We start from the raw sequence: 288,358 nt of genomic DNA on the forward strand, positions 1-288,358 counted from the left end.
TGCACTCTTAACCACTACACCAAACTGGCTCTCTTGTATATCACTTCTATACCTAAGGTAACTGTATATCGAAATTCTTGCTCCATGTTTTCAAATTGACCTATATAAATTGGACTGAGTCTTAGCTGGAGATGGAGTCACCTGGCACCAGGCCATAAATCTCAAAGCAAATCAGAGGTCCCAGGAAGCTGGATCCAGAGAAGAGTAAAAAGTGAAACTGGAAAAGTGGGATAGTCAGGGCTCATTTCAAGGGGGAACACACAGGAACGCAGTTCCAGCAGTTCCCCAAAGGTCACGTCAGGTGGCCCCACCCACCTGACTCTCGGCCATTTGGGCCCATTTCACCGTGGATTGGGGTCAAAACGGCCCAGATCGGGCCTCTGACGAGTGGTAAATCACTCTCCCACTCAGCAGCGGCCCAATCTTGACCATTTTGGGGCCCTTTTCAGCCATTTTCAGCTCCCTTTTGCCATTTTGGGCCCAATTTTGGCCCTGAATGGCCAGGATTGGGTCCAAAACAGCCAGGATAGGTGATGTCAGGGGTGATTTCATAGGTGATTTGCATATGCAAATCAATTATGCTAATGACACACTTCTGGTGATGTCAAGGGGCATGGCATATACTGAGGTATGCTAATGAGGTATGCTAATGAGTTCCTCCAGCTCTTTTTCTACAAAATGACCCCAGGGGATAGTTATGGGGTTTTAATCATGTCTCAATGACCCTAATGATTATCTTTATTCTACTGCCAGTTTGCAACTGATCTAAGCCCTTGTGGTTCAGCAAAATCTTTGAACAGTATGCTACAATGTTTATGAGCATTCCAGAACTTTGTATTTGAGGAACTAGTTCCTTCTCCAAAAATACTAAAGTGAAAGAGTGTGTTAGAATAGGACTAGTGGGGAACCTGCAAAGACTTGCAGGGGGCATCTCATTTCCCCGCTATTTCCTTTATCCCTTGCCTCAAAATCCCCATAGCTTCTCCCTTTTTTCTCGTTTGTTCTCTCCTTCCCACCCACCAGCCAACATTCCTTGATTTGCCCTCTGTCTTCAGCTTTCCCTCCTATCCTCCCCTGGCAGCCTCTACTTGAGAAAACAAATGATTGAGGTGTGTAGTGGCAGCCACCAGGCAGGACCCAGTTGCACAGTGGGAAACCCACAAGGGCTTGCAATTTCCCCTTGTATGACCTCCTCAACACTGTTTCTTTTCTTCCAGCAACACTCACACCTTCACCTTTCTCTCCTTCTCTTCTTCCCATCCACTATCCAACCTACCTTCTATCTACCCTCCATCTTTGGCTATATTTATTAATTACTTCATTTAAGCCCCACCTTTCTCCCAAGCAGGGACCCAGATCAGCTTACATCACTCTCCTCTCCTCCTTTTTATCCTCAGAACAACCCTGTCAGGTAGGTTAGGCTGAAAATGTTTGACTGGCCCAAGGTCACCCACTGAGCCTCCACAGAGTGTGGTTTTGAACCTGGATCTCTGAGATCCTAGTATGAAACTCTAACCATTACACCACACTGTCTTTTGTGTGATGGCTGCTGTTAAACAGCAGCAAGCAGCCAGACCTTGGAGAGTCATGCAGGTCAGGTAGTAGCAACTTTCCCATTGGTTGCCGGAAGTAGGGTTGCCAGGTCCCTACACCCTCCCAGTGTGGCGGGGGGGGGGACCTGGCACTTACCTCATGCCAGCAGCGAGGTCTTCTTCGTGCTTGCATGTGTGTGCACTCTGGTGCCTGCGTGATGACATCACTTCCAGAAGTGACATCACTGCGCCTGTTGGGAGCAAAGACGTGGCGTGCATGCCTGAGGTGCCTGCCAGTGGTGGGCAACCCCTGGGAGCTTTCCACCTCCCGCCGACCTCTGATGGGTCGACAGGCAAGGGGGCAAATCCCCAGGAGTTTGTCTGCCACTGGTGGGCACCTGGGAACCCTAGCTGGAAGTGAGTTCTCTCTCCAAGGCAAAACAGGTCTAGAAAGGGCCCTGTCCACTTCTCCTGCCTTTTACTGGCAGAAATCAAGACTTGAAGGCTAGTAATACTGTTACAAATGCCTAGCAATCACTACAATGTCCAGAGAGTTTCTTAAAGCTAGAGATGCTGCTTCTGTGATTTTGGGGAGTTGAATCCCCAAATGTAGCTATAAAAAGAGGGAAGAGAAACCACTCTGAGCCCCCTGGAGGAAAGAGATGATAAAACCATCTTAGTTTCTTAAAAGGGCAAGTGATAATCTTAGGCAAGATGGTCTCAAGCCAGAGAGGGCTTGTGATGCTGGATGCAACATTAGGCAATTGCAGTGAAAGGTTCGCTTGGACTAGCTCTTGATTGAGGCTTATTTTTATATGGGTATTTTTTTTAAAGTTATGTTCTATTATTTAAGTGTTATAATGTATAATGCTAGAGCGTGATAGTTTATAAGTAATAGTGTTGTTAGAGACACCTGGAATTCAGCTGTTAAATTGGTTTTATATTTTTATGACGTTATATTTGTAAGCTGCCCTGAGCCCATTCACAGGGAGGGCGGGGTATAAGTCTAAATAAATAAATAAATAAATAAATAGATTTTAAAAAGTGACACTGATGCATATGGCACGTTCCCTGTTTGTGAACACTTTTGGAAAGATGCTCTTGAGAGAACTGATTTACTGTTGGTTAGAGCTAGAACTCTTATTTAATAACTTTATTCTGGGAAAATGCCTCCAACATCGCCCCCGCCCCCCAACCCACTGTTCTTTGGATTGCCAGAACAGACATATAATTTTGCAATTTAGGAATCATGGAATTGGAGTCTTTTTAAAAAAATATGACTGGAATGAATATGTGGAAGGGATTTTTGCTGTCCCTTTTTTTCTGTTCAAAGAAAATCAGGGGACTCTCAGAACTGGGACATGATACCATGGGGGGGGGGTGTTGCAGCGAGAAGTGTGAATTGACCAAAATTGACCTCTGCCTCTTGCATGAGGCTGTGCGAGAAGGGTGTGTGTGTCCTAACATATGTCATACCCCCCCCTGCCATATCCCTGGCAATTCTAAAGTGCACCCCAGTCTCAGTGAGCAGCTTTTTGGGAGGCACAGCCAGTTGCGCTGGGAAGGGTGATGCTATAAACTTACTCCATTCATGGTCTTTTAAGATTCACTCCACATTCAGCATCTATAATTAAACATCAGATTGAAAACCTTTAAGTCTTCCATTTAAGAGAAAAGCATTACAGAAGGAATACATTGGAGAAATGCATTGTTGTTTCACAACCTCTTCCAGTTTTGTCCTCCAGTTGAGTATTAATCTTTAGTGGGACTTCACCCATGTGCAAAAAGCTCTTATCCCTTCTACCTCTTTGCAAAATTTAATATTTTCTCATGGTGTATATTTTGAACTCTTTGTCCTTTTTAGAACTGATTGTATTTCATGATTGGATATGGGAATCAAGGAGGAGGGATGCAGAAATCAGCAAATCTGCCTCTTGTTTGTTTTGTCATATTGAAATCTTTGTTAATCTATTACATTTCAGTAAAATGTCCAAAACATTTCTTTTTTTTAAAAAAGCAGCTCTTCAAAAATCCAGTGAGTTCCCAGTTCATGAACCCAACCAAGATGAATGTTGCTTGGTCCCAGTAACCAAGTGCCTAAATCATAAGATATATTAATAATAAATAATAAGACAAGCGCACTCAACAAATAGCACAGGAAGCCTGCTGAGTATCCATCTCACCACTGCCAGTTTGCACTTAAAAGGACAGAGCCCTAGCTTGGGTTCTTGCAGCCTTGCTTTGCTGGGTGGCCAGCCAACGAATTCTTTGTCTTCTCAGCTGGAACCTTATAGGAGAGTGAGGGGCATTGAACTGTTGGTGGAATGACAGAGCTTGATGTAAGTCTTTGGTGGTAGAAAGTTCTGCCAAGTCATCGCTGACTTATAGTGACCCCAGCTGGGATTTTCAAGGCTTGAGACCAACAGAGCTGATTTGCCATTGCCTGCCTCTGTAACCCTGGTCTTCATTGGAGGTCTTCCATCCGATTACCAACGAAAGTTGACTCTGCTTAGCTTCTGAGATCTGATATGATCGAACTGACCTAGGCTATCCATGTCAGGGCAGAAAAATAATACTAGCTTTAGTGTGCATGAAATTACATGGACTTGGATCCTGTCCAGACTAGACAGTCAATGTGGAATTGCCATAATTTCTTCACCCAGGTTAATGCACAACCCAGACAATATCACTGAGAAAGTACTGCAGTCCAGGTGTTTTCTGTGTTGACCTTCCATCAATACTAGCGTATCCTTTGTGGAATAGCAAAACAATATTAATGTGCCTGGCAGGAGGAATGGCTGGGTTCCAGTGTCTCCAATGTTTCCTGATTTTACTACCATTTTACAAATGTTCTGCAATGGTTCAATTGTTACCCAAAGGGGAGTTCTCCTTGCAAGTTGGAGGGAATTAGCAGCAAGGAGAAGTCTGCGAGAGGGGGTAACAGGGATATCCCTCAGGGATCCACCAATGTATACGAGGTTGTCCCCACTAGAGAACACCGTCTAATAACCAGTCAGATGTTTCAAGAAAAAAGCGGATATTTACTAAAAATAACAAAGATCAACAGCACACAAAACACATACAACACACATTCAGACCTAACTAGAAAGCAGTGGTGAAAGTTGGATAGTTTGGGGGATTGGGTTATATTTACCATCCAGACGTCCGGGGAGAGGATGAGTGAGTGGCCTGCGCTTCAAGGTGGAAGGACTTGAACAGAGGTTTGAGGATGGATGCTGGATCCAAAGCATGCACACAGCTTATGACAGAGGGGCAGTCTATTTTATACCATGGATCCTACCCAGGGGCAAGATTGCATCTTCTACTCCAAAAATGAAGGCTTGAGTGGTTATGGGACAAAGGATTGAGAAGTTGTCTTTGGGGTGAGACTAAGAGCTGGTGAATTGCCTCCGAAGTAGGGCAATAAGTCAGCAAACCATCTCAGGGGTGTGACAGTGAACTAGGAAAGTTTGATTAGGTCCTCTTGGGTGGAACTAAAATTATCAGTTATGACTGATGACCTGCAAAGTGGAAGGGTGAGGCTATCAGTTCCCTGAATAGCCTCAGAATAAGAAAATGGTTAAGGGGAGATCGATAGAGTGTGTTGCATTGATTAGTTCAGGAACTATGGGAAGGTCCTATTGTATCAGGATCCTTAGTGTGCCTCTGGGGCATAGGAGGGGGTGAGCTGGCCTCGCTTATCATTCCCCATGTTTGTACATTCCATCTCCAAGCTCGGATCTGGCTTCCATGTTCCTGCCTGCTTGGGCAGTCATTTTAATGCTTGAAGCACATTCAGAGAAGGGGCATATGGCATAATCATTCTAATATTATATGGGCAAGACTGACCGCTAACAATTTTTTAAAAAAAATCTGTCATAGTGTGTTTTCAGAACTGAAAAGCAGGTAGAAATTACTCTTGAGCACTTAGGAAAATAATTATTGTGTGAAACATTGCTGGTGGGCTGGAAAATAAAGAAAACCATCCTGAATCTGTTGAACTGGAAAATAAAGAAAACTATCCTGAATCTGTTGAACTCAAAAGCAGAGAAATAAATTATCTGGGGTTTCTTATTTTCTCTCTCTATGGGAAAGAAACGGGAGAGTGTATTTATGTGTAGGAGTTACAAACTTGCCCATTTTTCTCTAGCATTTAAAACCCCGATAGAGAAAAGCTGCTTACATTGTTCTTCTTGCCTCCATTTTATCCTAACAACAACCTTATGAGGTAAATGAAGCTGAAAGTGTGTGACTGGTCCAAGGTCACTCGGTGAGCTTCCATAACAGAGTGGGGATTTGAACCCGGGTCTCCCAGATTGTAGGCTGACATTCTAACCACTGTTGCAGTCGAATCCTACTAACTTTTCTGCTGGTGAAAGAGGGACAGGTATTTATATACAATTAATGCCCACTCAGAGCAATTTACAAAGTATGTCATTATTATCCCCACAACAAAACACACTGTGAGGTGGGTGGGACTGAGAGAGCTCCAGAGAGCCGTGACTAGCCCATGGTCACCCAGCTAGCTTCAAGCGGAGTGGGGAATCAAACCTGGCTTTCCAGATTAGAGTCCTGCGCTGTTAACCACTACACAAACTGGCTCTCCAGATTCCAAAAGAAATCTGCAAGGGATTGTGGGAGCTGCATGAACAAAAGCCAGGAGGAATGGGAGGTTGAACTGAGGGATTTGGACAAGATCAAATGAAAATACAAGTAGGATCTAACCCTAGGACTGCAGCCATGGTACTCCATGAAGATTTACACACACACACCCTCCCATTTTTCAAAATAGTAAAAAGCCATGGGAAAATGAGTTTTATTAGGGAAAATTCAGCTTGGAGAAAGGGTTTAAACACCTCTTACTGCACTGGGATAATAAAAGTAATCACTGCTCCCCTGATCACAGCTGCCATTGATTAAAATTAAAGATGAGATGTAATCTTGTCGAGTTTTCTAAATATTTTAAAACTGACTAGTTTCTAATCCCACCCCCTGCACATACATTGTTCTAGCATCCTTTCACTGAGAGAAGGAACAATATCTGCCTTGGAATTCTGCAGATTCTGGAGAGTTTGTCTTTTCCTCCCTCCCTTCCCCCTGAATGCTCCTTAACCAAGCTGTTTTCCCAAACTGTCAAATGTAATTTTGTTCTTGCATGGTTTTCAGTTACACAGGTGCGCTTAGCACTTCATAACAATAAGGACAGATCATTGGAGGGGGAGGGGAACAAATGGTAGGACGGCTTGCACTAATGGAATGGGGGGGGAATTAAGGGATCATTTGGGGGAGGGAAACAAGTGAGTCCAATTACCTTGAATGAGCTTACTCTTGAATAAATATACATTGGCGTTCACTCTCTCTCTGTATGTATGGAACAACATGGGATTTTAATGAGGCTGGAGCAGCCTATTAAGTGCTGTGGGGAACCCAGCTTCAATACCACATCCATCACCTTGTGGAAGTCACCTGGAAGCAATACAAACTAACCCTCAAGAAGATCAGGAGAACCACTTAGCCAAATGCATTGCTGCAGTGCCATGGATGGATGAGTGAAGCGGATAGGAAAGAAGGGTTAGACCACTGTTTTTCATGCAACCTATTAAACAAATGATCTTGTTTGGATGTTGGCTTTTTAAAAATTTCAGGAAAGTAGCATAAACAGTATAAATGCTGAACAAGGAATCAACAGAAATGCAACATCTACAAGTTCTGGGAAGTATGTCCGGCATCATAAATAATACTTACGCTTCTAGACCAGTAGCTGAAAAAAATGTGACTGGTTGTTTTGTGTGAATCAGGCCTAAGGCATCAAAACTAGGCAAGCCCAAGAGTGCAGTGCAGCATCCCTCTGCTTTTGAAGTAAACTGGTCAGCTTGAAATGATTCAGGATATACATGGTGAAGTTTTGAACAAGACAAGACACCAGAAGTTTTCACAAGTGACAAGTAAATCAGGCATTATATTTCAAGCAGAGAAAATATCTTCTCCATGCTTATTTTGAGTAAGGGGTATATTGGAATATTTCTGAAGTTAGAGCGTCTACAGTTAACAGTCCGAATCAAAAGCTACTACCCTAGCACATTAGCTTGACTTTTCCATAGGAACTGAGCAAGGATTTTGCTTCACTGTAGCTGTGACACAGTGTCTGTGCACACCCCAAAAAACCTCTGCCAATAAAATCCCTCAGATTTGTTCCGACCCTATTCTGTTAAAGTCAATGGCAAGAGAAAGGCAACAGGCCAGACAATGTCTTATGAAGACATTTGAAATTTTGTCACCAAGTTTTTAACGCTTTTTTTTTAAAGTAGATTTCTTGTGGGACAGTTGGATTACCACTTCTCTGAAGCTTCTCTGAACGAGATCCAGATATTTTCTCTACTGGCGGTTTTTCCTCTGACGTTATGGTTGAAAACTCCATTTTGTCCATCTGTTCATGGGCCTACGTGATTGCTAAGATAACTTTTGTTCATTGTTAAGCGTCTCAGTCCTTATTTTACAAAGTCATTCTGCTGCACACACCAAGTAATTTCTCATCCACAAGAATGGTGGAGAGAGCTACTTGTGTATGTTTAGCTTAGCCAGGGGTCATTTTGTAGAAAAAGAGCTGGAGGAACTCATTAGCATACCTCATTAGCATACGCCACACTCCTTGACATCACTGGAAGTGTGTCATTGCCATAACTGATTTGCATACGCCACACCCCCTGATATTACCTATCCTGGCTGTTTTGGACCCAATCCTGGCCATTCAGGGCTGAAACCGTGTTCCTGCGCGTTCCCCCTCGAAATGAGCCCTGAGCTTAGCAATGGACTTCAAAGGACTTATAAAGGTCATAGCTGACTTATGGTGACCCCTGCTGGGATTTTCAAGGCAAGAGACTAATAGAGGTGGTTTGCCATTGTCTGATTCTGTATAGCAACCCTTGTCTTCTCCAGAGATCTCTCATCCAATTACTAACCAAGGCCAACTATACTTAGGTTCTGAGATCTGATGAGACAGGGCTTGCTTGGGCTATGCAGGCCAGGGCTCTTGGGACTGCACAAAAGTTGCCACTCCCCCCCACCCCCGCTATGCATTCTAAGAAAAGCTTATTTTTTACTGGATAATCCCCCTTGCCTCAATAAGATAACTTGTATGTACTTTTGTTTATGTGTTTTCCACACTTGATCTACTGGGACCAAAATTTGCATTGCTTCTTTCATTATGCTGTGACAAAATTCTAGGGATCAAATAACATGGGGATCACAGAGGCTATTATGTTTATTGTGCTGAACAGAGGGTGATAATCCATTAAAGGAACATGTTCAACAAGCAAGCAATTCAAAGTACAATCATAGACAGCAACTCTATATGGATAACATAGCAAAGAATTAGGAGACAGGCAAGGAACAAGGGGGAAAAAAGTAAACTGTAGTTATACATCTTGATACTTTTCTTCTAAAGCATCCATCTTGCAGAAATGGCAGAAAAGTTAATGTCCAGTCTTATTTAGCAGTGGCCAATGACAGCAAAGAACAGTCCTATAAAATTTATCTCCCACAAAAATAAACTATATATATAAAAATTTTATGATGTTCTTTCTGTTTCAGTGGCCTCAAGCAGTTCTTTTCAATCTGAAACATGAGGTATAGAAAACCCTGAGAGGTAGTAATGTGTTTTGATTGTTCTACAATATACAGAAAATATAATTTGATCAGAGCTGCAAGTCCCTTGGAGTTTGATATTTGATCCACTTGCATTGATAACTTATGTTTTATCTCATGTATGCTGCTATACCATTCCAGCAGCTCCAGTAAACGGGAAACCAATGCACATATGGAAGTCTACACTAGCACAAACTACCTCATTTGCTCTAATGAGTCAGGTAAATAGGCTATGTAAAGAGTGCAGATTTCCCATTGTATGTTCAGAGTACTCCCTGAAATTGAAGAGAATGCATAACCCCTTCAACAATGAAGCCTGTGGGCACACACAACATGGAGTTTTAAAAGAAAATTATTATGACCTATGTATCTTACAAACTTAGATTTAAAAGTATGATGTTTTAGAGACCTGACTCAGTGTCCCTGGATAGTCAGCTTGATATTTCCTTCCAGTAGCAGCCCCTTGCACCTCATGGGAAGGACCCATGAGCTGGAAGGGAGCTTTTTTTGAGGGGAGGGAGAAGCTACAATTGAGAGGGGAGCTGAAAATCCTAAGTGTGCAAGTGGAATCAGCCTGCAGCACTTTGGATCCCTGCCAATCACTTGAGCAGACTTGGAGAAGAGCCCCTGAAGAGCTTTTATTCAAAAGTTAAAACTCAGACATCCTAATGTTATCTGTTTCTCCTATAAGCTCTTTCTTAGTGATCCCAAACAAGATGTACTCTTGTGACTTGAGGAGGTGCTTGTGTATTCTCTTGTGAAAAAGCCAGTAAGTAGTTTTCCTTAATTGCATTTGGCTAAGTACTAAAGTCATACTGATACAAGCCTTCCTGAGAAACTACTCCTGGCCCAAATAATAAAAATAATGTCAACATGGACATCTGGACTGTTTGAGACAGGGGGCTCAAATGACCTGTGTGATGCTCAGTCGTGTGAATGTTTTCCTCAGGTTTTTTTTTTTACCCAAAGCAGGTGTAGAAAGCTGCAGTTTGGACTGAAAGCCCACGTGGTAGAGAGGAGGAAGAGAGGATTCCTTACTTCTTTCTCAGAAGGACTTTTTTCTTATCAAAATAGCCCTCTTCAAGTTTGCTGTTTACTAACTGGGAGAAAAGATAGGCGTATCTGAGTCTTTTCCCTTCAGGGCACGAAGTGGCTCAGGGAGGGCAATTTTGATTTTTAAAAACCCAGCACGTTAGAAAAGATCACCCCTGAGAACTTCTGAGCCAGACTACAACATCCCACAGCTGTTTTGCAAACAGAAATGTGAAAAAGCATTTATACGACTGAACATGAACTTTGACTCACAGATGGGAAAGAGAGAAAGAAAAGAGACAGAATTATTGAACAAACTCTACATAAGAAGCATTTAAAATTAATCTGGTTGTCACATATTATTAAAAAAATCACATTTGTGAAAAAATATGTGAAAATACTTGATAAGTATTCTCGTACAATCTAATAGTTTTTTTTAAAAAAACACACATTTGTGATTGCATTATGCAAAAAGCTGAGCTTGTTGCCTCCCACCTACAAAAGGTTCAAGTTTCTTTGAAGGTTTTTTTTTAAAGAATGAAAATAGTTATAACAACATTTTCATTTCCCACAAAGTTCTTTTTTAAAAAAATAGGTTTGATTAGGAATTTGCTGCAGTCCTAAATGTTTCAAATCTTCTCAAAAACTAATGCTGAAAGAAACAACAAGTTCATTCCATTTATCGTCTGGAGGTAGGTTTTTGTCAATCAACTAGTCCATTTCTTTAAAAAAAATTCATGCGAGGTACAAACTTGGACAGTAATATTTAAACATTGCAGTTAATTATTTTTCTGTCATGTAGTGTCATCAAAGAAAATTATCCTTACAAACCTTAAGAGCAACTCGGTACAAAAATATATTCAAGTTAATGGTACATTACATAGAAATTTAGCAGAAAAAGGCATAGTACATAAAAAAAAGAAAAATACATTGGGCTGGATCCAGAGCAGTGCAAGTGGAGTCCCACTCATCCCACAGGGCTTTCCTGCCTTTCCTTAGAATTCTCTGGCACCTCCAGCCACTCTTGAGGTCAAGAACCCTCAAAAGTGACATGGGACATGGCACTAGGTAGACAGGGGAAATCCTTAAAAATTGGTGAAATTGCCTTGCATTTGCACAAGCAGCCCTTTGGATCCCAGTCATAGTAATGCTGGAAAACTCTAAAGGTTTTCTCCTTAACTGTAATTAAGTGTCAAGAGTAGAAATGGGATGTGTGTATGTGCAGAAATCCATAATTACCTACCCATTACTGCATTCTGTGATTATAGCAGCAAATGTTTATTACTGTTGAGTTAATTGTAAATATCAGAGGTAGAATTGAATAGTGGAATTGAAATATTGCATTTTTGCGAAAAGTGCTGCTCTGTGTGAAAAAGATTTAGGTATGTGACTGCCCAACAAACCATACTATGTCAGGATATACTGCTTCAAAGTCATATACAAGCTCGCTTGAGGTACATGGTATTGGCTCTTCACTGAGATGTTTGAGTGAAAACGAGATCCATTCCCTTCAAACTAAGGAATGGGACTGGCGGTGCTGGGTTAATTCAAACAAAACATTTGAATCTTTCCCCTCCATTCCAGTATGATCATGACTGAGAATTCTTCTGAGGTATTGGTTTAAAGTAATTAAAAACCCAGATTTTAGTTGCTAAATCTCAGCTGAGAAAAGGTCTTATGTTAGTAATTTCTAAACAACATGAGGTCCTCCCACAATCATATTCAACCTGAGGGGATATGAACGTGTTCCCAGAGAGGTGTGCTGTTGAGTTCCATTTAGTACTATTTCTGCAGATATATGTGTATTAGTAAATATACAATGTATCTTTGTCATTTTTTCCCTTTTGTGAAGTGAAAAGTACCTTCTTCTTGTGGCTTTTCTCCTAAATATCATCTGAATTAAGTGGAAAAAATCAGCCTTCAACATAGCCTGAAATAACAGTAACATTTAAAAAAAAATCAAGCACAAATCTAGAATAAGGCTATAAAAAGAGTAGTTCCTAATCCTTATCTTTGGTGTTCTAAACAGGGAGTTTACTAAGCTAGGGAGTGGGTTGACAGAAGAGTTGTGAAGCCTGGTGTTAAACACCAAAGCTTTCCTATTTGAATGCCCTTTATAATTAATATGTTACAAAAAATCTTATTTATATGCAGTGCAGTGAATGACTTAAAACCTGGTTCAAAGATTTACTGACCCATTCACCCTTACTTAGCAGCTCAAACTATTAGTAGGTTAAGGAAAAGTAAAAAGAAAAACAGTAATTAAATGTTGCATCATTAATCTGTGTCCCCCTGTATTACAGCAGTTTTTCACTAAACCTGGGACAGTGAAGGGATTACAACAAAGATGATTAATAAGTCCTTTTTAAGGTTATATGATTTCCCTCCCCCACCCAGGCCAAAGTGGAAAGATCGTGGCAAAACAAAGCAAGTGGTCAAGGCAGTGTCTTCTCCCTTCAAAAGACCCAACTGCTGATGAGGTAGAAATTGCGAGGTGTGGTCTCCTAATCATCTTCTGCAGATTCTTGTGAAGATGTCTCTTCAGCCTGTTCCTGGAATGTCCAAACAAAAAGGCGTATTAGCATTATAGCTATTATTCCCAAACCAGTCACCCTTTCCACTAAGGGCCAGTGCACAGTCTCTTTTTAGCTATCTGTGCTCCATGATAACTGTCTCATGTAGTTTGGTGGTATATTGGTACAGTTTGCAGCTATTTCTCACAATTTGTGGTAGCTGTGCTGCAGTATACCGTTGGAGAAAAATTGGTCCCAAATATTACCATACTAACTTCTCTATCTCTCTTTCTATAGTGAAGTACCATTTAGAAACTAATATTTTCTAGTGTATCATGCCTATTAATATTTTTAGACAACACAGATTTGCTTTCAAGTGTCCGTGTACTGCAGCTGCCTATATCTGTAGTTAAAATTCTAGTAACACATATCATTTAAATATATTCCTATAAAGTTTGCTAAGAATGAACAAGTAATAATAATCATATCATTTTATGTTGGGCATGAATTTATGTTATCCTCTAGGTATCTCATGTCAGAATGTACGACCAGCCCTGCTGGACCAGTCCAATATTTCATTATTTCTTAATTATTATGATACTATCTTTCCTTTCAGCATCAGAGCTAGAGAAAGCATGTCTCCCCACCCCCTCACTAATGCTAGAAATTGTATATAAATGGTTTTCTTCTTTTGAATAATATTTATAGCACTTTTTAGCATAGAAATAACTTTACAATGTGTATCTTATTTATCCAGCCAACCAACCAGGCTAGGAAGCAGGTTGTGCTTGAAAATAGAGACTTGCCCAAGGCCACCCAACTAGCTTCACAGCCAAGTGCTGATTTGAACTTTAGCCTCCCACATTCTGACCTATCACACTATACACTAGACAATAGTCTTCTAGCTCAGCTTTTAAAACGTTTTTAAAGTAAATAATACTGCCATATTCAGTTTAAAATACACATCAAACAAATACTGTTTGGAGAGACAATGTCCAAAAGCTGTGTAACCGCACAAAAAGAAATTCTGATATGCTTTCAACGGTTCCCTTTCAATATCAGCCCTCCCCCTTTCCTTATACTGAACATATATAGGGGGCCATCTTCTGACCTTGTTCTTACTGTGGCCTCCTCTTTACAGTCCTTATTCAATTAATGTGCAATACCTTTCAGGATATGGGTGATAAACTGGAGACAATAAACATTGCTGATAAAAGGGGCTATTAGTGAGAAGTTGATTTTTATCAAATGCTGCACATCATCTTGTTAAGACAACATGTGAAAAAGATCTAGGGTGAATAGGTAAACATTTACCCTTACAGCAAACTGAGACCTTTTAAGAATGACCAGCTTATAACAGTCTTCATTCTTTAATAGATTTGATTTTCCACATGGCTTCATTTTGTCTGGGTGGCTCACTGACACAATTTATAACTCTCTTCCTTTCCCAGGCCACGGCAGTGCACCATTCAGTAAAGCATGCCTTACAGCTTGTCTGCATTATGTGACCAAACTTCCATTCATTAGTGTTTGAAACACTTCAGCTGTGAAGGGGATCCTAAATGCTACCATGTGTGACACCACTGCACAAGAGCAGCACGGAGGAGGGAAAAAACAACCCAAGCTTTAATCAGACCACTGCTTACTGCAATCCTTTTTTCATAAGGCTTCAAACATCCAAAAAAAAATCCACCCCAAAAAGAGGCTAGAAAAAGCTGTAAATCCAGGGAATAAACACAAGTACAAATGAATGGATGACAGCTTAAAAAATATAACCATAGCAGCATCAAGCCATGAGCTTTCACACTGGTTTTGTTTAGTCTGCTTTAGGTTATGTGGGAAATGGGGAAAGCATGAAGCAAAAAGGCCCCCCTGCTAAACTGTGGGCCTCAAATATTTAAGCCAGTAGGTTTATACCTCTTGACTAGGAAACAGGCCATGACCCTGAGATAGTCTCTTGAGAGTGAAGCACAAAGAAAGACGTAGCATGATCAAAGCCACAGACAGACGAAAGAGAGAGAAGTCAAGTGTCAGCTCACCTCTGACCTTATCTTTTCAATTAATATTTAAATTACAAAAAGCCACTAAGCTGCCACACATATATGGTGGTGTTCTTTGCAATAACTCATGAACAATCATCATAATATTCCTACAGAAGGAGCAGCCAGTCAGGTAACTTTTACACATTACACCGTAACTGTGTAGATTCCACTGCCATTCTCACGAGGGGCTTAGTTACATTTCTGTTGTCATTTTTGTTTCCTTGAAACAAACCTATTTGGTGGGCTAGCTATAGAAACACTGATTTTTCCCAAGGCCTTGAGAGAGGGCCATGAACCTTGGCCTCCCACATCCTAAGTGACTCCATCCTAAAGCAGCCGTTTCCTCTTGTACTTTCCACAGGAGGCTGGATTAGTTGCTCTGTCCTATACTCTAGCTGTGGATGTGTATTGAAAGTAAAAGTCCTGTATGTTGCAAAAGACCCAGAGCCATCCAAGTCTATTCCAGTGGCTATTAAAAAATCTACGAATATGGGGTCAGGGGTGAGATTGTTCTGTATCATTCAAATGGCTTCAGGAATTCCATACACCGCTGTTACTGGCCCCACCCTCTTGCCCTGTCTCCAACTTCAAAATTTCTATGTGTGGGGCAAGTACTAATGCCCATGCTTATAGTTGTTGTTTGCCAAGTCTCTTCAGCGGCTAGTGTTGTCGTCCTGTCCCCAGGGCCGGTGCCAGAGTTTCTGGCGCCTGAGGCTGGGGGCAGCTTCAGGGCTGTCGCTGCCCCCGTCCATGCGTGTATGCATGCACGCGCGCACCCAGACTGCTCAGTTGCCCCACACCACCCTGGCCACCTGTCGCAACTGACCCACAGCTGTGTGCTAGCAGCAACGGCAGCATGGGGCAACTTAAGAGCCGGACCAAATGAGACAAGGGTCGCGCAAGTTTTCTTGGAGGGGTAGGATGGAATAATGACAGAAGTAAGCAAAGGGGAAGGGAAAGGAGAAAGCAGGAAGGACCTAGAAATACAGCTGCACCTCAGGGTGTGTGCTTTGAATGAGCTGCTGAAGACGCAAATTCTTCTTCCAAGCACAAGCCCCTCTCCTCACCCCCGACGCGAGGGCATCCTGGGAGAGAGCAGAAGCAGCCCACCCCGGAATGGTCTTTGCGTGCCCTCGTGTCCAGCAGGCTTGTGCCTGGAGGAAGGATTTGAGTCTTCAGCAGCTCATTCAAAGTGCACACCCTGAGGCGCGGCTGTTTCTCTAGGTCCTTCCTGCTTTCTCCTTTCCCTTCCCCTTCACTTTCTTCTGTTATTATTCCGTCCCATCCCCATCCCCACCCCCAGTCCCCCAAAACAAACGTATCACTTTTCCTCTGCTTCTTTCCAGTTTGTGAGGCAACAGGCAGGAGATAGGGGGGAATGCTTGGCATGCATGCGTCCTCCCAGCCCTCCCGCTCAGTTGCTCCGTGGCACGTGCACCCGTGCACCCTCTGGCGCCTCTGTACTGGAGGCGATTACCAGACCTGCCTCCGTTGATGCGCCGGCCCTGCCTGTCCCCACCCCCTATTTATTGTATAAACTCAGAATGTGTGGCAGGTTAAATGTAAGGTATAGATATAGTTACTCTCAAATTTTTAAACTTCCTTCATTTTAGGGTTTTACCTCTTCACATTATTTTTTACATTTCCTGCTTTACTGCAAATCTGGAGCTTCCCCATGGCTTCCAGTAAGATACTCCCTATCTGTTCATGGCTCCATTCTGTCAATTTTTTAATCCATACTCTGAGGCTATTGTTCAGATAAGCAAAATTTTCTAAGTGATTGGCTCAAACACAGTGAGCTACCATGCTCATGCACTTACCTCACTCATCTCTGTCTCTCCTTCCATCATGGGGTATGTCTTTTAAGTCTTTCTGGTTTGGGAATTCTTAAATTACACTCCGGTTTACCATGATGGGTAAATGGGCTAACTGAAGCTTGTCACCCCCCGCCCCAAACCCTGGGTTACTTCCATATAGACGTCATAACAAACTGCAGGTTATTTCAACATTTCCTGAAGCTGGAACACTACAATTCCATATTGATCATGAGGGGAGAAACAAGTGTGCATGCATGACAACAAGTTATATGCGTGCCTATCATGGACAAACATTGGTTTGTAGTGATGTCTGAATGCGGCTAGCAGCTAAATTAATATAAAGAAGGTAAGCCCTGACAGGATGGCCCAGGAGAGCCTGATCTTGGAAGCTAAGAAGGGTGGGCCTTACTTAGTACTTGGATGGGAGACAACCAAGAAAGACTAGGGTCACTATGCAGAGGGAAGCAATGGCATACCACCTCTGTTATTCTCTTGCCTTGAATGCCCTAGCAGCTATGACTTGATGGCACTTTACACATACACAAAAGAAGCTATATATCTACTTATGAAGCATATGACACCTGGAAAGAAAAAAAAACCTGACAAGGTTCACCAAGGATATTAAAGGATAAGATTTTTGTTTGTAGTTTTGATATATTGATGACTCAAACAAAAAAGTAACCATTGTAAATTAAAGGGGCTTGGTTGAAACCTATCTGAAATGAATAGGAGAGCCAAACAATAATTTAAAAGATAGTATCTGTCAGTAAAGATACTGTGACAGACAGCACTTAACAGCAGGTTTCCGAAGTGCAGCAAAATCAGAGAGCTGGTAGGGGAAGTGTTAACTATTCCCTAGAACGGATAGCTTGAGTGACATGCCATTCTATCTTCTCTGATTGGTCAGTTAGAACCAGTCTGAAGGTGGTCAGTGGGTTTTCTGACAGGATTTTGGAGTCAGGGAGTCTTAACAAGAAAAGTCATACAAGTTCGCGTTTAGAGTGAAGAGAGAATACTCCCTTGCCTTAACTGTAGTATTACTGCCCTGAGGAAGACTTCTGTCTAAGAATTTAAATTTTAATTGTCAGCATAAGCTGAAATACACTTACACAGACACCAGAGAACTGGGAATGTGTTTTGGGTGAGAGCGATTGGGCAGTGGGTTGAGACTCCCTTTCAAGCCAAAAAGTAGAGACGCTATGTCTTCTGAAGAGAAAATTAATACCTGTCCAGTTCTGAAGAAGGTTTGGCTCTGAGGAGGGCCCCGGGTTGGTTGTGAACAGTTTTAGATGACTCAGGAGATAGAAATACCCTCTAGTTTCAAGAAAAGAGCAAGTTAGGTGTACAAAGAAAGTGATTAACTCCAGAAAACCTGAACTGTCATAGGAAACTTCCTGAAAAAACATGGTTGCTGTAACTAAATTACAAAATAAAACACCTCTCACTGTTAAGAACCAAGTATATATGAAATAATAATAACAACATTCAATTTATATACTGCCCTTCAGGACAACTTAACATCTACTTAGAGCAGTTTACAAAGTATGCTATTATTATCCCCACAAGGTGGGAGGGGTGAGGTGGGAGGGGCTGAGAGCTCCTACAAGCTGTGATTGACCCAAGGTCACCCAGCTGGCTTCAAGTGGAGGAGCGGGGAATCAAATCCAGTTCTCCAGATTAGAGTCCCATGCTCTTAACCACTACACCAAACTGAAAATAAACTTCAAGGATACTATTTTGACTGTTATACAAAGGGTATTCTGTAATACCAACACAATTTCACATCCACATTTCTATCCCCTGACTACACTGACTCAGTCCCTGCCTGTTAAATAAAGTTATTTCTTTTTGAATGTTATACAGTCTCTAGTGCCATTTCCAAACATAAAAAAATATGGCTCCTGCTTTCCTCATCAAGTTCCTGGGCTGGGCTAAAAGCCAAAATTGTATCTGTGTGTCAGGATGAGACAAACTTTCCAAAGCACAAATATTAACACATTCCTTGGGGCTGCTCGGTCAGGGCAGGGAAACTGAATTTTGATGGGAAAATATGCCTCACAGTGGGAAGAGTGAAGGGAGGGTCCGTCATAGATGCATTTTAATAAAAGGGAAAAAAACTCTTCTAGTGGATAATTTTGAAAGACTTTAAATTTCTGGCCTGATTCTATATAGGGGAATAAAAAACTCCTGATGATATCTGCTCCTTGCTGCATAGGTGGAGATGGGTAAAGATTCTAACAGCCCAATCCTGAGGCCTGCCATGCCACCAGCACCCATGGGCACGTATACCTGTGGCACTCCTCATCCACTTTTGTGGGAGAGCAACACTGGCAGCACAGCCTGTCAAGGTGCGGCAAGAACGCTGCCGAGAGTGCCCACTTTGCTGATCCCCTGACAACCCCGCCAGCATCTCCTGATGGCCACAATGCCTCCCATGATAGACACACGAGTGGCAAGCTATTGTGCAACCAATGTGCAAGTTGTGATCCCTGCTCTTGGTGATACCTCCATTCCCCTCCCACACCAGAGAGCAGGCAGCTGGGGACCATATGCCCCCACAGTAATTGCACCTGCATTGATACACACGGAGCCATCTGGGGGGAGCTCTGATGCCATGGGGGTGGTCCCCATCAATGATTGGGCAGGTTATGAACCTGCAGTCCCCCACTTCTTCTGGGGGTGCCCAGCTCAGGTAGCTTGACCTTGCTGCAGGGGGCCATGCCCTGGCCACAGCACCTGCAGTCTTGTGATACCCTTCTGTGCCTGCATCATAGTCTTCCTCACCAAGACACGCATACATGGGTACAAGGGGGGGTGGTCTGCTTCCCAGCCTCCACCCCCACCCCAACTGCCGCAAAGGATCTCCATATGCAGATGAGGAGGGCATCCTGGCAATAATCGTACTTGGTTGTGCCCTGCTGGGAGGGTGCCTACAGGGATCCCACTCCAGTGGTTGTCGCAGCTGCCCCATGTTCCCCTACAGCTGCTGGACGTCTTCACTATGCTAGGGTTGAGAGGGCTGCTCGCCACAACCAAAAAGACCCTCCGAAGATGGTGGGTGGGGAGACTGGGAGTGGGAGGCTCATCCAACTCAGGTGGCCCTTGGGCTACCTGGTCTGGTCTCATTGAGACTGCCAACATTGTGAGTACTGCTAGAGAGCTGGCACATGCTTGGATACCACACACATGCTCTGTCCTCCCTAGACAGGTATTCCATGTAGAAGCACCGATCCAGTGGGGCACCAATCCAGGAAGGTGACACCCACCTCCATCTGTTTTCTTTGGTACTCCCTGGGTTAATGGTCCCAACTGGAATGGGGAATGTCAGTTAACCTTCTATCCAGACCACTACTTTCACTGGTGAAAACCCCCCAGGGGCAGAGAGCTCTCCCCTGCAGGTGTGTGGACTGCCCCCCTCCCACAAACCATCCACACCCCCAAGCCATGACAGCCATCTACCTGATGCCTCAGCAGTGCTAAGGGTGGCTGATGTGCCTCCCCTTTGCACAAGGGCCAGACTCTGCATCCCACCTTGTTTGCCTTGTTTCCATGTGAGCAGGGGCCAAGTGGAATGGGGGCAGCATGCAGCAGCAGCTCCCATGGGATCAACGTCCCCCTTCTCCATTCTGAGGCCAAGGCACCCAATGGGGCAGAGACACCTGGTGGATCCTTGGGGCCGCCGCTTCCTTGGAGGCCCAGGGCTGGGAACCATCTCCCGGGATGTGCCATGGGCCTGCCCCAGGCGAGAGTGGGGGTTGGGGTAGCTGCTGTTGGTCGTAGGCAAACAAAGAGTCAGGGAGGGATTAGTTGTTCAACACAGACTTTACTGAACTGCTAAAAGTGAAGAGGATGCCCAGCCATGTGTTGCCAACTTCCCTTGACAGGGTCAGGAGCTGTGCCGGTTTGTGCGGTGGTTGGAGCCATGAGGGCTGTTCCTTGTGCTGCCTTCTCAGGAATGGGGTCAAGTTGCAGGCTGCCCAGGGAACGGCTCTGTGAGCAGGGCTTGGATGGCAGCCGGGAAGGATCACTGGGGACTGGAACAGCCACACTACCTGGCCTCCCTGATAAGTTGTGACCTACCTGAAAGGGAAACACACACACATGTGTGGCAATGGGCCGGGCCTTGTGCAGGCCAGGGCTGAGTTTGTACATCCTGAGAGGGTGTCCATGAGTGGGAACAGTAGTGGTGGCTCCATCGTCACTGGTGCTGCTGGCAACCAGATGAAGGATGCCCCTCTGGTGGGAAAGTGCTTCTCAACTGCATCTGGCTGTTCTGTTCTGCTCCCATTGCAGGGGAGTTATGAAAGCAATCACCCAGTCTCCCTGACCCACAGCCACACTCTCTCCTCTGTCCGAGGAGGGAGTTCGGCTGACGAAATTTGAATGGAGCCCTGATATGAGCTGCTGAAAGCCCCCCCCCCCCACAACAGCTGAGTTGAGTGTGGCTGCTTCCATGTCAAGCATGGGGTGCACTGGCTCAAGACCAGGGGCTGTGTCCCCACAGTGAGCCTCAACAGCAAAGGCTGGCATTTGGGGGAGGCATGGGTGAGGGGGGGGAGTGTGAATGAGCAAGCTAGGACAGCCACCTGCCCAGCTCCTTCTTACCAGTCTTATCTGTCGGTGCGCCCTTGCCCATCCCCAAGCCATGACTCAGGGGACAGGTAACCTGCAAGGGAACTTGGGTAGTAGTTGTTAGTCAGATATTCTGGATATGGCTCTTCACCCACATGTGAATTCAAGCCACACCCTGGATTTTGCAAAGTCCCCTTGTGAATTATTGCCCCACCACGATACCCTCTCCCGCTTGGAGGAATTTTCATGTCTGAAATGGCTTGGGGTGCCGACTAAGTCATGTTCTGTACACACACACACACACACACGGCCTGCTGATACAAGGACTTATGCCCCAGTTATGCCCACACCATAGTTGGGTACTGTTGAAGGACCTGAGTGGAGCGGCACTGAGCCACTGCAGGGGGGAATTACACTGGTGTAAATCCTGGATACATAACTCCTAGTTGATTCCCAGGGTGCTTCCTCCTGGGATTGCACTGAAAATGCATTTAAAAACCTTCTTCCCAAAGTGAACCAATGAGGCTTTCCAAGCCTCAAGGCATCAAGCCTTACTGAAAAAATACTGATGTTTTTAAATCCAGAGGAGTTAGCCGTGTTAGTCTGTAGTAGCAAAATGGTAAAGAGGCATCTGACGAAGAGAACTGTACTTCTCAAAAGTTTATGCTACATTAAAATTGGTTAGTCTTAAAGGCGCTACTGGACTCTTTACCAGATGTTTTTAAAGTGTGCATTCCTACCTATAGCCACTTACGCCAGGCAGGGTGAGGAAAAGGAAAGTGAACTATAAATTCCCACCCCCCTACCATGAACCCTGTAGTTGATGTGCTTGTCATTGCAAAGAAAGCATTTAATGTTTACTCCAGTAGTACTGGCTCTCAAGATGATTCTGCTATAAGATAAGAGGCTTTATTGCAGAAACAGCCATAATGGCTGCAAACTGGAATTAGGAACAAGGTTCTAGTAGTGGCTTCTCTTCCTAGAAAAAGCATAAAGCAGCAAAAGTACAACTAGTAAGGTAATGATTCTATGCAACATTACATTGGAGTAAGTGCCAGTGAATTTCCATAGGATCAGGCTGTAAGGATAAGGCACATTTTCCAGCCAAAACAGTGGCTTCACGCCTCTAGTTAAATGTGAAAGCAGCTTTGAAGTTCTGAGAAAGATTGAAAATCTAAAGCCAAGAGCTGTGCACACCTCATTAGGATCTAGCTATGGGAGAAGAAGACCAATCTGCTGCTTCCTGGTCAGGCATGCTTACCCATTGGAAAGGGGGCTTCAGGAAAACAAGATAAAAGAGCCTTTCAAAGTGGAAGTTCACAGTGACATTTTTATGAGTGCCAGTCAAGAAAGGTCCCAAGCACTGAACAGCTCACAGTCATTTACACAGCGTATTTCACAAAGAGAAATGAAGACCAACTATTATTTATTTATGTATGTCATTTATACAAGGGGCATAACCCACACATTCTTTGGTAGGACAGTGGTAGGGATGGCTGAATTGGAGAACGTCGGTTCTCATAAATACTGCTCCAAATCTCACTAATTTTCTCTTGATTTTTTCCTTCATTCAATAAAAGAAGAATTCAGCATCCATATCTAAAGCTTCAGTGAAGGATGATCAGGAAAAACAAAACCAAGTGGCACCATCTGCTGTGCGAGTTCTCTTCCTTTCTTCACGAGAATGTTTTTTAAAAGAAGTTTTAAGAGACTTCCACAATGCTTTTAAAAATGTCTGTAGAGTTTTGTCGTTGATCTTACCACACAGACACTGTAAAGCAAAGCCGAAGTTCTGGATTTAATTTTCAGCTTCAGACTAAACAGTGCATATGCTGTGAAAAACAAGGAGATGACTCTTGAGCAAAATGGGGCAATGGAAATGCTTTCCTTGAAGACCACTGGTGTAACTACTGAGCACCTCTTTGAACAGGAAAAGAGCTTTTCAAAGCTCAGAAATTTTGCATTGATTTTAATAAGCCCTAAAACTAAAAAAAAAGAAAAGAAGCAAAATTATTGCAGTTAATTCAGCTGCCATTTCATTATATAATACTACAGGCCAAAATATATATCCTTAATGTAAGCCATTTTGCTAATAAATCTACAAATACTTGATATCCCCTCCCCCAAAGTGATTATGATTTGATGACATACCTTTCTTATCTTGTTATTATAGTCACTTTCTCAAGAGTGCAAAGCAATACATTCAGAGGTCTTTGTTTTTCATGGTCTTGAGTACCTCTGAACAGCAGGAAAGAATAGGAATAAAATGTAGCCTTTTGAAGAATTTTTTTTAACTCCATCTGCTAAATAAACTACTATTACTACAAACAGAAATCCAACATAGTTTCTTTTTGTACTTAATAGCTTAATGTATAAAGGGGCTGCCTGGTTCATTAGTTATGGCAGCCCCTCAAAGGCCATTGAAGAATGCTTCCAGGGTCTCCTTGAAGGGAATATCTTATAGCCCAATGGCCCTGATCTGAGGACGCTTAAATCTGGAGACTGAAGCCATGAACGGACAAGACAGATCTTCTTACACATTTGAAAAATGCCCCTGGTTTGTAGAAAAATCTGAAATCTACAAAAAATATATTGAGGAATTAAAAAACCCACAATTATAAAAGAAGTGCCTGTAGCTTTAACTAGATTCCCTCAGTGGCTGTTACTAGGCAACCATAACAGTTTAGCTGGAATTCCAGCCTTGGTTTCTGTTAGTAAAAGGTGGGGGAAGTAGTTAGAGTTTCAGAGTACGATCTATGAGAATCACTACTCTGCTGTCAGTAAAAGGTGGGGGGGGGTCAGGGGCTCTTTCTAGGGCTGTTTTAGCCTTTGAGGGAGGATAACTGGAGCCAGGCCCAGAAGCAACCAGAGGGTGACTTGATACCACATGATTCATCTACGCCTGGCTGCTTACTATTGTTCAACAGCAGCCCTTCCTCCACTAAAACCAGCTTAGTATAGTGGTTAGAGTAGGATTTGGGAGACCCAGGTTTGAATCATCACTCTGCTGCGGAAGCTCACTAGGTGACTTTGGGCCAGTCGCACACTCTCAGCCTAACCTACCTCTCAGGGTTGTTGTGAGGATAATATGGAGGCAAAGAGTATGATGTAAATTGCTTTGGGTCCCATTGTGGAGAAAAGCAATATATAAATGAAGTAAATTAAGAAATACAGATGAAAATGAGGGGCAGATTAAAGGTACTTTGTTTAGGGGGATTGAAGGAGAGAAGGCTGTAGGGAAAACGGAAATAGCATTAGGAAGGGGATATAGGAAAAAGTGAAATACTCCCTGCAAATCCTTACAGATTCCTCAGCATGCAACTGGGACAGACAAAGGTTGGTGGAAAGAAAAGAAAGAAGCAGGAAAAGGGGAAAGAGGCAATGGGGGGCAAGAAAGGGAAAATGGTGATGGTGGTGGGGAAATGCAAGTTCTTGTGGGTTCTTACTTGTAATAAGAGATGGGCACAAACAGCAATTCAAACTAAAAAAAGCCACGAACAGCCCAATCTGCTGTTCAAGAACAAGCTGTTCGTGAGGCCCCATTCTAAATGAACAGGTGGTCATTGCAAGCCTCGTTCATTGCTGTTCGTCTTGCTGTTCGTCAAGCCAGACAGTCTGGCACATGCAATCAATTCCCTTGGCAACTTAGGCAGGGATTGTCTGAACTCTGTCTGAACTCCTGCTGTTGCCCCAGAAACCCCAATCTAAGCCCAATTTAGCTTGATAGGCAGGTCTTCCTTTCAAGTGTGGAGCTCCAAATTTGTTATAACAAGGGAGCAAAGAGCAGGGGGGAGGGGGGCTCCCAGCTCTGGCTTAGTTTGCAGACAGTGGAGAGGGAGAGAGTTGCTGTTGGCATTTTGATAGAGAGAGTGCATTGGAGCTTGAATTTTCTTTGTGTGTGGTGGGATAGGGATCTACCCCTTCAAGATGCAGGGCTGCTGCCAGGCTCTTGGGCCAAGCTATTATTTATTATTGGTACCTTTCCTGGTGCCTGCTCAGGTCAGGTTTCTGGGAGTGGTGTAGTAGAGATCTTGACTTGGATGATGGCTGGAGGAGAGCCAGCTGGCCCCCACAAACAGCCAACCACGAACATGTTCGTGAACAGAGCCATGTTCGTGGTTGTTCATGAGTCCCTGTTCGTGGATGGCAATGAACATCATGTTTATTTTTTTTCTGTTCGTGCCTATCTCTACTTGTAATATATATAAGCATCTTGCCACATAAGCTGGTCCTATCACTGCTGTTGGAGACTCTCCATATGATGATAAGTATGGCTGATCCCTGTGCATTATGGCTGCCATACAGAGATCCTAATTTATATTTTAAAAATTCCTTTGTGGCACTTATTCAACCGCCACAATGTATGAAGTGGCATGAATGAGTAATGGTGAATTCGACAGAAGATTGATTGTTAGCAAAATATTTTGATGGAAACATAGATACAGATTAATTACATGTCATAGTACTTTTTAGAAGTTACAACCACATGTATCAGGAACCCACCAACTGCATGTATGGGAGCATGCACTACTCACTACTCTCCCAATATGTGTAGGCACCATGCTGTGAGAACAGGTATAATGTGCACATTTACCATGCACGTACAGGCTCAATACGCAAAGTACCCTGGAAAACCCAGTGGTCATTTTGCACATACAACAAATGTACATGAATTGTACAGACACATGTTGCTCCTGTTCACACAACATGGTGACTATGCATATGGTGTAAGGATCATGGGTGGTGCATGTTCTCATTATACATGGTGGTTAGGATTTGTACATGTGATAGTTGTTAGGTATATATCATGGGATAAGTGGTAGTAGAGATCGCCCAAGGATTTTGGCACCCTGGACAGTAAATAATTTGCCACCTCCTACTCCCAGGGAAGTAACTTCTCACCCCCCACATAATACACACAAATTGAAGCAGGAAGCCACACCCACTCTCCTTGCCTCCCAGCATCGCAGAGAGGCAAGGCACACCAAAGGGAAGCTACTGCTTACCCTCCTCATTCCATCCCCACAGAGGTGAGGCAGTGCAGGGAGGCAGGAAGCTACCACTGATCCTCCTCAATCCCTGTTAAGACAAGGTGAAGTGGCAAGGTGGCAGGAAGGAGGAAGAGGGCCAGGCCAGGGCCACCTTGCCTCACTGATAGATGGAGGAAAGAACAGCTGCAGCTGCCCCCTCGGACCAGGGAGAGCCTCCTCAGACTACTGCTTGCCTCAGCACTTGGGCACTCCAGGATTGCCTACGGCTGAATAGTGAATAAACTGGCTCTAGTTGATAGTAATGTTTGAAAAGTCTAATGACAGCAATGTATTTGCACTTTCAGGTAAAACAGAATTGTGTTAAAAACAGGACATGTAGTGCTTAGAGAGGTCAGGATATAGGAGACCCAGATTTGACTCCTTACTCTGCCATGAAAACATGTTGGGTGACTTTGAACCAGTCACACATTCTCAGCTTTATGTACCTAACAGGGTTGTCATGGGAATAAAATGAAGGACAATAATGTTGTGAGCCACTTTGGGCCTTCATTGGAAATAACAGTAGGGCATAGGATTCAAGGCATATATATATATTTCATATATATATGAAATAAATAAAGCATTTGGTCTGTTGATGGGGTGGGGTTAGTAGTTGAGATCAGCATTCTATAAATGAGTTCAGCATTCTATAAAGAAATTTCAGTGGGTTTTGCAGTTGTCATGTGAAGGCATAAATGATAATCCAGATTGTAACTCGCCACATTAAAGTTCAACCCAATTTTATGAGATTTTAATTGTTAGAGAATTCACAATTAAATGCAGTTTAAAAATTTCTCAAGCTGTCAGCTCACATTGACTGTATGAATAGTTATGTGAATTGGCCTTTGTTTCAGTGAAGCAAATGCCCAGTTGGGTTTTTTTTTGTAATTCTAATTGATATTAAGAATATGGAAGCAGTGGATTAGAAACATCAGGAAAAGCCACAAAACATTAGTCTGCCTAAGTGCATATCTACCTCTGATATAAAGGATAAAGAGATCTATTATTCCAGACTCCAGGAAAACGTCATACATTACTTTTCCTGACACAGAGATTAGTTTTTCCTAGGAAAAGCATGTAAGAAAACAATATATGAGAGGCAGTGCAATATTTCTGATGTAAGCACACAAACATACTGTTGCCTCTATCAACTTCCCAATACATAGACCCAGAGAACACACTTTCTTCACCCTTCTAATATGCCATGTGACGGCAAGGAAAAGCCGTAGCTATTTTCTGACAGTGATAAATGATCACTTAAGAAAAAGACATCACTTTGTGATTAATGTCAATTGCACTAAATGTTATTATATAACATGATAATATATGATCTCCTGTAAATGGATGGGCTTATAATGCCATCAATCATTGTAATGACTTCTGTATCTGCACCCTTTTGTACAGAGTATCAGACCATTCAAAGGGCAATTTTTTTTGCAATACTTTTGCATACTATTTTTATGCTTCAGAAGGGATAAATAAAAATAAAGTATGTCCTGTTTTTTTTAAAAAGTTTCACTCTGACAATCTTCACGATGTCTTCCTAAAAATAACTATTTCCTTTGTATTATGATACAATATAATCTATCTGCATGGCACTTTAGTTAAGGATACAGCTGTCGCAAACTGCTTTTAAAGTAGGAAACTGGCCCTTTTCTCCCTATTGCATATTTTGTAATTTAAACAAACAAACAAACAAGATTATAATATGTTTTGCTGAAAAAATCAATCTGGTTTTAGGACATCGATGATGGTTCTTGAAAGTTGCTGTATGTGAATATGTGAGATATATACTTTTTTTCACTGTCTGTTTAAAGTTTCCGGTAGACCTGCTATCCTTTTCTAGCACAAGTTCACCACAGGCATTCTCCCTGTTGTTATAAATCATTTCAAAGCCATTATGTGGACTACATATATCTTATGATTTAAGAGTTTGTATTAATACTGAGAGAATATCACTTCCCAGTGGAACCTGCTATTGCATTCTGCAGCTGCAAGATGGGAAATCCTCAGGGTTCTGTAACTGTCTGAAGATACGGCTGAATTTTACATAGTATCTTCATGGCTCTAAGCAAGAAAGCATCTGTCCTTAAAGTAAGATTCAGTGAATGGATTTGCCCTGTAGTGTGTCTAAAGTCTGGAACTGTGTTATAGAACTGTGTTAAAAAGGGGAAGGGGATTATATTTGGCTTTGCTGTATATTGTACAACTAGTAACGAAGTCCATTGCTGGAAAAAATACAATGGGCTCTAGAAAGGGGAAGGTGGTCAGGCAGGCATTGCCTCCTTCTCCGTGACTGATCCTAACCGGGTAAAGGCGGGGGGCAGACATTGCCATCTCCACCACTCCAGATCCCGACCGTGTGAAGGGGGGGGGCATCGCCCAGCTGGGTGAAGGTGTGGGGAGGGCATTGCTACCTGCTCTGTGCCTGATTCCAGGTGACTGAAGGTGAGGGGTGAGCATTGCTCCTTGATCCATGCCTGTTCCATTCATAAGCACAGAAAGAGTTTGATAACAAGTACAAAACAGTTATTAAAATGTATTCGAGAAAAAAACTTTATCTCTGCAAGGAAAGGAGTTAGAGATTTATGTTTTTAAAATGAAAACTGCGAATTCAGATAATCTACTGTATGTATTGTTACAACAGTAGGTTGATATAATGCTATGAAAATGATTACTTTTTAAAACTGCAAAATCCCTGGGGGACCAGAGGTGGGTAGTGGTAGCCACTTCTGCTGCCAGAAGAAGCAGCACAACTTGAAAAGCACATAGCTGGTGCTTCCCCAGGGTCCATCCCAACAGAGATTGGTTTGCTCTGCTGATGTCAGCCTCCTAGGTCTGGGTCTGCCCAGAAGGAACTCTTAAGTTTGGCTCATGGAGGAAGAGGAAGTTAGGTATAGATGGTAGAGTTGTTCTTTTTTTAGGCTTCTCCATGCAAAGCCTTCCCCACATGTTCATTTTTGATTTTTTTAACAAAACCAGCTGTTATATAGATATAACTTTATAAGCATAAACAAAAAATAAGGGGAGCAGTGTGACATTTATGAAGATGTCACCAACAATAACAGCAAAAATATTGGGAGGGGGGAAGATCCCCAACAAGCAGCCGATGGGGCATTTCACCCCTCACAGGCTTGGATCAGCTGCTTGTCGGGGAGATCCCCAACAAGCAGCTGATCGGGTGGTTTAAATGCCCCTTTCTGTGCTGCTTTGCAGCAGCAGGGAAAAGGGCTTTCTTCCCACCAGCTTGGATCAGCTTATTGTCAGGGATCAGCTGTTTGGGGGGGGTTAAATGCCCCTTTCCTTTGCAGCATGCAAAGGGGTATTGAGCTTTTACACGAACCAAACAAACTGGCAGACTAGTTCGTGGAAGTTCATGGGAAACGGGCTTCCATGAACCGTTGGTTCGTGAAGCACGAACCGGCCCAGTTCATGACGAACTTTAGTTCGTCTTGCAGTTCGTGCCCATCTCTACTCAGCTGTAGTATGATCAAACTGTCTTCTCTCTTTTAACATCACACTTGGTACTAGTTGAAATTCCAAGAACTTTCAAAGGCAGCCTTAGATAAAAAGTATTGCAGTAGTCCAGTCTGGAAGTCACCTATACATGTGTAATTGTGGCCAGGTCAGATTTGCCCAGATATGACTTCAACTGGTATATCTGCTTAAGCTGGAATATGGTACTTTTGGATACAGGTTACCACCCAGATACCCAGAAGCAAAGCTGAGAATCCAAGCAGGCATCCAAACTGTGCATCTGCATCTTCAGAAGGAGTATTATCCTATTTAACACAAGTTAGATGTCACTCTAAGGATCTATATCTCCCACCAACAGTACCTTCATTTTGTTCACCTGCATCCAACCTATCACTGAATTTAGACACTGGCTTACCAAGTCCACAGCATCCTTAGGAACTGAGTAAAAGGGTAAATAGAGCTGGCTGTCAATCACATTAATGAAACTGCACTCCAAAGGGTTGTTTTCAGTGGTTTCATTTAGCTGTTAAAGAGCATGAGATGGAACCTTGTCGAACCCCATGAGCCAAATACCTTGCGGCAGACTACTGATCTACTACCATTTTCTTTATCTTCCTCTGCAAAGGACTGTAAACACCATGGAGTGGTCCCTCCCAATCCAGCTTTGGCTAGGCAGTTCAAAAAGATGCTGTGTTCAATGATACTGAATACTGCTGAGAAGCCCAGAAGAATGAATAAGGATGGATTCTATTTCACAGTGCAGGTTACTGATAAAGATGACCAAGGTTGTTCTCATGCCACATCTAAGTTGGAAACTAGACTGAAAGGTATCCAGATAACCAGGATCAAGAAGTTGGAGCTGAGAAATAATTGCCTACTTTATCCCTTACTGAGGTATAGAATGTATGAATCAAAGAATAGTTTCTTGCAAGTTTGTTGGACCATAGTTTCTTTGTCACAAACACAGTCAGCTGAGTTATTTTTCCATTCTAGAGCTTCAACAGGACCACCAGCCATGCCAGAAATTTTATCAAAGCCATCAAAGGAAAGCTTCTGGATTCAACAACCTTCAAAGATTTCTCTGTCCTAATTGTTCCCCATCCCTCCAGATAGTACTGGAGCTGAAACACTAAATCTAAAAATAATAAAGGAGCCTCTGAAACCACTGTCCAACTTCAAGACAAGGGTGCCTTGGCAAGAATGTTGAAGTTACCAAAACTATATAACTAGATGCCTTTAACATTACCACCATGATCTTTTCTGCCAGCTCAAGTAGGGTGGTTTTTGAGCAGCAGCATGGGAAAAACTGCAACAAAATCCTTTAACTATCTTGAACTCAGACACATCAGAACTGGTGACAGTTGGGGGGTCAGTGAGGCCTGGTCAGGGAGGTGAATTCAGGAAAGATCTTGCCCCCCCCACCAATCCCTGTACATCTAGTCTGTGCTGCTGAAATAAAACCCAGGTGAACATAGTGGGGATAAAATAATGCCACCCAACTAGCCTACCAAGTTCCCTGAAATACAACCCAGGTCAGTTTGAACATTCAGGAAATATCTTGAATGGCTGATATTTTTCCTTAGTGATCTGGAATTCATCATCAGCAGATAGGTCTGTAACATGGCACCCAGGAACCATTCAGCTAGAACAGGACCAGATAGACCATAACTGTATGTTTTTTCTTATGTTTATCTTCTTCATTACTCGTCCACTGCCATATCTTCTCCTACTTTATACACTTTTGATGGCAGTTCCCCCTGCCCCATGAATGCTAAGGCCATGGATTTAAAAGGGTGTAACTCTGTTTAGGATGAGATTGTTTGTTCTGAAGACATATTAAGAAAACATCAAATCCTCATCAGAAAGAAATATTAAAATATCTTCCAATGTATGGTATAGGAGGTATCCTATTGGTTAGTTCTATTCACTGTCCTCTTGAGTTACTGGTAGAATGTATGTGTACATCCACATAACAGCTGCACAATTATTTATAACAACAGGTAGAACTCTTGTGGTGAACTTGCAGCAGAATACTAGAGGTAGTTGCAAACCAGCAGGAAATTCCAAAAGGACTTGAAGTGTATACTTTTACATTAGTTATTTACTTGCTTTCTCGCTTGATTTATAGTCCAAACTTCTCAATGAAACTCAAGACGGATTGCAAAAGGTGGAATAATATATTTGGGTACCATCTGAGAGCTATTGTAGCATAGTGATTAAGTGAATGGCTCAGAGCCAGCACTCCACTAGTTTGTCTCACACTACTGCCATGAACTCTGCAGGTGGCCTTGGGTAAGCCATTCCTCTCAGCCCCAGTTCCCCAGCTGTATTGTGGGGATAATAATAATGTTGACTTTGTTCACCACTCTGAGTTGGGCACTAATCTGTCTAGAAGGGCGGTATATAAGCACACCATTGTTATTGCAGTTATTTTAAATCCGTGTTCCTGACCTGCTTGCCTTCTGGCTCATGTTATTGCCTTTTTCCAGCCTGCTAGATGGACTCCTCAGCTCTGTTTACCTTTGGCTTTCCTCTAGTCTCTGCACCCTTGCATCAGTTGCTGTTTTTGGATTGGTTTTTCACATCTGACTCCAGCTGTCCCTTACAAGGTTGTTGAAGGAACTTTCAATTTGCTCTGGTCTAGCAGAAGAATCTTGAGTAACCTAGGTCTTACTGATCCAAACTGCAATGAAATACATCGGTACTACAATACTTGGGCACAATACCTCCAGGTCTCATTGATGGATATGTTTCTAGCTTAATCCATAATGCCACATGGAAAAACCATCTGTGAAGATATTTTGAAGGAAAAGGAAGTGATTCCTCTGAATGTCGTGTAAGATTTACATTATTCTCCATGAACTTCCATGTAGTCTCTGTGTTTAAATAATTTTTCACTATTTCCTTAGACAGCTCAGATTAGGAAGCCTGGATGAGCTCATCTTCTTGTTAATTTTGAGCCTGAACTATTCACCTTTTCAGGCCAATTTGATAGGATAAATTAAAAGGGATAAGCAAGGAGACTAAGAGAACACTCTAAAGGGTAGCCATATGGCCCAGTTGTCTTAACTTGTCCAGTTTCTGGGCAGGTCACCTATACCTGTAAGGACCACTAAGTGGTTCAGATTCTGCTTTTAAAAAGCGTATATCTAACCCTTGTAGTCCTAGAGATATGTGGTAAAATGAATAGGAAATATTCTGCCCAATTGTCTTTAGAGACTCAAGACTGCTCCCACCTTCTAGCCAATGAAAATCATTGCTATGATTGCTTTGATTGACTTGCTTGCTATGTCTTTTCCTGACAAACTTTGTGGCTCTCTGAGAAGAAAGAATTAACAAATCCTGCTACAAGAAAATGATCTCATTCAGCATGATGTAGACAAATAGAGGGTTGACCACAGGCTGTGGGAAATTGGTGTTTGAAACCTTGCTTAGCCATAGAGTATACTGGGTGACCCTAAGTCTCATTCTCTTTTAGCCTAGTTTTCATGAGCTGACACAAAGCAAATGAAATACAATGTAACAACTGATGTACACTGTATAATTAGCAAGCATATTGCCAAATATGCAGATTCAGCTATCTGGATATGGGGAACTAGAATATGGCAATCTCAGAACTGTGACAGAAAGTTCATTCTTCCCAGGCATTGTATCTTTTAACTGTTTAACCATTACAGCTTTTGAACTATAGAGTAGTTAGTTCTCTGATCCTGAGATTCAGGGTGCAGGGCTGGTTCACCGCCTAAGAGGCTGCCTGGGGTGACACATTGGTGTGGGTGGCAATGTGAGAGGATCTGAGGTAAGCTACAGAGGAAGCACTTCCTCTACTGCCCAGGAAAGATCCAACCCATGGTGCAGAGATGCTCCATCTGCAGCCCACCTTCTTGATTTTGTTGTGAAAGCCTACATTCCTAATTAGGAATCTTATTGATAAGTACTGAGCAGCAGGGCTTTTTTTCAGCAGGAACACGGTGGAACGGAGTTCCAGCACCTATTGAAAATGGTCACATGGCCGGTGGCCCCACCCCCTGATCTTCAGATAAAGGGGAGTTTAGATTGCCCTCCATGCCGCTGGTGTGGAGGGCAATCTAAACTCGCCTCTGCCTGGAGATCAGGGGGCAGGGCCACTGGCCATGTGACCATTTTCACCAAGGGCAATTTAAACTTTAAAAAACTCCCCCCTTGTTCCAGCTGACCCAAAGTGACATCATTGTGCGGTCCTGAGTTCCATCACCTCTTTTCCCAGAAAACCCCCCCCCTGCTGAGCAGCATATCTGTAATAAATTGGTCTAAGAGGACTGAAAGGCCAAAAATTATTCAAACAATAGTTCATTTTCATAATTATTTCATTAATTATGTTTTTTACAATGTTAGCACATGCTCCTATTTACCATGGGCAGCTACTGTTTGGTTTTTTTTGGTCTAATCTTTCCCAGTTATGCTTTCATTTGCATTTCACTGTTATCTCTAAGTGGTGCCATAAACCATCATTACATTGAGTGAGAGACAACAATACTAAAACAGAGAGAGAAATTAGGGTTTAAACATTAAGACATTATGATAAACTTTTCAAAACTTCACTTACAGTGCAGTTCTATGAAGTGTTACATCAGTCTAAGCTAACTGATTTCAATGGGTTAGACTGGAGTAACTGCACCAAATTGTACTATTAGTTAACTAAAATTCACACATGGGGGAAGGTGATAGATATCTTTCTGTCTTTTTCTCTCTCACATATATGCACTTTATATTATTCAACACAAAGTAACTACTGTTCTCAAATTCTATTCTCCAAATCAATAATATTAACTCCAAATTAATCTATAAACATTTATTGAAAACGTGCAAAACTAATCCTCTTAACAAAACAGTCTGGCAAAGATAGGCTCTATATATGGAAGTTGAGTCCAAGGCAGCATAACAGTTTTTGTTGCGTAATCTGCATAAAATGACTTTGATTAGCTGCAACATTTATTTTTACGCTCACTACGCCTATTGTCATACTGTTACTGCATATGCTGAAGAGCTATTGAGTTTAACATCCTACTATATAAAAGGCAAACCGTGTTTCAGACAACTCACTTCCTACCCAGGTGCACCTCCAGAAGGTGCTGCTGCAGAGGGAAGCCAAGGAGAGGCAGCTTGTCCCTCCAGAGAACGCAGTGCGGCAGGAAGCCCAAGACGGGATCAGGTACAGAGCACGAGGCAATGCCCATCCCCCCTTCACAACCAGCCAGAATCAGGAGTGGAGGAGTTGGCAATGCCCGCCCCCCCTTCACCCAACTGGGATCAGGAGCGAAGCATGTGGCAATGTCCACTCTCCTTTCACCCAGCTGGGATCAGGAGCAGAGCAGGTGGCAATACCCACCTCCTGCCTTCACCCAGCTCAGATCAGGCATGGAGCAAGTGACAATGCCTGCCCCCCCAACCCAGCTGGGATCAGGAGCGGAGCAGGTGTCAATGTCTGCCCCCCCGCCTTCACCCAGCTGGGATCAGGAATGGAACAGGTGGCACTGCCCATTCCCCCTTCATCCAGCTGGGATAAGGAGCAGAACAGGTAGCAATGCCTGCCCCCTGCCTTCAGCCAGCTGGGATCAGGTACAGGGCAGGAGGCAATGCCAACCTTCCTTCACCTGGCTGGAATCAAGTACGGAGTAGGAGGCAATACCTGCTCCCCTTCACCTGGCCAAGATCAGTAGCAGAGCAGGTAGCAATGCCTAACCCCCGTTCACCCAGCTAGAATCAGGCGTGGAGCAGGTGGAAATGCCTGCCCCCCTTCACTCGGCCGGGATCAGGCGTGGAGCAGATGGCAATGCACGGCCCCCTTTACTCGGCTGGGATAATACATGGAACAAGAGACAATGCCCCCACTTTCACCTGGCTGGGATCAGATGCAGAGCAGGTGGAAATGCCTTACCTTCACCTTCACCTTCACTCGGCCAGGATCAGGTGCAGCACAGGAGGCAATGCCCGCTCTCCCCTTCATCAGGCCAAGATCAGGAGTGAAGCAAGTGACAATGCCCACCCCCACTTCAACCCACCAGAATCAGGCGTGGAGAGCTGTCAATGCCTGCCCCCGCTTCACTTCGCTGGGATAAGACGCAGAGCAGGAAGCAATGCCCACCCCCCTTCACCCAACCAGGATCAGCAGCAGAGCAGGTAGCAATGTTTACCCTCCATTCACCCAGCTGGGATCAGGAGCAGAGCAGGAGGCAATGCCTGCCCCCCCTTCACTCGGCTGGGATCAGGAGCAGAGCAGGTAGCAATGCTTAACCCCCCCTTTCACCCTGCTGGGATCAGGCGTGGAGCAGGAGGCAATGCCTGCCCCCTCCTGCCTTCACCTGGCTGGGATCACTGATGGAGGAGGAGGCAATACCCACCTGCCCACCCTCCCCTTTCTAGAGCCCGTTGTATTTATTTTTTCACAATGGGCTTTGTTGCTAGTAATCTAAATAATTCGCATATTCATTTCTTACCTGAGCTGGCTTCTTCTGGACCACCTGTTGGGGCTGTAAAGAAAAAAAAGATACAATGTAGATAATTTACCAGAATACGTATTTCCCAAGCTCTTTATTTCATATAAGGTATACAGAATATGTAAGCTGTATGTAAGATAATACAAATTCCCTATGCTAGGTATATGTTTAGAACTACATATTTTACTCTTCCCTTCTTTTAACCTGATTATTTAGGAAATGGCAACCTTCATTGAGGGCTATATGAATAATATAGTTAACAAGTCAGAAATTATTTGCATAATCTCTGTGTTCAGCTGCATGCGGTTAACATCATGCATTCATAATTTCCCTGAAGATGGATGCCAGAAGTACATGTACATTTGTACAGAATATTATGTTGCTCTTCATAGTATTCCAGAAGAAAATACAGATGTATGTTAAAGAGGTAGTTATACAGCAATATAGTATAGAGACCTACAGTGACAGGTTGACAGTTGCTGTTGTTGAGGTCACACAGTCCTGTGTACAACATTATTCTGTGCTCAAGGATTCCCACTTTTCCTTTGCATTTTGAAACTGAATGGGAAGTATTTTTTAAAGTATGCACCCAATTTTTCTTTTCATTCTAAAGATGAGGGCTAAAATACAATAGGCCTTTGAATAAGAAGGTTCTGATTTCATTCTCTTTGGAATATGCAAAAATTGCTTACCCCAGAGAGCATGCAGCTTCTTGAATGGAGAGTTGTTCAGTCTCTATGTAAAGAGCTTACAAAAGAATTAATTATGCATACCTGATTACAGACAAAGAGTATCCTTTGGAGCAGGATACAGGGTCCCAATTTAGGGCCAGCATTTTTTTTAAAAAAAACCCTAAGCAAGAGTTTATAGACATGTTGCCAAAAGTCTTTAATTCCTGTTGAATTTTGCATTCAATGAGCTGCCAGGAATGGGTGTAGGGGACAATTCATTACAGCGTGTACAGTGAGGCTTCAGCTGTTGGCCAAGGGTCCAGATCCACAGAATAGCTCCAAAACGTGATGTGGGATTCAGTTAGCTTTTCCACTGGGGAAAAAGAAGGACCACTATAAAGGCTGTGCTAGGAGATCATGAGACCCACGTAGACCAAAGCCATTTTTGATCAGGAGCTGCAGTAAGGAGGAGAACTGGGCAAGACTGATCCACTACATGGATGTTTCAGACTGTGCAGGTAACACCATATTTTCCAAGTGGGTCCTGTTACTATCAGGAAATTTTCTGTGGAGAGAAAATACTCACATGGTGAGATGTTTTCCAGCATTACAGCCTGTGCATTGTGAGATCGTGGAAGTCTTTTTAATCACCTCTATGTGAGGTCTGTAACATTTGAAGGGGCCTTTACTAAAAACTTTGGGAAACACTGAAAAAGTACATGGCAATAAATGGAAACAAGAGTTCACTGCCATCATGGAAGGAGACACTCCACAACTGCAGAATAAATCCCAGGCCTGCCAAATGAGAGCTCTTATTCAAACAGAGCACCCATTCATTCACAGCCAATCTCAATTTGCCTTAATAATTACAGCAGGATCAAAGTCCAAACAATTTCCCTCCTAAACCATACAGGGTTACATATAAAGGGGTAGATCCTCCATTGGTGTATATCAACAAAGCTGTTAATTTACTATATTTGAGGGCTCTCTTCCCTGTTTTAAATCTTAAATAGCTTTATCTGAAACATAGTTTTTCCTTGTTAAACTTGAGAGCACGTAAGTAGTCTAGAGATGGTATCTTTTTTCTGGTTCAGCTTGTTGATGGAAACATGAAAACAAGTGACCTTTTTGTTGGGCATACCTCTTTTTTCAGATTGAAATGAAACAGAGAAGTATTAAAATTAAAAAGAGGCTGAACTGGTTTGCAGAATTACAATTGTGCTTAACCATTGTGCTTAATATCACAGATCGACACTTTAAAAACATAATCTATCATATAGCCTGCAAAGACAAAGCAGCTATCAGCTTTCATGTGGCAGGAAAACCCCAGAATGAGAAAGATTTCTATAAACCTTGGTCTATATCCAGTCATACAAAGTACTATATTTTCCCTTCACTTTTTTAAATGAATAGCTACAGTATTGTGCCTCAGTTCAGTCAGGCTCTTCTGCAGCCATTCATGAAAATAAAAACAAACCAAAATAAACACTCAGAAAAACTTTTGGGTCCAGTCTGGAGCCATTGGGTGCCAGAGGCTGAGAAAACATACTGGCAGCTCCAACCCCAAACAGCATTGAAAGTATTCAAGGATCTGCTTGGTGGTCTGTAAAGTATGAAGTGCTGTGTGGAAGGGCAGCTGGTAGAATTACTGTGACACATACTAGGCAGAGGGCCAGGGTTGGCCTTGTTTCAGACATTGTCTTTCCTCTCATTGAAGTGTCAGGACCTAATTCATGGAAAATTTGGTGAGTTGGCAGCTGTTTCAGAGGATTTCATTGAGTTGCAGAGTGCTGGAGTCACATGAATGCAGCGTGCTCAGCCAAGAAATAGGGGGATTTCTGAGCAGCAGAAACGAGTCAGCCTGCAAGAATGTCTTTGGGTTTGATGTGGTTTTGGAGTAAACATGTGTACAGGTGTAATCGGCAGGGGAGGGGAAAGAGGCCGAGGAGTGCTAATGGTCGACATTATTAAAAGGAGCAAGGTCTTTTGAAATGCACTGCCTTATTGCAGCAACACTTGGATCCCAAAGGAGAGAGTGTGTGTGTGTGTGTGATCAGCTCAAGCTTTGCAACTGATATTCAAGGAGAATTACCAAATGATTGGTCCTGCCTGTGTGAGGCAGGCCTGCAATATAATTAAATACTCAAGATAGCTGCCAAGTAAGATTTTAAAACCCAAGCACAACAAACAAACCATTTAACCAAAAATGCCTTGTGTGCATTTGCAACTATAGTTTAATGCACAGAGAGAGAAAGGCACAGGCAAGGGGAAGGGGTGTGTGTGTGTAGTGATATTTTCCCAACAAGTTTGCATTTTTGTATATATAATCTACACTGAACTATAGTTTAACGCTCAGTTATTTGAGGAAGAAGGTTAAATTGCTTCCTTTTGTAATAACTACATCCAGAACATTCCAACTCAAATGAGACTCTTGGCTCAAATTACAGATGGGAGAGGAAAGAGATCGAGGGATCTAGGAGTGGGGAGGAATGACATACCCTTCAAGAGAAGGGGAAAGAGCTGAAGACAGCTATAGGCCAGTGGGCCTTGCCGCATCTCTTGCCCCATATTCAACCCTCTTTCCTGCCAAATGCTTCTGGGATGTCATCGGACATTGGAGTAAGAAAACTCTGAGTCCAGATACCAGGCTAAAAACTGGGCTCAAATGGGCTATTTACTTATGCTCGGAGGTCCTCATAAAAACACACAAAACAATGTACGATTATAGTAATGTTTTATATTTTGTAGCACTTTCCCAACATACTTAAAGCATTTCATGTACATTTTCTCAGTAATCCATATCATTAAACCTGTCAAGTAAGTCACTAATATTATCCCTGAGAAACTGGCATCGTGTTTTGCCTAGGATGATTGGGTGAGTGCAGGGAACTTCCAGTTCAGAGGTTTGGATTCATTGGTAAGTCTCTGCTGATGGAAGAGAATCAAGCCAATGAAATGAGTCAGCCTCCCTAACCCTCCCAAACAGCAGCCAAATGATCCCCAAAATGCTGCTTCTGGGGACTGGGGACCCCAGTAATATCATCTGCTCCTTCCATTATCAGATTTTTTGTGTGGAATCCAATCCATATTCAAGAAAGGTTGGAAGGGGAGAAATCAGTGGCATTGCATGTATCAGAAAGACCCGTTTGTTTTAATTGGGATAGTCAGGCATATACCCATATTGGCAATATCACATTTAATGCAGTCCATGGACAGAGGAAGGTGTGAGTGATTCATGGAAAGGGAGGGACATGTGATACCCTGGCCTTCTGCCAATCCCTAAAGCCCTGTTAACTGCATTTCTGCACCTGGCCCATGGATAGTTTACAGGACCAGGCTGTTAGTGGAGTTTGTACTTTTACTGAAGAAGTACGTGCCCCAGTCTCTGGAACAAAAGGTCATGATTTCAGTTTTCTATACCTAATGTTTGGAATTAACTAGCCACTGTGGGTTTTATGAACACAGACTCATGAGTAGCTGGAATTCATCCGAACATTTGATATTGTCAACGAAATTTCACAATAAACTGCATAGGCTCATAAACTAAGACAATAGTAACCTGTGGGAAATTTTTGCAAAAATCTGTTGAATTCCTAGTTTTTTCTCTTTTTTTCCTTTTTATTTCATTTGGCGCAGATTTTAATACTAATGATACAAGCAGAATCATTCAAATGATACCAATGGTCTTATTAAACTAACTTCCTACATTTTCCTGGACTTAAAGAAAAACCCATACAATCTCATGGGGTTCCACTGTAGAAGTTTTTTGTCACTTGTAACATTACTTTTACTTTACAAAGGTTATGGAAAGGAGCAGTATTCCCAAAAGTGATTTATTGGGTTACTCTTTTCAGATTCAAAATACATTCCCACAAAAAAGCCCACGTTAGTAACAAACATTCGCAAGACTTATAAAATATCAATATTTTACTGAATTAAGCTTGTGGTTGTTGTGGCACTGCTCTTTAACTTCTAAGGTGGCCTTGGCTTTTTTTGTCCTGAAGGATTGGAACATCATAATTTTCCTGAGATTTCTTCTATGGGATACAGTTGTCCTCAGGAACATTGCCAATGTTCATCTTGCAATAGATGAGTGAGATTATTCAGAGCTTTCAGGTTCAGTAGCACCAACATGCTGATGGCACCCAGCTCTATGGAATTAATGGAATTCATGAAACTGACTGTCTCTGTAGGCATGGATGAGAATGAACAAGCTGAAATGTTCTGTCAAAGGTGAAGCCAATAGGGAAAACTAGTGTTCTGCCAGAGATTTACTTAAAATTATCGTCATTCTATTTGATGAGGATCCTAAGGATCCCAGGCCTGCTTTCTGAAAAGCAGATTGGAACTGTTGCTTAGGAGTGCCTTCACTTACATTTAGTATTTGTTTAGCCTCTATCTAGACAAGTCTGTCCTTGCTACATTCATCCAAGCGTTTAAAACTTTTAGGCTTGATTTTTGTAACAATTGAAGATTCTTGGAGACTGACCCTGTGCTAGTCATTCTCTCTTAGTCTAACCTACCTCTCAGGGTTGTTGTGAGGATAAAATGGAGGAGGGGAGAGCAATGTTGTAAGCTGCTTTGAGTCCCCACTGAGGAAAAAGCACACTGTAAATATCTAAATAAATGCTTATATAAAACCTCTTCTTTATCACTTACACTGTCTACCAGTTTTAATGGTCTTCATCTACACAGCCTTTTAGGGCATGGGACCAAGATATCTGAAGAACTGTCTCTCCTTTTATGAGCCCAGGTGTGCTTCTTGAGGGTGCCATCACTCCAATCAAGCAAGAACAGTGTTAACAACTAGAATCTAACTTGTACCTCCTATTCTCTGGAATAATTTCCTGAAGAGGAGTAAGGAATGTAGCTCTCTTTCAACTGGCATAGGCTAAATCAAGTTTTGTTGTTGTTGCTTTGTTATTTTTGACTTGTTTATATTTTTGTGTTTGTAGTCTCGTGATTTTATTCATTGTTGGTCAGTATAGTTTTAATGATGTTAACTAGGAAAAAATAGTATAGAAATATTTTAAATAAATAAACAAAGAAATTACCTGCCACCTCAGGGACCATTTGCTGTTCTCTGCATTTACGAAGAGGCTGCTGGTGTCTGCTTCCTGGCTGCCATGTTTCCTTATTGAAGTGTGCATGTTCGTATGGCAGCCAGGACTGGAGCTTGGGCAGCCACTGCCAATGGTAGAGAAAGCTGTAGTTATGACAAGGGAAGGGAAAGGGGACAGTTCCTCAGCTCTCCAATTGGAGAGGATCAGAGGGTCTGATGGGTCTACTTAGTGAGGAAGGGTGAGACCAACCTAATGAGGAAAACATACATTTGAGCCACAGTTGAGCTTCACAGTGTTCTTCAGGCAAAAAAAACGGTCAGAGAAAAATTAGGGAAAATGTCATAGTACTTGTGTGTGTGTGTGTGTGTGTGTGAAAGTTATGAGAGACAAAGGTGCACTCTCTTGATCCTTTTCTGAATATTCAGGAATAAAATGTCAGAATTTGAGTTTTCATGGAAGGAAATGAGCTTAAAGTGAGTTTACTGAATATTTCTGGAATTTTTCTCCCATTTAAACAAACTTTTTCTCCAAGAAAGAAATATTATGGGCTGGATCCCATGGAGCATTTATGCTGACAGAAGGATTTGTCAGCAGAGCACAAACTTCTTCCTCTCTTCTGCTGCAGCGTTAAATGCCCCCCCCCCCATTCTGTGGGAGGGGAGAGGCGAGAAAGGTGTGCTCTGCTGATGGAAACCCTTCCATCAGCAGAAATGCTCCATGGAATCAAAGCTAATATTTTTTTGGCTTCAATTCCATGGAGCATGGAAGCTCCAAGTGCATGGAGGAACTTGCTGAGAACTCACCTATGTCTTTCAAAGTCAATATGTAAATCATCCATGAGGCTAAGATGTAGATTTGCTCAACCATTTTAAGATGGTGATAAAACTTCTACAAATTGCCATTTTTGGTTGATGATCAATTTATTGAAAGATTTTATATGTGTAAAGATTGACATCATTTCCCAGTTCAATCTAAATTTGAAGCTGTTATGTGATGAAGTATACTTTCTTGATTTGAAACATAATTCTCCCTTGCACATTTTCTTAGAGCCAACAAATTACAACTTGAATTTAGGTCATAGCATACAAGATAGCGACAGTGTCAAAAACATTGCAATTTATGGAGACTTCACCTGTGTATTTCCATATCATTCCATACAGCAACATGTACTGTCTTTCTTACGTACCTGAGTATAACATGCTATTTCACTACAGACTAATCTTCACAATAAGAAACAGTAGATTAAACTGTAGGAAAAACACATCTTAAATATTTATAAGATCTATTTAATTTGAAGGATTTTCATCCTAGCCTTAAATGGGCAGCTATCCATTTTAGACTTGCAAGTTTGCAACCTGAAGTCACCTAATGACCTTTATGACACAAGGATATTGAATCTGAGTCTCCCCAGTCCTAATCTGACACTATCCAGTTACCACATAGGCTGTCAAGGTGCTTATCTTTGATGCTTATATATTAGAAAAACATTAATAAGAATGTATTTTGCATTTTTATATACGCACATATGCAGACACAGACATGTGCAAATGGTGGTAAGGAACATTAATTTCATGGTGGATAGGATATTAATAGCTGTTAGAAACGACAAGTGAGACCTCCAAGGACTTGTGTATGGGGGGGGGGGAAATCTCAATTTCCCTCCTTCACCATGTCCTCTTACTCTTCCTTGCCCCCTATATCCTCTCCCATTTTCTTGCTTCCTTCTTTCCCTCCCAACCATCTTTGTCTGTCCCCCCCCATCTTCATCTTTCCCCCTTCCTCCCCCTGGCAGCTTCTCCCTTATGGCCTAGTTGCATGCTGCCAGATAAGCCAGGCCCAGTTGCATGTTGGGGAATCAGCAAGGACTTGGGGGGGGGGTACTTCACTTTCCCCTGTATCCCATTCCCCACACTATTTCCTCTTTCTCTTCTCCTGGAAGCCTCCATATGCTCACCTTTTACTACATCCTTCTCTACTTGAAATCCACAAAACAAGTTACCTTTTATCTGGCCCTCATCTTTACCTGTATTTCTTAATTTACTTCATTCATATACTGCCTTTCTCCACAACGGGGACCCAAAGCAGCTTACATCATCTTTCTTGCCTCCAAATTATCCTCACAAAAACCCTGAGAGGTACATTAGGCTGAATGTGTGTGACTGGCTCAAAGTCACCCAGTGAATTTCCATAGCAGAGTAGTGATTCAAACCTGGGTCTCCCAGATCCTACTCTGAAACTCTTAACTATTACACTACACTGGCTTGGAGTTTTGGTGGTGCTGTTGAATAGTAGCAAGGAGCTGGGCCTGGTCATGTGGTATCAAGCTGCCCAGTGGTTACTTTCAGGACTGGCCACAATTTGCCTTCCCTCAAAGGCCAAAGCAGCTCTGGAAAGGGCCCTGAACCCCACCACCACCTTTAATTAACATAAACCAAGATTGGGTTACTGAATAAACTGTTGTGGTTGCCTAGCAACAGCCATGGAGGGCATCTGGTTAAAGCTCCAGATGCTCTTTTTATCATTTGGGATTTTTTGTAACCCCTCATTGTATTTTTTTTTTTTTAGATTCTTCTGCAAACCTGGGGCATTTTTCAGGTGTGTAGGAAGATCTGTCTTGTCTGTTCATGACTCCAGTTTCCAGATTTAAGTATTCTCAAATCAGGACTACTTGCCTATTAATATGTAAGAAGTAAATGCTGACCTTATTCAGAGGCAGTCTTAATATCTCTAACTCTCAACACAGACAAATCTGCTGTCCTTTCCTGCCACAACTTTAAGCAGCAGCAAGAAGGGGGGAAACCTTCAGTGTCAAGCATACCAATATATCACCCAGAAGTAATATAGGGAAGCTCTAGGAATTGCCAAAATTTTATGATTGGAGCTAGACATGGGCACGAATTGAAATATGAAGTAAATTTCATCACAGAACAGGCTGTTTCATGTATCGCGAAACAGCATTTTGTGGGGCTGCAGTTATCACGAAATTCATGACTTCTAGGCTTGTTTTGTTAGCTTTGTGAACCATTCGTAATTGCAGACAGGCTGGCACCAATCCATTGATTCCCTAGGTAACAATGGGTCCAGACCTTTTGTTGCCATTGGAAACCCCAATCATAGCCCACTTACCCTTGATTGGCAGCTCTCCTAGCCATCTGGAGAGCTTCCATTCTGCCCTATACAGCCAGGAGCTGGGGGTCAATCCCCTAGGCAACCAAGGAGGTGGGCCTTCTTGTAGCCATGGGCACCCCAATCTCACCCCTCCAAACCCTGTTAGGCAGGTCTGTCAGCCAACCACAGACCTCCTGTTCTTATCTATGTCAGCGTTTTGCTGGGATTGGAGTGGGAGAGTGTGTGGAAGGATTTGGGATTGTGCTTTTGGCTGCTGCTGCTTTAAAGAGACTGAAAAAAGCCTCTTATTTCCAGCTCTTGGCCTTGCTGTGGGAAGGTCTTTGGATGAGGGTGCCTTTTTTCCTCCACCGCACCCCTCATTCTGTCTTCCTGGCCCAGGTCCACCACGGCTGGTCCTTTGTCCTCCTCTGCTCCAGCAACTCCTGGTCCCTGTTTCAGTCATGTACTCTGGCAGCACTTCCCTTCTCACCCTTCCCAATCAACGTGTTACAAACTAGGACGGTGGGTGGAGGAGAGCCTGCTGAAGTCTCCCTCCGAGTTTGGCATCTGGGTATGAAGGGGGTGTTGAAATGCCCCGGGTTCTGATGAATCACGAAACTAAAGAATTGTTTCGGCAAATGTTATCAGTTTCGTGAAGTTTTCTGACTTGTGGATTGCGATGAAACACGAAACTCTCGTTCCGGGCTTTTTCCTATTCATGCCCATGTCTAATTGGAACTACCTTATGTCAGTTTCTGGGTTTTCACAAAAGTGATGTAGCAGCACAGATGACATTGTGCCCCCATGTCCCTTTTCCCCCCACGTGGCAACAATGTAGGGGATAGATTAAACGTAGGCTGGTTGGCAAGTGGGAAGGAGAGAAGAAAGCAGGAAAAGGAGAGGATATGGGTGCTGCTAGGAGGAGGGAAAGAGGAAATAGTGGCAGCTGGAGCCAAGCCACTGGGCCCAGCGCAGCAGTTGGCAGCACACAAATGGACTGTACTTTTCCCAGAGGCTGCCAGAAGGAGGGAATGCAGGAAAATTGCAAATAAAGGTAGTTGGGCTGATTGGTGGAAAAAAGAGAAGAAAGCAGGAAATACAGAAGAAGGCATGGTTGCTTTCAGAAAAGAGAGAGAAAATAGGAAAAATGAAACGCCCCCTGCAAATCTTCATAGATCCCCGGCTTGTACCACTGAATGCCAGCTGAAGCATGGCAATAGCAGAGTAGAAGTCTTAGCTTGTGTCCTGCTTATGGGAATTTGGGGGACAACTAGCTGGCTGTTGTGGGGAAAAGGATGTTGGACTAGATTAAACTTTTGGTCTGTTCCAGCAGAGCTTTTCTTATATTCTTAGTTTTGATACAGTGATTGTCACAAAATAGTTACTTATTATATGGGGTTGATATCAGTATTACATTATCCATTTTAATTCTATTATTCATATGACAATTTATTTTTGCAGGTGGTCCTTATTACTTGATTTCAAAATAATTCCAGCATTGTAATTTAAATCAATGAGTTTAAAAATGAGTCTATAAATGTTAGTTACAAAGTTTTCGTCAGTGAATTCAGGTCTTCTGAATTGCGCTCAGAATACTCTGCTATGCAATTAATTACCATCTTTGAATGAATCTCTACATTATTGGATTTTTTTTCCAGTTGAATGTCCCATAGGGCATCCTATAGTTTAGAATGATTCTTTTCCAAGTATTTGTCTGCTATACTTATCATAGCACTCATTCCTTTGACTAATTTATCATCTAAACGTTCCAAAGATTGTTTTATGTTTCTAAAATACCAGGTACAGAGATTACCGGGGGTTACATTTGATTGTTCTTTTTGTTATTCCCCCCACCCCCCAATTCTTGACTCTTTGCCACATTCCACATAGAAAAACTAAAATGCTTTTAAGTATTAAAGTAATTGCATTGTGAAATTATAACTTCTACTGAATTTATATACATGAAATATGCTATTAATGTTTAATATTAAAGAATACTTTATTATGAATTGTGGAATATATTTCTGCAGGTTTGTCTGTATGCTTAATTAGCTTCTCCATGTTTTAATGGCTTCTTTAGGGAAAGTAGACATCCCTTTAGTAGCTTATAGCCATTGGCCAAACTATTTCAAACATTCTTTATAAAGGGATGATCCTATGTTTGAGTATCGTAAAAATGGTCTGCTCCACCACATTAGATTTCTTTTTCCTTTCTCTCATTTTCTACTCCATTCCTTCTCATATTTTGAGTATGCTTAAATATAATTTTAATGTGTCACAATTTAACCTCACGAGAGGTTATCGTAACATCTTGAACAGCTAAAACTTCATCAGAAATTACAAGTTACAGGGGTGGGCACTGCTGTTTGGTGGATCAGATGTTTGCATGTAAAAGGTTCAAACCCTAGCACCTCCAGTTCAAAGGATCTTAGGGGGCAGGTCGAGAAAAGAACTCTGCTTGGGACGGGGGAGAGCCCTTGCCAGTCAAAGCAGAGAGAAGGAACAGTGGCCAGATTTACTAGATGGTGGGACTAGCTCTTTTTCTAAATTTGCCAGCTTTTCAATAAAATGTTTACTACTATTAATTGTAGAAGTGATTTATAATGAAGTCTGTAACATGCCCCATCGGTATCAGGAATGTCTCTGAGATATAGAAGGAGAGCCCTGTGGAGCACTTCCTTTTAGCATTTTCTTTTAATCAGAACCAGCATACGTTTAAAGGTAAACAATAATGACCTTTTATTTAGTAGAGATACTAACTCCTCCATCTATGCTTGTTAGGATAGGAAACCAATCACCAAGAAGCAAGGCTTAGAAAGAATAGACTGGTCATTGCATATTTGACTTTCCTCTTAAAATAGCTCATATCAGGCATTGTTAGGATGTTGTACTACCTGACCTTCTTAATCCCCTATAGGATAATGGAACAACACCCATATGGTAACAATTTCTGGTTACTGGCAATCTGAGCGGCTTTTGAATTGGGAGACCTACAACAACTAAAAACCCGTAGTGTCTTGTTACCACCCTTTCCCCTTATTTGCTTAAATTTTCTTACTTTCTTGCTCCAGGCATCTTCTGTTATTCTGCCACTCCAGTTGTACTTTCTTAGGCCATTGGTGATGGAATAGAATTCAATTTTTTAAAAGTTGTGCAATTAATCTAAAGCCACCAACTAACTTTCTTATCTGCTCCTAAAATCAATTTAGGACAACACTACACATTACAAGTTACACAAGTTTGCCATGGGGACTAGCAGCCACTGCAGCTGCAAGTTCACTGTGGTAACTCCATTTAGAAGCACTGCAGGGACCCAATTCTGTTTGGGAATAGGGTGTAGGGGGAGGAGGGGCTACTTCCTCCCCTCTGCACCATTTTCCCAAGCCAAAACAGGCTTCTCATAGCAGCTGGTCTCCATGATGAACTTGGATAACATGCAGTAGGGCCCTTGGATGCTCATTCTGTCTTGCATTAGTCAGAGAAAGCACATCACCAGATCTTTTTGAGATTTTCCATATAATGCTTGGATAATCAAGTACTTAAAACTCAATTACTTCATTACACTTCCCTTGATTATCGATATTATTACTTATTTTTAAAAAAGAAATAAAAGTGGATTTTGTCACAATCAGTTCATAATGTTAGAACTAGAGCATCTCATATGTTTATGTAATAAGTTAAAGAGGTAAGAATTCAAAGTTTTCAAAGCTTAAAAATTAATCTAAATAAAACCTGCACTTCCTTTTTTATTCTGTTCTCTCCTTGGCCTGAATTCTACAAAGAATTAGATCATACCAAGAATAGAAGGTAAGTCCACTATCAAGTTCTTCTAAGATGCACCAGTTCAGAACATCTTTTGCTACTGCCATAATTACTAAGCAGGACCCACCCCGACAAGTTTATATGATTTTTTAAAACAGTTTCACAAAAGAAGGAAGGGAAGGAACATTTGCTTCAGCTGAACACCTGTGATGTACACTTGGTACTCATGGGTAAACCATATTGCACTGACAATGTGAGATGGAGCGGATCTTAGCTAGTATGTTTTACAGCACTAGAAGGAATTATAGCTTTTACTCTAATAATTTAAGTCATTTAAATCAAGGGATTCAGGGCACATTATTTTGGGTGTTTCTGCATGGGTTATTTGCTCCAAATTTGATATTGTTGGGAAGAGGGATTTTTTCCTGCCTCCCCATGGTGAATTCATACACATCCCAGGGTTCCCCCTGCTTTTCTCAATCTTTCTTAAATGTGCTGTTCTCCAAAATTTTGGGAAATATCATAGCAAAGGCTGGGAGGCTGCTGTGTGGGTGGAAAAGTTCACATTTTCTTGGTCCTACCCACATAGCAGCCATTTCCCCTATGGTAGCCATTTCCTTTCCCTACTGCAGAGGATTTTCCTTTTTAAATTGGCAATTAAATAACATTATATTTATATATCATTATATAAAAACATCCATCAGGTTCTCTGAATTTCCAGCTTTCATTTTTAAAAAAGAAATTCTCTGCAATGAAATGGGCTAACTCAGAGAACCTGATGCATATTTTAGCACGATATATTGATATAACTCTATGAAACTCCCCAAACCCCCAACTACTGGGGAAACCTGCTATATGGAAGCCCCGTCACCAGCACCCACATCAGTATAAAGGAAATTACACGAGTGTGGGGAACATTCTTGTATCTCTGTGTTAAGGAGGCCTCAGTGGTAGACAACAAAACCTGTTACACTAATTTATTCATATATTAAAGTACTATTTCCTGAAATAATTAAAATGCCTGCACTGTCAATACAGTTCATCATTATCTATGCCTAGGGAAATTGTTGGAGGACCATCTCCCAGCTGTATAACATTTCAGCCGTGCTTTTAATAACTGTGCTTATATACTGCTCTTCTAGATTCATGCCCCACTCAGAGTGGTAAACGAAGTCAGTGTTATTATTTCCACAATACAGTTGGGTCTGGCAGGAGTGCCTTACTCAAGGCTACCTACTCAAGGCTACCTACTCATGGAAGTAGTGGGATTTGAACCAGCAGACTGCTGATTTGCAGTCCAACCATTTAACTACTATGCTACAGCAGCTCTCTTTTGCTTCCTGTCTGTTTGTAGGTGTTAATAGACTGGCATGAGCTTTTTGGCAAGAGCCAAAGGGCTCTCATCTTGTGGCTTGCAGCCTGCATCCTCTAAGTGACCTTACCACTGGATTTTGCTTCAGCCCAGGATGTGTGGAGGGATTGCTTTGTTTGGTTGTATTTTGTATGATTACATATTTATTTATATATCATAACTGAGATTTCCCCTAAAAACTGAATAATCAAAGATTAAAAACTCAATTACCATACTATGCATCTTTTAATTATCTATATTTCCAGAGTATTTCCAGAGTATGAGCTTTTGAGAGTCAAAGCTCCCTTCATCAGATACAAGGTGAACCCACCTATGTGCTATCAAGCTAATTACAAAATGTATTATAGCCAGCTTCCTGACAGTAATTTAAAATACTCCCCCCACCCTCTGCCTGGATTGTAAGGACTTCTTCCCTTTTCCACTCCTCCTATCTGATGAAGGGAGCTGTGTGTCTCAACAGCTCATTTTCTGGAAATCTAGTTGTTGTTGCAGGACCCAAATCTTGCTCTTTTACTACAGACCAAATGGTTACCCACCTTAAACTATCTTAATTACCTGATTTGTATCTGATACACAAGTGCATCATTATATGTATGAAGTAGTGGCATGTGTTTTTGTGCACCTTCTTCGCAGTGATCTACATGAAAATTCACGCTGCAATAAATTTGTTACTCTTTAAGATGCCAGTTAGGATTCTTCATCTTATTTATTACATATTAAGCATGCTAGAAATCACACACTGATAGAGCTGGAGCAATGGCTCTGGCAGAGGGTGGATGGAAGACTGGAAAGTTGGAAAACGTTGCAGTGTTGTGGGCTTCGACAATATCCAGAGTGTGTGATTACATGAAATTCCAAATTTGGGGGTGGCCAGCGGCATATGTTCTAGTTTGGATTTCAAGACTTTTGCTAACCTGAAAGATCTTTTGTGCTCAGTAACTATTTATGAATTAGCTGTTTTTAATCCCTAACTTCTAGTTATTATTGCACAATTTGGATACTTGAAGACTAACAGATTTATTGTGGCACTGGCTTTAGAAGAGACTATAAAACCAAAACATGAAGTATATTGCAGAAAGACCTGGACACACAAAGACACAGGGGGAAAATTTAAATCATGAGGTCAAAAGTCCATGAGATGCAAGAGTACTGTCTGAGACACTTCTATACAATGCTCTCATGACAGCAGAGATCATTCACAAAAGCAGAAATAATGGGTGCTAAACACATTACTCTTCCTAGACTTGCTAAGCTAATTTAACACCTGTAGTGTGAGAGAAAACTATTATCTCAATTGAGGCCTAAATGGATAGTGTAAAACTTCCTGATAAATTCTAATTCAACAATTTCATGCTAAAGCCTCTTTTTCTTTTGTTGAATAATTGTTACTTTCAGATCAGCAGATGCATGCATGTCCTGGGTGATTGAAGTATTCTCCCAATAGTTTCTGAAGGTTGTCACAAAGGCTTATCCCATAATAAATCTGTTAGTCTTTAAGGTACCACAAGACACTCCTCTCCTTTTTTATTTTTGGCTGTAACAGTCAGAAGCAGCTATCCTTCTGGAATTCAGATAAAATTAGTTGTGCTTATGTCCCACTGAAGTAAATGAGATGTTTGTTGCAACCAATTTAAGAACAACTGATTTCAGTTGCACTTACTGAGACAACTTTAATTGAGGGTCACAGTGATTATATTTTCAGGATGGTAGCCACACTGGTCTATAGCAGAAGAGCAAGATTTAGGTCCAGTAGCACCTTAAAGACCAACTCAATTTCCAGGGTATGAGCTTTTGAGAGTCAGAGCTCCCGTTGCCAGATATGAGGAGTGGAAAAGGAAAGGAGGCAAAGGGTGGGAACAGTATTGTAAATTAAGAGTGTTAGTAAGCTAGCTATAATACATGTAATTTAGCTTGATGAAGCATGGATGTGAAGTGCAGAAAATTAAGACACAAGAACAATCTCCTATGTCTCAATTCAACCCTGGGGGATCCATTGTTTTAAATTTGCAAATAAACTCAATTCCAGCAATCTCACAGTGTGAAAAATTACATTGTGATATTGCTGAAACTGAGTTTATTTGCTAATTTTAAACATTTAAACCTTGAATGTTGAAAAACTAGGCATTTTTCTGTTCAGAAACTATTGGTTTAAGATGGCAAAAAGGGGAATAGTGCTTTTTACCATCACCCGTATAAGCTTGGATTAGTAAGGCTGTTGCATCACTAGGGCTGTTTCATGCATTTTTAAAGACAAGACTGCATTCTGGCAAGAACCTGCACCTGAAAGTATGCTATTATGCTGTAACATGGCAAGTATTATGTCCAAAAGTTAGGCAATGCTGGCAGTCCAAAGCTGCTACTAGATTCTTGCCATACTCCACAACTTATGTGTATTACTTATCTAATCTTTCATGTTTCACATACTGTCACACAATATTTTGCATACTATCCCCTATGTATATGATACTAGTAGGGAGAGAAACTATACAGAGAGTTTGTTTACAATGCAGACAAATTATGGACTATTACAAATATGGCCACTGGTAGTATTTTAAAAAATTCTTGCTTGCTGTTCCAAAATTAAGCTGTCCCAGATTTGTTGCCTGAGGTTTTATGAGTTCCAGAAGGCTTGGTAAATCATTAGTACTTTTTGGAAAAGTACATTTAAAAAAGGATTAAGCAATAAACATAATGCAAATATGTATTATGTACAAGTAGTATGATTTTGTGTGATCCATTAGCTTGCACATCACTTTTCACTTCTAGCTATCTTGTGATCATTTTTGTGACAAGGGTTTTATTTTCTTGGCACAAAATGAGCAATGCGGATTAAAAACAACCAAACAACCATTTGCATATGTAATACTGTCTCTGAGTCAAAATAATACACTGTTCTTACAGTGGTCCTCTTGAGCTGCTTCATTAACCTAACTGAAAATAGTTGCTGCTAGTGATGACAATAAAATCCTATACAGATTTCTCTCTCTCTCTCTCTCTCTCTCTCTCTCTCTCTCTCTCTCTCTCTCTCTCTCTCTCTCTCTTTTAATTACTAACCACAAAAACTACAAAGAAGGGAAAACGGGAACAGGGGGAAAGGGAAGAAACAACATATAAAAAACACAGACTACATCTACAAGTATTGCATTCCCTTCATAATACAATTATTTAAAGTGAAACTTTCTAATATGCTATTAGATTGGTAGATCTTATAAAGTATGAACTACAGTCAGGATCAGGTCTTCTCCCCCCCCCCCCCGCGTCTCAGTCGCAGCTCTCTCTGAACAGCTACAGTAGCTGCGCTCACTCCCTCCTCCCCATTTCCCCCTTCAGATCCTAAATCTTCTCCTTGCTGAAACTCTTGATGATTAAACACAAAGTCCCTCAGCTGTGCTTCTGATGTTATCTTGTAGGCTTGGTCTTTATAACTGAACCAGATGCCTTCCGGAAATAACCATTTGTATTTTATTTCACGCTTCCTCAGAAGAGCTGCAAACCTTTTATATTTGAATCTTCTTTTCCGAGATAAAAATGGAACGTCCTTCAATATCTTAACCTTGTTACCCAGAAAATCCTATACAGATTTCTCAATACTATCCTGGGCTGATTCCGCACATTGGATAATGCACTTTCAATGGACTTTATCATTCGTTTGAGGTGGATTTTTTGTTCCGTACATGAAAAAATCCATTCCAAATGATCTATAAAGAGGATTGGAAATGCATTATCCAATGTGTGTGGAATCACTCCTGCTCTGGCCTAATCTCTTCATACTTTCTTGTTCATGTCAAAGGTTCCACTGCCTGTCAGCCAGTGGGGATATCATGAGAAAACCTGCAACTGGAAAAACCCATAGAAGTTGCCCTCATTAACACAACACAGTGGTTGGAGCAATGGACCTTGCCATTTTTGGAATGGGTGGGGGACAGGGCCCACCTCAGACATCCCCATCTCCAACTAAAACTTGATGCTCACTAGGGGCCTAAAAGGTGGGGAAACAGGCCCCAATCCTGAAGTTCAAGTTCTACCATTGGCAGGAGATTATCTCTTAGGACTTAATAGAAAAAGAAATGCACCAGCCACTGAGGTGCAGGATTGGGATAATGCTGTAATGAGTGAGATCAGTGCCCAATCACCTAGTATGGTATATTTATTGTATACGTGTATGTATGTAATAGAACAGTCTGCTCCTCCCGTAATATCTGTGTGATTTAGTTTGGTCCTAGCAAGTGGAGCTTTTTTCAGTTTTGTATCATTCTAGGGTTGCCATCCCCCCACCTGAGGCGGGGAATCCCCCGATCCAGCCCTTCCCATCCCACTTCCATTTACCCACCTGGCCGGGGGGGGGGGGTACGCTCCATGGCGTGCCCTATCCCTGGGGGGTGCAGAGCGCCCCTGGATGGAGGGTACACTCCCATACCATGAGAGCAGGTGACAGCAGTGGTGAAAGCAGGCTGCTCTTGATGCCACCACTGCGTGCTTACGCCACTGCTTGCTCTCGCGGTGCGGGAGCCGCAGTGCTGATGAAAGCGGCTTACAGTGGTGAGAGCATGTGGCGGTGGCGGCGAGAGCAGCTTGCTGTACCCAGCACCAGTGCCTCCCGCTGCCACCACTGCTTGCTCTCATCGCTGCAGGTCGCTTTGCCAGTGCGGCAGTGGCGGCAGTGGCAGCGCTGACGACAGCGAGCTGCTCTCACTGCTGCTGCCGCTGCAAGTGAGCAGCAGCAGTGGTGGCTGGGAGAAAGGGGACACAAGCACTCTTTCTCCCGCACATGTGGCAACGCCAGTCCCGGAAGTGCCATCATCATGCACGTGTGTGATGACATCACTTCCATGAGTGACATCATCACGCACACCAAGGTGCGCGCACCTCACGCATTCGAGAGAAGTTGGGGGGGAAGAAGGTAGGGTGGGTGCCAGGATCCCAGTCTCCCGCCAGGGGACACGAGGGACCTGGCAACCCTATATCATTCTCTCCATTTTATCCTCTCAACAACTCTGATAAGTTAGATGTGATTGGCTCAAGGTCTTGTAACAAAATAGCAATAAAACTAGTCATGCATCTAAGGTGATTGATTAAAAATACTTCTCTCCCTCAAAAGAATTTTAAACATATATGTGTATAATTATAGTATGTAATGTAGAAATGTAGCAATGTAGTGGTTATAGTGTCAGACTAGGCTCTGGAAGCCCTAAGTTAGAATCCTCAATCTGCCCTGGATGCTCACTGGGTGACCTTGGGCCAGCCACACACACTCAGCCTAAATTACCTCAGTGGTTGTGATGAAATTAAGGGGAGAATGCTGTAAGTCACATCGGGTCCCCCATATGAAGAAAAGCAGAGTAAAAATGAAGTAAAATAAAAATAACTCTTCAACATGCATCATGGGGTTTAGTGAGATTTTGTTGAGCAGACTAGAAAAGTTCAAAGCCAGGCTTTAAAATATTGTCTGAAAGGAGCTATGCATTGTATTGAATTTTGAACAATTCGTTATTTTTATGTACGGCATGCCTATAAGGGATGTTAAAAATAGGGATGGTTTCAAGTAGACTCTGGATGTAATTTGAACATATGCTGGCTGGGGCACTGTTTAAATAGATGAGTATTGTATGCGTTCACTTATATGGAATGCAAAATGACCGCTAGGGAAAAGATCAAGTGACTCAGTGACTATTGAGTCCATTTCATAAATAAATACATTTTTTTAAAAAAAGTGACAGTGAACAATTTCCACAATTGCCATCTGTCCATAATCAAGTGTGTAATTCTGTCCTCACTAAAGGAAATCCATCTTATTCAAGCATTTTTGCTCTCATGAATACAAATGAGCTTGCCTTGGTATTTTTCTTGATAAACGTAAGTATTAGCACTTGGAGGCAAAGGCCATGCCATCTTTCCCTGAAATGAAATGCTATTCTAAATGCTGCATTTGTGAAGAAAATTTTAGAGGACAGTTTGTCTACATAAAGTGATTTATCGCCCTTCAAATCTACATTCTGCTGAATACAAAAAGAAGTTTGATAAATTTTCAGTATTCAAAAGGTGAGCAATGCAGCCAGTAGTTATCTGCTCCTCCTGCAGTTCTACAAAATAATTTTTCTTTGTTTTACTCTGAAGTGTGGACCTTGATACTATATGGATTTTCCAAAGCCAGCTCAAAAACAGAAGTTTCCCTGAAGGTCGCAAACAATGTTTCAGGAAATACCACCTGCTATTCAGGGATATCACAGGAAATTTGTTTTCCATCTCCCAAAGTGTTATTATTTTGAACTGACAACCAACTCTATTTCATTATTCCAAATGTGTTAGAATCTTTGAAAGCTGCAAACTGACAAACTGAAAGAATTTTCATTCAAGTCATTCTTTTGCTGAGTTGTCACGGTCACTAAGATTTAACAGAAAGAAGACAAACAAGTTTGAGCTTGAAAAATAATCATGCTCTACATACTCTTCTCTGAGTTGCTCCTTAAAAATATGGTAGCAATTCAGCATACTGACTTGTGAGCCTGGTTAATGAGCAGTCCTTTGCAAAAAGGTGGATTTTGCCTGTTGACATTTTCCCCCTTTCCCTAATTGCACACAGGCAAAGCTGTTTTCAAATTTTATCATGCCTATATATGGCTTAAAGTTAAATGTATTTATGTACATTACTGTTCAAGATCACAATGAAGTATGTTCAAATTTCCATGTGTTATGCCACCTCTGTTTAGGCCTACAATAGAAGTATGACTGAAGGGAAGCTACTGACTTCATTTCACACTCTCTTCTGACAGTAATCAAAGACACTTTTCCCTTTTCAGTGATTTTTCTACACTTTTTCCTAACAAGGTCTCTTCTGTGCAATTCCTTTTCTATAATTTGCCTTCACAGTCTTTGGCTTTATTTGCTATACTATCTTTTAATCTTATTGGCTGTGGTCATCCATGTGATTTTGTTGATGCTGCTGCTGCAACTCTATGCCTCATAAAATATGAACCTACTCACATAGTAAGATCTTTCTTGAAGCCCCTGGTCTGTAGTGTCCTCACCATTTGAAGTGTGGTGGTTCTAGGGCATTCTCAGTGATGGAACAAAGACTTTGGAATACTCTCTCCCTCTAGAAAAGATCACCTTGCTGAACCTAGTAGTATTCAGATAGCAAGCCAAGGTAGTTTTGCTTTGTGGAGGTTGGAGGTCTTTTAATCACTGAAAATCTGCAATACTATTGCTACTACTATTAGCTTTATTGACATGCTGTTTTATTTAGTTTGTTTTAAATTTAATGTTTTTGGAGACCATCAATCAAACAAAAGGATATAAATAATTTAATAAAATTAGATATATAAATATTATGTATGGAGGGCCAGAACCAACTTCAGCAACCACAACTCATCTGGTGGCAGGACAATGCCCTGAAAGAAAGGCAGAGTAGCCAAAGAGAGTGCTCTGGCTGGCCTTGTCTGGAGGGAGACCCACAAATGTGGCTGCCCTGGCGGCTTAGATGCAGCCTCCAGCACAAGCAGACTCATGGTCACTGGAAATGGGAATCACTTGTTTGTGCTGGCAGGGGTGCCTTGAGTGGGGCTGGATACATTCCCAATGGGCTTTCAGCACTCTTAAGAGGACAGGGAGATGCATTCCCAATGGCAGGCAACACATGGTGATGACAGGGAGATGCGGAGTTAGAATTGGGAGTGGAGAAGCAGAACACAGAGACAACTTCAGAGAAGGGGTGCTCCGTCTCTCCTTTAAAAGGGGAGGAATCCAGCTAGGAGGGCTGGTGGCATTGGCTTGGGGTGGTAGAGAAAAGGAAAAGGAGGCAAAGAAAGTTCCCAGTGGTGATGAGGACCATGCCTGGGGCTCCTTGAGCTTACTGTATTACAATAAACCAAGCATCAGTAACTGGACTTCTGAGCCTCTGGACTCTTCTCATAACGGATCTGGGCTATACCGTGCTACTAACCTCAGGCCATGACACACTACGTCACTGACTCTAAATGACATCAGATTCATGTCAGTCACTAATGTCAACTGGATTTAGATACAATGTGAGCTGTGAAGACAGAACGAAAATGGCATCAAGAAACAGCAGTAGCTACTTGAAGAACAAAAATGCACCAAGTAACAGCAAAATCTTGTGCATGAGTATCTTGTGAGCTGCGTATATTTTTCAACAAGCCACTTGACTGCATCACATTTTAGAGTGTTTTAGGGAATTTGTAGATATGCCTTGTCATATGACAGCACAGAACTCACTTTCATGTGTAAAATATTCGAAATGTTGAAGGAAAAGCAACAAGCAGACTCTGTCATTGAATATAACGTAAAATAGGTTTGTTGTTATCTTCCAGGCATGGTATAAATTAATATCAGCACATATTTTAAAATCCTTATGTAACAACTTCATTTTGAAAGAGCTTTTATAACCTTTTTTATAACTTTCACAGAAGACTGGACCCTTTGCCTGATGGCTTTACTGAGGTGGCTGGCATGAGGAAAGTAGGGCAAGGGAAATGAGAGGGAAACTCTTTCCTCCCTCTCCTCTGCGCCTTTAGGATCTTCTGTGAATTGTAATGAGTCCAAATCCTCATATTTTGGGAACTAAGCATAGCTATGCCCTTGATACAAATAACAGCTACCATTTGGACTCTGTGAAAGTTGACTCAACTAACAGGGGGTTCCAGGTTGGTATTGCACAAAATTTGTAGGTCCCTCTAGTGGGTCTGAGAAAATATCAGAGCACAAAGGGTTAGATCTTCCCATGAATGGAGGCGTTCACAGAACAGGGTCCTTTCAACTTTTCCACCCCCCAGCAGATCCAAGTCCACACCCCACACTACTGACCTTTGGGGTCTCTTCAGACTATTAATCTTTTAATATTTGTACATATGTTTATGTGTTAGAGTGTTTTATGTGTTCTATGTGTATGGATTGTAATGGCCTTTGGCCACAAACAATAAACCTACCTACCTACCTACTATGCCATGTAGCATGGGGACCTTCAGCAAGAGGGTAGAATTACTCAAAATTGTCCCCTCTTGCCCATGCAAGATCCATCCCCCCACCTTGTAGGATCCAACCCATAATTCCCATCCTTTTAAAAACCACTTTCCCCCCCTGAACTGATGTTTCACAATTGATATATGTTGAACTCTGGGCTCAATTCATGTTTGAGCAAGGTTGAATGCAGTACACCAGCACCTAAATCACATTCTGTTCAGGATGGCATGCTGACTCCAAATTAGGGGGGAAACTTGTGCTTGTAAATCCAAAACCTCGCAAATACAGAGATTCATTTCCTGCGACCTTTAAATAAGTGTTTTCTTTCTCTTGCCATTATTGGTGACACACCCCCCCCCCCCCAAGATCTTTCACAGCATATAAACATTGGCATTCTTTTTATCACAGAAGGATCAAGTACAGCACCTTGCTGGTAGAAATGGGGCACTATGTTATCTTAGATCCTATGGATGTTGATTTAACTGTGATAGTTTTTCAAACATATGACTGATTAAAGCTAATGACTATGTTGAAAGATGTTCACAAAAACACTAGCTTCCTCATATATTTCAATACAGTTGCTGGTAAACTTTTACTGGGTTTGAAAAAGTCATTCCCTGCTGTACTGTGGCTCAGCTAGAAATATCAATCTGCCTGACACATTACAATGTTTGGACCAGCAGTCTAAAGTTCAAAAGGTAAGAAACACCTCTCACCACGAATAAACAGTGTAACGTATATTTTAAAATAACCCTTTCAATTGCAATTAGCCTTTGGTAAACTTTGGCTGGTTGGCAGCTCTTATGCTTAAAATTGACCCGAGTAAGTCAGGAGTCCATAAAACAGTTTTTGCCTTGCTTTAATGTGCCTTGAAAGCCAAAGGAAAATCTGGTGATGTTTAATATTTCAACAAAAAATGTTTAATTTTTAAACATTCATATGCTTTTTATGATTGTTAATCAATATTAGCACAGAATGTAAACTGTTTCATAGTCTCTCTAGGACTCTTGTACTGCTGCTTCTTAAAAAATGTAATATGCTTTAGTGGTAAGAAGTGCATTGCAGAAGAAAACAAGAGCCAATAAATATGATGTGTGGGTACACACACATTACACCAAGATGCATGTTCTCACTTGCTGAATGTGGCAGAGTGGGCGGATTGTATGAGCTTCAGCATGTTCATATGCCACACTAAAAGTGTCTTTCACAGTTCCTCCATCTGTAATGCATATGTAAAACTTACGTGTTTATATATATTCAATTTAAAACAGTCATCTCCTGTTCTTGGTCCTGCATTAATAGCAGGACAGAACTGAATTCCCCTTGCAACATTTTACTGTTGAAGGAAGCAACAATCCAATCAAAGATCTACCACAAAATCAATAATTTTAGCCTTAGTATGCTGAATGTGGCATTTTTTTAAATTTCTTCCCGACAAGTCCTATACACTTCTGTTGATTCTCTAAGAAAACAGCATTCCAGCATAAGAATTCCAGCAATTTGTGCTCTGTGCAGGCCCAATCCTGTAAGCCACTGCACAAGTGTAACAATTTGCAAGGCTGGACCAAAGTCTGCAAGAAGAATTCTCTCCTGATTGCCATGCCTTTGGTCCCATCCATGGTACAAGCCAATACCAACCATAACTAATGGCGGAGGTTGTCCTGATAAGTGTAGCAGAGCTGGTTTGCTAGGGCTTCAGTGTTACGACAGCACCACTGCTGCTAAAGCTAGTGTGTAGTACTGGGCGATAATAAATTGTATAGCTGTACCCTGCAGAGCTTATGTTAGCAGGAACTCCTATTCAATAGCATGTAAGCTAGGCAATAAGATAATCTTCAAAAATGAGCTTCAAGGGAAATGAAAAATAATATAACCGTTTACCAGAGCTAACCTTCATACAAAGAGCCTTAGTGTACAGCTATTTATAGGCTGCTCAAATGGGATTGTTGCTAGAATATATGAGTGCTTGCAACACAAGATGTGTTGTGCTTTCATTTGAAAGGATGATGCCTGTGGGTAAAAGTTCTACAGTGTCTAGAAGTACAGGATACCCAAAATATGAGGATTGTGTAAACTAACACCGCAACCCCACAACTACATACATATGAACATGGAGCCTATGCTGATTTTGATGGAACTCCAAGTAAATTTGTATAAGAACTTACTTCTAGCAGACATTTTTTAAAGATTTAAGTGCCCTCAAATTAGTGAGAATTACTTCTAAATAAGCAGATTTAGGATTGCTGATGGAAGGTGGTGCAGTATCTGTTTGAAGCATAAACATCCTGCTCTATCCACATCTTGTCTGCCACAGAGCTTTTTTCAACTGGTCAATAGTTGGAAGGCAAACCTGACATCTTGTGCTATAGAGGTTAAAGACATTCAATGTTGTTCCCTTCCTTTCTCTCATCATCTCCAGTATATCAAACTAATTCAGTCCGTTGACAAGGGAAACTGTGTTTCCGTTCTGCTCGCTCCCCAATTCCTCCTTAACTAAAGTCTTACTCTTTGGCCCACATAGCAATTCTGTTTGTTCCTACGCATCACCCCCAACCCTTTTTGCTTTTTTAGGTTGTCTCTGCCATGTATTCTACTAACATCTGTAAGCATATGGTCCAAGTGCTTTAAATGCCATGGAAAATTATTGTCACATGACCCAACCCGCAGCATATCTGTTGACACAGTATCACCTTTCATAAATTGCTTGATATCATTTCCTTACTGGCATCATTCTAAACGCAGGAATTACTGCTAGCACAAAGATCCAAGCAGCCCTTATTCACTTAATGGATAAGTAAATTCTGTCTTATTTTTTTTAAAAAACAATCTTCAATTATTTTACTTCCATAGCTTCCTCCTTAATATCCATGTCCTTTCTCAAGCCAAGATATGGGAATTATATTTTTCAGTGGGAAAGGCAGAGCAGTAATTATATTTAAACATTATGAATAAGTAAAGTTAGCTTCGATCATTTGTAATACTCTAATATATATGCATTTTAAGCACGTATACGCCTTAAAATTTTTATTCACCAAAATTATCAAACTGTATTAATTAACTAAAGTACCATTTTCATATCTGACCCATGAGGATGAAAGAACTGCATGAAAAGTAACTACTGAAGCTATGAAAGGTTGATGGATATAAATTGCTAGGGTACTTACACATGATTTGGAAATTTGAAATTTGGTACATACATGATATGAGACATTCCACATACTAGAAAAATGCATCAAAAGAGGGGGACTCAAGTGTAGCCTGACATTATGTACGTGACATTTGGCACAAACATTATCCAGAATGTGCCAGTTACATTTTTTAAAAAAGAAATCTCTGAAACTAACAGTAAAACTGGGGACATAAAATCTACCTCATAAAGGAGATCAGATCTCATCCCAGAGAAAACCAAGCTAGAAATGTGACAGAATATTAAGGTGAGGAATTGTACTACCATTTTGTATTCTTGAATAAAATTTGTAGTGGGAGAATTTCCAATAGCAACTATAAATATAAATCCTTGCCTACAGAATCATAATTCACTCAGTCACTTACCAGTAAAGTTATCAAAATTGTTAGGGTGTTTTCTCATGATGCAGAAACATGAAACCTGATACACTCCTAAGACGCCCTGACTGGGCGAGGAACCATTGTTCTGCTCTTATATTCTTACATCCTTCATGTGTGGTTCCACTCCCAGATCAAACACCTGGTACTGTGCATGCTGCGGACTTTCTCAAATCCTTGTACTCAACTGTTCAGGAGGGAGAGCAGGGGCTCATTTCTGTCATCCCATCCCGTTCCTTCTAACTGCCCAACAGCTCTTTTAAAAGGATGGATTTAACACACACATCTCCAGCTGTTCCATGTGTGCTGCAGAGGATTAGAGCTATGAATTATTAAAGAAGTCTGAAAACAAGGTTGAAACCTGGATCTTGAAATTTCAAGTTGTGATGCCGAGCATTGTAGCATACAACAAGCTAAGCTGCACATGGGTCACTGGACTGAGGATGTCCTGTGCCAGATTAAGGTAGGGGAGCGGGCATTTTTAGTTGGGGCCAAGAACACTCATTTATGCTTATAAAATGCAAGGTTTTTACCAAGGGAAATACACACACTCATTGGCACAGATATCAAAGCTTAGAAGAGAGAAGAAGAGAGAAAATTGAAAAACGATTTAAAAATAAAAATAACCTAATAATAAAAAAATGAGACATTCTTATAACTCTCCCTTCATACTAAGAACATGAAGCATGGATTGAGGGTTGAAAAAGATAACAGTTCACAACTTGAATTACACTTCATGGTTGGTAAGGATGGATTCTTCACATTTGCACCAATAGCTATGATATCTTAGTTGCATGAAACTTCAGTCAGCTGTCCATTGTCGTAGACTACAACTTTTCATCTCATTAGAACCATTACAGGGAACTGGATATCTGTCTCTAGACTGCTAGCAGTCGCCTAATGTGCCACCATGGCTGAGGTGGTCTCTATGACTGTTAAGTTAACATCAAACCTTTTCAAGATTTATAGGTTCACACTAACACCTTGCATCTGGAAACCTCCTGAAGTCAGTGCATATAATAATGTGCTCCATATGGGGAAAACTGCTAAGTGCAAAAACAGACATATCCTATGCAAAGTAAATTTTCCAAATGGATATTATGCCTGGAGCACCCTGGAGGCAACAGCATGGAGGATAACTCTATCTTGTTATTTCTATGAAGAAATGCACTTCTGTGCCTTCTTGTCAAAGCTCCACACTGCCAAGATACTTAAAAATAGATAAAAGAATAAATATTCCCTTTATCTCTCTCTCCACACACTTTTGTCACTATACTGCTCTCTATGGAAAACCAACAGATTAATGTATATAATTTAAACTATTAAATGGAAATTTTAAAAAGGTATTATTTTGTTACAATCATGTGTAGAATCACACCAAAGCTTACATTCAGTTTCACAATTCTAAGAAATGCACATGGTGATGGAGAATTTACATTTCTGATTGTGCAAGTGCACAAAAAAGCAGGATCAGAACATCTTAATAAATGAACAAAACTCTGAATTCCTTTAATTTGTATCTTTGACCTATCAGCTACCACAGGGCTTGGGGAGCTGACATAAATTTTGTTGTCAATCCATGGCACAAGGACTATTATACTCTTGACAGGTGCAATTTACTTACATTGTGTCAATATAGATTAGAAAGACATTAACCCTTTCCCTGTGGGCTGCCACTACCTATATCTACAATAACAACAGTCTTTTGAAGTGGAGGAATTCTACCAAAGTCTTGACACCTCAGATGAGATCCACCATATGTGAGATGAACTATAGGATGTATGCTTTGTGTCAAACAGCTGGTATATTACATTCTATGGAAATTATTAAGGTGAGGTCACTGACACAAACCCTCTTCCTGACTTCTTCAAAGCTTTAATTACATCACTCTCTAACACAAAAATAACAATTGAACACAGACACAGCACATATATCAGAAAATTACTTGGCTGGTGTGAAAGATCATAGTCTCTACTCTTTTCTTGGTAAGCAATTTCTTCTTGTTCAGCCACCAGCACTGCACTTGATAAATGCAAGGTTTTGTCAAGGCGATCTTGTATTGCTCTTATAGCAGTGAACAGCTGTGAATACTTCATCCATCAGAAAGATAAGAAAAAAGAAAGTGATAGGAAGAAGGAAGCAATGGGTGTAGAGTTTAAATCATGGTTCATACACTGGTGGCAAAGGTGGCTGTACCATTCTCTTGTGAAATTCAGAGTCTTCTCCATAATAATTTCTACTCATGCAGAAATCTAGCTCATGTGAGTTCTCAATCAGTCAAACAAGACTCTGTACGACCGGCCATCATAATAGATCACTTGGTTTACAGATATTTTGAGGTGTGTGGACTATCGTCCAGAATGTGCCAGTTACATTTTTTTTAAAGAAATCTCTGCAACCAACAGTAAAACCATCAATGAATTAATTGAAACAAAGAACGGCAGGAAGATCGAGATGTGAGGCAGGCAGTGAACAGAGAGATTTGTGAGTAAGTACAAGTACTAGCCATGTAGAAGGACTGACTAGGTGTGAAGACTTATGGCTCTTTTTTGGTCAAAGTGACTGGGGAAGCTCCTGGCCAAAGCATGAAGTCCGTACAGCATTCCTCTCCTCTCAGGGAAAGAAGCCTGGAGCCAATGAGGGTATGCCCTGCTCCTGCAGTGATAGATAAGCCCCTGAAGACGGGCAGAGAGAAGAAAGAGTAAAAAAAAAGACTGGAGAAAATGAGTCACTGTGCTTTTAAACAAGAGCAGAGAAACACCTCCACCCCATCTTCAAGCCAGATAGGGCCAACACTGGGAGACTGAAGGAGAAAGTCCCTCCCTCTAGGAGAAACAAAAGATTGATGACCCTGCTTATCTCCAGGGGAAGAGCCTCTACCTATAAGTTGTGTCCAGCCATTAGCCCCATGTTAATTGTATACAATTAAAATAATTTTCAAACTGTTTTCATGAGATACTGTGTGCTAAAATAGCTTTATTTCAAGTTTTAAAGCAGATCTAGGCTGAGTCCATAGGGGTGAGATTGCTGCACTATGCCGTTGCTAGAGGCTGCATGCTGAGATGCTGTTGCATCTGAATTGCATTTCTGTTTGTTCATGTCAGGGTATTTTGATAATTGTTACTGTGAGTTTAAATGCAGGCCACTGAGGAAAGGAGGAGAGGGGAACAGATGAGTGAATGGAGTCTGATCTGATTGGCCAACAGCTGTACCCTAGGAGATGCAGTGAACTGCAGTTTTTAGTTAGAGAGCTGAGGGTTTTCAGTCATTGTATACATTGAAGAGAGGTTATTCTGGTCAAAACAGGCAAACTGTGTGGGGCCTGAGAGAGTCTGTATGTTTTGGAGAGAAAAAATTTATTCTACTTGAGTTAGGCAAACTGTGTGGAAGTCTAAAAGGGGTTTTAGGCTGGCTAAATCAGGCTAACTGTGTGGAAACCTGAGAGCCTAATTCTGCCTAAGTCTGGCAAACTGTGTGTGCGTCTGGATTAGTATATGTATATGTGAGCAAGAGAGATTAATCGTGTCTAAGTCAGACAAGCTGTGTGGAAAGGCCTGAATATGGCTTAATTTTGTCCTCAAGCTTCCTTTCAAACTTCCTTGTCATCAAACTTTTTACAGTATTAAAGCTTATTAATTTATCACTTGCTTTGTATATTTTATCTGTTAGCTTACATTTTGCTTCTCTTGCATTTTCACGTAGCTCTTTCTCTTCTTTAAAGTTTCTGTCTTTCTGAAAGTTTCTCTCTTCCACATTTTTCCTTAATTTACCAAAATGCTTTCCAGTGTAGATTTCCTCTCTGATGTTTGATAGTCAGGGTTCACACATAACATATCTTCTGCCTCATAACTTTCTAGACAGTTCTCTTTCCAAAATTCTAGACCCATGTCAGTATGCTCAGTTGAAACCCTGAGAGGTTCTAGGCTTGGTTCAGAGTTTAGCTCCTGCAGGAATTCAGCCCTCTTCCAACTTCTCCCTTTATGGTACCTTATGGTATCCAGTGGAGAGGTGGCTGCTGCTTTTCTCACTTCTGGCACTTTACCCTCCCCTGCCTTCTCCTCAGAATCCTCACTTGTACAATTTTTGACAGAAGTCTCCCTGGATAAAATTTCTGTTTCAGGAGCTTAACTTTTCTTCCCCTGCTTTCCTTCTATGGTTGTGTAACAATCCACTAGAATATGGATCCTAGCCTAATCTCCCATAACATCTCTTCCCAGAATTACTGGTTTGTCCTGATCAGTGTTAACAGCAACCTTACAGAGGCCTTCTTTTCTCCTCTGTCCCACTCTAATTTGGACTATAGGAACCTCTCATGGTTTCCCTCTAACCCCTTTCAAAATGGTCCAGAATTGCATCTTCCAGTTTCACAAGGGTATTTTCTTCATTTAATTGTACCTTTTTCTGTGTCTTCAAATGTACTGCCTCGCAAATATAATTTCTCAGTGTCCCTGTCTTTGGAGTAAGTCACCCCTCTGCTAAGTTGGTTGTTCACATATTCCCTATTTCTTTCTTCTGTACTTAGGTTTGGAAAATGGCTCATCCTCTTGTCAAATCTTTCCCTGTCAGCCATCAGCCTGTCTGCCCACTAGCAACTTGAGCAACATTCTGAGGCAACTTTTCCTTGTCAAGAATTTTTATATTGGAGGGAAGTTGGGATAGGAATTGATGTAGTATCATCAGCTCTCCACTTTCTTTGCTGCATCAGCTTTTCTTTGCTGCATCAGCTTTTGCTGAGGTAATCCATTTGTTAAAAAGATCTCCCAGCTTTGCCCCAGAGGCTACATATGACTTCTCAGGCTAGGGCTGTTAAGTTCTGAATCTCTTTCTAAAATGATCAGGCCCTAACTTGAACCTGTCATATACTGTCTGTTTAATGTCTTCATATTATATCATTTTGTCTGAGGGGAAACTTTTATATACCTCAGCCAGTTCATCTTTTATGAGGCTGGGTAGAAATTTCATAAACTTTATGGTAGGAATTTTGTCCAGCTTTCTCAAAAGTACCTAAGAAAATCTGGGGATCTTGCCCTAACACATATGAAGTAAAGTCTTTAGGAGTCACCTTTGGAGGATTTAGACCCTCTACTTTGATGCTCTCATTCAAGCTGTTTTCCCCAACAAATATCTTCATATTTCATCTTTTCCCTCTGAAAACCTTAATTTATGAGCCTCAACGGCCAATTTCTTTTCCTTACCTCTAATTCTTTCTTCCTCCAGTCTAAGTTTCTCTGCTTCTATTTTTATCCATTACTCCCTCTTATACTCCAGTTTCTTCATCTGTTTTTCCCTCTTAGTCCAATTTCTTTTCCTCAGCTTTAATTCTTATTTCCTCAAGTCCAAAATGCTCTGCTTTCATTTTAACTTTGTCTTGTAATTCCAGAATCCAGACCTCTTAATCTATTTTGCTCTTTCAGAACCTCTAGGTACTCTAGGGATATAGACATTACCTCAGAACTTCCTAAAGTTCCTACAGAACTTCCTAAACTTCCTAAACTTCAACAGATGTTATGTTATTCCCCAATTCAATACACTTTTCAATTAAAGCATCCTTTCTCATTCCCATAAATTCTGCCATTTCTCTCTTTCTTAAGCCTGTTCTCCACTGTTAGTAAAGTATCTCTTTTCTTCTCATCCCACCACTAAAGCCAACCCCTGTAATGGTTTGCATAGTTTTCAAACTTTAAAACTCTGGACCTTTAGTTCAGCTCTTTCTTACATTACCTTAAACTTTTATCTCAGAAGGGCCTTGGTCCCTGTGACAGTTTACACATTTAAAGAAAGCTTGGAAGGGTGGAACACACACATGTGCAAGACTGTTAATCCTTCTCAGCGTCAGAGAGATTTGAGTGGCAGGCTACTCCTAGACATCTGATGGCGTAGCTGAGTTGGGAGAGGAGGGTTTTGAGTCCTGGCACAGAGAGAGAGAGAGAGAGAGAGAGAGAGAGAGAGAGAGAGAGAGAGAGAGAGAGGAGAGAGAGAGAGAGAGAGAGAGAGAGAGCAGTTTTCAACACTGGCAGGAGAATTGGAAATGTTGGCAGGAGGTTTGGGTAGTAAGTAGACATGGGCACGAATCGAAATATGAATCAAATTTTGTGACAAATCGGGCTGATTCATGTTTTGCAAAACGTGTTTCATGGGGCTTTCACGAAATTCATGACTTTTGGGGCTGATTTGTTCAATTCGTGAATGATTCGTGATGCCAGACAGGCTGGCACCAATCCATTGATTCCCTAGGCAACATAGGCCCAGAATGTCTGCAGACTTTTGTTGCCACTGGAAACCCCAATCTTAGCCCACATAACCTTGATAGGCAGCTCTCCCTGCCAACTGGAGAGCTTCCATTCTGCCCTATACAGCAAGGAGCAAGGGGGTTACTCCCCTAGGCAACTGAGGAGATGGGCCTTCTGTAGCCATGGGAACACCAATCTCATCCCTCCAAACCCTGTTAGGCAGGTCTGTCTGCCAACCAGGGACTTTCTGTTCTGCTCTATGTGAGCATTTCTTATATAAGGCACAGCTCTCTGCCTCTGGGATTTGGAGTGAGAGAGTGGAATTGAGAGCTTTTGGCTGGATTTTCTGCTGCTTTAAAAGAGACTGAAAAGCCTCTTTCTTATTTTCAGCTCTTGGCCTTCCTGGGAACATCGTTGGATAAGAGTCCCTGCTTTTCTCTACCCCACCCAACCCCAGTCACAGGGCATTGCCTGGCTCTGGGCCTAGCTTGACTGAGGCATACCTTTTTTTTCTTTAATTTTCTTTGCTTATATTTTTATTTAGAGCATTGGTTCTTGCTGGCTTGTTGGGTGAGGGTGGGTGGAGGAGAGCCTGCTGAAGTCTCCCTGCGAGTTTGGCGTCTCTGGGTATGAAGGGGGCCATTGAAGTGCCCTGGGTTCTGACGAATCATGAAACTAACAAATCGTTTTGCAAAATGGGACAATTTTGTGAAAGTTCGTGATTCGTGGAATGCGATGAAACATGAAATGCTTGTTTCGTTTTTTTCCATTCCATGCCCATCTCTAGTAATAAGTGCAGACTCCCAAACCAGCCAAGAAAAGGGTAGATCTTCTAAAGGAGAGGAGCTTGTCCCTTCCCAGTTGAAATAGGGAGATAGCTTTAGAGAGAGGAGAAGTACGTGGTTGGGTGTGGTGGATAAATTGTCTGAGGAAACTTCCAGATTCAGTTGAGAACTGAAGGAAAGGACTGGTGTGTGCAGAGAGGGGGCTTTGGGTACTAAAAAGAGGGTACCAGCCTTCCTAACCCCAGAAGTGAAGGAGAATACTAAAAAGAAAGTATACTCAAGTGTTTGAGGGAAGAAAGGGAAACAAAGCCTAACAACAGAAGCTTTAAGTAATAGTGAAGAACATGAAAACTGAAGTCTATGCATGTTCTGTGATCTAGAAGATATATATAGGTTGAATTTTACCTCAAAAAGTTTGAACTCCTGACTTCATCTAACCTTTCCCCTTAGTTTTTTTTTAGTTTTAAAAATGCCTCTGGTGCTGTTTCTGTGGTTTAAGGACAAGAGAAAGTCATAGTCCTAATCAACACTCCTTGTATTTCCATACTCACAGAGCTTCAGATGTTCTCTACTTTACTCAGGCTTATCTCTCACCCACTTATCTTTCCCACCCAGCTTCACTGAATGACTGAATGAACACTTTCTCTCAGAGCCAAGCTACAAGAGATAAATTACACGAGGAGGAGCACGTGAACGGAGTCGCAATGTTAGCTGGGAAGCTGAGTTAAAAGAGATCGGAAGGCTTTGTTAATTTCTACAGAGCCAAGGAGATAGCTGCTCAGAGGGTTTGTTAATTTCCTCTTTGCCTCCCAAAGGCTCTTTCAGTTTCACTTCTGCTTTTAAGAGGCACAGAAGAAATAAACAAACCTTCTGAGCAGAGATCTCCCTGGCTCTCCCTGGTAGAGAGGAGAAATTGACAAAGACTTCTGATCTTTTAAAACTCAGCTTCCTGGTTAACATTGTGACTCCCTTCACATGCTCCTCCTTTTGTAATTCGTCTCTTGTAGCTCAGCTCTCAGTGCACTGACTAAAATCTGCCATTTGCTCTGCCCCCTAGGTTACAGCTACTAGCCAATCAGAGCAGACTCCATTCACTCATCTAGGCCCCCCTTCTTTCCTTGGGGGTTTACCTTTCAACTCACATCAATAATGATAAAAAACTCCATATGAACAAGCAGAAATAAAATACAAATGGAATACATTACATGTAAAACATCATAGGCCTCCTTACCTAGAGAGGTTCGTAGTTTTCCTCATCCCTAGCAGCTAGGATGGAGGCTTTGGAAGCTGAACTCCTTGACAATACACCTGGTGATAATGTGAGTAGGCGAGCAGGTCCACTTGGGGTGGACAGAGCAGGCCAAGCAATGCAGCCATCATCTGGAGCCAGTACGTCAGTGACAGCATCAGAGCATGGGCATACTAGTTGCCCAGCTGTGGTTGAATGCCTCTCTGGTGATACACTCATACAGGTGAGGACAAGAAAGATAGGGATGAGTGGGTAACCAGATGTGAGCTATCAACTAAACAAGCCATTCTATTGAAATAAACAGATGTTTATGTGTAAACATGTTTAAGTGTAAGCATAAACACCTTTCAAATAAGATAGTACACTTATAGTCGAGCCATGGAAAGAAACTAAATACATTTTACTGGGGCTCAAGAGTTTGATGAGGAAGGCTTGTCTATTTGTGTTGTGGTCTACTTATCCATTCACTTCAGAAATGAAACAGACATTGTTCTTTTGCATATGAGATAGGAGTATTGGTGATATCGATATTACAAGTATGCATCGGGGCCAGAGAAATGATGCATGGGAACTGATCTCTTGTAAACTGAACATGTATGGAACATCAGAGCACCCACTAACAACCATATATGTGTAATTTATTTTTATATATGAATAATAACTATATATTGTATTGTGCCTTGCATGGGCCAACCTCTTAAAAAATCTTTGCTTTGTTGAATTTCGTAACAGCCTGCCAAGGAAAACCCCTATTATTTCTGCAGACAGGCAACTGAAGTTGAGTGTTTGAAACCTGCCCAGAACCATTCAGGAAGTCAATAACTGAGTTAAAACTTGAACCCATGTCTACAGCTAACATCGCATGCTCCCCTTCTTGCCTTTCTTCCTGCTCTGCACATTTTCACTTTTCCCTTCCATTTTTTTATTCCAAACTGCCAAACATGTATGAGTTATAATCTGTTTTCTTAATTTGTTAAACTTAAAAGCTGTAGAGAACATTATGGTTTCAAATGTATTTGTTTCTTTTTAGTCAAAAGGAATGCAAAATATGTCAAAACTTGGCCAAAGTGCTATTTTTGTATTTCTTCTAACTAAATCATGGCCAAACCAATTTCCTTTAAATTTTGTGGAAAAGAAAAAAATGTTCTTGGACTTTAGCTGAGAACTATACACTACATTTTGGTCTGGAGAGAATTTTATGGCTATGTTATACACTGCTAATAAACAGTCCAAGAATGGAAACATTGACAGGACCTCCACTGAAGCAATACCAGAAAGAAAACTGCCATAATAAATTCAATTAATATCTATTAGAAATTGCTAATAATTGTGTGACGTCCAGTATGAATGAGATGAAAAGCAGCAGTAACTGCATTTTGTCACATCCTTAGTAATATTATCCTCAGATGCAACACACTATATGGAAAGCTTTATATTTCTTTTATATATGGAGGAACTACACATTCCTGACCATAAACAGATCATGGTTTTACTAGCTCCAGTCTGTCATAACTGTACTGCATTTACTGGTCCTCAGCCAGAGCTATGGAAACACAACAGGTCTGCATGTATGTGAACGGAAAGCAGAATTTGGCTTAGTTTGTTAGAGAGATTAAATAGAAATTAGCGATTCCATAAATACAAAATAGTTGGAAGCTCACCAGAGTTAAAAACCAAGCCTTGGTTTGTTTCCTGCCCGTAGGACATGCAACACCTTACATCCTTCACAGGTAATAACATTTATACCAAATTGGACAGGCCCCAGAACAAGCCTGCACCAATGCCAGGCATAACAATCCCTTTGATGTGTTCTAGAAAGCATTCCATAGAATGTGGGGTTTACCAAAGGGCATGCTAATGTTAAACTGATAATGTGATCCATGCAAATAACACCCTTATTGTTACTGTTTAAAACATTTTAGTGAGTTGAGTCACCATGAAAAGGAGACATAAAGAAAAGAAAGAGGAGGGGGGAAACCCTGAAGGGGGGAATCAGTACAAAGAACAGAACACTATCTTGCATTTCCAAGATAAGTAAACAAAATACACCCTTTCCTGAAGGATGCACTTCAAGCCCAGTTTTCATAAGATAGAGGCAGGCAGTGTGCTGTAAAAAGTAATTACAAGGGAATTTAAACTATTGCCAGAGTACAGAGAGTACAAGCCAGTATTTAAGAGACTCATGGTATAGATAAACCCAGAACTGGGTTTGTACCAATGCAGGCAAAGCATACTGAGTCAGTATGAAACTGGTATACATCTTAAAAGTACTGGTGCAGACAAACCCTCAAACTTCGATTCAAGCTGTTTTTCGTCTCTCAGGAGCAAGACTCTCATGTTGGCCACATCTTCCACCATCCTTTGATGGCCAACATGGAAAACATGGTTTGAAAAATAGTTTGAAAAATCATTTACATGGAAAAGTCTGAGGGTAGATTCAGTTCTGTTGCTGAAGCTAAGAAAGATACATGCTTGTAAAGTGTCTAGAGTGTCCAGGGACACTCTCAGAGAGTTGCCATTTGAGATAAAAGTTTCTCGTTCTCCAAGCCATCATTGGTGTGTGATTCCATAGGGTGTGATCTTGTCCCCAATGTTGTTTTACTTATATGTACCCTCTGGTGGAAGTCATCAGGAGGTATGACATTGGATGCCACTAATATGTTGCTGACAACTAGCTCTTTTTCCAGTTGAATAAGCAGCCTGAAGCTGCTTTCTTGGACCTAACCTGGTACCTGGATGCTGTGGTTGGATGGTTAAGACAGAGCTAGATGAAACTGAATCCATCTAAGACAGAAGTTGTGTGGTTGGGGAGGACCAGGCCTCTGGAGGGCGTGCAGCTACCGGCTCTTGATGGGGATAAGTTATCTTTGGTGGATTCTGTGAAGAGCCTGGGGGATTGGTTGTATACCTTGCTAAACAGGTGTCCACAATAGTAAGATTGGTATTCTACCATCTTCACCAGGCTCGCCAGCTAGCCCCCTACCTGTCCTGGTCAGATGTGGCCACAGTGATTCATGTCATGGTCACCTCCAGCTTAGACTACTGTGATTTGCTCTACACAGGGCTGTCTATGAAGACACTCTGGAAACTGTAGGTCGTCCAGAATGCAGCTGCTAGGCTCTTGACAGATTCATCATGGTCTGCCCATTTGCAGCTTATTTTATGGTAGCTGCACTGGCTTCCAATTAGTTTCCAGATAAATTCAAGGGGCTGGCTTCAACCTTTAAAGTCCTACATGGCCTGAGAGGATCATATTCGAAGGATCAGCTCTCCTGATTCTACATCTCACAGCTTACTGGTAGTGCCTGGCCCTTGAGCGGCTTATCTTTCTTCTTCCAAGGTGGAGGGCTTTTTCTGTGGTGGCCCCTTCTTGGTGGAATGCTCTGACTGACAATATGTGTGCCCTGTGAGATCTATCTAGGTTCCGCAGGACATGCAAGGTAGAACTGTTTCAGCAGGCCTTTAATCAGCCATGATGTATCAAGGAATCTTTGCCATCTGGTTGTGTGTGTGTTTTACTACTGTTTGTTTTTAGTTATATTTTTAGTTTTGATACATATTATTATTTATTTTCTTTTAATGTAAACCACTTTGGGCCTCATTTGAGGGACAGGCAGTATAAAAGGATAAACAAATAAATAAAAATAAAATAAGTGAGGCTACAACTTCTGGAAGAAAGTGGATTCCTATGAAAGGAAGAATGAGGCTCAAGTGTGTTAAATAAGTTACCAAACACCTAGATGCTAGTTCAGCACCATGAAGATGACATTGTTACAAGGTGCATGTTCTTCCTAGACAAGCATTACAATCCAGAACATTATATACAGATCATGTATGAGTATGCTTTCTGTTTACTTCATGTATATTCCTCAGCAGGGAAACTCTGTATGCCCATTGCAATAGGATACCTGCTAGAGACTTCAGATCTCTCTGGTAAAAAAAGGACTACAGAATAGTAGTCCTACTAGAGTAGGTATCTAACCAGGATTTTCCACACAAGGAGGGAAAAATGAAGGGCAGAGTGGTGGTGCCTTGACCGTGAAGCAAAATTTGGTCCCTAGCCATGCTTGTTCAGAGTGGGGAGGAGCCTTACACAGGATTAAGCTAGAGGTGGGTAATCTTCACTCAGTATACCTCTTTTATTATTCCTCCATAGACTTCAGAAACTAGATGGAAATGCCAACTCTACATGTTAAGGTGTCAAGTAGTCTCCGGAATTTTTCTCCACATATGGTGATATTGTGATGGTGATAAGAAATTCTGAAAGGCAGGAATGAGATCTATTCAAGCAATTATTATATATTAAATCCTGGCAGACCTGCTAAATGTATTATTGGGAAATCTGAAGTCTCTTAAATGGCAACAAATTTGGTATTGATTGTGTTCATTGGAGCAAGAATTTTGATAGCCAGTTGTTGGAATCAGTATACCACAACAAAAGTGTTATGGAAGCATAAAATCTGGAATGTTGTGTTTATAAAACTGTCTTTAAACCTCAACAGGAAAGTAAACTACACTCCAATTTTAAAAAATCTGAAACAGTATCTGTTTTTTTTTTTGCAATACTGTAATAGAAGAAGAATGCCTTCTGCAGATGCCCAACAAGAAATATTAATCATTAGAAACTTTTTTGGATTAGTGATTAGATATTATGAGAAATATCATGTTTTTTAATGGTGATGTGGGGATGATGTTGGGGATGATGAGTATCTGTATGTCTGCCCCTCTGATTAAGTTGCTGCAGGGGCAGCAACTTAAATCACAAAAATGGCTTAAGTGAAAAAGATTGATCCCTCTCTCGCTTAAAAAAAAAAGCACTTGGGAGGAACTAATCGCAGGTGTCCTGTATCACATTTAGCCTGGTCCTAAGTAGTTACAATTGCAACCATGATTCCATTCCTGTGTGAGTTTACTCAGAAGGCAATCTCAGGGCCAAACTACATGAGACACAAGACCTATGTTTTTCACGTGTCAGGTCTCGCAAGCTTACCTGGGAGGGGTAGTCTTAAAAAAACCCCAGCCACTCAGCTCAGCATGATTCTCAGCCAGGGAGAATTGCAACTGGAGGGACTCTCTCTCTCTTTCTCCCTCAAAAATCCTCCAGGAGCTCAGGGGATGGGAACAATATAGTAGGAGGCAAGAAAAAAGCCAAGGTGTTTTGTGCACAAGAGAGAAACCCAGTCCCTCCAGTTGTTCTTTTCCCAGCAGGGAATCGCAGCGCTGATTTTCTCTCTCTCTCTGTTTTTTTTCTTTCCTCCTGTTACATCCTCCCCACCCCACATATGAGCTCCTGAAAGAAAATGGAGCCAAGTGGATTTTTGGAAGAGAGAATCTTTCCAGTTGAGTGGCTGATCTTTGTAAGAAAATCCATTCTCAAAGGATTTTTGGAAGAGAGAGAGTCCCTCCAGTTGCAATTCTCTTGAGCTGAGAATCGCATTGAGCAGCTGTTTTTTTTTGTTTTTAAACTATACTTCCCAGAGAATCTTGCAGGATCTGACAGGTGCCCATGCGTCTTGTGTAGTTCCACTCTCACTGAAGTCATTGGAGCATTGGTCCATTACGACTGCAGTAAGTTCATGGCTAGGGATGTGCGTTTCGGCATTCAGAATGCCGAAAGAATGCCGAAACAAAAGTGTTTCGGCTTCTTTCGGGGAATGCCGAAACGTTTCGGGGAATGCCGAAACGTTTCGGGTAGCCGAAAGAAAAAAGCCGAAACGTTTCGGGATTCTTTCGGCTTTCTTTCGGCTTTTCTATGGGAAAATGCCTCCGTCTTCCAGGACGCCTGGAGGAGGCATTTTCCCACCGAATAAGCCCAAAATTGGTGGGGACCTTCCTCTAACCCTTCTCTAACAACCACCCAAGTTTCAGACAGATTGGACTTTGGGGGGCCATGTTATGGCCCCCCAAAGCAGGTCCCCCCATCCTCCCATAAGAAAGCGAAGGAGCAGCATATTGTTAGCATGCTGCTGCTGATCTTTCTTCATTATTTCCTATGGGGAAAAAATGAAGAGGCAGGCTTCCTTTGCCAGGGGTGGCATTTTGCATGCAAAATGCCCCCCAGCCCTCAGGGGCCCTTCTCCCACCCCTCCTCCCACCCCCCACCAAGGCTCAGCCTGCTCCCACTTGGGGGGGGCATTTCATGGCCTCCCCAAGTAGGTGCTCTAATCTCTACCACTGACAGCTGGGGGAGGCTTGTGTTGCCAGGGGTGGCATTTTGCATGCAAAATGCCCCCCAGCCCTCTGGGGCCCTTCTCCCACCCTTCCTCCCACCCCCCACCAAGGCTCAGACTGCTCCCACTTGGGGGGGGCATTTCATGGCATCCCCAAGTAGGTCCTCTCAGCCCCTAAAGTCCACCCCTTACAGCCCCACACAAACCCAATTCCCCCCAGCTGCCACACACAGACCCAAATCCCCACATTAGCCCCTCACAGACCCAAATCCACCCCCACCTGCCCCACACCCATAACCCCAGGAACAGGCTGGCAAAGGCCAGCCCTCTCCCTTTGTTCCCTATGCTGGGAACTTCTGAACTCTCTTTCCCTGGGCAATTCTGCACAGCCCAGGGGTGCCACAATGGTGGGCACACTTCTGAGTGCCAGCTGGTCCCTGTGAAAGAGCACCTGAACCACAGACACCCTCCCTCAAATTCCCCCACCACCTACAGAGATGGCTGGCCAGCCAGCCCCATTGTTCCCTATGATGGGAACCAACTGCACAACAAAGAATAAAACAAGAACAACACAAAATAAAGTTTTAAATTTTTTTTCTCCCTTCCAAAGTACAAGTAGGCAAAGCATTATGACACATTACACCAGCAGTCCCCCACACAGAAAAATTAAAACAAAACTCACTTAACATCAGAGAATCACAAAGCATGATTCCTGTCAAAAACACTTTATTTCTTGAACAGCTTTAGGTTACACAGCAGGGGGGAACACCAAAGGGCATGGCAGCACTATCTTACACAAAAATAACACAACTCACTTAACATCAGAGAATCACAAAAACACAATTCCTGTCAAAAACACTTTATTTCTTGAACAGCTTTAGGTTACACAGCAGGGGGGAACACCAAAGGGCATGGCAGCACTATCTTACACAAAAATAACACAACTCACTTAACATCAGAGAATCACAAAAGCACAATTCCTGTCAAAAACACTTTATTTCTTGAACAGCTTTAGGCTACACAGCAGGGGGGGGGACACCAAAGGGCATGGAAGCAGTATCTTACACAAAAATAACACAACTCACTTCACATTAAAGAATCACCCCAAAAAATAGCTGTCAAAAGCACTTTATTTCTGTAACTGCTTTAGGTTACACAGTAGGAAGGCACCGCAGAGCAGGAAAGCAGTGTACTACGCAAAAATAACACAACTCACTTCACATCAGAGAATCACACAAACACAAATGTTGTCAAAAACGGTGAAGTGGGTTGTATTATTTTTTGTAGTACATTGCTATCATGCCCTGTTGTGCCCTCCTACTGTGTAACCTAAAGCTGTTCAAGAAATAAAGTGTTTTTGCCAGGAATTGTGTTTTTGTGATTCTCTGATGTTAAGTGAGTTGTGTTATTTTTGTGTAAGATAGTGCTGCCATGCCCTTTGGTGTTCCCCCCTGCTGTGTAACCTAAAGCTGTTCAAGAAATAAAGTGTTTTTGACAGGAATCATGCTTTGTGATTCTCTGATGTTAAGTGAGTTGTGTTATTTTTGTGTAAGATAGTGCTGCCATGCCCTTTGGTGTTCCCCCCTGCTGTGTAACCTAAAGCTGTTCAAGAAATAAAGTGTTTTTGACAGGAATCATGCTTTGTGATTCTCTGATGTTAAGTGAGTTTTGTTTTAATTTTTCTGTGTGGGGGACTGCTGGTGTAATGTGTCATAATGCTTTGCCTACTTGTACTTTGGAAGGGAGAAAATAATTTTTTTTAAACTTTATTTTGTGTTGTTCTTGTTTTATTCTTTGTTGTGCAGTTGGTTCCCATCATAGGGAACAATGGGGCTGGCTGGCCAGCCATCTCTGTAGGTGGTGGGGGAATTTGAGGGAGGGTGTCTGTGGTTCAGGTGCTCTTTCACAGGGACCAGCTGGCACTCAGAAGTGTGCCCACCATTGTGGCACCTCTGGGCTGTGCAGAATTGCCCAGGGAAAGCATAGGGAACAAAGGGAGAGGGCTGGCCTTTGCCTGTTCCTGGGGTTATGGGTGTAGGGCAGGTGGGGGTGGATTTGGGTCTGTGAGGGGCTAATGTGGGGATTTGGGTCTGTGTGTGGCAGCTGGGGGGGAATTGGGTTTGTGTGGGGCTGTAAGGGGTGGACTTTAGGGGCTGAGAGGACCTACTTGGGGATGCCATGAAATGGCCCCCCCAAGTGGGAGCAGTCTGAGCCTTGGTGGGGGGTGGGAGGAAGGGTGGGAGAAGGGCCCCAGAGGGTTGGGGGGGCATTTTGCATGCAAAATGCCACCCCTGGCAACACAAGCCTCCCCCAGCTGTCAGTGGTAGAGATTAGAGCACCTACTTGGGGAGGCCATGAAATGCCCCCCCCAAGTGGGAGCAGGCTGAGCCTTGGTGGGGGGTGGGAGGAGGGGTGGGAGAAGGGCCCCTGAGGGCTGGGGGGCATTTTGCATGCAAAATGCCACCCCTGGCAAAGGAAGCCTGCCTCTTCATTTTTTCCCCATAGGAAATAATGAAGAAAGATCAGCAGCAGCATGCTAACAATATGCTGCTCCTTCGCTTTCTTATGGGAGGATGGGGGGACCTGCTTTGGGGGGCCATAACATGGCCCCCCAAAGTCCAATCTGTCTGAAACTTGGGTGGTTGTTAGAGAAGGGTTAGAGGAAGATCCCCACCAATTTTGGGCTTATTTGGTGGGAAAATGCCTCCTCCAGGCGTCCTGGAAGACGGAGGCATTTTCCCTTAGAAAAAAGCCGAAAGAATGCCGAAATAATGCCGAAAGAATCCCGAAAGTCGAAAGCCGAAAGAGATTCTTGTTTCGGCTTTCGGCTTTAACGATAGAGAATCTTCTTTCGGCTTTCTACTTTCGGCTATAGCCGAAAATTTTTGGCTTGCACACCCCTATTCATGGCACTGCTTCCTAAAAGCAACCAAAAGTACTCATCAATATTCAGAGTCCACCAATATAAACTGCTATGCTTTAGAGGACTCAGAGGAATTCAAAAGTTTTTTTTCCCGCCAGTTCAGGCTAGCAGACGATCTGGATGTCTTAAAAATAGGTGAACAAAGGTGGAAGAGCATCCTCCACCTCCCTTCCATGATGTTCCAAGTGATTATTCCTATAACATGTAAAGAGGCTGTTTGAAAGCCACAGATTTTAAACTGTTGTTTTTACTTTTCTTTAGAGATTCAAGTAAATGGGAAACCAATCTGTAACAAAAAATGGAGTCTTTTGCTGGACAGGTTGGCCTTCACACACACTGACCCCTTTTTGATTTACCTGTAGCCTCCATCAGAACTCCAGGATTTCACCTTCAATCGTAGTTAAATATTACCTCCTGGCTACTTCCCTATATGGGTTTAGCTGCAGGCCTATGTCTTAAAGTTCATGCACTATAAAAGCAGATTATTAGATGCAGTGAAGAATTCATTTTCAAAGACCTTTCCTCTATCATTTTTAATTAACATATGGGGCTGCAATTAAGCCATGATTGGCATTTTATAGCATCAATCCTCTGAGAAAAGTGGGGCTACTTTTTAACAGCAGTATAATTAGGAAAAGATAGAGCTATATTTCAAGCAAGTAATAAATTGAGTGTTATGTGCCATCAAGTTTCTTCCAACTTATGGTGAACCTATTAATTAATGACCTCCAAAACATCCTATCATTAATAGCCTTGCTCAAGTCTTGCAAAGTGAAGGCTGTGGCTTCCTTTATTGAGTCAAGCCATCTCATATTGGCTTCCTCTTTTCCTACTGCCTTCAACTCCCCTGAGCATAATTGTCTTTTCCAGACAGCCTTGTCTTCCGATAATGTGACCAAAGTATGATAGCCACGATTGTCATTTTAGCTTTTACGAAGAATTCATGCTTGATCTGATCTAGAACCCACATAGTTGTCTTTTTGGCCACCCATGGTATCTGTAAAACTCTCCTCGAACACCACATTTCAAATGAATTTTTCTTCCTGTCAGCTTTCTTCATTGTTCAACTTGCTCATCCATACATAGTAATAGGCAATACTATAGTATGCATTATCTTGATCTTGGTTTCCAGTGACACACCTCCTTATATTTAACGATTATTTCTAGTTCCTTCAGGGCTGCTCTTTCAAGTCTCAATCTCCTTCAGATTTTTTTGGTTACAGTCTCCCTTTTAGATGCTGATTGAGCCAAGGAATAGAAAATCTTTAACAATTTCAATTTCATTATCATCCTTAAAATTGTATAATTCCTCAGTAATCATTATTTTTGTCTTTTTGATGTCCAGCTATAATGCTGTGTTACTACTTTCTTCTTTAGCCTTCACCAGTAATCATTTCAAGTCTTGACTACTTTCTGCCAGTAGTGTGGTGTCATCTGCAAATCTCAAATTGTTAATCTTCCATTCACCAATTTTCACACCATCATCTAAATCAAATCCAGTTTTCCTAATGATATGTTCTACATATAGGTTGAACAGATAGTATACATCCTGGTCTGACACTTTTGCCAACTGGAACCTATTCTGTTTCCCCATATGCTGTCCTAAGAGTACCCTCTTGTTCAGAGTACAGGTTGCGCACAACCAGATGTTCTGGCATACTCATTACTTTTAAAACCATCCATAATTTGTCATAATCCTAACAGCTGAAATTTCTGCTGTAATCTATAAAATAGAAACTTTTTCCTGAAATTTTCTAGTAAGCTCCAGTATCCAAAGTAAATTTGCTATATGATCTCTAGTGCCTCTTTCTTTTCTGAATCCAGCTTGAACATCTGGCATTTCTCATTCCATTTATGATGAGTGTTGTAAAAAAATCAAGCATCACTTCACTTGCATGGGAAATTAATGTGATGTTCTGGTAACTGCTGCAATCTTTCTCATCTCCTTTAAAAAAAAACCTAGAATGTAGATTGAACATTTCTAGTCTGTGGGCTGTTGGTGTTTTCCATATTTTTTGGCATATTCTTGTTAAGATTTTGATGGACTCAGTTTCTGTAGCTTGAAATAGATCCACTGATACCCCATCTGTCTGATTCTCTCAACTGCTTTCAGTGCAGCTTTCACTTCACTTTCTAAAACTGCAGGTTCTTCATCAAAAGATTTTTAGTTGAAAGAATCTGTCAGCTTTTAATCTCTTCTGTATAATAATCAGTGTATTGTTTTTTCATCTTTATTTTGTCTTCATCAAATAATGTATTTCTCTTTTACAGGCAAATCACTGAAAATCTGCATTTAGAATTCTGATCCTATTTGCCTCCTTTTACTTTTGCTTCCCATCTATTTTTAGTAATTTTAAGAGTTCCATGTCATCCATCAAGTCTTTTCCTTTCTTTTGGCCACAGGAATAGTCTCAGTGCATTCTTCCTTGATAATGTCTCGTTTCATTCCAGTTTTGGTTCATGTCCAACTGAACAATAATGCAAATCTGTTATTTACATGGTTGTTAAAATCTTCAGGACTGTTATCTAGATTATATTTGGACACTATGATTTTTTAAATGTTTTTCTGCAGCTTTATTCTAATTTTTGATACTCACAATTCATGCTCTATACCATGATCAGCTCCTGGTCTAGTTTTTTCAGAGAGAATTGAGTTCTTCCATTTTCTGTTTACCTTATATGCTAATAGCCAAGCAGATACTGCAGATACTTAAACTCATGGATTGGGGCCACTTGGGCACTTAACAGATGTTTAGCAACTTTAGGGGATCCCCCAGGGTTGCAAAAAAATCTGAAACTCAGAAAAAAAAATTAAGGGGTTTAACCCCCCCCCGCCCCGCAAACACTTACCTGAGGTCTGCACATGCACAGACAGAGCCCATCCAGCCACCTGCTGCATCAAAAGCTGTTGGCTGAACAGTTTCTGAGTTCTGGAAACAGGCCTCACCTCTCCCTACCACCCCTTCCACCCTCAACCTCCTTCCCCCTTGCCTCACAAGACCCTTCCCCCTTGAAGGAGAGTGAAAAGGGGAACTTTTGGAAGGGAGGTGCAAAAAGGGAAGGTTCTGTGTGATGGAGGAGAATCCCCACCCCTGCAATTTTTGAGGGTCACTTCTTGTGTAATCTATTTGATTTCTGTATTGGCCATATGGTGGCATCCACATTTACAACAATCAGTTTGGTTGCCTGAACCATGTGTTTGCAATGAATATATTGTTGACTCCACAAAATTCTATGAGTTGCTCTCCTGCTTCATTTCATAATTCTAGCCCAACTTTTCCTACAATATTTGATTCAGTTTTGTATTCCAGTCAGGATTATCAGCACATTGTGTTTAGGTTTTCGATCAATTTCTTCCTGGACAATTGCTCAACTTGGCTCAACACGTGCGCGCGCGCGCCCCCACACACACACACACACACACGTTTGTAAAGTGAACTTTAGTAACTTCCCAATAAAAATATAGGATAAATGGACAGAAAGGACCATAATGTGGTAAAACATTCATATATCTATTACCAATGATACAGTCATAAAATTCTGTTCAACAGGAAATACTGCCATAACACTGTATAAAGAACATAACCAGTCTTCAAAATACTTGACAGATACCATCTCAATAATCTTTAAAACTTTCCTGTAAATGGCCCAATATTATTATCCACCCCCCCCCCATAAACAGTTGAGAGCTAACACTGAGGAAAGAGTGGCCTGCCTAAGGCTAAGGTGGTTGATGTGAAGTCTGCAATTAGAATTTCGTTGTTCACATCTTACTACAACAGCTTGCAAAAGTCCAGAACAGACATAAAACTGCCTCAGATGGAAACCATGGTTAGGAGATTGATTCTCTTCCTTCTTAAGCATGTATTTCTCTTCCCTGCATTTCCACTATCCATAGTTGGCTTCAAATCAAGGAGGGCAAATAATGTAACTAGAGTTAGTGAAAATGTCAGCATAAATGTTATTCTTTATCTGTGATTTAGCTCCAACAAATTAAACCTCTTTAGTTACCCAAAAGACTTCAGTTGACTACCAAAGTGTCAGGATTTTATATAGCATCGATCATTTTGCATCAATAAGATGCAGCACAGTCTGGATGATCTGACAAACTTACACTATTAGCCATGTATAATAACGAAGTGAGGGTTAATTATGGATGAGGTGCCTTGCCAAGGGAGTAGTGATTAATCAAAAACACAGAGGACCAGCCACCCTAATTCGGCCCCTTCCCGGCCGGCAGCCAAGGGCTTGAGGCCGGGGGCCGCATTTGCCGCCGCGGCGGAATAAGCGGCAGCTTCCCCTGGCCTCGCTGGGCCTCTTGGGAGGGGGCGGGGCTTGGCGCCCGCTCGGCGCAGCCTCGCCCCCCGGCTCCACACTCGTCGCCTTGTGCTTGGCTGCAGTGGAGGGTTTTTTCCCTCCTCCGACGGGCCGTGGACGAGGGCGCGAGAGGAAGGAGCGGAGCTAAGGAGCGGAGCGGCGCCGAGCTGTGCCGAGTGCAGCTGCGGCTCCTCGGCTCGCTGCAGTTTGGGGCGCCTGTTCCGCCGCGTCTTCTGCGCGGCTCAGCAAGCATGCTGAGTGGGCGCCTCTGGGCCGCGTTTTTCGCGCGCGGCTCGGGGTGCTGAGCGGGCGCTTGTGCGGCCGCGGATTCGCGGCTGCGCCAATTTGCGGGTCCGCTCAGGGCACTGCCAGCCAGGCTGCCTTCTCCCCAGGGGGCCAGCGGCTACGGGGCTGCGAGAGGCTGTGGCGCCTAGGAGGTGGAGCGGGGAGCATTTGGCCCCACTCCTTGGGGGGTTGAGTCGGGAGCACCTACCCCCCCACTCCTTGTTTTTGCTGGTGTCAGTTGCTGGGTGAGGTGGAGCAGCAGACTTTTCTCCATTGCTCCTGTCACTGGGCAGATATTGGCAGCCGTTTTTAAGTTGGCAGCCATCTTAATTTTTGAGGCTGTGTTGCTGGGCAGAAGTTACGGGCTTCCTGTGGGGATTAGGATTGCCAACAGGGGGCGGTGGTTCAGTCCTTGGCCCCTGTCACTGGGCAGATATCGGCAGCCATTTTAATTTGGTGGCTCTGTTGCTGGGCAGAAGCTTGGCAGCCATTTCCTTTCCTGTCTGCAGGCAGTTTCTTATTGCTTAATAGTAGAGATTAATTAGATAACCATGCCTAAAAAGGGGGCTGGCACTTCAAAAGGGAAGCAACCAGCCAAAAGGCCCCCACCCAAAAGGCCCCCCCCTGCCTTGTCATCCTCCGATGAGGAGGAGAGCGCTAGTCGCCAGGCCATCCTGAACCGTATTGCAGCACTAGAACAATCACGGGGCATGGGGGCTAGTGGCACGTCAAAGCCTAGTCGCCCTGTTAGGCGGTCCTCGGCGGCTGCTTTTCAATCTGAAGTACTCAAACGACTTTCTGCCCTTGAGGGGCCTTCTGTTTCGGCAGGTGCTGCCGGACCTGGCACGGCAGAGACTCAAAGCAAGGAGGTTGAGCCTTCAAGTGCTGATCCTGGCTGGATGGCTGACTCCGAACCCGTGGCGGTTGTGGCTGACCCGGTGTGGGACGGTAAGTCTGCACTCACACAGCAGGGGGATGGTTGGCCTTGGGGGCCTCGGACACTGGACCCTGGCCAAGTGCCGAGTCTGATGGCCTCTCAGGGTGTGCGGCTGGGCCCTGCACTTGGTCAGGTTGAGTTTGGTGCGGGTCCAGCGTGGGGCAATCAGGTTTTCGGGGGTCCATATCCGCAGTCTGGTCCCAGCGCACTGGGCATCCCGGGTTTGGTAGGGCAGCCCGGCAGACAGGGTTTTGAAGGCCAATTCATGCCCGGATGGCAGGGTTTTGAGGCTCAGTCACTGCCAGGCACATCCACTTCTTGGTCCGGATACGCTCCCCCAGTGGGCTCTACGTTTACTATGACCCCCTATGGTCTGGTGCCTTACCGGGCGCTTCCGTTTGGAGACACTGCCTTCCCCTTGGGTGACCATCTTACGCAGGGCACTAGGGACAAGATCTTGCGGGGTGAGTTTGTCGATGTCTTCTCCCTTCTCTACAGGGAATTGGAGAAGAAAGACAAAGAGGAGTTAGATGATAGGGATAAGGAGCGGATGAAACGCCGCAGGGTAGATCGGACCTGGGCCAATTGACTACCTGGGTTCCTTATCTACGCAGGTGTTATTGTGCGGGCTCAGCCGTGGAGGGCGGCAGCTCTTTTCCAGTACCTTGATATTATATACAAGGGATACATTGGCTTCGTTGGTGCTGCTTGGATGCAGTACGACGAAGAGTTTAGGATGCGTGCTACTATGAACCCTGACTTGCCGTGGGACAAGATTCTGCAGCAGCTGAGACTGCAGGTGATGGCCCCAGCTAAGGCTAATCTCACGGATCGCTCAGATAGCGGTCATTTAGTGCAGCGGTTATCCAATGCTCCCAGTTCCCGCGGGTCAGCCGGTTCAAGCATGGCTGTTGTGCTGGGAGTTTGCGAATCAGGGGACATGCACGCGGAAACCGTGCAAATACCGGCATGAATGCCCAACCTGTGGTGGTTCCCACTCCTTTAATTACTGCCCTAGGCGATATAAGGGAGGTTGGAATAAGCGTGGCGGGGGGGCCGGAGGTAATGCCCAGCATCAGGCTGGAAAAAGGCCCCAGCCCAATAAGACTGAATGAGATTAAGTTCCTCTTGGATATTTATCCCAAGCGGGAGGATGCAGCGTTTTTGTTAGAGGGGTTTAAGTTTGGTTTCAGGATTCCGTTTCGGGGTCCCAGGACCCCTTTCATGGCAGCCAATCTTAGGTCAGTGGCTGGCATGGAAGGGATCGTGAGGGACAAAATTGCCAAAGAATGCGCTGAGGGCCGTGTACTGGGCCCATTTGTGGCCCCCCCAGTCCCATGTTTGTGGGTCTCCCCCTTGGGTGTGGTGCCTAAAAAGGCGGCAGGTGAGTTCCGCCTGATTCACCACCTTTCTTACCCCAGGGGAGGATCCGTCAACGATGCTATTCCTGACCACCTTTGTTCTGTGAGGTACACGTCCTTTGATCAGGCAGTCAAGGTGGTCAGGTGTTGTGGGCCGGGAGCTGAGTTGGCCAAATGCGACATTAAGTCCGCTTTTCGCCTTCTCCCGGTCCATCCTAAGGATTTTGAGCTGTTAGGTTTTTCCTTTGACGGCCGTTTCTACATGGACAGAGCATTACCCATGGGGTGCTCGATTTCTTGTGCGGTCTTCGAACGTTTCAGCTCTTTCCTTGAGTGGGCGCTGTGCCAACAGCTTCGCTGTTGGGACACCGTCCACTATTTAGATGATTACCTTTTCGTTGGGCCCCCCAGAACTGGCCAATGTGCCAGGCTCTTGGAAGGCTTTATCAATCTGGCGGCACGTCTGGGGGTCCCCTTGGCTCATGAGAAGACGGAGGGCCCTGCCACGGCCCTCACCTTTCTGGGCATTGAATTAGACACGGTCCACCAAACCTCCAGACTGCCACTAGAAAAGCTAGCCGACCTCCGGTTGCGGCTAGCCTCATTTAAGGAACAGCATAGGGTATCGCTGCATGAGTTACAGCAGCTCGTAGGACACTTAAACTTTGCCTGTAGAGTTGTGGCTCCTGGCCGGGCTTTCCTGCGGCGGCTATGTGACGCCATGGGCAAATTACGGCTTCCCCATCATAGGCTCAGGATAGATGCGGGGATTAGGGAGGACCTTTTCGTTTGGGAGCAATTTTTACAGGCATTTAATGGAGTCTCTTTCTGGAGAGATAACCTCATGCTGGAGGCAGAGTTACAGATACACTCCGATGCCTCAGGGTCCCTTGGATTTGGGGTGTTTTTCCGTGGGCACTGGTGTGCCGAGCGGTGGCCTGCTGATTGGGTTGAACAGGGTCTCAGTCGGGACCTTACCTTCCTTGAATTTTTCCCCATCTTAGTTGCGGTATCCTTGTGGGGACAGGCCCTTGCCAATCACACCGTGCACTTCTGGTGTGATAATATGGCAGTGGTTCATGTGGTGAACTCACTCACTTCCAAGTCGCGGAGGGTGATGAGGCTTGTCCGAGCTTTTACCCTTTGATGCTTGAAGCTGAATATTCTGTTCCTGGCCAAACATGTCCCAGGGTTGGAGAATGGGGTGGCAGACGCTCTGTCTCGCCTGCAGATGGAGCGATTTCATCAGTTTGCCCCAGAGGCCGACCTGATGCCCGCCACGATGCCACAGGAGCTCTGGCAGCTTGGAAGGTTGAAGCCTCCAGGGCCATCCAGCTAGCCATTGCCCCCAGCACACAGAGGTCCTATGATCGTGCGGTGAGGCAGTTTGTGGGGTTTAGGATGGAGCAGGGACTGCGACAGGTATGGCCGATCCCTGTGACACACCTTATGCAGTTTTGTGTGCATCGTAAGGTGAGGGGCTTGGCTGTGAAGTCCATCAGGGGACAGCTAGCTGCATTAGCATTTGCTAGCAAAGCCCGAGGCTTTTCAGAGGCCACTGGGGATTTCCGCCTCAGGAAAATGTTAGAGGGTTGGTCTAGGGAGGCAGTCAGATCACGGGACATTAGGGAGCCTATTTCCCCAGACATCTTAAGTGGTCTTACTGTAGTTTGGGGTTCAGTGTGCTGCTCAGGGTTTGAGGCGGCTCTCTTTCATGCGGCTGCACTCACTGCCTTTTTTGGGGCCCTGAGGATAAGCGAATTAGTAGCCACCTCCATTAGGGATGGCTCGGGGAGGGCCTTAATGGCTTCTGATGTAAAGTTTGTTGGAGACAAGGTCACGATAAGAATTAGGCGCTCTAAGACTGATCAGCTACAGCGGGGGTCTGTGATTCAGCTAGGGCCTTGTGAAGACACTGGTTTATGCCCGGTCTCTGCTCTGAAGCAATACATTGCACTTCGGGGCGATGACCAGGGGTTATTATTCCGTCATGGATGATCTGGATGATCTGACAAACTTACACTATTAGCCATGTATAATAATGAAGTGAGGGTTAATTATGGATGAGGTGCCTTGCCAAGGGAGTAGTGATTAATCAAAAACACAGAGGACCAGCCACCCTAATTGCTGAGCACAGTGATTCAGTCAATTCTACCTTAGCCTATTTTCAAGCATTCATAAGATACTGCTCTTTTTTAAAATTACTATTTCTTCTTTGAATTTGTTTGATTCATAACTCAGTCTTTCATCAGTTCTCAGTCAGTTAAGGACACCTCTGCTCTACATCAAAAAGAGCTTTCCTCCAATCTATCCCTATACCTATAAGCACAAGCACCTATATTCTAGCACAAGAAAAGGTGTTTTCATATCTATGTAGAGAATAAAAAATATAACACACAAGAGATGCTTTGTTCCTGGGAATGAAGCAATAAATTCCATGGATTTCAGGCTGAGAGGAGATGGTTTCCCCTTCTGGAGACAAATAGACAGGATGGAGATGACCACTTGCCCACTTGCCAGGAAAAGGAAAACAGATTGCTGTCCGAATATCCTGAGTTAAGACTATAAAAGTTGAGGATGTGCACTTGTTACGAATGGGGAAAGGTGCAGGGCAGCACACATGGGAACTCAAATCCAATTTCAGGATAGATCAAAGAGAAACACTTCCAGCTAAGAAAGAGTTAAAAGGTTTAAAACACTCTGTGAAAGGTGCACAAGCCAAGAATGGGGAGAAATGGAGTGAAGCCTACATCAACCACTCTCTATGTCAAAGTTCAAGGTTAGCTTGTGTCCATTCCTCAAAAAGGAATGTCAGCTCAGTGACTAGCACAACTCAGCCTTTGGTGTTATTTCTTTTTTAGTAGCTTCTGCAACATTCCTGTTAATGTTCTGATATGAGCTTCTTGTGCTTCTGTGCTCCCAGAAAATAGAGCTGTAAGGATTTTTTTCCTTTTAAAGATGTCAGACTGTGACCAAAAAATCTCAGCCATTCAACCACACATAGACAAAACACCTGACCAGGGAAGGGGGAAGAACAGTGTACAGAAGTAAGTGTGTATTCACACAAGATGTTGCTGTCAGTGCCTCAAAATGATGACAGCAAGAGAAGAACAGACACGTTTGAGTGTTGGCAGGGACCCACCTCATATGGTAGGAAAGAAGGGGACAAGTGGGCTAGCCCCGTCATTCACATGCAGATCCCCCACAGACTCTAAGAGTCTCTTTACTGGAGACGAATTACACGATGATGCTCAAGTGAGGGGAAACGCAATGTTAGCCAGGAAGGGTAGTTAAAAAGACAGAGCCAAAGGCTCTGTCAATTTCACCTCTGTAGAGCCCACAAAGATCGCTCCTCAGAGAGTTTGTTTATTTCATCTTTGCCTCCCTGAAGGCTCTGTCAATAAACCCTCTGAGGAGATATCTTTGCCAACTCTAGAGAGGTGAAACCCTTCCCAGCTAACATTGTGTCTCCCTTCACTTGAGCGTCCTCATGTAATTCATCTTGTGCAGAGAGACTCTTAAGGTATTCTTGTACAAGAAGACTGGAGCGAGACTTGGATCACTCCAATACATGTGTAACAATGAAGGGCAGTGCAACTACTGGTGCAAGTGCTCCATGCAAGGTCTTGCATTAATCAGACATGAATGCATGTTCAAAATAAATTTGAAAAAAAGGATGGATGGCCATCCTGACACCAATCCCTTTTAGCCATTTTTCAGTCCCCACCTCGGCTGTTTCTTAAGGTGCAATCCATGGTAGTTTTTTACATTTCTGATCAAAATTATCAGCACTTCAATAGGATAATAGCCACATGGACTGTGCTGCCCATAAAGGTTCCACGCTGGTTATCATCAGCAGGTTGTGAACTGGGAAGCTCACCTTTGCAAACTTACTACCAGTTTCACTATTACATACTTAATCCCTAAGAGTTCTCTGACATTAAAACTGAGCTTACATCCCTAAATTTTCCATAACAAAATGTATTCAAGATGGATAATTTGTACAATACTCTGTAGAAATTAAGCAAGAAGACCCATGAGAGAATAAAATTGGTGGGGATCAGGAAAGGGAGTCTCATAGATTTCATTAAGGGCCAGCCTATCCTTTCTGTCATAATCAGGGCACCAATAAGCCTCCATAAAGCCATAAATACAAGACACATGACATTAAGAAGCGTAATACCTAAATAAAGAAAAAATCCATATAACCTAAAACATTGTAGATCACATAAAAATGGAATGCAATCAGGGCAATGCATTGTTACCACCCAAAAAAGCTATATGAAAAGCAAGTTATTATAGCTTTCATAAAGGCTGCAAAGGACAGTTTCGGATGAGGTTCTCTAAGTAAAGTAAAGTAAGTTCTACACACAGAGACACCATAGAGAAAATCTGGTTTTTCCATTAAGATATGGACAGTGAGTAGAAATCCCAGCTCTTTAGAAATTAGTGCGAATTGCACAATAGCACAGGGAGCTCTTCCTGAGGTTGCTTGGAGTTGAGATTGGGTAACCCAGCTATTTGCCTCCTACCCTGTCAGCAAATAGTACAAATCCTTGAAAAAGGAATTCTTCCTCTTGTCTACCAATCACACTTTCCATGGTTGCTAGTATTATTGTTCATATTGTTTCACCAAGCTACGATAGCAAGCTACGATTACTGAGATAGTTCACTAGCCAGGCAGGATTACCAGCTAGCCATCCATCAATGGCTAGCCAGCCAGATAACATTTCTCTGCACCACCTACTTCATCGTTTCTCTAGAAACTTGGACACTATTTTGGCAGCATCCGAGACTGATGGAGGAGGGAGAGGTGGTGGAAGAGACATTCTTCATTGGCTGCCTGGACACCTGCCTAGCTGGCTGACCACCACCAACCTAGCACTGCCTAGCAGTAGCAGCATGTGGCTGGGAGGGAGGAAGGGAAGGGGGAGAGGGGATTCTTTTCTGGTTTTTATATGCATCGTAGCACAGAGTTCAGGGGTCTGAAATGCTCACCTTTGTATTGAGGTGAGGTTCACAATCTTCCCAAGCTCGTATTTCTGAGTTTAGAAGTAGGAACGAAGCCAGCATTTGTCTTCTTTCCCTGAGTCAGATGGTGGAGTATCCAATTAAAATTTCACGAGATAATTACACTAATAATTCCAAGGCACAACTATTGTCAGACAGATTTGTTGTGGAGTTTGGATTTTTAACAATGATCCTGTCTGTTTCACAAGAAGCTTGTGGGGAAAAAAGTAGAAATGTCTGCCTGATCTTTGTGGTTTCTGAGATTAAATTTTACGGAACAAGACTGCATTTATCTTACTCCTTTGAGAAATTATTTTTCACAACATTTCCTTTTGTTGGATAGTGCAATGCTTGTTTGCCATCTTCTAAGAAAGCAAAAGGCCCCTTTCCCCCTAAATCATTTAAAAAACCCAACCCATATCCAAGAAGAGAATGATTAAGAATGGTGTCTGTAGCTCATATTCTGATGCCAAGGTGAGACATTCTTTATACCCAATGCTATTTGTAAAATTCCAATCCAAAACCTGTCCTGTGCAAAAGCAAACCTCTGAATCATAATCCTTATATATCCTCTTCCCCCATGGCATAAAATCAACTGCAGGAAAAACAGCAGACCTCCCAGTAGGCAGAACATTTATCATATATCATCTTAAGGAATTCTTATGCAACAAAAAGCTGCAGAACAGGCCACTGAATTATAAGGGTTAGTAAGTGTCCCAAGATGTCCACTATGTCCATGTGAATTTAAAAAGTATGTTTTTTTTAAAAAAAGGAAAAGACTAAGTAGAAGACAGAGGTGAAAAAGAGGCAAAACACTACTTTCCCTTGCAACAGCAGCTTTGATTCCTCTTCCACTAACGTTACTGTGTTTTGTTTTTGGTGAAAAGATCCCATTAATGCCTCAGTCCCATCAAACAGCAGACCAAGTCCATGAATGGCACCTATCAGAGCCCAGGGTAAATCCAATGATTAGAGGAAATTTGCCAAAGGGCCTTTGTAGCTGAGAAAATGCCTACTCCAGAGAGGAATGCAGAAAATTCCTAGGAACACAGCCCCTCCTTTGTTGGCAGTCTGGCGGTATTCTGGAGCAAATAAAGGCACACAAAATAGAATCTTAGATGCAATGAACATTTGAAGAAAATTGTTGTTCAAAGCATTCGTTAAAACATTCCTGATTTTATAAAACTGTAGTAACTTTGTTCATAATCAAGTTAAAAAGGCTCCTCTCAAATTACCATTTTTAGTCACTTAATTTAAATGGTTTTTTTTGCAGCAACAACATATTCCTTTTTTCCTACTATTTGTCTAAATTAACTGAACAAATAATGTACTAGTCCAACCGTTTAATCACTGATCACAGGGCAGCCCACCGTGTATTAGTTTTGCGAATAGCCTGTAAGTTAACCAACACCATTAAAAACTAGAGCTACACCTTTCTAAAACAACCAGGTGTGACCTAATATTTTATTAGGGGTGGTTTATACCAGAAAAGGGTATCATGGGTCCCCAATTGTGTGCACACTGAGGCACATACAACAGCTATTAACCTCACAGAAGACTGGATTTGAGCCATGGTGTTAACCATCCTGAGGGGGGGAAACTAGGTTTTAAAAAACATATTGGCAACATTTTATACTTTTTAAAACTAATTTTTAGTAGAAAAAGCTATAACTTGTACAATTTTGTAGATTTCTTAATATCCTGTTATTATAGCCTAGGAATAATTTGAAAAGAGTGGTATAGATGACATGTTTATAATACCGGTGTTTTAAGTTCCTACAAATACTTTGTCTTTCAACAAGACAGGCTGTGGTGCAGTGGTAGAACACATGCTTTGCAGAACTTGCATGCAGAAGCTTCTAGGTTATCTTCTTTTAGGCAAATTCAGTTGAAGGGTCTCAGGTGTAGGGGAAACGCCATATAGAACAGACAAGACTGAGCAAGATATTCTGGAGTGATATAAGACATCTTGATATGTGTATATGCTTTTCCGTTGCAAGGTTGGTGTTGTTTGTATTTTCTATATGCCACTTACCTGATTTCTCCCCATAAACAAAGCAAAACCCATAATTAGGTTTTTGTAGTACAATAGACTTGCAACTTTGGTTAGCCTTCTTTTATTGTTGTTGATACACAGTTAAGCTATCCATGGCACCAACCACAATCCAAGTGAAGTGCAATGACTCACAAATATTTACATACATTTCTATCTTGGTGACCCAAGTCAAAAGACTTGGCATTTCATTGGTGCATTTTGTTTTCATTGTATAATTAAGTTGTGATTACAAAAGGCAGAAGCCAGTCAAACAACAAACCTAAAATAGAGTGAATGCAACTTTAACACATGTCATTATCATACCGAATGCTTGATGGCATCTATCTTTTCTGTACACTATATTAAAAATGAAAACAAAATGATATATATGAGTAAGTCAAATATCAACAGTCCCAGTAAAGAACACCATAGGTTACTTTCCACCATCAAGAAAAGCTATCAGTTTATTCCTATCCTCTGGTTCCAGTTTATTATGATAATTAGTGATGTTGTTTATCCTGTTCTTCCTCCAATGAGCTCCAGACAATTGTATATTATCCCCCCTTTTAATCCTGGGATGTAAATTAGATAGAGTGACTGGCTCATCATGGTCGCTCAGTGAGCTACATTTAATCCAGAGTCTAGTCTAACCCACCATGAGGTGCTATTTGGTACTGGATCCTTTTTAATCAGTTACTGATCCCTTATTATCTTATGTCTGCTAAGGTTTTTTTAATGAGGAATTTGAGGGGTCATTTTGTCCAAAGCTTTTCAGAAGTCCAAGTAACAGAAATCTGCATAGTGTAAGTGCTTTGGTGGGTGAGAAGGATGTTATTCCCATATAGATCGATAAACATCTGCGCAAACATAGTGCCATGATTTTCAAGCCACTATGGTTAGGGGGGAAGGGGGCGTATGCATGTTTTAATAATTAAATAAAATTATTCCTGGTTCCCAAAGGAGATTCCCACCTGAAGCATTTTGAAGGGGCCAGACAAGATCCAAAACAGAACATGCACAAGTGAAGGCCCTCAATATGGTGGAGCAGTAGCAACCATCACACAGAAAGAACAGGGCCAATTTACATATTACGTACACATGTAGAGTCTGGGATTCCACACCCACTGTCCTCTTTAACAGTCAAGTATGAGATGTGGGTTCCTGTGAGTTTTTCCAATGAGCCAAAGGGTGCACCCCACCCCACCCACAACCATTGCAGGTTAGGAAAATGAAAAATGGATAAGACTGAAGCACCTTCTCTGCATTGCAGTGACCACCTGAATTAGGTACCATGGGCATCAGAACTGAGAAGAACGCACAATTCACATCTGACTGTTATTCAGGACTCTGGTCCTAACCTATACACTCCACAATGTGTGGACTGGCTGCATGTTAGGTGTGCCCCTAGCCCAAGCTCACTGGGACCAGGAAGAAGCAATGCTGTCTGAAAGTAGGCTCCACAAATCTGACTCCTTGCCTCTGCAAGAAGATCCACTGTTTACCCGCCGCATCTTTTTAAAAAAACGTTTTCCTGGAAACAGCCAATGCCACTCAGTTAAGAATCTTTTATACAATAAAGAACTAATCTGGATTTCACTTCTTAACCAGAAGTATACACATGTCCATGCAAGTAGCAGAATACCCAGATCACTTGAAAAAACTTTCAGTAAATTCTACAGTCTAGTCAGTAAGTAGAGTGCTGTTGCTACTGATCAAGTCATGTGATTATATTGAGAGTAGAAACATATTGAGCCAAAAGCAGGCCAGTTGTTAAGACAAAGAATCAAATAACAGAAGACAAGATTCATATGTATTGGTGCTTTTATCCCTTCCTATAGCACTTCATTTCGTTTACTTTAAAAGAGGGCTGTTTCCCATGTTACGGTTTAAAAGCATTCTAAAATGTAACATGAGGAGAGTTTTGACACACGTCTGCTTCCAAGAAAGAAGCAGGTACTGCCAAGCTGCCCCAGATTCTTGGCATACATTCTCAGTATACACATATCTACTTTCCCTTTCCATGTGGACAATGAAGTGATTTGTGTGTGCACTTCTGCACACTCTTCCTACTGTGACTGTTTAATAAGTTCAGAATCAGTTTCTCACAATACATACCAGTTGCAGATCTATATTTGATTTGTAGATAAAAATGAACATATATCCCCTTTTTATCTGCAAGAACATCAGATTACTGCCACTAGGTTTAAACTATTTTTCCAGCTACATTTCTGAATACTATAATACTATTATGACACACTAAAACAAGACAAATTTATAGAGAGAGAGTAGAGATGGGCACAAAATGAACTACGGAACAAAATTCCATACAGAACAGCCAGTTCGTAGTCAAAGAACCACGCATTCCATGGGACCGCATTTTTCCAAACCAAACGAACTTTTTTTACCGTTCCATTGCCGGTTCAGATACTTTTGGCGCCAAACACTCCCTCGCCCAGGCAACGGTGGCAGTCTTTAGCTTGCTCCCAATCTGAGGCCTCCATGCTTGATTGGCAGCTGTCCCTGCCAACTAGAGAGCTCCCACTCTGGCCTATCCACCCAGGAAAAGGGGGGGGGAGGGTTAGAATCTCCAAGGCAACTGAGGGGCTGGGCCTTCAGCTGCCATAGTAACACCAATCTCTTCCTTCCAAAACCATGTTAGGCAGGTTTTTCTGCCAACCAGAGTGCTCCTGTGTTGTTCAATCTCTTGGCTTTTTCCATAAATAGGGGAAACCATGTGATTCCTGGTTTCAGTTTCTCTAGTGGGAGAGGGAGGAGAGCTTGGTGGCCGGCTGTGCTATTGGGATTGGAACTTGGATCTTTGGCCTGCACTTCTGGCTGCTGGAAAAGGGGCTGAAAAGCCTCTTTTCTTTTCTTTTGCTTCCTTGTTTTTCTTACTGACTGGGGAGGATTTTTGGAAAGGGGTGCTTTTTCCCTTTCTTCCCCCCCCCATCCTAGTCTTAGCTTTTCACCCCCACACCCCAGCTTTGGGGCTCTATAACTTGGAGATCCATATTGCAATCTTCATGAAACTTTGAGGGTGGCTGGAGGAGAGCCTACTGAAAACTCCCTGTGAGGTTGGGCTTTCTGAGCATGAAGGGGGCTGTCTTGGGCCCCCCTCAAACCCCAAACCTTGAACCGGTTTGGAAATCGGGTGAGTTCATTAAGTTTGTGTTCCGTGTAAATTAACAAACCATGAACTGAGCCATTCATTTTTTCCCTGTTCCGTGCCCATCTCTAATCTAGAGGAAGCATTATATAATTTATGCTTATGTGTGGCTATCTTCTTTCTCTCTTATATGTTAAGCGTCAGTTTCTACAAAAACCAAAGGGGATGGTACGACATCATATTAGTCTTTAAGATGCTGGTCTTTAAGGTGCTACTGGAGTTGGATTTTGTACTATCATATCAGGTAGGAGGTTGATGTGTGTATGATTCCCTACCAAGCAAGCAAACAAAAAAAACTGTCCTTCATTCAGAAGGAAGAATTCTGTCTAGCCCCTATTATATATTATTTTTATAAATGCAGGCTGTGAGGGGAGGTGGTTTGAAGAGGGGGACATGTAACCACCTACATGCAATTTGAAACAGTACAATCTAGGAAATGCTTTACCCACATAACTGTGCATAGACTAGAGTTCTGCAAAGATATACACTGACTGTATGCATGGGAGCAAGAGTGAGCATAAACATGCTGGCTCTGCCCCCGCCTCCTCACAATGATTGAGTCGTCTGCGTGGTACAATCATTAAGAAGAACGGTTCATGAGTACCCTCCCTCCTCAGCAATGTTCAGAAATTAGCACTGCTCATCACAGGGAGAGAATATACACACAGACTTGAGAGTTTGTACCAGGCAGACCACTCTACAACTGCAGAAGGGGGGGGGCAATACACTCATGCCTTCTCTTTCTCTTTGTGCTGTCAACCAATGTGCGGACAGGTTATCTGTACAAGGGTCTAAATTTTCTACACAGGTAGAGATTTTGGTGTGGGGAAATTTTTGAACATGCAATCTGCTGTGTTCTTTCCAAGGGGCTAAATCAAACCCTGATTGATTGAGTCTAAGCCCTGAGTTAAATTGTACCAAAATTATTTCTGAGTTGTTTCTGCATGAACATGACAGTTCATAGCCAAGTTGATGAGTAGACATAGTACTCAGTCTTCTAGAGGCCAGGTTCTGATGCTGCTAACTACTCTGATTTAACTGTTGGCAGCGTGAGAATGGACTCCTATATTTCTTATCATGTTTCTTTAAAACTAAAAAACCATTTGTTGATATTTGTTTGGTGTGTGACATTAGATCTTATCTTCTACTGAATCCCTGAAGTACATGTAATCCTCACTTAAACAGATTCAGTAAACATGACTTCCTTCCCCCACCTCTCCACTTCCTATGGCTTCAATGATCTTAAGAGCTTTTCTTCACAATGTGTCCTTCACGGCAATATGATTCCTCATAAAACTAATTACAAACTTTTATTTTATGTTAAGGATCCCACCCCCCCGGTCTGTTCACTAAGATGAGAAAGAAGCAAAGCAAGAGTGGTACAGTGGAAGCCTGATTTGGCATGCGTGTGCACCTGAAACCTAATAAAATCCTATTTATTTGCAAAGCTTAGTGACCAATGGTCTTGTATTTTTCAAAATAGTAATGAAGTTGCAAAGGTGCTGCCTTTTATTGCTCTGCAAATGTTGTTCATTTTACTGTTTGTTTTAAATGCTCCTTTACTACTCCAGGCGGAGTTGCATCTATAAACAGTGTAATGGCCGTGAAGGAATACAGAAACCTTTGCTCACTTGCTTGCCCTTGTGTAAAAAACTCAGACCTGGTCCAAGCACAGTTTGCATCAAATAACTTATAAAGCTATTGTGGTAAGAAAGCAGCCATGATGTTACCACCACATCATCACTTTTGGTATCTTAGGGCTACAGAGGAGCAGCAGAATTACAAAAATCACGGTGGGGAGGAGCTATGGCTCAACGGTATAGCATTTGCTTTGCATGCAAAAGGTTCTAGGTTTATTTGTTTAAAAACATTTTTATGCTGCCTTTCCCCCCAAGTAGGGTCCTCAAGGTTCAATTCCAAGCCCTCTATTTAAAGGGATCAAGAAGTATATGTGAAAGACCTCAATTTGAGTCCCTGTACAGTAGACAATATTGGACAGTATTGGATGTGATAGACAAATGATCTGATAGTTTAAGACAGCTTCATGTGTTCCATGGATTTTAGTGCAATATCTTGTGAGAACTGTGTTGTCCATCATGAATCCATCATTAACCCATCACTGGAGAGAATAGTACAAATACTGTGAATTGATATACTCAGCTTCAGAAGTATTCCATATATATTTATTCTTTAACAGCTATTTGTATTCTGTCATTTTTGCCACCAACTACCATGGGAATATTATCAAGTTTGTACATATTCATCAACAGCTGTTGCAGGGATGTGTAAAAATGTTCTAGGTCCAGTTTCAAAATTCAAATTCCATCGTATCATCAATATATCTAATTCTCAAAGGGGCCAAATGTTTGGATACTAAATCCAGAGATTTGAGCCATGGTCATACAAGACAGCTCTTTCTGCAAACCTGAAACAAAAATCTAGGTTTGCAGAAAAATCAGAAATCTAAAAATACTGTCCTGAGCTTCTTGGAGGAAATGAGATAATCAGATAGACCAACAAGTGTGGGCTCCCCTTGGTGAGAAACTGTGCCGTTTATTGGTAGAAACGGTGCCCTTGGAACTCCAGTGGAAAAGTTACAAAGGCCAGTGGGATCTGAAGACACATTTCTCTCATACACCTACTAGAGTTTAAGGGTTAAAAAAAAAGTCCGCTCCTTGAATCTCTGCATGAATCACTATTTTGGAAAAAATGACACTTTCGAGAATAGGTAAGACTGTCATGTCTCAATATTAGGAATAATGGAATCATTCAACATACTCTGTGTGGAGATGTGAAAGAATTCTGTCTCCTCTTTAACAGAGTCCAGTTGGTAAGAAGAAAGGCTGGAGGAATAGATATCACAGAGACACAACAGGGGGCCTCTTCAGAGGGTGGCTTCTCTGAACACGCCAAAGCCTTTCATTACTTTACTTTCTTATTTCTCGTGCATTCTACTAGTAGTCCCATGGTACACCAGTGAGCCCCACTTTATGTCAGCTATAAACAGTCCAATCCACAGCACTGTTAGGTCCTATGTGTGGTAGGGTTCCCTCATTCACTGCAGCATCTGACACAAGGAAGACCCTGTTGACACAGGAGCTCCTATATGCTCCACAGCCTCTAGATCAGACAAAAGTGAGCAAGGAGCATTTAACACTGCCACAGCAAAACGCACAACACAAAAGGGTCCTGCTATATTTCTCAAAGGTTCTCCTGTAGTAACAGCAATTAAGAAAGTTCAGCTGCAATTTCACCCCTTGTTCACGCAGGACCTTGTCTCACCTTAAACAGGAAATAGGGACTGAGTTAGCTGAGCCTGAATATAATGGAAGTCTGTGACTGCAGTGCAGCACAGCCATCAATATAAATCTGTCATAGACATGCTCTTGGAGGAAGAGGAACTTCCACGTACTGCAAACCCTACGGTTTTTGATGCCACCACAGATTTATGGCACTTGAGAAGTAATAAGCCTTTGAACCAAAAGTAGCCATGCAAATACTCAGGGCTAGGGAGACTGGCATTACTAGAGAACGTAACACTCTTTCTAACCAATACCTCCTTAGAGAAAGAAAAAAGAATCGTTTTATGCTATTGTAACAAAGAAGAAGAAAGGGGAAAATATTAGAGCTTGGAAAACATTTTGCACAATTCCTTTACATGCTCTAGCCTGAAGCATTCAACAAACTAATGAAATAGATGCTATTGTCAGGGCTTGCCGCGGCTGCCGCTGGGCGTGGCACTGGGCAGTCTGCTCCTGACATCACAGGGGGGCCAGGGACTCTGCAGGACCCTGCTCTGTGGAAGGAGGGGCGGTATACCTCACCCAGACTCCCTCTCAGTCCACTCGCTGGCCTGCTCAACCTGGCCTGCTTACCCTCTGTGTCCTCCATCTCCTCCTTCCAGAACTCTCCTCCAAGCCTCCACCCTTGCATCCTACTGCTCTCATTCCACATCATCACTTCTCACTCACACCCACCACCTCAGAGCTCTTCCCAGCCATCCTTTATAGGGCTTCCTATCTCCACCCCGCCCTCCTTCCAGGCTTGTTCCCTCTCCTGACCGGGCCCAGCTGTGCGTTCCCCCAGGTGTTTCCCTCCAACCACTAATCCCTTCTGGGCTCCTTTGCCTAGCTGGCAGGGTGGGGTTGAGTGTGAGCCATCCCCAGCTGAGGGCTCCTTGGCCTTGCTCACGAGGGGCTGCCCCAGCCAGCCTCTGAGCTACTGAGCTTGCCTGGCCTTGCTCACGAGGAGCTGCCTTAGCCAGCTTCCGTGCTGCCTGCTTGGCAATGCTGGGCGGGGCTACCCATCTCCTCCCGCAGAATGCCTGTGGCAGCCCCCCCTGTAGAGGCTTGGCTTCTAGCAACTCCTGAGCCAGGCTGCTGTCTTCTAGCCCTGGCGTGGCCCAGGGCTGTCTCAAGCTGCTGCAGCAGGGGTAGCTGGCTGGGCTGCCGGGATCAGCCACAGCTGCACCATGTTGGCTGGCTACCGGGCTTCTCTGGCTGAGCTGATTAGGGAAGGTGGGCCCAGCTGCGGCCCCTTGGCTGGCTGCCCAGCTCTTCCCACAGAGTGCCCTCAGCAGCTCTACCCGGAGGGGCTGGCTTCTGAGCACCTCCTGAGTCAGGTTGCCATCTTCAAGCTGGGGTGGATGCTGGGGCGTGGCTCTGAGTTGCTGTGGCTGCTTCTCCCCCTTTGCAGGTAAGGGCCCTGCTTGGGCTGCTGCTGGGTCCCAATTCTTCCTGCCTCTGCCCTCTCCCTTTGGTGTAGGCAGGTTCTGGCCCTGGCTGCTGGCTGAGGTGGCAGGCCTGCTGTCTCCTGGCTGTCTCCCCCTGCTTCCTCTTGTTGAGGCCGGGGGCTGTGCCTCAGACCCCGGACAGCTATTTCCACTATTCACACCATAGGCTACATCCTACTGATTTCAAGCAGTAGCTTATTGATTTCATGGAAAATGCTATTCTAGGATAGACTAGAGTTTTATCTCAAAATCAAGAACATTCACATGATTTCACAGTTTTAACATTCACATAGTTAAAAAATTTAAAAGGCATTTACAGACAATCTAGCATTTATCATATGGAAATAGCTTCATACCACTAATGCCCATTTAATATATAATACCTGTTCTCTGTGACATTGAAAGCAAATGTCCATTGTGTTTCTTAGAGCCCTAAACATTAATAATTTTCTCCACTGAGAAATACAATACATGACTTGTGTCAGAAGTATAATGGCAAAACCCACCCACTGCCTCTCCTAGGCCTGCTCTTGTTACAAGTTTTCACCATAATTGCCTTTACCTTTCTTTTACTAAAACCGGCTTTTAACTTAAGATAGAGAGCCATGTTAATCTGTGGACATATTGTAACTCACAAAAACTATGCTGGAATAAATTTTGTTAATCTTTAAGGTGCCTCTGGACTCCTGTTTTATTTGGCTTCAACTCTGTGTGAAATAAAGGATCATGAGTTCAATTTTAACACATTCTAAATGCAGACTTTATGTTGGTATGCATTAAATTAGATTTCATTTTAAAGCCATTTATTCTTTAATGGAGATATTTATTGTAATTGAAAGGTAATTTTTTTTTAAAAAAATTATCAATTTAAATAGGCGATTAATCTAAATCCATTCATGTAAGGTACTCTTTAACATCTTCCATGCTAGTTTGGCTGGTTCATGTTCTTTTTTTTAAAAAATCTACACTCTGCATAGCAAGCAGCATTTTGATTCTCTCTTTCTAAGTATTCATAAACCAACCCAAAACTGATCTTGAATGAATTAAAAAGGAGCAGCGTGCATGCATTTAGGAAGACTTCTTAAACTGCGCCTGTGGAGGGTGGTGATGAACTGATGACAAGGTTTAATACCATTTAAAAAAAAAAATCTAGGTAAAGACCATAGTTGTGATTTAAACCTCTCAGGCTGATTCTACTCTGAAAAGGACAAACTGCTTACAGTTTCTCTTTTATCATGAGAAACTGCTGGATTCTGCTTATATAAGCAATGTGACAACAGAATAAGTATATAGGCTGCACAAGTAATGTGTATCTGTTGTCTCAGGAACAGAAACAACTGCAGTACTTTTTGGAGGATTTGAATATTTGGAGAAGCATTTTGTTGCAAGAAAGATTGCTCTTTAAAATTCAAATAAATTGGATTGTTTAGTTTTAATACAGTCATCGCAAGGAGGAGGCGTGCTGAAATACACATCAGGGAATTGCATCTAAAACCCAAGTTTTCTAATTCTATACATATACTTTTATAGGGTTGCCAACTCTGGCTTTGGAAATTCCTGAAGATTTAGGGGCAGTGCCTGAGAATAGTAGTTTGGGGAGGGGAGGGAGCTCAGTGGGATTTGATAGCATAGGTTTAGATCCCCTGGACTATTTCCATAGAAGGATATGTGCTCATGGAGCGCATCTTTCATGTCCAATTCAGGCTGCCTTGGAAGGAGAGAGGCAAGAAAGTTGTGCTCCATGAGCTCATATTCTTCCACCCAAGGAAATACTTTTGGAGATCCCTGAAGCTGCCATTTCCTCTAGGGAAACTGATTTCTGTAGCCTGGGGGGTGAGTTGTTATTCCAGGAAGACTCCAGGCCCCACCTTGGCTACCCTAGGGATACTTGATAATGAATGACAGCTGATTACTGAAGAAAAGCCCACTGGAAATTTCCTTTTGTGAACCTCCTTGTGGAAAGAAAATAGGATGTATAAATATGGACTTCCTGGTTTAATTCTGGCTTGTTTCCTGGTGTTGCTTCTTTTCCTTCTGGGCTACAGGGATGACTGGCAAGATTGGGTCAGAATTCAACCCTTTCTCCTTTCACTTGTCTCCCACCAGCAGTCTCCTTGTTCATGCTCTTATTGGCTACTCTGCCAGGCAACAGGCTCAAGTGTTCCCTGCTCCACTACCTTCTTAAATGTTCCAAAATACCTACCTGACATGTATATGGAAAATAAAACAACAGATTACTCTTTCATCTGATCAATGAAAAGTAACTAAGGAGCAACCCTAAGCAGGTATGTCCCATTTTATTCCATGTAGTTTACTCCCAAGAAACTTTTCTTAAGATTTCAACCTAAAAGAGCATTCCTAAGTTTGTCTACTCACAATGTGCTTGTGTCTATTCAGTGACTCTAAGATGGAAAGCATTCTTAATATTAACTATAAAAATATCTCATCTTGAAATAGCCCCAAAGCATCACAATGACAATATACTTCAAGTTCTTACCTTTCACTACAATTCTAAGCAGAGTTTCACTCTCTACGCAGATTCAGTGGATTTAGAAACTCTACTTAGGATTGCATTGTTTGTGTCCAGATTAATAATGTGATGTTTTCAATTTTAATTGCAATAAAACTCAGGGTTTGTTCACATGGCCACTTTTTTCCCGGTGCTGTCCACGGCGACCGATCCAGCGTTTGGGGGGGGGGCCTTCACCGGGGCTTGATTCGGGCCATCAGGATCTGATTGGGGATGCAGACAATCAGGTGCCAGTAATCTATTCCCGGGGCAACGGAGCCAGGGGAATGCCTGAGCTGTGTTTGCCCTCCTTCTGTCACCCTGGAAACCTGAATGGAAGCCCAGCTTTCCTTGATCAGAAGGGCTTCCTTCCAACCACGGAGCAGCAACACACTCACCACCAGTTGGGAGAAGAGACCCAGGGGAGGGAGGGGGAAGGGGGTGTTCTGTAGCCATGGGCACGCCAAATGTTTTTTGCTTTTCAAAAAAATGGGGCTTTGTAGGAGGAATGGCTGTTTTTCTGTCTGTCACTCTCTGTTTTTAACCTGCTTTTAAAACACTGTATTTTGTGGGAAAACCTCATTCACGGCTCTGTGTGTTTAAAATATGCTTTTGGAAGACTGGCTGCTTGCTTTTAAAATTGGGTGGGGAGGAATGGAGGATTCTGTCCCTGCTTTTTTTTAAAAGCTGGCTGAAACATGTTGATGGGGTGTCTCTCTCTCTCTTTGGATAGGCAGGGACGGGTTAAACCCCCCCCCCCGCTCTAAGTGTGTGTGTGTGTGAACGTTCCCTCCCTGAGGGGAGGCGGCTTGCCGGTCGCTGCCACCACCCACCTTCCCACATAGCTGGGAACAGCAGGGCGCCCCTCCGCTTTGGCCTCCCCAATCCGATCCAGAGATCGGAAACGGGAGATGATTGGTGTGGATCGGTGATTTGTGGTCGCCGTCGGCGCGGATCCAAGATCAGATCGTGCCCACCTCTAGTCAGAATCACAGAAATCGCTCCGAAGAATCAGAAGCTGCAACCATGGATATTCATAGAGACATTCTGCATATGAATCTAGGTGAGGAACACTGTATATAAATAAATCTAACAGTAAAAACTACTCCTTAAATTTACCTGTGGCCATGAAGCACTAACAAGTGTGATCAGAATGTCGTAAGTCAATGTTAATCAAAACTGAAAGGAAAGGGAACTTAGTAAAAGTCCACTAGCCTTCACCTCCAAACAGTAGCATCAGAGTTCCAGGGGAAGAATCACCTGTTAAAGCAGTTATGCATGAGGGGTATTTTCATGCCCAGGAAATGTCTTGCTAATGAGGTTTGTTTTTCCAAAACCTTCCACCCTCTACCACCTTTTATAGTCACTGTAGGACTGCTTAATCTGTATGTGGAGATTTCTTTACTCATGCTGATAGCCTTTCCTGGATTGGGGTGAACACGTTAGGATTAGGGTATGATTTATAAATAGGCATGTGTAAAATGGTTGTTTCTTGCTTCTTTCAGACACTTAGATCTTAAGACAGGAATCTTTCTACTTTCCTAATTCAGTACTATTTCCATGCAAATATACAAATAATTTATAGTGACCTCAAAAGTCCATACAAATCTATGGAAATAAATTTGGCCTTACTTCCACTTTCGTAAGAAACTTCAAATTTGTCTTCATGTTTATTCTTCATTCATCTCCATGGCATGTGAGATTGCATTAAAAGTTCTGCTGAGAGGAAATATAAGCATTCCCTTTCTCTCTTCCTGGAATGCAACCATGACCGGAAGGGGTTAGTAAGGGTATTAAGTTTCTATATTCCTAGCTTTTCAAAAGGACTGAGGAAGGTAATTTGCAGGAAATAGCCAAATCTTTTTGTCAGCCAGCAAAGTGTGCTGGATAATCATTCACAGCAACTTCTCAATTTCCCTTAACTTTGAGTGAGTTGTGCATTGATGTTAATTCCTGCTCAGCCTGATTTATAGTTCACCGAGTGTGGATATGGTAGATTAAAAATAGTTTTACAGTTGTCTCCATCTTCCTTCCTGTTCCACACACACAAACTTCCCCAACTAATACTAACAACTTTCACAACTACTTGACATCGTTGTTACTGCATGGGAAGGTTAATTGTGATGCTTAACAAAAAACAATGCTGAGAAGTGGGAGATCTATGAAAAGACAGCAGCTTGCAAAGAGAAAGCTGCAGGCCCTTTATTACATTTAACCCCACCTGTTTCTCCCGTCTTCCATTCCAAGAGCCCTGTGAGGTAGGACTGAATAAAAGTAACTTGCCTATGATTATCAATGGAGTACCATGCTGAGCAGAACTTGAACCCAGGTCTTCCAATTCAGTCTGATATTCTAACCAAAATTGCTTAGAATATCACTGGCAATCCCAACCTTCATAATGTGCTTCCCATTCCCCACCCCTCCTGAGATGCTGCCCCTGAACATTTTGCATTTTCACCTGGAGCACAATTCTGCAAACTCTGTTTCTGTTTTTGTAAGTCTCTGTGTTCTCCTTGGACCATTCATGAGTCAATTTGAACATAACAACAAGTATTAGCAGGACCACAAGGGCAAGCCAATATCGTATTCTTCATCCACTAATAAAGTATGTATGAGTAAGTGACACTGTCGTTGGAAGAAAGGTGGGGCTAAATGTAATAAAGAGGGCTTTCTCAGTCCTGGCACCAACCTGGTGGAACTCTCTGCCTGTGGAGACCCAGGCCCAGCAGGATCTGTTATCATTCCGCTAGGCCTATAAGACAGAGATGTTCCGCCAGGCATATGGTGGTTGAGGCAGGCAAGCCACCAACCAGCCTCCTGCCACGGGGGGGGGGGGGGGCATACGCCCTTCTAGTTTTGCTGTTTATTGTTAGCTGGCCATTCTGCCCCATGGGTTTGTTGATGTTTGGAGGACTGTGAAATATGTGTGCTGTTTTTTTTAACAAATTGTATATTGATGTTTTTATAGTGTTTTATGCTACCATGTTTTTATTTATATGATATATATGGCTGTAATCTGCTCTGAGCCCACTTGCAGCATGAGCAGACTATAAATCGAATTAAATAAATATAATAATAATTAATACAGTTTTCATGTGTCGCCATATCCTATCAGGCAGCCTGAATTGAACAAGAGGGCCATGTTATCTAAACAGGTGTGACCGCAACGTTCATTCATGTTTTTTCTCTTTTCTTACTACTGTGCCCCATATTCTGCCTCCCACTTTTTCTTGTCTGTTTCCAAAACCAGGGCTTTCATCCACCACCTACTTAGTCAGCACTGTGATTACAGTTTTATAACAAACTGTCTGCTTATTTCCTAGTTGAGGATTAAGGGCGGGTGGAGGGAACCCTTTTTCCTCCCACTGACACATACGCTTGATGGTCTTGGCTGGGGGACATTACATTGCTGGCAGAGATGTGAGAGGAACTTGCACTGGTAGCTGCCGAAAGAGTATTTGGCAGTGAGGTGGGCCACATGACCGTGATTCATACTGTACTCTTGAAATATGGCAAGAGGCCTAGGAAAGGATTTAATGCCAACACTGAGAGAGCAGGGACAATCTCAAATATCACATTCTTTTTATAGTACAGGCATGCCTCACAGGAAAAATATTGAACTTGGCGTCCTTGTAGTAAGAGAGCAGGCCCAATTGTGATTTTATGGCTTGAGTCACTCAGTTAATCAGTTAGTGGTAGAACGTAGGAAGCCTTCTATTAAGCTGAACTGGAAAAAATGCTTCTAATTAATAAATAGTGACACTGAGCAGTTTATTGTTTTGCTCTGAATCACTTTCATTAATGGACTCAAGACTCAAAACATGGCAAGTTTATGTTCTTTCTCTTCTCTGAAGAATTTAGATTCTTTAGAGAAAGAATCTAAATTGTGCCTGATGACCCAGCAATTCCATACCTGCTGATTTACTACTACTGCATTACCTCTCTACCTTACTACTACTCTTACTTCTCCATTAACATGACGGACTCTGTGGTTTTCTTATGCGTACCTTGAGCTAGTCACAACTCTCTGGAGCTCTCTCAGCCCCACCTACCTCACAGGGTGTTTTGTTGTGTAGATAATAATAGCAACTGCTCTGAGTGGGCATTAAGTTGTCCTGAAGGGTGGTATATAAATCAAATGTTGTTGTTGTTATTATTATTACCATTTGCCTCATTATATGGAATCTGTATTCAGCTGTATTCTATGGACTCCCAGTGTACTTACATGGCTCAGAGAATATCAATTTTCTTGAACAGATAGCAGATCCAATTTGATGGTAGCATGTTCAGAAATATGAACAGAAATAATAATACAATGGAGATATTTTTCAGCAAGTCCTATCCATCTATGAACTGGAAAAACGTTTTATGAACATTGCAAGTCACTGCAGTGGTTCACAGATTTAAAAAACAAAAGCTATGTAATAATATCTTTTACTATGACTAACCAAAACATTTATTTATTTACAATACAAATGTAGAGACTGCACACTGCAGCACTGCAAAAGCAATACACTGTTTGCATAACAAACAATGCAATAAAAATGGGATTACAAAGCTGGAGACTTCACTAGAACTTTGATATGGGAAACCATGTACATCACAAAAGAGTTCTCTCTTTGCTAACTTGCCGTGAATCAACAATTTCTCCTTTCCCCCCTCTCTTAAGTTTTGGGAGTACTGAACATTCAGCATGATAAGGATGCTAAAGAACTTAAAAGCTTGCACACTGTTTTCCAAGGCAATGGTTTTCTGATATTTTGATTGGTCCTGATACAATGTGTTGTGTGATGTTTGTATATATAATTTCATAGCATCTCAGTGTAACAGTTTGCGTTGAACAATGGGTCAGTGATTGAGTATTTGTTTTGTATGCCAAAAGGTCTTGGGTTCAGTCACCAGTTAAGAGGACCTCAGGTGGCAGCAGCAGGCAAGTTCTCTGCCTAAGATCCAGAACAGCTTTACCCAGATGTGACTGTGGGCAAGTTTCTAAGGAAGGGCATTTTATTTGCTGCTTCCTCACCACCTTTACATGAGATGTTATCTGATTTACTACTGTGGAAGATAGGAACACATGTTTCACATTAAGTGGACAAGGTTTCATTCATTGGTTATATACAAGCCAGTTCAGTATATACCAGCCAAATGTTGATGGCGATTTTCAAGATAAGGTAGACAAGGGTTTGTGTGCAAACAGGGAGATCACTAGTATCTGGGATACAGCTGGCACACGTCAGCCATCTGATACACATTGTAAGAGAACTACTGTTTTGCTCAATAACTGTAATCCCACATTTCTGGAAGGTTCTCGGTACTAGGTTAGGATTCACAGAGCTGATTACCCAAGCGTTTAACTTGTGCCTTTCCCCCCAGTAACTTTTCCCTTAAATATAACAAATTGCTTTTAGAACATCCTTTCAGTGTTCAGGGGTGTGCAGTCCGAGAAAAGAAAATCTTGAGCTAGCTTTGTGATTTTCATAGGGTCTTTGAACAGAGAGCCAAACAAAAACAAAACACATGTACATGACATCAAGTCACAATCAACTTATGGCAACCCCAACAAAGGACTTGCAAAGCCTGCAACTTTCCTCTCTTAATTCTGTAACAGAATTATTAAGGCTTTTTTCTTTCATTTGGCATCCCCCCAGTAACCCCTCCTTGTTCTTGATGGCATGTGTTTGTGTTTTTGTTGAATTAGTTTTTTACTATTTGTACTATTTAAATGTTAAAATTTAAATTGGTTTTAAAATGTTATTAATTTTTCAGTGTATTGATGTTTGCCACCTTGAGGATCCTAGTTCGGTGGAAAGGCAGCATACAAATGCTTAAAATAAAATAATACAAAAAGTGCACTGGTTATATGACTGAAGGTTTGGAGTTTATTTATGGGTGATAAAGCTGCAAACCAGTATGTATTAGTTATTCAAACCACGTTAACCAGCATATGTATTCTGAAACTATATAATCATAAACTTGAATAAAAGTGTTATTTAAATTATTCTCCCCTCCCCCTGGTGATTTAAAAACAAACAAACCTGTGATCGTACACAAAAAATGTCCTGAAAAGTACTTACCCTTAGCTGAATTGTGTTCTAAGTATATAAAATCTGTTTTAACAAAACAGCTGATTCAGTAGGGTTGTTTTGTTTTTGTTGCTGGCTCTACTACAGATTCCACTACAGACACCGGCAACAGCAGCTAGAAGCATCAGAGCAGGGGCTCCCTTTCAATAGAGTGCTGCCGACTGCTTGAGCATTAACAGAGAAAATGGCCCTGAGCCAGTTGGCAGAAACAGCAGAAATAGCAGTGCATGATTCTAATGCAAGCAGCTCAAAGTCCAGGCGCACACAACCTGCCCCCCCCCCACCCGCATTGACGAAGGTTGCTCTTGGCAGACATCAGCACAAAGCTTTTCCATACCTATTTCCATCTGGTCAAAGCAAACAGATTCCATTGCCTAAAAATACAAGGCAATACAGTACAATTTCTTGCATCTGTGGCACAGGAAGGTGATAAATGAAGGGCAACCGTGATGATTTGCTGTCATGCAGGGCACGAGTTCTCCTTTGCCTTTTTGGAAGCAATTCCAAAGGGCTTCCTAAGTGCTCTGCTTAAACTGACTCACATGCATGAACACATGGGAAAGGGCATTCAGCTAAAGGGAATGGAAATATGTAAACAAAAGTAACTTAGTCAAAGCAGATCATCTGTGGAAGAAAGGGTAACTGGGCTTAATATGCTTCCTTTATTAACAGACCATCAGTTAGGGTTGCCAAACTCCAGGTGGGAGATCTCCTGGAATTGCAACTAATCTCCACACTACAAAGATCAGTTCCCCTGGAGAAATTGGTTGCTTTGGAGGGTGAACTCTATGGCATTATAACCCACTGAGGGATATATGTATTTTATATATTTTGAAAATGTGTTTTAATCAAACATTTTGCTTTTGACTGGTTGTGACTGGTAAACTATTTGAAAGCTTCTTTGAAATTAGAGGATGATTCTTAAGAAAACAGATTACAAAGCTAGCAATCAGCTAGCAATCAGAAAGACACTGTTCACAAAAAATAGCTTTTTATAACTATAGCATAAGAAAATTACCAGAAATCAGGCGAAAGCTAACAATTCTCTCCTAGCTACCTGATCCATGGGCAGAAGGTACCACCACAGAATGCACGTCCTCTAGAATGTACAGGACGATTTGTTAAAAGTTAGTTTCAAAATAGCATATACAATGGAAGTGTTGCAAATACAACCTTTTAAAGGCAAATATTGCCAGTATTTTCCGTACCCCTTGATACTGATGACTAACTTCCAGGCCTGCTGCAGAAGCATCCAAATCCGAAACACCACACCCAAAAGATATAGATGTGGACATGTTTCACCCGATTCATTGTGCAGGATTGTGCTCTAAATCGCTAGAGGAAAATCTTGCCTTTTGTTTAAGGCCATTGTATGGTATTGCTCTGCTTTTGTTTGCTTTTTCTTTTGTTTGCTTTTCCCCCACTTGAGTTCTGGTGCTTCTCCCTGGGAAATGCCTCTCCTTATCTGGAGTGACCTTAAGTCAGTGTCAAAGGTTTGTGAATGAGTTTCAGAGTGAGTAGTGGCACCTCCCATCTTCAGCTGTCTACATTTTTTATAACCACTCAAATACTTTTGGTCAACCACTGTAAAACAAACATTCCTTTCCAAATGTTTTTGTTTTCTTTGACAGCATAGCACCACTTCAGGGTGAAAAACAGAACAGCTCTCAAAAGCTGATATAAAGCTGCCTTTTGAATTGATTTATATTCTCTCTCTCTCTCTCTCTCTCTCTCTCTCTCTATACATATATATATGTATATATGTATATATGTATATATGTATATATGTATATATATATGAACCAGCAAGAATATCTCTGCTTAATTTCAGACACTTTAATATGTTTTGCTTATTTACATGTGAGTATATAGTTAAGAAAGAGTTGTGCATTTTACTTCACAACAATGACAAGTCTCTTACCCTTAAGAAATGATAGTGAACAGAAGGGGCAAACCAGGCTGCCTGTTTTCCTCCCTGCCAGAAGCATGTGTGTTTTCTAAAACTGACAACACAAAACAACATTATTGGCTATGACAAATGAAAAGCTCTGTCACCTGCAAATAAACAATTACATGCAACTAAGAAAACTGACTGTAACCGGCTGCTAACATCTGTGCTTACAGTGCTGATGACTAATAGCAAGAAGTACTAGAGAGATGGTGGTGGGTATTTGGACTTTGCAAGGGTGGCTCTGTTTATCTTTCTCATCCTCCCTCATGAAGGATCTGTCTCCGGCCTGCACAATTCAAGACCCTAACCTGTGCTTTTGACAAATATAAATAAGACTTCATCTGCGGTTGTTTTTGAAAGCTCGGAGGTTATCTGAACAGCCATCACACCTGCCCTTGTGACAGCCAGCTGGGAGACTGCAAAAAGGCCTGATCAGTCTCAGAGCTTCTCCAGCAGAGTGCAGTGATACTCTGTGAGTCAAGTTTAATGCTGGAAGCAAAACTGCTTTCATGGAGAGTGGGGGGAGGGAGGCACAGCATCCAAGCTTGTAATCTTGGCAAGAGTGTACTTCACAGAATGTCAGCAGAGCTAATCCCAGAAAGAAGGGGCATCTCATCTTTTAAGTGACAGAAATTAATGTTACAAAGACAGAAGATTATCTGGCAGATGGCTACAGTCCCTGAGCATGCTCAAGACAGAAGGACCACTGCATAGTGAGTTTCTGTAAACATGCTAAGATTCAGCTTTTTGCACATGTCTATACCTGATCACATCTTTATCAAAAATGCTTTTTGCTTCCATACTTGGTTCCATGCAGGATTGACCTGTTTCATTGTCTGCATACTGAATATGTGGTATTCATTCCCATTTATTTATTTTAACAGGGCTACCATAGGAGAGCTTGCCAGTGGACTGTCACTGGAGTCTATCCCAATGATACTTACTTTGAAATCATAAAATCAGTGGAATACACTTCAAATTAAACAATGGTTAGGACCAAAAATGGAGGTCTTTAATGCTGACCTATGACACCACAGTTCACAGTGCTTCAATGATAGGATTACCATCTGAAAAACCTCAACATTGGTGGGAGTTTAACCCCAGTAGCATATCGACCTGCAACAAGAGATCCTGGGTGATATGCCAAATCACATTCTTCCTGGGGACTATTTCAATGGTCTGGTCTTCCTTCCACAATTGCTTGGGAAATCTTATTGTAGTGTTAACAAATCTACTGCTGAATAGAGTAGAAAAGTGATTGGCAATGACTGTTACTAACCACCGAGGGGCAGCCCAAAGTAAACAGAACCACTGAACTATACACAACCCTCACAAGGGCAATAATGAAACTCCATACTATTAATTAATTCAAAATATGAATAGTAATCCTTAAAGTACTAGGAACAAAATTATTTGAAAGTCTCAATTGCAAGACAGTGTATAGAAATTTTTACAGATTTAACTGTCCATGTGGAAATAAACACAGTAACCAATCTTAGTCAATTTCATATGACCAGACCTACAAATAAGTAGACGGTGCTGGAAAAAGTTCTTAAATTAATGTCTGTTTGTTCTCCGTTCTTTATGTAATCCAGACTTCCACAGTATCCACACAGCGATCAGTATATTCAAAGAAGCAAATGAACAGGCATATCAGTACAAATGCAGACGAAAAACTGTTCTCTGTTTGATCTTTTTCAGGTGGATGAAGGCAGATGGAACCAGAGACCACCCACAGTCCTGGGTTGGCCCAACAAGTGGCCGGCAATATAAAGTTAATTTGCTTGTTTCATCCCACCAAGATTTCCTCAGGGGCCACAGAAGATTCCACCACAGTTTTTCAACTTCTGATGGCACAAAGACTCTTACGTGCAGTTCATTCACAGCACTGCCAGGCCAGTCACAATGGAAGTCACACACCACGGGGAGACAATGCCCCTTCCCCTCAGTTTCTCGAGCCACCGGCCTCCTAAGGTAAGTACTGAAGAAGCACAGCAGGGCAAGAGAGAGGGTATCTGTGCCTGCACAGAAAATGTCAATGAACAACAGTTATGATAAGTACAACTTTGTTTTCATTGTCCATCCTCTGTGCAATCCCACATGGGAGACTCACAAGCTCCTTACCCTGGAGGTGGGTGTGTTCTTCATTGAAAGAATGGAGTACAGAAATTGCTGATTCTCTCTTCTCCATCACATCCAAGATGTATGCTTCACGAATGTATCCAATGAAGACCGTGTTGCTGCATCGCAGATATCCCACAGAGGGACCCCCCTCAATAATGCTGCACAAGAAGCCTGGGATCTTGTGGAATGTGTCACAATCAATACAACTCTTTAGGGAAGCCCCAGTAAACACTTCTCCACCCCGTCCGAGGAAGGGGTAACACAGGCTGCCCTAGAGTTAGGGCAGCCTGTGTTACCCCTTCCTCGGACGGCGTGGAGAGGTGTTTACCGGGGCTTCCCTAAAGAGTTGTATTGATTGTGACACAGGAATGTTCATTGTACACATTGTATAATTCACTTTGATAGAATTGTTTCAAATACACTTTTTGATATTTTCCTAGTCAGTTGGCCACGGCTTTTGCTTTCCCTTTCCTATATACGTGGCTCTCTCGTTGGGGTTTATCCTTTAACTGATTGTACTGTGGCAACTTTCCTTTTCTTCGGGCCAGCATAACACACAAATAGCTGTTTGTCTTTCCTAAAAGCCGCAGTATGGTGTAGATAGAAAAGTATGGCTCTGCGCAAATCTAGTGTATGTAGGGCCTTTTCTGAATTTGTGGAAGATGTAGGAAAAATCACTGGCAGTATAACGTCCTGAGACACATGGAACTGGCTCACAACTTTGGGTCTAAACTTGAGACCAGGTCTCAGCACCACCTTCCCTTGGTATATCTTGAAAAAGGAGAATTAGATCAAAGAGCTGCCAGTTCGCTTACCCGTCTGCTAGACATAATGGCTGCTAGAAACAAAACTTTTAAAAATAAGAATTTCAAATCAAAACTAGCTAAAGGTTCAAAAAGTGGTTGTATTAATTTAGCTAGTACAAATTGCAATGACCACTGCAGTACAATTTCTTTGACAGGCTGGAATAAGTTCTGTAATCCCCTGAGGAATGACTTAGATATACTGTGCGAAAATACTGTTCTCTCATCAATTCTAGGATGGATAGCTAATATGGCAGCGAGGTAGACCTTAATAATTGGACAGGCCTTCATCTTTAAGTGACAGTAGGAATTGAGCCAGTTGCTGCTTTGGTGGAAGTATGCTTAAGAGCGGGTCGCCTGTCTATCTTTTCTTTTCGGTGAAAGGTAGTCATCAGTCTTGGATGAGAACAAGGTTAGTCCCTCAAACGGGAGATCTTCTGTCTTGTTTCTGGTCTCTAGATGTAGTGCAGTAGCATGTAATCAAGCATGTCTTCTGAGTACTACAGTAGTACTGAGTACTACTGAGTACTACAGATGATGTCAGCCAAGTTGCGCCCCGCATTAATCTGTTATTTTGACAGCTTCAGGGCCTCCTCCAGGATCACCTTGGCCAGTATCTTCTGCTCCTCCGGTAACTTCTTGATAAAGGCTGCCATTCGGTTCCACAGAAACACTTGATAAGCCCCCATGATAGCCACGTAGTTAGCTGTCTTAACATTCATGATGAATACAATTTTCTGCCCAGTGTGTCAAGCTGTTCTGCCAGGTGTATGGTTGATGCTAGTCCAGTCAAGCATCGTCTGTGCCCTCCCCACTAGTGACATCCTCCACCTGTTGAATGTTCCTTGAAAATGTTCTGGTGAAGGCGAAAGGGTGGTGCCTTTGTGTATATATATAGTGCATTTTATTGTGCCGTTGATACATATATTTAAAATCTTTGGATGTTTACAATTTGTAATTTTAAATTTTATGAATTGTTAGATGTGTTTTAAATTTGTATGCAAATTGTAATCTGCCCTGAGCCTGCTGGTGTGGGGAGGGCAGAATATAAATCTAATAAATTAAATTAAATTAAATTAAATTCTTGCTTTCCTCAGCTGGAGCAATATAGGAACCTTGCCTCTGTCTTGTTTGCATCTCCTTCATCACAAGTGATGAGGGAGGTGGGTGGCTGAATAGGAATGCCCAGACATCTTCTCTTGTCTTGTAAAGACCTTCAGATTTTTTGGAGGTGGGGTGAATCAAAGATGGTTTTTCGCATATCGTATTGATCAACTCAACAAATCCTTCAATAATTGGGAACATCACATTAGATGGGTTCCCCAAGTAGAGATGCTGTAGGATCTTATCATTCAGCTTGGGGTCCACAGCTGAAACCTCTATCTCCAGCGAACGTGGCATCCTTAGCATCTGTTCAGTGTATAGGCAATATTTCTCATTGGGAGAGACCTGTCCTGTTCTCATCACTGCTTCATCTGGTGAGGGGTCAGATGCCGGGCTTGGACTCCATTCTTGGTCAGGTTTGGAAAGCAGATAGAAGATCTTGGGATCTCATAAGGCATCCAAGATCCTCTGAGTTGATCGAAGGTCTTGAACCCAGATGCTATGGCGTGTGTGCGATATGGCTCACCCAGCTCCAGTCCTTATCTTGATGGGAGTATGGTGTGGCCACATCTGGCAGGCATGAGAGCAGCAGGGCTGCTTGTCATCTTCACTTCTCCAGAGAAGTTCGATGGGAACCCCTCATGAAGTTTTTCTTCCTCAGCTGAGGAATGGTAGGAGGGGGATCTGGAATGAATCGATGGTGTCCAAGGCCTGTCGATGACGATGTTATCCATCAGTTCCAAATGAGTCTCTCGATGTTTTGTTTTGCTCTTAGCCTTTTTTGGGGGAGGCTCCAGAAACTCTGGGGTCATCATCTTCAACTGATCCGAGCCCTTCGGATCTGAGCCCTTTGGATCCAATACGCTGGTGCCAGATGGATCCAAATGTCTTTTCTTTGATTTGGCAGGCAGAATCGGTGATGGTTCCGACCTCGATGATGACTTTGAAGGTTGTTGTTGGATCCGAGGGATCTCGGTAAGGCTCTGAGTCTCGAGCACTTGGTGTCAGTACCGGCTCTGAGACAGATCCAAAGTTGACAGACCTGATGTAGTTGAGTGAGTTGGTCAGGTTTGGAAAGCTGATAGGACATAGAAGATCCTGGGATCTCATAAGGCATCCAAGATCCTCTGGGTTGATCGAAGGTCTCGAACCCAGATGCTATGGTGTGTGTGCGTTGAGTGAGTTGATGGGCGTCGGATGTAGTTGAGTGAGTTGATGGGTGTCGGATCTACACAGGTGACTTAGCCATTGAAGTCAATGTCTGGCTTAAGGCAGTTGGAGGATCTCCACTTCCTGAAGAGGAAGGGAAGATGATTTTAGGGACATCAGAGGCTTTCATCACTCTTTCCCACAAAAGAGCCTTTAGCCTGGTGGCTCTCTCACCTTGGGGGTAAACTTGCGGCAATGTTCACAGGCCTGAACGTTATGCCCTTCCCCCAGACACTCTAGACAAATGGAATGTTTTCATCATCTTAGTAGCACACGTGGTGCATCTTTTAAATAAGACCTTTTATACCATATTACAGGCTTTCTTACACTTTTCGTTCTTCTCGTCTTTCTTCCAGACATGAGCGTAACGAGCAAGAACCTTCCCAGTCGATGGCAAAGAAGGAACTGAGGGGAGGGGGTGCTGTCTCCTGGTGGTGTGTTCGGCAAGAAATGCTGTGCATGTGCACCGGAGAGATACACGCCCCATAGCATATTTTTCGTTTTAAAACCTAACCCATTGGCAGGCCTGCACATGCACAGTCCCATTGGGACTGCACAGAAGACAGACAATGAACCTATTAAGATGGTCAAGTATCAGGGGCAGATGGATCCAAACAGTTCTGGGGATTTTATGGCTGAAATTAGATGTATCCATGTATTCTTTAGATGTATCCAGATGATCTATGAAATGGGTAAAATACAGTACATGAACCATAGAGGATTGCTCTTAGCCCTGCCCTACCTGCTTGGGTACCTGATTCTCCAAGAAGCTGAGAACACATTAAGGGGGAGGGGCTAAGGTGAGCGTGGAAAAATAAACTCTGGCAGAAGTCAATTAGTTCCAGGCTAAAGCCTGCAAATCTTTGCCAGCTGTAGGTGCTCAAAGGTTTCTATCTCAATCACATCTGCCCAGTTTTATTTATTTATTCCAAAAATGTATATGTCATGCTTCCAAAGACCAGTTTCAGGTCAGGTGACTCACCATGTAAAAACAATACAATAAAATTATAAAGCCAATAGAATGAAAATAAGCTATAAAAATTCAAGGAGCCTAAAACGAGCTTCATAAAACAGAGCTCAGGCTTTACCATGTGGCAGGACTATTTCTGAGTAAAAAGGATATTGGGAGGGAAGATGGCATGGTATAGCACAATCTCATCAGTTCTTTGAAGCTAAGTAGGTTCGCTACTTTCCTTAAAGCTCTTTGCTGGGATTGTAGTAAGTCAGTAGCAACTTGACAGCACATGCCTATTTATAAAAGAGGGCATTAAATTTTCAAGATACAGGAAGAGAATTTCAGTGACCCCATGAGATACACTTAGTGTTCTGACTGATATTCTGATTAACAGTTTTGTATAGCAGATAACTAGCACAATCAGCGGATGTGGACAGGATCCTTGAAGATGAACAACCTGCTTGCTTGACCCTTGTTCTTGATTGCTTAAAGCAAACAGAGAGGGCCTGGCTACATGGATTACTGAAGAATCTTTAAAGTGAAATTTCAGTTTTTCCCTTGGTATATTAACTTTTTAAAAAGCTTTTAAAGTTCCTATCACTTTTTTTTTTGGATTTTTTGTGCAAACCCAGTGACTGACCCAGGTTTGTAAAAACATCCTCTCAGCCTGTATATGGCCAGAGCATGTGGCATTTTTTATACACACCCCAAGGTCCAGGTTGTCAGAAGTGTCAAATTTGTTACAAAATGAAGCTGCTCATATTTTGATAGTAGCTTAGCCTATTTAAACACATTATACCAATGCTACATCTTCTTTGCTTCCCATTGTATCTGGGCCAATTCAAGGTGCTGGTTTTAATCTTTAAAGCCCTAAACAGTTTGGGACCAGAAAGCTCAAGGACCACCTTCTTCAGTTCTCCTGTGGGAACCTACCTAATCATTGAAATCATATAAAAAGGTTCTGCTTTGTGTCTCTCTGAAGTGGAGGAGAGGCTCTACAAAACAAGGTTATCCATTACTGTGGGGATTCCCTTTCCAGTAACAAGCTAAACTGAGTTTTTCAAAAAAGCAATAAAGACTGTGCAGCTTAAGCAGAGTTTTAATATAATTTAATTCATTGCCCATTTATGCTGTGTTCTTTGTTACTGGTTAATTTTATTCTTTTTAATTCTCCTGTTGCTACTTAAAGTTTGCTCCTCTGAGCAGACATTGACTCTTTTATGATCTGATCAATGTTTTAGGTGTATTTATACAAGTGGTTGGCTATTTTGAGGATCCTTTGCAATGGAAAAATCAGGATAAAAATATTTGGATAGATAAAATAAAATTCCAACATCCATGACACATGGCAAAGGGATGAGGAAACATTTCTAATGCTATAAAGACATCACCATCACCCCAAAACAGGTGCCAAAACTATGAAGTAAGCATGATGTTTGAAAGCTCTGTTAAGGCATGCCTCCTCACACTGCTAGTTCAGTGCTGTGTAAACATGTTCAGGGTTCAGCTGTTTACTTACGTCTGTACAATGACATATTATCCAAATCACTGACTCACTGTCTTGGGTTTGGTCCCATGTATAACACTTTGAGGGTGCATTTTATTGTTCTCTGACAGAAAACAAGCCATCTCAAGAATGGTTACAGTGCAGGTATAGGTTAGAGTCCCCCTCCCCCCACATTTATTTCACAACTTAAGGGATCTATATGACACTTTTTATCCAGCTTCTTTAACAGCTTCAACACAAGTAGCGGGTAAACAGGTGAATTTTGGGACACTTATTGAACTTCTGCTTCCATTTTTTTAATATAAAAAAATAACAGGAATCTTTTGCCAGCTGTAGATAGCCCAGGTACACACACTGCGTACTTTGTGCTAGTTCTATGATCATCCCTACCAGATCTTGGATGGATGGAAGGCTAGTGCAGGCCAAAATTGTACAAATGTATTGTACCAGTGACCCAGGCCCACCCACCCCCCATACTAGCACTGGGTGGACGTGCTCTTCTTCACTGACTTCAGGCACATGCTTGCCCCAGGGAGACCTGCCGTATCCATTCCAAAATGCTTTTAGCATTTTGCATAGTAAGAGGCAAACAGGTGCTGATGGTGTATTACAAGCATCTAATACTGTCCTGGCAGGCAGTACAGCAGCATTTGTTTAGGACTGTAGGAAGGTCTTCCAAAAATATCTCTCATTATGCAGCATAAGATTGTGGAAACAAACCACTGCTATATGATCAACTATGCTGTGTTATGTTTAATATGGCCACATGATCATTTCATACAGATTAGTTGCTGCTAAGCATACTTGAACCCTACTTGACTGTAATTGTAATCTGGGTGCTTACAGGGTGGATTTTCTTTTCGCTATTTAATACATGCTTGTGGGTAACGCTGGCATTCTAATTTGCATTAAGGATTGTGAGCGAGTATATGGGACCAGGCAATGGCATTCTTCCAGATAAATTAACACGCAGTACAAAGAAGTGGCTTTGTACATTTGATTTCAGTGGGCTTAGGCTGGAATAAATCTTTTTAGGATTGCACTGTAAAATTCATTTCCACAGCTCGTGCTCTTATAATGAAATTGCCGATGTATGAACTTCGTAAGACTCTTCTTTGGACAATAATGGTTAAAAAATGGCCCTGGTGATGTTAATTTTAAAGTAAACCAAGGAGTTGATGGGTGCATTTGTGAACTCTGAAGCATAAGACACAGATGCATGTACATAGATTTTATGCTCTTCTGGTGACCTTTTGACTCAGTGTGTTATTCCTGTTGCTTCCTTTCTGGTATCTTTCTTACCTTTAATGAAGTCAAAATGTAAAGCCCTCTTTAAGCCCTGTTAAGTAACAATGACAAGTGCAGATTGCTTAACTGCTGCTGCCCTTGCTATGGGCTAAACATAAAACACTCACAGTCTCCATCCCTTATCTGAAATGTTGACTACTTTGAGCCATGAGAACTAATCTGAGAACAAAGATAAACCCTTTCCCAAAGAAACAGGGGAAGAATGCGGAAACACACCTAGGCAATAGCCACTGCTAAATGGATTGTTTCCTGCCTGCTTTGACCAGGCATGCATAAAGGTGTAAAACTTCCTAATGGGTGGGGAACCAGAAATATTGGAAAAAATGAAAATATTTACCTTCTGATCAAGCATAAACTTACTTTACTACTTTAAAAACACAAACATATCACTTGGTTAGCATATACAGTTGTACCATTTGTCATATTTCTAAAATGCCTACATTTCTACAAATGCCTTAACCTACACCCAAATACTAAAGAGAAGAAACTGCAAACTGATGTATTTTCTGCTACCTCCGCTGTGTTATTTGTACAGAAAAATAGGACCCTCCCAAAACTTTTAATTTTTTCCATCAGTCTTCAGGATGCCCCCCTGGTCACGTTTTCAGGGTTTTCCTTCCCAGGCCGTCACATCTCTGGCAACCGTAAAATGCGTCCCTAGAAGAGTTATGTGTGGGTCAAAGAAACAATGAACACAGATAGCAAATAATTTGTATCAGATCAGACAACAAATAATATAAAATAGTATAAATTACACTTTCTGACAAATCTTTGCTATTATGAAAACCCAAGTAATAATGGAGGCAGCAAGTAGTGGCAAAGAATAGAGAGCTTATTATTCTTATATGCTAGTAAGTCATTTTACAATTCATTTTATTATATTACATATCTACATTCAATGAACCAACAGTGACAGACCTATATTTTGTAACAGGCCAGCATAATATGCATCTTTATCTTACCCTGGGGGCACAGAACACTTTTAGAATGTGTCTATTTTGGGATATAACAGGGGATACGAGGGAACAAAGTTTCCATTCTCTGTATCCTAGAAGAAAAATGCTCAGTGTGATGTGGAACTTTAATTTTCAGTAGTTTGTGTTTGTGTCTGTGTGTTTACCAAGTGCTTCATGCCAACACAAATGACTTTAAGCTACTTTATTGCAATTTTGCAGCACGATGATTTAACACACACTGCTTTTCAAAATGAAACACAACAGAAGTTAGGAACTGAAGAAAACTGAAATAAGCTAAGTGCTTCCTTATTTGATGACCACAGTCTATATTTCTTTGGCTCTTAAGATACTTTCTTGTACTTCTCAGCTATAGTTTTCAAAGTAGATAACAGTAAAGAAATACAATACAGTAACAAAAACCCTTACAAACAGATGAAATGAACTGATTGATATCCAATTAAAAGCACGCACACACACACAGACACACAAAGAGACAACTCAACCTGAAGCCTATAGGTTTTTTATATATATTTATCTATATGTAACTTGGTGCCTGCAATTTGGCCGGCTGGTCACCAGGTGAATGCTTGTGAGAGAGATTTCCACTGGATTCTGCGGGACTTCTGAGGGACAAACTAGACATAACAGTGTCCAACACAGGGGATACTGCTGCCATTTTAAAGCCTAAAATGAGCGATTTAAAAATAATGTGAGGTCCCAATCCACAGTGCAGCAAGATGAGGACCAGAAGAACCATGAAGTGACTATGTGGCTGTTTCAGCACTTGAAAAGGCATGGGGGCAGGGGAGACACGACACAAACCATCTCATCCTGCCATGCTGTGGGCCTGGTAAGGCCCTTGTGGCATTTTTAAATCACCTATTTTAAGTTTTAAAATGGTGGGGATATCCTTATGTCTGACATAAGGATGTCATCATTTCTACTTTGACCCTGAAGTGTTGGTTACACAGAGAACCTGAGTGCAGAGTTGTGTCAGGCTGAGTGTGCTGTTCTTACAGCACAATGTCTATCTTGTGCTAATTGCACATAGCAAAACTAAAAGTAATCACTCAAGAAGGGAGTCATGCCCTAGTCTTAGCTTTGCCACTTGCATTATTTGATTTATTTTACTGAAGACATTTTTGTGTCTGGTTTTACCAGTGGTTACTGCTGGACCCAGAATGTTATCAAGATTATTGTGTGGCTAAAATTCTACAGAGCTTTGTGAATGTAAAGTACTGTCATTATGTCATTATCAATAGCTTAATAAATGATCCTTGCTTTTCACATTATATTGTGGAACTATTTGACAACCTTATCCTCCCAAATTCTCTCAACACATCTATCTGGTTAACACAATATACATACATGTATAGACAGTATACTGTATCAATCTTATTGATGCATTTTCTGAGGTTTTAGAACAGCATTTTGTGTTCTCAACAGAGAAATTATTACTCACGCAGGACAGAACCATGATATCTTTTGCCACCCTAGTCGGAATAATGAGACAGACACAAGGTTTGGAACTAAAGGGCCACTTTATTAAACATAACATTAACCATTAATATGGCAAGGGCCAACTAGCGGTACAGGTCAAGCCACCCCTGGTCACCCCTGGACCTCCTCCTTGACCTGTCTGGGTAAGCCCCAAAGCCTCAGGTGTGAGCCATCCTATGGATGGCTAAGACCCGGCTGGCCGGCAAAATGGATCCCCCCAGCTCAAGCTCCTAAGCCTAGCCGTACAGCAGTGAGGGAAGGACTTGCACATGGGGTTCCCCAAGGCAGTCTGCCCACGCAGCATGGCAGCCGTCACAAGCAGTACCATCTGCTCCTGGCAGACCCCTCTTCCCCATCAGTAGAGAAGCACCTAGGGTACTCACCGGGTGGAGTTGCCTCATAAGGCTCCTTTCTCCGCACCCCCGCCCCCGGCCTGAGACCCAGATACCATGGAAATGCTGTCTCCTTCTCATTCCAGGGAGGCAAAGAGTGGCCCCTGGCCTCATCGGTGGAAGCTGCTGGCCGGGAGGGCCGTATTATGTACATACATATGTGTGTACACACACACACAGGCACAGAGAGAAACAAAGAGCTTGAAGGAAGTCAAGGTAATCTAGTCTAACCCTCTACACTATGCATGAAATTCACAGCTACCTCACCCCTCACCACCACCCACAGCTCTATACTCAGTGGAAGGGAAAAATCTTCCAGGATCCCCAGCCAATCATTCCTTCCTGACTCCAAAGTGGTGATCAGCATTACCCTGGGAATTTAAGAAAGGGCCACAAGAGTGTAGCACCTGCTCATCTCTTCATACCCTCCCACTTCCAATCTGCACACATTCATACTTAGTCATAGAATCATCATAGGTGTCAGGTGGCCATCTAGCCTCTTCTTAAACACTTCCAAATAAACGGCGCACACTACCTCCTGAGGAAGCCTGTTCCACCGAGGAACCACTCTATCAGGAACTGCTTCCTAATGTTTAACTGAAAACTCTTTTGCTTTAATTTTAACCTGTTGTTCCTGGTCTGACCCTCTGGGGCAACAGAAAAACAACTCTGCTCTATTCTCTATGTGACAGCCCTTCAAATACTTGAAGAGGGCTGTGTCTTAAAGAAGCCTGGAAGGGCTGTACACAGACATTTGCACAACTGTTAAGGGTTAATCCTCTCAGAGAGCTTTGAATGGCAGGCTACATGAAGGCTTTGGATGGGGTAGCCTGGGTTGGAAAGAGGAGTGGCTTTTTTTAGGCCTCGCAGAGAGAGATCCAGTGTGAAGGAATTGAGATACGCAGTCCTCATGGACAGTAGTTTCAATACTGACAGGTGATCTGGGAAAGTTGGCAAGGAGTAGGTGCAGACTCCCAAATGAACCAAAGAGGTGGGAGATTTCCCCTATGCAAACAAGGAGGTAGCTCTGGAAGGTGGAGAGATCCATGGTCAGGTGTGGTTGAAAACCACCTGTGGAGATCTTCAGATTCAGTTAATGATTGAAGGAAAACACTGGTGTGTGAAGAGAGGGGGCTTGGGGTACTAGAAAGTGAGTAGCAGCCTTCCTAACTCCAGAAGAGAAAGAGAATACTGAAAGTATACTAGAGCGCCTGGGGGAAAACAAGGGAACCAAAGCCTCAAAACATAAGCCTTAAGTAATAGTGACGAGTAGGGGTGTGCAAGCCAAAAATTTTCGGCTATAGCCGAAAGTAGAAAGCCGAAAGAAAATTCTCTATCGTTAAAGCTGAAAGCCGAAACAAGAATCTCTTTCGGGATTCGGGATTCGGGATTCTTTCGGCATTATTTCGGCATTCTTTCGGCTTTTTTCTATGGGAAAATGCCTCCGTCTTCCAGGACGCCTGGAGGAGGCATTTTCCCACCGAATAAGCCCAAAATTGGTGGGGACCTTCCTCTAACCCTTCTCTAACAACCACCCAAGTTTCAGACAGATTGGACTTTGGGGGGCCATGTTATGGCCCCCCAAAGCAGGTCCCCCCATCCTCCCATAAAGGAGCATCTTCTTCATTATTTCCTATGGGGAAAAAATGAAGAAGCAGGCTTCCTTTGCCAGGGGTGGCATTTTGCATGCAAAATGCCCCCTTACCCTCAGGGGCCCTTCTCCCACCCCTCCTCCCACCCCCCACCAAGGCTCAGCCTGCTCCCACTTGGGGGGGCCATTTCATGGCCTCCCCAAGTAGGTGCTCTAATCTCTACCACTGACAGCTGGGGGAGGCTTGTGTTGCCAGGGGTGGCATTTTGCATGCAAAATGCCCCCCAACCCTCTGGGGCCCTTCTCCCACCCCTCCTCCCACCCCCCACCAAGGCTCAGCCTGCTCCCACTTGGGGGGGCCATTTCATGGCCTCCCCAAGTAGGTGCTCTAATCTCTACCACTGACAGCTGGGGGAGGCTTGTGTTGCCAGGGGTGGCATTTTGCATGCAAAATGCCCCCCAGCCCTCTGGGGCCCTTCTCCCACCCTTCCTCCCACCCCACACCAAGGCTCAGACTGCTCCCACTTGGGGGGGCCATTTCATGGCCTCCCCAAGTAGGTCCTCTCAGCCCCTAAAGTCCACCCCTTACAGCCCCACACAAACCCAATTCCCCCCCAGCTGCCGCACACAGACCCAAATCCCCACATTAGCCCCTCACAGACCCAAATCCACCCCCACCTGCCCCACACCCATAACCCCAGGAACAGGCTGGCAAAGGCCAGCCCTCTCCCTTTGTTCCCTATGCTGGGAACTTCTAAACTCTCTTTCCCTGGGCAATTCTGCACAGCCCAGGGGTGCCACAATGGTGGGCACACTTCTGAGTGCCAGCTGGTCCCTGTGAAAGAACACCTGAACCACAGACACCCTCCCTCAAATTCCCCCACCACCTACAGAGATAGCTGGCCAGCCAGCCCCATTGTTCCCTATGATGGGAACCAACTGCACAACAAAGAATAAAACAAGAACAACACAAAATAAAGTTTTTAAAAAATTATTTTCTCCCTTCCAAAGTACAAGTAGGCAAAGCATTATGACACATTACACCAGCAGTCCCCCACACAGAAAAATAACACAACTCACTTAACATCAGAGAATCACAAAGCACGATTCCTGTCAAAAACACTTTATTTCTTGAACAGCTTTAGGTTACACAGCAGGGGGGAACACCAAAGGGCTTGGCAGCAGTATCTTACACAAAAATAACACAACTCACTTAACATCAGAGAATCACAAAAGCACAATTCCTGTCAAAAACACTTTATTTCTTGAACAGCTTTAGGCTACACAGCAGGGGGGGGACACCAAAGGGCATGGAAGCAGTATCTTACACAAAAATAACACAACTCACTTCACATTAAAGAATCACCCCAAAAAATTGCTGTCAAAAGCACTTTATTTCTGTAACTGCTTTAGGTTACACAGTAGGAAGGCACCACAGAGCAGGAAAGCAGTGTACTACACAAAAATAACACAACTCACTTCACATCAGAGAATCACACAAACACAATTGCTGTCAAAAACGGTGAAGTGGGTTGTATTATTTTTTGTAGTACATTGCTATCATGCCCTTTTGTGCCCTCCTACTGTGTAACCTAAAGCTGTTCAAGAAATAAAGTGTTTTTGCCAGGAATTGTGTTTTTGTGATTCTCTGATGTTAAGTGAGTTGTGTTATTTTTGTGTAAGATACTGCTTCCATGCCCTTTGGTGTTCCCCCCCTGCTGTGTAGCCTAAAGCTGTTCAAGAAATAAAGTGTTTTTGCCAGGAATTGTGTTTTTGTGATTCTCTGATGTTAAGTGAGTTGTGTTATTTTTGTGTAAGATACTGCTTCCATGCCCTTTGGTGTTCCCCCCCTGCTGTGTAGCCTAAAGCTGTTCAAGAAATAAAGTGTTTTTGACAGGAATTGTGCTTTTGTGATTCTCTGATGTTAAGTGAGTTGTGTTATTTTTGTGTAAGATACTGCTGCCATGCCCTTTGGTGTTCCCCCCCTGCTGTGTAGCCTAAAGCTGTTCAAGAAATAAAGTGTTTTTGACAGGAATCGTGCTTTGTGATTCTCTGATGTTAAGTGAGTTGTGTTATTTTTCTGTGTGGGGGACTGCTGGTGTTATGTGTCATAATGCTTTGCCTACTTGTACTTTGGAAGGGAGAAAATAATTTTTTTTAAACTTTATTTTGTGTTGTTCTTGTTTTATTCTTTGTTGTGCAGTTGGTTCCCATCATAGGGAACAATGGGGCTGGCTGGCCAGCCATCTCTGTAGGTGGTGGGGGAATTTGAGGGAGGGTGTCTGTGGTTCAGGTGCTCTTTCACAGGGACCAGCTGGCACTCAGAAGTGTGCCCACCATTGTGGCACCCCTGGGCTGTGCAGAATTGCCCAGGGAAAGAGAGTTTAGAAGTTCCCAGCATAGGGAACAAAGGGAGAGGGCTGGCCTTTGCCAGCCTGTTCCTGGGGTTATGGGTGTGGGGCAGGTGGGGGTGGATTTGGGTCTGTGAGGGGCTAATGTGGGGATTTGGGTCTGTGTGTGGCAGCTGGGGGGAATTGGGTTTGTGTGGAGCTGTAAGGGGTGGAATTTAGGGGCTGAGAGGACCTACTTGGGGAGGCCATGAAATGGCCCCCCCAAGTGGGAGCAGGCTGAGCCTTGGTGGGGGGTGGGAGGAGGGGTGGGAGAAGGGCCCCAGAGGGTTGGGGGGCATTTTGCATGCAAAATGCCACCCCTGGCAACACAAGCCTCCCCCAGCTGTCAGTGGTAGAGATTAGAGCACCTACTTGGGGAGGCCATGAAATGGCCCCCCCAAGTGGGAGCAGGCTGAGCCTTGGTGGGGGGTGGGAGGAGGGGTGGGAGAAGGGCCCCTGAGGGTAAGGGGGCATTTTGCATGCAAAATGCCACCCCTGGCAAAGGAAGCCTGCTTCTTCATTTTTTCCCCATAGGAAATAATGAAGAAGATGCTCCTTTATGGGAGGATGGGGGGACCTGCTTTGGGGGGCCATAACATGGCCCCCCAAAGTCCAATCTGTCTGAAACTTGGGTGGTTGTTAGAGAAGGGTTAGAGGAAGGTCCCCACCAATTTTGGGCTTATTCGGTGGGAAGATGCCTCCCCCAGACGTCCGGGAAGACGGAGGCATTTTCCCATTGAAAAGCCGAATGAAAGACGAAAGAATCCCGAAACGTTTCGGCTTTTTTCTTTCGGCTACCCGAAACGTTTCGGGATTCCCCGAAACGTTTCGGCATTCCCTGAAAGAAGCCGAAACACTTTTGTTTCGGCATTCTTTCGGCATTCTGAATGCCGAAACGCACATCCCTAGTGACGAGCATAAGAACAGAAGTCTGTGCATGTTCTAAATTTTACTTCAGAGATTTTCAACCTTTACCTGACCTTTCACTTTTAATGTAAATAAACTTAGTTATGTTTGAAATTTTAAAAACACCTTTGGAGCTATTTCTGTGGTTTAAGGACGAGGGAATGTCATAAGGGCTATCATATCAACTCTCAGTCACTCATCTCCAGGCTAAACATACCCAGCTTTCAACTTTTCCTCATAGGACTGGGTCTCCAAGCCCCTCACCATCTTGTTGCCCTCTTTTGGACACATTCCAGCTTGTCAACATCCTTCTTTAACTGGGGTGCCCAAAACTGAACAGAGTACTCCATGTAAGGTCTAACCAGAGCAGAATAAAGCAATACCATCATTTTGCATGATCTAGACACTACTGTTGATATAGCCTAAAATCCCATTTGCCTTTTTAGCTACCACATCACACTGCTGCCTCATGTTCAGTATATGATCTACTAATACCCCTAGATCCTAGAGAACAGAGCTTCTTGATTTCAAAACAGTTTCAAACAGCAAGTGATTAAGTAGTTGGGTTTCAAATCAGCACTCTGCTGATTTGAATCCCACTTCTACTGTGAGCTCAGCAGCTGGTCTTGGGTAAGCCACTTTTCTCAGCCCCAGCTCTCCAGCCGTATTGTGGAGATGATAACAACACTGACCTTGTTCACCATTCTGCGTGGGGCATTAATCTGTCTTAAGAAGAGCAGTATTCAAGTGCAGTTGTTGTTATTCAGGCATACTTTATATTTAATTTTAATAGCTGAACTCCAACTAGTAAACATCCCCATTAATGCAGGCACTTTAAGAAGCTATGCAATGGGGTTGTTAGCATATGGGGAATCCCACACTAATTCCACACTAAGCACACAATGATAGCCAAGCTACTTCTCGTTTATCCTTGTCCTCACACCAAAGTTGCAGTGAGAGATGCTGCCCATCAAGGCCATTCCCCTAACGCCAGGCAATGTGAAGGTTCAGACATTTGGTGACCAAGACCGAGAGAGTTCCCTCCCCAAGTATTTGGACCGGACAACCAGTGTTGGGTTTCTTTTTTTTATATATATAAATTTTTATTTTTAATTACTAGCCACAAAAACTACAAAGAAGGGAAAAAGGGAACAGGGGGAAAGGGAAGAAACAACATATAAAAAACACACTACATCTACAAGTATTGCATTCCCTTCATAATACAATTATTTAAAGTTAAACTTTCTAATATGCTATTAGATTGGTAGATCTTATAAAGTACGAACTACAGTCAGGATCAGGTCTTCTCCCCCCCCCCCCGCGTCTCGGTCGCAGCTCTCTCTGAACAGCTACAGTAGCTGCGCTCACTCACTCCTCCCCATTCTCCCCTTCAGATCCTAAATCTTCTCCTTGCTGAAACTCTTGATGATTAAACACAAAGTCCCTCAACTGTGCTTCTGATGTTATCTTGTAGGCTTGGTCTTTATAACTGAACCAGATGCCTTCTTGAAATAACCATTTGTATTTTATTTCACGCTTCCTCAGAAGAGCTGCAAACCTTTTATATTTGAATCTTCTTTTCCGAGCTAAAAATGGAACGTCCTTCAATATCTTAACCTTGTTACCCAGAAAGTCCAAGTCCACATTGTACGAATAAGATGGTGTCCCGAGTCTTCTTAGATGAAAAGTCAATAATAATCTCGCGAGGCAGCTGACGCTTTGTTGCATATTTTGAAGGTGTCCGGCGGACTTCCAGAATATCGCTTTTTAATTCTTCTTTCGTTGCCTTTGCGAATGACGCCAAAAGTTCCGACACCAAATCCTTTAAGTTTTCACTCTCCTCCTCCTTCACATTCTGAAGATGCAATACCGTCTGAGCACGATCCATTTGTAACCCTATCAATTGATTCTCCAAAAGCTTTACTTCTTTGTTTGTTGCTTTCATGAGTACTGCGTTTTCCCGAGCAGACTGCTCTGCCCCAGACGCTACGTCTTTGATGGTTTTCACCTCGTTTTCAACTGAACCAACCCTTTGACCGATTTCATTTAGCTTATCAACAAAGGGCTTCATAGCTTCAACGACCGACCGCTTAACCACCTCTTCAAGAGACTCTCCTTTCCCCTGCAAAGCAGCTGATTTGCCCAAAGCAGGGCTCTGCTTTTTCGTCGCCATCTTAGGGGGGGGGGGGGAGTCCGCCAACTAAGTTCCAAAACTCAACGAAGGGGAAGATATCCGAACCTTCTTAGCTGCAACTCCCACCAATCCTTTGCATACGCTTAGAATAACAGAAGGGATTCGCTTACTTCCAGGTTTTCACCTTAAATCTGCTTGTTGCCGTTCTCCATGGCCCGGCAGCACGCGATGTGCTGCGCAAGTCTGCCAACCAGTGTTGGGTTTCGTTACCTCTCTGTCCCAAGATAACACATGGTGCTTATTACACGAAAACTGCCACATTAGTTAGGGCCTTATTAGTCTACTCTAACCAGACCTCATTAATTTGCTTTTTGTATTCTTATACAATTCAATTGCTGTAGCTGCAACTTGAAGTGGAAGACCAGCATGCAGGGTTAGGACCTTCTTAATCCTTTACCTTCTTCAGTTAAGCTCCCCCACACTGCTGCGTAGTGAAAAGAACCAGGTACTCAAAAAATTGATGCTTTCAGATGCCACTACTTATATTGTTTCCAAATGATGTCTAATTGCCAGCTGTTATCATACTATGCAATATTACCCAATAGGCAAAACAGTAAAGTATTACCAACTGTAGTGGCATGTTCCATGTTCAAGAGAGAAAAAAGTAAAAAATCCAGTGGTGCAAGTAGGAAAAACTACTTTATTCAGATTAAAATTCCCTACACATTTCACCAAGCAGGCTTCTTCAGGGGAATCTCATTTGTCTTACGATATTCTTTCAATGAGAATATAAGTTCAGTAGTGATCGTTTGTCTCTGCAATAATCTGTCCTCTTGGGCCTTGCCTCTAGTTAAATAAAATAGGTAATGACAGGTGTTGCCTTGCTGACGTTTTATTTGATTTACTTAACTTTTAGTTCTTCTGTTTTATTCAATTTTATCATTGGATTCCAACTTAATGTTGTTCTCTGACAATTCTCACAACTTAATTCCCTCTGACTAGATTGGATTCTTTTTCATTGATTATTGTTACTAGCTGGCCTCTCTTTGTAATGACGCCCATCTTTCTGCTGCTTGTAATGTACACTCTACACATCTGATGGAATGATATCTGACTCATGTAAGTTCACTCCAAAATAAATTATGTTCATCATTAAGGTGTCACTGCACTTCTGATTGGTTTTGCTGCAATAGATCAACACAGCTAGCCCCCTTCCCCGGATTTATTTCCAAAACTGATGAATACCTTCATGCAGCATTCCAAGACTTTTGCATCTGAGTCAGATTGGGCCGTAAGTATATCAGTGTGCCTACGCATGCCTGTGTTTACTTGTCCCTCACCTACTGACTGCACATACATAGGTATGTGGCTATCAAATTTAAGTTTTTCTGTGAAAATGTATGGTTGGTGGTCCTTTGCTTACTAAACAATGCTAATTCAAAGGCTTGGGAAAGTGCAGCCCTGCTGTTCGAGTCAACATTCCAAACCCCTCTGCTTTTTCCAAGGTCTCAGGCAGAAAATCCTTTTTTGTTCTTATCAGTTCAAACAAGAACAATGAATTCCTCAAGCCCGCAAGAATGTGACAAGGTGCCAACAAAGCCAACCAGGAAGGTGATGTATGGTCTTTAGGCTGTAGTAGTTCCAATAAATCACTGCTCAATCCATTGCTGCAAGAAATGAGTTCAAACAGCTTGCCCAAATAGAGATTTCCTTCACCTGCCATCATGCAAATGAAACCAGGAACTTGAAAGCTAGTTTTCATTGCTAGCAATTAAGATCATGACATCTATGTTGAAGTAGTGCATTCAAGTAGGTTTAATGGAACCTGAAACTTGACTGAACTGATTCAATTTCAAATTCCTGTTTTTGGATATTAAAGATGTTTCATGAAAGGTAACATGGCATATAAAGTTGTGTATTTAAAGAACATATTTAAAGCCTCATTTTCCTGAAGAGTTCCCAAATAACTGATTTGGTTGCTATGAAGTTACATGAATTCTTAGAAACTTAAGAGCTTTGTTAAGTTGCTTTGTAGCCTGTCTTCCATTTCTTAGGAGGAACATTGGCATGCTATTAGTCTCATTGTATAGTTTGAAGGCAGAAGGTTTAAAAATAATGACTGAGGGCATTCGTCCACAACAAAGGTCTCAGCAGGTGAGGAATAAGAATCCTTTATTTCTCATTTACTGACAAAATGCAAGTCCCGCAAACAACATCACATAACATCGTACATTTTTTTTGATGAAACAGTAGACCACAATCAATATTTCATTTAAAGCAGAAAAAGCTCTGCAGCTAAGAAAATAATGCTGGAGGGTCAAAAATTATACCTGTCTTAAAAATATACTTTTGGAAGCATCTGGGAAAGGATTTACTTACTGAACATTTGAAAGTCACCATAGTTCAGAAGGTAGAATTTCCTCCACACAAGTCAAGTTGTGAAAGCAAGGGGGAGTGGATCATGCAAATGTCCAGTTAGGTGTTTGCGTATTATATGGTGATTATATGCATGGGGAAGGAGAGGAGACTATGAACAATTATCAGAGCTAGATGCAAAAACTCTAGGGCTAGCTCACAGAGAAGATACACTTTCAAATCTGCATTCCATCAAAATAATGTGCATTTGGATGTGCATAAGTATACATATTTCATTTACACCTAAACCAAGATTACCAAAGACATAAAGGATTTCCATAGGGCAGAAAAAACAGAACTCTCCAGAGATATACATTTATTTTATTTAGACAATGTTTATGCCACCTCTAAAGGGAACCTGCTTAAATGAGTAGAACATGCCTATCGCCATGCCATGTCTGTGTTTAAAAATGGTTTCTTAGCAGAATCCCAAAATCCCAAAAGAAAGTAGAATTCAAAAAATAATCTGTATATATATGTATTTTTAACTGCATAAATCTGAATTGTTTTATGTTTTAATTGGTATTATTTAATGTGTTTTAATTGTATATGGTTGTAATCCGCTCTGAGCCTGCTGGTGCACGGAGGGCAGAATATAAATCGAATCAATCAATCAATCAATCAATTAAATACATAAATGTCAGAGTTTCATTTGGTGATTCAATGTGTTGATTTCCATTCATCATGCTCCTCCCTTTCCATTAATTCATGGCAGACTGACCAGAAACCTCAATAATTTCTTAGAACCAAATGAAACACAGAAATGGGTGTTTTAATCCAAGGATGCATATTCAGAGTATATATTATCCTATTTTCAGGAGAGATTTGCCATTTATTGGCATTTGCACAAGTAACCTTGGCCATAATTCAGCCCTTTAACATGCAAAGAAGGAAAATGCGTGCATATGGGAGGGACAGCTGACATGGGGAGAAATGAGGAATATAGAGATAGCCTTGCCAATCTAGTTCCCAATTAATGCACCCTCTCCCCTTCCGAAGCATTCAGTAACAAAGCAAGGTGATGTCTTGCTTCTGCCCTGAGAGCATCCAGCAACTTCTGATCTTAAGTTGTTGGACACTTCTAGAGTAGCTCAACCTTAGGAACCATCACTGAGTGTGAAAAGTGGGCCTCTCTTTCTTCATCAGCCTCTGCTCGCTTGCTAGGTTCCTGTTCTCTGCACTGAATCACCACCAAGAGTGGCGAATTGAAACAAATGAATGAAGAATTCCAGTATAAACGAGGCATTTATTTATTTAGGCATTAAGAATTTATTTGTAATTACTTGTATTAAGAAACTAATTCTACAACAAATATGATAAGAGCAATGACCTCTCAACAACACAATTCGTTTTTGTGTTCTTATACTATGCATACATATCTTCAACAGAAAATATCAAATCCGTGTAATGAAAACCAGGGAAAATGGCAAGTTTGGAATGTATGTTATGAAGGATGGAAAGCAGTCAGGTTCCACTTCATGAGCCACTTCATGAGCCATTTCCTAACGGGCAATTTGGCAGAGTAAAAAACTTGCAGAATCTGATCCTTTGTATGTACTGAGTAAACTTAACAACCCTGGAGAATCTGTTCTGTTTCAATGAATGCATGATGCATTTGCTAAAAAAGCTTTCATAAATCTATATTTTGCCCAACAGACCAGAACAGCTGAGTAAATAATTTATAAACATATTAATATTGTAACTTGGATCAGATTGCTTGGAATGAATGATGCCTCGTGTAACAGGAAGACATTTTATTATAAGCTTTCAGAGGAAAAAAATCTACTATTTTCCTTTAGAGTTAGGTACTCGTATAACAACAATTCTATGCTGCTTCTCTTGTGTCCTACTTAAGGTGGCTTGCCATTAATAACCACAATATTAAAAACAAGCCATTTAAATACAAGCTATTAAAAAAAGAATCCATTGGATATAAGCAGGATAAAAACCATCCATGTATCAGAAGCAGACCATTAAAAATCTGAACAGGTAAAACCTCTAATTAATAGCCTGGATAAAAAAAGATGTGCTTTAGCACCTAAAGAATGTAAAGTCGGTACCATGCGAGCCTCAAGGGGGAGAACATTCCAAAAGCGAGGTGTCACCACAAAGAATGCCCTGTCTCTATTCACCACCTACCTCACCTCAGAAGGCTGGAACACTGGTGAGCACAGGACTTAAGAGGAAGATCTTAAGCATGGGAGTACCATGGCCTCAAGCCAGGTAGTATTATAGTGGTAGCGGCAGTAGCAGCCACAGTAATCATAATCATAGCAGCAGCAGAATATATATGATAGCAAAACACTAGAGAATCAAAAACCATGAACAAGGTTCTTTCCCCTTAAAAGAACACAGGATGCCCAAATTGACTAGGCCAAACTGGAGGAGAAAGTGGAAAATGTGTGTATAAACCCCGACCAGCTACATTTACAGAGACCACAGGGAGTCCCTGGTTTTAACAGAAAAAGGGTGCACAGATGATAAGGGTGAACCCATAGCCCTCCTGTAGAATGCCTTCCCTCAAATTTTTCCTCAGCCATGTTCACTTCGAGTATTGGAGATTAGAAAAGCATCGAAAGTGCCAGATAGAACACTGTTATTTGCCACAGATGGGGGGAAGGTTTAAGTATTCCCTTGCTTGTGGGTTCCTTTTCCTGTTAAAATTGGACTCTCACACCCAGACTACTCCTTCCATATGACGAACAGATCAGATTTTAAACACATGGTTCTGCCACTGTCACACTGATATTCCCACTGCCTGCTGCTCTAAGCAGTTCATTACAAGCTGAGAATCTGTGAAGGGGGGGGGGTTAGAAATACCACCCCATTCCTCCTAATCTCTCTGTCCAAAGAGGAGGATAGGTTTGAGCAGGCTAATCCTCCTCCTCCTCCATTTTTTTTCTTCCGCTGTCTCTCTACTGCTCTTCACATTCCATGCAGTCTGGAACATTTTCTGTTTTTATTAGGCCATTCTGGTTGAGTTTTTTGTTTGTCTATTTGTTTTTTCATTCTGCTTAACTTACCAACAATGCAATCTGAAGCAAATTCAGTCCAGTCTACGCCCATTGATTTCAATTGGCTTAGACTAAAATAACTCTCTTTAGGATTGCACTGAATATCATATTTTTGTGCATGTCTGAAAAGTTCTCCAAGTATGCAGAATTTCCTACAGTGTCTGTTGGTGGCTTCATTTTTATGCTTTCAGCATCCACAAAGGGGATAAGCCACTTTACTATCAGACATAGTGGAAATAGATTATTTCTACAAATACTCCCATTTCAAAGCCACTGAGATTGTGCAATGATTGACAGAAATACAAATTCTGAGCAAAATGATGTCAATCAGGGCAATCCTCCTAGAAATTCTTCTGGTTGGAGCAAGTTCTTTGTCATGCACACGTAAGTCACTCCTTCCTTTGCTTCCCCAACATCTGTCACTCCTTCCTTTGCTTCCCCAACATCTCCTAAGCAGCATCTGAAATTAAAGCAAACTGCAAGGTGCCAAAATAGAGATGTGAATTATGAAATTTTTGAGCTGAATACACAGAAAATTCTGTTTCAGTTCATTACCATGATTTTATGGAATGGTAACACAAATCCAAGATACTTGGGAATTACAAAAACCCCTCCCTGAACAATTGGTGTTTTTTTCAAGTTCAAGTGCTTACCAGCAATGTAGCATGGGCTCATGATTTTTTTTTTTAAAAAAAAAATCACCGAATTTTCCATTTCTCTATTTCAATCTGATCCTTGCAAGGGAGGAGCACACAGCACCTCTGGAGAAAAGCTGCAGAGAGCAACAGTTCTACTACCCTCCCTCCTTTGTGGGGGAAGATCCTTTTTGGGATGGGTGGAGGGCACCTTGTTCAGGGGCCTGTAGCATTCCTCTCTTTAGTCCAATTATCTTGAAACTTGGGGGTTCTTTCATGGACAGGCTGCACTAGCTCCACTGCAATGGTGTCATTTGGTTGAAAAACAGCCACTCCACACACCCTCCACCTAAAAAGTCCTCCATAGAGAATAATGGCAGACCCCTGAGATGGGACAAGATGGGAGGTTTCTGCAAAGGAAGCCTTCCTCTCTTTGTGAAAGGAAAGAAACAACAGAACACAAAAAGGAAGGATGGCAAATGCAGAGTTTTCAGCAGAAAGGTTTTAAAAAAAGATATTGTCAGTCAATGTAAATGGAGGAAAATGAAATAAATTCAGGCAGGTTTTTTTAACGGATGTGGCTGACTGGAACTCTCCTGTTAGGTTGCCTCTTGACTGCAATTCTAGGAAACAGTAGAGAGAAAGGCAGCTGTGCAATGGGGTCTGTAAAATCAAACCCCTTGGTTCAATCAACTTGAAACTTATGGGGTCTTTACACTAGATGGAAGGCTTGTGTTCCATGCAAATTTGAATTCATTTCCCTTTGAAAATAGCCCAAAACTCTGGAACACAAAAAACAAATGGATTTGAATCCCGAGCCTGTAATGTCCTATCCAGAAATGAGCAATCACAGTAAATATTGCCCCCCCCACCTCCGCAACCAGATCAGAAATTAGAATGAAATTTTTCTTGGCACACACTGCTACTAGCCATTCTTTATGGATGCATAGAATGACTGTTTAAAACAGAGAAAGATTTTCTGTTTTACATGATCTCTTTTCTAAAACTTTAGATGGAATTATCTCAATTAATATCGTATGACTTCCACATTATAATTGATTTTAACTGATCTGTTCGCAAAATGTGTGTAAGCTGAGAATAAAAGATCAAGCAAAAACAAAGTAGTTTTTTGACTGGAGAATAAAATCCAACCTATTATGAAATTTCCTTTGGTATCATTCAAACCTATCACTGTGTAAGTTATTACTTCCATTCTGTGTTGTGTTGTGTTATGTTGTGTTGTGTTGTGTGTGTGTGTGTGTATATATATATATATATATATATATATATCTTATATATATATAAATCTCTTATATATATATAAATCTCTTAAGTGCCAACATAATGCCTATAAAGCATAACAAAGTCTGAATCCCCTCAAACTTGGGTACTTTCTAGTTATGCCTCCCACCTGACCTAAAAATGCAATTTTCAATGAGGGAAAAGGAATGCTTTGAAGTCTGGATGACAAAAATCTATGTAAAGAGAAAGGGGAGACTTTTATCTAATTTTCCTGTTAGCTTTTCTTTCCACAAAAAATGTTTTGCAACCAGTTCGAAGAGACAGAAACAAACATATTAAAATGGAAATTTTGGACTTTAGCTCAACAAACAGCTTTTGTTGCTGCATTCTGCCGTTTGCACAGATACTTGGCTTCTGCTTGTATATTACCAATGACCAACTCAGAAACTAATGCTAAACTTTAATTATATTATCCTAATCATTTATGTATCACCTTGTTGTAAAAGCAAAACTCCAAAACACAGTAAGATTATCTCACTGGACTATCACTTATCTTCATAAATGTCTTTTTCCTAGTCCTGAAATCAGCCAATTTGAATGAGGCTAGCTTGATGACACAGTGCCCTTGCTCTTTTAGAAAAACTGTGTGTGAGCCATACTGAACCACACTCCTTTTAGAAAACTCCAAAGGACTGTAGCCAACAGAATCATGAGTGGGTCACCTTATTACCAGGAGGAAAGGTAACAACCTGACACAGAAAGTAGTATACTGACATCAGCCCCGGGTACACTAGGTCTCAGGCTCAAGGTAAGAGAGCAGCATGACATATTTCTCCCCTGAATAAAAGAAGTTAATCTCTCACCTCCTCATTTTCCTTCCTGCTTTAATGGAGAGGTGGTGTAATGGCCTCAGGCAGGATGGACTTGCTTCAAATAAGACTCCACTCATACTGTTGTGCCATAATCACAGAACAGAGGCACCCTTTTACCTCAAACCACATCCCCATTAAAATCCCGCGATGTTCTGTCCCTGAACAGTGACATTTAGCTTAGGAGTAAGTCCCATTCAGTGGGACTAAACAGCTTTCTTCTGGTCTCCAGCATTAGTGTACCTGATTCTTTGATTGATCAATTCATTCTGGTTTCCCCATTGTAATCTCACCATATATACTTTATTTTTTAAAAAATAGGGGCACTATTTCATTTCTGCATCTCACAAGAACTTCAAATCCTTCCTCCAGACCTGGTTGCTTCTGCTTCCTTTCTCCTCACAGCAGGGCAAGCTCTAGGGCTGAAATCTCAGGATCTGAGGTTGCTAGCAATCAGCCAAAGTAAACATTAGGCTGCCAGACCCCCTTTTTTGTTTTTAGCTGGACACTTTCCCAGCAGCCTAGCTCTACTCTGGCAGGAGCTCTGAGCACAGCCCATGTTCCCTGCCCTGCTCATCTATCCCATGCCTCCTTGGATGAAACCATGTGCACTTCTATCTCTTCCCTTGCCCTTCTTCAGAAATAGCCTCTTTTTATCTCACCCTTCTGTCATGCTCAATAGGCCCTAGGTTCACCAGTTCTTGAAAGGCTCAAATGTTGCAAGAATGGGACCAACTCAGGGGTGGAGTGTGTCCCCAGATCCACCCATCCAAGGATGAGACTAATGGGATCAAAGAGCACACAACCCATGTGGTGAGAGACAGAACAGAGGGGTCCAAGGACAGAGCAAAAGGAAGAGTCAACAGAAATTATTAAATTCATCTGAGAACTTAATTATATCAATTGGCTAGGAAAAAATGTCCTGTCCTAGAGGTTTAATATGCAGAAATGGGCTCATGAGGACATTCAAGGCATAGAGAAATAATATCGCCTACAGATCAAAATGATATTAAAGGGACAGCTACAGGGATACGTTTAAAAACTGGCAACCCAATCTAAGTCTCCCTCTGCTCCTTCTCCCCTCATCCCTCTGTCTTAGGAAATATTAGGGTGAGAAAAGGAAGCAGAAAAGGCAGCCCCAAACCACTGCAGTGTTTAAGAAAACTGAGCCGAAAATGGAAGTTAAAATTGATCGCAGGTTTGAGCTACAAAGGTCTTAAGAGATGGGATATATTAAATTCCTTTACCTTAAAAGATATTAAACAATTAAAAACCAGCCTCTCTCTCATTCATTCCATTGTATGATAAAAAATGTATCAGGTAAGTGACCAGACAGAGGAAAAACAAGCCCACCAGACCTGTCTAGGGTTCTTTGCCTCCCCCGTTGGGGAGGGTCAGACACAGACCAGCTAGTCAGCAGTACCTCCTTGCAACTTCAAATAACCACCATTCTGGGAAGCAAGATTAAGGGAAAAAATCACTTAGAAGCAAACCTCCCCCAAAATCTTTATTAGCTTTATCATCTTTTAAAATTAATGCTTCCAAGCTTTTGTTTCTCTTTACAATTCCACCATTGCTCTTTATTCACTTTTTAACTGATTGTTGTTCTGTTTCACTGCTGCACATCAGCAGAACCGGCTTTTTAAAAACATTCCATACTTGCAAGCAAAATAAACACAAACACCTTAAACAATAACATGAGTTCATGCTCTCCTAGAGTATTAAGACCTTTAATTAAATATTTCCTCATCTCAATTCCATTTTTGCAATGGTGGTGTTCAAATGGCACTGCCATCAGGAAATGGTGGGCATTTCCAACATACCATGCCTACCCATTTCTCCTACTGGATAAATTACAGAAATGTCACCAGCCCAAGCCAGATGGGCTAGCACTGCTTTTCCATTAAGAGTCAAAAATATCACCAAAAACCAATTCTGAAATTTAGAGGAAAGACAACATAAAAACACTAAATTGCAGGCATTTGGCAGGAACATCACTTGGATTTCTGCAATAATTGCAAAAAACGCTCATGTAGAAGCTACCTTAATTTAATCTCTTAAAGTAATTTTAAAAAAAACAATCAAGCCATTCTCTCTGCTGGTTCCAGATGCCTGGTCTTCAGTTTCTCAGTGATGAGGGGAAAGCACTCATCAAACTCTCAGAGGAAACCTTCTTAATTATGACTTTACATGTTCCACTGTAGAATTCTGGCATGGATTACAAATTCCATGACAAAGCCTTTATGAGTCCTGGGGATCAAACTGAGCTCAAAATTGAATTATAAACAGAAATTATTTTAACTTATGTTCATGAAAGCTATTTAAGCTGCCCTCCCCATTAAAAAGCATTCCAGGTGTTGTGATACATAGTATAAATCTCAGAAAATGAGATCTTCCACTTGAAACCCACACAACTTTGCAACCTTCTAAAATGAAATTGCTTTTATTTTCATTCTATGTATACATGTATATAGCCAATGAAAACAATCTAAATGACATCAAACATGCACACACACAAAAAACCCTCACTGAAATAACATAAAAGATCTAATATAAATCCATAAAAGCCAGGAAATTCAAAGATAGAGAAGACTTTCATAGCTGGGAAAATTTTCAAATATATTAGACTCCAGCATAAATTCACTTCCCCTTCACATGGTTGTCATCAAGGCATTCCAGACATAAAAGAATACTGTGCATCCATTCCTGATGAAACGCCCTTGGTGTTAATGGATTTGAACTGAGGAAAAATGTAGTACCATGCAATTAACAATTTTTTTACCTAAATAATTTTTAGCTGCCACATTTACACTGCATATGTTATGCCTCTTTTGCAAAATATGTTTGTCATAATGTACAATAAACCTTTCAACTAATTTATACCATAGAAACATCTAGTCAGTGTTGTCTGTCCTTCTGACAGCAGCTCTCTGGTGTCTTTCTCAACATCTTCTCCCTGAGATCCTTTAACTTGATACACTAGGGACTGAACCGGAGACCTTCTGCATGAAAACAGTGTGCTCTTCTACAGAGCCACAGCCTCTTCAAGCACGTAACTGTTAAACCTCAGTCGGATATCAGTTAGCAAATTATGATTTTGCTGAAAAAAGTACCACTGAACCCTTTATAAACCATAAGTAAAGAAATTCACATCCTTCTTTTAAGGAACACCTTACTTGGCCTTACAGTGGATTATCTAGCCAAGTATTCCACGTTGAAGTGCGGACACATCCAGATGTCTCAAAAATTATAAACAAAACAATCTAGTTCTGCAACCAGACTTGGAAGGTTTAGCTTTCCCCCCACCCAACCCCAGATATGTAACTGGAATGCAAATCGCAGGTCCATTAATGAATTACTCATATGGGAAGGAGTAAGTCAGGGAATACAATTCAACATACCAATACAATACAACAACATACCAACAACAATACAATACAATACAACAACATACCAATGAATGCAACTTTCAAAATCACATTAATAGCTGATGCTAGAAGGTCCCCCCACTAAAATGTAGGATGAAATGCTTCATCACGGTGCAATTCCACTCTACAGCGGTCAATTCTGCAAAGTGGAACCATTATGTGTGAGATCCGCGGTGTGAATCTTTACTACATAACTAGTGTCCTAAGGGGAGGTGTTAATTTTGTGAGAAAGAACCACATGATTGGCCCCACCTACATGGTCACATTATTAATTCAGAAGCCTGGAATAATATCATATAGAAGTAGCTCCTGCATAGTACTACATGGATGTGAAGGGGTAGCTATGCAGAGAAAGGCAGCAGAACTCCAACAGTTCACAGTTCTGCCCAATACGCTTGCTTCAGTCTGTGCTAAAATACTGGCTTTTATTGTGAAGGAGAGATGTACAAATGGCTCTGTTGACTCTCTTAATAAACAGAGTACTTTGGGCTATATTTATTTCAGCTTCTCAGCTACTGTGGAATAACTATTCTGGATGTACTTTGACTTTCCTATTTTGGAGAAGACATTTTGATACACCTGTGAGTAAGTTCTAAGTCTTTTATATGTAAGAGTCCATCATTCATTCATGAAGAATAAACAGAATATGTTGCTCAATACTTAATGTAAGAGATTCCCGTCTTCCTGAATGTACTGAATTTATGCATATCCAAATCCTATGACTGTATTGTACGTAGACCAGACAATGACCTCAGTGTGAATGCTGAGAAGGAAGCATCACCAAAATCAGGCCCATCCACGACAGGAAGAGCTCTGTTGCACCCAATTATCGTATAAATGGTTTAAACATTTAGGAATGTATGCTCCCCACAGCTGCTTCTTCTATTTTGGATTTTAAAAGCTATGATCCCAGAGATGATGGCAAGTTTTTCTTTGCTTTTTCAAACATTCCCAAACAGACAAATGTAAAAACCGGCCCCCAGGATATATTTTGTCATCACTAACATGTCACAATACGGTATGAATGGAGTTCTAAGTGAATGTAAAGGAAACCTCAAGGATATATTAGCACAAAGCAACATTGTTAAGATCATAAAAGCAAAAATTCCACGTGTTTGTATTAGGACTTGAAAAGGGCTTCCAGTTCATCTGTAGGAGGCTAATTGATGCGACAGTCCAAGGGGATTAAAATAACATATTGAATCCAGTCACCCTTTTTAACTTCATAACAGAAGTTCCAGTCTGTCTTTCAAATTAATGTAAATTATTTAAACACACTAGATGCAAAAGTCCGGAATAGTACTTTGATGGATGGTTTCAAGTTCCGCCCTACAGAAGCCTCAGCCAATCATTTTCAAATGATAGATTGGAATGTTGAAAGCAAAGATAGGAGGAGTTTGGCAGTTAACTGCTGGCCAACTGACAAGAGTTGTTGTATTTTGGTGGGAGAAGGGTTAGGAAGTCTGCTTGTTAGGCAGGGAATACATTAGAGACTTCAGGTATTTTGAAGATAGGTAGATTTGGGTACTAGTCCTCTCAAAAACAGTTAAAAGGAGGGAAGGAAGACTATCTGCTTTGTGTTATAAAAGTTTGGGTGCAATTCCTATCAAAAACAGTTAATAGCTTTTCTGTTCCATATTCTAAGTCTGAATCAGTCAAAGAAACTTGTTTTATAACTATAACACGTTCTCAGGCTCCAATGCTCCAGTAACTTTGTTACTGTAATATTGAGAAGGCTGGAGCAAAAGGAAAACAAAGAAAAAACCAAGCCATGCATACTGCTGAAATAAACCGGTTTCTTAGTTGTTTTCATCAAACCTACTTTGCGACTCTTTCAAGCCTATAATCCCCTCCAAGTGAATGGTTGATGGCACCCTGAATCTAAGCATTGCCCTCATTAAGGAATGGAAGACTAAGCGATCCCCAAAGCCTCAATTATAAAAATATAAGTATAAAAAAAGGCATTTAAGACCGTAGTTTCTAAGTATGAAGGTAAAGTGTTGTCAAAGGTAGTAATAATTTTAATTTCTCAAATGCTATTTTCCAACTTATAAAGATCAAGTGATCACTGTAATGCGCTCTATGTATGGCTGCCTTTGAAAACAATTCAAAAACTTCAATTGTTCAAAATGTGGTGACCAGATTACTGTCAAGGAATAGTTACAGGATTCGTAACACTCCTGTGCTGAAAGATCTGCACTGGATACCCGTATGTCGCTGGGCACAATTCAAAGTCTGGTTGTTACCTTTAAGGCCCCAAGCAGCTTGGGGCCAGGGTACCTCAAAGCCCATATGCTCCCATACTATCCAACCTACCAGTAAGATCTGCCTCTCAAGCCCTGCTCTTGTGCCCCTGCCTTCAGAGATGAGGCATGTGGTGATATTTCTATGGTGGCACCTTACCTTTGGAATGCCCTTCCCTTGAGGCTCATCTAGCATCTACTTTACTTTCTTTTAAGTGCCAGGCTAAAACATATCTTTTTATCCAGGCTTTTAATTAAGGCCTTTATCCTATCTTTTTTTATTGGCCTGCTTCTGTTTTATGGATAGTTGTTCTAATGATGCCCATGCCCAATAGTTAGTTTTTAATGACTTTTAAAAAAATGTTGTGGCTTTTTATTGCAAACCATCTTGAGCAGGACTCTCTGAAGAGGCATAGAAATGTTCTAAATAAATAAGTAAATTAATTTCCACATTTATTTACACCAGAGTAAATATAAAATAAGATCTTCAAAAATGTACTTAAAATAAACTTCTGATACTATTGTATTTCTAATGTTACCCAAACAAGGGTAGTGTGGGAGAAAATCTATAGTATCTTATACTGCTCATTGCTCCAGTGACATCTAAAATGTAGAGATCACGTAGGAGGGGATCACGTAGGAGGGGTAGATTACACTGTTACTCCCATGTCAGCATGACCCCTCCCTAAAGTTGAGATTGGAAGTAAACACACCAGAGGTCCCCTACCATATAGTTGCCACATTTCAAATATATCTGATTGTTGTGGAATGTGACCACACTGAATTGTGACTGGAAGTGCAATCCTGAAAAAGTTACTCCCTCAAGTCCTTTGAAGTCAATAGGCTTAGAACAATGTAACTCTGCTTAGGTTTGCACTGTAGGAGACTTAAAAAATTTAAGAATTAATGTATCCATTTTCTGTCTATAAGAAGCTACTGCTATGCGCACTGAGTTTTTATTTCTAGTATACTGGAAATTCTGTTTGGGTGGTAGAGTGCTTCCTTAACTTGGGAACTGAATCCAACAAATTAGTTAAGGTGTATTTGAAAATAAGACATCTGTTTTGGTTGTTTATATAACTTATCTACCTTCCACAAAGGCAAGAGGCAGATAGCAAAATCAACATGCAAAAGCTAGCAGCAATAAATAATAAGGCACTATAACATCCCACTATTTTGTATGATTTTCAAAAGCAGAAGTTCCTTCAGAAGATAACTAAGGGACTGAGACTAATGTACATCCAAAGGAAGCAGATTCTACACATATGGTACAATGACAGAAAATGTACTGACTTTGCTTTCATTTCTACCTTTTATAGTTTTTCATTCTGGTTTGAGACTGGTCCAGATGGCACATTATTATATACAACACGGAACACAGGAAGCTATTGTACAAAACATACCTTGAGAATCTTTTGTTCCAGACAGACAGACAGACAGACAGACAGACAGACGGACAGACAAGGGAACTGTTGCACTGTCTATGTATACCTTAAATATCTAGCGGTCTTCTGCTAAGCAGAATGAAACAGAAACAGGCCAGAACATTATTTAGGAACTTCACTGGGAATTGAGTATGAAAAACCTGAACAAAGGCTCCTAACGAGATGGTTTCCTAACACATAGCCCCAAGGTGTTTCACATTATGTAATAAGTAATACTTGGAGCCTCTGTGCCAGGGTGGCCTAGAAATAAAACAAAATATTTAAAACTCTTATTATTGGCTTATAAAAACTGGAATGTAAGTAATTTTTATGCAGCACATATATCTTGTACAGTTATCGAATTCAGTAAGCATGCTCTTTAAATTACCAAAGAGAGGTGAATGTTTCAGCCAGTATAGCAGCGATTCAAGCAACCGTGCAAAATAATGAACAAAATAAATATTTTCCATAAATGCAGGAAATTCTATAGTTTAGTGCACTGGAAGGTTTCAGGAGAAAACAATGAACTTATACACTGAGCTCTGTCCATAACACCTGTGGATCCCTCTCAGATCTAGTAACTGAGCTTGACCACAGTCCTTCTATTCCTGCGTTTTAAAAAGGTCACTTGCCCATTGAGAAGCCAACTTGTAATGCCGCAGATCTCCTCAAAGGCTGCTTTCATTGGAATAATGGGTTTGATATAACTGGGGAAATGTGGAAAGGACCCTTCACTCAGATGCTTCAACTCACACCCCGGAGAAGGAAGATGAGGAACAGGAATCAAAAATGCATCACAGGTAGCAAGACAACAAATGCCTTGTTCAGTGGGCTGTACTAGAACCAACACGAGAGCGGCAGGGTTCAGAACAATATAAACAAAACTTAGGAAAACTTCCCAGAACCCAACAACACCACACTACAAGGTGTATCAATTATTTGTTTCATTACATGTATACCAATACATACAATAAATATATCATTACACCATAAATATCAATGCGTGTCTGTTTACAAACTCTTATTTAGTCCTCTTCCTACAAAGTTCTGTTACAAACTCATCTTCCTGCAAAATTCAGTCCTGAGCCAAAAAATGTTGGTACTCAGTTCAAAAGTCCATCCAGTATTTTCTTCTGACTCTTAAATAAATTCCACTTGTATGAATTTCTTTGGCTGAAACTCGCCCACCACGCGGCCACAGCAGACCGGGAGATTGGCAACGAGCCTGCCAGCTTTTGAAGTGCTCGTTTCGGCAATTCTTCTTCACAGCCAAATCTTTGTTCAGCCTCAGTAATACCTGAAATAACCAAAGAGCCACTACATATTCATTTGCTATTATACACATATTATGAACCAATTTCCACAATAAAATATCTACTCACTGTCAGAAGCCCATATCATAAGAAGCTACTGCCCATTGCAAGTGCTGCTGCTAATTAGCATGGATTTCACCTGTTGGAGTCATATGAATTTAACGAACCTCACTCTAACCGGGGTAATTGAACGTCTACAACCTTCAAGATCCCTTAAAGGAACAGCGCCAAAGTATTACAAAAACACCGCTCAATTGATTTCACTGTTGAGACCTTGCGGTGCCAGACTATGCTTTAAATTATGTTGGAAGTACATCCCGACCCATTCGGATACGCATACAGGAGCATCTCTCGAAAATCCGAACCAAAACGATGACAGCCCCTTTGGCCGAACACTTTTCAGAGTTCCACACCAGTGAAAGGGAATTAAATTATTCTGTATTGGAGGTTTTGAAAGCTCACGGCAGTCGAGCCGATCTGTTGAGGGCTGAGGCTAGGTGGATATATCGGATGGATAGTCTGGCACCGCGAGGTCTCAACAGTGAAATCAATTGGGCGGTGTTTTTGTAATACTTTGGCGTTGTTCCTTTAAGGGATCTTGAAGGTTGTAGACGTTCAATTACCCCGGTTAGAGTGAGGTTCGTTAAATTCATATGACTCCAACAGGTGAAATCCATGCTAATTAGCAGCAGCACTTGCAATGGGCAGTAGCTTCTTATGATATGGGCTTCTGACAGTGAGTAGATATTTTATTGTGGAAATTGGTTCATAATATGTGTATAATAGCAAATGAATATGTAGTGGCTCTTTGGTTATTTCAGGTATTACTGAGGCTGAACAAAGATTTGGCTGTGAAGAAGAATTGCCGAAACGAGCACTTCAAAAGCTGGCAGGCTCGTTGCCAATCTCCCGGTCTGCTGTGGCCGCGTGGTGGGCGAGTTTCAGCCAAAGAAATTCATACAAGTGGAATTTATTTAAGAGTCAGAAGAAAATACTGGATGGACTTTTGAACTGAGTACCAACATTTTTTGGTTCAGGACTGAATTTTGCAGGAAGATGAGTTTGTAACAGAACTTTGTAGGAAGAGGACTAAATAAGAGTTTGTAAACAGACACGCATTGATATTTATGGTGTAATGATATATTTATTGTATGTATTGGTATACATGTAATGAAACAAATAATTGATACACCTTGTAGTGTGGTGTTGTTGGGTTCTGGGAAGTTTTCCTAAGTTTTGTTTATACAGTGGGCTGTACTGACAATGAAAAAGATGATTAGGCAGCTTCCCATTCTTGCTGGTTCTGTAATTTCACTCTGGTGAAACCAAACATGCTGCCAATTACCAGCTCATACTTTAACAATGTACACTTGGTTCTACAGAACCAATAAGATTCAAGTCCGGAAATCATACACTACCATGTGCTGAAACTGATAATACAAAGACAGAATCAGAAAAGGCATGAATCCTGTGACTGACATGTACAGGTCTGTGGAGAGATGACAGATACCTTTTCTAACTTAATAAATAAATAAACTGTAAAAAAAAGAAAAAGGAAGAAATTATCATCAGCCTACAATGTAGAGCAAATGCATTCAATGAAATCAGATTCTACTTGCATTATATCCTTCTGGGCTAAAGAAACATATTTTTCATATTTTTCAACATGCCCTTCCTATTCTCTCTTCTACCACCCTTGACTTTGGTGCTCAGTTCTTGAGTGAACCTATTTGTATTTTCTAAGAACTTCAAAATAAGTCTCTCGACTCTGATGATGAAAGTTTTCTAACATGAACCTATTTGAGCATTAAATCAATTTCTTCTTTCCTCTGTTGTCACTGGTATAACTATATGCCTTGGAAAATAATTCTACCTTCACTTGCAGTCAACATTTTACCTTTAAATCTGAGCCTAGTATCAGATAAATTTTGATTAAGAGCAGCAGGGCTCTAATCTGGAGAACTGTGTTTGATTTCCCCACTCTTCCACTTGAAGCCAGCTGGGTGACCTTGGATCAGTCACAGCTTCTCGGAGCTCTCAGCCCCAACCACCTCACAGGTAATTGTCGTGAGGATAATAACACACTTTGTAAACCTCTCTGAGTTTGTCATTCATTTGTCCTAAAGGACAGTATATAAATCGAATGTTGTTATAATAAAAATGTTGCAATGTAGCAGCCTTTAAAATGTTAAAAGAGAGGACTGGATTAAAAAATATAGAACATCCACTGTGTTTTAACTGCCTCCCCGCCTCCCCAATGACTGGCACACACAGCGCATAACAAACAACCAATAACAACATTATATTGTTGGAAGAGAGCCGAGAGTAGTGGTGGAAGAAAAGGTGTGGTTACACATTGCTGTTCAACCAGTTTGGACACAGGGGTATAAAGGTGAGGGTGAAAGGGCCAGGGATTACATGGAAGAAAACATTATAACCTACAATCAAGCTGTTGTTTGATTTCATTTTGGAAAAAAATTGGGGTATATGCTCAGGGAGAAAAACTGTGGAAACTGAAGCAGAAGCAACCTTTCATTGTGCAGAATGTTCAAAAGTATGGGAAGCAGCTTGGAGACTGAACTGGGGGACAAATCAAAGCTGTATGAGGCCAGAATCAACAAAAAAGCTCCATGCAGAAAAGACCAGAAAATACTTTATTGTTGGCATAAAAGAAAAACACCTTGTATGTAATGTCAAATTAGAAACCATTCTTTATATTTTAAGCATACCACTGCCTAATAACAAAGCCCATTGGGAGTTTCATTTGAAGTTTAGTTTTATATACATCTTTGAAAACTCTACTTAATAAGAGATCATTAAAAGAGCCATACTCTTGCAACCTTTATGACTAAACTTACATCTCTCATAAGGATAGGCACACGGGAGTTTGGAATACCTCCCAGAGTATCACATATATAAATGGAATCCTTACACACTTGTCAAAAGGTATATTTAGCCCTAAAGATAGTAAACAGCTTGCCTGACACCACACTGGACTAGTAATAGAACCCGGGAATCCTGATTCATAATCCACTTTCCTAAACATAGATCAGTCACATTTGGAAATTCTCACAGTGTCACAAATACAGAGCCAACAAGTATTGAATATATCCATCACAGTTAGAAACCAGACACTAGTTTTTAATAAATTAATAAATGATACCTAACAGTCAGACCACTCTAAAAACTAATTGGCCAACTTTAGTATTTCTGTTTGTAATGGTAAAATCAGAACATGCTCGGGCTTCAGTTCTTACTAAAGGCTTTTATTTTGAGGCTTTGGTTCCCTTGTATTTCCCCAGGCACTCTAGTATATTTTCTTTTAGTATTCTCTTTTTCTTTTGGAGTTAGGAATGCTGGTTGTACTTTGTTGTACTTCAATCCCCTTCTCTCCAAATACGAGTGCTTTCCTTCAGTTTTTGACTGAATCTTAAGGTCTCCAAAAGACAGTTTCCAAGTACACCTAAGCAGGGATCTCTTCACTCTCCAGAGCTACCTGTTTGACAGGCTAGAGAAAATCTCCTTAGAAGTTCCATCCCCTTTCTTTGGACCATTTGGGAGTCTGCACCTACTTCCCAAATCTCTTTGTCAACTTTCCCCAGTTCTCCTGCTGGTGTTAAAACTACTCTCCATTAGGACTCCATCTCCCAACTCTTCACACTTGATTCTTGTGACGTCATTGTGTGGTCCTGAGTTCCACCACTGAGTTCCACCACCTCTTTTCCCAGAAAAAAAGCCCTGACTAGAAGCATACTTTAACTACCCTCTTGCATACTGCAATTAATTGCTATGATCCAGTGCACTAATCTAAGTCACACGGAAATCAATATTCTTAACTGTGCCAAACCTTGCAGTGTGTTTAGATTTTGGGTAAAAGACAAATAGTAAGTTTGTACATTCTAAACAAAATGACTGACTTCAAATGTTAATATTTAGGACTTCCTGATCTATGCTTGACATGTCGCTCTGTTTGTGTGGCTGCTTGATATTGTACCAGACAGCTTATTTTGAAAGATCCTTATTTTCATCAACTGCTTTTCAAGAGAACTGCTACTAATATAATACTTTACCACGCACAACTGTAAAAATTTTCTTTTCATGCTGTCTTAAAAAAAAAACACTTAAAAAAAGCAAGGTATTCTATTGTATCAATAGATTTGGTTACACTTTCAAAAAATATGAAAAACCAGATGCAACATACTTAATTTGAACTGGCAGAAAGACTTGGCTACCACACGTTCTACGGAGGTCTGTTAACTAATGTGTCTCTGCATGTACTTATTGAAGGAAACAGCAGAAATAATACTTTGCAGTTTGATGAACAACATATGACACAGAATCCTACACTCACAAAAAAGATTGCAGATTTACTAAAAATACCTGTCACGTGTAATTTTGCACCTTTTACTCCAACCCAAGCATTATTTTTCTTTTTAAAAACCCCATGACCTCTATTATAAATAATACTGTAATGCTAACTATAAATGTATTGGATTTTAAAAAAATAATTCTTTTATAAATTAAAAGCTTAAATGAAACTTGCATAACAGACGTGCGTTGTAAACTGATCCTGGCTGTTAAAGTACACTGAGACATGTGGCTTTGGGTAACATTTTTCACTGATTTTTACACTTTGGTTACTCATGGCACTCAACACAGAGCTCTGCGCATGCTTTTATACATGCACAGAGCTTCTTAAAGTATTCATTGCAATGGAGGAAGTCATTCTACTGTCATATCTTTTGCAGGTATGTGACAGAACCCTTTCCCATGCAAGCATCAGAGCTCCCACATCCACAAATGACTGGATTTTTTTTTAAAAGCATAAGCACAATTTTATAACAATAATAATATAGCAAACATAGTCAGTATAAAATATGGCACAGCTCCTACTCCTAAAGCTTCATAAACTGCATTTCCCCAATCAGCTACAGCCACTGTGATCACTAGAAGATGTTAGCTGTACCTCCATGTAGTCTGATTCACACTAGAATTTCCCCCGTACCTGGATGGCTGAAGAGGGGTTATTTCTGTTCAGTTTGTACACTGGCTGTGTGAATTGATCTTTGATTTCAAGGACAAGTGCGACATTGAAAGTATGCATCACTGCAGTTAATAGGTGACAATTCCCCAACAAAAGAATTTCTCATTTTTACTGCTATTCTATTATTAATCCAAACAGAAACAGATTGTAAAAAAAACCCTTATTATTACTCTTATTATCTTCAGAAAAGACATTAAATCTCTTTAAATGCAATAAAAAGCCAGCGTGGTATAGTTTTACCGACTGTCAGACTTGGACTGAAGAGACCAGGATTCAAATCCTCATTCTGCAATAAAACTCACTGGGGGCTCTCCCTCGTGAAACCCCAATTCACAGCTTGTTGTGGATAAAATGGAAAAAACGTGTTCACTGCACTGAACTCCTTGGAAGAATGTGGAATAAAAATCTAAGAAGAGGTAGGCATAGGAAAACGTCCTATTCCCTGAATAAACGCTTAATGAGTGGAAATGGGCAGCTGAAGCTTTTCACCACGATGGTAAATGAAAATCCACTAGTAAATAACATCCTGTTGAGCCACTACTGAAGGAACAGGGCATTTTTTTCTCCAGACAATTGGCAATCTTATCTTGGCATTGGCTGTGGTCAATGCACTGTCTTAACCCTGAATGGATTACTCAAAACTGCCATCTTAACTTTGAAATTTTAAAATTATTTTTGCATGTGCAAAAAAAAAAAATCCTCCATAACCTGGGGGCACAATGCCACTCTTAAAAATTCTGCTTGTGGTTAAAGGCTGAGGAGTACAGAGGATAAGAGTGGTATTTCTCACTTTCAGTCCAAGTTATCCCCACCTCCAGATTTTTAAAAAAGTGAAATTTGCCTCTGGACACAGTGTGTATCAATCCCAAGATAAACTAATATGTCCACCGGATTGTGGCTTGCTGTCCCTTTTGTCAACATATTATCCAGCACACTTTTTAAAGTACCCAGCTCATCTTATTCTCTTCATTTTGTAGGAAAAAGTTACATCCACAGGGCTTTTGCTCATTCACTGTTCAGATGAGGTACTCCAAAGCTCAGGTAAAACCATGGCCACTGTGGCAATGAAAGAAGAAGGAATAGAGATGAGGTCTTCCCACACATGCACTGAAGTCAGAGTGCAGTAACAGCTGGAACTAGTCAATGCTGTGGTATATGCCTGAGGGCTAGTTCACATGAGGTGGCAAAGCCCTGAGGCCACTCCTTCAGACCATGTGCTGATTCCAGATCTGACCATTCTTTCTCCCCAGAATTCCATGGAACCTCAAAGTTATCACAGTAGAGAGAAAAAATTTCTATCTCCTCTCTTTGCTTGCAATGCTGGTGTTTCCAGAGAATTTTTAGCACAGCAAAGCATTTGAACATTTGATCCTCTGTGATATTTTGCCTGAAATGGTGCAAACCATTGTACCACCTCATGTCTATCACCTAATTGCTATTTCGTTCCCCACGGAAGTGTTAACTAGGCCTAGGTCTTGTCCCCTGCATGTGTAGGAAGGAATGTGCATCAGTATATTTACTGCATTTGTTCTGTGTGCCTCATAGTATCTCTGCTTTAAAAGGCGCTTCCTGCAGGGTAGGGGTCATGGGAAGTGCAACCGTTATCTCAGACACTGACTACGATAAGCAAGGTGGCCAGCAGGTGCAAATTCACTTCAGTTGGGCCCAGCCCTACCTAAACTAGTATATTGAGTTGGCTCGTGAAGGATCAATAAATCAGTGTAGTGTTTGGTTGAAGTTTGCCAATGACTTTTTGTTTCTTTGGGGTGGGATATTTCCTAGAAACTACAGAACATTATGACAGAAACAAAGAAGTTTTGTTTTTGAACCTTATCTTGCACACACCACATTTGAATTTTATCCTCTTTCATAATCACTTTCCAATGCCTGATAAAACCAACTCTTTAACCTTTGTAACTGAATTACTCAACAAATTATCTCTGTCACCCTACTTTTTAAAAAGAGAGAGGAGCCGAGACCCATTAATGCTGATAAGATTCACACAAGCTGATCCTCCCAGAAAACACCAGCAATGTGTCTTGGAGCAAATGACCAGAGACCAAATGTAGAAAGTTACGATTACTTCCTTTAACTCTTTCATAAATTCACTCAGAACTGTCCTAAGCTTTTGTGGGCCATAAGCAAAGGCCACAGCCAGACCACATCCCCCAAATTAATCAGATTCCTGTGACCCAATGCTTTCTTTGGCTGCTGTTGCTTCTCACTAGAGCTCATTTGAGGCTCATTCCTGTCCCTTTCACCACTGCTGGGAGAATGAGAGAAGAGCAAATAAGGGGTCAAGAGGTTCCCAGTAGGAGAAGGCTGGTAGTAGCAGATGACAACAGGTAGCAAAAGGAAAGGCAGCTGCTGCATGCTCAGTGCTGCCTCTCAGGCACAAACACTTTGTCCTTGGCCAGTTCAGGAGAAAGCACACACCCTACAAAAGTAAAGGAAGCATGTACACCTCGTCCATTGGGCATGTTAATATGAGAGCCTAACAAGACTATGTCTCCTCTGGGTCAGGTGGATGGGCGTGCTTGCCAACTATGCAAATCCCCAACTTTTGGGGGGCCATGGCACATGAAAAGAGGGGGGCTTAGTCTCCCTCCCTGATAGGGATCCCAGACCCCCGGTGGGGGTGGGGGATCCCCTGCCCCCGCGCCCCCACCCTGCCCAACTTACCTAACTGGCGGGGGGTGCAAACCTTCCCTGCAGGCTCCCCCGCAGCACGGCACACCCCCATGCGCAGCACCCACCAGGATCGGGCCGATTTTGGCCTAGATCAGGGCCTCTGCAGAGCACAAGAGTGCTCCTGAGCTCCACAGCGCCTGAAAACAGGCCCAATCTGTGGCAAAACGGGCTCGTTTTCAGGTGCTGCAGAACACAGGAGCGCTCCTGCACTCCACAGCACCCGAAAACGGGCCCGTTCTGCCATGGACTGGGCCTGTTTTCAGGCACTGCGGAGCTCAGGAGCGCTCCTGCACTCCACAGCGCCTCAAAAACAGGCCCAATCCGTGCTGAAATGGGCCTGTTTTGAGGCGCTGCAGAGCGCAAGAGCACTCCTGTGCTCCACAGCATCTCAAAACCGGTCCAATCTGTGGCAGAATGGGCCCATTTTGAGGCACTGCAGAGCGCAGAAGTGCTCCTGTGCTGTGCGCACCTCAAAAACAAGCCAGTTTCAGCACAGATCGGGGCCATTTTGAGCCCCTGCAGAGCCTGGACGTGCTCCCCGGGGCTGCGCAATGACGTCACTTCTGAAGTGAAGTCATTGCGCCTGTGGGGATGTGCTTTGCACACGTTGTGCGTGTGCACCCCCTCTCCCTCAAGGTAAGTGCCAGGCCCCTGTCCCCCGCCCGGAGGTTGAGGGGGCCTGGCAACCCTACTCCCTGAACCATTTTACCAATCAGAAGTGGCTCTGGGAGAGCTGCCATTTGCCTCCTTGGGGACTACATTTGTACTGATGAGCTACACTAGGGGTGTCCAACAGGTACCTTGTGTCCTACTGCGGAGTAGCTCATGTATCTGCTTGAAGACTCAGTGGGTGGGGGAATCACAAAAAAGATCTACTTTAGGCTTTTTAAAAAAATGTAAAATGGTAGTTCTCTGTGCTGCTTAACTGATGATAGCTTCATTTCTGGTGCTCTTCTTAATCCATGTTCTGTTTCTAGTGCAAAATGAAGCATGGTAACATGCCAGGAGGGATAGAAAATAACTCAGGACATTGTTCATTACTCAGATATAGCTCTCATTAAAGCAAAATGGTTGGTGATTTGTAAGTTGTGCATAATGTTTCCATTACAGGACAAGTACTGTCACCTCTCAGGGCTCTTTTGGGTTGAGAAAACAGCCCAGGGGGAAGTCTATGCCTCCTCTTGCCACACATCATGGTCCTGATCTAAACTGGGCCCATGCACACCGGGCTTCGGAACACACTTCTCCACTGGAGCTGGAGACATCTTTGGGGAATAGATAGTGTGTACTTAGGTTCAGAAAGGCTTAGAGAAAGGAGCAAGTTTCTATGTATCACATTATCTGTTTATATTTATTGTCTGCAAAAGCAGAAAATGCAGTTACCTCTCCCATGTCCCCTGGGATCCCCTCCATTAATCACTGTGATGCCTGCAACATTCACAGGCCTAGTTATTATTAGTGGTGAGCTCCCTGTCATACTGACCAATTCATTAGAATATATGAAAATCAATTCATCTTTTTGAGGAACATAAAGAAAAACTTACCCATTTCCTAGGTCGGCCTCTTGGTCGTTTTTCCCCAGTGGCTCCTGCTTTCTGTGAAGACACAGAGATGCAATATAGTGCTAAAGTATTTGGAATTGCAATATATTACATTATTAGGCAATGCTGGTGGTTTTGTTAACTGGTAGATATTTCCTGAAACACTGTTCATTTTATTTATCTATTGATTAGATGGGAGACACCAAAAGAATAATTTTGTTATCTCTCTTTTTCATTCTCCCTTTTGAAGTAATGCTGCTCCCATCCTTTCATAAAACAGACTGAGAACTTCTTTGTTTAAGGAAGGAAACTGCTTTTTAAAAAATGATAGACTATTCACTTGTGTTCTTCTTGAGTCTAGACTATTGATAAGAATGTATAGAAAGCAGCTCAACATACATCTGTTTAAAGAACTTTCCTTTGTTTTGTGGGCCAAAACAAACTCTAAATATTAGCAATGACAGCATATACAAAAAGCTGGGGGCCGTAGGAAAATCAAGCAGCGGAAAATCACTACCTAACTCAGATAAGTGACTGCTCAATGCATTTGGGACAAATACTGGGAACCAGTTTGGTGTAGTGGTTAAGATTGGCAGGACTCTGGAGAACTGGGTTTAATTCCCCACTCCTCCAACTTGAAGCCAGCTGGGTGACCTTGGGTCAGTCACAGCTCTTTCAGAGCTCTCTCAGCCCCACCCACCTTGTGAGGATAATAACAACACACTTTGTAAACCACTTTGAGCGGGCATTAAGTTGTCCTGAAGGGAGGTATATACATTGAATGTTGTTGTTGTTGTTACTCAGAACAATTTAATGCACACAGAATTGGCCAATACATCCCCCTCCTGGTCTTCATGCCCTCTGTATTGATTTGAGGATTGTAATTCACATTCAGGGCACAGCTTTTATAAGTAATAATTATTTTAGATTAAATCCGAATTAGAAAGGTTTGACCCTCCAAATCCTTAGGAATGCAGGTGATTTGTCACAGGCGTTCACAGATCTATCTGCAGTTACATCCATTAACAAATGTCATAACTTGGTGAAAATCAACAATAATAAACAGAGCCCCATCCTATGCATGTATACTCAGAATCAAGCCACTCTTTTAAGTTCAATCGGCTCACTCCCCGGAAAGCTTGCACAGGATTGCAATCTTAACACTTAGCACTTTCTCAATATCAATATGGGTTACAGCGGCCTAATAAATACACAAAGGATTATAACATTAAGAGAGGGTTATGCAAAGGCTGGTATCTAGTGTGGGGACATGCAATGAATTCCTAGGTGACCAGGATTTCAATTTTGTGTACTAAGGACATGCTTATTGCTTAATAAACCAAAACTTTCCCCAATTTGCTTGCAAGTCCAGTTTAACAAATGGGGTACCTGCAAGGACTTGAGGGGGGCATTTCATTTTTCTCTCCATTTATTTCCTATTTCCCTCCTCCTGGCAACCTTTCTTTGCTCTCTTCCTTCCACCCACCCATCTACCTTTTAGATGCCCCCCATCTTCAGCTACATTTTGTCATTTATATCTTGCCTTTCTCCACAATGAGGACCCAGCAACCTATGAGGTTGGTTATCCTCACAACAACCCCGTGAGGTTGGTTAAGCTGAGTGTGTGTGTGACTGGCCCAAGGTCACCCAGCAAACACCATGGCAGAATGGGATTCCAACCTTGGTCTCCCAGCAACTAGTCTGAAACTTTTTTTCTTTTCTTTTTTAAAAAATATATATTTATTGGTGCAAAATAAAAGAACAGAAATAAATAAGTAACAGACCCCTCCCTCCCAAACCCCAATGTTGGTTACAAAAACACAAATCTATACATAGGCTTCTATAAAAGGTTTCAAAATATCTAAAAATGTCCATACACAATTGTTGTCTATATGCAGTATGTTCTAATGTTGATAAATTTATAAGGTCCTCAATTCAATTAATTATAGCAAGCGGGCTTTTGTCTGTCCAATGCTGTAATATAATTTTTTTAGCAGCTGTAAGGGCACATAGAGTCCACTTTTGTTGGCCATCAGTTAGATTCCAAAAGACAGACCAATAGTTTAACAATCCTTAAAAATAAATGAGTATTCTAATACACAATTAATATGAGTAATGGCTTTCTTACAAATGGGCTGAATGACTGAATGTCTAAAGCATATGCTTAAAAGATGCATCTTGAGAATTACACTGCCAAGAATTAGATACTGTGCTTAATCCTTTAGTTAAAAGCAACTGGGCTGTCCAATATAATAACAACAACATCAACATTTGATTTATATACTGCCCTTCAGGACAACTTAATGCCCACTCAGAGCAGTTTACAAAGTATGCTACTATTATGCCCACAACAAACCTGTGAGGTGGGTGGGGCTGAGAGAGCTCCAGAGAGCTGTGACTGGCCCAAGGTCACCCAGCTGGCTTCAAGTAGAGGAGTGGGGAATCAATATACCCTAAACATAATTTTTTGCTGAATACATTGCAGCTTAAGATCCAGAGCAGCAACAGTTTTAAGGCTTAAAACCTTATCCCATTGCTTCAGCAGCTTAAGATACAGAGCAGCAACAAGTTTAAGGCTTAATACTTTATCCTATTGCTTTAGCAGAATTGGACACTCCGGCGCATTATTCCATTCATTTCTAAGTCTCTGTGTATCATATTTATTGAACAACATAAAATATTTATATACAAATAATGTAGCTTTTGTTTTTTGCATTGATTCAATAAGAGTTTCCAAAAGTGGGGGAGATTCTGAAGCACTCAAAGCTGCTGGGTCATATTTGAACACCAACAAATAATATTTGATTTATATAAATGTTGCCATTGTAAATATTGCCATTCATCAGAAGTTCAAAAGGAAAGCTCCAAGAGCGCCACTAAAGAAACAAATGGAAAAAAACCAGTAAATAAAATAAATTGAAGAAAAAAATGTGTGGACAGATGGCTTGGGAATGTTCCTTACTTTAAGTTATGATTCCTACTTGTGGTAACTGCCCGGAAGAAGGACGCCTGAAACGGGATGGACATACTAGTACCCCCCTTGCAGTTACTCTTCAATGAAAATCTTCCTACATCCCTTTTGGATCTGATGGACATTTCCCTTAGATTCTATTTGTTCAATTCATGAAATTTACTATTACAATGTATTGTATTTCAGATAAATGTTTGTAATTCGAGGCACTGTCACTTTATACTTATTGTAGTGATCACATTTCTATTCTTATTTATTGATATTTATTGCACTTTACTTACTGTATTTATTATTGTAATTATCTTATGGTGACCTTATTGTCACATGGGTGACTTTGTATGCCTCTGCGTTCCCTTGGCAGCTTTATGCATGTAACATGTATTATTTAAGAATAATGAAGATATGAGATTGTCCACACATTCTTTTCTTCAATTTATTTTATTTACTGTTTTCTCACAACACTCTTGGAGCTTTCCTTTTGATCTTTCCCATGATTCTCTCTTTGTATTTCTGATTCATCAGAAGTTGGCAAGTCAAATTTAGATTTCAACTGAGAAAATGACAAAAACTCATCATCATGTCCTGTCAATTCATCTAAGGTAAAAATTCCCTTGTCTGTCCAAGCCTTCCATAAAAAAAGATTTCTTCTTAATTTTTAAATCTGAATTTGACCATGTTAGTTCAGTGTGTGAGAATGAGTCAAACTGAGATTGTCATGATTATATATGCCATATTTCTCTGGCTGTGGAGACTGCAGGAGGAACAAAATCCATTTTAACATAAGTAGACCCTAATGCATTTCACTTTAAAAGTTGCTCCAAAAAAGAAGCTTCCAAAAGAACTCAAAATGGATATTCCAGCTGAGAGGAGCGATCCCGATAACACGTTAAAAAATATTCCTGTTAGGTCTGGAAAACCAAATCCTCCTTCATTAATTGAAAGTTGCATCCTCTTTAAAGAAATCTTAGGTGATATTGAGCCCCACATAAATTTCCAAAACAAAATTTATTTTAAGACTATATATAAAAGGTATATGAAAAGAGATTGCATGCATAACATATATAATTCAAGGTACAATATTCATTTTGAGTGTACTTATTTTACCCAAAAATGACAAGTTTAGGGTTGTCCGTCATAGTCAGAAACTTGACCCACTACACCACACTGGTTTTTATGATTTTGTTGAACAACGGGAAGCAGCCAGGTCTAGGAGTCATGCAAGTCATGTGGTAGCAAGTTGCCCAGCAGCTGCTGGTGGGCCTGGTCCCAATGAGTCTTCCCTCAAAGTCCTAGCCCCCTGCCTTTTCCTCACTGAAACCAAGGCTTGAAGGCTGACAATACTGTTGTAGCTGCCTAACAACAGCCACTGAGGGCATCTGCTTCTTAAAAGGTAAAGGTTTGGGAGGAGGTATCATTGGGGAGGTTAATTCCCCCACCCCAATGTTTTTTTTAAGGTTTCAAGTTTTGCTGTACACCTGGGGCTTTTCTCAGGTTTACAGAAAGATCTGCCTGGTCTGTCCATGGTCCCTGCCGCTCGTTGGTGCCACATTGAGAATTAGATATATTCAGGGCTTTTTTTCTGGGAAAAGAGGTGGTGGAACTCAGTGGGTTGCCCTCAGAGAAAATGGTCACATGGCTGGTGGCCCCGCCCCCTGATCTCCAGACAGAGGGGAGTTTAGATTGCCCTCCGCACGGTGGCGCGGAGGGCAATTTAAACTCCCCTCTGTCTGGAGATCAGGGGGCGGGGCCACCAGCCATGTGACCAGTTTCAAGAGGTTCCGGAACTCCGTTCCCCCTGAAAAAAAGCCCTGGATATATTGATAAGCAAAATGTTCAAAATCCAAAACAAAAACTGACAATATAGAAATATGCTTAGATTTGTTCAATTGACACAACCAATTGGATTTAATTTTGTTTCTTTTTGGTTTCTGGGCCATTTTGTGGCATTCTGCAGTTTTGTTTTCATGATTTTCTCCATCACTGGGAGATTTAGAAATTTCTTTTTTCTCCCTTTACAGCTGTGATTATCATAGTTTTATCATACATCTCACAATTTTAAACTTTAAGAAATCCTTTCTAATCCCAGTAGTGCCTATACTCTGTAATTAATAGTGGGTACATGTGTTTTGGTTTTTCCTTTGGGAGTCTATCATCTTAATGTATCACATTAGCAAATCCCTCTACATAGCTATGCCATGTAAAGGGAATTCCATTAAAAGCCAGGAAAATACTGCAGCCAGTTTCTACACCCCTGGAAGCAATAAATGTAGCTAAATATCTTCAACACATCACCGGGAAAACGTGTGAAAATATAAAATTCACACTAGTGAAGGGCAAAATTATCACTTCAAGCTTGTTAAAAAGCATACTTCCTCTTTAATCATTTATACCAGCACTGAGTGTAAGATGAAACTTTCTAAGGACAACACTTGCTAAAGATGCTGTATGGCTGCCTACAGAAGCAAACAGATCAGTGCTTGAGTTCCAGTCTGAGTTCCACTTGCCTCAGACACATACATTGTTTTAACTTCAGACACGATATCCAATCATACAGACACATTCACTTCTTCATGCAAGTGACTTCTGATAATCTTAAATAAGAATAAGGTTAATCATGCACGTACCCTGATTATTTCCTACAATTCCTACAATCACTCTTTCACAAACATTAACAGTTCTCAAATCTGCAGAAGGAATCCTCAGATGTAACCAATGAACTCAGTTATAATAATCAGCGTGACTTAAGCACTGCCCCCATGCTGCAAGACAAAATCTTGGAATATTTTTTTTTCACTTATTTTCAGAATTCCCTTATGCACACCTAATTCTATTCACTTTGCAGGAACAACTCTGCAAGTTCCTATACAAACCCAAAGCTGTATCCCAGTATCTTCTGCCCCATCCCTTTTGAGAAAAAGGTTGTCTTATTTTTTCCCTTATAAGCTGGCAAAGCTAGTGCTAAAAGATGGAGAAATGAATAATAGGAATTAATGCCTAATGTGACATGTAGTTTTTCCCTATCTAACCAGTTCTATGGAAAGCAATTCTAACAAATTGCAGAAGGAGGATACAGGAACATAAGGTTGTTTCTTGTTACTTTTTAAGGAAAGGGTAAAGCAGAATAACAAGGAAGGAAGAACAGAAGATGAGAGTGGTTTGGGGAAGAGAGGAGAAGGAAAAGAATGTGCTCCCTCTCACTGTCCTCACAGTAGTTTTTGGCTTTACCCCATTTGTATAACACACTATCAAAACTATCACACAACAGATCACCAGCCAAAAGCCACTAAAATATAAACATATTTTTCTGAGGATTTCCTAAAATGATACAAAAGGATTACAATCTTGTTTAATAGTTATATTCAGGATTTTTCCATGGCTCAATTTAAATACATTCTGTTCAGATGATCATACCACCAAGATCTAACACATTTCTCTCCTCCCAACCAATTTCCTTAATGTCACTAACTCAAGACACCTTCTTTCAGCCTCTCAAAGAGGCAGTCACCCACCCACCATCCATAGCCAAAAATGATGTAGGCATCATTCAGTCTCATATCTGACCTTTCTGGGCAAAGTGATTGAGAGAGCAGTAAGTGACCAACTCCTGGCCTTTGATGACCTCCACTTGACTGTAGACCAATGCCTTGCTTCATAGTTGCTCCTTCTGGATCTATCTGCAGCCATTAATATAGCAGACCATGCCACCCTACTGAGTCATTTGGAGGCAGATGTAGGTATCAGGGGATGTAACTTGGACTGGTTTAAATTGTTCCTCATGGGACAAGCTCAAAGGATCACTATTGGAGACAAGCTATCTTCAGTGTGGGAATTATCTTGTGGGGTTCCACACAGCACCATCTTATCCACCATATTATTCAAGCTCTATATAGTCTTTAGAACTCATTTGTAGCTATGGAATTGGATGCCATCAACATGCAGATGAATTTGTAGCTATGGAATTGGATGCCATCAACATGCAGATGAATACCAAGCTCGATATCTCGTTAAAGCAGAGATCTTGAAACTCTGTATCTTGAAAAGCAGAGATCTTGAAGGACCCACTGTGTTTCTGTCCTTTGATGGGGTTCAGTTGACCCTGAGTGACTCAGTTAAGAGCCTAGGAGTTATACTTGACCCTGCATTGCTGCTAGAGAAGCAAGTTTATGCAGCTGCAAAAAATGCCTTCTCCCAACTCAAACGAGCATGGAAGATGCCCTCCTACCTTGAAAAAACTAATCTGACAAACCTGGATTCATGCTACAGTAACATTGAGACTAGACTACTGTAATGCACTCTACTTAGTTTTCCCCTCAAAGTGGACTCAGAGACTCCAGTTGGTGCAGAATGCTGCAGCTCATTTACTCTCAGGAGCTATATGGAGCATGCGTATCATTTCCACTATGCAGCCAGTCACTCCACTGGTTGCCCATCAGTTACAAGGCTCAATTCAAGGTCGTGACCATCGTATTAAAAACCTTTCATGGCCATGGCCCCTCGTATCTGTGCAACCGCCTCTCCCCGTTTGGTCATAACCAGCTTCGCTCACCTGATCAGGGTCTTCTGCAGATACCCCCTGCAGTTGGGCAAAATCAACAGCTGCCCGTACATGCACTTTCTCTCTGATAGCCCCCTTATGGAATGGCCTGCTTGAAGAGGTCAGGAAAGCTCCCACTCTCCTGGGTTTCCACAAACTATGCAAAACTAAATTATTCAGGAAGGCTTCCTACCAATTATAGAGATGTGTCGTAAGAAAAAGTTCAGAGAGATGCCTTGGTAGGGAGACAATCTACAGTTGGAGACGTTGCTGGGACTTTTACTAGCTTAGCCTGGTTTATCAGCTTTAGCCACTGGGCACTGTTACACATACACTGGTGACATCCAAATTGGATTACTGCAATTAACTTTATTGGGACTGCTTTTCAAGACATTTCAGAAATTTCAGTGGGTAAAAAGTGCAGCATTTAGAGTCCTGCTTGGCTCACTACAAGGAACATATTAGACCACTGGTGTTGTTTTCACTCCCAGTTTTCTTCCAGGCCCAATTCAAGGTGGTTTTGAAGTCCTAAACAGTACCTGAAAGTCTATTTCCACCCACATCAACCTACCCAAGTGCTAAAATGGATGGATGAGGCAGAAAGTCAAAATGGATTAAACCCTGTTTAAAAATGTGATGAGTATACACACTACCTGTAGCCTAAGTGGTTGTGGCTCTTAGGTTGCCAGTTTTTCAGGGGCTATTTTTTTAGCTGTCAAACTTGGGTTTTAAAAATGTTTTTATGATTCTATAATTGTTAATCATCTTAGGTGCCTTGACTGGAGGCAGAAGGCAGCATATATATTCCAAATAAATAAAGCCAGAGATCTATGAACAGAGTTCATTTGCCATATGAAATTATTCTTAAAAAAAATTCTGGTTGGGAAAGATAGTATCACTACATAGGAAGCAAAAGAAATAACTATTTAGTTGTGGTACATTCAAAGTTTCTCTTAGACTGTTTAGCTTTAAGGGGAGATAAACACAAAAACCACCAGTTTTGCTTCCTGGAATTTAAAAAACAGCAACCAAAATTTATGTTTTTTTCATAAGTTACAGTAGTGTTGTGTCTACAATGGATTGTTCCAGAGAGAATGGCCAACATCTCAAAGCTAACAACAGGGGAATACAGGGGTTATAAGAGGTCTTCTAATAGTTTTTTAAACATAGATGGGAATTTTCCATACCTGTAATGCGAAGTGCCACATGAATGGTTTATTAACATACATGCTAAAGGCAATACCCTGCTGCTCTGTATGAAAGGAGCCAACTCTGTTATCAACAGCACCAGTGAAACCAGCAGGTAGCTTTAAGGGGCTAGGAGTGCAACTTCTGCTTAGGACAGCACGACTTGTCCCTCTCAAATATCCAAAACTTTCCTGCTCAAAATTCAAGTTAAAAGCCCCTGCTCAGTTCCATCTCAGCACAACCACAAATCTCTACTGGTTCCTAACTGGTTGGGTAGGTTTCCTTGCTATAATCCAGCTTTAAAACACAGGAAAAATTATCTGCCTCATCTTAGTTGAAATCCAACCTCTAACTTACTTCAATCAGCTAATACTAGCTGGGGCCAATAAAGATATGGTACCATCTCACCTGGATATCCCAGGTGAGCCTGATCTCACCAGATCTCAGAAACTAAGCAGGGTTGGCCTTGGTTAGTAACTGGATGGGAGACTTCCATTGAAGAACAGGGTCACAGAGACAGGCAATGGCAAACCACCTCTGATAGTCTCTTGCCATGAAAACCCTGTCAGGGGTCGCCATAAGTCAGCTATGATTTGAGGGCACTATCCACCACCACCATCTCACCAGCAGTTTCCAATGCCATCCTAAGCAGAGTTACTCTTCTTAGGCTTAAAAAGGAGACAATTCTGCTTAGAACTGCACTGTTAGATAGTCAAAGCATCTTTTGAAGAAACTCCAACATGCCATCACTTCAGTATATGGCTAATTTATTTCTATTTTATGAGGAATCTCTGTAGGTCAAATATGTATAATTTTTCAATGGTCTAAAAATACCACTAGCTCATTGTGAAAGCAATTAGCAATACATATTCCACAATATATGGAGGTAATCTCAGGCATCTGAATTGATTCCTAACATTGTACAAATCATACTCTGAACACTGGGTTTTCTTGTCCCCTTCAAAATCTTTGTGTTCATTATTAATTTAGTCACAAGTTCTACCCATTATCCTTGAAAAATATATCTACTTAACCAGTCTACTACATTGCCTCATTTTTTCTGTGTCTCTGCTTCAAGAGAAAGATGAACACTCTGGTTGTGATAAAACTCCACATGTGACCTGACATGATAAAACATTGTTTTATATGTAATACACTTTCATGTAAACTGCAGAAAGTCAAAATGGAAATAAGTATTATAGATAATTTCTTTGGAAACAATTTCTTCGGAACAAAACAATGATAGACATACATGTGAACTACCATAATTGTAAAATTATAATTTTACAATTATATTTACACAATTATAAAAAAGAGGTAGCCTGAGTAACTTCTGTGGTGAGTCTTCTAATGAAAATGGCTGTCACAGTTTACATTTCCTCATACAGGAACAGTTCCAAAGACCATCAAGCATAGTTGAGATATGCTATAACAAAGGATGGTTAGAATACTGAAGACCATCCCTCAGAAACAGATCTGTTCAACCTTGGTTAGTCTTAAAGGTGCTACTGGACTCTTTGATTTTGCTACTACAGACTAACACGGCTAACTCCTCTAGATCTGTTCAACAACACTCTTTAACATCTATATGCATCTTTGGCAGAGACTGCAGAGAGCTTTGGGTTTGGCTGGTACCGATATGCAGATGATGTCCAACTAGATATCTCTTTATCTAAACCACCAGAAGTAGTGGTCTCAGTGCTAAACCAATGCCTGGAATCAGTGGTTTAATGGCTAAGGGAAAACAAGCTAAAACTGAATCCAGATAAGACAGAGAGGATATTGATAGGAAAGGCTGATTGTTCAGGGTTACTATCAGTGCAAATTGATGGTGTGATGGTCCACTGATTCATTAAAAAGTGTGATATGTTGCCCTTAAAAAAATAAGTACAGGACATGGTTAGGAGCACTTTATGTTATCTATACTGTGTGTGCCAATGGCCCCCCATCTTGATTGTGCTGACCTTGCCACGCTGATCCATGCCACTCTAAGTTCAAGGCTAGAACACTGTAACCCATTATATATGGGGCTGCCCCTGAAAACTGTTTGGAAACTTCAGCTGGTACAGAATGTTACTAGGTAACTGATGGTATATGTCAGTATAATCATGTAACATTGGTGCTTTGACAACTTCATTGGTTACCTATATACATCAGCATATTTTGAACAGACTAATGGCTGCTTCATCATATGCCCAGATTGCCACTTAACCCACTCCTATTATTCAACATCTCAGTTAATTCAATAATTTTACAGTTGCATAGTTTGTAGCATTTTATTTTTATTTATTTTACATTCATCTTGTCTCCCCATTGGGGTCACAAAGCATCTTACATTGTTCTCCTCTCCATTTTCATTCTGAACTGGGCACATGTTGAAGCAGTCACACAACTTAAATAGCCATGTGTCAAATTTTGTAGGCATGTGCTTAGCACTGTATTGTCTGTCAGTATGGTCAAAGCAAATGGTGCTAAGTTAGTTGCAAAGACAAAATGAAATTTAAAATTATAAAAGTGCTAGTTATCAAGCAGATACAGAAAAGCTATTTTAGAAAAAGGGCCTGTTGATCATCAACATCAAATGCAGAGGCATTAAAGGACAAGATAGCAAATAGAAGGTACAACCTGCACCCACAGTTCTTTGCTCATCGCACTAGACATGCCCTCCCTATTCTTATTTTTATTGTTTTTTATTCTACTCTTCTTTTACTCTCTGGAGCTGATTCTGTGTTGAAATAGATTGAATTGGACAAGATAGTAGAAAGTAAAGACCATGGCCAACGAAGTCAACAGAGCCTTTACTGTGATGTTCTCCAATACTGAAAAAAAATCACTGATCTAAACAAATGGACATCAGGTTCTGAGAAGTTGAAACCTTGTTATATGTGCTACTCCTGAACTCAAAGGAGGGTCTGGATTTGGTTTTCCAACATTTAAATAAATGGCAGTCTACATCGATACAACAAATTTGGGCTCTAGGAGTCATGCACAAATTTTACGAACCATTTTTCAGCCTTCAGTGTTTCATATTTTAACGATTTTTTCCTAACTATTGCTACCACAAAGAAGAATAAGAACAAACTCACAGGATGTTCCAGGCATGGGATGAGCAGAAGTGGCTTCCCATTGCCTTCCTCTGCACAGCAACCCCAGCCTTTCTTGGTGATCTCCATCTAAGTACTGACCATGGCCAACCCTGCTTAGCTCCCAAGTCCTGATGATCTTAGGACAAACTGAGATAATCAGGCTGCTTGTTACCATAAAACGTAATCCATCCCTTCATAGTGTCTTGCAATTTTATTAAAACTATGGCAAAACTGTTGTAGCATATAAATGTAGGGTTGACCAAAGTTGTCACCACCACAAAAACTAATCTTGGCCTAATTTCTCACCCGTTTCCTCATAATTCTCATTGCTTTAAAAACTCCCTTTAATTGAAAATTGAAAAAAATATAGAAAGCGACTGGTTAAAAAATGAACGACTCCTGTGCTACAATTACATTTCTAGGAGTCATGGTGCCCTGGGATACATATGAAGCCTACACTTGAGAATTAAGGTTCATCCACAAATTCTGATTGTGCCTACTGAGAGTGATACCATATACAGAATGGGAAAAGACAACAATATTTTGAAGATATTAACATGTAGTCCAGGTTTCTTCCATTAATGTGCGACCATTGTATTTCACTAGCAAGCCAGTGTTCAGTATAGAAATTACACAACCTTTGAATACACACACAAACACACACAGACATATACACATATATTCTGAATGTTCATTCCCTCAAAAAAACAATAATCTCATATACTAATAGGCAAGTGGCCCTGATCTGAGGATGCTTAAATCCAGAGATTGGACCCATGAACAGACAAGACAGATCTTCCTATACACATGAAAAACGTCCCATACCCCAGGTTTGCAGAAAAATCTGAAATGTTAAAAAAAAAGCCACTGGGGGAGGGGAGTAAAAATACCAAAATGATCAAAGGAGTGCCTATAGCTTTAACTAGATGCCCTCAGTGGCTGTTGCTAGGTAACTATAATTATCTGCCAGTATTCCAGGCTTGATTTCTGTCAGTAAAAGGCAGGGGAAAGGGGGTAAAGCCCTTCCCAGGGCTATTTCGGACTTTGAAGGAGGACTCATTGGGTCCAGGCCCAGAAGCAACCATCAGGCAACTTGATACCACATGAGTTGCATGACTCACCCAGGCCTGGCTGCTTGCTACTGCTCAGCAGCAACCACCCCCTTCATCACTAAATCCAGTGTAGTGTAGTGGTTAGAGTTTCAGAGAAGGATCCATGAGACCCAGGTTTGAATCACCAGTCTGCTGTGAAAGCTCACTGGATGAGCCGGTCATGCTCTCAGTCTAAACTACCTCTCAGGGTTGTAGTGAGGATATAAGAAGGAGACTGATGTAAGCTGCTTTGGGTCCCTGCTATGGAGAAAGGAATTAAGAAACATAGATGAATATGCGGGCAGGTAAAAGGTAAGTTTTTTAGTGGGTTTGAAAGGACATAGGGAAAGGTGAGCATATGGAGGCTGCCAGGAGGAGGAAGAGAGGAAAAAATGTGGGGAAGGGGATACAGAGAAACGTTAAGTGCTCCCTGCAAGTCCTTGCAGGTTCTCCACTATGTAAAGGGGGACAGCTCAGCTGGTACCATGCAGCTGGGCCATAGAGAGGATGCTGCTGGGGGAGGGAGTGAAAACAATTGGGCAGAGAAAGGTGGGTAGGAAGGAGAGAAGGAAGCAGAAAAAGAGGGAGAAGCTATGGGGGGCCAGGAAAGGGAAAGAGGACATGGTGGGGAGGGGAAAGTGAGATGCCCCCTCAAGTCTTTGCTGGTCCCCACTTGAAATGGGCTGCATTTGATTTGGTCTCACCCTCTATAGTCTAACATGAACATATAAACAGTCCCTTTGATTTGCATGGGATTAACTTTCAACCAACCATTACTGCCCAAGTGTACCTCTTCATTCCAAAGTACCAGTTGCCTATGAAGTTTAACAAACCACAGACCAAGTATATGAACAACAATTCCCTTTAAGCAGAACAGTGAGTCTGTCATTTCATTTCAGAAATATGTGAACAAGGTGTCTTTTTTAAAAAATCCACATATTTTGAACTGATTTTCAAACAATAATCTCAGAGACATAAATTTCAGAATGTTATGACACTCAAGTACAATTTTTTTTGCTTGTTCTCTCTTACTACAATTTTCAAAAAGCTCAACATTTTTTTTAAAAAAGTCATGTTTGTAGATTATAAATCCATTTGTGTTTATATAGGATTCTTTTTTATGAGCCCAGTCCATGGAATCTGAGTAACAGACATGAAACAAGCTGCTCAGTTGGTCCTGCTGCATTTTGTATGCATTGTCAAGTTTCACACTGCTGATTTCCTAACAAGCTCAGTTTGTTTCCACATGCCCCCAGGCTATCTTTCTAAGTCCAAACACAAGCCATGCAAGTAAAAAAGAAAAAAAAAACAAGAAATTTTAAAACACACACTACAATCCCCATCCCATGACAATCCCAACAGATTTAATGGTCTTTGCTTCTAAATTCTAACAAAACAAGATCCAGCTACTTGCATGCATATTTTAAAATTCTCTGCCAGTGGTGTAATACAGTTGTAATTATTATGTATAAAGTTTGCAAGAGAACACCTGACCAATTAATCATGAGCACCTTCTTAAATCTCCTCTGTGGATTCTAGTGCTGCACACTTATCTTGCATATTGTGAGCATAAATACATTTCAATTAGTTTGCTTTGAAAAAAAGAGGCCACCCATTATACTCTAGGAATTCCAGCAGTTTTTCAGTGCATGTAGAGTTGCCACAGTTATGAGTTAAATGGTCCTACTAGCAGCTAACAAGTTCTGCTTTGGAAGTTGGAAATTAAGTATATAGAAGTTTTACAATGATTTAATAAACACAGCAGAGAAAGCTATAAAGAGAACTGATCATTTTCAGACATTTATATTTCCCGTCCCCAAGCTCCCCCTCAAAACCACCCCCCAAAACGTGTAAAAGGATTAGCAAATCTTTTCCATTAATTTGAATTAGAATCAGAAGTATGATGTTACAGCATCCAATGATTTTGCTTTGGCATCACCTAAGGAATTCTTACAGGAAGTTCTAATGGTGTGGTTTGCACATGGAGCTCCCCCACCAGCAAGATTCTCCCATTCATCACAAATGCAAGGGTAGATGAACTTGCTTCTATACAGACAGATCTGTTCTCACTTCTCAAAATAAATGGGACACCAATGTAAGAGATCCATATATCCATTCAAGTGAAAACAGAGCCCTAGAATCACACCAGTTACTTGATACTTACTTCCATGTCCACATTCTTAGGAGCTACAACTTTTAAAACATGGTAGCAATAACTAACTTATAAGATATTTTAATCACATAAAGAAAAGCTTCTTAAATATGAACATTTTGGGTGTGAGATTATTTAGTTATGGAAAACCTACTAAACATTTACCTACAACAGATTCCTTGAATTTCTTGCATGGGTTCTGCTGAAATGAATGGGTATCATACAATAATAACACAGCTGCTTTTTAAAATACACTTTTGTACAGCTACCATTGATTTCAATGGGATAACCATAAAGGAGCACCTTGTGGATTTCTTTCCAGTGGAACACTCTTTATAACCTACAGTAGAAACAATTTTACTATGAATCCAAGAAACAAGTCAAATCAACTTCTGAAAAACATTATTTTAATAGTAAGTATCTGTGCCCTTAATCCATTTTTTAACAAACTACACTGTGAAATTTTATCTTAATTACTTCAGGTACTTGTGATCTCTGAAAATTCAGACCATGCACTAATCAGTTTAGCTTTATATAGCTATAACCAACATTATGTTAAAAACATAAAACTATACACAGATTAATACATCTGAATATCCTTAGCATACTTGCTCTTCAAGTAAATGCAACTAAAATGAATTAGTAAGACTCCCCTGTAAACATGGGGAAGATCACACTAGGTGTATATATTGCTTAAATATATACATATTTAAATACCTTCCCTGCCAATGTAATTTTAAATGCATATTACAAAGACTACACCAGAAGTGATTTTGACTTGAGCTCTTAATTATTCAATATAGTGATGGCTATTTTAAACACTTAAATTAAGGTTCCTATCTCATTTTTAAACATGTCTTTAAAATTATATGAAGAAATAAGAAGGTGGTGCAATGTGAATGAGGTTATCACATACCTAGTTAAAAAGACATATCAATTTATTGAGTGAAGACATGTTTTTAAAATCAGTTGCAAAAAAGAGAAATTTTAAAAAGGTCTTCCTCCAGTTATAAATAAAGACTGAAAAGAGGCACAAAACCATAGTCATCCTCTAAATAACATTTTATTATAAGTTTTTAGGCAATTGGATTCAAACAGACAAAAGAATCCTACTGAAAAAGTGAATTATAATTAGAGGAGCCATAATCATCTTCCAAAAAGTATCTCAGCATAGAACTTATAATGCCAATAAAAGTATTTATAATATACATCAGCACCAAAACTGACCCCCAAACTTGGAAATATCTTGTTTTCAACATAGTACTTCTATATGAAGAGTGTTGGTGCTAACTACTGTGTAACTTGTCTGTGGAAACATGATTCCTGTATTTATTTCCAAAACTACATACAACTGTTTCTTAAGGGCACAAGTATTTTTCTTCTAAAAATCCTATTAGCCTCATATTACAAGTCTCATTTGTACACTTAAATAAAACAAAGTTTTCCCCCAAGGTTGAACCTGAAAGCTTAACAAAAAATGGGGACAAAAAAAAGATTTACATCACTGACTAATCTATAGACCTTATCCACTGTCAATGTTTAAATTGTAATGATGGTTCAAAAGGTTTTTTTAAAGTTTTTTAAATGGCATCCTTAGTGATTAGTTAATCACTAAGCACTGCAAAGTAAGCTGGAACAGTATTTATAATCACCTTTGAAAGCTACATTTTAAAAAGTATTCTAATTTCTGTCAGTACATTGACTAAGAACACATTCAAACAAAACACCCATCTCCACAAGACAATTTGGGTATAAGATATATAAGCTTGCATTATCTGTATAATTAAACATTAATTTCACAGTACTGAAGTTTTATTTCTTCCAAAGGACACAATACTGGGTGCAAAACTACTTAAAGGTATATACAGAGAACTGTGTTTCTTTCCAAATGTCCAAGATCCTCCTACAGCATTCCTGCATGAAATATTATTAAAATGGCACAAACCCCTGCAGTTCAAAGGTTAAATAAGTGAAATCCTTTGGATAGTGGCTGATGAGTGGATGGTAATGTAAGCAAGTGCCCTGCCCCGAAGGAAGCTCACCTTTTGAGCTGCCTTTGAGGGACTCTTGTTTTTGCTTCCTTTGGGTCTTCCCCTTGGTCTTTTAGGAGACGGCTCTCCGGCGGGTTCCTAAAGACGGGGGGAAAAAACATGCTATTGTGGCAAAGATCCTAAGAACAGGTTTCAGCACTTAACATCCACAAAACTCAACTATGGCAATGAATGAACGTGGTGAAAGAAAATAAACAGTGCAATCCTAAAAAGAGTTAGACCGATCTAAGTCCATTGATTTCAATTGCCTTAGACCGGGGTATCTATTCTTAGGATTGCACTGAAAAAAACTTTATAAAACAAAGGTGTCCATTATCTAAAATGGCCCTTCATTACATCCTAGGCCAAGTTTGTACATCCTTGACATTTGAAAAGCATCTTTTTAAACAAGTTTATTTAACAAGGATGACTTTGCAATTCTAATCACTGAAGATTATTTTCTGTTAACCGAAAAACATCCATTTACTTTGCATTTCTAATCATATAAAGATTAAACAAAAATACTTCAATATATTAGAAAGAGCCCCCCCCCCATTACAAAAGGAATTTTGCCATGGCCTGTAGATTTCATTCTACTTCCATTTTGTCCAACCTAATGGAATTTTATATATCTTGTGTGGGTGGGGAGGGTGTAGTCTATAGCATATCCTGGCAAGATGAAAACAATGTAAAAGGTATCTGGGACTCCAAACTCTTTTGACTGTACAACAGCAGGGATTGTTTTAACTCCCCCCTTCCTCTGTTTGATAGTAAAGAGTAAGAGTCATTTAAATGGGTATGATTAAGTTTTCAGATTTCAAATATTTATTCAGTGAATCATATGCACTAAAAGGGGGGAAATTCCACAACCAGTTCTAAATATTGAACATTTCATTGGGATTACAGGATGTGGAAGAACTAATTAGATGCTTTTGTTAACTGAAAAGATTTAAAATCCTCTAGAGTGGCAAACTCCTTTGGGGTTGGAAGGAAATTTAAGTTACACAATATCCTTACAACAGTAACCATGTTGTGTACTGGTGGGGGGGGGGGGCACACTCTTTCTGTGCAATCAAAACTCTAAACACTCCATTGTCGAATCGAACAGGACACACACACACACTTTCTTTTTTTCTTTTTTTTGCAAAAATAAGCTGGTACAGAGGGAGCTGGGGAAGACTGGAGAAAGAAACGCTAAGGTCGCGAGAACTCAACAAAGGTAATGCAGAAGAGAGGCGGGAGACTTCAAAACTCAGTACTTTCCCAAAGGTATTTGATTGCTTTTCGGCTGCGAAATGGGGGTGGGGATGAGGACTCATTTTGGTGCTCACCCTCCCCTCGACCTAAGAATCAGGGAAGCCTTTCAGAGGTGTTTTGCATTTCGGGATTCAGATCGGTTTGTTGATCATATGATTTCCTCTGAAGGAAGTAGTTTGATGCTAATAAATGAAGTAAACTTTTTCTAAAGCCCGCGGAAGTCAGTTTTAAATGCATTTAATAGGCAATCCCCACTACCGATCTCTGCTTCCGAGGAAATGGAAATCACAGCCAAAAAAACAAGCACTAAAAAGCCCCTCCACCCCGCAGCTCACCCATGCAGGCTGCGCAGCGCTGCAATTGCAAACTTAATTGGTTGCATCCGCAGGAAAAAAGAAATCTTCATAGCTCTAAGGGAGGAGAGGAGCAGAGAAACCTCCTGGTACCCCCGCTGGCCTGTTTACTTTGAAAAAGTACAAAGTATTTCTGGATCTCACACTGCCATGTGAAGAGAGGAAAAGAGCCAGGATCCTATCAGACCTAATGAGCAGCGAGTAAACACCGCTCAATTACAGTTGCAGGAAAATGCGAAGGGGAGAGAGGGGGCCGGGGGCGCGTCCTCCCTCGCCCCCCCCAACCAAGAATACCCCCTTCCCCAAAGGGCAGCCCGAGTTTCCCGAGAAAGGGGCTACCCAATTCTGCAAGATGCAATGCAGTCCATAATAGAAACGCCTTTGTGAGTGCAAAGGGGTAGTCTGTTTGGAGCCCCCCAGCTCCGAATCAATAGGGGGGAGGCCAACGGTAAGCCGCGAGGTTGGCAGAACTGCAGGCGGCGGCTGCCCGAGAGTCCCGCTCTACACACATATATACACACACACACCCTTACACGAACGGGATTGAGACATAGCACAGGACAGCCCGGGTCCCATTCTTCTTTCTCTCTCACACACACACACAGTTAACATCTCCTCCAGCTAACCGAGCGAGCGCCAGTTGGTGGGATGGGAGGCTGCCCATCGTTCCAGCCCGAAATGAACCTTTCTCCGGGCTACACAACAGCGAACTCTCGCCTTGAAAAAAGAAACAATCCCCAGCGTAGCGCCCGCCAGAATCCCCCCTCCGCCAGCAGGGACTTCTCCGCTCAGCCCTTCTCCCCCCTGCCCGTCCACCGGTCAGCCGATGCACCCCCGCCCCCCCCCTCGGGCCGCCGCCGCCACAGCACCAGCACCAGCCGCCACACGCATCTGCACACCGCCACGCTGCCCGCGCCCGGCTCCGCGTCGGGCTCGCAAGGCAGGACAAAAAAAGCGTGCACGTGCGCGCCCGCCCGCCCGCCGCGGGTCCCTTTCCGTCCCTCGCTGCCCGCGGGTTACTGACTTGCGGCTGCTTCCTGGGTCTCCCTCGGCCCCTCTTCGGTGGAGTCGCAGGTTGCTCCTGGGCGGCCGCGGAAGAAGTCGAGGGCTGGCCGGCGCCTTCCCCTCCTCGCGTGCTCATCGTGACCGCTCGCGGGGGCTTGGGCCGCTCCACAGTCGCTCTCGCGCTCTCCCTCTGCCAGGCACCTCGTAAGAAACCGAGGCGGCGGCGGCGGCTGCGGACTGGAGCGGGGGGGGGGGCAAGGCGATCTCCTTTCCTCGCTGCCCCCGCCAGCCGCAGCAGCAGCACTACCAGCACCAGCGCACCGGACGTCCTGGTGCTGCCAAAAGGAGCAGAGAAAGAGGGGAGGAGGCGGCGGCGGCGAGGGTAGTGGCGGCGGCTGGTGGGGATGATGGTGCTGGTCGGTGGCCGCCGCTGGAGGAGGAGGCGGCAGAAGGGGAGAGCTCCTCTTTTTACAATTTAGCACCAGGATGGAAGATAGAGCAGTTGACGGGGGGGGGGGGGTAATGGGGAAGGGGCTCTGGAAACGCGAGGCGAGAGCAGGAGGGCTGGGTGGGCGGGAGACCCTCTGCTCAGGAATGGGAAGCAAGTCGGGGGGGGGGGGGCGCTCGGCAGCCTTTCGGTGGGTTCAGCAAGTCGAGTCAAAGAGAAGGCACATTGAAAAGAAGGGGACGAGCCCGCGCGGCTTTGGGGCTGGCCGAGGAGATGCGAGTCTCGGCAGCAGCAAGAGCGCGGCGGGGGTGCGGGGGGGGGAGATTAAAGCGGCGAGGCTGAAGAAGCGGCTTTTCCCGCCAGCGCTGAGAGGCTGCGATACGGCTTGAATGACCCGCCCGCTGCCGGGGCTGGGAATATTAGGAGATTCCTGCCCACGTTTCAACTGCGATGCGTTTGGGGAGGGGAAAAAACACCTTTATCCGTGGGTGGGAAGAAATGGGAGGGCGCTGAGCGAAGGGGGGAGGCCACCTCGAGGCGGAGGCGGGGGGAAGCCCTCGGCGCTGGCTCTGGACCAATTCAAACAGCGGGGACGCGGCGGCGAGGGGAGCCCCCCGCCAGGGATACCGAGGGCACTCACGTGGCCCCGGGGGTCCGTGCCCGGCGCCGGCGCAGCAGCGGGAACGGGGACCTGTCAAGGGGCTGGGGGGGGGGTGGGTTCGGGCCGTTGGAAACGCCAAGATGGGGATATTCCCAAACGCGGGAAAGCCGTTTGGGTTGCGCTAAATGCAGAAACTTACACTGGCCAGAAACAGCAGCTCCTTTTAGGGTCCAGACTAGGCGTATATTAATCAAATTATCAGGTGTGTTTTATTGTAGCCCATTTTAAATCTCCTCTCTGTTTGGGAAGCACTCTCTTTACTTGGCCCTTCAGTGGCAAAAGAAGTTAAGGTTGTTCTAATTGAGTAGATCCCAGTGATAATAATCTTATCTTGGAAATATTACCTCCCTTTCCAGTCCAGATTGGTAGCCCTTAATCTGTAGCAGCAAAAATAAAAAGGACTCCAATGTCACTTCAGAGATTAACAACATATTCCTGAGTCAGAGTTCACTTCATCAGATACGTGAAGTGTACATCCATAAACTGATGAATTTCATGAATCTGAAGAAGTGTGCACTGTTTCAACTTTATGACAATAACAACAACCCCTCATTTGTATACCACTCTTCTGGACAGATTACTGCCCACTCAGAACAGTGAACAAAGTCAGTGTTGTTACTATTCCCACAATATAGCTGGGGCTGAGAGGAGTGGCTTCCCCAAGGCCACCTGGTGAGCTCATGACAGTAGTGAGATTCAAACCAGCAAAGTGCTGCACCGCAACCCAACTACTTAACCACTATGCTATATCCTGTTTCCAATCCAGCAATATGAAAATTCAACAAGTTATATTCTGACCAGAATGAATGTTAAAAACAGGCTGCTTGTGAGAATATTCTTTCCTCTACCCCCCACTGCCACCAGCCACAATGTGTTCTCACACAGCTTGTTGGCATCTTCTGCTTGGTTAGGTCTCTGATCCTTTAACCTAGGGTTGTTGTTGTTTTTTAAAAAAATGGTTATGTGCAGTTTTTTCTGATTAGCAACTTTTTTTAGGTATATTTTTTAAGGAAGGCATTCAAAGAATTGGCTGGTTAATTCCATTTGATATATAAAATTTAGCCTCTCCATCCCTTCTGGCACTATTTTAAGCTCACCTGCAAAGACAAAAGTCACAAGGAGCATATTCTAGATTTAGCAAAAATACATGCCATCTGTTCCTTCCCTTGTTCTTCCTTTCCATATGTATGTTTTTTTCCTAGTTCTTCTGTATCTTTGTGACTTCTCTTGCCCATTAAAATCTCCCACTTTGACATGCAGGTAGGAGACAGATTCTGATAGGCAGGATGCTTGGTCTATCAAAAACAGCACCACATCACATTTTGTACTTGTGTTTATACAATTTAGTAATCATTACCTTATTTTTGTAGTACAGTCCGACTCCAGAGTCATGAAAAACTTTTATTTACTTATTGTTCCCTACTCTTCCTTTGGGAAGGTTACTACAGTTTCCCATCCAACCACTGATTATATTTAGCCCACTTAGTTTTTCACAATATAATAGTACCATGATTCCTAATAGTCTCTGAAGATTTAGGTTTTATTTCTCCACACAGATTTACTGAAGTAGATTTACTGTATGTGTCATCATTACTAACAATTTTATCAACAGTTTGAAACCACATAGAGAAAAACACTGAAAAAGGAGACTTTATTGACAAGGCATCCGTGAATTTTACAAAGGACCTGTGATGTGTGGATCACGTAAAATAATCCATGACTACTATACAACAGCGATCACATTTCTATTAATATCTACAGGAACACACTTCATAGATGTTCCCCCTTTACACCAAACACAAAAAAATTTTATTTCCATGTAACCTACCAAGTCATTTCATAGGTATCTGTTACAGAAGGATTATGTCCTCATTAGGAACAGAACTATGGGATTATCACTCTCACTCCTCCTCCTGTGGCATCAGTGACACAGTTGACATAGGATGAACAGGCAAAACTTTTGTGTTCTAAATGTTCTCAGGTAGTGATACCTATTTAGAATCCATACGGTTCCCCTCACTCCATGTCAGATAAGGGAAACATTTTGAGGCATATCCTCTTTCTAGAACAAGGAGATGACAGAAAACAGAACTACTTACTTTCCTTTTATGCTGTCACCTCATAAATGCTTTTATTTTTTTCCCATTGGAAAGGATCACTTAAATCCAATATGCTTTGGGGTGAAATTATATCTTTTTGGCAACCAATATGGGGAGGGTAAATGCAGTGACTGCAGTAAGAGGGATGGAGCATGTTTGTCAGCTGTTGATGCCTTGACACAACTGCATATTTTTCAAAATTATATAATAAGTTATATATATTATATACTTCATTATAAATATATATAATAATAATATATAATCGTTTTCCAGTACAAGTGTTAGCCTTCTTTTGGTGTAAAATAACATATTTCCCAATATCTGGTCTTCTTTCTCCTTATTAGGCTTGTCCATATTTTCTGCATAGTACTGGAATACAATTTAAGTATCTTAGGAAAAGAGCACAAGGCCAGTTTCTGCTAATGAGCATGCTTACTTGCACATACCCAGTAGGTATTTAGTATGCAAATCTAAGGGATACTTGCTTTAATCACTGTGCTAGTCCCCAAGTTTAAAAGTATAGGCTTGGACTTGCAGCCACATTGCTAAGAGAAAATATTTATTTCTGTGTATGTATACACTGAGCACTGGGTCTGCATATCTAATTAGTTGTTGCTACCTTTCAGCTTCCAGTTTTGAATTAAGGATTATAGATTATTAGTCATATACCTCTTCTTCTCTCCTTCACACAATCAGCTACAATACAGCTCTCAGCTATGGTGAGGTGCAGCAAAGGTAGTGTCAGAATTCCTGCTAGAAAAAAATTGAAGTGAATGACAAATCTTGCAGGTGGTCTGCAGGTCTTAAAGAAGCCTGGAAAGGCTGTACACACACATTTGCATGACTGTTAAGAGTTAATCCGTTTCAGAGTACTGGAGTGGCTTTCAGACTCAGAGAGCTTGAGTGGCAGGCTACTCCAAGGCTTTGGACTGAGTATCCTGGGCTGGAAAGAGAAGGGGCTTTTTCCAGTCGTAGCAGAGAGAGATCCAGTGTGAAGGAGTTGGGTGAAGGAGTTTTCATGGACAGCAGTTTCAGCACTGGCAGGAGAACTGGGAAAGTTGGCAAGAAGGTTTTGGAAGTAGGTGCAGACTCCCAAACGGGCCAAAGAAAGGGGATAGATCTACTGAGGGGAGGAGATTTTCCCTATCCAGTCAAACAGGAGGTAGTTCTGGAAAGTGGAGAGATCCCTGGTCAGGTTTGGTTGAAAACTGTCTATGGAGACCTTCAGATTCCGTTAATGACCGAAGGAAAGCACTGGTGTGTGAAGAGAGGGGGCTTGGAGTACTAGAAAGTGGGTACCAGCCTTCCTAACTCCAGAAGAGAAAGAGAATGCTGAAAGTATACTAGAGTGCCTGGGGGAAAACAAGGGAACCAAAGCCTCAAAACAAGCTTTAAGTAACAGAGAAGAGCATAAGAACGGAATTCTGTGCATGTTCTGATTTTACCTCATAAATTTTCAACCCCTAATTTCACCTGACCTTTCCCTTCTAAAATAAATAAACTAGTCAGTGCTTTTTGAATTTTAAAAATGCCTCTGGTGCCATTTTGGCTGTTTAACGATGAGGGAACGCCATACAGTCAAATTTCTAAGAGAAAATATTTGTTTCTGTGCATGTATACACTGTGCATTGGGTCTGCATATCTACTTGTTACTACTCTTTTGGCATGCAGTTTTGAATTAAGGATTAAAGATTATTAGTGTCCTATACCTCTCCTTCTCCCCTTCACACAACCAACTACAAGACAGCTCTCAGCTATGGTGAAGTGCATCAAAGGTAGTGTCAGAATTCTTGCTGTAACAAATTGAAATGACTGACATATCTTGAAGACAACATTATTTGAAATAAATAGTACTTTAAATTAGCAATAACAGCTCAATCACTTGATAAAGGCATTCATACCACAGTCAATGGTACTTCCCAATGTATCAGCCAGCATTAATAATTAGAGAATGCTCCAAGCATAATACTGATGAGTGGGGAAAAATATTACAACTTTCTAACAACCTTCAAGGTTATCATTTTTAGTGAGTCATTTTGATATTGAAAATAGGGAAATCTGCAAATGGGTCTAAATGATAGCACACAATGTCTATAGTGGTCATGTGTAAAAGATGTATCCCCACACATGGTCATAATACCTGATGATTGTAAAACCATGTATCATGAAAGGGCAATGGGTACTGTTAGAGTGACACAAGCTCGACTGTGGAATTGGGGACGGTAGATCCTAAAGTTGCATCCCAGGAAGTAAGGGACAGATAACGGTGACTGATAAGGCTTAAAATAAAATTGACCGTTTGGTCAAATTGTCAAAGAAGCTGTGATGGATCATTTCTAATTCCTCCCATAGCACTTTAACCTCTGTTGTCTAGACATCTGGTCAGCAACAGGCTTGGAAATAAAGTTTCAACCTGCATCCCAAATTCCTGATTGTGTTGGAAAGGGAACTACCACGCTGCAGGAAAATTTATAAAACTGTTCGTCTAGATTGAAATTCTATGTCAAGATGCTGGTATCAATGTATTGTAGATGTGCGGAAAGATAGGAGGGTGGGAAAGACTAGGGGAGCTTCAGGCCATTTCAGTTCTTCAGGGCAAGGGATGTGGCCCAGTAGTAGAACATTTGCTTGGCATGCAGAAAGTTCCATTTTCGATCTCCTGGCATATCCAGTTAAAAGGACCATGTAGTAGGTGATATGAAGACCTCTGCCTGAGACCCTAGAGAGCTGCTGCCCATCTGTATATTGGGCAGAAAGTAATTGGCAAAATATATGGCAGTGTTTATAGACAAGGTGGCAACAGAAGCAAGAACCACCCAGAAAGCAGCAGTGGTAGGTATCGGAAACAGTAACAATGGTGCTATATCCGATTTTTTTTCCCCCTTCACTACCAAATTTCAAAAAAATCACACAATATTTTGTTTCAGCCATGATAGCAGACACTTTTTGATAGATAATGTGTCTTGCTTGAACAACTGTGATAAAATATCTGGTATGACTTCTGGGGAGATGCAAAGAAAATTACTATTAATTACAATTGTAAAAATAGTGACAAGTTCATAATATTTATCATGCATGCTGCTCCAGGATAAGACGAAGAGTTCTTACCAACAAGGTTCGTGATCTTGTTCAACTGCATGCATGCAGGCAAAAGAAGTCTTTCTGAAATTAAAGAAGCTAATCTGTTGTCTTCGTTTCTCTTGGCATTGCTATGAGTTACTATTTATCTGGTGCCTATGTTCTGATGGTGCTGTACAATTTTCATAAGGTGTGGGAGTTAGAGTTGATCTTACTTTGTCTTCTCCATTTAATCTTATTTTAATACTTTAATCCTGGGTTATATCCCTGTTCTTTGGACACTCCCTAAAGATGAGATGTTTTGGAATCATAAAGCTTCTTTGGTGGCCACAAGGATCATCATCTTTCAATAGTGCAAGCCCCCCGCCCCTCATGTTTCCTTTCAGTAAACTTCTAGTTTAGCAATGTGCTGCATCTTTGTACTAAGGAGATCATATATGGCCATGGGACATCCATGGCACTCACACATTTAGACAGCAAGATCCCTGTATTTTTTAAATGATGACACCCCCCGATATGTTTCTTGACATTTCTCTTTTAAATCTCTCCTGTACTATATTTTCCTTTTCTTCTTCTTCAAGCCATTCCTTTTTCTTGACGTATTGTTGTCATTGCTACTAGACCTGCTTGTTCTAGTACCTTTTTGCTTTGACACCCTCAGCATCTCTCTCAGCATCAAGTGGATCTTTCCTATTGTTATTTTGTTGGTTCTATTTTTAATCAATAATGTTAATGGGGAAAAAAGAAATGGAGCAATGCATTTAATTGTGACTACATATTTAAATTCATCAAGGAAAATTAAGGCTGAAGTTTTAAGTCTCCCTATATATACTATCATACCATCCCACAATTCTGCAGAGCTTTCTTGTTTGCAAGATTGAATGGTTTTACAGGGGAGATTTTTTAATAGGCCCTATTCCGACCAAATTTTCCCTTGTGGCCTTAATAGGATTGATATATCCTTTCATGCACTGCTTGAATGTAGGTTCTTCAAATATATAAGGGATTATTATATTAAGCCCTTAATTAGCCAACCATCCCCTTATACTCCAGAACCCTTAGCTCTTTTGCTTAGTGATAATTATTCTAAATTTACAATAGCAATTGCTAAATATGTCTTAGTCCTTTTAGCTCTTGCATTCAAAAAAGATAAGGAATAAGTATTTTCCGCTGCTCAAGATTTATGAATCAATGAGCTTCTAAAGGAATAAAAGGTAAGGATGAAGTTTTAAACAAAATTATTGGTTAGGCTCATGCTGACAAGTACATATACAAATAATTATTATCACATGCCTTGGGAGTATCTTTAATTGCTATTTATGTTTTTGGCTATATAATCTCTACCAGTTCTGGTCTCCATTTTTTGCTATGAAAATGGTGTGTGGGGTGGGGGGTGTTAGAAGACAAGGTATGAATCCAAGAGATTCTAAGAAAAAATGGAGATGGCAAAAATGGAGGCTATAATGAGGTGATACATTCCTGTGTTGGCAATTATTGAGATCTGAGAAAAGTACCTCATGATCATATAATGTGATTGAACTTAGTTGGCAAAAAAAAATAAACAGTAGACTTGGAGCCACACTCTTGGACTTATCTTGAAGAAAATCACATGCCTAGGATCTCGGACTGGTAATGAACAATCAATAGAAATTTTTGTATCATTTGAAACAAGAATTTTAAAATCTTTTAAATAGATGTGATATTTCCATTTCAGCATTATTTTCAACCTCAGTATAGTAGCAGCAGTTTCTCAGCAGTTCTTGTACATGTCCAAAGAGAATCTGTCAACATAAAGTGAACATATAGCAACATTTTGAGGCAATGTTCAGCTTCCAAACTTTTGCCTAAGAGCCCCATGTTCCATTCTCATATAGATTCCTTGTTCCCATGCCATCATTTAAACTTTCTGGAAAACCAAATATACAGTGATGAGGGTCTTTATGAGGTAAAAGGACTCACCCACAGGATTTTGTACTCACAGAGTCTCATTTTATCTAGGCAGCAACCTGTGCAGAGCAGCTAGGGAGTGAACATAGTTGATTTGCATGGGTTGCAGCCTAGTTTAAATGAGATGTTGTGCAAGTGTGAAGTCCCACAGGCAAGACCTTTTGCTATGGCAACATCATGTGTAAATCAGCACAATTCTCCATGGAAGTAGAGGGAAACATAACATAACACAGCTCTCTTAGCCCCACCCACCTCACAGGGTGATTGTTGTGGGGATAATAACAACATGCTTTGTAAACAGCTCTGAGTGGGTGTTAAGTTGTCCTGAAGTGCGGTATATAAATCAAATGTTGTTGTTCTATTTCTCCTCTACTTACTGAAGTAAAATAGGTTAGATTTCTAACCTATTTTAGTATATAAACAAGCCAGTCATAATGTGACTGTCATTATGCGACTGTCATTTGATAACTATCTTCAAACATAGTTGGAGGAGCATATTATATTGTTTATCCCCATCCCTGCCACAAAGTACAGTTTATAGTATAACACCACATCATGTGATCGTGATTTTAAAATGATACATACTGCACATACTTTGAACTACACAGGTGTGTAATAAACACGTGTCCTTATTACAGGTTTAAACAGCAAAACATCAATGAGGTGTGGCTCTAGTACAAATTTTGCTTCAGGTTCACTTTGTACCTTCATCCACCCCTGTTAATTGCACAATGAGCACATGCCCTGCAGAGTTTTTTGTTTTCTTATGGTTATATCCATGCTCTGTATCCTTGTTTTTTTTTTTAAAAAAAACACAAGAATGAATGGAGTCCATGGATTAGATCCAGTGTGTATAGTTTGTGCCCAATAAATATAAGTAACTATATTTAAGGCAAGTTTTCTCTTTTGAATATTCAGTTCAGTTCTAATCTTATATAAAAGACCATCTCCTACTAATGGCATGAAAGGATTCATAAGTCTACACCATATCCTGTGTCCTGTCACTGTTTGTAACTCCATTTTTTTCATGATATGCTTAGTTTGCTCAACAAATTATGCAAACACACACCTCTGCCGTTCTGGAGGCACCACAAGACTTCCTTTCCCCCTTTTCAAGAATCATGCAGGTACATGTCATTATATATCATTTTAAGTAAGTATTGTTTATATTTTTATGCCATACTAATTCATGGAAAGTGTTATGCTCATCTAACAAGTCAAGTAAGATAAAAGTATGTGGTGATAAATATGAGAATTGGAAGGACTTGGTAGGCTTTATCAAGAGGTAAACACCAATAAATCCAATTCACATATTGTCTTTACCCACACATTCTTGTAGGGGTAAATTGAAGTGGCAAAATTTCCCATCTTTAGACTATTTTCAGCACAATTATTTATATATAGTATTTTTACCCAGATTTCCAGTAAAGATTCCCAAAGCTGCTAGCAAGAATTAAACACTAGTGAAAATATTCATTAAAAAAAGTTAGCAGAAAGATGCTTGGCTGCTGCTGCCTTCTTTGGGCCAGCGATAGCAGCCACCAGGAGGAGAAGGCTTCAAGTAAAGCACCCCAAGTCTCAGGAGCTGAATTCCAGACACAGTGGAAGAGTTCCTGTTTGGGTTGGTTTGCTGGAACAAATGCTCATAGAAGTTGGTTATTGGGAGGAAAGAAACTCTCAGATACAGCTGGATCTAGACATAACAGCTGATGCATTTTTCCTTCTGGCTTAGCTGATGGTGGTTGGTAGTTGGGAGTTAATAACACTATACGTACCCTAGTTTCCAGGACTCTGAGATAAATGTTAGACCCTGGAGAAGCCGGTGCTCAAGGGACAGTACCACTCTTCGTTTTTGAATTTTGCTTTGGACTAACACAGTTACCTAATTTCAGCTACTTTGGCAATAGCACAATTTACTTCAACTAGAGAAAAAAGTACATGGAAAGTTTAAGTAATAGAGCTACTAATTATGACAGACAGCTAAGTTCTGCTCTCCAGGAACCTCAGCCAATCACTTTCAAAAAGTAGATTGGAATTCTGAGAAAAAAAGGAGTTTGGGAGTTTAACTGCTGGCCAACTGACAGAGTTGAGGGTTGCTGGATTTTGGTAGGAGAAGGTTTAGGAGGTGTGTTGGTTAGGTAGGGAGTCCATTAGGTAGTTTGAAAGTAGGGTTTGGGTGCTGTTCCTGTCAAAAACAATTTAAAAAGGGCTTTCGGTTCGACATTGTAAGTCAGAATCTAAGAAACCTGCTTGTAACTATTATACTTTCTCAGGGCCCAGCGCTCCATTGATGTTGTTACTAAAATACTGAGAGGGCTGGAGAAAAGGAAAACAAACAACCTACATACCACTGAAATAACCCACTTTTTTAGTTGTTTTCATCAAGCCTACAAAGTGATTCCTTCAAGCCTATAATCCCCTCATAATAGACCAAGTGAATGCTGGGTTGAACCCTGAGCATTGCCCTCACTGATGACTGGAAGACTAAATGGTTCCTAAAGCCTCAATTAGAAAAATAAAAGTATTGCAGGGGGGAACAAAGTAGTTTACAGAATGTGAAACTTAAGTACCTAGATTCTAGGTTTGGAGGCAGGGTGTCATCAGGGGAGGTGGCACTTGGCCTGTTCGAGCCCCCATGAGGCAAGGCCAAAGAGACAGCACCCAGGCTGGCCAGCCTGAAGCAAGGGAGGAGGCAGCACCCAGCTTGGCCCATCTAAAGTAAAGTAGGTGGCAGCGCTAGCTCGGCCAGCATGAGATGATGGAGACAGTGATGCCAGGCACCCTGCTCAGCCCACCCGAGCCCTGCATGAGGGGATGTCCCAGCCCCACAGAGCCCCACACAAAACTAGGAAAGCAGCACCCAGCCAGTGAAAGGCACAGAAAATGTCACCCAGCCCACCAAGCCCCATGAGAGGTGAAAGCAGAGCCTGGTCAATTGGTCAGGCAGGCTGCCTCTTCCTCCTTCCCTCTCTCTTTTTGGATGGTGGAGCAGCAGCAGGCTGACTGCCTCTTTCTCCTGCCATCCCTTGAGGCAGGGGGGAGGGCAGGTGAGGCGGGAGAGAGGAAGAAGCTCCCAGTCCACCTCTGCTCACACGATTGTTCTGAGGACAAAATGGAGGAGAGAATAAAGTAAGTCGCTTTAGGTTCCAATTGTGGAGAAAGGTGGGGTATAAATAAATAATATAACAAGATGGGAGGCACATAAAAGTTAGGCTGGTAGGTGAGTCAGAAAGAGCAGGAAGTAGAGAAGGTGAGGATATGGGGGTTGCCAGAAGGAGGGGGAAAGGATAAGGAAGGTGATATGAGGGGGGGGGGAATTAGGTGCCCCTCACAAGTCCTTTCAGACCCCACTGTGTAACTAGACTCCACCCAGCAACCAGCACTGCACAAATGGGTCGTAGTTTTCCTAGGCAGAGGCTGCCAGGGGCAAGAAAGGAAGGGAAACAGAGGATGGGGGGATGAAAGTAGGTTGGCTTATGGATCAGAAGGAGGTAAGAAAAGAGGAAAGGCTATGGAAGGGAAGGGGGAAATAAAGAATGAGAGCCCCCCCCAACAAGTCCTCACGGATTCTCACTTGTAAGTTTGGTTTCCCTAATTGTTGTCAGACACACTAAAGGAATTTACAGTAATAGAGACAAGCCACAAGCTCTCTGCTAATGCATACAGCTGAGCTTCTCAACATAATCCAAAACGTACCAAAAAGAGTTGTCAGTCCAAGCAACATGGAGCTTACTTATGGTAAACCTGCCCTACCTATGGCTGCCAGTAGAACTTGTAGGGGTGGGGACAGGTGTGCTGGTGTCATGTCAATGTGCAATGTCACTTCCTACACAAAACCAGAAGTGGTGTCATCACATTGGGGTGAGTTTGGGGTGAATCCTACAGCACAGTGACCTGTGCGAAGATGTCACTGCCAGTTTTGTGCCAGAAATGATGCTGTGTATTGGCGTGACTCTGGCATGCCCCCATATTGTTCCCCATTTTTACCCCATCCCCCCCAGCCTGTGAAACACTAGTGGGGAAGGGGGACAATTACTGGGAAGTCTCCTGCTATAGTATGAGACTTGCCCCTCCAGGAGAACAAAAAGGGGTCCAGGATGGGACTTCCTTATAATCAGCGATGTAAGAACTAGGATTCCCACTTATTTTATTGTAAAATACATGCTGAATACAACTTGGTTGGAAAGGAGAAACACAAACATTAAGGTTGTTCCTGAAGGAAGGATGTTGGGCGGGGGGGGTGACTTTTTTCTGGGTATGAGAGAGAAGTGTTTAGGTATTCCCTAAAATGAAATCCTGAGTACAATAGCCAGCACCTGAATCCAGACATACATTTAACACATAAACCAAATGCAACAATAGCATTCCACTACAAAAACAATATTGTCTTTAAAAATTATCATTTAAGAGCCCTCAACTGAAATTATGTTGTGATGCTGTGAAATCCTTGCAGTCCAGGAGTCTATTACAAACATGGCAAAGTAACTGAACAGAAGGCGAGCTTATTTACTGGTGTTTTCAGTGAGAAACTCTACAGAGAATAGTCATGTTACATTAGGAACTATGGTAACTAAAACACAGCAGGCATATAGGTATTCACTACAGGAAATGTAATATTATAAGAAGTAATAAAAAAAGTTCATAAAATGGGATTCTGGCAAAAGCCTAACCACATTTACATAAGGATTTCTTCCAGCATCTGACTTCTAAAAAGCCCCACAAGAAGGACATACCCTTGGGTTTTCTTGGAATTTCAAAGACACAGACTATGGCAGGTGGGGAAGACAGAACAAGTGGTTAATCATACACATGTAAAGCATCTTGATGTTTCTGACAGTCTCCACTCAGCTATTCTGCAAGCCTCTTTCTACTATCAGAGTCTGCCATATGGTTTGGGTATCAATTTACTTATTGTTCTTTTGTTTCATATCTTCCTTTTCATTCCATTGTTTATATTTTTAAAGCTTCTTTGTTTTCTTTTTCTTAAAAAGTAATGACCTATTAGCCATTTTTTCTTAATATTTTTCTTAATATTTATATCCTGCCCTATTGTCCAAAACAGCAGACTTTCAAAGCAGCTCTGGAAAACATATAAATAACCCAATTTAAAAAACAAATAACCGTCAACATCATTAAATCATGTCCATATGAAACAAAGTAAAAACCTGTCCAGACAAGTCCTCTTCGAAGGGAATGTGCCTTAAAGGGAAAGAGTCTTGAACAAGATAAAGATCTTTCTTTTAATAGACCCCAAATTATAGAATGGCTCATAATTATATCAAGAAGGCTTGGGTTCAAGTCCCACCTGTGCCTTGCAATCATTCAACATTCTTGTACAAATCAGTTGGTCTTCTACCCTCAATTTTTTCATCTGTAACATTGCAGCAGAGAACAGTATTGTACTTAACAGAATGATTATGAACACAACCAAGAGTCTTAATCCCTTTACAAATAAAAATACCATGTAGAGTAAAAAAGAAAATGCAGTCTCTGAATGGGATAGCATGTTTGTCTTTATTGCTGACATTTATAGTTAACTTCGTGTGCTTCCTCTGTTAGAAGTGTAATCTTTGGTCACTACACATTGAGTTATCCTGAAGATGTTGGCTATATAGGCTTACCATATGCCTGGGTAGATATGCTCACTCTCTGCCTTAACCCAGCCATTATTAGGAGCGGAGCAGGTGGCAATTCCCACCCACCGTCTTAACCCAGCTGGTATTAGTAGTGGAGCAGGTAGCTATGCCCATCCCCCACCTTAATGGAGCAGATATTAGGAGTGTAAAAGGGGGCAATGCTCACCCTTGCCTTAACTCAGGTGGTATTAGGAGCAGAGCAGGTGGCAATACCCACCCACCGTCTTAACCCAGCTGGTATTAGTAGTGGAGCAGGTAGCAATGCCCATCCCCCACCTTAATGGAGCAGATATTAGGAGTGTAAAAGGGGGCAATGCTCACCCTTGCCTTAACCCAGGTGGTATTAGAAGCAGAGCAGGTGGCAATTCCCACCCACCGTCTTAACCCAGCTGGTATTAGTAGTGGAGCAGGTAGCAATGCCCATCTCCCACCTTAATGGAGCAGATATTAGGAATATAAAAGGGGGCAATGCTCACCCTTGCCTTAACCCAACTGGTATTAGGAGCAGAGCAGGTGGCAATGACCACCTCCACCTTAACCCAGGTGGTATTAGGAGCGGAGCAGGTGGCAATTCCCACCCCTGCCTTATCACAACTGGCAATGCCCACCTTCACTTTAATCCAGGTGGTATTAGGAGTAGAGCAGGTGGCAATGCCCCCCTTAAGCCAGCTGGGATCAGGAGCAGAGCAGGTGGCAATGCCCACCCAGGCCTTAACCCAGCTGGTATTAGGAGCGGAGCAAGTGGCAACGCATACCCCCTGCCTTAACTCAGCTGGTATTAGGAGTGGAGCAGGTGGCAATGCCCACCCCCCTTTACCCAGCTGGGATCAGGAGCAGAGCAAGCAGCAGTGCCTGCCACCCTTCACCCAGCCGTAATCAGGCACAGAGCAGAAGGCAATGCCTGTTTTCCCTTCACCTGGCTGGGATTAGGAGTGGAGCAGGTAGCAATGCCTGCCCCCCCTTTACCCAGCCTGTATCAGACTTGCAGCAGGTAGCAAAGCCCACCACCCCTTCATGTTGCTGAGATCAGGTGCAGAGGAAGTGGCAATGCCACCCCCTTCCTTCACCAACTGGAATCAGTGACAGAGGAGGGAATGCCTGCCTGCCCGCTCTCCCCTTTCCAGAGCCCGTTGTATTTTTCCCCACAACGGGCTTTGTTTCTAGTATACAAATAAAGCTGTAATTTGTAGATTTTGAATTGGATCAGAATTTCAGAGACCCAAACATTCCCTAAGTTATACACGTGAAATTATTTCAGTGAGGGAACTTGAGTTCTATTAAAATTATGTATTATGTAGCTTCTGGAAAGAAATACATACTGAGATGCAAAAGGTTTTAAAATCTGAGTTCACCATGAATCCACAAACTATGCTGTTGGGAATACTACCAGAAAATGTAGATAGAAAATTACACGAACTATTTATATATTTATTGATGGCGGCAAGGGTGGTATTTGCAACCAGATGGAAGGAAGAAGAATGCCCAGCTAGGGATATCTGGAAAGACAAGATGGCAGAATACGCAGTGATGGCAAAACTGACAAGCTGTTTAAACAGAAGACCAAAGAGAGAATTCGAAGAGAAATGGGAGAATTATTTTACTCACAAAGGAGAAAATGCGTAAAATGTTTTGGTTTTAGAAATCTGAATAAGATAGTATACTGATATATTGTTCTAGACTGAATATAAGGTTAGGATCTGATAAGATGGAAAATGCTTAAATATCATTGATGAGGTAGAATACAAGATATGGAAACTTTGGCATAATAGTTAAAAGAAATAGAAATAATCTGTTATAGAAGCATCAGACCATATTAAGATATAGCAGTAAGAATGTGCATGGAGTCCACTCGTTTTGATCTTTAGTTGATCTAAAAGTGAACACTGGAGAAAAAGAATGTGTTTAGTTAGTAAGGTACACAGAAGCTGGAATAGTAGATGCAATCTTTATTTTAACATTGATGAACTCTGATGAAGGTATGTTGTGTGTACACTGTATTTTAACAACACTTTTAGTGCAAAATCCTACCATTCCTTGGACCTTGTTGTCTCCCCCTCTTTTTTCTGTACCCCTCTTTGTTTTGAAAAATAAAAATAAAACAACAACAAAACAAAACAAAAACCCTCTGAAGTCCTCCAAACAATCTCTGATGGTTTACATTCTGGGGAGAATGCACAGGTATGAAGTTTAATAACATCTTTTAATACTGTTGTGGATACTGACAAATTGATCACAGCAGTCAGGGACAAAAGCACTGATGTATTACTAGAGCCACTGGCTTCGTGTTTTCCTAAACATGGTGAAGGGCCACTCAGATTGGCAAAGAAAGCTGCTATCTTTAAAAACTGACTATTGATTTTAGGCATGATGTGGCTTCCTTGTTTCTAGCCATTTCTTGATCATATCTAAAGGGAAAATATTCAAAAACATTTTATAGATCAAGGATTGTCATCACATAAGAATAAATCCATCAGTACACAGTTATGCATTCAAATGTAACTTGAATGAAAATTTTCTCCCTATGATATTTGCTACTGTTTGATATCTGAAGCTGTGTTAAAAGGAACATTTGAAAATTTCTACCCTAAATCATCATGTGAGAATGTTCTACATTGCTTGTTAGTGGGAAGTAGCAACTGAAAGAGAAGGTCAAACATGTTGCTGATATTGCACATCCAATGCATATGGATACCAACCTTCCTCCCCCATGCTGTCACCATAAAGTAATGCCAGTGGGTGAGCTGTAGGTACATGTCAGGTTCTGCCAAGGGAGCCACCCAGTGAGACACCAGCCTGCCTGACTTCCACCTTAAAGGACCTTCAGGGATGTCAGGTTCCGACAAGGGCACCAACCTGTGAGACGTCAGCCTGCCTGACCTCCATCTTAAAGGACCTTCAGGAAATATGTGGGCTCCCGCTCTGTGGAAGGAGGGGGATATACCTGACCCTCACACCCTCTCAGTCCACTCGCAGGTCCCCTCAACCTGACCTTATCCTGGCTGCCTTCCATGACAGCTGCCTCCATCCAGCTGTCCCCCCGCTCGCTCGCTCGCTCACTCATTCTCTTTCCTCCACTCCACTCCTACACAACAACCCACCACACCCTGTGGGTGGACTTCCCTTTTGTCCCTTCATCTCTTCCCTGCTCCACCTGTCAGCCACGCCCCCCTCCTGCACTCTATCCATGGCCCTGGCCGGCTCAGGCAGTTGCACTTGGGCTTGCTCTGCTGGCTGATTGGGGCAGGTACACCTGTGCCTCCTTGGCTGGCTGCCAAGCTTTTCTTGCAGATTGCTTCAGGTGGTTTCACCTGGGATTGTTTTGCTCCTGGCTTCTGCTGGACCAGGCTACTGCCTTCTAGCTGGTCCGCAGGCAGGGGCGTGGCTATGTGCTGCCTTGGCTGCCTCTTCTCCCCATCTGGTAAGGCTGCTGGCTGACTGCCTTTGCTTCCTGTGTCTCTTCCCTTGGGTCTACTCCCTTCCTGGGGGTTCTCACTCTCCCTGCCCAGCCTCCTACCCTCTCACCAGAGGGTGGGGCTAGCTGGCTTCCACCTGCCTTGCCTGACTCTCTGAGGCTTCGGCGCTTTGCCCTCCTGTGGCGGGGATGCCTCCTTCTCCCCTTCTGTTGTTGGTCTGCTCTGATCCTGGGTGTCAGTTGGGGTGGCTGTCCCCCAACGGCCTCCCATCCCCTTCTTCCGGTAAGTCCAGGAGCTGAGCCTCAAAGCCCAGACAGTACAACAGAAGGATACATGCCACACAAACTTTCTAATTCTGGTGCAGAAAGCTGCAGCCAGAATGTTGACTAGAGGGGTCATAGGGACCATATCACTCTAGTCTTGTTCGACCTACACTGGATCTCAGTTAGCTTCCAGGCTCAGTTCAAGGCAATAGTATTTACTTTTAAAGCACTTGGGACGGGCATAACTTAAGGACAATCCTCTCTGATTTGAACCTACCTGTCATCTTCAGAGGCCCTGCTTCAGGTGCCCCCACCATATGGTTGGCAAGGGCCTTCTTGGTTGTGGTGCCAAAATTTTGAAACTCCACAAGGAGATTTGTCTGACTCCCTCTATTCTGCTAGCAAGTTAAGACTTCTTTGTTTTGTTTAGCATATGCCCAGTAACTTATTGGCTCTTCTCCTTGGTTCTGTTCTTATATTTTTATTGAATTATTTTATATATAATTTATTTAAAATGCTGTTTAAATGTTTTGAAGTTCACCACCTTGAGGATCCTAATATTGTAACTAATAAAGAGTAATAATAATTTCAGTGTGTGGCTTTTTGAGGAGTCAGGATCTTTGATCCAGTCCTGCAAGCAGCACATTACAAATCAGTGAGAGTTTTAAAAAGAAAAATCCCCTCATAGTTACTTCATTCCTTTGGTCCTTTCCCCTTCCTCAAGTGGTTTAGCCATATGGCATTAAACAAGCCATCTAGACAAAATCCTGTATATTTTCAATTCTCTCTCTCTCTCTCTCTCTCTCTCTCTCTCACACACACACACACACACACACACACACACACACACGAGTTACCATTCCCCTGGTGAGGGCAAGGGCTCCCTTACTCCCACCCTCCACTCCCTGCCACCACACACCTGGCTGGTGTGGGGTGGGGGGGAGACAAGGGAACAGGCCTGGGCATACTTCCTGTGTGGTGTGATGACTACCATGCTTCTCAGTGGGCCAGTTTGGACCCCAAATGAGCCAAATTGGGCCCATTTGGTGCCCAAATCAGCCCAGGAGCATGCCCATGCAAAGAGGAAGGTAAGTGCTGGATCCCCCCTCCCACTGGAAGGTAAGAGGACCTGGCAACCCTAACACAAACACTCTCACATACACAGTGTTCAGTCCACAGAAAACTCACTCAGACTGCAACACAGTGCCCCCAAGTACTTGGGAGTCGTTCATTCAAAGTTCCCCAAGTACATCAGTGTATTTTAAAATAATTTTTGAAGTCTTTATACAGAACACACAAACAACAACAAATATAACAACAATGGTGACAAGTCTACACGTAAGCTTCAATGAGGTCCCCAAATATCTAAAAAACCTCATACACAACTGTCATCTGTATGCCATACATTCAAATGTTGTTAAAGCTGTACGGGCCTTGATCCACTGAATTGTGGTAGGTGGGCCTTTGTCTTTCCGATGCTGTAATATAAGCATTTTAACTACAATAAGGGCATGTAGGGTCCATTATCACTGACCCTGGGTTAGTCTCCAGGAATCAGGCAAATAGTTTAGAATTCCATAAAACCTTCCAAAATGAGTATTCTAATACAAAATCCATACGAGTAACAACTTCCTCCCAAAAATACCAAATAACTGGACACTTCCAGTCATATGGTTAAGAGACATGATGCCAGCCAGTAAGTACATCAGTGTAGCAAGGGCATCTGTCTCATTGAGCCCCTATGTAAGCAAATATCACTGAGAACAGTATCCTGTGAAAACTTTCAGTATTTAATTTTCCACCATATAAATTCTGTTGTAGTCCAAAACAGAATATCATGAATAAGAGCATATTTAATTTGGTTTTAATTTAATGGTGAGTTTATTTTTTGTTCCATATTAACCACGTGCTTTAATGAAAACTATTCCGTAAGCTGAAGTTCTCTCCACTTCCCATGTATATTAAAACATGACTGAAATCATATAACATATCCATATTGCTCATTTCTTCACTCTTATCATAAGACAACCAAAATTTAAAAACTAATCACATTTCATTTTTAACATTATTGAGCAGGAATAGTTAATGGAAGAGAGTATATTAAGTAAGGCTGATATAAAACTACATCAAAATTTAAAATCCTATGAAATTTCATAGATCCAGAGGAGTTAGCCATGTTAGTCTGTAGTAGCAAAATAGAAAAGAGTCCAGTAGCACCTTTAAGACTGTGGGAAGTGGATTTGATGGAGATTTTATGTACCTTTATGTGCCTTTTACTACTGCTATGCACTTTTACTATTCTCAGGAGCTAAAGTAGCATTGTAACGCAACTTGCAAGAAGATGGGACTTGAAACAAAAGACCAAAGCAGAATCTATGTTATACATGTAAATCACTGTGAGAAGTAAGATCAAACACTGTGAGGCTTGCTACCAGGTACAGTGCACTTGCCAAACACCTGCTTATGACTTGACACCTTCTCATGACTTGATATAGAAACCCCTTTGTAAAACTGCTTATGCAAAAGGTTGCAATGAAAGCTAGCTGCAAGCTAATTAGAGTAGCAGAACCTTTCAAGGCTGAGAGGAAACCACAAAGCAGAGGAATGCGTGCTGAATGTAACTTTAGGCACATTCCTAGGGAAGAGAGATCATTCTCCTCCCGTGGAACCCGTTGCCTGAAACCCACAAGGTTGCCAAAAGCGACAGCAGAGCACCTTTACTAAATATTACATGGACCAAAGGAATGGGTATGAATGAAAAGCCTATGAAAGAGATGTGTGGGAAAGAAAGGGAGATGTTCCTTCAAGAGACAGACCAAGGACAGATAAGATAATCAATGACAATAGGGTAATATTGTAATTGTGCTGTTGACCTAAGTTGTTTCTTCCAATAAGAATACCCCTGGACCCTTGTATCATGAGAGGTGGTCGCCCACTTGAGCCAATGGGGCCCCCTGTATTTTCTGAGCCAATAGAATAACAAATATTATAATTAACCAAAAGGTATTAATTGTTTTGTACTGCTATTGTAGCTTTGATGAGCGTTGGGCACGAGGGGACCTTTTACTCTTTGTGTAACCATTGTTCCTCCATTGTTTAATAAACGGTTATAGATTGCTTCATCCGCATGACTCCATGTCTGTCTCTAATTATGATTGGCTAAGGGACATTCAGACCACAAGTTGTGTGGAACAAGACTTTACTGTAACTTTACTGTAGCATAAGCTTTCGAGAATCACAGTTCTCTTCGTCAGATGCATCTGGTTAGTCTTAAAGGTGCTACTGGACTATTTTTTATTATGAAATTTCAAATTCCAGACTTCAACAATAAAAAAAATTGGGAAGCTTGAATAAAACAAGTATGCCATTTCACCACCAAATGAGTACACAGAAAATTTATACCAAAACCAAACTATTTTAAAAAAGTAGTAAATATAAGAGCAAACTTGTAAATGTATTTATTTATTTATATCCAGCCTTTTTCAGTGAGACTCAAAGTAGATTACACAGTGCAAATGAATACAATATAAGCAACAGCTAGGACATCCATTGAGAAAATACAATATGATCAACAGTTAGGACATTCAATGAACAGATACTAAACTGGTATAATAAAAAACCACAACATAGCCCATAGGCATTCATGCAACAGAAAAAGCAAAATGTCTCCCCAAAGGCACAGTCCTGCTCACAAGCTCTGGTATAGCACAAAATGTTGACTACAGCTGCAACCAATCACACCCCTCCACTAAAGCAAATTGCACACACACTGCACTACATTAACATGAGCCATGATGCCCCATAGCGCAGATGGTAGGATGGACTCCATGGTACCCTGAGGTCTCCAACTTGTTCATTTAGAGTGCACAGCATCTCACTCTGGTGATGGGAAATGCACAGAGAGGGCAGTTTGCACTTACGCTGAAGGTAGGGAGGTGGGAAGCAAAACTCCTGGTTGAGTGACTATAATGTCTCATTTCAGAAACTTTACAGATACCACCACCACTCCCATCTCTGGATATGCACCCTGAAGGAGCAACCATGCACTGAGAGGTGAGCAGGGGCGGGGATCTGTAGTTTGTACTCATTTCTACCTTCCCTCTCGTACACACCCTGGATGCTGCTCAGCAATGCAGGCTCCTACAGACAAATGCGTGTGTATGGGGGCAACCCAAGGTAGCTTGCCCTCTGTTCTGCTTAGCTGCAAAATGTAACACAGTCCAGTGGCACCTTCAGGACTGATGACGTAGTTCGTTATCAACTTTCATGTGTTGCAGCTCACTAGATAGCTGCAACAGATGGGCTCGGCCACTGCTCTGCAGTCTCTACTAGAGATGGGCATGAACAGAAAAAAACCCGAATATGATGTTCATTGTTCATTGCCATCCATGAACAGGGACTCACGAACAAACACGAACATGGCCCTGTTCACGAACATGTTCGTGGTTGGCTGTTCATGGGGGCCAGCAGGCTGTCCTCCAGCCATCATCCAAGTCAAGATCCCTACTGCACCACTCCGAGAAACCTGAACTGAGCAGGCAGCAGGAAAGGTACCAATAATAAATAATAGCTTGGCCCAGAGCCTGGCAGCAGCCCTGCAACTTGAAGGGGGAGATCCCTATCCCACCACATACAAAGAAAATTCAAGCTCCAATGCACTCTCTATCAAAATGCCAACAGCAATTGTCTCTCCACTGTCTGCAAAGTCAGAGCTGGGAGCCCCCCTCCCCCCTGGTCTTTGCTCCCTTGTTGTAACAAATTTGGAGCTCCATACTTGACTTGCCTATCAAGCTAAATTGGGCTTAGATTGGGGTTTCCAGGGCAACAGCAGGAGTTCAGACAGAGTTCAGACAATCCCTGCCTAAATTGCCAAGGGAATTGATTGCAGGTGCCAGACTGTCTGGCTTGACGAACAGCAAGACGAACAGCAATGAACGAGGCTTGCAACGACCACCTGTTCATTTAAAATGGGCCTTATGAACACCTTGTTCGCGAACAGCAGATTGGGCTGTTTGTGGCTTTTTTTTGTTCGTATTGCTGTTCGTGCCCATCTCTATTCTCCACCCTCTTTCTATTCCCACACACTGCTGGCTGCAGTGTGTGGCTCACATGGGATAGGATTGGTCTGAGGGGAGATGTGTCTTTTCTAGTGCGGGGCAGATCTCTGGACCCAAATTCCCCACAGGACTGCTGTCATCTGATAAGCCATGAAGGTTGGCATTGGAGGCACACGGGGGGCTCAGGATGGAGCCTGGGCACAAACAGATCATTAAAGGGTGTCTCAGCCAAAATGATGGCTAGCTGGGGAAGCCCACTGGACCCATCCTGTTTACTCTTCTGTGGTTTGCAGGGGTGTGATGTCAGTTCCAAAACTTTTGCCTGCCTCTGGCCTCTTCCCATGTAAGGATCAAACTAGGAGCCCACGCTATGCTATCCTAGTGCCTTTCCACTGACCCATAACTTTCTGTGCAACATTGTTTACCTGGTACCACATGGCTGGTGGTAATACCAAAGCTGCAGTGGACTGCCTGATGGCATGCCTCTTTTGTATCTGCCTTCTGGGTCCTGTGGCTAGATTGCTAGTCTTGGGTGTGGGGGCTGAGAGTTTGACCCTGGCCTCTGCCTTTTCCCCTTCTTAAGCCCTCTTCCTGTGTGGAGTGTGGGGAGTTGTGTTGTTGCTGGGTCTTTCCTCCCTGACCTCTGGTGTTCCATGGGGGGAGGAGCTTAGAGTTGAGAGACAGTGGCTGCATTGGCAGGCAGTGATTGGCTGAGCCTGTGTGTGCCTCTCAGAGGAATTTTATCAGGTGCGAATTTCTGATTGTTAGGTTTTGCTGGGGTCATTATGGATTCCAGCATGCTCACTACATGGTCGATACCTTAGAGAGGGGCGTGTGTTGTATTTTCCCCTTGCAAAATGCCCATAGGCATCTAACCAGCACCACTGCTATTACACTGACCACCACAGCAACCCACATGATTAGGCTGCCTGTATTATCAATACCAACATTTTTAGATAACAAGAAAATCCTGTCTAGGCAGTACATTTTCCAAGTGCATTCTACGGCTTTCTTTCAGATTTCATACCAAGAGGAATACAAACCAACAGGGATCTCACAATGTAGGATCTTTCCAATATTTATTTGTCAACTTCTCCTAGATATAGGTTCAATAAACTTGATTTGCCCTGCTACAGAATTCAAATGTTTGTCTGTGCCGTTTTCCCCAGCTAGATTATCAGCCATGAATAACTGAGGGAACAAAGAGTAGAACAAGCAAAGGCAGGAAAAATATGATGACAGTTATACAACAGTGAGCACATGCTGCCCCCTGAAAGCAACAAAAAAGCTCCAAAGAAATTGTAACTGTTGGTTTTCATTCCCTTTCTTTACATACTTTGCGCTCTCTTCTCTCATTTTCCCTCATCTAATAGATGAGTAAACTCTGAGGATCTATCACGGTAAAATAGAAATTCCATTTGAGTATGTCAAATGAGTCCTCCCACTGGAGCAATTTACGACTAACAGCAGGAGCATATCCAGCAAAATGCAGTCTTCATACATGGACCTCCCAAGCTGACCTGTCTTCAGTGCTGAATCTCTTATCGGGCTGGGCGAATTGGGGGTTGGAGAAGAGAGAGCTCATCTTTAAAAAAGGAACAAATATCTGATGTAGGTAAATCTGCATTAGAGTTCTCTACATTCTTTCAGCTGTTGTGACGGAACAAGAAAGGTAGATTTACAGTGCAGCTCTCTCTCACACACACACATACACAGAGAGAGCTACCAAACACCAAAAGAATTCTGGAGTACAGAATTCTAAATTTTTCCATAAGAAGAAAATTACATGTAACATAGGTTAAACATTTCTATTTGTTATCATGTGGTGACAGTCACTGATTCCATATTAAAAAGCTTTCTTTTCTGCTAAGGAAAAAAATATAAAAATGATGTTTGTGGAAAATCTCACCAACTACATTAAAAGCTACACTAAAAGCTAAGGGCATTGTGTCATCATGTTCTCCAGCACATCTATATGCTGCTTGTTCATCCAGCCCTCAGAGTGCTTTCTGGGACATAACGCAGGGCCACTTTTCACATCAGAGTAGTGTTTTCCATTCATTCTCATGTCTCAAAATAATTGCCTATTACTGGCTTCAAAAAGTAGGCAGAATTATATCTTTTAGGAATCAAGTGAGGCTGGTGTATAAATACTCAAACTTTCAAGTCACATACTTCATCTGCTGGAATCTGTGGTTTTAGGATAATCACTTACAGTTAAACGCAGCTCTCTGCAGACTCATATGTTTACTGCCTTCCTTATGCCTCCTGTTGCTCCAGGAATCCAGTAAATGGCAACGGGGTGAGGAGAAAATTTTCCTCATCTATCTGGGCAGCAGTTCAAAATGCTGGCATAAAAACTCAAAAAAGACAATATACTTCATACCATATACTTCATACCTGGCCATTCCATATTTATTGATCAATATAAAGTACACTTTTGAAAATTAGCTTGTCTATAGAGCTTATAGAACTTGCAACTCTGTACAGTCTTTGTTTCTTAAAGGGCCACAGCTTAAAGGGCGAACTTAGTTAAATAACCAGAGTCTTATGGAAAGCAGTGAAACTATCAGAATATGGTCTAATCATTTCACTGAGCAAAGTGAAAGAAGGGGCCCAGAAAGACTGAGGTTTCTACTGTAGAAGATTAACTGTGTAACATTTGCCAATGGACACCCACACCAATACTACTGGGCTTCTTCAAACTTCTCTGTAACTTGGAACAAAGTGACTACACTCTCAGAGGGAGCATTGAAGTATCCTCAGCCAACATAAAAATGAGAATACTGATAGCTCAGCCAACAGGAATACTGACTTTGCCTCAGAAGATTTAAGAGGGTTCAAGAGTGACATGAAGTTCCTACATGTGTGTGGCTACATTTGTGTGGGCCTGTTCCTATGAGTGAAGGCTGGCAGATGAGAAATGTGGTTTATGAGGTTAGAGACATGTGGGGCCCCAGAGTATGGTTTAGTGTACTCCTTTTTTTAACTACAGCCTCTTCTAGGTATTTTAGCAATTCTCAGCAACTAACTTTCTTCATCTGTAAAATTAGGGAAACTATAGATGCCTGCCAAAAGCATTATGTGAATAAGTTCCTTTGTACCTATAAAGATTTTAAAGGACTGCTATCTGAATCAAGCCATTCTTGGAAGGGACTCCTGATGAAAAGTCTCCACCTAACGATACTACAGCACAGAAAAATAAGTGGGCAAACGAAGTTTTATTAACTTATTTCTTATACCTTGCTATGAACAGGGCCGGCGTGCCCATTGAGGCCAGGCCAGCAGCTGCCTTGAGTGCTAAGGCACCGGAGGGGGCGCCAGGGGCAGGGGCGCATGTCACGGAGCTCAACTGCCCCGTGCTGCTGTGCCTGGCCAGGAGCTCTGTGCTGCTGCTGCTCCCACCAGCACCGCTGGCACACTCCTGGCCAGGCGTAACAGGCAGCCGGGGCGGCGCGCAGAGCAACTGAGCCAGAGGGAGGATGTATGTGCACTGCCCTGGCCACCTGCCACGCCCGGCCAGGAGTGTGTGCTGGTGGCAGCAGCATGGGGCAACTGAGCGGGAAGCCTCCCAGCACTCCTGCTCAGTTGCTCTGTGCTGCTGCCACCGCCACCAGCACACAGCTGAGGGCCAGGTGCAGCAGGTGGCCAGGGCAGTGTGGGGCAACTGAACGGGAGGGCTGGGAGGCCACCCGTGCACCATCTCTGCCCCGCGTGATGACGTCACACACAGTGATGTCATCACACAGTCAGGGTGCGTGTGCACGCAAAGCGCGCACGTACCAACACCCCTGAAGCTGCCTCAGGCGCCAGAAATGCTGGCGCCGGCCCTGGCTATGAAAGTTCCAATCTAGAGATAATGGTCTTCCACGATGAAAGAAAGATCTAGGACAGGGAGTCAAAACACTGTCTAATACGCATACGTACGTTAATCCTTCCCATATACTGTGGAGGCAACCACTGTAGAAAACAGTGCATGCTCTCTGAGGAGAGAGCATTTGGCAGAGGAGACATTTGTTTTATGTGATATAAACAAACAGGTCACAGTAAAAATTGCTTGTAGAAATCACAGGAATGAACTATCTTTGGAGAAACTGATATCACTCCCTATATTATGAGCAAAGGGCTTTCAGTAAGGAGAACAAGCACCCTGCTCCCAACTTCAATTCAGGTTTGTCCACATGGCATGGTAAATGTTGGGCGAAGGGAGACTGAAGCCTATGTCAAGGGAACTTCAAACCTGTGATGTTATCCATGAATTTAAAACACCAACCTAGTATTTATTTATTTATTTGCTTCATCTATACCCCACCTTTCCCCCCAAAGCAGCATACATCAGTCTCCTTTCCTGCATTTTATCCTCACAACAACTCTCAGGCTGAGAGTGTAACTGGACCAATGTCATCCACCAAGCTTCCATGGCAGAGGGGATTCAAACCTGGGTATCCCAGATCCTAGTCCAACACTCTAACCATTTTCCTATGCTGGGTTTCAAGCTTGGGATGCAATAAAAATGAGTCAGCAAAAAGCTAGGTATCCCCTGTAGTAATACTCCATCTTTGTTAGAGTAAGGTCCTTGTTTTCTCTGATTTTATCCTTGAAATACATTACCATGAAATATTATTCGTGTAATCATACTAACAAACAGAAAATATTGCTGAGTGGCAAAGGATTCAGGAAATTTTTCAGGCAAAACCAGGAGGAATGTAATCAAAAGTTATTTATTAAGAAACACTGGTGCCTTACCTTCCTCTTTAAATAGTATCTTTGGTAAAAGATTTGAAGATGCATCTCCAGGTGACCATAAAATATTGCTACCAAATGATCCCTTGACTTGCCTGTGCAACTGGGCTGTGGTGGTCATAAGTTGTAAGTAAAAAGATAAAGTCACATTCAGTTAGATTTCTTTGACTGATATTGACTAACTGAAACAAAAAGGAAGCTAGAAACAACATGAGTCAAATACAAAATAATATCTTCAATAATTCCATATTATGCACTCCCTTAAATATTAACTTCAAACTAATTATAAAATGTGTAGTTTCATTGTTGCACAGTAAGTCAGTTCTAAAACATTTACATTTTCAAAATTTTCTAATACACGAAAAACATACTTGACAAATTCGAAGATCCTCAGAGAAAAACCAATATTATGACAGTGAAAAAGATACAATTGTCAGGTTAGCTCTGTTATTTTATTGCAAATGTCACACATTCCAGTAACCTTGAGCCAGTCACACACTCTCAGCCTAACCCGTATCACAAAGTTGTTGTGAGGATATAATGGAGGAGAGAATAATGTAAGCTGTATTGGTTACCAGTTGGAGGGAAAGGAAAACAAATAAAAACTGGTAGACATAAATGAAACATGTAAGGTTCTGTACTGTACTCAGCGCAGTTGGTAGGAATTTTAATGGTCAAGGAGAAGCAATCACCCTGGTTTCTATTATTGTTGTTGTTGTTGTTTTCAACATTCATTATTGATTCCGATACTAGTATGAGTCCTTCAAAATACAACCTGACAAATATACATTATTTGTACCTGACAACCACCAGTACTAGAATCAAAGCTGGCTATTTCTGTGAAAAAGCAGTAGATTTTGCTTTTAAAGACATATATGCTTTATAACTATTTCACACACTTAGGTCCAGTCAACATTACTGGAAGCTTTTCCTTTGTGGCATCTATCGCAAGAAACAAATACTTTGGCTTTAAAAGATACACCATAAAAGATACCAGAATTCCACACAAGTGGTTGGAGTAGATTTTTAAAAGGGAAATTTGTAGCAACAGATGTATCCACTTAGTAACAATAATACATGGTGCATTTTTAGTTTTCCTCCTAATTATGATGATGTGCCTGTAAAATGATGACAGGGTAAGGAATATGCCTGCCGAGACTTAGTTAATTCAAAGTTTTAAACAGCGAGGATGGCAGGGCAAAGGGTCCAGAAGGGGGAGAGTTGATAAACAGGCTTATCAAGGCTAAATAAAACATAAATAAAATGCAAACCACGGAGCTCAGCGTTAAGCATCTGCCTCGGCCGTCATCTTGGGTCACCCCACTCCAGAAGGGGAGACAGTCTGGCATGCCAGAGGTGTGTGTGAGGGGCTGTAAGGGGATCCATCCCCTCCGGAGTGATCCATGCCAGCTCTGTCTTTTAAAACTATGCTTCCTGGCTAACATTGCATCTCCCAGCACCCGACAAACACGTGTCCTGGGGTCTCGTGTAGAGAGACTCTTAAGAGCGCCTCAGAAGAGGATAATTATCTCCAGGTGAAAGGAATGCCCTTTTTACTAGAACATGAAAATAAGAATTTAAAGAGTCAAAATGATAAACGGAGGTTGATCTTAGCAGGAACACAACATGAAATCAACAGTTTGCCTTTAGAGGGGAGAAAAAAGTACATTTCTTTTGAATGCAGTGAAACTTCCAAGCCAGCCCTCACATTTCTAAAAAATGAACAGCCTTTTGTAATTATAGGAAAGAAGAGAAAAAGAATACAGTCATTCATTATTAATTTATTTTTTCATTTTCTTTGCATTAAGTTGCCTACGCTCATTTTCCTCTCCAGGTGTTAGACCAGCTGTCTGAAGAGACATTTTGAATGGGAAAGAGGCACATATCAATGCAAAACACTAAAACAGATAAAAATTAATGTGGGCTGAAGTTTCTGGAGTCTCTCTATGCAATCGGTTGTGATGGGCTGAGTGCCACTTTCACAACACTTTTTTTGTAGATCCATTGTGTCATTCAAACACAACCATCAAATTATTAAAGGCTGCATTTTAATAATCATTTATATCTGAAAACCACAGTTTTGAACAAACAAATCTAATACATACATTTGCATTCTCAAGTATTTTTTGTTTCAGCTGAAGGATTCTTCGAAAACTAACTGAAACTGTGTGACAGTTACTTTATTTTTTGTGGCTCATCATAACCTAAACAGAGTGGTTCAAAGATTTGTCCTAAACCTTTTCCCAGTGTGACTCCATTCTAAAATGTATCTGACCCCAGTCAGCAATAAAGACCACCCAGGCATCCCCCCCCCCCAAGAATGAGAGGAATTAATCAAGTCACCTGGAGATTTGGGGGAGGGGGTGCGCTGTTGTAATTTGCTTCCACCTGCCTTTATTCCTTTTTTCAGCAGTTTCTCTATGCCCTTTGTTGAATAAAATGTTCTATGTATTTTCCAATAAATAAATTTTTAAAAGTCAGATATATGCTGACAGGGCATGCACTATAACATGGCAGAATAGACAAATGGGGAAAAACACATACACGAAGAGAGACCCATTACTTTAAAGGGAACTATATAAAGCAATGATACTCTGGCTCAAAAGCTACATTCGGCTCTTTGACATGCCTCCTGTGCCTCTTCCCAAATGTGGCACCCTCCCCATATTCCAGGAAAGTAAACAAGGTCATTGCCCGTTAGGGTTTGTAGTTTTTAGGTGGTTCCCACCTTAAAAGACCCACTTCTGGAAGTCTGTGAGCATCCCTGAGCTGTGGATCTCATTCCAGCGATAGAAGTCTGTTCTCTCCAGACCCATCCACCTTCTCTACAGCCTCATGTATTGGAAGGAAAGCAAGCTGAGTGGAGAGAAGCCATCCAAGAAAAGAACAAACTGCCCATACTGTGGGGCTGGTCTTACTTCCCTTCCTCCACAGCAAAAATGGTCTTCTTCTGAGCACCTTGACAAAACTCCCTCTCACCTATGTTTCATGCTGAGGAGAGAACAGGAAGGCAGAGAAGGAAGTGCTTTGCCTCATTCAAGATACATAAGGGCTAGCTAAGGCAATCCTAGGTCTCTCTCAAACAGTGACAGGCCCTACGCATGAAAGAGACCACAACTTGGACTTAACATTTTGCGCTGAGCTTTAGAAGAAAAGTCTTGTTTCAGTGTTGGAGATTTGTCCTGAACTGTGGTCAGATCATCACCTGCAGAAGGCAAAATTGAATATGGCCCCAACATCCTGCAAAATGAGGGGTTCAGTTAAAATGATTTGCCCACAAGGCAAATCCTTCTAGATTCCAAAATGCCTTGGGGGATTTTAGAATTCCAGACCCATGTTCTATGGAAACTGCTGTAGGAACATGGAATGCAAAGCTCCTTGAAGCTATTGACACCATTGCTCCTTGTAGATCCCAATGGCCCTTGGGATGGAAACCAGCACCATGGTTTACCACGGAGCTGGGTGACCTAAAGAGGGCTGCAAGATGCCTAGAAAGCCACTGGCGGAAAACTCACATGGAAACTGATAGAGCATGTTACAAAACCCATTGGAGGACCTATGAAGAAGAAATGAAAGTGGCAAAGAACTCAGCAAACATTGCGTCAGCAAGTTCATGACCATTCCAATTGTTTAAGGTATCTCATCATCTTCTAACCCCTAAATCCGAACCTTTACAGTCTCAAGAACAGACAATTAGCTATGAGGCCTTTGGTAAGTTTTCCACTGATAAAATAGCATGAATACGCTCTGATACGGATGCTACATATAATACAGATGAGATGGAAGAAATACTTAATACATCATCTGGCTCACATATGGACAGTCTTGAACCAGTTACAATCACAGATCTTAACAGGATCCTGACATCTATGAAAGCCACTACTTGTGCACTGGATCTTTGCCCATCTTGGTTGTTAAAATCAAGTAAGGCCCACAAAAGTGAGCCACTGAGGTCTATTGTAAATCAACTGCTAACTCGGGGCATCTTCCCCCAGCCGCTCAAACTGGCAGTTATCCAGCCGCTAATTAAAAAAAATTCTTAGATAAAAATTACATGGCCAATTACTGCCCATTCTCTAATCTGCTCTTTCCAAGCAAAGTAATTGAGAGAGCAGTAGCTGACCAATTCCAGGTGTTCTTGGATAACTCTAGTGCTCTGTACCCTTTTCAGTCTGGATTCAGACCACATCACGGGACAGAGGTGGCTGTAGTAGCTTTAGTGGATGATCTCCATCTGAATATAGACAAAGGCCATGCGTCCTTATTGCTCCTCCTGGATCTATCTTCAGCCTTCGACACAGTACACCACGCTCTCCTGTTGAGGTGGTTAGAGACAGAAGTGGGCATCAAAGGACATGCCTTGGACTGGTTCAAACAGTCTCTCATGGAACAGACTCAAAAGGCTGCCATCAGAGATCAGTTATCTCCAGAATGGGAATTACCTTGCAGAGTTCCACAGGGTGCAATCTTATCTCCCATGTTATTCAATCTCTATGTAAAGCCTTTAGGAGAACTCATTTGCAGCTATAGTATGGGATGTCATCAATATGCAGATGACACTCACCTCTATATCTCACTATTCAAGTCCCCACAGGATACAGTAGAAATCCTGGGGCGCTCTTTGACAGCTGTAATCAAATGGCTGATAATGAACAAATTGAAATTTAACCCAGACAAGACAGAATTGATGCTCGTTGGGAAGGCAGTTGAAGGACATTGTACTCCCCACTTTCAATGGAGTTTGTCTGACCCATGCAGACTCAGCTAAGAGCCTAGGGGTTATACTAGATACAGCACTACTATTAGAAAAGCAAGTTAATGCAGCCACAAAAATTACTTTTGACAACCTTACTCTAGCCTGGAAGATCACTTTGTACCTTGACAAGGCCAATCTGGCCACCTGGATCCATGCATGGTAACATCAAGATTTGACTGTTGTAATGCACTCAACATAGCTAGAAGACTCCAATTGGTGCAAAATGCTGCAGCTCAGCTGTTATCAGGAGCGAGGAGGAGCATGAATATCACTTCCATCATGAACATCACTTCCATCCTGCAGTCACTCCACTGGCTACCTCTCAGTTACTGTGCTCAGTTCAAGGTGTTGGCTATTACATACAAATCTTTTCAAGACCTTGGTCTGGCATATCTACGGGACCGCCTCTCTCTGCATATTCTGCTATGTCAGCTTCACTCATCTGAACAGTCTTCTGCAGGTGCCACCTTGCACATGGGTGAAATCAACAGCTGCCTGTACATGTGCATTCTCTGTGTGGTCCCCGCCTTATGGAATGGCCTGCCCGAGGAGGTCAGGAAAGCCCCCACTCCCCTTTCTGCAAACAATGCAAAACTGAATTATTCAAAAGGGCTTTTTTACTCAGATAGGAGGACTGTATTGTAGGGAGGCGGCCTCAAAGAGATGCTTCACTAACACAAGACAGGGGCCATAGACTTCACCACTATGTTGCCTTATGTCTTATCTATTGCTTTAAGTATGCTTTCCTATGTACTACCTATTTAACCTTATGGCATTGTTTATTGAAATGTCCTTGTTATTGACTGTACTAATCTCACGCTATATAATCTGCCTTGGGTCTCAGTGAGATAGGCGGACTATAAACGACATAATAAACAAACAAAAGCCTACATGCAACAAGGTACTCTGGCAATTTAAAAAGCTATAGTTACATACTTAATAGTTGTATTTTATATTATAATAATATAATAGAGAACCAGTTTGGTGTAGTGGTTAAGAGCGTGAGACTCTAATCTAGAGAACCGGGTTTGATTCCCCACTCCTCCACTTGAAGCCAGCTGGGTGACCTTGGGTCAGTCACAGCTTCTAGGAGCTCTCTCAGCCCTACTCACTTCACAGGGTGTTTACTGTTGTGGGGATAATGATGACATATTTTGTAAACCGCTCTGAGTGGGTGTTAAGTCATCCCGAAGGGCGGTATATAAATCGAATGTTGTTGTTGTTGTTATATGTTTATATTTGGCAGGGTGGTGCACAGGGCATACATTAGTCATGTGACTTGTTTGATTGATGGGAACTGAAGATGTGGCCCCCATGATATGCACAGCAAGTATCACTGATATAAAGGAATGTTATGTAGACAAATAAAAAAAAATACCAGTTTGTATTTAGAAATATATACATCGATGAGGACACAGATTTATGAGAACATCTGACACAGTGATAAAATGTAGCAGGGTCTGAGTCCAGCTCCAGCAGCACCTTAGAGAGCAACAAGTGTAAAGATCTGCCAAGTAACTCTCAAAGACTTCACTGCATGAGTCCAGGAACGGCATGATTTAAAGCACTTTATTGACAAGCTGCTAGAATCATGTCCCTACTGCATTCCTTGCCAGGAATGGCGTTCCTCTACAAGCACATAACATATATAGGATTCTAAGCACAACCTAATCCCCAGAGTCCCCACCCCCTTCAGCAGAGTATGGCAGGTGACACCCTGACAACAAGATTTTCAGGACAGAAGCTTCGAGAGTCAAAACTCCCTTCTTCAGATACAGGGAGGAGTGGAGAAATCCTGACCCTTTATGTATGTATGTATGTATGTGTATGTAGGGTCAACAGTTCAGTGGCAAAGCAGCTGCTCTACGTACAGAAGATTCCAGGTTCATTCCCTGGCATCTGTAGTTTAAAGGGTCAGTAGTAAGTGACATGAAAGATTTCTGCCAGAGACACTGGAGAACTGCTGCCAGTCAGAGTAGACAATATGTACAAATAGTCTGACTCAGTAACCTTTTCAGGTGGTCCTACCTTACATTTTTGGTGCTTATTGAGAGGTTTGTGTGTTGTGTGCTGTCATAGTACATAAGGTAGAAATGCCAAAATGTAACCACTGAAAAGGGCTAAGTCAGTTTCACATGTTCATGTGTTTGTGAACTCATGGCTTTTTTATGTGTGTTTCTGAACATGCCATAAGGACAACTGTACTTGGATGTAAGGTGTTACAAAATGGCATAGCCAGGGGCATATACTCATTTGGTATATCTGATTTAAAAAAATAGTGTATTTAAAATGCCAAAGAGAGTAGATGGATTTAAGAACACACAAAATGTGATAAAACATACTCACAAATGCGATGTGTGTGTGTGTATACATATATGAAAGAAGTAGTCTTTTACTGACCTGTAGTGGTTTCCAGTTTCCATGTGGGCCCAATTGAAAGTACTGGTATTGATTTTTAAACTCCTCGGTACTCTGAGCTCCACATATCTTGAAGAGCACCTGGTCCCAGACGTACCTCTTCACTCTCTGATGCAAACCTCAGTTTTGTCTCCTATTGTTTATAGTGATGAAATCTAAAAGGGCAGAGGAAAGGTTGAATTCCTTTTGGAATCCTTTCCTACAAAACTCTGGTTGGATCCTTCGTACAGCTTTATGATGTTTTATTTTCAAGCATTTACAGGTTTCTTTTGATTTATTGTCTGCTTTTAAAGGATTTTCCCCTCCTAACTGATAAGATACACTTCAATTTTCTGTCTCGCTTTTTTAAAAAAGTTTTATTGTTTTAAGGGATGTTTTATTTAAAATCTTGGTTTCCATGTTGTTTCCAGTACTAACATGATTATGAAAAGTGACTAAAAATGTTGATGTTCTTACTTGTGCAAGTGCTCACAGTGACACATAAATGAAGATTTAAATAAAATAAATAATACCCCCCTTAAGCCATTCATTCCTATGATGAGTTCAGTGTGAACCACATAGCCTTTGGGGAACCATAAACTAACATGATTCTGTAGATACTTATCACTAGTATAGGGAGCTTGGAGCTATATGAAAGATATTTCTTAAAAGCTAAGTTGCAAAAGGCAGCACCATATCGGCTACATATGTACTAGCGAGGCAGCTCAGGAGCGCAGGTTAATCCTTCTGAAGTCAGCAGAATCTTGGGGCTTTCTGAATTGGCTCAGGTTCTGACAGAATTTGAGGGCAGCACACAGCCACATTAAGCTCTTTTGCTGAGTGCTTATTCTAAACCAGACCATCACACATTAGACTGGGTGTGAAGTACCAAGCTTTTAGCAGGAAATCAGCGTACTATTGGATTATAGCTTAAATACAGAACTTAACCACGAGCCTGACATAAGTAACTTAGTTTTGAAAAGTTCAGAGCCGACATCAAGCTTCACTGAAAGTAAAGGGGCTTGGATCTAATTATGTGGACTGAGAAGATCAAGTCTTAATTTAACTAAACATTAGGCATATGTATTGAAAGGTAAGTGAATAAGATTTGTCTGATAACGTCAAAATTATTTTTTACACTTATCTCTAGACATGGGCATGAACAGCATTATGAACGCAAAAAAGCCCATGAACAGCCTGTTCGTGAACAGGCTGTTCGTGAGGCCCCATTCCAAACAAACAGGTGGTTGTTGGAAGTCTCATTCGTTGCTGTTCGTCAAGCCAGATAGTCTGGCACCTGCAATCACAGACTCAGATCATAATTTGCAGTTTGAAAAACAGTGCAACCCTATGCCTAATCAGAAGCAAACTCTCCACTATATTCAGTGGGGCTAACTCCCATGTAAATGTGTCTTGGATTATGGCCATCTTATATACTAATAGCCAAGTGGTCCTGATTTGAGGATAGTTAAATCTGGAAATTGGTGCCAATGAATGGACAAGACAGATCTTTTACACCTGAAAAATACCCCAGGTTTGCAGAAGAATTTGAAATTAAAAAAATACATGGGTGTGTGTGAAAAAACCCCAAAACAATCAAAGGAGTGCCTGTAGCTTTAATCAGATGCCCTCAGTGGCTGTTGCTAGGCAACCATAACTGTTTAGCCAGTATTCCAGGCTTGGTTTTCAGTCAGTAAAAAGATAGGGAGAGGGAGCAGGGCCCTTTTCAGGGCTGTTTTGGCCTTTGAGGGAGGACTCATTAGGGACAGACCCAAAAGCAACAACCAGGCTACTTGATACCACATGACCTGCATGATTCATCTAGGCCCAGTTGCTTGCTACTGTTTAACTGCAAACCTAAAAGGAACCACACTCAGGGATAAATGAAAAGTTCTTCAACTCTACTTTTTCTACTAAATTTATCTCTATATGTGTCAAGTGCTAAGTGCAATGAATATAAATACAATTAATAAGTCTCATATACAATAAATACAATATACATAAGAGTCATCAATACAATAAATACAATTTACATACACATTCAATAATCTATTATTCCATTCTGAGAAGGAAAGGAGCAAATTTTCAAAATATTCAAAGGAGACCGTTACAAAAGGATTCTTCAGTGCTGGTTCAAGAGTCTTATAAATAAATAATTGTTAATTCTTCAATATTTAAGTGATTGTCCTGGCATAAAATACTCCCATGTGGCTGCCAAATCAATAAGTGTGTGGGTCCTTACAATGTAACTGGAATCCAAAGTAACCACTTCTTGTTTTGTATTCTCTATTTTAGGTGAAACAAAGGTTTGTTTTGACATGTTTGATAACATGAGTTTAGTGGATGTCCGGAGACAAAAAAATGGGGATTCAAGAGAATATACATTCTACTCTGAGAGACACAAATCTTTATCACGTATTGACAGGGTCTGGGCATCAAAAAATTTGGTGAAAAAAATAACTAAAGTGGAGATATTACAGAAGTCTTTTTCAGACCACATCCTTATAAGAGTAAATTATAGGACCAAACCTAATATATTAGGTGGCAAATAAATGGATCGTTATTATGTAAAGAGGCAATTGTTGATGATTGTTAAAAAAAAGGTTGAAAGAATTTTTTGAATTAAACTTGAACAAGGGCACAGATTTGAGAATGGTTTGGGACGCAAGCAAAACATTTATAAGGGACACTTAGAAATTGAGCTTACAAACTGAGAAAAGAGAGAGAAGAAAATTATTTTAAAATTGCAAGACGGGAATACTATGCTAACAAATAATGGGGCCATCCAAAAGACTCTTTTTAAATATTATTCAAACTTGTACAGAAGACGTGACATCTATTCAAAGAATTTGAATTTAGCTAAAATTACAGAAGAACAGTATCAGGTGATGAATGGCCCTATAACAATTCAAGAGCTGGTGGAAGCAATTAAAAGGACAAAAATGGGGAAGACACCAGGCCCAGATGGACTATCTGCTTGGTATTATAAATGCTTTGAAGATGAGCTTTTAGTACCCTTGCAAAATACAATGAACTCAATTTTATCGGAAGCCAAGATGCCAGAGACTTGGAAAGATGCTAACATTACATTGATACCTAAAGAAGAGCAAGATACAACATTAGCAAAGAACTACAGACCTATATCATCGCTGAATAACGATTATAAATTATTTACTTCAATTTTAGCAGAACGACTTAAGTATGTTCTTAAAGATTTTATCCACGAGGATCAAAATGGTTTCTTACCCAAAAGACAGTTGACATACAATGTTAGAACTGTGTTAGACATAGTGGAATACTTGGATAAACATTGTGAAAAACAAGCGGCTCTAATTTTCTTGGATGCTGAAAAGGCCTCCGACAATTTGAACTGGGTTTTTTTGTTTGAAGTTTTAGAAAAAATTAATTTTGGGGAGAACTTTATAAAATGGGTGAAATCGATTTATGCTTCACAGAACTCCAAAATCATAGTTATTGGAGAACTAACTAAACCATGTGAGATACAGAAAGGAACATGTCAAGGATGTCCGTTGTCACCTCTCCTTTTTATTTTAGTGTTGGAGGTTCTGAATAGAGATATTAGACAAGAGGAAAAGATCAAAGGGGTTAAAATAAAAAAGTCATATAAATTAAGAGCCTTCACAGACGATTTAGTTTTGATTTTGGAAGACCCATTGAATGGAATTGAAATATTGATGGAGAAGTTGAGAGAGTTTGGTACTCTAGCAGGCTTTAAAATAAATGAACAGAAAACAAAAATGTTGACAAAAACATGGACATTAAAAGTCAGGAAGAATTGATGAAAATAACAGGTTTTAAGATTGAAAAGAAGGTAAAATATTTAGGTATCACACTGATAGTGATGAACTGTATGTTATTTCAAAATAATTATGTTAAGACATGGAACAAAATCAAAAAAGATATGTTATGATGGGAAAGAGTACAGTTGTCCTTGTTGGGGAGAATATCAATTATTAAGATAAACGTCTGACCTAGAATGTTATTCCTTTTTCAGACAATACCTGTATTAACTTCAGATGTACCATTTAAGTGGTGGAAAAAAGATTGCCATATGAAATCATTCATATGGCAAGGGAAAAAACCAAGGGTTAAATATAAAATTCTGCAGGGTCCGGAGGAGAGAGGTGGACTTGGTTTACCAGACTTGAAAGTGTACTATGCATCCTCATATCTAGTGTGGATGAAAGAATGTATGCTTTTGAGAAATGAGAGACTCCTGACACTGGAAGGTCATGGCCTGAGATTTGGATGGCATGCTTATTTGTAGTATGACAAAGTAAAGGTCAATGCAGACTTTAAAAATCATTACATTAGGAGAGCCATTTTGAGAATTTGGAACAAATATAAACTGAGACTAACACAGAAGACACCACTTTGGATTTCAACACAGGAAGTGTTTTATAGAAGAGAGATGATTTTCAAACAGGGATGGTTGACTTATGGAGATTTACTAGAATTCTCACTGGGAGATTGTATATTGAAGACAAGGGAGGATTTAATGGCTAAAGGTTATAAATGTCAATGGTTTTCCTATGCTCAACTTTTAGAAAGGTTCAAATTAGATAAAAAATTATGGGGCTTTGAACATGACAAGACTAAATTTGAAAAAGTGCTGCGTTTAAATGATGAACATGTTATTTCTAAAATGTATAAATTGTTATTGAAATTTGAAACAGAAGAAGAATCTGTGAAAGACTGTGTGGCAAAATAGGCTAAAATGTTTGGGTATAATACAATAATGGATCAGTGGGAAAATATGTGGATAAAGGGGCTTAAGTTTACTTTTGAGTGTTAGACTTAAAGAAATTTTTAATAAAATGATGTATCACTGGTATATGTCCCCTGACACATTAGCTAAAACAAGTAAAGGTATGTCGAATAAATGTTGGAAATGTGAGAAACAAGAAGGAATATTCTATCATATGTGGTGGACATGCTGTAAAGCTAGAAAATTTTGGATTCAAATCCAAATGATAACACAAAATTTTTTAAAGACCACTGTACAGTTTAAGCCAGAAGACTTTTTGTTGGGATTAATGGACAAACAGTTGGAAAATCAACATGGGGTTTTATTTTTTTATATGATTACAGCAGCTAGGCTTTTATATGCGCAAAAATTGAAAAGCACAGAATTGCCTTCAGTTGAAGATTAGATTATGAAAATGATGGAGCTAGTGGAGATGGCTAAACTTACGGCTTTGATCAGAGATAAAACATTGTCTCCTTTTTTGGCTAACTGGAATCCCCTTATTGACTCTGCGTGAAACAAGGAAAAATGATTTGATGATTTGTGGCTTTGATTTTTGAGAAGATAAATCTGGGGAAAAACAAATAGAAGGGAGGCAGTAGTAGAAAAGAAAATTTTGGAGAGATTAAATTTAAATACGATATTTATTTAAAAAATATAAGTGTTGTAGAGAAGAATGGAAATGAAATATGTATTATTGTATTCTTTTGTTTCTAAGTTCTGTTTTTTCTTCTTCTTGTAAGTTTTTTACTATCCTTTTTATTTTTGCTTTCTGCCCTTTTTATTGGGCTTTTAATTCTATGAATAAAATAAAAAAAATTAAAAAGCTACTGAAGCTACACTATTTGACCTTTGGCATGGCTATGTACCAAGTGTGAAACATCTGAGAGACTTTGGAAGCAAGGCCTACTCCTACATTCTAAAGGAAGAAGAGAGGCAAACTAGATGACAGCACCTCACAAGGAATTCTTGTTGGATACTCAAAACAAAGCAAAGGATACAGGATCTATGTTCCACAAACCAGAAGAACCATTGCGAGGAGAGCTGTATACTGCAATGAAAGTGAGAAGGCTACACCTGAAAAGGGGAACATCACTGAAGAGAACATCCAAATCACACATTCTGATTCAGATGAAGATCAGGAGACTCTATGATACACATCACTGATACAACAAGTGCAGATCTAGTACCAGATGCTTCACTACCGGAGACATCTGGCCCATGAAAGGTCCAAAGTCCAGAGACACCTCACCCACGAGAGGAACAGTGTTCATAGACATCTGACTAACGAGAGGCAAAGAGTGCTGAGGTGGAACCAAGAGATCAACACATTCAACCAAAGGTATTCCAGCTCTACAACTGTCTTACCTTGCAAGAATGGTGGAAATACCTGAGCCTACTTCATGGGATGTATTTTCCCCGCTACCACCAGAAGAAGCTGAGAAATGGGGGGGGGGAAGAACTTGAAGCCCTACACAAGAACAAAACATAGACACTCACACCGCTACCTCGGAAGAGGAAGGCAGTGGTGTGTAAATGGGTTTTCAAGGTCACCCAGCTGGCTCCAAGTGGAGGAGTGGAGATCAAACCCAGTTCTCCAGATTAGAGTCCAGCGCTCTTAACCACTACACCAAAGAACACTTATTTCCTTTTTACGTATAAACAAGTGTATGCTTTGTTATTTTCTCTCCTGCACACACAACAGCCAGCAGAACCAGCTCACATCACCTATGATCACACTTTCACTGCAAACAATAGAAATCTTAGAAACAAAACTCAGGAGCAACAACCTAATGAAATTCCATAACTTACGAAGTTCATTAGAATACACGTGTATCACTAAGTATAATATGCTCTAAACCATAATTTCATGACAAATCAGCAGAAATAGTAGCAACATAATGCAAATAGTATATCAAAGAACAACAAACATAAATAGAAGGATGAAAAGTGTTCTGTTCACCAGGTTGGAGTCAAGTCCTGGCAACAACATGGCCCATAGGTCAAAGTCCAGGGTCAGGTAACATATTCCAAAATCAAAGGTGGCTCTCTAAAGCTCAGGCAGCCAGTCTACAAGCTCAGTCACAGCAAGTGAAGAACACCAAGATTGTTAGCCCCACCCTGGCTGCGTCAGTCCTAGGGTGTCAGTCCCTGGCAGTAAGATCCCCAAGTTCCTCACAGCAAGCAAACAGGTGCATTGGTTGAAGAAACTTTATTTAGAGATCTATTCAGTTCAGGTATGTACTCATAGGTAGAAGTTGGCAGAAGTAATTAGTCAAACAATAGGACTACTGATATAGGGGAACGTTCTCCCGCCCCCTTGCATTTAGGTGCAAAACCAAAAAAGTTACATGGGAACAAAGCAGTTTAGTCTAGACAGAGTACAGAGTGGAATCATTCCCTCCTGTGAAAAGATACATTTGAGTACGCAGCTGCAGCTTTGGCCCAAGGCCATTCAGAAATGAAAGCGCATATTTCTTAGAGATAAGAAAGAGGCTACTTGCTCCCCTAGAAATTAGTATTAGACACCTTCAGATGAATTATATAAAATGCATAAGATACAGTATTGAACTTTGGCATTATAGGAATATGAGTTTAAGATGTAGTGTAAGATGTACAACACAATGATGGCATGGATGCTTATAGCACTCTCAGTATAAAATGCAGAATACAACGTCATTGATGCCAGCAGAACACAATAATGGCATATGGGATATGAACACAACAATGGCATGGATGCTGGCATACATGACAGGCTGTAGCCTTATAAAGGGAGTTTCCCCTACAGGTGAGGCTGGCTTCATTAGGCGCCTTTCTCCAGGCTGATTCATCTCTGCTACTCATGAGGAGTAGATCAGATCCTGTAGTGACTCAGGGCTCTCCTGACATTTCCTCAGCATGGGGAAGACCTTGAGCTGCCAGGCATGCACACTCCTGTGCTTGGTCTATGCCTCTGCCCTCACCCTCATCCTTCTCTCCTCCTGGGGTTCTTTGGGAGACAGTGCCAGGTCTGGCAGCAGGCAGGTCCATGCTAAGGTCTCCTGGCTTGATGACACTACTGTGGTTGTCAACCCTCCTGGAGATCTCTACAAATTACAGCTGATCTCCAAATGACAGATTTTAACACAGAGACATGGAGGCTTCTTAGGCTGGCCTGTGTGGAATTATACCCCACTTAGGTACCACCTGACAATTGATGCCAACCCACCTAGAGAACTCCCATACAAATGACTTTCAAATGACATATTTTAATTACCTTGAACAGAATGGTAACTTTGGAGTGTGGCTTTTGTGGAATTATATCCCACTGAGGACCCTCCATATTAGGAGACAATGGTGGCATTGGATATTGGCAACTGTGGTGTCTGAAACTCTTCCTTACAGTAGTTGCCAGCCCACCTGGAGATCTCCAAGAATTGCCAATGACCTCGAAAGGGGAGATTTTAAAACTCTGACAGCAGATGTTTTGGAGAGAAGCCTCTTTGTCACTATACCCCATAGAAACCCCTCTATAGTAGGGTTGCCAACATCTCCATGTGGCACCTGGAGATGTTTCCATTACAACTGAACTCCATATGGCGACGTTCTCTCTCTTGGAGACAATGGTATCATAGGAGGTCAGTGCCTGTAGCATTATACCTCTCCGAAGCCCATCTTACTGTGCTTCCTAATATCTAGCTGGTACCTTCCCACCCATAATTTAAACCCATTGTTTTGAGTTCTATGTTCTGTTGTCAACAGGAACAGCTCCCTGCAACTTACATTCCATCCAAACCCTAAGATCATGTTCACACACACTGCTAACCAGAAGTGTATCCTCCATCCAGCATGTGTGTTCCTCATTTTTGCTATCTAGATGTAGAACTCGGCACTTATCCTTGTTAAATTGTATCTTGTTCATATCCACCCACTTTCAGATCTCATTGAATTCAGATCTCATTGTGTGTGTTCAGATCTCATTGAATTCTATCTCTATCTACTGGTTTTGTTTGCTGCTTCTCCCAATTTGATGTCATCTGCAAATTTAATGAATAGCCCCTCCACACCCTCATCCAGATAATTTATAAAAATATTGAAAAGTATCTGGCCCAGGACCGAGCCTTGTGGCACCCCACTGGACACCTCCCTCCATTCAGATGAAATGCATTGACAGCTACCTTGTTCTCTAACCAGTTCCCTATCCACCTAACTATCCTAGAGTCCAGTCCACAGTCCTCTAGTTTACCCATCAGAACATCATAAGGAACCTTGTCAAAAGCTTTACTGAAATCCAGAAAAACTACATCAACAGTATTCTTGCAATCCAGTAAACCTGTCACTTGGTCATAGAAGGAGATGAGGTTGGTCTGGCAGGACCAGTTGAAGACAAATCCGTGCGGACTTCTGCATATCACCAAGTTGTCCATCAGATGCTTGCAGAGATGCGTTTACTATCTGTTCCAATACACATTTAGGTTTATTTGGTATTGATTTAATTGGTATCCCAGTTTTCTTTGGGATTCTCTAATGTTATTCAGTATACCTAAAAAAAAATCAGCAATTATTTGGTATATATTTGGTATACCGGATACTGAATCGCACACTCCTAGTATACTTATGGTTGGCTACAGGTATTTTGGGACAACTGGACACAAGATATCCATGGTTCCCTCCACTGGTGTGTCCCCCTCAAATCCCTGCCATATTTGCTCTTCCCTGCATTGTGTCTGTACTGTCCCTCTGTAATAGCCACCACTCTACATTGCAGCGGCACTACAAGGAATGGAATACAATACGGGTGTGCAAAGGCACAGTGGTTCGGCTTTCCCGATTCGAGAAGCCGGTTCGGAAACAGCTATATCCGAATCGGCAAGCCGATTCGGGGATCGATTTGGCTTGATTCGGGGGTTCGGGTAAGCTTTTCAATGGGAAAAAGCCTCCCCCAGGCTTCTCTGAAGCCTGGGGGAGGCATTTTCCCACTGAATCAAGCCAAAATTGGTGGGAGCCTTCCTCTAACTCCCCTCTAACAACCCCCCAAGTTTCAGACCGATTGGACTTTGGGGGACCATGTTATGGCCCCCCAAACCAGATCCCCCTATCCTCGCCTTAAAAAGAGCAGAGCTTTAGCTTGCTGCTGCTGATCTCCTAGCTCCTAAGTTGTGCTTGCTGCTGCTGATCTTCATTATTTCCTATGGGGAAAAAATGAAGATGCAGCCATGCAGGCTTGTCTTGCCAGGGGTGGCATTTTGCATGCAACCCTCAGGGGCCCTTCTCCCACCTTTCCTCCCACCCCCCACCAAGGCTCAGCCTGCTCTCACCTGGGGCGGGGGCATTTCATGGCCTCCCCAAGTAGGTGACCTTTTCTCTACAACCTACAGCTGGGGGAGGCTTGTCTTGCCAGGGGTGGCATTTTGCATGCAAAATGCCCCCCAACCCTCAGGGGCCATTCTCCTACCTTTCCTCCCACCCCCCACCAAGGCTCAACCTGCTCTCACCTGGGGGGGGGCATTTCATGGCCTCCCCAAGTAGGTGACCTTTTCTCTACAACCTACAGCTGGGGGAGGCTTGTCTTGCCAGGGGTGGCATTTTGCATGCAAAATGCCCCCCCAACCCTCAGGGGCCCTTCTCCCACCTTTCCTCCCACCCCCCCACCAAGGCTCAGCCTGCTCCCACTTGGGGGGGCCATTTCATGGCCTCCCCAAGTAGGTGCTCTCAGCCCCCAAAGTCCACCGCCTACTGCCCCACACAAACCCAATCCCCCCCAGCTGCCACACACATACCCAAATCTCCACATTAGCCCCTCACAGACCCAAATCCACCCCCAGCAGCCCCACACCCGCCATAACCCCAGGAACAGGCTGGCCAGCCCTCCCCCTTTGGGAACTTCTAAACTCTCTTTCCCCGGGCAATTCCGCACAGCCCAGGGGTGCCACAATGGTGGGCAAACTTCTGAGTGCCAACTTGTCCCTGGCAAAGAGCACCTGACCTGACACACAGACAACCACCCCCTGACACCCCCACCACCTACAGAGAAGGCTAGCCAGATTCTTTGATGTGTAGTGAATTGTGCAGTCCTTTTGTGTGGGGGACAATTAGTGTGATTTGATGTGATTTGTTGACCTGTTGTACTTTAAAAGTGAGAAAATAAAGTTTTTTTAAACTTGAGTCATTGTGTGTGTCCTTCCTTCTTTGATGTGAGGTTGGTTCAGCTCAGCATTGGGAACAATGGGGCAGGCTTCAGAGAAGCCTGGGGAGGCTTTTTCCCATTGAAAAAGCTAACCGAATCAACCCGAATCAACCCGAATCGGTAAACCCGAATCGGCTGGGCGATTCGGGTTTCTGCTAAACCCGAATCGGCCTCTCGATTCGGGTTTAGCAGATTCGGAAAACACGAATCAGGGTGCCTTTGCACACCCCTAAATCCAACCAAAACCCAATTTTAAAATTTCATTTTAGAAGGCCAAAATTCTCAAAAATTCTGGGGGTAGTCAAAAGGAAATTTAGTGGGAAGGTAAGTATGGTCTAATCCCTCCGTGAGGCATGGTCTCCATTATTCCCTATGAGCAAATGTGGACTCCATTATTCTCTAAGGGCAAGCGTGCTTTATATTATTGCCTATGGGCAAGCGTGGCCTACATTATTCTCTATGGGAAAGCATGTTCTCCATTATTCCCTATGGGCAACCATGCATTCTCTGTTGGCAATCATGTATGGGCAATCGGTGTCCTTAGTTTTAGTATGTCCCTTGAACTCTTGCGTCTTTAATACTTCCCACTGTTTTTTGTGGTACTAACATTTAGTTTTTGCCCATTCCAGCCCTTGGTGTTCCGGGAGCATTTTGGCAGGGAAAGGGTTAATGAAAGCCTGATATTTCCATGTTTTCATTTATAGAATATTGTTCTTTCTGTCTTTAATGCTTCCTACTGTTTTTCTGTTAATAAACTACTTTTAGTGGTCCCTGGCCCAAGGAAGGCTCGCCTAGGCTTGACCAGAGCGACGGCCTTTTCAGTCCTGGCACCTGACTGGTAGAACTCTGTCTGATGAAATCAGGGCTTGGCACGATTTATCATCTTTCTGCCAGGCCTGTAAGACAGAGATGTTCTGCCAGGCATATGGTGGAGGCTAGGTTGGGTCCCTGCTGGCCATACTGAAAAGATCTGTCCACAACCCTATATATAGGGTTGTGGACAGATCTTTTCAAATACATTTTAAAACAGATAAAACGTTACAGTAAAATTAAAACATCTATATACAATAAACCTTCTCAAGATGGTATCAGTAAAGTGCTGCATTTCATGCATGGCCCATGCATATATATATGTGGGCCATGCATGAAATGCAGCACTTTACTGATGCCATCTTGAGAAGACTTATTGTATATAGATGTTTTAATTTTACTGTAATGTTTTATCTGTTTTAAAATGTATTTATGTAAACTGGAATGTTGTACTCCGCCCTGAGCCTGCCAGCGGGGATGGCAGAGTAACAATCTAATATAATAAATAAATAAATAATAGCATTTGTTTAGTGCCCATTCTGGCCTGTTTTGTTTTGGGAGTATTTTTGCAGGGAAAGGGTTAATAAAAGCATATTTCCATGTTTTCATTTCTATAATCTTATTCTGCAGTGTCTTTAATATCTCCCACTGTTTTTTGTGGTACTAGCATTCCTTTAGTGCCTGTTCCGTGCTATTCCAGGAGCACTTTGGCATGGAAAGAGTTAATAAAAGCATGATACTTCCATGTTTTCATTTATAGAATACTGTTCTCTTGTGTCTTTAAAGCTTCCCAGTTTTTTTGTGGTACTAGCATTTCTTGAGTGCCCAATTCTGCCTGCTGTTATGTTCCAGGAGTATTTTGGCATGGAAAGGGTTAATAAAAGCATGATGTTTACATCCCGCTGTTCTTTTTGGTACCACTATTTGTTTAATCCCCGTTTCGCTCCGTGCCAGCTTGTTCCGGCTTTTACCCCGTCCCCGATTTGCGCCTGCGTCCCCTCCACAAATTACTCGGGACAGCCTCCAGTTGGCGCCAAGCAACTGCCATTCGGCCGGCCCTTGTGCTCCTTGCCAACTGGGCCACTGTGCTAACGGCCCAGAGGCCGCGGTGGAAGGAAAGGTCACACCCGCCGTGACGACGCGGCGGCTCGCCTTCGCCAGCCCAGCCTTTGAACGCGCGCCTCCTGCCCCGCCCAAGCCGCGTCTCTATTGGCTCGGGCGCTTCCTCGTCCCCTTTCCCGTGGAGAGGGGGAACGCGCCGAAGGCCGACGGGGTGGACTGAGCGCCCTGGCGACCAGCTGATGCGGCTCCCAGACCCGCCTCGGCCCCCAACAGCCTGCCTCTGCCTCTGAAGCGATCTCCTCTCCAAGGGAGATCGATTCCGGCAGCCGACAGGCGCAAAGGAGCGGCTGCTTTACGAGCAGCCACTTTCCCACGATCGCGTCGCCAGCTCTGCGCAGCGGTGATGGTCGGCCGCTCTCCGTCCTCGGCCGCCCCCTACCTATTGTTCCGCCGGGCCCGCCATCCTGTCCCATGGGAGGGCAACTTTCCCCGCCCCCTGCGATTTCGAAACTGTCTCATCAAGTTGAACTAGAGCGCAGCAGCGTTGCCCTAATGGAGGGGCGTGTTTTACGCAGCCTGAAAGGCTGAGCGCAAATCAAAACAACTGAGGGCATTGAACCGCTAAGCGCCCGGAAGCGGCGGCGGCGACGAGTTTGTGGAAGCTGCAGCCAAGTTCCACCTCTCCTGCTGCAGTGCAGCTCCGGGCTCCTGCCACATGCTTGCGTAGCGTCACCACCCGCCCGCCTTTCATTCATTCCGGGCACGCAGTTAGGGGAGGCGGCGAGGGCGTCGAACCCGGTGCCAGTCGACTCTCGGTCCAAGGGGCATGTGCGTGCGTGCTTTGATGCCGGGCTCAGGGTGCACGCCCCATTTACCTTTATACAGGGAAAACATATTGGCCTTGCTCACGCTCTCCCGGCCGAGGCGGGGGGAGCAGGAGGGGCAGAGACTGAAAACAGATGCCTGAACACACAGGCAGCAAAGAAAACCATCCTAATCAGGTCTACTCAGACGCATGTCCCGTGATAGTCAGTGGGGCTTACTGCCTGGAAAGTACCTTGAGGATTGCAGCCACAGCCCGCTCTGCCACTGCCGCCTTGCCAATCCTCTCCCTGGGACTGTTGCCCTTTCCCAGCTGAGCTGGGCGAAACAGCTTGCTCTCATGACAAAGCCAATGGCCTGAGGGCCGTCTTTAAATCAGTTGGGTTGGGGGTATGTGTGGGCTCTGGGCTTCTTCTGATCTGGCTTGAATTGCAGTGCGGTTGAAAGGGAGGCTTGACTGGTTGCCACCTACAGCAGAGTTCAGCCGGAGCTGTCTCGAGTAGCTTGCACGTGCTGTAGATAACTTTACCAGCCACATGCGGTGCCAATCCGTTTGGGAGTTACCCGCTTTACGGAGCAATCCGAAACAGAGTTACTCCCTTCTAAGGGGGTATCTCTGCAGAGAATTATAAATCCTCTGCAACGGCAGCCCCGTGTCCCCGGCTCACCACCATATACGCGTCTTACTCATTTCCATTGCCAAAGGAACCAACAGTGCAAGCCTAAACAGGTCTGCTTCGGCTCTTACTGGTCTACTCCATGGGTCTTATTCCCAGGAAAAGGGTTCTTGGATTGCACTGCAGCACTTCCTTTTGACATTTTAAAATCTGGTTCTCCTAAAATCTAGCAACGGGGAGAAATAGTGTGCACCGAGATTGAGGAATTAAATCCCATTGCACCGAGAGGTGCTTATTTTACTTTTGATTAAACGTGCATTGTGCTGTGGGCTCTGGAGTTGGGAGCGTTCATGAGAATTGGCGGCTGCCTTTTCTCTGATCGCTCTCTGAACTCCAGCGCTGGATGCTTTGTTATTGCCGCTTGACAGAAACTCATCACGCCTGAGCAAAGTGCTGAATCGCTCCTTGGGCCTGCCGTCCATTCATTAAAAGAAAGGCGTTCGCAGGGGTCGCTGGCCACGCCCCTTCCCCAGCGGGCCTCCCCCCTTCTCAACCAGACTGTTTGGCGTCAATGCTGCGAGAGAGAATCGCAGGAGCCCAGGCAGGCAATAGCCTCAGTCACAAACTACAACAGGAAGTGTTAGCCATACACCAACTCTTAAACAAGATCGATTACTTTCCCCTGTCTGTGGCCCACTTCTTTTCTTTCCCGCCTCCCCAAGCAGATGCTGGGGGGAAGGGAACATTCCTGCTTTGGGATTAGCTCTCTCTTCAATTAAAGGTCTAGGACAATTAACCTCACTAGTTTGTAGGGGAATTGCTGATCATACTCCAGGGGAGGAAGAAGGTGTTTGTGGGACTCAAATGACATTTCACAACGTTGCTCAGATGATAATCAGAACTCAGTGCACATATGTGTATGTATGATGGCCTCAATTCAACAGAGTTAAATACACTTTCAGTGTAACTTTGTGTATCCCTACATGTAAATTAAATTCCACTGCATCCACGTGTGCACAGGATTACAGTCTCTGTGGTGGTACATGGCAAATATACAAGCAAGAATTGTTCCAGATAAATTCTAAAAGGCACCAAAGGAATTGGCTGTTTTAAAATAAATGCACCTTTTGCAATCTAGGGATCTTCTGAACAATCTTACAAAATGTTCAAACAAGAAGCCAAACACATGCTCACAGACCTGAATTCAATTATCTGAGTTGCTTTTTGTAGTGAATACCAACACAGCTACATCCTGAAACTAATAATAATCATATGTCTTGTATTTACTCAATCAACTGAAATACTGAAATAAAACTCTTCAGTATCACTTTTTGTTAACATGCTGTGTCATAATTGAGCTTTGTAGAATTTCTGACAAGAAAGGTTGTATGCAAGTAAAAAAATCAGCTGTGTTTTCAGGTACACATTTCCAGTGTAGGAATATCCACACTGGACATCCACTTGGAAAGAAATGATTCCAAAATACCTTGTAAGAAATAATCAAGTAAAACAATAGTATTTTGCTATAAAATTCAGGAAATTTCAACAAAAAAGTTCTTCCCCAGTGAGCACACACTTTCATGTGCCAAATCAGGTGTCTTGCTGTCACCTACATAGAAGGGGTTTTAGATACTTTGGCAGTGACAACTGCAGTATAACTCTTTAGAAATGGCTTACTTCCTCTCTGAGAACTGAGAGGAAACTGGGGGAGACATCTAATCTGGTTGCTAAGCAGGGAGGAGGGTCTGGGTGGAGGCTAGTGAGTGACTCCTCTGTGCCCACCCACATTGAGCAGATGCAGGAAGGGAAATAGCAGTGTATAAAATCAACTGTGTTTCTCCCAAGATGAAACACTTCCTTTCTCCTTTACATAGAAGGGAATGAGAAGGAGAGAGTGGTGGGAGAGCTGTGAAAACTCCAGAGACTTAAAAGCCACAAATGCCCCTTGCAAGCTAGAAAACAAGCCACAAGGTTGCTTGTACTAAGCGATGTGATTAAAGTTATTTGTCTTTTACAGCCTTTTCCTCTCCAATGTGCTGAAATCAGTTGAAATGAATGAACTAGCAAAATGACCAGCTCTTCTTGATCATGAATAGGGAACAGAACTTTTTTTTTTTTTGAAAATTTTTTTATTGGGTTAGGATCAAATGTTTACACATTACAGTCAATATTCCCATTTCCCAATTTCTAACCCCCTCCCTTTCCCCCCCCCCATTTTGTTGACTTCCAACAGTTTTCCAACCCTTTATCCCTTTTCCCTTACTCTTTATATATTCCTCTATCTAACAAATATATATTCTCCCTTTATTCTAAGCAAGACTTCTTTAACTATTTTTGATACTCTGTACCCTGACTATGAGTCCCTTTTTCCATAATGGATAAACAATTTATCCCATTTTTCATTATTCCACTTTCAAATATTTCTATATATCATAAACTATGTAAACCATACATTCAAATAAATCAACCAATTTAACTTATACTCTATATGTTATTCATTCTATCTTCTTCTTTCTATTTTAGTTATATTTGTTTACATTAGTATTTCTCTTCCCCTTCAACCATAAGTCTATATATGATATCAATCAATTTGACTCATATACAGCTTCAAATAAACATATTCAGTTTGGTACACTGTACGGAATCAAAAAGAAAATATTATTAGTTAGTCAATCCTTATATTTAACCCTTATGATTAATTGTTTTCTATCAATATTCTATTTATTATTCTATATATATCAATCTAATATCATAACTGCTTAGAAATTCTCTTTTACCTCTTCTCCTCCTCGGTAAAGTCACCCCCCTCTACATTTTATTGTACTTCAGTAGTTCTCAAACTGCCACAGTTCTCCTCCCACCTCCCATTTCTTCTCCAAATATTGTTTCAGCTTCTCCCAGTCTGTGTTAAACTGTCCTGAGTCCAGATTTCTCAATTTTCTTGTCATTTTGTCCATTTCTGCCATATACAGCAATTTGTGGATCCAATCTTCAATGGTTGGCACTTCTTGTATTTTCCATTTTTGCGCATACAAAAGTCTAGCTGCTGCCGTCATGTAAAATATCAACGTCCTATGATGGGCTGGAATTCCCTCCATTCCCAAGTTTAGTAGCAGGAGTTCTGGGTTCTTATTAATTTGAAATTGCAAAATCTCACTCATTTCTCTTATTATTTCCCCCCAGAACTGCCTAGCTACCTCACACGTCCACCACATATGGTAGAGGGAGCCCTCATGCTTCCTACATTTCCAGCATTTATTAGAAGTATTCAAATTCCCTAGCGCAATCTTCTTTGGTGTCATGTACCAACGGTAAATCATTTTGTAGATATTCTCTTTAATACTAGTACATGTCGTTGTCTTCATTGTAGTCTTCCACAAGTATTCCCATGCCTCCATTGTTATTTCTTTATTAAAATTTATGGCCCATTTCACCATTTGTCCTTTAACTATTTCATCCTCAGTATACCATTTCAGCAGTGCTTGGTATACCTTAGATATTCTTTTCTTGTCCTCTTTAAGAAGGGTCTGCTCTAGTTCCGAGTTTTCTGTTCGTATACCTCCCTTTACAGAGTCCGAGTTATATAAATCTCTAATCTGTCTATACTGGAACCAATCATAATACGGTAATAGTTCCTCCTGAGTCTTTATTCTGAGTTTAGATTCTTCAGTTCTAGTTATTTCTTTATAAGTTAAACATTGTTGCTCATTATCAACAGCTCTCGGATCTATCACCTCATATGGAACTACCCACAAAGGGGTTCCTTCTTCCAAATAGATTCTATACTTCTTCCAGATTATATATAAACTTCTCCGTATATAGTGATGCAGGAACATCGAGTTCGCCTTTACTTTGTCATGCCATAAATATGCGTGCCATCCAAATATTTTTTTATATCCCTCTAGGGCTAGTAATTTCTTATTCTTTAACGTCATCCACTCCTTCAACCACACCAAGCAAATTGCGTCATGGTAAAGTCTTAGATTGGGCAGTTGCATTCCGCCTCTTTCCTTTGCATCTTGTAAAACTTTCATTTTCACTCGAGGCTTCTTGCCTGCCCATACAAAGTCTGATATTTTCCTCTGCCATTTTTCAAATTGCTTAGAGTCACTGATGATTGGTATTGTCTGTAGCAAAAACATTACTCTTGGTAACACATTCATCTTAACTGCTGCAATCCTTCCCAACCATGACAAATTTAGTCTGTTCCATTTAATCAAATCTCTTTCTATCTGAGTCCATAGTTTTTCATAGTTGTTTTTAAATAAGTCTATATTCTTAGCAGTCAGTTCGATTCCCAAATATTTCACCTTGCTTGTTACTTCACAATCCATTATTTCCGTTAACAATTGTTGTTTCTGCTTAGTCATATTTTTGCATAGTATCTTTGACTTCTTTTTATTGATATAAAAACCTGCCAAGTCTCCAAACTCCTTAATCTTATCTATCACTTTTGGCATATTCTCCAATGGGTCTTCTACAATTAACATTATGTCATCCGCAAATGCTCTGACCTTGTATGAATAGTCCTTTATTTTAATTCCTCGAATTTCTTCATCTTGTCGTATTTGTATGAACAGAACAGAACTTTTCTGATCAGCAAACACACACTTTGAAAAAACACTGCACAAATTATTACCCATCTCCAAACAGCATTTGATTAAAAACCATTTGCTGAACTAATTCTTAAGGCAACCTGAATAAATTTCATGCCCAAGTGTTTCAGTGCTGAAAGTAACTTCTGCCTATAGCTATTTCAATAAAACATATTTGTATGACTACCTGAAGAAGTTCCTTTCAGGAAATGGTTTCCATTGCCTCTCTGGAAAGATCTTTGACTTGAAACACATTAGACGCTAATAAACTATTGTGTTCTGGTTTTGTCTCTCTTTTTTGTTCCTAGGAATGGGTGTATCCTTCTCTTTTATGCTTTATGTGAATAAAATTACCATGATTTCGAAAAAGTATATCCCTTTCCTGAAAGATTTTTATTTAGTTGGTGACAGATTATACAAAGGCAAAGGGGACTGGTGTTAATGTTAAAAATGCTGTATAGCCAATGGGCAATGGTTCTTTTGGATTAGAAGACAAACACATGAGTATTGAAGGAAAACATTTATTAATTCCCTTCAATAATTTACAGGAAAGAAATAATAACACTGGATTTATATACCGCTAGACAGGACAACTTAATGCCCACACAGAGCAGTTTACAAAGTACGTCATTATTATCCCCACAACAAAACACCCTGTGAGGTGGGTGGGGCTGAGAGAGCTCCAGAGAGCCGTGACTAGCCCAAGCTCACCCAGCTGGCTTCAAGTGGAGGAGTGGGGAATCAAACCCTGCTTTCCAGATTAGAGTCCCGCGCTCTTAACCACTACACCAAACTGGCTCTCATAATATGTATAGAACAGGCAGTATGCTTATGCTCCTATACTGCTGTTGGGAACCCTGGGAAATGACAACTGACAAACCCCAGCTCAGTCTGAACTGCAGAACCAGCACTACACAACCAACCAAAACCAGGAATCCACCTATTGTCCTTTCCCAAGTATTCAAGTGCTAAGCATTCAGCAAAGCTTCAGTTGTCCCTGATTTCTAGAGGCAGAGGCTTGGTTCAGACATAATCCAAAGCCATGTGTGACGGACTCAGCTTCAGATGCTGAGATTTCCAGAAGTGAAGTATGATTGACATGTTTCTCCTCCCCCCCCCCCGCCATGGGGCTAGCCTGAAATGGCAGTTGGGGATGGAATGTTGTGGAAGCTGTCAGTTGGAGTTGGAGAGTAAACAAGAGAGTGGAAGAGAATTGGAGTCTGGCTTTAAACCAGAGAAGGTCAGCCAGAGAATCCTCTGTGAGAGGAAATAATGTTTGTGAACCAGCACTAACTCCTAATTAGACTCAAGATATCGGGAATTATAGAGGGCCAAGGAAGTGGGTAGAGAGTAGTATCCCCTTCAGTGCCAGGAACAGGGTTATAGCTCATAACTATAACGCCTGCCCAGTATCTAGGAAGGGTTTGTCTCAGTGGAGTACCCTTAAGTCTGGAGATGAGGGAAAGTAGTGCTGTGTTTGTGTTTGAGTATATAAAGTGTAACATCTGTGAAGCAGTGTCAACCTCTGAAAGAAGCCAGCAACATAGTGTTAAACCAAGTGTTTTGTGCCTCACACCAATGAAGTTGCTGTATAAAAACCTTCCTGTTACTTAAATTCACATATCTGCCTACCTGCCTTTTGACTTTAATCTTCTGTAAATAAACCTGTTACCTTTTGAACCTCCCCAAGCCTTTTGTGCCAGTTTCTGCTAAAGGAAAGCACAAACCCCTGATCTGTTCCCTACTAAGACTTGGCTGGGTAACCATTTTTAATAATCTTTAAGGGTGGGACAAGAAGGAAAGTTGAAGCTTAACATCAACCACACTACTAGAGGCTTCCCAGCCCAGTATACAGCTTCACAGGCTTAAAGAGGAGAAGTTTTACCTCAGGGTAAGGGAAGGTCAGCCTAAGCCTGAGTTGGACATGGGTTTGTGGCACCATGATAAGTTTGTGAAACCAAGATTCAACTCACAGGCAACAACTGTTGGTTTCATTGCCAAGGCATCTTTGGGGAACAACTAGAATTAGCTAGGATGTTTGCATTTGTGTCATGCCAAACTATAGGTGGACTATAAATGAATAAATAAAAATAAATTATAGATAGTTTCTGAACCAGCTCCAAACTGGAGTTTCAGGTCCTTTGACAGTAACCATAATTCGTTCGCAATAGCCATAGTTAGTTTAGTAACTAATCATGGTTTTATGTTTCATCTGAAATGAGCCAGAAGTTCACTGTTTTTGAGAACAGAGAAACAAGGCATTCTCTCGCTGACACTGGCTGCTTTTACTTGGAGGGTTTGTTCCACCCCAGCTCTCAAATGAGTGCAGGGTGTTTTTGGAGCATCAACATCCATACTGCATCATTCTTCACTGCTGCTGCTGCTTCTCCTCCTCATTGTTATTGTTGTTGTTGTTATGCCTTTTGCGCTGAGATCCAAGGCAGATTAAACAGTGCAAGTGAAAATACAATATAATCAACAGGGCATTCTTTGAGCAAAGTACAATAATGAACAACTGTTAACACATTCAGAGAAAGAGAAGCAGTAGGGTATGGTAGCAGAAACAAACAAAGCTGAGCACAGAGATGACATCTTTCTAAAAAAAAGCATAACTAATTTACATGGCATATTTAGCAGTGTGGAAACTCCCTAGAAGGTGTATGTCTATATCAGCAGGTAGTACCCAACAGTGTGGTGTATAGTCCCTGTCCATACCAAAGCAGCCCTGAATAATTCAGTTTTATATAGTTTGCGGAAAACCAGGAGAGTAGGAGCTTTCCTGACCTCCTCAGGCAGGCCATTCCATAAGGTGGAGATTACCACAGACAAAGCATGTGTGTGGGCAGCTCTTGATTTTGCCCATCTGTAGGGCAGTATCTGCAGAAGGCCCTGTTCAGATGAGCAAAGCTGCGGTGCTGGAACATAGGAGGAGAGGCAATTGCACAGATATGAGGGGCCAAGGCCATGAAGGCCTTTGAATGTGATAGTCATGATCTTGAATTGAGCCCAGTAGCTAATGAGAAGCCAGTGGAGTGACTGCAGAACGGGTGTGATATGCATGCTCTGTTTAGTGCATTCTGCATCAACTAGTGTCTCTGAGCTGCCTTTGAGGGGAGACCTATTTATTTATTTATTTATATTCAATTTCTATTCCGCCCTCCCCACATCAGCAGGCTCAGGGCGGATTACAACCAGAATTTAAAATCATATTTCACAATTTATATGATTTAAAACCATAAAACATTTAAATACCCTGGATTAAAATACATATATTTGTATATGTCTATATATAGACACTGTGGCACAATAATCCAGACAACCACATTTTTTTAGCCATCTCCAGAGCATTTTGGCAGGGAAATATGTGAGAGATGGAAGGTGTCACTAGTAGGGAGGGCATGTGCCATACTTCCCCAGCTAGGGGGCACCACCTCACATCAACCATATGCCTGGCAGAACAGCTCTTACAGGCCCGGCGGAAAGCTAATAAATCCTGCCGGGCCTTGGTCTCATTGGACAGAGTGTTCCACCAGGCTGGGGCCAGGATTGAAAAGGCCTTGCCCCTGGTCGATGCCAGGCGGGCCTCCCTAGGGCCAGGGATCTTTAATAGATGTTTATCGCTGGAGCAAAGAGTCCTTTGGGGTTCATATGGGGTTCATCTTATCAAGTCCTGTTCTCTGTGCCCTCACCTGAAGAAAAGAAGTGGGCAGTGAGCAGAGACAAGGTGTTGTCAGTATAGTACCTTGCCTCTGGAATATCCTCCCTTGCCAGACTCCGGGGGTGGGGGCAAATCATTTTTGCCTAGCTAAAGGTCCCATCGTCTTTAGTGCTTTCTGGTCTCCTTCTGGTCTCCTAGCCTGATGTCTAAGTGTCAGCTTAGTATGCTTTACACAGAACTAGGAGTGTGTTTTGGGTGAGAGTGATTGGGTAGTGGGTTGAGACTCCCTTTCAAGCCAAAAAGAAGAAGGGTTATATCTTCTGAGGAGAAAATTAATTCCTGCCCAGTTTTGAAGGGGGTTTGGCTCTAAGGAGGACCCTGGGTCTGTTGTGAAGGGGAAATGGTTTTAGACTACTCAGGAGATTAAAATATCCTCTAGTTTTGAGTGAGTTAGATGCACAAAGAGACTAACTCCAGAAAACATGAACTGTCATTGGAAACTTCCTGAAGAAACATGGTTGCTTTAAATTATTAAGTAACAACAACAACATTCGATTTATATACCACCCTTCAAGACAACTTAATGTCCACTCAGAGTGGTTTACAAAGTGTGTTATTATTATCCCCACAACAATCACCCTGTGAGGTGGGTGGGGCTGAGAGAGCTCTGGAAGAGCTGTGACTGACCCAAGGTCACCCAGCTGGCTTCAAGTGGAGGAGTTGGGAATCATACCTGGTTCTCCAGATTAGAGTCCCACTGCTCTTAACCACTACACCAAGAATATAAGAAAATAAGCTTCAAGGATACTACTTTACTACAGAAAGTGTGTTCTGTAATACCAACAAAATTTTACCTCCACATTTCCATCCCCTGACAACACTTACTCTATCCCTGCCTGTTAAATAAAGTTATTTCCTTTTGAATGTTATGCAGTCTCTAATGCCATTTCCAAGCAAAAAAGGAAGAGGGCTCCTGCTTTTCCCCATCAAGTTCTTGAGCTGGGCTAAAAGCCAAAATTATATCTGCGAGTCATGGTGGGACTTATGTGTGTTAACAAATATTAACACACTCCTTGGGGCTGTTCAGTCAAAGCAGGGAAATTGAATTTTGGCGGGAAAATCTGCCTCACAGTAGGGAGAGTGAAGGGTGGAGGTCCTCCTAGCGATTTGTTAATTAATTAAATAATCAATAAAATAAGTTTGAATTTGGTTTTACATTACTGTGGAAATGTATTTTTAAAAAGTAACCTTGCCTATCATAAATTGTAATGGTATGATGAAATATAAATATAAATGGATTAATCTGAGAGGGCTTCTGTATCCTGCCATCAAACTACTATTTTCTTTCTTGCTTCCTTAAGTTCTTCATATTCTACATTAAACAATATGCAAATATCTAGTAGCATCAACAGGAATAGTAGGCATGTTTCCCTTCAAACTATTCATAAATATATCCTCTTTGTTTTATCCTCAAACCTATGCATTTAGTCTTCATATAATTCAATCTATTACATTGTTATCCTGCTGCTTAGGGCCATACACATGGTTTTCCTCTCTCTATAGTATTCACGCAATGACCCTGTGATGTGGGTTATGTTGAGAGAGGATTTATCAAGTGAGATTTCTGAGAGGTTGACTATAAGACCCACGTCTACTGGGCCTAAGTCCAATACTCTATCCTAGGAATTCCCAATAGGGTTTCCAGGTCCCTGGGGAGCAAAACTGGGGAATGGATGTGTGAGGGGGGGGATTCACTCGGGGGGGCACTTACGCTCTTTGTGTGTACACTGTGGAGTGCCCTGTGTTGCATCAGGAATGATGTCATTCCTGGTGCAACCCGGAAATAATGGGTTGTGCTGGAGGCTGATTGAGTGAAAATTGGCCCTGCTGCCGCATTTTTACACCTTTCTTCCCCCACCAGCCAGGTGAGATGTGGCAGGAGGACAGAGGCTGGATTCCCCACCCCCACCAGGGGACTGGCAAGTCTAATCCCCAACTTTTTAAAGTCTGCTGGCGCTTCTGGAATTCTGACATGTGATGGACAGAACAACAATATGGCTGCTGCAAGAGGTGAAGTCAACTACAAAATGGCTGCCATAGGAGGGCAGAAAGCAAGATTATGTATAATTTTAATACTAAATCTGCAACATTTCAAGCAGAACATTTCAAGGATATCTTTTAATCTTCTTAGCTGATCAGATCTGCAATCACCAATCAGAAACCCTACTGGGCAAAAGGCTCACCAGCCCCATCCATTTTCTAAAAACACTTGGTGGGTACCAGGAAAGTTATCAGAGGGCTCTGTGGTGCCTACAGGCAATATGTTATGGAACCCTGCTCTAACCATTATACCACACTGGCTTTCCTCTCCAATATACTTCTGAGTGTTATTTTCCCACCTCCATAAGTGTTTGGATTTTTTTAGCTTTCAAGAAAAATGAGCAATGTTTGGAAAAGTCATATGTATTTGTTTGAAAATCTCCAGAATAAAGCTACCAGTTCGGGGGGTGGGGGTGGGGTGTTAATCAGTTCTGCATTCAACAATGGTAACATAAAAACAAGCACATATGCTTAAGTTTTAAAGGGATTTTCATGAATGCATCACCCACATACAGATAAATATTTAGATTTTTTTTTAAATCAACACTATTGCAGGTCTGCTAGCAGTGGTTTAGATAATAAAGTGTTTATGACAAACATTGACCTTTAAGATTACCCTAATAAAAATGAGAACAAAAGATATCGATGCTATCAGAAAACTCTGTTTTGGTAGCATAATGTTTCCAGTTACTTGCTTATCAGCATTGTTTAAATTAACTGTGACTGAAATATGCTCTACCCTTTCCCTCAATTAACTTTTCATTCATTCACAAATTCAGTGGGGCTCGCCCTGTAATGGGACCCTTCATTCTTCAAAGAGTTTGGTTGACCCGTTGGAATTTTCAGCCAATCAGAGGAATAAAAAAGGCTGAGATTAAACCCAAAGGAATTGCAGTAATCTTTTGGTTTACTTGCAATAACAACATATTGGCACTTATATAACATGTAAAAAGACAAACTCAGGATCCTTAGTACAAGGAAGGTATCATTTGGCTTGCTGTTTCATGCATTAGCATGACTTTGGTTAGATTTGTCTAAGCAAGAAGTTAGCTGGTTATTGGACAAAAGGAACTTTCAACATACTTGTCATGCATTTAGACAGACCTCAATGTCCCAATTCATTAGAAAACCAGAATGAAAAGAGTGTGCTTAACAATCATCAGACAGACTGGGAAATTGTAGCCTCTGTCTCTGAAAGGTCAACTCACTTGTGAGTTTATACATTAACTACTTTTTAGAACCAGGCTGTTCAAAAGCTTAAACTATGAATACAAAACTAAAAATCTTCAGTAGAAAGAAACTTCAACTCTTTTTAAATGTTACCTTTATTTAAAGTCTACTATCCTTAAATTGGCAATATTTTATCCGCAATATTTATCCCAAGAAAACTAGGATTCTGAGTGAGTAAAAACTGAGAATGTTTAATACAACTAGTAATAATGTGCTTACCGAACTGTAGCACTGGTACGATTGGCTAAATCAGTACATTTCATTCACAGACAAATAAAAGTTTGTCACATTCACTGATAGCATCCAGAGATATACCAGAATTTCTATTAATCACCATATTTCTGTGATATACCAGCAATTTGGAAACGATGGAGGATCACAAGGTGCCTTGTAACACCTACACCAGATAAAAAAGCTGAATACTAACATAGTAATGGCACTTCATGCCAAATTTCTTGATGATATTACCCCAATGATTCATGTATGCACTAAAGAAGGAGGAAGGGATCAAACTCCCACAAGGAGTTAAGGAGCAGTTGCCGTTAGAGTTGGGCACGAATCAAATTACAACCCCAAAAAATGCACGAACCAGACCAGTTTGTGGTTCACAAACCAGTGGTTAGTGGAAGCTCGTTTACACGAACTTCCATGAACTGGTCTACTGGTTCGTTTGGGTCATATTAAAGAGGCAGTTTAAATGGCCGTTTCCCCAGGGAAATGGCCATATAAACTTTTCTTGCCGCTTGCAAGTGGCAGGGCCCTTTAAACTATCAGCTGGCAGGCAGCAAGGGGGGAATCCTGGGGTGGGGGCTGGGGTTTGGGCAGTTTAAAGGGCCCTGCCGCTTGCAAGCAGCACGTCCCTTTAAACTATCAGCTGGCAGGCCGTGAGGGGGGAATCCCCCCCTGCCACCTGCCAGCTGATAGTTTAAAGGGACCTGCCACTTGCAAGGCAGGAAAGGTTCCTTTAAACTGTCAAATGTTTTTTTCCCTGCTGCTAAGCAGCCGGAGCGTTTAAACCCTATGAACCATGAACTGGTTCATAAACTTGCCCCAGTTCGTGGTTCCCGGTTCGTGAAAACTCACAAACCATGAACCTCATGGTTCAGTTCTTTTGTGGTTCGTGCCCATCTCTAGTTGCCATCCTTTGAAACTTGTCTTCAAGGAACAAGCGGTACACTCAAGGATTGTCTCACAAATACTTATGAAAAGAAATGCATTTTATTGCTCTTTCATATACCCATCACTAAGTATGTAACTCCTTTTAAAAATACCTTTAAAATGTGTGGATCTGTACGATTATCTGTGTTGCACTAGGCTTCTCCATCTCAAATGGAGCCAAGCTGTCTGGATTTTCATGCGCAAGAAAGCTATCCAGGGGTGTAAACTACTGGGATTGTTTCACTTAAACCTGAACAGCATTCTTGTGCTGAGACTTGATGAAATAACTATGCAGCAGTAAACCACAAAATATCAATATATCCCAGCTATTTCTCTGTACACACATCCATATTTCTACTTTAGAGGCAACAAACCTTTGAAACCCAGTTAGGCAACATCAGGGAGGGCCTTGGTCTCTATGTCCTGTTTATTGGCCTTTGGAGTCAACTGGTTGGACATGGTGTGAAAAAGAATGCTGGATTAGACAGACCTCTGGCCTGCTTCTTATGTTTTTACTTCTGGGGAACCTGTAAACACAATTGGCTTATTGATTGTCAGTGGCAATGTTGTCTACAGACTCAGTTTTTAAAAATTGCTTATGAGTCATCTGTATATTAGTAATTTTTTTTAAAAATAAGCAAATTGATGTTTTAAAAATGGAGTACAATACTACACTGGAACAATTCTAGCTTGTAAAATTCTTATTACATACTTATTTTTAAAATGCTGTGATTCACCTGAGATCCTTGGGACTAGCAAGTGATTGATACAATTTTAATATTTGCCTTCAAACTCTGCATGATGACTTTTTCCTGTATCTCAATAAAATAATAAAGATATGTGGTGTTGTAGAGACTCATTAAACGAAGTGAACTCTGGTATATGCAGCAGCTAGGGCTGTCAACTCCAAGTTGGGAAATTCCTGGAGATCGGGGAGGGGGGGGGGAAACCTGGAGAAACCTGGAGAAAGTGGGGTTTGGGGAGTGAAAGGACCTTGGCATGGCATAATTCCATAGAGTCCACACACACACACTCCCAAAGTAGCCATTTTCTCCAGGTGAATTGATCTCTGTGGCCTGGAGACCAGTTGTAATTCTGGGAGATCTCCAGCCATTACCTGGAGGCTGGCAACCCTAGCAGCAGCAATGTGTCTGTGGAATATTGCCATCAGGTATTTAATTACAGTCCCACAGTATAAGCCTTAGAATTTTAGAAAATGAAGAGCAGGATTTGTGTCCAGAGGCACCTTAGAGACATACAAGATTTTTAGTGTATAAGCTTTTGAGAGTCAAAGATCCCCTCTTTAGATACAAGGAGGAGTGGAGATCCCTGGGCTTTTATATCCCAGTCAAGGTGTGGGGTGGGGTGAAACAAAGAAGAGAGTCAGGATATAAACATACAATGCATCTTGCTTAGAGGAGAAATTGGCATCTGGAGTGAAAGAAGAATCCTTTATTCAGCCCTGGGGAAGTCCATTGTTCTGAATTTGTTAACTCAGGTTCAGCAATTTCATGTTGTAATCTGCCCTTTAAGCTTCTTTGTTTGAGGACAGCCACCTAATAGGAAGAACGCCTATTCTCTTCTTCTGTTCTGCAGTATGTGCAAGCAAAGCCTTCCAGCTATCAGGCAGAAAGCCTCAAATCATGGAATACCTCAGGCAAACCAAATATGCTTATGTAGAAGTAGAAGGCCCTCCCAAAGCCAGTGAAATGATAACAGATTGGAAAACTTCTTCCTAACACTGCAAAGCGAAGCCTTAATCTCTTTTGTTTGGCATCAGAACATGTCTGATATTTATGAGCAGATTCTGTTCAGGTAATATCTGATCAGCAACCTCTAGGCAGACTATAGCATAAGGAAAGCTGAATTAGATCTAGAAGAAGGTGGAATGAAAATTAGTGGAAGGAACCTTAACAATTTGAGATATGTAGATGATACCATAGAGAAGACTTGAAACGACTTGATGAAAGTTAAAGGAGAAAGTGCCAAAGCAGGATTACAGCTGAAAATCAAGAAGACAAAAAGTAATGACCACTGAGGAATTACACAATTTTGAAGTTGACAATGAGGAAACTGGAATTGTTCACAATTTTCTATTCCTTGGCTCAATCATCAACCAAAAGGGAGACTGCAATGAAGAAATCAGAAAAAGAAGATTGAGACTCAGAAGAGCAGCCGTGAGAGAGCTAGAAAAGATCCTTAAAGATACAGATGTCTTTCTGGGAACCAAGATCAAGATAATCCAAACTATGGTATTCTTTATTACTATGTATGGATGTGAAAGTTGGACGGTGAAGAAAGCTGACAGGAAGAAAATTGATTCATTTGAAATGTGGTACTGGAGGAGAGTTTTGCGGATACCATGGATGGCCAAAAAGACAAATAAGTGGGTTCTTGATCAAATCAAGCCTGGATTCTCCCTAGAAGCTAAAATGACAAAACTGAGGCTGTTGTACTTTGGTCACGTCATCATGAGAAGACAAGATTCTCTGGAAAAATCAATAATGCTAGGAAAAGTGGAAGGCAATAGGAAAAGAGGAAGAGCCAAAACGAGATGGCTTGACTCAAGAAAAGAAGCCATGTCCTCCAGTTTGTAGGATCTGATATTTTGGAGGTCTCTCATTTATAGGCTCACCATAGGTTGGAGGCTACTTGACAACACATAACACACACACACATTTCCAGCGGCAGATCCTTTGTTTCCCCCTTTCTAACAATGTTGCCAGATTATTTAATGTTTTACAATTGTCCACCTAAGAGTTCAGGAGGACCCAGGTGGCATCCTGATGGGATCTTCATCATAAAGCCTTAAAATTCTTGCAACATAGTAAGGATAGGAGGTTCCAACCTCAACTCATACTGCTTCTCTCCATGTATCCCCTCACCAAAACCTGCTCCTGTCAAGTACACTTTGTTCCTGCTTGTTGTAATAAGCAAGACTTAAGTTGAGTTTTGGGTTTTTTTAAAGCTGACTACCTGCTCTTGTGACTGAAAGATTAAACAATTAGTTTACAAAGCAAACAAAACTTTCTGATGCTTACCATTTCTAAATAACCAGTTACAGAAAATGTATGGCATTTGAATCTCTAAATGTTAAAATCTTTACTAATATTTGTCTGCAATTTTTATACTCATTCTATTTCCAAGGAACTGTTTGCAGCTTGCAATATCTAGCTCTATTTCAGCCATGGTTAGATTCATGTAATTTTTAGCGCAGCATATTGTACAAAATCTCTGACTGTAATGGTAAATGTATAATTAACATATTTGATATTACTTTAGTTACCATTTTGAATCATCTGTACTTTTTGTACAAAGCCATCACCTATTCAAATCAGCCTTACTATGTCAGAACCTAATTTATATATTATTCCTCTCTTCCAATGTGTATGATGCTAGAGTTGCCAACAACCTGAATAGAAAAATGGCCTGTCTCTTCAATACAGGGGACAGGAGGTTATTTAGTTGCTGCTATGAAAAGCTCTACCTGGTCATTTCTGTACATTAAGCTTCTGTTAAAGAGGGCAGGAGATTTTTTTTTAAATCCAGGTTGTTGGCGACCTAAATTGGTGCCATTGCAAGGCCATTATAGCAGTTTTCTATTACACTGCAACTTATTTTAATCAAGGAAATTTTGTAAACAATTGCACAGGTATTGTCAGGATGCCTCCTATCATACTCTGCAAGGTCCTCCTGTATATTGCTTGTGCTCTGCAAGGCCTGTGTGCTGTTTGAGTCTGTTTGACTCTGATGTTAGAAGCTGAAGCTGTTCTCTGCCTGGAATGTGAGAGCCTACTGATATCTAAAAGTGTCCAGTAGCACCTTTAAGACTAACCAATTTTATTGTAGCATAAGCTTTCGAGAATCACAGTTCTGTGCTGTTTCTCTTTCACCTGGGAAGCTGGGCCTCATGGCCTTGGCGTTTCTAACACATTATCTCTGCTTTGTCTTGCTGCTCATCTATTGAACTTAGCTGTTTCCTGAAAGGGGGAGGGGACTCTGGGGATTAGGCTGTCTTAGAATCCTACATATGTTATAGATGCAGAGGAGTTAGCCGTGTTAGTGTGTGGTAGCAAAATCAAAAAGAGTCCAGTAGCACCTTTAAGACTAACGAATTTTATTGTAGCATAAGCTTTCGAGAATCAAGTTCTCTTCGTCAGATGCCTGATACAGAGAGTCTCTGTATCAGGCATCTGACGAAGAGAACTTGATTCTCGAAAGCTTACACTACAATAAAATTGGTTAGTCTTAAAGGTGCTACTGGACTCTTTTTGATTTTACATATGTTATGTGCTTGTAGTGAAACGCCATTCCTGGCAAGGAGTGTAATCGGGAATAATACTAAAAGCTAATCAATAAAATTGCTTTAACTCGTGCATTTCCTGGACTCATGCAGCGAAGTCATTGAGAGTTACTTGGCAAAACCTTACAGATATACTGGTATCTTTTCCCCACTACCATATATAAAATTGGAAACCACTGTATTTGAGAAACATTCTTATTGTCCTTATTGTGAACAGGACACTAAGCATGCACAGTAGGAGAAGGAAGGCTGAGAGTTCAGGAAATCCTATTCATCAAGCAATTTATAGACACAGGATAACTCTCCAAGCTGCAATTTGGCAACTCTGATCAAGTTATGGTGTCCCCTTTCTCTTCCAATAGGTCTATGACACTCTTTCTTGAGTATTCTCTAGGTACTAAAGCAGCACAGAAACTGAACTACAGAAGTATAAGATGGATTCTCACAGGCAAAACCGGGCTTGTTTCTCACAGTGGACAAGGTCACTCACAGATGGGTACATTTTTAAAGGGGTTAAAGCAGCTCCTTTTTATTGGTGTGGTGTCTTTAAGCATATTACCAGAATTAGGTGCATTTAACGTTTTCATACATGTTTGGCAGTACCACCCAGAATGAGTTAATCCTAATGTTGCATGTGCGAATTGACCCTTAACTAGAGTAGGTCCCACTGAGTTCAGAATGACTTGCTTCCTCATAATAATACTTAAGATTATACTGTTGGGCTGCCTTCCCAACAAGGTCTTTGATCATTGATGGAGAAAAACTGGAAGGCTTCCAGTACAATTGTTTAGACTACCTGACTGACTGATGTATAGAAATTTCCCCCTGTGCAATTAGTGTGCTAATATCAACAACCAATAATATATAATACATTTTCCCCTATAAACAAAGTTTTCAATACTTTTTTTTAAAAAAAATTGTGAGCAATGTAGTTGTCTCTTCAAACAAAATACTTTTTAAAATGGGTGAAGCCTAGATGTTGCATTTGAAGATTTTTGCTACTTTTCAAAAGCCAATAAAAATTCTGCAGAACCATAAAGAACATCAATAATCTATCATGAAAATAGACAGGAAGCACCATACCTGTCCCTCCGAACTCACTGGTGTTTTACATGAAAACATTCTCCAAGGCTGCTTCCAAACTGAGGTTTTGCTGGGTTTAGTGCCCAAACCAGAGTAGTATTTTTTGTAGCATCTATATGACATTGTCCCTAATCCCTCACTTTCCAAGTTTCCTCCCACTTTGTTGCAACTTTTCCTATACCTGGTTTGGTATTGTCCTTTTGCTTTTGTTCTCCCTCTCCCAAACTGTAGATACCAGAGTCAAAGTGGGATGGGGTGTTCCCACATTTCTTTTATCCCATTTGTGCTGGCGGGTCTCAAAGGAACCAGAAACAGTCACTAATGATAAGAGGCCTGAGCTGATTAGGAGGGATCTGGAAGAGGCAGTAGAGAGTAATTCTCTTGCACTATGCTTCCTTCACTGTCTCCTGGTACTTCTCCTACTATGAAATGAGAGGTTGGTCCACTATCCCTGGTCCACTATCCTTTGCAAGGCTCTGGACTTGTCAGATATCTTACCCCCTCCCCATGCTACCTCTGATTCTAGACAGTTTATTAGACTATCCTGTTTCCTCTGGCATTCAAAAAAATCTTCAAAAAAAATGTTAGAGCGAGTGTTAAACAACGCTGCGGAATTAAACGCCGAGCTGGTCAGAGAGGCAAAAGCTTTATTTGAGGAAGTTACATACTTGAGGGAAAGGGGGAGAGATAGATCCTAGCTATCTGACTACATCTTGCAGAGACAGAGAAGAAGTGTGGCAGGAGAGAGAAGAAGCAGGATATTGCCCTGTTTAGCCCAATAGGAGACAAGACAAGGAAATGACCCCCAGGAAACAAGAGAGGTGCTACTCTCACTGTCCTAACTAAGTGATCCTTGCTGCCCCCTGCATGGTAGGCTCTTCTTACTTCTTGCTGCTGCAGTACACCAGACATTGTTATTTCTAACACCCCTTCTCAATGTCTAGTGTACAAAGTCCACAAAGTTCAGTCTTTCTCGTAGACTTTGAAATTTCTCTTTGGCAAGTGGCTTGGTGAGGATGTCTGCTATCATTTCTTCTGTAGGGCAGTACTGTAGCTCAACAAGTCCATCTTCTTGCATATTTCTCACAATGTGATTCTTTATGTCAATGTGCTTGGTTCTTGATCCAATTCTTTCTGTATTTGCAAGCTTTATGCAAGATTGATTATCTTCAAAGAGTTGTATAGGTTTGGGTTCATTTATCCCAAAGTCTTTTAATAGTTGTAGAATCCACTTGAGTTCTTGGCATGCTTCTGCTGCTGATATGTATTCAGCTTCTGTAGTTGATGCCGCTACTAGGTCTTGCTTTCTGCTTGTCCAACTGATTGCTCCTCCACCATAAAAGAATACTCGTCCACTGGTAGACTTTCTGTCTGTGATGTCTTCTGCCCAGTCAGCATCCATGAATCCAACTAGTCTGGGATTGTCGCTTGCTGGTAGCTTGAGCTTCAGTTGTGCAGTACCTCTCAGGTATCTTGCCAGTCTTTTGACTGCTTGCCAGTCATTCACACTTGGTGATGTATTTTTCCTGCACAGTATTCCAACTGCTGCTGCTATGTCAGGTCTGGTTACTGTACTTATGTAGAGCAGTTTTCCAATTGCTTCTCTGTACACTTTAATGTTTCTCAGAGGTTCATTGTTTCCATTTTGTTTCAGGAAATCTGTTTCCATTGGAGTACATGTTGGTTTTCCATCTTTCATGTCCATGTAGTCTAGGAAATCCATGATCTTTTGTTTTTGATTGAGAAGATAGCTTCCATCTTCCTCTCGCTCTATTTGAACTCCAAGGTAAAAGCTGACATTTCCAAGACGCTTTACTTCAACCTCTTGGTTCAGGTGCTGAATTATTTCATCACACTCTTGTTGATCCTCAAAACAAAGAAGAATATCATCTACATAAATCAGGATAAAAGTCCATTTGTTGTCTTTCTTTCTTGAGTACAGGCAGCGTTCTGCCCCGCCTTGCTTGAATCCTTCTTTGATGAGCATTTGGTTCAGTTTCTGATTCCAGGCTCTTGCAGCCTGTTTTAGTCCATAAATGCTCTTCTGCAGTTTGCATACAAGTCCTCTGTCTTTGGACTGTTCAAATCCTGGAGGCTGTGTCATATACACGTCTTCTTCCAGCTCTCCATGAAGAAAAGCAGTTTTCACATCCAGATGCTCCACATGCATCTTCCTTGCGGCTGCTATGCTCAGTAGTGTTCTTACTGAAGTGTGTTTCACTACTGGTGCGAAGGTTTCATCATAGTCTTCTCCATACTTCTGGGAATATCCCTTTGCAACTAGTCTTGCTTTGTACTTTTGTACTTCTCCATCTGCATCAAGTTTGGTTTTGAAAATCCATTTGCATCCTACTGTCCTTTTTCCAGGTGGTAGTTCTGTGAGAATCCATGTCTTGTTCTGGATCAGAGAATCAATTTCCTCTTTTGCAGCTTTTCTCCATTTCTCTGCTTCTCTTGCTGGCATTCCTTCTATGTCTTCCCAGCTAGAAGGTTCTGGTACAGCTTCTGTTTTTGCCAGGTAAGAGAATTTCAGTGGTGGAACTCCTTTGTTTGTTCTGTCTGAGCGTCTGACACTTGGCTCTGCTTCCCCTTCTCTTTCTGTGGGCTCTGCAGGTGTCTCTTGCGTCTCAGTCAGGTCCCAGAGTTGCACAATCTCTGGCTGCTGTGCTGCATCAGCTTCCTTTGGTGTAGACTCTCTGGTGTCAGGCTTGCTTGCCTTCTCCTTTTCATCAATGTACACCACATGGCGGATCTTCACCGTGTCTGTCTCTGGGTTGAGGATTCGATATCCCTTGCATCCCAGTGCATATCCAACAAATATGCCTGCTTCTGTTCTGAGATCCATCTTAGACCTCTTTTCCTTTGGAACATAAGTGTAGGCTTTTGATCCAAACACTCTCAGATGCCTTACATTGGGCTTGCGGTTGTACCACAGTTCAAATGGTGTGCTGCTTGCACCCTTTGTAGGTAGCATGTTCTGCAGATAGGCAGCAGTGTTGATAGCTTCTCCCCAATATTTTTGAGGTAGCTGTGCTTCTTGCAGCATGCTCCTGCACATTTCTGTGAGAGAACGATTTTTCCTCTCCGCTATCCCGTTGAGTTCGGGGGTGTATGGCACGGTCAGGTGATGCTCTATTCCTTTATCTGCTAGGAAGCTTGTCATCTCCTTCCCCACGTACTCGCCTCCATTGTCTGTGCGGATAGCCATTGGTTTTCTCTGGAATCTGTTCTGCACCATTGCTAGGTACACCTTGAATTTTTCCAGTACTTGGCTCTTTTCCTTGAGCAGGTAAATCACAGTAAATCTTGAAAAATCATCAGTAAAAGTCAGAAAGTACTTACTTCCACTGGGTGTTTCTGTTCCCATGGGTCCACAGACATCACTGTGAATCAGCTCCAGTGGTCTTGTCGTCTGCTTCTCATTCTGTTTGGTGAAAGAAGGTCTTGTGCCTTTGGCTTGAATACAGCAAACACATTTCTCTGCATCAGGACATTTTCTCATTTGCAAATCATTAGTCAGATTCTGCCTTTCAAGCTGATATATATAATCCATATTAGCATGTCCAAGCCTTCTATGGATAAGACTAGTACAATTCTTGTGAGTGCACTTTTCAATTAAATTCACTGCGCCTTCAGAGCAATCCAGCATATACAGGCCATCCTCTAATGTGCCTTGTGCAATTAATTCACCATCATTGCTAATAAAACATTTCTCTCCTTTGAATACAGTCTCAATTCCTCTTTTGGCCATCGAAGAAACCGATATTAAATTAGATTTAACTTCAGGTACGTATAGACAATCAGTGATCTGCACTTCTCTAGTTTGGCCACTGGGTAGTGCACAACATGCAGATACGGTCCCTTGTCCCCGAGCTGTTAAAACCTCTCCATTTGCCGTATACAATTTGTCGTGGCTTTCTTTCATCTCATTAAAAAACTTCTCTTGATTGCATAGATGGTTAGTACACGCACTGTCAATTGCCCATTTGCATATGCTTTGATCAGTTTTACCAACATTTAAACAATTCTTATCAGATCTGCTTTTCCTTTGACCATCGGCATTAGGTGACTTAATGGCTGCATTAGCATTCCTAAAGCCCTTTGTTCCCGTCCCTCGTGGCGGCGGCTTGCTAACTCTCTGTGAATCACGAAACCAACAGTCTTCCTTTAAATGTCCTTTCTTTCTGCAGATGCTGCAGGAGAAATCATTTCTTGAACTGACTCTTAAAGCTAGCTCTCTTGGCTCACTTATATGATCCAGTTTGCTAAAACTTTCCTCTTGCAGTCTTGCAAGTACATAGTTTAAGCTTAAATTTTCTCTCATTTCCAAGACATGTACTATGCTGGCATAAGATTGAGGAAGGCTAGATAGCAAAATTATAGCTAGATCCTCATCCTGGATCTCCTTTCCAAGGGATCTTAATTTCTGTGTTAATTCCATGAAATTTGCAATATGATCTTTCAGTTTTTCCTGAGGCTTCATCTGAATCCGATACAATTGCCTCATTAGCAAAATTTTAGTTTTAATTGATTCTTGACGGTTTATTTCTAGAAGAGACGCCCACATTTGTCTAGAAGTGGGCTCATGAATAACTCTTATCAATTGTTTATCACTTAAAGCATTAATGATAATAGATCTTGCCTTATTGTCGTGCTTGACCCATTTGGCTTCCTTCTGAGGATCTCCAGTCGGTTTTTCATCTGTTACTGCAGACCAGACGTCCAGTTGAATAAGATGGGCTTTTATTCTTTCTGCCCAAAGATCATAGTTCCTCCCGTCTTGTAGTCGGTCGACCTGGAACCCCTGCTGTGCACTGTAGGAGTCAGCCATCTTTTCTCTATTGTCTGCCCTCTGTGCTTTAGCCTGCGGCTACAGCAGAACTTTTACTGCTCTCTCTTAACTTCAGCTTGCGTTAATTGCCTCTGTGGCCCATTACCCTGTTAGAGCGAGTGTTAAACAACGCTGCGGAATTAAACGCCGAGCTGGTCAGAGAGGCAAAAGCTTTAATTTAATTTAATTTAATTTAATTTAATTTAATTTATTATATTTATATTCCGCCCTCCCTGCTTTCGCAGGCTCAGGGCGGATAACAAATACAAACATGTTTAAAAACATTTAAAAACATTAAATAATACATTTAAAAACATTTAAAAACATTAAATATAACAATTCATGCTGCCCAGTGGTTCATACATGCCTCTGTGTTTGCATAGGGGTGATGGTTTAACCCCCCCTTCACGGGGGGGGCACTGCCCGGCGTTAGCCATATGCCTGGCGGAATAGCTCTGTCTTACAGGCCCGGCGAAATGCAAGCAAATCTTGCCGGGCCCTTGTCTCGCAAGACAGAGCATTCCACCAGGTCGGGGCCAGGACTGAAAAGGCCCTGGCCCTGGTCGACGCCAGGCGGGCCTCCCTAGGGCCAGGGACACTTAAAAGATGTTTTCCGCCAGAGCGGAGAGTCCTCCGGGGCTCATATGGTGAGAGACGGTCCCTCAGATACGTCGGTCCCAGTCCGCGTAGGGCTTTGTAGGTTAACACCAAAACCTTGAACCTGATTCGGTACTCCACTGGCAGCCAATGCAGCTGGCGTAGCACCGGTGTAATATGCTCCCACACCGGTGCTCCAGCAATGACCCGCGCTGCTGCATTCTGTACCAGCTGTAACCGCCGGATCAGGCCCATGGGAAGCCCAGCGTAGAGCGCGTTACAGTAATCCAACCTAGAGGTGACCATTGCTTGGACCACTGTAGTCATGTCACGGGGAGACAAATAAGGGACAAGCTGCCTGGCCTGCCGAAGATAATAAAAGGAAGACCTGGCAACTGCAGTGATCTGGTCCTCCATCTTCAAGGAGGAATCCAGAATCACCCCCAGGCTCCCAACCCTCGGGGCCAGTGTAAGTGCTGCCCCATCAAGTGTAGGAAGCCGGGGTCCCAAAGCCATCTCCCCACGACCCACATACAGGACCTCCGTCTTCGTGGGATTCAATTTCAGCCGACTTTGTCTCAACCAACCAGCCACAGCCTCAAAAGCACGCTCCAGGGCATCAGGGGCCGATCCAGGCTGCCCGTCCAACAACAGATAAAGCTGGGTGTCATCCGCGTATTGGTGACACCCAAGCCCGAAACTCCGCACCAGCTGGGCGAGGGGGCGCATATAGATATTAAATAATAATGGAGAGAGTATCGCTCCCTGTGGCACACCACAAACCAGTGGCCTACGAGATGACACCCTCTCCCCGAGCGCCACCCTCTGTCTCCGATCATGGAGAAAGGAGACCAGCCACTGCAGTGCTGTCCCCTGAATCCCCACATCGGCAAGGCGGTGGGTCAAAAGCTCATGATCGACCGTATCAAACGCTGCTGACAGATCCAGCAAAATCAGCAGTGCTGATCCGCCCTGATCCAGATGTCTGCGGAGATCGTCTGTGAGGGCGACCAACAATTTATTTGAGGAAGTTACATACTTGAGGGAAAGGGGGAGAGATAGATCCTAGCTATCTGACTACATCTTGCAGAGACAGAGAAGAAGTGTGGCAGGAGAGAGAAGAAGCAGGATATTGCCCTGTTTAGCCCAATAGGAGACAAGACAAGGAAATGACCCCCAGGAAACAAGAGAGGTGCTACTCTCACTGTCCTAACTAAGTGATCCTTGCTGCCCCCTGCATGGTAGGCTCTTCTTACTTCTTGCTGCTGCAGTACACCAGACATTGTTATTTCTAACAAAAAAGGGTTTTCTGATCACATAAATATAGATTGTTTAGTTAAATTCTGAACATGAATCCACACTTTCCCACTTCAAGTATGATATTTAACATTTTTACTACACAGAGAGTGCAGGAGGAAGCAATTTATTATGCATAAAAATGACAAAATAATAGCAGAATAGATTATTATCTTTGTTCTCAAACTGTGAGTATCTGAACTGCCTTTCCCAGATCCTAGTACAATACTCTAACCACTAATCCAGCCTGACTGGTATCCAAAGAAGTGAGCTGTAACTCATGAAAGCTTTTGTTAGTCTTACAGGTGCTACTGGACTCTTGCTCTTTTCTACTAATCCAGCCTGAGCTGCTTCAAGACAAAATTATTTTGAATCTTTAACATCAGTCATCCCTATCCCAAATATCTCATGTCTAGATTTGTCAGTCACAACTGTTATATTCAGAGTCTGCCTCTGTTGACTTTGTTGAGAGACCCAATTTGGTGTAGTGGTTAAGAGCGCGGGACTGTAATCTGGAGAGCCGGGTTTGATTCCCCACTCCTCCATTTGAAGCCAGCTGGGTGACCTTGGGCTAGTCACAGCTCTCTGGAGCTCTCTAAGCCCCACCCACCTCACAGGGTGTTCTGTTGTGAGGATAATAATAGCATACTTTGTAAACTGCTCTGAGTGGGCATTAAGTTGTCCTGAAGGGCGGTATATAAATCAAATGTTATTATTATATTATTTTTACTATATATAATTTCTAAAAAAATTCAAACCATATTATCCTAAATTGAGAACATACAAATTATAGCTTTAGATAGTCCTGATCCATTAAGTAACCTTTGGACATTTATGAAGCAGATGCTATAACAATGTTCTTTCAATGACAATACAATTTTAATGATTATTTTATTATTTTTAATTCAGAATTTTAAAGCATGCATATCTTTTAGGTAGCTCCTTTCTAGGGTGGGAAAATATACCATTTTGGTAACAGTTCATGCAGAATGTTCAATTAAATGATCGCTATTTGTTTTAAATACATATAAATTATAATAAAATGTATAATGCGCTGTCATGCCCTTTTTTCCTCTCCACCCCCTTTTCAAAATGGAGGTCATACATCATACTACATGGAACAGCTGCTCAGACATTGCCAGTGTAGTTTACATTAGCCTAGGTTTTCTTGAGAGAGTCATAGTTTAAACAAATGGTTGTGTCTATTTTAATCATTTTTGTCTTCCCTTTGAAGTGTTTTTTCCTCAACATGAGCATCCCCCCTTTAAGAACCAAGTTTAGCTTTACAAATTGGTCAGCTCTGTCATGTCTCTACTAAACACAGCTGTTACTACAATGTAAACACATTTTTAGAAACATGGATGAAGTGTTACTGCCTCCCCAAAGTGTTTCTAGCATATGTTCAAATTCAGATTTGTTTCACTATCTATAGTTATACAAAAATAGTGTCAAAAGAGACAGAGTGGGGTGTTCTCGGGTTCAAGTCTCATACCTAAGGCTAGTGACCTGAAGCAAACCACTTCCTTTCCTTGTCAGTAATATTGGAATTATAGGTGTTGCCTACCTTGCATGGTAATTTAAGATGATTAGCTGTTTGTCTATTTGCCACCATTTGTTCAGGCAGTTATTATAGTGGTGGACATTGCTGTTAAGAGTACTGCACTGGAGATCCAGTGTGGTATAGTGGTTAGAGTGCTGGACTAGGATCTGGGAAAAACAGGTCTGAATCCCTGCTTGAATCCCTGCTCTGCCATGGAAGCTTATTGGGTGAACTTGGCCAGTTACAATCTCTCAGCCTAACCTCCCTCACAGGATTGTTGTGAGAATAAAATGGAGGAGAGGAGAATGATGTTAGCTGTTTTGGGCCCCGATGAGGAGAAAGGCAGGGTATAAATGAAGTAAATAAATTAATAAATACAGTACAGTATTTTCTGTGTTGTCTTCCTGTCTTTTTCAGAGCAGGTTTATGTGTGTTTTTGGCTTTGAACAGAATTATAGCAATAGCTTCTCCAGTGTGGATGGACAAAAGTGCTATTGATGCGCCTAGCGGGTGGAGCAGTCAGGCAGATGATATGGTTGGGTATATTGCACCATTACTCCATCATTTTAAAACAGCCACAATGTGCATTTTAGTGTTTTCCATTACTTTTAAAGCACCTAGGATTGTAAAAAGGAAATGAAATCAGGGAATGTTTAATTAAATGGCTGATTACACTAAACAGAGGATGCATGAGCTCATAAATGATTTTGTTCATATGTGTGTGCATTTCTTTTCAACTCTCAGTCCAGCAGGTGTACTACAATGAAATAGTACAACGGACAGAGCACTTTAAAAATAAGCAAATGGGATTACGAAGAGGAAAATAATAGGGATTGATTTATTAAAGGATTAATCACAATTCTTTTGGTGATGGCCAAGTGAAACACTTCAGCTCCATTTCATCATATGGGACTGATTCACAAGTAAACATATGTACGTGAGCACTGCTCGATTTTAATGAGGAAAAAACTGCTATATCCTCACAGCGTTATATTAAATGAAATGCAGAACTACAGCTATAATTACACTTCATCATATTGCAGAGGAGTCAACAGCATTAAGCATGCAATTCTCAGTAGAGTTACAACCTTCTAAGCCAACTGGCAGGCTGGCTTAGAAATAAAGCCCAGGAAACAGTCCAGGTGTTATATTAAAATAATTATCTCTAGTTTAGTATATGTGTGTATTTATTTATGTCACTTCACCTTTTTATTGTTGATTGGCTTTATATTCAATGACTGCTAGATAGTAAACACTTCAATGGTATTCCATTTAAGGAGTCAGAAAACTTACGGGAGCTTGCAGACTTCTTTTTCCAAAGGTCTTCTAGTTAAATATTTCCTGTATTGTTACTTGAATGGGACTCCTTGTGAGTAAGAGGGGGAATTAGCAGAAAGGAGTACGCTAAATGAGAAGGGTAATGAACGAGATCTCCACCAAGATCCCCTACCCAAGAAACTGATGAGATTACTTAATTAAAGAGTAATTTTATTAAAAGGGGAAAATGCACAAACACACAAGAAATGTCTCTCAAACACACAAGATGCCTAGGAAAAGCAGTGGTGAAAGTGGAATAGGTTTGAGAGATTTCAGGGTGATAATTACCTGTCCGAGGAGGAGAGCAGAGTGGTCCACAGAGGAAGAGGGTTTTAAATGCCCGCGTTGTCAACCAGGAGAGTCTTAGGGAAAGTGACCCTAAGGGTACAGTGCTCAGATCCAGGAAAGCGTGCATGATTTGAATGGGGCAAGAGCTCTGGTTCTTACAGGGCAAAACATGTCCTGAGACTAGGGAGGCCCTATTGGGACAAAGACTGTAAAGATCATCTCCTGGGAATGACAAAGGTTTGATTACTTTTGATTAGTGCTACTGGGGTGTGATAAAAGAAATTCATATTTTCTCCTGGTGCTTCACAAAGAAGCAATTTGCTAATGAACATCTCCAGAACTAAGTTGATGAATTTAGATTATTTCATGTTCCCAGAGAGAAATTAGAAACTTATCAGAGCAGATTGATGGCTCTCAATCTTAGGATAGGATTCAATCATGGAAGGAATGTGCCAAGTGGGGTGACTCAGTGAGAACCTTTCTTGTCACGGCTGCAAATCTGCACTGGGAAGGCAGTAAGCCAATCACACCCAGTCCTTGGCATTTGCATTTGCATTCCATTCTTAATTACTCAATCTCCCAGGTGGGATACGGCAAGGCTTTGCTTAGCTGGCTGGAATTTCCCTGATGCAGATCAAGCTGCATTAATTCAGGGGCTCTGTGATTTTTATATCACAGGCTGTACTAAACATGGTGGAGGCTGGGGTTGACTGCTCAGTTTGCCATGCTCACATATATTGACAAGATAGAAAGTTGCATGATGCTTGTACAATGTGCATGATACTGATACAATGCATAATTACACTGAGTATATTATTTTCCTATGAAGCAGAGATACCTGGAATCTTCTAAATATCCCATATCCAGTAGTAGAAGCCATTACTCCTCATCTGGTTCTTCTCCCTCTGACCAGTATGTTCAGGGGATTCCTTACATTCACAGGCATTCTAATTAACATAAATATTCAGAACTTTGAAGTGTCTCCAGATGTTCATATTCATGTCCAGGCTAGAAAAGGAAGCTGTTGTGGCAGCTTATCCTTACTGTAGGAGACGCAACAGTTCCACATAGACACCCACTAAAACTGAGCAATATAAGCATTTTACTATCTGTAGTGGCCTGTTTGTTACGGTCAACTTTGATGTGATGATGTTTCCATGTGGTGGCTTTTACCTGTCACCTTATCTTTTTCTGCACTACTGTCCCTGTGTGGATAAGGCAAAAACTTCTGTGTCTCAGGATCATTAAAAAAGTATATTCTAAGGCTTTTTTTTAATGCACCACTTGGGGACAGTATTAGAAATCTGTGTAATCACAGTAGAAATTGGGTATGTATAACCTCATGGTGAATTTACAGTTGGGGCAGATAGAGAGTGTGACTTTCAACTTTCAGTTTCCAAGAGTAAGTTCATTAGAACAGCATCATTTTCTGCATTAGTTATTTTTAAAAAAATGTTTGGAACTGGTGACTGATGGCTGTTCACAGAAAACAAGGAGCTTTCTTTTGGAACAAATCAAGATAGATTACGTGGTAAAACTCCCAAATGCTTTTTTTCCTCACTGAATGGGAACTTGAATTTAACAAGATTAATCTGGAAAAATATTAATCTTAAAGGCAAGTGATAGCATTTCTGTTAGGTTTAACATTGTCTTGGATCTTTTATTACAGCGCCTCCTTACCTTCATCTTTTACCTCAGAAGGGCTCTGATCACTCACAACACTCCTTTTATTTCCACATACAGAGAGCTTCAAATGTTTTCTACTTTACTCAGGTTTATAATCCCTTCGGGATTTGAATCCCATTCAAATCCTAACACCCCGTAAAGTGTTTTTCCCTGTTTGAGCGACCTATATATTGTTGCCTCCCTGAATCCCTCTGTGTTCCCCAAAGGTTTTCACTGCTACCAAAGGCTTTTGCCTTAGATCTCTTCAGTTTAACTGGTATTATTGGAAGGCTTATTTATAGATGGTAGGATGACAGAATGGTCAGTGCATGGAGGTGGCTGTGAGGTTAAAAAAGGATTCTTTTTTGCTTAATCTAAAGTAGAGTTTATTTATAAGTACATAAGCATGGTAACTGCAGATTCTTGATAAACATATTGGTTTCAGAATAGGTTCATAAGATGGGTGGTTATAAAATAGTTATATATTCCTAAAGGTATATTTATAGACCCAGTCACAAAGACTAATTTTCCACACAGATCTTCACTAACAGAATAAACACTCCTCTCATCCTCACAGACATAGATTCACTCAGGCTTTTCCACACAGCTTACTTGGCCTAGACAGAATTACCTCTCTCCCAGATATACACACACTGACCCAGGCTCACACAGAATTTGCCTGACTAAGATTTCTCAGAACTCTACTCAGATTCACTGAACTTGACAGAATAAACACTTTTCTCTCAGCTCTGTGATTTGTCTACAGTTCATTCCACCCCCTAGATTACAGCTACTGTCCAATCACAGCACATTTCTCTCACCCATGCAGCCCCCTCCTTCTCACATCGGATGCCTGCATTTAAACACACAGTAAACATATATTCAAAACTAGGGGTGTGCAAAAATCATTCTGCCTGCCTGCACTTGGGCAATATAAAAGATTGGAGGTGAGAACCCCCCCATTTTGCAATGGAACACTGAGCATCAAAAGGAGGGATATGGATTTGTCCCTCATTGTGGGAACAAAGCTACAAAACTCAAGGAAACATAGTAGCAACAGGCAACAACAGAATGCAAAGATAATTTATTGGCACTATAGAAAAAGAAAACAAAGAAAATGAAGCAGAATTTTTTAAAATGTTACGGCTGCGCACTGGTTGGAGCACTCTTTAGGGTTGCCAGGTCCCCCGGAGCCCAAACTGGGGGATAGGGGGAGGGGGTGTGCATCACGAGTAGTCACCTTGCATGCAAGTGCAGTATGCTTGTGCTTCAGAACACTTCCTTAGCAAGCCAGGAATGACGTCATTCACGGCATGACAAGGAAGTGCTACAGAGCATGCAGGAGCATGCTGTGGAGCTCTTGGGTCCATTCCCCACTCCCCCCCACCAGCCATGAGAGGGGATGGGGGATGGCTGGGAGCAGGGGATCTCCCGACCCCACCAAAGGACTGGTAAGCCTAGCTCTCCTGTTTGGGAGTTGCCTGACCACTGCTGCCTTGCTACCCCTTTGCCAGTCAGTTTCTTGCCATAGCACGTGCCTAACAAAACTTGCCTTCTAAGGGGGCCATTATTATGTATGTTATTGTGCTTGAGAAAAAAATTAATGAATCAATGGTTTAAACTTGGAGGAAGACTAATGGTTGATGTGGTTTTTGGTTAAGTGCATAAACAGCTGTCCCAGAGCCTCGTTTCCCCAATCCCCCTTTGCAAAAAACAGCGTGTGCATGTGCAGCCACCCAACACTCACCTTGATGCCTTCCCCAAGCATTCTTTGGTGTCCATAAACACTGAACCCCGGTTTTGTGCATGTTCAGATTTGGTGGGTCGAAGGGTTTTAGGAAATTCTGTGCTCTGTGAGATTTTGGTGCCATTAACTGGAAAAACAGCTGCCCCAAAGAACCTGGAAGCCCTCTTTGCAAAGAATGGGTCTGAAATACATGATCACAGAGGAAAAACCCAAATGGATTAGATCCGAGCTGGCAACACCCCAGCTGGAAAAATAACAGTAACAGTACATAGTTGGTTTGGAACCCAGACTTCCGGTTTAATTAATGGCGATCTGAAGGAGCCTAGAGATCTGGGCTGTCCAAGGAACTGTTTTTTTGGAAAGCGAGGCGCTTGAATGCCTGCTGCCGACCCAACTTCAGGGAGAAGTTGGGCTTGAACACTACGCACCCCGAGAGAGTGTGATCTTGGTGAGGGGGGGAGTTAAATCAAGAATTCTCCCCACCACCTTGAGGTCCCCTCGGAGAAGGGTGAGCTACTAACTCTGCAGTCCCTCAGGAGTCATTTAATTGGCATAAGATCATCAGAAACCAAGCCTCAGTAACAGCTTTGACCAACATTAAATGAAGGAAACAACACAGACAACCCGAAAAATCATTGAAAGGTAAAGATCATTATTGGACTTTGTAAATTGAAACGGAGGGAAAAAACCAAGAAATTTTTTTTAAAGGCTTAATCTAATAGAGTAAACAACAAGGAACAATTATTGAGTAAAAACTTTGTCGCTAGTGAAGTTTTAAGCATTAAAAAAGCGATAAGAAGCATTGTTTATACATACCTGCGGTCAGAGGAGAGACAGCCAGCGTGAGAGAGGAGGTGTGAGCTAGAGGAAACATCGCGAGACAGGAAGTAAACAAGGGAGGAGGCAACTGGGTGCCTAGAGAGGACAGCAGAAGCCAGGAAGTAGGAAGACGGAGTAGAAGAAAGAAGACCCGGAAGCAAAACAAAGGAAGCATCAAGAGACTACAAGGACTACAGGAACAGGAAGTGCACCATCTTAAGTGGGGCTTGAAGCGAAGCCAGTAATCATAGAGAAGCTGCAAGGAAACCATAGAGAAAAAACGCCCGACATTTTGGAATTAAGAAAAATTATTTTTTAATTATTAAACCAGAGACAGGGAAATATATTGAGAGAAGATAAGAAGAAAAGAAGCCAAAACGGATCTAAGGAAAAGAGTAGATACGTGGGGAGGCATTAAGCTGAGTCCTACGATGGCGGGGAAAAAAGCAGACAAGGAATGACAAGCCTCAGTGGATGTAGCGATTGGGAAAAAAAGGATTGGGAAAAAAAGTTACAGAGAGCCATAAGGAACTGAGTCAATCGTTGCAAAAAATGCATGGAACTCTGGCAAAGGACTTAAAAGATATGAAAGACACAATTAGGGTGGAGGTAGCGGGACTGGCGAAAAATTTAGAAGGAATAAAAAATGAATTGCAAGCAACCAATAATAAAGTTGAAGAGGTAGAGCAGAAGACCAAGGATTTATCAGTGAGTATAAAGCAGGAAAACCAAGTGATGCAAGAAAGAATGGCACTGATGGAATGCAAAGCGACGGAGAGGCAATTAAGATTTAGGGGCATGCAAGAATCGGATACGCAAAGCATACAGGAACAAATGACAGAAATTCTAGCAGGATTTTTAGACAAAGAACCAGAAGAAATAACAGCAAACATGGATCTAGTATACAGAATCAATTCAGCTTATGCACAACAAAAGAAGATACAAAGAGATATTATTGTGCAATTAATAACAAAAAGAATGAAAGAGGAAATTATCTAAAGGCATTTTGAAGATCCCTTATCAGTGGAGGGAAACAAGATCAAGATAATGAAAGAGATGCCAAAAAGGTTTCTCCAAGAAAGGAAAAAATACAGGGAACTGATCCAAAAACTAAGAGAAAAGAATATCAGATACAGATGGGAGTTACCGAAAGGACTAAGCTTTTATTTTAATGGGCTAAGAGTTATAATCAAGACAAGAGAACAGATGGAAAAGTTTTTTGAAGAAAATTTAGAGGACTTTCCTAGATTATTAAGAATGTAACACAATGGAGTACAAATTACTATCGTGGAATGTAAATGGATTAAACTCACCCCAAAAGAGAAAAGCAATTTTTCACTGGCTAAAGAAACAAAATTGTAATATAATTTGTCTACAAGAAACACAGATTAAGGATCAAGATATCAAATATTTGAAAAATAAACAATTAGGAAAAGAATACGCAGCATCGTCAAAACAAAAGAAAAAAAGAGTAGTGATGTACATCAAAGAAGATATAGACTCTAAATTAATTTTCCAAGATCAGAATGGAAGGTATCTGGCTGTGGAAATTAATGTAAATGCAAAAAAACCACTGATAATAGGTTTATATGCACCCAATGGCGCAAAAGACCAGTTTTACAGAGAAATAATAGAGAAATTGGATCAAGACTCATATGACCAAATGATAATGGCTGGAGACTTTAATGGTGTGGTGGATTTACAAATGGACAGGAAGTTAAAGGGAGGCAAGCAGAAATCTGGGAAATTACCGAAAGTATTTTTGAATTAGTACAGCAAGAAAAGTTGGAGGATGTGTGGAGAAGAGAAAATCCTACTCCGCGAGACATGCATCTTTTTCAAGAATAGATATGATTTGGACATCGAAAGATTTAGCTTTGTGGACAAAAAAAGTGGAAATTTTGCCAAGGGTGAGTTCAGACCATAACCCAATACTATGGAAAACTATAATGGTCCAGAAAAAAATATGATGGAGAATAAATGAAGATTTATTGCAAAATCAGGAAAATATAAACCATTTAAAGGAAGTGACCAAGCAATTTTTTCAAATAAATAATAACAATGAAGTTTCAACCCAGATGGTAGGGGACACATACAAGGCGGTAATAAGAGGAAATTTAATTTCATTAAATAATAAGGATAATAATAAGGATAAGAAAAGAAAGCAAGAGAAGTGGCAAGAGATACAGGAGAAACTATATAAAAAAGAACAGGAGTTAAAGAAAAAACCTGGGGAAAAATCAATAAAACAAGAGATCAAAATACTGCAGGAACAGATAAGAGCCATTAGTAACAAAGAATTAGAATGGAAATTAAAGACACTTCAGCAGAAATCATTTGAAGGAGCAAACAAACCAGGAAAGTACCTAGCCTGGCAATTGAAAAAGAAAAAAGAGAAGAAAATTATTAATAGGATAATGGAAGAAGGCAAAGAATTGAAAGACCAGCAAACAATTAAGCGTGCCTTTTACAAATATTATGCGAAATTATTTCAAAAGAAGGCAGTAAACTTGGAAGACATAGACCGATATTTACAAAAAACAGATTTACCAAGGATATCAGAAAAAATGAAGCAGAGACTGAATGCTCCAGTAACAGAGGAAGAAATTATACAAGCAATAGAAGCAGCAAAGATCGGAAAAGCACCAGGACCAGATGGGATCACAGCTAAATTTTATAAAGTAATGAAGGAAGACCTTGTACCGATATTAAAAAATATAATGAATGATATACTTCAAGGAAAAGGGCTTCCAGATACATGGAATGAAGCGAACATTGTTCTGATCCCGAAAGAATCACAAGATTTGACAGATGTGAAAAATTATAGACCAATTTCGCTTATAAATAATGACTATAAAATATTGGCAAGAATATTAGCAGACAGACTTAAAATATGGCTAATGGACTTTATAGGAGAGAACCAGGCTGGATTCCTACCAAACAGACAACTAAAAGACAACTTGAGAGTGGTTATAAATGCCATTGAATATTTTGATAAGCGACCAGATAAAGAAGTTGGCTTTTTCTTTGCAGATGCAGAGAAGGCCTTTGACAACTTGAACTGGGATTTTATGTTTGCATTAATGGAAAAGATGGACTTAGGTAAAGAATTTATAGAAGCAGTAAAAACAATATATAAGGAACAAAGAGTGACAATTTGTGTCAATGACGACCTGACAGAGAAGTTTGAAATAAGGAAAGGTACAAGACAAGGATGTCCACTATCACCATTGTTATTTGTTATGGTCTTAGAAATATTACTAAGGCAGATTAGAGAAGATGACAACATAAAAGGAATAAAAATAAAGGGATCTTCATATAAGTTAGAGAGCTTTTGCAGATGATGTGATGTTTATAGCAGAAGATCCACTACAAACTTTGCCAAGACTACTGCATAAAATTAAGCAATTTGGAGATTTGGCAGGCTTTTTTATAAATAAAAAGAAGTCAAAAATAATAACCAAGAATATGACCAAGAAGAAGCAACAGGAACTGAGTGAATTAACAAATTGTGAAGTGGTACACAAAACTAAATATTTGGGAATAGAGCTGACAGCTAAAAATATTGATCTATTTAAGAATAATTATTAGAGATGGGCACGGACCAGCATTTGCCTATGGACCACCGGTTCGGGGTTCGTGGGCTTCCATGGACCATGGTCCACAAACTTTTAATGGACCAGGCCCGGTTCAAGAACCGGTTCGAGAACCAGTTCGAGTCAGAAAAGGCCTTGGTTTTCCCACAGATTTTCACATCAGTCGACTTTCCCCACCAAAGGTTCTTATGTAACGCTCCTCGATTATCACTTTTCCAAAGAGACAAACAACAACTTCCCCTCCCCTATTCTGACTGATCCTTACCCGCCCTTGGGGGAAGGAGAGAGACTTGTGCTCCTGTCCAGGAGAGGTGGCTGCCCACAAAACCCACCTACATGGGGCTGCATCAACAAGAGACGCCCTCCCCGGGGGCAGGGAGACCAACTCTCCATGATGGCCAATGAATGGATGGACTTGAGTGAAAGCCAACTCTGCAACAGGAGATCGTGTAGCAATTCAAAGGCCACTTGCTGGAATGGAAGGCACGCGAGGGAGGGAAAGGATGTCTTCCACACCTTGAGGGAAGGAAACTCATGCTACCCTGTTCAGAAGGAGCCTCTTTGGGAAGTGGACAACGAGTCCCACCTCAGTGACGTGGTGTGTCAGCTTGCTTGCTATCAAGCAAGCTGACCTGGGCCACTGTCCTACTTGTCACCGGACTTTGGGGATTGACCCTCAGAGGGGCCCTTGTGCTCGCGGGAGCAGGACGGTCGCTGACGAAACCCACTTCACCGAACGTGGCGGCATTGGCAAAGGAAGGATATGCTGGTTGGGGTTCGAGTGGCTGGCAAGAGGGCAGCCACCACGTGGGAGAGGTGGGTATCGAGGGTGGCCACACCCTCCCTGCAGGGGCCCCCTCACTGGCCCCGGTTGGGGGTGAGTGGGGAGAGGACGGCCACCACATTGGAGAGGTGTCTTTTGATGGTGGCCTGTCCTCACCCCTCCTTGCACATGCCCTGCATTCTGCTGAAATTGGCCTCCACACTCGGGGAGGCCCTGCCCCTGTGATGTGGGGACCACCACAGATCTGAGCATGACCTGATCAGAGCACTGCACCACAAGCAAGTAAGGATTTGATACGAGTGAAATGGGAGAGGAACCCCATAGTTTCAACATAATTGTCTGAAATGGGCCTGTGCGGAGCCCCATGCCACAAGCAAGTTCAGCACAGTGTTCTTTTACAAATTTGTCCCAGTTTAAGTTGAGTCACAGGACAGGAGGACAGTACAGAATGTGTTAATGAAATTGTTATGTGAAAAATTGAAAAAAAAAATTCTAAAAAAGAAATTATGTGATTTCCTTTTAATTTGTGTTTGTATCCTGAATCATTGATGTGAAGGCAAAATTGAACTTGCACAAAATAATGAAATTGAAGAAGGCCACAAGAAAGGACAGAGAGAGGAGATGCTGGGCCAGACTGATGGTCCAGAAAACCAGACTCATAGCCTGATCCTTCAGGGCAGAGGATCTACTGAGAGAGTGGGTATTGAAATGATGGATCTTGGATTTGCTGTTAGGTTGCAGCAGGACATAAGAGATTATGAAGGGAGAGGCTTAGAGATGAGAAAGTCTGGAGCAGAGAGGGAAGGCAGCTGTGGTTGGGAAGAATGGATGAGTTCAGGAGGGCTTCCTAACATGGACTGGGGGTGCTCTGGAGACTGACTTAAGGTGAAGCAACCTGCCATCAGTGCAGAGAGAGACTGGGGTTTCTCAGAGCCAAGATTCCGGGTCCCCAAGGTCCAGGGAAGGATACCCCAGCAGGGGGAGGTTGATCTTGATAAACACCAATTGATCCACTAGGGTGGGATCCAGGCGTGAGCGGCAGAGATGGAGGATGTCTCCCAGGTGGGAGAACACCCGCTCACTCTGGACACTGGTGGGAGGGCAGGAGAGGAAACTCATGGCCACAGACGAGAGGTCTGGCCAGATGGCAGATTTACGTGCCCAGTACTCCAGGGGATTGGATTCAGGGGACTCTGGCGTCTCAGCAAGGTAGTCCCACACCATCACCTCTGCTGAGTCCTCTGCAGGTGCCATCCTGTCTTTCCTCATGCCAGCAACCTCCCAGTTCAGCACTGAGGACCAGTAGTTGGAGTGTGGTGGGCTCTCATGGGCTGAAGCGCCAGGCTCATCCTCTGCCACTTCCCCCTCCTCCTCCTCCTTCTTCTCCTCCTCCTCCTCCTCCGGCTCCTCAGCCACCAGCCCCTCTTCCATGCCCTCTTCCCTCTGGCCGTGTCTTTTAGCCTGAAACCTGCGAACCTCTTTGCAAAGCTCCTTCTTCCATTGTTCTAGCTCACACTGGTGCATGGCAACGGCGCCCGTCACACGTGGATCGCACATGCAGGTCATTCTGTACGACCACTGTTTGCAGAGAGGATGCAAGTGGGCGGCCACTCCTGCCTGCAACCTCTTAACCAAGTCCCTGACACTTGGAAGGGTTTCCCCCCCTCCAGTTCTTTGGCCAGTGTCCAGTCCAGCCCACGAATCAGGGGGATGGCTTGCCCCAGGCTGGACTGGTAGGAAGAGAGGAGATCAGTGGTGTCCCGAAATGGCTTGAGGATACGCACCATTTAAGAGAGGACTAGCCAGTCCACAGAGCTGATGCTAAGCACATTTCCTGCATGCATGATGGGCGTTGAGGACATGATGTCTTCCAACACATGTCTTTGCTCCACCAGATGAGCTATCATCATGTAGGTGGAGTTCCAACGGGTTGCCATGTCCTGGAAGAGCTCGTGCCCTGGATCTCCCCCCTCCCCCTGCTTCTTGTGCAGCTGTCGGGCAGACTTAATGCTGCGAGAAAAGTGAGTGCCGAGATGATGAAAGCCATCCAAGAGGTTGCGCATCTCCAACGTTCCCTGGTCCCAGCTGGGCTTGACCGTGCTACCCAACCCGAGAGCATCCCCCACAACCAGGTGCAGCTTATGGGCCAGACAGACAATGCCCTCCAGGGATGCCTCATTCAGGGCCACCAGCATGTTTCTACCAGCGTCCGTGACCATGTAGCCACGGACAGCATCGTCTGGGGACAACCAGTCCCTCAGTGAACCCTTCAGCACAGCGGCAATGTTCTTCCCATTCTGATCCACATCCATCCCCTGTGCCTGGAGCAGAACCACTCTGTAGCCTGCCGGCAGGGGTGGCACCTCCTCTTGGGCCCCCAATTTGACCGCGGTGTTCCAGAGGTCCTCCGGTTGCCACCAGTGGGCAGTGATGGCGAGGTAGCCGTGATGACGGCTGCTCCACAGATCTGCTGTGAAGTGCACAGTCCACCCTCTTGCTCTTGCCAGCTGGTTCCTGACCATCTCTGCCACGCAGTTGTAGATGGCAGGCAAGACTCGCCGGCCAACAGTCCGCCACGAGAGCGTTCTGAACCAGGGTACAAAATGATGCATTGCCCTGTGAAAGCCCACACCCTCCAACACAGACAAAGGGAGTCCATCCAGGGCTATCATCTCAGCCAGTACATGAGTTCCTGCCTCCTGAGCTTTCCCCCTGAATCTTTTGCTTGGCAGGGATGAGCCAGAGGGAACAAGTTCCTGAAGGGTAGCCTGCCTAGAAGTTCCACTCCCACCCACAGCTCTCTCAGGGGTGTGAGCCTTCTGACTAGGGGTGGACTCCCGTTCCACTTGCCCTTCTCCCTGCTCAGCAGCCCTCTTCACCCCACTGCTTGATGTTTTTTCTTGAGCCAGCAGGCTTGGGTGATGTCTCTGCAGATGCCTGCGGAGGACACTGGACGACAGGTGTTTGGGGTCCACAACCCTACGCACCATGGCATTGCAGACCTGGCAATGCACTGAACACGGGTCGTTTGGGATGGTCCGGAAGTGCCGCCAAAGCATGGGGTTAAAACGGACACCAGGAATCTGTGGCTCAGGAGGAGGACAAAGCCTTAATGGCTGAAGTGTGCAGCTGGGCCGGGCGGGTGGAGTGCAGGCAGGGGGAGCCACAGGAGGTTGGGATGGGAAGGAGCTGGATGTTTCTGCTGGACCCTCCAGTGACCCCTGAGATTGATCCACGGAGAGTGTTGGCAGCTGATCCTCAGTGGGCAATGCTAAGAGCTCTTCTGCCTGCTCCTTGATCCCCAAAAGCAAATATGTAGAACGAGGTGCTGCCTCTGAGGTCTCCCTGTCCCTGGTGCCACTTGTACTGGGCACCGATGGGCACCCAGGACAACCTCTGCAATTCTTCCCACCACGACCACTCTTGTTCCTCTTTCCAACCCTCATGGTGCCATGAGAAAAGATCTCTACAAACAAGTGAGAATTTTAAATGAAGCACAGAGCCCCAAAAGCTTGGAGCAGGGTAGGGCAGAGCCAAGTGGCACCCAGCTGACCCCAGTTGAGGGAAGAATGCACCATAAAAGACACTCTAGAGAGGCTTAGAAAGAAGTGAAGCAGACAGAGCCCCCCAGAACTTGCTGCCAGTGTTCCTAGGGTGGGTGTTTCACAGAGGCCAGTAGCAGTCTTCTGCCTGCACCTCAAAAGCCAGGCTGGAAATGTCCCCCAAGTCACCCACTATTTAGGGAGTGAAAGGCTTAGAAAGGAGTGAAGCAGAGAGAGCCCCCCAAAACGTGCTGCCAGGGGTCCTAGGGTGGGTGTTTCACAGAGGCCAGCAGCAGTCTTCCGCCTGCACCTCAAAAGCCAGGCTGGAAATGTCCCAAGTCACCCACTATTTAAGGAGTGAAAAAGGCTTTGAAAGAAGTGAAGCAGACAGAGCCCCCCAAAACCTGCTACCAGTGTTCCTAGGGTGGGTGTTTCACAGAGGCCAGTAGCAGTCTTCTGCCTGCACCTCAAAAGCCAGGCTGGAAATGTCCCCCCAAGTCACCCACTATTTAGGGAGTGAAAAGGGCTTAGAAAGGAGTGAAGCAGACAGAGCCCCCCAAAACCTGCTGTCAGTGGTTCTAGGGTGGGTGTTTCACAGAGGCCAGTAGCAGTCTTTCCCCTGCACCTCAAAAGCCACGCTGGAAATGTCCCCCCAAGTCACCCACTATTTAGGGAGTGAAAAAGGCTTTGAAAGAAGTGAAGCAGACAGAGCCCCCCAAAACCTGCTGCCAGTGGTTCTAGGGTGGGTGTTTCACAGAGGCCAGTAGCAGTCTTTCCCCTACACCTCAAAAGCCACGCTGGAAATGTCCCCCCAAGTCACCCACTATTTAGGGAGTGAAAAAGGCTTTGAAAGAAGTGAAGCAGACAGAGCCCCCAAAACCTGCTGCCAGTGGTTCTAGGGTGGGTGTTTCACAGAGGCCAGTAGCAGTCTTTCCCCTACACCTCAAAAGCCACGCTGGAAATGTCCCCCCAAGTCACCCACTATTTAGGGAGTGAAAAAGGCTTTGAAAGACGTGAAGCAGACAGAGCCCCCAAAACCTGCTGCCAGTGGTTCTAGGGTGGGTGTTTCACAGAGGCCAGTAGCAGTCTTCCCCCTGCACCTCAAAAGCCAGACTGGAAATATCCCCCCAAGTCACCCACTATTTAGGGAGTGAAAAAGGCTTAGAAAGAAGTGAAGCAGAGAGCGCCCCAAAGTGTGCTGCCGGTCATCAGAGAGTGGGTGTTTCACAGAGCCTAATAGCACTCTCCCTCCACTTGCATCTCATCAGCAGCCAAGAAAGAATGTGGGGGAAGGAAGGCAAGAACTCAGGCAGACAACGCCCAAAGCTGCCTTGCACCCACTGTGGGTCTGTGAGTGGGTGGCGTCAGAGCACAATAGAACCCACTGGCAACCCAGAAAAAAGGAAGAGATTTTGGGGGGAGGGGGGATTAAGCCCGAGAAGAACCCAAGGACTCAAAAAATGCAGAAAGAAAACAGAGTAACCCGATAGTGCGGTAAAAGGATTTTTTAAAAAGTGCTCTCAAGAAAACTAGAATAGAAAGGAGGAGAAAAAAATTAAACAGGAATAGAGAAAAGAGTAAGCTCTGCAACTGAAGCCCCAAAGCCCCAAGGCACAAGCCGCGCTCTCACACACACACAAAAAACCTTTCCCACAGCAAGCAGTTGCTAAGCTCACCAGCAAAATGGAGCGGGTCTTCGCGCGCTTTGTCTTTTATGCAGAAAGGCTGTGATCTCTGACAATCTCTTGATTGGCTCACAGAGCTGCCAATCAAGGTTTCCTGGGCTAAGATTGGTGTGTTCCAAACAGGGAAGGTGGCGTGAAGTGAATAGAGCGAATAGAGGCCGTCTGGCGGCACATCCCCTCCCGCGTTAGGAGGTTCGGTGGGAGTCTCACCGGGTGGCTCAACCGGGTTATCCCTTTTCGGTGGAATTTCCTGCTGTGTGGGAAGTTCCTTGGGTTGTTCTCCCGATTCGCCAGGATAGGTGCCCCCCTCGCCGGTAGGTGACGACTGCTGCTGAACTTCCTCCACCGGATAGGAGATGACACTTTGGAGGGTAGCTATCTGTATCACCATCTCTTCAGGGGACAGTCTTTCTCCTGCTCCCATTGCAGAAATTAAATGAATGGCATGAGCCAAACTTTCTTCCATATCCATCCAAACTTTCTTCCATATCCATTCGCTCTATTCGCTCTATTCACTTTCTTCCATATCCATCAGCTTAGCTTCTAACTGGTGCATTCGACTTGGCCCCGGTTGTTCACTCATGGAACCTTCATTCGTTGCACTCACCGGGGAAAAGGGGCCCCAAGGAGGAGGGTCCCCTTGGACGACTCGCGACCTCGCGGCTAGAATTCCCTTGGCCATACCTGTCACGGCCGAGATGCTGGTATCTACCGCATAGGTGCGACCTTGTATCTGCTCCCAACTTTGTTCAGGGACTTCCGTTGGCTCTTTCCACGGGGCAAGTTCGGAATAATCCCAACTCAGGGCGCCGCGGCGAGACGTGTCCCCCTCCGTCTGCTCGAACGTCCTGTTCCAATATCGCCAGGGTTGGCTGCTATCTAGCTCCGGGACGGTTTCTAGGCTTCGGTGCCCGTCCATCGAAACTCGTGGATGGAGTCCACCTGCCCGGCGCTCTCTCGTTTCTCGGGGTCTGGCTCCCCACTCCGACGGGGTGGGTACCGAGATCAAGGGGAGAGCGGTCGCTTTCGGCCTTGCCCCGAGGTCGCCTTCGGTCTCGTCCCGAGTACTGAGGTCGATGAGAGGCGGGGTGGAAGTGGAAGCTCCGGTTCCGTTCCCGGCTGCTCCCAGCTCCTGGGAGTCTTGGGCTTGCACAGGTTGATTGTCGGGAGACGCATCTGGATCAAACAAAGGATCCCTGTCCGGGACAACCTTGGATTCCGCTGGGCCCGACTCAGACATGATTGGTAACAAAATGTCAGACTGTGGCTAAATAAGGCTCTCACTACAGGGTTCCCTTTAGAAGCAAACACAAGTCCATTGTTTGAGAAAGGAAACTTTACTGCAGACAAGGTCCATTATAGTCCACTGTCCTGAATAGGAGACTCAGGATGGTACATGATCATTGTTACCAATGAAGAGCAAGCATAGGATACAGAGTAACAATACCCATCCGGATCAGCCTCCCCCCACAGTTCTCAAAACAACATCTTTCAGTCCTGGGAAGCTGCTCTCCTTCAAGGCCAATGCTTGGTGGAACGGTGTTAGACAAAACAGTCTCCTCCGGTGGGAATGCAGCCTGGGAACTGGTGCACCTGGGAAGAAAGCACTTAAACACTAGAAGCATTAGAAAATGGAGTCAGCACAGTTTAGATATACACTGGACCTGACATTCACTTCTTTCACCGTTGGAATCAAAACTGGGGCGAAGATCCAACTCATAAGGAAAAGGCCCTTCTCACCCAAGAAGAAGTCAACCAAATACCCGAACCGTACTGGCCTTTTCTAAATGCTTTCTCGGAGGAGGAAGCTGATACTCTACCCCCGCACCGACGAACGGACTGTGCGGTGGAAATTTTACCCGGAGCCTCACTGCCCAAAGGACGACTCTATCCCATGAGTCTCCATGAACGCGAAGAGCTCCGGAAATTCATCGACACCAACCTCCAACGAGGGTTCATCCGCCCAGCCTCTAGCCCCCACGCCGCTCCAGTCCTTTTCGTGAAAAAGAAGGATGGGGGACTCCGACTGTGCACGGATTTCCGAGGACTGAATGCAGTATCCACCAACAACGCCTATCCTATACCGCTCATCCGAGACCTTCTCAACGTCGTGGCCCAAGGTAAGATCTTTACGAAATTAGATCTAAAAGATGCTTACTTCCACGTTCGTATCAAGGCAGGGGATGAGTGGAAAACCGCGTTTAATACGCCCCTCGGACAATATGAATACTTAGTTATGCCTTTTGGATTGACGGGAGCCCCGTCTGTATTCATGTCCATGATAAACGAAGTTCTACATGAATTTCTGTACAAAGGGGTGGTGGTGTACCTTGATGATGTTTTAATTTATTCGGACACCGAGGAAGAACATATTCAAATGGTACAAAAGGTCCTAGCCACCTTGATGAAGAATAAACTGCCCATCAAGTTGTCCAAATGCGAATTCCATAAAACCGAACTCACTTACCTCGGGTATTGTATCTCCCAAGAGGGTCTGAAAATGGATCCAGCCAAAATACAGGCGATCCAAGATTGGCAGACACCCACCACCCGCAAAGAACTGCAATCCTTCCTGGGTTTTGCCAACTTCTATAGAGACTTCATAGCAAATTTCGCCCAAATCACACTCCCCTTGACAGAGTTGCTGAAAACCAAAGATAAAGGGGACCAAGCTAAAAAACCCTCTTCCAAACTACAATGGACCCCCGATTGCCAAACGGCCTTCGAATGCCTAAAAAAGCAATTTGTAACGGAACCCATCCTCTCCCACCCCGACGAACAATCCCCCTTCATAGTACAGGTCGACGCCAGCGATACGGCGATAGGGGGGGTTTTGCTACAGAAGGGGGAGGATGGGAAATTGCGGCCTTGTGCTTTCTTGTCTAAAAAGTTTTCGGAGGCGGAGAGGAATTGGAATGTGTGGGAGAAGGAGGCCTTTGCAGTAAAAGCAGCCCTTACTAACTGGAGACATTGGCTGGAGGGGGCGCGATACCCTTTCGAGGTCTGGACAGATCATAAAAATTTGGAGGCCCTCCGGAGCCCACGCAGACTGAATGCCAAGCAATTGCGGTGGGCGGAATTCTTTTCCAAATTCAACTTCACTCTAAATTATCTCCCGGGCAAAACTAACTTTTTGGCGGACGCCCTGTCGCGCATGCCCCAACATAAGAGCAAACGGGCGGAGACTGTCGACACGGTCTTCTCGCCTACGCAACTTGGGGGCGTGGTGACTACTCGCAACCGTGCCAGGCAGCCCCTCCCGGCCAACCAAGAGTGGAAATCGAAACTTAAAACTGAAGTGGAGAAGGAGGGGGATAAAGCTCCGCGAAACAAACTAACCCAATCCCCACACGGGGATTGGCTAGCTGGGAGCAAGTTTTATGTCCCAGACAGCCTCAAGCTGGAGGTCTTGCAGCGCTGTCATGATGCTCCCACTGCTGGACATTATGGGTACCTGAAAACTATGCACCTAATTCAAAGACAATTCTGGTGGCCGGGCATGCGCAAAGACATTTCCCAATACGTTAGTTCCTGCCCTGTTTGCCTCAGCGCAAAAACCAGAAAAGGGAAACCTCCGGGTCTCCTGCAACCATTGGAAACACCAAACAGGCCCTGGGAAGTAATATCCATGGACTTTATCACTGATCTACCTATTTCAAAAGGACATAATTGTATTTTAGTTGTGGTAGATCTGTTCTCCAAACAAGCTCATTTTATCCCCTGTACTGCTATACCCTCCGCTCGAAAACTAGCGGATCTGTTTCTAAAACACATCGTAAAATTACATTCTTTTCCGTCCAAGGTGATTTCGGATCGCGGCGGACAGTTCGTTGCCAACTTCTGGCGGGAGCTTTTGAAAATGTTGAATATTGAGCAAGGCATCAGTTCAAGCCACCACCCACAAACCGACGGGCAATCCGAAAAAACAAACCAAATATTAGAACAGTTCCTGCGTTGCTACATCAATTTTCAACAAGATAATTGGGTGGACCTTCTCCCTCTAGCCGAATTCTCCTATAACAACAGTGTACACGCTTCAACGGGAGAGGCCCCATTCAAAATTGTATACGGGACTCACTTCAATCCCTTCCCATTGGACGCACCCCCTCTCCATTCCTCTAAATTGCCAGATGTATCTTCATGGTGGGGGGAGGCGGCACAGCAGTGGACTCTTATTAAGAAACACCTTGAAAAAGCCAAACTGGATTATAAAAAATACGCAGATCGCCATCGTGTGGCCGAATGGGAATTACAACCCGGAGATCATGTGTATATTTCCACAAAAAACCTGAAACTAGCTCAGACAAGCCGCAAACTCGCTCTGAAATTCCTGGGACCTTTTCCTGTGCGCAAGATAATAAATAAAGTGACTGTTGCTGTAACTTTGCCCAAGAACCTGCGCCATGTGCATGATACGTTCCATGTCAGCCTTTTAAAGAAAGCTCCCACCGACAACAAATGGCACATCAAAGCTCCACCCATTCCAACTTTAATTGACGACCAAATACACTATGAGGTACAACAAATTTTGGACTCTAAACTCAAACGAAATCAGCTTTTTTACCTCATCAGATGGAAGGACTTTGATTCAGGTTACGATGAATGGGTGAACTCTGCACATGTTCATGCTCCTAGATTAACCAAAGCTTTTCATACTCGCTACCCATATAAACCAGGGGGGGATCTGTTTTAAGGGGGGCAGAATGTCAGGTCCAGTGTATATCTAAACTGTGCTGACTCCATTTTCTAATGCTTCTAGTGTTTAAGCGCTTTCTTCCCAGGTGCACCAGTTCCCAGGCTGCATTCCCACCGGAGGAGACTGTTTTGTCTAACACCGTTCCACCAAGCATTGGCCTTGAAGGAGAGCAGCTTCCCAGGACTGAAAGATGTTGTTTTGAGAACTGTGGGGGGAGGCTGATCCGGATGGGTATTGTTACTCTGTATCCTATGCTTGCTCTTCATTGGTAACAATGATCATGTACCATCCTGAGTCTCCTATTCAGGACAGTGGACTATAATGGACCTTGTCTGCAGTAAAGTTTCCTTTCTCAAACAATGGACTTGTGTTTGCTTCTAAAGGGAACCCTGTAGTGAGAGCCTTATTTAGCCACAGTCTGACACTCCACACTGCTGCCGAGGAAATTGTTTGAGCGGGAATCCTGGCATGACGGGCCAACGGACACATGGACAGAAAGCCCCAATGTTCGGCGCTTTCGTGAGAAAAACATGCGCCCAAGGCCCGCGTGTTCGCGAAGGACAAACTGGGTAAGTTCATGACGAAATTAGGCCTGTTATGCGGACCGTACCCATCTCTAATAATTATGAAAAGCTCTGGACACACATTGAAAGGGATATGATAAAATGGAATAAATCAATCTTATCGTGGTTTGGTCAGATTGCCACAGTTAAAATGAATGAGTTGCCTAGAATTATGTTCCTAATGAAAACAATACCAATTATAAAAGACAAAAAACAATTTGAAAAATGGCAGAAGAAAATATCGGAATTTGTGTGGGCAGGGAAGAAACCAAGAGTAAAGATTAAAGTACTTTGTGATGTTAAGGAAAGAGGTGGAATGCAACTACCTGATCTTCGACTTTACCATGAGGCGATATGTCTAGTCTGGTTAAAACAATGGGTGTCTTTAGCCAATCATAAATTGTTAACTTTGGAAGGCTATAACAAACTTTTTGGATGGCATGCGTATATGTGGTACGATAAGTACAAAATGGATGCAATGTTTCAGCACCACTATCTGAGAAGAAATTTATTGTTGACTTGGCTAAAGTATAAAAAAATTATAGATCAGAAGAAACCACTGTGGATTATACCAGCTAAGGTGATCAACCCAAACTTAGAATATAAAGGAAAAGAATGGCTTACCCTCAAGGACTTAACAGAAGTAGTAGATAAGGAGGTAAAACTCAAACCAAATGAGGAATTGCCATTTAAATATGGTTGGTTACAATATAGACAAATTAAAGACCTATTTGATACAGATCAAAGGAAGACAGGTTTTAGAATTCAGAATTCAGAATTTGAGAAGCTTTTGCTAGGAGATAGTAATAAAGCAATTTCTAAAATGTATAAACTGTTATAGAAATGGTTCACAGAAGATGAAACAGTCAAGGTACAAATGGTAAAGTGGGCAATAAACTGTAACAATGAAATAATGATGGAAACATGGGAACAATTGTGGAAAAATACGTTAAAAATATCAACATGTACCAGTATTAGAGAGAATGGCTATAAAATGTTATATAGATGGTATTTAACACCGAAAAAATTAGCCATAGCTAATAAGCAGCTATCTAATAAGTGCTGGAAATGTAAGGAGCATGAAGGCTCTCTATTTCATATGTGGTGGACTTGCCATAAGGCTAGAGACTTTGGGGCTAAAATATGTGCTGTCTTTGATACTCCAGTATAACGTTAAAAATCCAGAAATGCTGTTATTATCTTTGCACTTAGAAGATGTTAATAGAAATGACAAGACATTGCTATATTATATGATAACAGCAGCAAGAATATTATATGCTCAATACTGGAAGAAAGAAGAAATACCTGAAATTGAAGAATGGACAAACAAATTGTTGTACATGGTTGAAATGGACAAACTAATAAGAAATTTGAAGGATCAAGAACCAAAAACATTTTTGGAAGATTGGAAAAAGCTGAAAAAATATATGGAAAAGAAATGGGATGTTAAGGGACAATTATGGTTTTTTGAAGGGTTTTAATGATACTAAGTAAGATAAGATATAATTAAGATCTTTACTAATAACAAGATAAGAACAACTATAATATAGAAATAATGTGATATTAATAGCGGGGGGTTCGAATGCTGTTGGAAGTCAACATCGAAAAGGGGGAGGGGAGGGGGTGGGGAAATATACTTGTGGGAATTGAAATGGATTGTATTTGTGTTTTAATCTGACTATATATTGACCCATCCAATAAAAACTTATTAACCAAAAAATAGTTGGTTTGGAACCCCTGGATCCAAAACTGAAACAGATTTTTTTTCACCACATACCTTTGTTAAAAATTCCACATTAACACCCATAAATAAAATATTCAACATTTACATGCAAAACATTACACAAATGAATACCTCATAAGCGTATCTCATAAGCACTACAGTCAGCCATCATATTCAACCGCTAGAGCAGGGGTAGCAAGCAACTGTTTATAATTTAAGAGCCATTCTCTGTCACAATTCAGAGCAAGAGATCAACAAAGAGCCAGCATAAGAAAGCCTATTTGACTAACTGAAACTATATAATTTAACAGACATGTTGATTAATAATCCATATTTTTTTTTGCAGCCAAGCTGCGAGTCCTTTATTAGAAAGTGTCATACATGAAGTCTCTCAATAAATAATAAATATATACATGCATAGCACCATGCATGATTGTTTTTGTGCAATGATCAGGGCATTTTTTCAGCTGGAACTCGGTGGAACGGAGTTCCAGCACCTCTTGAAAATGGTCACATGGCTGGTGGCCCTGCCTCCTGATCTCCTGACAGAGGAGAGTTTAGATTGCCCTCCGTGGCGCGTGGCGTGGAGGGCAATCTGAACTCCCCTCTGTCTGGAGATCAGGGGGTGGGGCCACCGGCCATGTGGCCATTTTTGCTGAGGGCAATTTAAACTTGTTCCAGCTGACCCAAAGTGACATCATTGAGCGGTCCGACTTCTGAGTTCCACCGTTGAGTTCCATCACCACTTTTCCCAGAAAAAAAGCCCTCTCAATGATATAAATCTCTGCATGACTTGCACTTGCTTTACTGGCAACTGTTCATCTATATCATTCTGCAAAGAATCTCTAAGAACTCATTTTGCCCCATAAAAATCTTTTCTTGTCATTCTCTTCACATACTGTTTGTTCTGGCATGCCATCTATGTTTCCTGTGTATGTTAACTTACAGATTTCACTTTTTTTGGATACCTATATTTGGTTCCATGCTGAACTACATTTGGCTCTAGAGGGGTTGTAGACTCCTGTCCTCCTGACCCAGAGAATCTTTGGGATAGAATAAAGACACGGCTTTGTTGATTTGATTCTATGCCTGAGGGAGTTATACAAATATGATATAAAACAATGAAATGATCAGTGTGGTATGCAAGAAGCACAAACAGTATGATTCATCATGCGGCTACTTATTCTTGTGAGATTTCATGAACATAGGATGTACAGAGCTATCCTAAACAGAGTTACATTCTGCTAAGCCAATTGACTTCAATGGACATAAGGGTATAGCTCTGTTTAGAATTTAATTGTTATGTAGTATGAGCACAGTCCAGCCAATGTGAAACTTCTAAATCCTTTTGATTTTATTATGAAAGTGTTAAGCACTAAGGATATGCATTCAGGTATTAACTAATGAAAACCCAAAATTTCTATTTAATAATACAGTTATTGTAGTAATTTCAGAGCAGTAGCCATGCTAGACTGTTGCAGCAAAAATAAACAGGAGTCTAAAGACTAAAAATGTTTTATTTCAGATGAAATATGTATCTGAAAAAAAGTTGGTTCTGGCTGTTTTGAGTTCTAAAGTGCAGGAAAAAACAGGGTATAAATACTTTGGAACAATAATAAAATATAGTTCCCAAAAGCTTATGCTGAAGTAAACATTTGTTATAATTTAAGGTACCATTAGACCATTATAACATTTGTTATAATTTAAGGTACCAGGTAGTGCTGCAGGTAGATGCTATTCATTCCTTTTACCCCAGCAGTAGGCAATGCAGCAGCTGAATGGAGCAGACTTCCCTATGGGGGAAGGGGTAAAGGCCACACTGGTCCTTTCCCATGGCATCAGGTATTGCACTCTCAATAATCTGTGTGTCCTGCAGTCAGTAATACAGAAAAAAGATCACAGTGCCCCAGTAGACATAGCTCCATTCAGTAAAAATTAAACAAAAATGTTTAAGATCATGTATGTTGATGGAACTGATTATTACCTGCCCTTAGGGAAGGAAGAAAAACACACACACCAGCCTCACAGAACCAACCCCATTTCCTTCATGCCCTCTCTTCCTATTAAACATGGTGCCTTTCCAATGGCAGTTTTACTTATTATTTATATACTCTGGCAACCTGGCTTCTTGGGCTGCCTTGTCAAGTGGCCCCTTCTATCAAAATGGGCTGCTTTCCTTTTATAAACCTTAGCAAGGAGAAAGAGCGGCAGAATACTCGAGAACTGGATGGTAAAAATGTTATAGGTGGAAACAGGTTCCCCGTTAAAATAAATGTAAATGAAGAAATTTGTTTTAATGAGTATCTGTAATAACAACAAGTAACAAAACTGAACGATTTTTTAAAACAGAAGAACAAAACCTCTCTCTCCCTCACAAAAAAATCACTACTAAGAAGATGCTCAACTCGCTCACTGCAAACAATGGAAAGTGGTGCTTAACTTTGGTGGCATTCTGCTCTAGATGTTTCTTATCTGCTGCTAAACATTGAGGTTATTAAGGAGGAAACCTCTCCCCTTCCTTTTCTACAATGTGTGTCTCTTCATCTATGATGAAGGCAGTGCACATATGAGAATGATTTTATGTATGTGATCTTAAAAGTGAACAGTTCTGTACAAAACAATACATTTCTAACATTTGGAACTGTTTTAAGGCAATACTCTAGATTTCCCACCAGGTTTGATCCTGAATAAAGTACATAATGACTGTGATTTTTTTCCCCCTCCTGCTAACTTCTATGACCCTTAATATGTGAGTTTTAACATCAGGCTGTTTGATGAAAGGATTTCATTTAATAATTCATCTCCTATTTTCATCCATTATAATTCCTTTCCTGCTGCCCCCTGGAAATGTTACAATTTTCATATTACAACAGCCAGGCTGGTCTGGGTCTCTCCCCTTGTCCTTTCCTCCCATCCCTTTCCTCTGCACAATTCATTCAGTAATGTTAAACTTCTTACTATACATATGACATCCAGAAACTTGCCTTATGCAGTCTGCTTAATGACTTCAGCAGTTAACTACAAGTCTAGGCTTTGAACCAGGGTTGAAAAGCTAGAGGGTCAAGAACCCTTTTTCAACTGGAGCAGTCAGTAGGCTTTCTGTTTTTAATGTATTTTTTTGCTCGGACTTTAATTGTACCTAGAAGCTCTAAACAGCACTGCAAAAGTATGTAGGGAAACCATATTAGCATAATGCAAAAGAGGGATTCTTCACCATCACCACTGAAACCTATTCCGCTAATTAGCAATAAAATACACTGTGCAAGCCTCTGATACATCTGGCTAAGAGCTCTACTGCTGCTCTCTTTGTCTGCAAAATTCAGAATCCATTAGGCTGATAGCCACTGATCTTCTGAAGAAACTATACCACTGTGGACCTTCCTGTTTCCTTTTAACATTCTTAATGTGATCATGGAAGAGGATATCCTAAGGTCAGACATTAAAATGTAAAGTTGTGAGGTGATGATTAAATGGGAACACAGTGAAAACTTCACTCTTCATTATTTTAATATAGTCCAGCCTGGACTTTTATAATTACTTCCAGCAGAAAATTGAAGGTACTTGGGGAAATGATGAAAAGTAAAGCCTTTTGTTTATTGGTGTGATTTTTAATTTTTTTTTTTAGTTCTCTGTGACGGGATTTAAATCTTGCAACCATATTTTATAAGACAAAAGTATTCTCAAGCAAGCTTTACTCTTTGATCTCCAAAATCTAATGGTTTCTGAGGTTCAACTGCTCATGATAGCAGTGAGCCCTTGTTGTTTAATCCCAGGCCTGACCTAACCATGTATAAAATGGAGTTGGCTGGGTGAAGGGACTGGATTTTTAGAGAAAAGGGGGCATATAGGTGAAGGAAGCAGAACCTTTCCCGTACCCGCTATTTTGCTTTCCCCTCTATGCCAGTCAGGCTCACTTTTGGGATGAGAGGCCAGGCAGGGGTGGAAGACAGCAGCAGTGACATTGAGAGAAAAATTGTGGGCAGGTAGGCTGCTGGTAGGGCACTTTTCCCCTTTAAAAATGGGGACCTCCATTCCTTGACTTTATAAACACCTGGGGCAAACTTGGCTGGAAACAAATGGACATCTTGCCAAAACCACTGAGGATGATAAAACTGGAAAAGCCAAATGGGTCATCCAGCTGAACACTAGAATGAAATAAGGGACTAGTACAGTGCACTACCATGGTACACAAGGGCCCCAGGCAACACAGGGGAACACACACACACACACACACACACACACACACTCTCTCTCTCTCTCTCTCTCTCTCTCTCTCTCTCTCTCTCTCTCTCTCTGGCTCAAAGTAAACTTAGTTCTATCTGAATTATAGGATGGGAAGGAAAAATTGTCTCCTGTGTGCAGTACAGGGATCAGGAGCACATACATCAACATGCTTCTGATCTGCACTGAGAACATGGATACTGTGCACATGGGGTGGAGGGGGAGGGTCTAATGCAGTGCTATAACCTGCTTTAACTGATTCATGTTGATTCCTCTGTATGAATATCCAGTCAGAGACTCTGCTTGTGTGAAATATATTCAGGGCACTCTGCATGGAGGACAGTTTCTGCACACTGTGTCTGTACTGCTGAATTGCTCTTATAATCAAGTGGCACAATTAAAAGGAAGGTAAGCATACTTATGTACACAATGGGACAGTTCCATGGATCTCAAATTATTGATTTATGCATCACAATTGTTTCAATGTTTTCCCCTCGAAGGAGTATAAATGAGATTCCTGGTATGCTAAATAAGTGCAGGCTGTGTCCAGAACTGCTTATTCTTACAAATGGAAATATCTGGGATTTTCAGACCACTCCATAGATGGGAGTTGTGCACATCTACTTTCACTTTTAACAAATAAACATAGTTTCAGTTGTTCATATCTGGCTGATGTCTCCTAGGAAGCACATTACAATGCTAAGCACACACTTTTGTCTTGCAAACAAATCAGACATTCAAAGAAAATATTCATCCTTCGGGATGTTTATTTCTGGAGTCACATGAACTACTATTCCTGAATGTATTGGCCTGTAATTTGACTGCTTTGGGGGAGTCTGTGTCAATCCCCCGTGCATCTCATCTCTTCTGACCTGTCATACACAGCACTGTCCTGGTGCCTGAACTCTTTTTAGCTTCCTGATTCTGACACTTGTTTCCTCCATAGATGTGATGGCAGTACAATGGAAATGTCACGTTTGCCCTAAATCTGTATCTGCCAGCTGGGTTCCTGTCCTGCCAATGTCACAGCATTTCTCTTTGATAAGGCTGAATCAATGCAAAAGTTGCCTCTCCCAGCACAAATGGACCAGTTCACAGTCCTTTAACATTAGCGTATCTGTTACATGATGGAGAATGCTATGCATATTCATGTCTGCCCTATTTCCATATAAAGTGGAAAAACTGAGTCTTTTTTTTACATGAAGGGGAACACATGGGTGAGTGAGCACACCCCTCCCGCTCTGTACTTTGCCTTTCTATAAGGGCCATTTCCCCCAGCTCAGCACAGTACTGGCATCAAAGAAGAACTGGGTGAAAAGTGCTTCAAGCAATGGATCAATAGGATACAGTTTGGTGTAGTGATTAAGAGTGCAGGACTCTAATCTGGAGAACCGGGGTTGATTCCCCACTCCTCCACTTGAAGCCAGCTTGGTCAGTCACAGATCTCTCTGAGCTTTCAGCCCCACCCACCTCACAGAGTGATTGTTGAGAGGATAATAATAACATACTTTGTAAACTGCTCTGAGTGAGTGTTAAGTTGTCCTGAAAGTTGGTATATAAATTGAATGTTGTTGTTGTTATCATCATCATCATCTCTAGTAGAGGTGGGCACGAATCCAATTATGGCCCAAAAAACCGCACAAACCAGGCCAGTTCGTGGTTCGCGAACCACAGATCGTGGAAGCTCCTTTCTACGAACTTCCATGAACTGGTTACTGGTTTGGGTTCGTATTGAGAAAGAGACAGTTTAAATGGCCATTTCCCCGAGGTTTGTGGACCATTTAAAGGGCCCTGCTGCTTGCAAGCGGCAGGTCCCTTTAAACTATCAGCTGGCAGGTGGCAGGGGGGATCCCCCCCCCTTGCCACCTGCCGGCTGATAGTTTAAAGGGACCTGCCGCTTGCAAGCAGCAGGGCCCTTTAAATGGTCCACAAACCTCCCCACCGCCTGCCAGCTGGTAGTTTAAAGGGACCTGCTGCTTGCAAGGCAGGAAAGGGCCCTTTAAACTGTTAAAGGCCCCTTTCCCTGCTGCTGCTAAGCAGCCGGAAAGGGGTATTTAAACCCCATGAACCACGAACCACAGACTGGTTCGTAACTGGCCCCAGTTCTGTGCCAGTTCATGGTTTTTGGTTCATCAAAATCCACGAACCACAAATCTCATGGTTTGGTGTTTTTTTGGTTCGTGCCCATGTCTAATCTCTAGGGAAGTGACAATCACCACTTTCACATGATCGCTGTTGATCCTGATTAGGAAAATCTTGTAAGATCCAGATTTGTGAGTCCTGATGTCCATAATAAATTAATAACTGATTTGGGGAATTTTTATTCAGCTGCTAAAGGAGATGGTTATTTATCTATTACTTTTAAAAAATTGCTAGAGAAGAAAGTCGTGTTCTGTAATCGCCTTGTCTCTAATCCGCCTTTGGGGGCAGGTTATATGGCAGACTGGTAAAAGAGTAACTCCAAGTCTTCCTGGATGACACATTTCCTCAAGACCTTTTAACTACAGTAAGGCTACGGAGGGGCCATTTTCACTGACCACTGGTTAGGCACGAAGAGACAGAAAAACAGTTTAAAAATACATAACCACAAAAATCAATGAGCATTCTAATACAAAATGAATATGAGTAATGATGTCCTTCCCAAAAGACCAAATAACTGGACACGCTCAAAGCATGTGCTTAAGAAACATCCTATAACAGTACCAGCTATTGGACACTTGACTTAGTCCTTTACTAAAATGGAGCTGCAATGTCCAATATACCCTAAACATGATTTGTTGCTGAATATTGCAGCTTAGGATCCATAGAAATAACAATCATAGAGTTCAAGGTCATATTACAGCATTTGAGAGACAAACGCCTCAGTCCAAATGGACTGAGGACCTTACAACCATATCAATATTTGAACAAATGGCATATAGATGACAATTGCATATGGACTTGTTTTTAGAGAGCCAGTCTGGTGTAGTGGTTAAGAGTGGCAGGACTCTAATCTGGAGAACTGGGTTTGATTCCCCATTCCTCTGCTTGAAGCCAGCTTGGTGACCTTGGGTTAAGTTGTCCTGAAGGGCGGTATATAAATCGAATGTTATTATTATTATTATTATTAGATATGTGGAAACTTTTCATAGATGTTTATGTGTAGACATGGGCACGAACCAGGGAAAAAATGAACAAGCTGTTCATTGTTCATTGCCATCCACGAACAACGAACAACGAACAGTAACGAACATGACCCTGTTCACAAACATGTTCGTTGTTCGTTATTCGTGGCCCCTTAAAGATCCCTTTAAACTATCAGCTGGCAGGTAGCAGGGGGAATTATCTCCTGCCGCCTGCCAGCTGATAGTTTAAAGGTCCCTTTCCTGCCATGTGCAAGGAGCAGGGCCCTTTAAACACCCCACAAACTGACCTTCCCAATGTCCAATACCCACCAAATTTGCAGGGGGCATAGACCTCACTGTCCTCCGAAGACAACCCCCCCCCCAAGTTTCAGAGAGATTGCACCCTGGGAAAGGCATGATCCATGGATCCTTCCCTTTGTTGTTATTTTCTCTTCACAGTAGCAAAAAAGGAACTCTCTGCTGGAAGTACTTTGAAGGGTTAAAGCCAGAAGGAAAGCCAGAAGGCGTTCAGACAGAGTTCAGTCACTGCCATTGCCAGGGGAATTGATTGAAAGACCCCAGACTGTCTGGTTTGATGAACAGCTGATGAAGGCAATGAACGAGGTTTGCAACGATCGTTTGTTCATTTAGAATGGAGCCTCACGAACAGCTTGTTCGTGAACAGATGAAAGGGCTGTTCATGGGGTTTTTCCGTGGGTTTTTTCCGTTCATAATGCTGTTCGTGCCCATGTCTACTTATGTGTAGTCCTGCCACTACCATTGTCATATTTTTAGCGCTATTTTGTATGAGGTTTGCTTTTGGTTTAAGCATTTCCTTTAGACCTCAAGATAAGGTTTCAGGCTGGACTATGGGACAAAGACAGTGTCGGTACCTTTAGCAGATGATCTCCATTTGAATGTAGAGAAGAATTGTGTTTCTTTATTGTTATTAGATCTATCAATAGCCTTTGATATGGTGGATCCTGCTATCCTGGCAGAACTACTATCAAGGAATATACTCTATAATGGTTTAAATGTTTCCTTACAGGTGGAGAGTTGCTGACAGAAATCAGCTTAAGATGGATAGCCGTGTTAGTCTGTCTGTAGCAGTAGAAAAGAGCAAGAGTCCAGTAGCACCTATAAAACTAACAAAATTAGTGGTAAGGTATGGGCTTTCATGAGCCACAGCTCACTTCTTCAGATACGCAGCTCACTTCTTCAGAGATCAGCTGTCAGCATGCAGTGTAGGACTTGCTTATTCAGTATGAAGTTCCATGAGGCGCCTATGTTGTCTAATCTCTATGTAAATTCCTTAAGAGCAATCATTCATAGTTTTGGAGTAGGCTGTCATTATATACTGATGACACCTAGCTCTACATTTCTTTGACTAGATTTCCTAATGCTCCTATTGCTGTCCTGAGCCAGTGCCTGCTTCCTGTATCCTGCTGACTAAGGATTAACAATGTGGTGGAGAAGGCTGAGCTTTTGGAGGATTCCGAGTTTTGCACATTTTATACAGTTCACTAACCCACGTGGACTCATTTAAGAGTCTGAGGATTAACTTGTCCCAGAATTGTTTCTAAGAAGCAAGCTAGTTCATCTGCTAAAAATGCTTCCTTCCTTCTTAGTCTGGCTCCTTCTGCTCTCTTGTAAACAGCTGAGCATTTTGATTGGAAAAGGATCGATATTCAGACAGACACTCAGCTCTTTTTTGGGACTAAGCAAGTATCTTTTTTTGAGCCTGTCTTTCCTGGGTACCAAGCGCAAACCTCCATGCCTGCTGTGTAAATCTACTTTTGTAAAACAAAATCTAATCTAGGCAGTTTATGAACACTTTTTGAAAGAATTCAATATGAACAATAAAATAAACCAATACAAGATCCAAAACAAAGTATCAACAAGTAAATCAACAAAACTGGGTTCCACTAAATCATTAACAGAAGACATTGAATACAATTTTATATCACATAAGTTTGGATAAATGAAAATTTTCACCTGTCACCTGAAGCACAAGAGGAATAAGTTTGCAGCTAGAGTTCCACAAACAAGGCATCACAACAGAAAATGCCAGTCTCTAACAGCCATCCTCCTCACTTCCAGGGATGGGAACACATCGATGAGGGCTTCAGAGGATCATAGATACTGGGCAGGATCATATGGAAGTAGGCTACAAATTTGCTGGTCCCAGATAATTTAGACTTAGCAAGATAAAAATCAGACTTTTAATTATTCCCTGAAACAAACTGGTAGCTTGTCAAAGGCTTTCACGGCCGGAGAACAATGGTCGTTGTGGATTTTCCGGGCTGTATAGCCGTGGTCTTGGCATTGTAGTTCCTTCAGAGGTGTAGCACCAAAAGACAGAGATCTCTCAGTGTCACAGTGACACTGATAGATCTCTGTCTTTTGGTGCTACACCTCTGAAGATGCCAGTCACAGCTGCTGGCGAAATGTCAGGAACTACAATGCCAAGACCATGGCGATACAGCCCGGAAAATCCACAACAACCAAACTGGTAGCTAGTGAAGCTAGTTGTCTTTTCTGACTTTATCGATCAACAGTCTTGCAACTGTGTTCTGAACCAATTACATTTTACAAATAGTATTCAAAGGCAACATCATGTACTGTTACCGAGCAGCACCTCCCCTCCTGCCTTGAGGCCAGCCACGAACTGTGTCCGAGTTCTACACTAACAGATTGCCTTGCATGTGTGCCTCTAATACACGTGTCAGTTTCATATCTGATGCTGCAACAGACTGTGTTAGTTTCCTGGACAATTGCTGTCAGGACCCTTGTGTGGTACAGTCCTGCTCAAGCTTATATTTGGACTTTCCCTTGTGATTTTACCCTGCCACCAATCACGGACTGTGTCTTAGACGCTGCTTCCTCACCTGCCATGAGAGCTTGCCTCACCCTGGGCCCCAGCCACACTGCTAGCAGTCAGGTGCCAGCCAGGAAAGATCTTCAGCGAGCCTGACTAGGCATCCCCTGGCCATCCCCCGCCTGGAGCCTTCCACAGGCTGGTTGCCAAGCTTTCCCTTGCTACCGGGCAGCCTGCTAGTAAGCCCTTGCCGTACCCAACCAACAGCCATGTCTCCAGGCAGCCAGGAGACCTAGAAGAACGGCCTGCTTTGGGAAGCCATTTCGAAGAAGCGAGCTGACCACATACACAGCGAGAGGCCCCGGCACTGAACTTACCTGGGCCGGCGTTTGCGGGCCCGCGCAGCCAGGAAAACAGGAAGCAGAAGCGGCGTCTTCCCGGCCCCGGCAAGAACGCGCTCGCAGCGTCGGGCTGGGAGCATGGGGTTTGACTGGAGCCCAGCCGGCCAATTAGATCGGCCGGCTGGGTTATGCTGGGGCGGGAGCCATTGCCCGACCTGAGTGAAGGAGTCTTCACTCAGGTCCTCCAGCCCTTTATAAGTTCCGGGGCCGGTCTTCTTCTGACGCAGTTGAACATAGAGCAGCGATCCCCACCCACCCTCCGCAGGTTTAAGTTAGGAGTTAAGATGGTTATACGATTATGTGTGTGTTAACACGTTGGGTTGTTTACTGCAATTTTCCGGTCAGAAGGATCGGGCAGTATGGAGAAAGTTAATTGTTATCTGTCACAACTTCAGGTAGGCGGTTTGGGCGTTGGGCACCGATCCCTTGGTGGTGGGAAAGTGCCTGTGTGCACGGTTTCCCCATAGAGGAGATCCCCATAAGGGGTCTTGGACCAGGCTTGGCAGTGGTAAGCCCAGCTCAGGGGGCTGACAGAACAAGCCTGCGTTCAGGTGACGGGGGACCATGCAGAGGCTACCGCCCAGGGTGGTTCCCTCATCCGTCATCCCGTGGTGTCCCCTTTTCAGCAGGCGGGCTGATAGGGTAGAGCGTCATCGGTGGGCAGGTGGGTCTGCCGATGTTGAGAGCGTCATCGGTGGGCAGGCGGGTCTGCCGATGTTGGGATCCGTGCCCTACGCTGCCATGGCTCTTTACTATGTAATCAATAAAGTTGTGGCCTATTTCATCCAAATAAGCGTCAGCGTGTTATTCTGCTTGGGAAACCAGGCCGCATCAAGCTGGGCCCGCAAAACTCTGCTCTCCTCTGCATATCTTGACACCTATCCAGAATGGAGATTGAGCACCGGTCAGCCAGAGAAATCAACAAGCGCACATCAAAGCAACCTCTGCACTCCGGACTTGATGGCACCAGGATGAGCGCTGTTAATGTGCAAACTGCCCGGATCCCCTTCCTTCCCCCGTCCCCTCTCCCAAAAGGTGTCATGATATCAATCAGACTTCAAACAGTGTCCAATCAAGGCTATTCCGATAGCCTCAAATCCTTTGATTTAAGTCGTGAGAACCACTGAACGGGGCACCCACCCCCGAATACTTTGAAAGTATATAAGCTAGCCCCTCAAACCAGAGGGCGTGCACCATTCCTGTCCCAGCCCCCCCCCTTGCTGTCTCTCCATGGTTCTGCTGCTGGCACTGGACCACGTCGCTGCCATATCTCTGACCTGCCTCAGGATTGTAAGTATGCCCTTGTCATCGTGGGGTTCCTTGCCCATGCATCCGTCTCTAATTTTCCTACTCTGTATTTCTTAGCTCTTGTATGTAATCTTGTATGTGTGTGTAAGTTCAGGCATACGCCACACTATTAGAAAATACACTTTATTGATTGAATAATTGTAGTCTGCCTCTTTATCACGTGAGTTTCTGAAGAAAGGACCTTGGTATAGCTGGCTAGATCCACGCTAAATTTAGTTGTGGACTGCTAAGCTAATTCCCCATCCAAATAAAAGGCAGTTCCAGTAACAGTACATTAATCTAACTCGAGTGTGACCACAGCATGCTTTTCAAAGAAGGGCCACAGCTGGTGGACCAACTTATGTTGATTTAAAGTGCTGCAGACACCTGGATCTAATACCTGACAAGGGCATCTATACCAGGCTGAATCTTCAATCATTGGTTTGCTACAAAACCAACAAATAACACCTTAGTCTTGTCTGGATTGAACTTCAATCAATTGGTTTTCATCTAGCCCCATTACTGCCTTCAACAGCTGTTTGGGAAAAAGACAAGTAAAGTCACCCAGAGATGTCCTTGAGTGGTCTAGCTCAGGAATTTATGTCTTCCGTGACAATCTGGGCCCCACTCCCTCCCTCAAAAAAGCCCTTTGACCCGTCTCCATCTACCTCAGATCTACCAAATGTAATAAGCTATGGTGGACAAGGGTCGGAAAGCCACATTCCTCCAAGTATCCAGTCAGTTTACTGAATCGACAAAAACCTGAAATTTATTCAAGGATCAACGACGAGACTAACATCCTCAAGTTGTATCATGAAAACTGTGGCATACATCACAGCAAACAGAAGTACTTCTATCTGTGAAATGACAAACAAGATGTTACAATGTATCATAGTTAGTTCTAGATAATGAATGAAAACAACTCACTACTCAGAATACTCTTCACTTAACAGTTTGTATAACCTATATAGTCATTACAGTTTTACCAGCAGCAGCATAAAGCAATCAGGCCTGCAATTACAAGCAGGAATTGTGGCCGTTACTCCCCACCCCACATACACACTAATATTATTCTAGTTAATTGACTGGAACATGCTCAGTATATGAAGTATTCCCTAAGTGGTCAGCTGTACCCAACATCTTAGCAGTCCAGCCTTTTCCACAGAGAGAGCCGTGTGCAGGGTCCAGCAGGAAGGGTTCAGCAAGTGGCAGCCAATTGCCATTTCCATACTACCTTTTAAAAGTGGCAGGCTCCCAAAATGCTGGCGGCTTCTTCGCGCGACGTTTTATTTAATGAGTGAGGTATGTGAATTAAGTATATGTCTAAATAAGACATGCTGACAAAATAATTTAGTTCGTTCATATGGCTTTTTTTTGGTGTTCTTAACTTGCATTTAGTTAGTTTTCACGGCTATTAATTCTTTATTGGTCTTGATACTCTCCTTGGTTTGGTTTGGTTTGTTTGGTTTGGTTTGAACAGAAGGGGCATTTTGAGGATGGAAAAGCAGTGCTGAAGATGCTTCCCCTTGCATGTTGCAGCCATGAGAATTCAGGAGGCATAAAACTCCCATTGCACATCTAATCTAAAACTCTGTTGTCCCCCACCAACAAGCACAAGGACTTTGTAATGTATAGTGAAGCCTGTAGTCTACACAGAGTGACAACTTGGCCCAACAAATCTGTTAATGGTCCTGCGCAAATTGTATGTATCCCAAAATCCCCTAAAACAGGGGTCCCCAATGAGGTGCCTGTGGGCACAACTGGGCCCACCGACATCTTTCCTGGTAACCGCCAAGTGTTTTTAGAAAGTGGGTGGGGCCAGGTGGGGCTTTTGACAACTATAGCTTCTGACTGGAGATTTGACTGGCTATGCAGATTTCTAAAAGCATTGCTTTGGCAGAAGCTGCTTTCACAGCACAATAATTTTCACTGTGTGACAGACAATAAGCTGTGGCAGCCATTTTGTGGGTGGCTCCACCTCCTGCAGCAGCCATTTTGTAGCTGCACCCAACACGCTGTGTCAGAATTCCAAATGTGCCCACAGGCTTAAAAAAGTTGGGGACATCTGCTCTAATACACAGGCATCCCATGGCCAAGATATAGTGTTTACTCAGCAGATTAATCATAGTAGAAAAGGTTTCTTGGGTAAGAGGTTTGAAAAGTCCTGGT

At 42.2% G+C, this 288,358-nt stretch overlaps 1 protein-coding gene across 1 annotated transcript; it reads right to left on the minus strand.

Moving 5' to 3' along the window:
- Positions 1 to 8,775: 8,775 nt before the first annotated feature.
- On the minus strand, positions 8,776 to 176,974 carry HMGA2 (high mobility group AT-hook 2). Its single transcript, XM_054988717.1, has 6 exons — positions 176,819 to 176,974; positions 174,197 to 174,283; positions 157,136 to 157,186; positions 41,861 to 41,993; positions 36,136 to 36,168; positions 8,776 to 12,760 (listed from the first exon to the last, which is right to left on the minus strand). The coding sequence occupies exons 1-6, from the start codon at positions 176,933 to 176,935 to the stop codon at positions 12,750 to 12,752; spliced, it is 432 nt and encodes a 143-aa protein (XP_054844692.1). The 5' UTR covers positions 176,936 to 176,974; the 3' UTR covers positions 8,776 to 12,749.
- Between the last annotated feature and the right edge of the window lie 111,384 nt (positions 176,975 to 288,358).

Source organism: Eublepharis macularius, chromosome 9 (genome assembly GCF_028583425.1).
Source record: "Eublepharis macularius isolate TG4126 chromosome 9, MPM_Emac_v1.0, whole genome shotgun sequence".
In the NCBI taxonomy this organism is placed as follows: Eukaryota; Metazoa; Chordata; class Lepidosauria; order Squamata; family Eublepharidae; genus Eublepharis; species Eublepharis macularius.

What these genes read in the sequence shown, in the direction of transcription:
- HMGA2 (XM_054988717.1), bottom strand. Translation starts at nt 176,935, where the DNA reads ATGAGCACGCGAGGAGGGGAAGGCGCCGGCCAGCCCTCGACTTCTTCC. An exon ending in GACCCAGGAAGCAGCCGCAA is followed by an intron (nt 174,284 to 176,818) that starts GTCAGTAACCCG and finishes CCCCGTCTTTAG; the next exon opens with GAACCCGCCGGAGAGCCGTC. An exon ending in CCTCAAAGGCAGCTCAAAAG is followed by an intron (nt 157,187 to 174,196) that starts GTGAGCTTCCTT and finishes GTGTCTTCACAG; the next exon opens with AAAGCAGGAGCCACTGGGGA.